Genomic DNA, 264,441 nt, shown 5'->3' with positions numbered 1-264,441 from the left:
ACACACACACACACACACACACACACACACACACACACACGACGGTTAGCTCATAGACCCTTCCCACCCAAATCAGTCTTCACCCCTTGAAGCCTCCTTGTTGCCTACAAACAGGCAACACCTACTGTGGCGTTGCACGAACTCCCCCCTCCCAATCCTTCAGCACCACCCACCAGCTCACCACTTGCTCTGGTCCAGCACAACTTTGAATTATGATTTCACCGTCTTATTCCCTCTCTTATCTAGTGCCTTCTGCCTCTGCCTCCTATGCTTCTGTGCTGGCTGGTTTGTGTTAACTTGACACAAGCTGGAGTTATCACAGAGAAAGGAGCCTCAGCTGAGGAAATGCCTCCATGAGATCCAGCTGTAAGGAGTTTTTCTCAACTAGTGATCAAGGGGAGAGGGCACCGCCCATTGTGGGTGGAGCCATCCCTGGCCCAGCCCATTGTGGGTGGAGCCATCCCTGGGCTGGTAGACCTGGGTTCTCTAAGAAAGCAGGCTGAGCAAGCCAGGGGAAGCAAGCCAGTAAGTAACATCCCTCCATGGCCTCTGCATCAGCTCCTGCTTCCTGACCTGCTTGAGTTCCAGTCCTGACTTCCTTTGGTCATGAACAGCAATGTGGAAGTATAAGCTGAATAAACCCTTCTCTCCCCAACTTGCTTCTTGGTCATGATGTTTGTGCAGGAATAGAAACCCAGACTAGTACAGCTTCCTAAAACAGATCACATGGTGTGGAGCCCCAGTCCTCCAGACATTTGTAAGAGAAGAATGACCTCTGTCATTCTTGAACTGAAGGCACTCTGGTCAGGACCCCATTCTTTTCTCTATGGCATTGATGTGATATGACCCTCCTAATAAATTTCTTCTAAAGGATAATTAGCTCAGAACCCTTCTAGTAGATCAAAAAAGCCTTCTAAAAAAGGATAGAAACCTAACAGAGGAGTTTATAGTCTTTGTCCTGGGCCCTAAATGCTAACTATGTCTTTTGTTCAGACCACTTGGCCTTGGGTCCTGTAAGAAAGAGGAACAAACAGGAGCGCATGTTCCCCTGTATATTAGTTCCTATAGGACAGCCCCTAATGCACTAATATCTTTCTGTTGTCTCCTATTTATAGGCACCTCCAGGTCACTCAGCCACAGTTTTATGTTTGTTTGTTTTGAGAGACTGTCTCTCTGTGTAGCTCTGGCTATCCTGGAATTTGTTCTATAGATCAGACTGGCCTCAAGAACTCAGAGAGCAACCTGACACTGGGTGCTGAGTGGTCGTGGGGTTTTGTTTTTTCTTATTTATGTTCATTGATGTCTTACCTGCATGTTTGTATGAGGGCGTCAGAAGCCTTGGAACTGGAGTTACCGACGTGTGAGCTACCACGTGTGGCTGCTGGGCATTGAACTTGGGTCCTCTGGAAGAGCAGCCAGTGCTCTTAATTGCGGAGCCATCTCTCCAGCCCACAAGGATTCCTTTAAAATATATATATATCTTCAATTAAAATATAATTATGTCACATCTTTCCCTTGGTTCCCTCCAGCTCGAGAATTCTTCATTCAGTTTAAGATAATTACAATATATGGTTTGCAAATGTATCCTCACAGTATTTGTTTTCATTCTCTTAAAGTCTCATATTAATAATAGATTTATTTTATTATTTGTGTCTGCACATGAGTACAGGTACCTACAAAGGTCAAAGAGGGCATATGCCACTGCGACGGAGTCACTGTGTAAAAGTAACGTCTATTCACCTGATGTGTCATCTCCAAGCCTTACTGCCTCTGCCTGCTACCTAGGCCTAGATCTTGAAGTGATCAGCCTCCATAAATCTTGCCCAGGCTTAGAATGTTTTCAGCCTCTGAGACTTGCTGCTAAAGAAGCTCACCGTTTCTAGCTCTTTCTGAACCCTGCCCGGTGGGTCAGCTCAGCTGTGTGGCTCAAACTCCTCTCTCAGCCGACTCATTCTAAGTCGCCTCTTTCCTCTCTTCTCGTGAGAGCTGGGCGGATCCTATTCTCCCAAATCTTTCTCTGATTTGTCACTTTGTCTGCCACTCAGTTAGACACTGCTTTCAAACACGGGTGCTTCCTTCTACAAACTAACTTCACCCTCATTTTCATGTTTTACTTTTGCCTTCGTGTTCAGGATTAAAGGTGTGCGCTAAGCATGAGCTACACCACAACTAGAAACAGGTTTTTCCCAGTAAACAACAGTTTTGGGGTTCACAGTGTGATCAGACATCCCGCAACGTTACTGGTGGAATCACTTTGTTTCATCTCAAGTATTTGGCCATAGCCAGTAAGTATCTGGTGAAGACAGTCTCTTCAGTAGTGAAAGACTCATCTTAACTAGACTCCCTGAACCTCACAGGTGCCCTGCCTTTAACCGCTCCCACTGGGATGCTACTAAGACCCTCCCAAGGCAATGGTCTCCTGCATTCTTCGTGAGCCTCTCCTTCCTTTACCCTTTTTGTAACAAGAAACACACTTGCATTGAACAACAGATGGTTTTAATGGCCTGCCCTTGGGAGTCAGTCATCAAAATAATCAATCAGTCAGGGGATGTATGACTAGTGTAGTGCACCCATACCATGTGTAAGAGGCTTTCCAAAAGAAAGATACCCCAAAATGTAGGTTAACAGATGAGAGGAGTAGATGTCCAAAGGGGGTGTGAGAGAGAGAGAGTATGTGTGTGTTTAAATAATCCGAATGCCTAGAATCTGGCTAAATTATTGTTCATTTGTTCAATGAAATGGAAATTTACTCATTCTTGATAAACTCTCTCCCTCTCTCTCCCCTTTCTCTTCCTTTCTCTCTCTATCTCTCCCTCTCTCTGTCTCACTATCTCTCTCTCTGTCTCTCTCTAACTACTTTAGTCCATCTCTTCTCAGACATCCTCTTTCCCCTCCCTCTCAAACTCTCTGACAACAATGGCATTACTGGGCTGCAGTTCATTAGAAAATAAAAGTAACTGAAACTAAAAACATTTAATATTACATTTACACAATGGAATACTATTCAGCCATTAAAAATGAGGACATCGTGAATTTTGCAGGCAAATGGATGGAACTAGAAAATATCATCCGGAGTGAAATAGCCCAGACACAAAAGGACATGCATGCTGTGGACTCACTAGTAAGTAGATATGAGCCAAAAAGTACAGGATACCCAGGATTCAATCCACAGAACTCAAGGTTAGCAAGCTGAAGGGTCAAGTGAGGACATTTCAGTCCCACTTAGTAGGGGGAAGAAAATCACAGGAGGCAGAAGGAGGGGGAGGGGAAAGGGGAACAGAATCAGGTAAGGGGTAGGGGATGGGAGAGTAGCCCAGAGGACCAGCAGAATGTGGGAGGTGGGGGAACCCTCCAGAATGTACAAGAGACCTGGAAGGTGAGAGACTCTTGGGACTCAGTGGCAGGGACCTTAGATGAAATGCCAGCACTCTGGAGGCAGAGGCAGGAGGATGTCTGTGAGTTTGAAACTAGCCTGGTCTACACAGTGAGTTACAGGGCTAAATACAGAGACCCTGTTTCAAAAACAAAACAAACAAAAAAAAAAAAAAAAAAAACAAAAAAAAAACAAAGTTTCTTCTAGAAATACACGTGGCTATTATTTTTCTCCAGGTGACCAGAATCTGAAATTGTTACTTCCACGTGTAATTCCCGTTTGTAAATTAATCCTCTGCCATCGATCCTTGCTATTGTAGAGAGTGACTTGAAGACCTCCTAGGTGTTCTAACAGAACACTGGTGGGAACTGGTGGGAACTGGTGGTAATAACCACATCCTTGCACTCTGGAGCTCAGCAGTAAGCGTGTCAAAATAGAGTTAGTGCAAGAGAGACACAAATGGCCCTAGTGAGAAACCCATGACTTTTGTATGTAAAAGCCTTTCACCCCCGGCAAGATTATTTTTAAACATAATATTGACATTGAGATAATCATGGCATTTATATACATTGTCCAATTTAAAATTCCAGACCTGCGGAAAAATACATTAAATTGTCAGAAAATGGGGCATTGATCTGGATGAAATTTGATGCTTAAATACTTAAAGTGCGTGAACTTTACTGAGATAATTTTGTTGAAAATTACCTAAATTACTTATGATTTCTGTCTGGATCTAAAACAGCCATACGGCTTAATTGTCAATGTGAACAAAACTAGGATTTTCCTTCTCCGTTTAAGTTTCGAGTTAATAAGCTTTGAAAACAACTACTTAAATCCCACCATGAGAAATTCTCAACCTAAGAGGATGTTTTAAAACTGTTCCTGTCCAATGGGACTTGAAGGGAAGTCCCTAGGAGACTTCGGGAACGTTTCTTTTTTGATGGATAGATACTCGAGGGATAAAGCAGATCCTCTTCCTCTTCCTCTTCTCAGTGTAAGAATGCCCGGAGTTTCTGCCCAAATCTTCTGCTAACCGACCTCAGAGAACAAAGCAACCTAGAGACTCAGCTAAGTCGCTAAATGAACTAGGTTTCACCAACCACAAAGCCACCGGCTTTGGTTTCCTGTTCTGTGAAATAAAACAGCTTTTCTCACTGCTTAAGAAAATATATATATATATCCAAGAATGATTACATAGTCAAGAATGCAAGTAGCTAAAAAATTTAAACTAAGGTTAAAGTAAGGTTATTTATACCTCAATCATAGTCTAATATAAATTATATCCTGCAATTAACATCCCATTAAACCTCCAGTGAGTTACAATAAGGAATTAATGACCCTTTTCTCAAATTTTGCCAGGTTCCTTTTAAAAGGACAATAAGCACGCTGTTCTCAGGAGTCTCTAAGGGAACCAGCATGATTGACAAGTTAACAGAAAGAAACAGTTAACTGCAGGGCATAAGAGAGCAACCACAGCGACATAGAAAGTTGATTTAAATATTCTCCATGTGTATATTATGCGTCAGAGACCCGGTGCCCACCTCCTAGAGGGTGTCATACTTTGTGAGCGCGCTCTCCCAAGAACTTGGAAAACTTGCTTCCTGGAGAGGACTAATCAGACAGACACACCCTGCCCATCAACTGGTAATCAATCACACAGGGCACAAAGGCAAATAGCAAGCCCCCTTTACAAGAAAAGCGGACGATGGGGCTGGTGAGATTGCTCGGGCAGTAAAGGCGCTTGACCTGCAAGCCAGGCAACCTGAGTTCAACCTGAGTCCACTCCTTCAAACTGTTCTCCAGCCTCCACAGGAGAGCACCGAGGCATGCACCCACCCGCGTGCGCACACAAATACTGCTAAACGTTACAAAAATGCAAAGAGGAGAAAGCAAGTGTCTTCTGTCTCACGGGTCATGTTCAGAATGACTTAAGAATCTTGCTGTTTTCGGTTTAAACAGCATTTCACACATAGGCTTCTTCCGTCTTCTCTCTGATGCGCCTTAGCCATTTCTCTGTCCTATTCAGCTTTTAAAACTCAACCTGGCTGCCAAATTCTTCTGCTTCTTTTCTTATATTGGGCACTTAGAACACGCTCGAAGTTGATTCCCTCCTCCCTGTAGACGAATATTAGGATGAGTAACTGAGACAAGTTGTAAAGCCCAGGCAGGACCTGGCAGAAGCCGAGGGCCAAGACAACTGAGACTGTGGCGTCCTTCCCTCCTCCCATTCCTCCCCTTCCTTTCTGCTCTTTCTCTTTTCTCTCAAAACCCACCTACCTCTAATCCCTCCAGTAATTGGCTATAGCCAATTTTATTTAACCAATAGTTTTAAATCAAGGAACTGCGGTTTGTACAACAAAAGCCTGTAAACCTGAAGGATTCTCTCTAGGCCTGGACCTTCAGGCACAGAATTGCTAATTACAATACGTGACAATAGGCCAAACTTCCACAAACTGGTGCCTTTTTTGTTTCCCCGTGGCTGTAGACCTCACTCAAAAGGTTTATCCCAGACCCTCCCCTCCCCTGGAAGTTATCTTTAGGTCCCAGTCAGTAGAACCCATCCTTGGGAGGACACCAGGTGTACTTCACAGCCTGCTGGCCTGTATCTCAGACCGGCATCAGTTCTAGGCCCTTCAGCTGTAGACCCTACAAGGGTCTGCCTACTGTGTGAAAGCAGCTTTTTGATGGGTCCACCTATGTATTTAAGAGGTGTTTAATTGATAAATTTACTTGTTACTATAAATAAATTTATTTCTGTTACTATGAACACTTCATGAACTATTGCTTCCTTAAACATGTTATTTGAGGTAACACAGATCTGTGTTCCTGAGACATGTTTGCCTCCAGAATAAATTGTCACTTATTCTTTTTGAGTTGTGAACTGTGTTTTTTTTTTTTTTTTTTTTTTTTGCAATGACATCTTATTGACTTCATGTTATTCTGGAATCTTCCTTCTCCTTCCTTCTTCCCTCCCTTCTTTCCTTTCCTCTCTCTTCCCCTCCTTTTTTTCTTTCTCCCCCTCTCTCTCTTTCCATGTGTATTGCATATGTGCACATGAACACATATGTGTGTTTGAGTGCAGTGTATGAGGTAGTAGGAGACACTCTTGAAGGGTCAGTTCTCACTTTCTATCTTATTTGAGAAGGGTCTCTATTTTGGCTGGTTCAAAGTCAGCTTGCCACAAAATAGAATTATCTTAGTTTTTAGAATTATTAGCAGAGTTCCTCAACCAAAAACTGTGGCAGATGACTCGCTGTTTGTTCCCTCGTCCTTCCCTCTTGCCCCAGAGTTAATTCACCCTGTTGTGGTGGTGCTTCCTTCACTGATATCAGGACTTGCATCATGGTCTCTCTAGGAACCTTCCAGGACAGGACTGCCAAGGCCCCCATCTTATAGACCAAGCAAGTACCTGTTTTTCAGACTTTCAGGTATGAGACCACTGTTGTTGCAATTTTAATGTAAATTGACTTAATACATTTTTTTAGTTTTAATTTTAGCTTCATTTAGTGTGTATGAATGTTCTGTCTGCATGCATGTCTGTGTAACATGTGTGTGTCTGGTGCCTGCAGAGGCCAGAAGAGGGTGATAGGTTCCATGAAACGGGAGTGACAGGTGGATGTGTGCCAGGAATCAAACTCTGGTCCTTGGGAAGAGCAGCCAGTGTGTTTAACTGCTGAGCTCTCTCTCCATGTTAATTCTCACACATGTATTCCTCCCGTGGTTCTGTTCCTTTAGAGCCCTAGTACGGACTTCTAACTGCTCATCAGCATGCATGCCTACCATGTTCCAGAGGTTCTCCCATCTCGGCTTGGCACCATGCTGCCAGTGGATTACAGGCATGTACTTCTGTGCCTGGTTTGTATGTGAGTCTCAGACGCTCACACCTGAGCTGGACGTGCTCTATCCACTGAACCACCCCACCCCCGTACATTTTGGCCCTTATACACCGAAGGCAGCTTTGGGAACTTAGAGGTCCAGTCCTTCCTTAGTAAGACTGAACTGAAAGTTTAGTATCTTGCTCAGTCTACATTTTCTTTCTTTCTGTTTTTGAGAGAAGCCCCCTTTTTGTAGCTCTAGGTTCTGGTACTTGTTTTGTAGACCAGGCTGACTTCGAACTCAGAGATTCATGTTTCTGCTTCCCAAGTGCTGGGATCAAAGGTGTGGGCCACCACGACCAGCTTGAAGTTTGCATTTGTTTTTTTTTAAGATTTATTTATTTTGTATTTGTGGGTACACTGTTATTTGTCTTCAGACACACCAGAAGAGAGCATCAGATCCCAGTACAGATGGTTGTGAGCCACCATGTGGTTGCTGGGAATTGAACTCAGGACCTCTGGAAGAGCAGACAGAGCTCTCAACTGCTGAGTCATCTCTCCAGCCAGAACTTTGCATTTTCAAGGTACACATGGTTTTCTTCTAGGAGGAATCTGACCTTAGAGGCCTTCAATTCAGAGGAAGGCAAGTTAAAAGCCATGTCGAACAATTAGAAATAAGCACGCCCCTCCAGAGCAAAAACGCCATCTTCATCAGACGTATCCACTGACGGTCTCCAGCTCTAGATCCTTTTCTAGAGCCAATTTTACCTTTCCTGTTTCTCTCCATCAATTTTCACTAGACCTAGATCTGGGCGAGACAGCTCTGACCACTGAAAGGTTCCGCCCATGGAAAGGTTCCGCCCACTGAAAGGTTCCGCCCACTGAGAGGTTCCGCCCACTGAAAGGTTCCGCCCACTGAAAGGTTCCGCCCACTGAAAGGTTCCGCCCACTGAAGGGTTCCCACTACTGCAGGAGTAACACAGGAGTAACAAGCTCTGGGCAGAGCCATGGCTAAGCTCATGGTTTACAGGACTGGGGAGGTTCTGGAAGTAGAAGAGACCACTGTTTATGAAGCAAGTCTGTGCGATGTTAAGGTATTTCTGCTACCATCCTCACTCTAGACTCTGGGTGGATGGATGGAGAGGAAACAGGACCGCGTGCCACTGGATGCTGCTGCTTTCTGGCCAAGTGTGACCCAGCATCATCATTGTAGAGCTCGGGTTTGGTCTGCTTCCTCAAGGCAGCTTCTTGTGTGCTCCCCCCCCCATACCCCAAAAAAACGCAATCACACCTGTAGCCTTATTGTTCTCTCCTCTCTCTAAAAGGAGGATCTGCAGCCTTCCCCACTCACTGTCAACCTTCCCACGACACTCCTGTCCCTATGGTTGAGTACTCATTTTCACTTAGCTGTTAGCTGGTGTCACTGGGCTGACAACAGTGAAGGTGCAGATAGCAGAATGCAAACAGTTTTCACCTGCTGTCCTGGAACTCGCTCTGTAGACCAGGCTGACCTACGGATTCATAGAGATCTGCCTGCCTCCACCTCCCAAGCGCTCACTCTGTAGACCAGGCCGCCCTCACATTCCCAGGGGTCTGCCTGCCTCCACCTCCCAAGTGCTGGGAATAAAGCTGTGTGCCACCACCTCCTGGTTTTTTAACCAGTTTTGCAATTTTAACGTCATGAGGTTTTTTGTTTGTTTGTTTTGTTTTGTTTTGTTTGTTTTGCATGAAATCCGTATTCATCTACATGGAGAATCGAGATAGTTTATAGTAACATATACTTTAAAAAGTAAATAAAATTTCAGTATTTATTTGAAAATTCCAGTGTTTGCAATCAAGTTTCATGGGGTTCTCACCGTTTGAAGTGGCCGTATCTGTGGAGGGACAGCCTCAACATGCTTGCTTCTAGAGGGCAGATGTGTGTGAGCTTTCTGTCAAATCCATACGCACAGGAAATGACTACTGACATAATCTTTAAGCATAATAATAAGATTAGTCTCCAGTTTGCAATTTAAAAGCTTCTGAGAGTTAAATGCCCCGGCACAGTTTATAATGGCGCATGTGAGTGACTGACGTGTACTTCAGTGAACTGGCTTCTCTGGGCTGAAACTAAGAGTTGTGTAAACAGAAATGGAAATCCTTCTGGGTTTATGCATTTAGGCGAGAATATTCCCGACCGTTCTGCCTTCGAATCCGTGTGCCGCTCCCCAGCCCAGAGTCCACAGGATTTCAGGATTTTACAGGATTTTCCGGTACAACAGTCGCATGCAAACCATTGCTTACCACTATCCAATGCACGTGCGCAATCGTTTCTCCGAGAGACACAGCTTATATATTTTGGGGGTTCTTTTGTTATTTTTTAAGTCACAGGAACAGAGTGAAGACAGCAACACTATCATCCAGAAAACTGTTGGAAACCCTCCAGCAATGATATTAAGAAAACGTGAGTCGTTACCCGATTAGACCAAAAGCTACTTTTTTCAAATAAAGCACATAATCGATGTGATTTGGGACAACACACAGAGGGACAGCGTTTGGATGAAGCCATCGCCCTCAAAGCTAATAAATAGCTTCGGATCAGAGGAGTCTGACTCTCAGCTTTTGCCGGCTGAGCAGAATAAGACTGTTTGATGCACACCCAACAATCAACTGGCTTATTGTAATGACAAAGGTGACGGCCCCACAATTGGGGAGTGGTCCTCGTGGCCACTGTGGAGCCGCTTAACCTACAAAGACTTCCTCGGAAAGACACTAAGACACAGAGGTCCATGGGGGAAAAAAAACATTAGCTACCTGTCTGTCCCCTAAAAAATGACCTTCTGGTACCTGACTTCTGTCTCTTTAAGTGAAAACCAGTGGTTTTCTTCATGAATATATAAAATAAGGCCCTTTGAGAAAGAGAAATTATTGAATTTAAATTAAAAGAAAATTTCAACCAAAATAATCAGCTGTACATTTAGGATCAATCAGAAGTAATTTATTTTTCAGTTTCTCCTTCTCCTCCTCCTCCTTTTCTCTTTCTCCTTCTTCTTCTCTGAGCTGAAGTCTCAGTCTCTAGCTCTGGCTGTCCTGGAATTCACTGTGTCGATAGATGGGCTCGAACTCTCAGAGATCCACCTGCCTCTGACTCCTCAGTGCTGGGATTAAAGGCACCACTACACTATGCTTGGCTTTTACGGTTTCTTCTAAGTTAAAAAAAAAAAAAAAAAAAAAGGGTGTCCATGAACCAATAAGAAAGCACCTGTTCACTTTGACACTAACCGGTGGTTGCCATGTCTAGTTTTGTTGTTTTAATTTCAGTGTTGTAAAAATGCAGACACTCTTCAGTACCAAGCACCTCGGACCAGAGAGGAACCCCTTTCTTCCTACCTAACCCTTCTGTCACCTTGTAGCCAAGTGTGCACAGACACCATTCTAATTGGAATGTGAAACATCCCATATGGACTAGCTTCTGTGTTTGAATATCAGGTCCTCAGCAGGAGGCGCTGTTTTGGAAGGCTGTGGAATTTTTGGGGTGTAGGGTTTAGCTGGCCATTAGGAGTGGGTTTTGGGGGTTATAACCTGGTTGCTTTCAGCCTAAACTCTTTGCTTTTTGTTTGAAGACTGGGTGTGACAAACCCCCGCATCTTCCAGCTTGTATGACCAGAAACCAGGTCAGTCACACGAACTCTCGGAAACCACGAACCAAAGGAAATAAATGTTCCCTCTCTTAACGTTGCTCCTGTCTGATAGCTGGTCACAAATGAGAAAGTTAACAGACACATATGCTTTTTAGTGTGGCTTTATTGATGAGTAGTTCACATAGCAACAAGTGACACCATACAAGGGGTCTCCGCATGCCCGGAGCAAGGGGCGCCATGACTGGAGGGATCACAGGCACTGTGAGCAAACTCTATCTAGTTTCTACAGTTAAAATGATGAAGACTGTGCTGAGGCTTTGGTGAACAAGCCTGACTGAAGATCAAGCAAAACACTGACTGGGAAGAGACTGGAGCGCTGTGAACTGGGAGCCAGATGAGCCAGTTAGTCTGACCCACTTTTGTTATGAAGACAATACACCGTAAGGTAATTATTCACTTCAAACAGAAAAACGTAGTTCCATCCCTTATGATAACAACTATTCTACCGCCGCCTGTGTGAATGAAGTTAACAGTGAATGGCTGAGTCCAAGTCATATTTTATTTTTTCATTATTTAATGAGTGGGTGAAAGTATTCGTAGAGATTTAACCGCACACACAACAACAATGCGTAGAAGGCAAATGACATGTAGAAAAACTACATTGGTCACATGTAACAGAAAATAGTCGCACTGAAATGAATAAAACGTACAAACTATCAGATATAAAGTAACATGGCCTCTGGTTGAATCATCTGAGCAGCTGGCTTGGCTGTCACCTGATCTTTAACTTTACTGCCACAGGCTATTGGAAAACAGGGCTGCAAGAAAGTGGGGTTTGTGACTGCTACATGAATTCAGCCAGATCCACTAACACGTCTTTTTCCTTGCCAATCTTAAATTGTCTTCAGCAACTTTAGTACTGGGCTCTCAAGAAATGAATAAACTTCACAGTGGGAAGTGGAAATCGTAACAAGGTAAGGGGGGCATGTTAGCAAGGGAATGGGGTTAAGGTCTCTGTTTATTCCATTTGTGGGGTTCAGTGATGTTTCCCCCAAAACCTGTGTATTGATGGCTCTGGCCATATGAGACTTCTGAGATTTTCCAACTTTGTAAAATTTGTGAGCACATTCAACAACTGAATTAAATGTCAGAAAAATATCTTATTTGTTTTCATAACCTTTGTAATGGCAGGAGGTAAAAGTCAGACCTCTGCCAACACTTTCACTGGGGGCCTTTCTTTCCCTTAGTACGTGTTTGTTTTCTGTGCTGTGGGCTGTGCACAGCATCAAGCGGAGGTCAGAGGACAGCATTAGGGAGTCAGCTCTCTCTCTCCACTGTGGGTTGTGGTTCTGAACTCATGATGTTGGGCTCGGTGGCCACGCACCTTGACCCACTAAGCCAGCCCAAGCTGATTTTCCAGTGACTCTTGTTGAACACAAACGGTTGGTACAGTCAGAAGAGAAGGTGATCTCTGGGCCTGTGGTGGTGTGTGGTGTAGGAGAAAGGTCTGCTGGCTCGTGTAGGGCCGACTGAAGCCTGAGTTTATCTGTGTCCGCAGACTCTCACGGTTCAGATCACAGGCAGAACTCCCAAATCAGTGCCAAAAATCACTTCCCAGGCTGCCTAACTACCATGCCAGGAGAGGAGTCAGGGTGGACATGGTGTTGCCAGGTCGAAGGGTGATGATCCCAGACAGCCAGGGACCCCTGAGCCCCTGCTCATACTGGCCTGTATGGTTAGATCCCAATATTGACTACCCTCTTGAAAGGGGATTATGCCATGTTTCATAGAGAAAAACACTTCTAATGTTCTGTATACATTTTCTATCTGGAAAAATAACTACAGATGAAAGTTACTGCAACAACCTTCACATACGTACAAGCTGAATAATGATCTTTTATCTTCTAACTGAAACGGACAACCCAAAGTACATGCTGGCTTTCAAAAACCTGAACACTAGCATAAACACAGTTTATTTCTATTTTGAGACAGGCTCGCACTGTGTAGCCTCGGCTGGCCCCAGACTCTTGAGCAGAGCAGACTGGCCTTGGACTCAGAGACCTGCCTGTCTCTGCATCTTGGAATGCTGGGATTATAGACACACCACCATGCATGTTCCGTGGTTTCCTTTCTAAGCTCACATCAGCTTCTCAATTTGTAACAGACACACTACAGACAATTCTTTGGGTATGTACACGCTATGCCTCTGTGTGTCCTGTGTGTCTCTTTCATTTCTTCTGATAGCTTGTTTTTACTATGCAACATTAACTAAATAAGCCATATGTATATATGGCTTACTTATTTTATATATAGGGCTGATTATTCCATTCCACATTTACTTATACAGATTCTGATATTCAACTGCAGGCTACAATGTAAACTTTCAGAAACAGTGTTTGTTAGGTCCGATGCAATAAATACAGTTATTTCACAGTCTTTATGAATAATGGCTGCCGCTCTGCCACACCCCACCAGCCAGCCTACGGCTGAGAGGCTGCTGGAGCACTGCTCGGACTTGCCTTTTCTCCAGAGACAGGATGCTTCAGAAACTGACCGGTTGCGCCGATATACAGTCTTGATCGCATGGGCCACTTCTGAAACGAGAGTACTTAGGTGAGAATCTGAAAGTTAGCGCCTATGACAGTCAGGGAGGGAATACAACCGTTAAACTCTAAGACACATTAATGCTAATGCGATTTCCTTCGTAAGTACTGACATTCCGAAGTCTATGGGGCAGCATGAAGGCTGTTCGGCAGGACTAGTGCCGCGGTGAAGGCTTTGGATGATGAATAACATACTTGAGTGTTTGACCAGAGCCTCAAGGAGCTAAGAAAAGGGACTATGGCTGAAATGGAGGAGGTCTACAGCTGTATTTTAATCCCAAGCTTACCCTGGAGTAAAATGAAGTTTAAAACATTAGTTCTGAAGAAGCAGCGCTCAGTTATGTACAAAGCAGCCATCTGCTAAAAGCGGCATTAGAGAGAGAGGACTCGGCAGGTCCTGAACAGCAACTTCACAAAGCAGCCTGCACTTCTGAGTTTGGGTTTTCTGTCTCGTGTTGGATGACTGCGGATAATGACGTGTACTTGGTGTTTTCTGATACGCACGAATAAACGATGTTGAACACTCACAGCACAAATGGCCAATGTCTGCAGCGACAGACACGATCACTCTGATTAGAGCGAGGCTGCAAGTGTTCGGGGACAGCATCACGGGGACATGAATGCACACACACTGAAGCTCAGCGTTGTGTCTCACAAATGGGTACATTTCTCATATGTCTAAGAAAACTGAAGAATAAAAATGCTAGTAAGTGGCTATGTGATAACCCCGGAAACGTCACTTTCTGTGGCAGCCAACAAAAGTTCTACTTTAATGCCTCCAGATGCAGTCAGGGAATACGGCCCCGACTCTCTCTCCACTAAGGCGTGTGTGTTCTATCTCCCGCTTGGTTTAAATCATATGCATTATAAATTCCTAGGTTTACAAAGTAATAAACTTTATGGCATCTTCCTGTGCATGTATGCATCGCGACGGTATGTCCTCTATTTTATGATGTATTTAAAGTGATGTTTTGTTTAAATGTATGTAGCAATTAACCAGCACTGAGCTCAAATCGAAGATCTTTAAAATTGTTCTCTTACTCTAATCAACTGACTCCCAAAGGAGAAGACCCCACGGGTTTAAAATTCTTGCTTGTCACCGTTATGCACAATGACTGTCACGGGGTTTGGCAAGTCAGAGTCATCTGTACTGTCTGGGCCCTGAGTGCTGACTGGAAACGCCAATTTCCCAAGTTAAAAAAAAAAAAGTGGGCTCAGGCCATGTTGCAGAAGTTCCGTTCTTAAATCCCTGTCCCAGTTAAACGAGCTGAAGCCACAGCCTTGCACATTCCAAATACGAGCCCCACACCTGTCTCTACCTCACAACTGGGATCCTCTGCAGTCCCCACTGACCCTAAGGTGCTCATAGTGTTGGTAAGAAGGCCTGACATTCCAAAGTGGCACAACTGTTAATATTGTCAGTAACTCCTGTAGCACTTACAACCCTGTTTATTACAGGAATGGTAGCTTTAGAACAATAAGGGCTTTCCAGAAGTTTATAATGAGGCTTTACTTACTGAAAGCAAAATGATCAGAATGTTTTTTTTTTATTACATTTGTATTAAGGATAGACCAATATTTAAACATTTTGACAGTGTTCATATCATAAAATGTAGGCAGGCAGTTTAAACAGTATGTACAGTTTCTGACTGTTTTTCTTTTCAATATAATACTCTACAGCTCTCTGCTACAGTTTCTGTTCTTATTCTGAGCCCCATATTATATTTGTTTAGTGAAGGTACTGAGCCTTACAGTCATGTTTCCTGTCCTGAAACAAAGATTTCTACACAGTATTAAATGTTTGATTTTACACTAGCCATTTGTTAACTACTGCCCATTTCTTCTTTTATGAGATAATCTTGGGCCTTCTAGAATTATCTCAGGGTTTAGAAATGTAGATATTATGGGCACTGCCTTTTAAAATCAGACAGAAAACCAGATTGATTTTTCCTTAAAACAGTTGTGCTGGTCAGAGCATTTGGCACTTGAGGCAGAAGTGCTGTCTTGCTCTGCCAGGTTCCAACCCCGATGTCTCTGGCATTTCTCAATCAAGAAAGCCCCCTGTGACACTGAGGTCAAAGACTTGACCTCCTTCTAAAGTTTACCAACTACGAGGAAGGCATTTAACTTCTGCTTATGGTATTGAAATCTTAATGTTCAAATAGACTCTCTTGGAATACAGGACAAATATCAAGTCAGAGGTGACAATTAGGGGGATATTTGGCTCCCATTAATTTAATGCCCACTGTAATACAAAAGTCTTATTTGTAACGAGTGACCTTTCAGCTAGTACATTATAAAACTCGGGGGCAAAATTAGTTTTATTATAAATAACATTTCACGTTTTCACATTTAACATTTGACTGTTTGAAGCCTACCACCATGTTAATAGTATTCAAAGTGAGTTTTGTTAAAATGCACTCTAACTTTAAGCACAAATAAAATTAGGGGATGTGTTTTATTACATCACAACAAAACATAATCCCTCATTTTTGTTAACCTATAAGCTCTTCAACACTGAAGATACTTACAATTTCTAATTGGATGTATTTGTGTTCAACTACTTCAGAATAGTGTGACACAAATGTGAACGCTTAAATTTAGAAAATACACTTAATTTTGAAGACGGAAGTGTCAATGGAAGGTTTCAAAAGAAATCCAGAAGACGGTGCAGAGACCACTGCACCACAGGTGAAAACGCATGTCACGGTCATGACCACTTCTCACATATGTAAAAGAAATCATGCAAAATGGTTTCTCTTGGCTAATTTGAATACAGACCAATTCACTCAACATACACGCCAATCCAATATGACAGTTAAAGGAAGCGTTATGGGCTTTTTATTCCCCCTTAACATTCTTGGAAGCTGTGTAGTCCACAAGATTGGACTGATTGAAATTTTACTCTACGGGGAAAATCTTTACCGAGCTAGAGAAATCTGTAGGCGAGCCCAGGTAGAATTAATCGCCTCAGCCTCACGACTGCAAACTGTTAAGCAGCTTCTTGTAGGGACCTTGTCACCATCGCCCGCGGGCCCGGGTGGCTGGGAAGAAAGCCAGCTCCGTGGCAATCTGCTCAGGCGGTGACGGTGACGGTGTGGCTCGAGGGCTGCCTACCTTAACCGGGTGCAGATAGCCGTCACCCCGCAAGGCGCCCAGACTGGGGTCTCCCGGCGCGTCGGCGTCGTCCTGCAGGCTGCGGGTGAGGTGGGCGATGTAGGTGGTGGCCAGCAGCAGCACGTCCAGCTTGGACAGCTTGGTGTCCGGCGGCACCGACGGCAGCGTGCGCTGCAGCTCCAGGAAGGCGTGCCGCAGGGTCTGCACGCGGCTGCGCTCCCGCGCGGCGTTCGCTGCGGCTGGACGCCCACCGCCCCCGGGGCGCGCCGCGACCCCGCCGGAGCCTGTCGGCCCGGCCCCGGTCCGTCCTGGGCTGGAGTCGCGAGCGGCGGCGGCGGCGGCTGGGGCGAGCTCGGCGCCGCGTGGGCTGCAGGCCGGACGGCCGCGCTCCATGGCGGCTCGGCTCCCGCGGCGTGCGCTGCAAAGGAGCGGGGTGGCCGTGAGGCGCGGCGGCGCGGGCTCGCCCTCGGGGCTGGGCAGCTCCTGAAGGCGCACGGGGCTCCGGTCCCCGCAGACACACCCTGCCCGCCCCGGGGAAACGGCGCAGCGGGACCCCGGTCTCACCTTTTCCCACCCCGCAGCGTCCGAGCGGGGCTCGGCTGAGCAGGGCTAGGCGGCCAGGGACGTCGAGGGGGTCACTCCATCCCTGTCGCGGTCTCCTCTCTGCCTTTTATGGGGGCGTCCGAAGCCCAGCAAGTGGAAGCCATCAAGCCACGTCGGGCCCAGGGGCTCGCCCACCCGAGCCCTCTGGTTAGGGGAGCCGCCCCCTCGGTGGACAGACTCATCAATCAAACCGCTCGGGGGCGGGGCGAACGATGGCCCCGCCCCCTCTGGCCGGAAAGTTGACGACGCTCGTCCGTGACCGGGCTGAGCTGGGACCCCCGGGCACTTTAGAAGCAGAGCCGTCGAGTGTGCGTCGCCGCCCGCCTTCCATTCCACAGGGCAAAGACGTTTGCAGGAAAACCCTGTCCTCGGTACGCCGTGACCTAGAGTCCCGCCACCGCCTCGGCCGCCTCCCCGCCCCGGCACCGGCTCGCCCGCGGGCTCCGGCTGGCCCAGGCGCCGGCGGGACTCACGCCGCGGCCCAGCGACGTCTCTGAACCCGGTTGGGAAGCGGCGCGCTCTCCCCGTTGAAGGCTCTGCGACTCAGATCTGAAATGTCACGGAGGACGCGGCTCGAACATTTTCGCTGCAGATTCTTAACTTTCCACGTCGGAATACCAAGCAGTAAGACAGCAACGCAGCACTTAGCCAGACCGTGGACTTCGTTAGCGAATCTGAGTGGTCCTAAGACTAATGGGCTTTAGGCTTCAGAAGGCACACCCAGATTTCCTTGATTCGAGAAGGACTCATATTGGATAAGAAACCACATTTTGTTTCCTGGTAAATTTTATTTAACAGCTAATAAAGTAAGTAGATCCCAGAATTCACACACGTAAAGCAAAGTCTCAGATTCTATAAAGAAACAAATCAAACAATTTACACACCGAGATACACGAAGTCTACAAGCCCTCAAAACATGCTGTTGCCGAGTTCTACGAAGAAATCAAATCACTCGAGGTTGAGTTTACTCCTTTTTCTCAGACAATTTTTCCTTTACTTGTGGGTTTTGGAGAAGGTGAGGTTCACGGATATCGTTTTTTGTTAGCAAGCTTTCAGATTCCTTCAAGGAGAGATTCCTGTATTTACAAACAAAACAAACAAACACACCACCACGTAGTTAACTTGACATGCAAGATGATCAAGAACCCAGGCCTTACTAATGGTGGAAAAGGCTCTTATCTAGCGGGCTTCCCTGCTTTGAGAGTCACACAGACATACGGAGGTCAGGTGGGCTGTGGCTGTGCAGAGACAGCCTGTTGCTGCCCTGCTGCCTGCGTGTGCCACGGACAGCACTGGCTGGCTGCAGATTTTGTGTTGCCAACAGTGTGTGAGAAATAAAGACTGACATTCAGGGAACTGGCCACCGAGCCTCCCCTTTTTTGTTCTAGCTTTGCTGTACTAGGCAGACTGATTCTAAGTCCAAATTCCCGAAAGGGACTTTAATAGTTAAATTTCAGTCCCTTTAAATATGGTAATTCTAAAACCGCACTATTCCATAATTAACTATTTCACAAAGAACAGGTACCATACGACGCTTCTTGTGTGCTGAGTACTTATGGTATATTCTCATCCTTCCTTTACAGAAACTGAGGCTAGGGCTCTGAGGAGGTTGGGCAGTTTGTCCAGTGCCGCATACCTAGTAAATGGCTAAGGCAGAGATCAAGCCAAGCAGATTGTCTCTAATGTTTATAGTCGTCACCTTACTATTGAGTATTTTGCAAAAGCTGTTGTGTCTATTATAAAGACAAATACCTTAAATTGAAAGATATTATTAGCAGTCCAAATATATGTTCATTGTGCATCTTGCTTTGAAGTTTTTAGTTGTCTGCTTTTCAAAAAGTATGACGTTAGAATGATGTACATTTTATTCACTGAGTGTGGAGTAAGTCTAAGAATTATTCTCAAGTCTTTTAAGTATGTTGAGTTATAATGTTAAGATTTTCTTTATGATTAAAGCTAAAAGCAAATATCAGATAGCATAGAATAAAATGTTTAGACATTTTATTCTCTCCATATACTTTGTATATTTTTAACACTAAATTGGGTTCAACTATTTGTTGTTTAAATTGTTTAAGGAATGACTCATTGTTTAAATTAAGGAATAATTTTTAGCCTGGTATGGTGGCACACACCTTTAATACCAGCTCTTGGGAGGCAGAGGCAGGCAGATCTCTGTGAGTTCCAGGCCAGCCTGGTCTACATATCAAGTTCCAGGATAGCCAGGGCAAAAAAAAAAAAAAAAAGATCCTGTCTCAAAATAAATGAATAATAAATAACTTGTATAGTTAAATCTCTCCCTTTGAGTGAGTAGTTGAGCAATTCTGAGAGATAAAAATACAGTACTCTGGGAGAATAAGAACAGAGAACACCTCCATTATCTGCCACAACGCCCTTTCTGAATCAGCCCACCTCCAGTTCCTAGCAAGTCCTGAGCTAGTTCCTGTCACTATGGCCCTTTTGCCAAAATGTTACACACATAGAAGCACACAGTAGGTTCTTTCAAAGTCTAGCTATTTTCACACTGCTTTTGAGACCGTTCATGTTTAGTGTATCAGTGGTTCATCTGCTCAGTGCAGAGCACATACACGCATGTTACAGGCAGTTTATCCACATCCCACTTGAGATGTATGTGGTTGCCTTCAGCATTTAGTGATCACATTGCCGCAAAACAGTAGACTTTCCTTGCACTTGGGAAGTTTTCTGTGCATTGACTGGACTGTATATTTAACTTTACAGTGCATCAAACTATTGTCCCATGGGGCCCGTTTCTAGTTTGCAGCTCCTGTTTTTAGTGTATGAGCTCTATCTAACCGGTATTTGGAGACTTATTTTTATTTCTTAACCATCCCAGTATGTTATTGTTTTCCTCGTGTGAGGCAGGCTGGGCATGTGAGCAGATACATGTGCTGTTTGGTGGCCGTGCCTGTCAGTTTCCTGCACTCTTTGTGTTTGTTATTTTTTGTTTTGTTTTTTTTTGTTTGTTTGTTTGTTTAAAGGATTTTGAGCCAGGGTTCCTCTCTGAGCCCAGATCGCATTTCCTGGGCTGGCTGACAGGGAGCGTCGGGCATCTGCCCATCCCTGCCCCATGCTGTAAAGGGCTCCAGGCCTGTGCTGCTTGCTCTTCTGGGCTTTACGTGGGTACTGGGGATCCGAACACGGGACCTCCTGCACTTTACCGGCTGAGCCATCTCTCCACTTGCTCTACTGTATTATCGTTAAAGACAAAGACTGAACCGACATTTCCTTAAGTCAAATGGTTTTACGGCCTAGAGCTCTTGCTTGCCGCTCTGGTTTCTCAAGTCCGTGTATACCTGTCCACATGGCTCTGGGCTGAGGGCTGCGGTACTTTTAGCTGCACTGTCCTTTCCTCTCAGCCACCTCCTCACTTGCGGGACCTGGGAACGTTCTTAATGGTGTCACTGGGAGCTTCGCAATTGGAGTCGGAATATTCTTTTATTAAAGAAGTCTAGTATTTAAAAATTGTTTGAATAATAAAGATTTAGTATTTCAAAATATAAGCCTTTTAAAATGGAAAGTAAGAGTTAGGTCAGGTTAGGCTTATGTTGGCAGCTCTGAAGCCAGAATTCCTGAACACTTGCTTAGCCTGAGAGAATGGAAGTCTTCATGTCGGTTTTCACTACTGCTCTTGGGGGTGTATCTTACTCTTCAGAGATGTGCACATCAAAATGCTAGCCTTCTTCCTTCCTATACACACACCGCTTATTTTGCATGTGAAATTAAGTACCGAAGGAAAGATTAGCAAAACAAAACGGAAAGCATTTTGACTTTGCATGTAAGTTTATGTAAAGGCATCCCAGAGTTTTATGCCTAAGAAATATTACCACGGCTTTTAAAATTCCTTTTGAAGCATACAGATCTGTTATTACAACTGTTTAAACACAACCTCACCGGTCGTGAAAGCCAGTTATTTTAGCTATTAGAATCCACTGTTAAAAAAGATTTTCTTATATGTGTAGGTGTTCTGTCCTGTGCACAGCGGATCCACGGAACCACCGTTACAGACAGCTGGAAGCTGCAGTAGGAGCGCTAGGAAAGGAACTCAGGACCTCTGGAAGAACAGCCTAAGTGCTCTTAACCGCTGAGCTACCTCTCCAGCCCTAGAATCCACCTTTCATTCAAAGAAACTTCCTCCCATAGCTTAGCAAATACCTTAACTAGGTATTTTTTTCGTCAATAGTTAACCAGTACGGAGGGAACACATTCCTGTGAATTACGAGTCTCGGGGATTCATATTCCTTAAAGATACCTAAAAACCCAGCACAGCCTAACCCTTTGCAAGTAAATAAATAGTAAGCTAATTTTTAAATTAGCAAAATACACGGGTCTGTGGTTATCAGTATGGCTTGGACTTGAGAGACAGTTAAGTAACGAAGGAACCATAAGCCCTCTTCATGGTATAGCGCCGTCCAGTCATATTCTTGGTGGACCTTATGAGCAGCAGCTAGGGGTGTAATGCCTATGTTTTAAATCACTGAGGCTCAAGCACCCCTAGCATATTTTCGGAGAGGAAGCATCTGTCAGAAGTGCTCACTGTGACAAACACACAGAGAAGTGACAACGTGTGCTGCCTTTGCTTACTTAATTCATGATTTCTAACTGAACAGTGAAGGCAGTTGTTCCGAATCAGCCTTTAAATAAAAAATAGTTTAGACCTAATCTTTAATTACAGCGTACTTTGATAGTATCAAGTTCAGTTTGAGGGTCAAAAACAACGTCAATAAGTCTGACTTTTTCCTCCCTGCAGGGAAAGCCGGCTTGTGTAAATATACACGTGTAGACTGTGTGCATTTATAGGACACAGGGTAAACATTCCCCTGTCTTCTGACAGCTGTTGCTTTTGCAGTGCTCCAGTCTGCATGCAGGCGCAGTCCCAGTGTGCGAGCCCTCAAGGAAGTGTGCAGCCAACTGTTGCTTTTGGAACACGTACCGTTTTCAACTCTGCAGGCTCCTCACCGTGAATGCTAAGTGTAGCTTGTGAAAATACATCGTGGAGGCCACCTCGTTTTCACTTCTTAAATAGGGAAAAAGTTGCTTCAATAGATTTTCTTAGAAACTGAAAATACTCTGATCTTTGTGTTTGTATTCAGATGGTGTGTGTGTGTGTGTGTGTGTGTGTGTGTGTGTGTGTGTGTTCAGATGTTTTGTGTGTGTATGTATTCAGATGGTGTGTGTGTGTGTGTGTGTGTGTGTGTGTTCAGATGTTTTGTGTGTGTATGTATTCAGATGGTGTATGTGTGTGCTTAGATGGTTTGTGTTTGTGTTTAGATGGTGTGTTTTTGTGTTTCTGTTCAGATGAGGGTGTGTGTGCACACACACATTGAGTCTTGAACACATGATACTAGACAAATATGCTCTACCATTGATCCAAAACTCCAGACCAAACTATTATTTTTTTCTTAGGGACACTTCGTAAAAGCGAAAAATATATTTCCTTTCCTTCTTTTTGATGATGAACTTATTTTAACTTATTTTATGTGCATTGATGTTTTGTCTGCATGTGTCTGTGTGAGGATGTTGGATCCCCTAGAAATGGAGTCACAGACAGTTCTTGAGCTGCCATGTGGGTGCTAGGAATTGAACTCAAGTTTTTTGGAAGGAGACAGCGCTCCAACCCCTTCAGACCAAATTATTAATACGTTGTCTTTTGTGCCTTACCAGTTTTACAATTTTAGTCTCACCGTCCCTTAGGATTTTTGTTTTGCTTTGCATTAACTTACTAAAGGTTGCATGGCTGGGTTCCTAGATGAAAGCACTTGGCCATACGTTAGCCTTCCGCCTGTGTGTGTGGTAAACTTTGACTGAAAGTACAGGCGTGAATTGTGAACAGGAACAAAAACCTGGAAGCTTGCTCAGGTGAGCGAGAGAGATTCCCTCTCCAGATCACTCAGACACATCAGGCACCACCTAGAAATCTGTCATCGAACGTGAGTGAGTTCTATGCCCTTATTGAGAAGGGACATAACTAATGTTGCCATCCGGTCACACTTAAACCAAAGCGACATTTGGCACTTTCAGAGAGCAGGTGTCCTGCGGAAATAGTAAACATTTAATGCTTACTATTTATTTACTAACGTTGTGTTTCCCCACAGCTAAAATGGAAAACTCAGAATTGAACATACCAAGTTCCCCATAGTGGCAGGAGCGTCTCACAAACCTCCTTTCCTGCTAGCCTTGTGTAGAGCAGTTTGTACTTGCAGCAGAGATGGCTCTCACTTTAAGATGCCCTTAGCTCCGAGGCTGGTTAGGATAGAGCGAGCAGCCCCCAGCCTCACTCGTGCTCTCCTAGACTGGACTTTGCCCGTGGATACAGTGTGTGAGCTGTGTGCCACAGCTCCCTGTGGACCCAGTTACTACGCGGTAATGAATGAAGTTCACCACCTTCGTTTCCTGAGGCCATTCTTATTTTCCTTGTTTGTTTTCTAATCCACTTTGTAACACACAGGAGAACTTGTGGAAGCCCTTGGCAAAGAAACAAAATCTTAAAACCAAACCAAAACCCAAACCAAAATGACAACAAATAGAGCCGGGAGTTTTCAGGGTATTGTCTGTCTTTAAGAGACCGCCAGAGTGCTGTGGGAGGCTCTGCGTTTGCATGTTGTATGTGAACAGCAAAGCATGTTCTCACACAACTCCCGTGTTACTGTGAATGGAGAAGAGGCAAACAGCAAAGCTGGGATTCCTTTTGCAGTCTTCCTCTCCTCCCTCCATCAGACACTCACAGACCTACAGACGCTAGGTCTGCACCACATCAGTCTGAGCTGCTATGCAACTGACCAGTGCCTTCACAGGGGCTTCTTCTGCTGGGCTTGGCTTTAGAGGTTGTTAAGTCATGACTGACAGACAGGACCCCAAAATGAGCATCACATGACAGACCTACCTGCCTGCCCCTTTCAGCAGGCAGTTCTGGGAAGTACATCCACTGGCTCGGATTACTTTCTCAATGAGATATATATTGCCCTTCACTATAGAAATGAACTTTATAGTAAGACTCCGAGGTCTGCTGAGCATCATGGGATTGCTGTAAGTGCAACGGAAGTGGCAGGGCTGGGTTGGTTGTAGCTCAGAGGGAGAATGCTTGTTTTGAATGACTGAGGACCTTGGTTCAATCTAGGAACTGCTCAAGAGGGGGAAGGGAGGGAGGTTAAACAAATAAAAGGGAAACTATGTAAATGGGAAAAGGTTGAAATATAATGTGTAGAATGTGTTAACATCTGTCTGGCTAACACTCCCATCAGCACTGCCAATGTTCTACATCAAATGTAGCAGATCTGGCTCCAACCTGGCTTGTAAAATACTTGTCCTATTTGAATTTTTTTTTTTTTTTAAAGACAGGACCTCTTTTGGCTCAGGCTGGCCTTGAACTTGTTCAGCGGGCAACAACGGTGAAGAATCACCCTTCAGCCGCAGAGCTCTGGGACCGTGGCTGGCCACACCAGCCTCTGCTTGCTTGTTGTATTTGCATGTTGTATAGTTTAATGCATAGGAAGTTTGTATTTTAGGATAAATGAGGTTATTTCCTGGAATGGTGTAAGTTTGCATAAAAAAATAAAACAACTGTTTTCTCATGAGGACGTTTGTAACAGATTTATATAAAGCTGAGATGAGTTTAGAATCAAAGTTAGACTGGAGAGTCAAACCCTTCTTTGGATCATAAACCCCTTTGGGAATGAGTGAAACTTTTAGTGTCCCCAGAGAGAGCAGGCTTGAACTCTGGCTTAGAGCAGAGAAAGCAGTCTCCACACCCCCGCCCTCCTCCTCTCTGCCACCTTTACACCCTCTTCCATCCACCCTGTCACTAGAGCCCATCACCGGAGGCCTCACCTCCCTTAAGATGGTCCTTTCCCCTTAAGAGTCAGACATCTTTATCCACATCTTTAGGGACTTTCATGCCCCTACCTTTCCCTCCCTCAGTGCATCTAGTCACACTCCCAACTTTTCCAGAACCATCCCCACCACCACAGTTTTATGACTGCTTGTGGTGACCAACACTAAAGTGTGTGTGTGTGTGCATGTGTAAAAAGGACAGAGAGCAGATAGCCAGGAGGACCTCTCTTCATCTGTGTTGACAATAAGGGTAATCCACTCCCCTACAAAAGACAAACCATGCAAACATTTGAAGGGACCTACCCTATGTCTTCAGTAATTGTAGTTTTATCTTCTTGGGAACATTTTGAAGATGCATTTCCATGTGCAAGATATCTCTGTGCATCAGAGAAAAAGACTACTTTTGGCTTACCCACCTGTGGGTAATAAACAGGAACTATGTGATGTATTGTTTCAAAGTTACCTGTAGCATACAAAGAATTAAAAGCATCCTGCTTTGAAACTAATTACTAGATTGTCAAATGGTATATATCAATATCTTAAATTATATGTTATGGAATGGAATTAAACAAAGACAAATCCACAGTGAAATCAGCAATAAGTTAACATCCAAAATAAACATCAGACTTTTGTACATAAAAACACACAAGAAAATTAATTTTTAAAGAGAAAATGAACATGTTAGCATTAATATAAGTCTAATTGACTTAAATTTTGCTCTTCTAAATTTATTTTCACAGTAACCTTTAAGGCAGGAACTAGTCATTTGTAGTTGTTGGAATATGTCATATGTTTACTTGAGCAATTATCATTGTATATCATTTATGGTTTCCAGCTGTGACGTCCCTTTTAGTGGGAAAGGCCTTGTTTACCTCTAAGCCATGTAAAACTGACTTTTATTCGCCTGATGTAACTGTCATCTCAGAGGCTCATTGCTAAATAAGCTCACCCTTTCTAGCTCTTTCTGAACTCGGTCTGACTGGCTCAACTCAGCTGTTCTGGCTCAAATTCCTCTCCAAGCTGACTGATTTAAACTGGCTTCTCTCAGGTTCTGACTGAATTGTTCTGCTTGACCTCAAACTAATTTTGGCAATCTGTTCTAATCTTCTGGCTCCTTCTCATTCTTTGGCTTGTTTTGTCTTCTGCAACCTGTGTAGAACTGTCCTGGTAAAACTGGCTCTCTCTCTCTCCTCTCTCCGCTCTCCCCTCTCCCCTCTCCGCTCTCCCCTCTCCCCTCTCCCCTCTCCCCTCTCCTCCCCTTTCCCCTCCTCTCCCCTCTCCTCCCCTCTCCCCTCTCCCCTCTCCCCTCTCTCTCTCTCTCTCTCTCTCTCTCTCTCTCTCTCTCTCTCTCTCTCTCTCTGTGCGACTCTCGTAAGTCGACTTGCTTTCTGTGTTCTCGTGAGATTTGGACATATCCTATTTTTGATTCATTTTATCATATCTTTTTCTGATTTGTCCCTCTTTCTGCCCTTCAGTTAGACGTCCTTGATGGCTGCTTCCTTCTACAAACTAGCCTTACCTACATTGCTTGGGATTAAAGGTCTGCGGTATGTCTTTATTCCAAGAGGACCACACAGACCTAGAAGGTCTTTGGATGTGATCCCTTGCCAGAAGAGCAAGGTTGCCAGATTAAAATTTCTCACAAAGCCCTACTGTCTTCAATAGACCGATATCCAACATGCTCAGTTATTTTTCCTGAGTGTTAAGATTAAACTCAGGGTCTCATCCTGAACTACCCTGAAAATATTGTTCTCAAAATCAGTTGGTTGATTTTGATAGTCAAATGGTTTGGTGGGCAGGGTGACAGAGAGATGTCTCAGTTGTAAGAACACTTGCTCCTTGACGTTGAAGAGTAGCATTTGAATCCCAGGATCTAAACTGGCCAACTCACAAATGTCTCTCACTCTATTTCCCAGGGATCTGACTCTGTACTGGACTCAGTGGGCACCTGCAAGCGTCCCTGTGCAGACACACAATCGTTCAAACAAGAAATGGCTGGAGGGCTGGAGAGAATACACCTCTGTGAGGACGCTGACAGGGACAATTAGATGCTGAGGTCTCTGGCCTAATGGTGAGTGGATTTGTAATCTGACAGGACGTGGGGGAGACAGTAGGCAGAGGAAGCAGGTCACTGGGGACATGTCCTCAGGGGCTCTAACTTGCCCTGGCTCCTTCCTATGTTTCCTTTGCTTGGTCTTGTGTTTACCCAGAAGTAAAGAGTTATCTCCATCAAACAGTCTACTGCATGCTTTGCCTAAACATGGGTGGAGCAACCGTGGACTCAGTGATTTAACATTATGAGCTTATATTTGACACTACAAGTTCTTCTCCCTTATTCCTGAAGTAACTCTCGTGTTCATCATTAGCTACCCCTGGGGCTTTTGCTTTGTTTGAGACAAGGTTTCATGTAGCCGAAGCTGGTCCTGAACTCCTGAATCTCTCATCTTACCTTCATATGCAATGTTTCTTTAAAAAAAATTAACTTTTATTTTCTCTGGGTGTGTTATGCTTGCGTGTGTGTGTGTGTGTGTGTGTGTGTGTGTGTGTGTGTGTGTGCCACATGTATACCTGGAAAAGAAACATGCATTTAGATGGTGAGCCATTTCTCCAGCTACACCCACCCCCCTTACACATATGCACTTAAAAAAATTACTTATTCTGACTGGTCATGGCTCTTCCTGTACTACTTGATTAAGGTGGCCATTTTTTTTTTTTACTTTTTTTTTAAAACAACTTTATTTTAATGGTGGCCATTTTAATGTCTCTTCAGAAATGTCCACTCAACTCTTTAACCCATTCTGAAGTCAGGTATTTCAATTTCTTGGCTATTGAACTGTAGGAGTTTCTTTCTGTTTTGGAGATTAACGTCTGTCTGATACTCGGTCCGAAGCATTTTCTCCCATCTCGTGGGTGTCACCTTGCTCTTTCCTTTCTTGTACAGAAACTGCTCAGCTTGATCTAGTCTAGTGTAATGATTCCCATGTGTCTGTGTTACAACCAAAGTCATCGCCAAGATGAATTCTGTGCAGCGTTCCCACTGTGCTTTCTGCTCGGGGTTTAGTGGTTTCATGTCTTTACATTTTCGTCCACTTTAAGTTGATTTTTGAGTAGAAGGGGACAGTTTGCTTTTTCTGAATGTGGCTGTGTAATGCTCCCAAGCCCGTTGGAGCAGGTACATTGTCCCAATCAGTTTGTGTATATTTGTAGCTTTGTCTTCTACTAGTTTCATACTGTTTTGATGCCTGGACTTCATAATGCATTTTGAATTCAGAAACTATGATGCCTCTAACTTTCTTTATCTGTGATCTTTGTGGTACCATGTGAGTTTGGAATGTTTTTCTTATTTTGATAAAAGCTGATATGATTTTGACAGGGATTGCACTGAATCTGTAGATCACTTTGGGTCAGGTAGATAGTGTGACTTTCTCTTTCCTTTTTTCTTCCCTCCCTCCTTCCTTCCTTCCTTCCTTCCTTTCTTCCTTCCTTCCTTCCTTCCTTTCTTCCTTCCTTCCTTCCTCTCCTCTCTTCTCCTCTCCTCTCCTCTCTTCTCCTCTCCTCTCTTCTCCTCTCCCTCTCCTTTCCTCCCTTCTGTTTCCTTCTTTTTGAGACACTTTCTCTACATAGCCCTGGTGTCCTGGAACAGGCCAGCTTGGCTGTGAGTCACAGAGATCTGCCTGCTTTGCATCTTGACTGCCGGGATTAAAGGTGCAGGCCCACTACCAGGCTAGATATTCTAATTTTTAAGTAACAAACATGGAGTGTGTTTTTATTTGTGTCTAATGACACAATTGCTTTGGAATTTGAAGAATGTAAGTATTTTGCCTTCCCAGTTAGGTTTATCTCTGACTCCCTGACTCTTTGGGTACTATTGTGAAGTTTCCTAACTTCCTTTTCAGATATTTTATTGTGGGTATTTTCACATGACTTTAACTTTTGTCAGTTAGTTTTGTGCACACTAGTTATAAAGGGATTAGTAAGAACTCCTTTGAGAAAATTAAATGGCTAACTTCAAACATTGCAGGCTTTAGTTGTCTGTGGGCTATTAAAAAATTGAAATCTATGAGGATGAAAGAAATATGATTTTTAGTGTAGGCTTAGTTCAATTCTATGGGTACCTCAATATTAATAAGGTGATATGGTGCTTTGGTGTGATACTGAAAGCCATAAAGTGCTGGAAAGAGAGGGGGCGGGGCTAGAGCTCCGTACACAGCTCTACCACTGAGCTGGCATGCCCATCTCCTCCCTATTTTGAGACAGGATAAGTTGCCTGGACCAATGTCAAACTTGAACTCTCCCTGCCTTCTGAATATCTAGGAGTACAAGTGTGTTTACCTACCAGTACGCAGGACTACAAGGTTACAACACAGCCAGGAGGAAACCAGAAGGAAACCATTCTGTCAGCTAACCAAGCCCCACACCCTCCTGAACGCTTTTCAGTGGTCCCATATGGCAGGGTCACCAGACCCTTTTGCCTTTCGGCTCCTCCTTCTTCACCTCAGCCTTCTCCTAGAGTGACAGACCTTTCTGCTGTCTCTGCAACTGCCCTGCCCAGGGTCCAGTCCCTAACAGCTGCTGCCTGGCATGCTTCCGGCCCCTGCATCCAAGGGCGCCAAGAGTTAGCTGTGGAGCAAAACGCTGCGATTCAAAGACTATTGTGGGTACAAGAGGCTTATTCCACTAAAGACTCTGTGGGGTCCGTTCTGGTAGGCTTCCAAGATAACTGTTACATTACTCTTATTTATATTTAGTTGTACTAATTAGGCAAAGGTTAGTGTGTCCTTTCTAACACAACCATAAGCATACAATAATCCAAGCATTTAGGCTTTAGCATGTGCACAAGATGTGGATTGGACACAGAATGCAGGTCAGATATGGCTGAGTTATATTTAATTTTAATATTTATATCTGTTTATTGGACTGGATCCCACTCCATTGCCTAGACTGTCTTGGAGTTTATCATGTAACTCAGGTTGGTCTTAAACTGATTGTGATCCTCCTGTCTCAGCGTCCTGAGTGCTGGGTTACGAATGTGAGGAACCATGTGTGCAATTTTTACCTTAATGAAAAACACTAGTGTTTTGCACTGATGTTATAGATGACTTAGGTTTCACAATTTATAATTTGGCTGTTTGACCTTTTATGCAACGGACATAAATACTTGCTGGAATAAAACCTCACATTTCCCCACACTCACAGCGTGACCCTGCACGTGGCTCAGCCAGTGTGAACCCAGTGCAGGCTTTGTTCACACTAGCTCCTATTTTCATTGCAGGTGAAGTTTCTATCTTTACCTTCATTGACAACTAGGCAACGGAATACATGTTAGATCCTGAAGTCACCACCACAGCAAACCCTCGGCACCGCTTCCCGCTTGGGTTTTCGTAGCCTTTGTTAGACGGCTCCCCCTGCTGGAGTGGCGGCTAATGACAGGCACTTACTGATGTAGGAGTTGCTTGTGTCCTCGCTTCTGCTCCTCTTTTTCTTGCTGATTTTCTTGGCATCTTTGGATGCTTTCCAGTTCATTAGGAATTGTCTTTCCATGTTTTTTATTTCTTTCCCATCAAGAAATTCTGGAGAAAATATGTATGTTAAAATATTATATATAATATATATAAAGATATACTTCTGGCTTATAACACGTTACATCATAAGCAAAAAAATAAAGTCCTTTAAAAAATATCTTAGTCTCTCATGGTCACTGCAGTACACTGAACTCCACAGAGACAGCGCCGGGACAAGTGAGAGCCAGATGGGCACTGGGTGACTCTGTGCCTCATGGAGGAAAGTCAACTAAACATGGGCAAAGGAGAGCCTAAGAAGCCGAGAGACAAGATGTCCTCATGTGCATTCTTTGTGCAAACCTGCCGGGAGGAGCACAAGAAGAAGCACCCGGATGCTTCTGTCAACTTCTCAGAGTCTCCAAGAAGTGGTCAGAGAGGTGGGAGACCATGTCTGCTAAAGAAAAGGGGAAATTTGAAGATATGGCAAAGGCTGACAAGGCTCGTTATAAAAGAGAAATGAAAACCTACATCCCCACAAAAGGGGAGACCAAAAAGAAGTTCAGGGTCACAATGTGCCCAAGAGGCCTCCTTTGGCCTTCTTCTTGTTCTGTTCTGAGTACCACCCAAAAGTCAAAGGTGAGCATCCTGGCTTATCCATTGGTGATGCTGAAAAGAAGCCAGGGGAGATGTGGAACAACACTGCCGCGGATGACAAGCAGCCCTGTGAGAAGAAGGCCGCCAGGCTGAAGAAGGGTGAGGATAATGCTGCCTACAGAGCTAAAGGAAAACCTGATGCAGCGAAAAACGGGGTGGTCAAATCTGAAAAGAAAAATAAAAAGAAGGAAGAGGAAGATGATGAGGAGGAAGAAGAGGAAGAAGATGATGATGAATAAGTTGGTTCTAGCAGTTTTTTTTCTTGTCTATGAAGCATTTAACTCCCAACTTCTTTTTAAAAAATTGAAATGTAAGGATGTGTAAGACTTGTTTTTAAACTGTACAGTGTCTTGTTTTGGATAGTTAACACACTACCGAATGTGTCTTTAGATAGCCCTGTCCTGGTGGTATTTTCAATAGCCATTAACCTTGCCTGGTACAGTCTGGGGGTTGTAAATTGGCGTGGAAATTTAAAGCAGGTTCTTGTTGGTGCACAGCACAAATTAGTTATATATGGGGACCGTAGTTGGTTGGCTTTATTTTTCATCTTTAATTGTCTCTGATGCAGTTTATGCGAAGATAATTGTTGTTCTGTTAACTGAATACCACTCTGTAATTGCAAAAAAAAAAAAAAAAAAAAAAAAAAAATGCGGCTGTTTTGTTGACATTCTGAATGCTTCTAAGTAAATACAATTTCTTTTTATTAAAAAAAAAATACCTTAGTCAGTTAGCTAATCCTGTCATTCAGGAAGTTGAGGCAGGAGGATTACCATGTGTTTGACAATAGTCTGGATGGCTACATAATGAATGGTAGGCCAGCCTGGGCTACCGAGTGAGATCTGATCTCAAACAACAGCAGCAACAAAAATACCAGTGCCAGGAGTGGGTTAGTTTTATATGTTGCTCAAGGTGGCACCATGGAAGTGCCCTCCCCCAGGCTATTGCTGTCTCTTCACTGATGGGAACACCTAACATTCCTCATCAAATGTAGAGAAGCTGAGCTGGTGCCTCCCTAGAGGCTTCACCCCTACTGACTAACATTCATGGTACTGAAAGGTACTCTGTATGCTACCAAAGGGAAATGTAATTATCCTAGCTATAAACCCTGTGACCTGCAGTGGTGACCTGCCTTCAAGATCTGCTGGTGCAATAGAGGAACACACATTGCGGGAGTGACCAACCACTCTTGATGGCACCCATGCTTGACAGGGTGGCCCAGAGCCCGAGAGGGTGGCCCAGAGTCCGAGAATGGATAGGCGATGAGGCTGGGGGAAAACTCACTCCTACTGCTCTGATAAAGGAACACAGCGATGAAATGAGTCCTAAAGACGTTTGTTACACTCATATGTCAGTGTCTGCTTCAGCTGTTGTTAGAGGAGCTTCTTGCAGTAGATGGGAACTAGTACGGAGACACACAACTGGACACTGTACCAAGAGTGAGAGACAGAGGTGATGGCTGCAAAGAAGGAGGGACTTCCAGATACAACAGTGGTGCACACATGAGCCCTCAGGACCAGTGGAGCATGTCCAGGGCCTGCACAGGTAAGTGGGAGGCCATGACTGAGGTGGGGAAGTGGACATGAGCTCCCAGCCCGACCAAGCAGCTGTAAGTAATACCTCCTGGGAAATGAGAACTCAGCTTCCTTCAATAGTTCACCCGGGTATGTTAACTGCACTTCAGGGCAGGCCTTGTGTCCAGTAGTTGACCGACACACTCAGTGTTTTGTGGACTTTTGGCCTCATTTTGTTTTGTGCTTTTTTTTTTTTTTTTTTCTCACTGGTCTTTTGCTTATATATTTTGGTTTTGGTTTTTGTGGCAGTTTTTGTTTTTGTTTTGTATGTATGTTTCTTCTCTCTTTTTTAAAGAGAAGGAAAGGGCATTGTGTGGGGAAGATGGGAAGGTGAGGAGGATCTGAGAGGTGTTAGGGAGAGGAAAACCTGTTGAAAATATAGCATATACATTTTTAATCAAAAATTGAGAAAATACTTATCTACACAGTTATTTATTTTAAATTTTATGGTGTGGTTTGAGAATGTATATGTGTTTCAGTGTGTGTGTATGTGTGTGTGTGTGTGTGTGTGTGTGTGTGTGTGTGTGTGTGTGTGTAGTCCAGAGACTGGTGTTAAGGGTCTAGTTTTCTCAGTCTTCATTTTCGTCCAGGAGACAGAGTCTCTCGTTGAAACTGGAGCTCACCAGTTGGGAAGCTACTTATTGAGTTCCAGAGACTTTTCCCCAGTGCTGGAATCATGGGCATGAGCCGGTGCCTGGCTTTTGACATGACCCTCATTCCCTCATCTATGGCAAACTCTGTACTGACTGCATTAACACCCCACCCCACCCCCGCCTTTACACTTGTTGACTTTTTCTTTGTTTGGTTTCCTGATCTAAAAAATAGGCACTTATTATAAACAACAGAAACATAATAAAGAAGAGAAAAGGGATCTTTTATTATTCATAGCCTGTCTTCCCCTGCAGGGTGTGTGTATGTAATATATATATATAATTATATATACATCTATATATTATATAATACGTTATATAATATGTATGTACATCTGTACACACATACACTCATATAAATACATGTGTGTACATACATACATGTGTACTATGCACACACACACATAAAATGTATATGCAAGAAGCATTCTAGTATGTCTTTAAATGCAATTTCTGATAGATGACAACTTATTATAAATGGATATCTATAAAATACTGAACAAGTCCTTTGTTTTATTTCACCTACACGGTAAAGGTAAGGGGTAGCGGCTGTACAGCTGAGTCGCCTGCAGAACTTTGAACACATAACGCTATAGTTCTCTGTATGTTGTGTGTTCTCTGCCTTGGTGGGCTGTGTATTGATCGATCCTGCACACATGCTTTGAGAGAAAAGGTTTCCATTGTTTGACTCGCTCCTCCCCACGCTAGACGATGATCGTACCAGCGTTATGATGGACCAGCTCTGAGTTTTGAAGATGTCTTAGCAGACTTTAGCTCTTTATTAATTCCTATGCCCAAGACACCAGCCTGAGGGCTGGGCTACGGGACGCTGTCTCACAAGGCTCTTTGGTCAGGTGGTACTGCCGGTCACTCTGGTACTATGTAATTTTGACAATACCATCCACATGCTTTGGCCCATTTCCTCCAGTGTAGGGTAGACTTAGGGATGTTGTTATTTGATAAAGCGACTCCCCAGTCCCCGTTCCTGTGTTCTGAGGCAAAGACAGGCGAGCAAACCTTGTAGCTGCAGAACAAGAGCTAAGGAGTCTAGGGTCCTGCCAAGGATTTGCACCAAGCTAAGTTTAGCATATTTATAGCTAACCAGTTTTGTGGCTAGTGGCCACATTTTCTACTAAAAGTCTGCCCAGTGTTTATTTATGAATAGAGGAGTATTTTTTCACACAGCACTTCTTACTCTTAACTTTGCTATTCAAACATTTAAACCTATGCTGACCAATGTCTATATTTCTGAAACCTTGGTGACAGATTAACTTAAATAAGTGCTTTAAGTTGGATTAATGCCACTCACCCAGTGACTTGGACATCAGTATCAGTTTGTCCCTGTACTTTGGTTTAAGACAAACAGGATTTCCATTTAAATCCATTTTCCACAGCTGCTTCAGTTTTTTCAGTAAAATCTCCAAGTCCTGTAGTCGGGAAAGACAAAGGAAGGCATGGGAACTTTATGACTATTCGAGTTCCTCATGACAACCGCTTTCCAAGCTGGTAGTGAAGGTGCTGATGATGTCTACAGCATCCTAGCCCCCAGTAGAACCCACACACCCCGCAGCTTTGTCTGTACTGGTCATGGGGGAGCTGAAGGAGGCTGAAGGGGGTCACAGTGCTGCTCTGGACCATGTCCCCCTTAAACCGACTCAATCTGTAGTTAGGAAAACACGTTCTGCTTACAGAAGATGCCCTATTCTCAGTGGGAGCCGAAACAGTCTCCACATTAAGGCAACTGGAGAGTAGGGAGTGAACACTTCATCAGCCATTGCTGATGTGAAGAAGCAGGGACTCCCCCATCTGCCCAGGAGAGACTCAGAGCATCAGAGGAACCAGGAAAGGACACTCCCCCATGTGCCCAGGAGAGAGGCTCAGAGCATCAGAGGAACCAGGAAAGGACACTCCCCGGTTGAACTGCCTGCGCCTGCGCCTGCGCTCCAGGTTCCCAGCTTGGCATCACCCATGCTGAAAGGTTTTGGTGATGCAGCTGTCGGAAACATTTCTGCTTCTGTCAGTAACCCCTCACCCATCTTCCTGTAAGTAACCCCAGTAAAACCCATTGGTTCACCAAATTAAACAATAACACAGTCTGCAGTGCTACAGGCAATATACATTGTTGCCTATTTTATAGTGAAGAATGTGGGAAAATCCTGTCACACTGCAAAACAAAATAAAAAATTCCTTGCCTGCTCATCCCCGGAGACCACACTGAACACTGTTATCCCCAGCTCATCTTTTTGTGGCCTAGAGACTTCTTTTGAAATTATAATATTACTGGGGTTACAATTTTCTTTTACTTCTTTTGTTGTAGCTGCTGTTTTTCTGTTTATTTTCTTTATAGTTATTTGGTTTTTGGTTTTGGTTTTGACAGGGTCTGGTTATGTAGCCCTGACTGGTCTGGCACACACTGTATAGGCCAGGCTGTCCTTGAACTCACAGATACCCACCTGTCTCTGTCTACAGAGTCCTGGGATTGAAAGCGTTGCTTTATTGAAACATTCATCTTTGCTTTACATTTCTTGAGAGCTGTTTGCAGGCTTTTACAGCTTACCAGAAAGGACATGTTGATATTTAAAGAGCCATCCGTGGTGCATAGGTCCCGTGGTGCAGAGGAAGGCCGAGGACAGGCATTTCGGAAGCATCGCCCGCGTCTCCCTGCCTTACCTGTCTCCCTACTGGTTTTCTCTTCTCAGCCAGTGTCACCCCCACCCTTACCTCACCTCAATTCCTTGTCTTCCTGACATTCCCTTTCTTATTTTCTCCTCCTCCTCTTAAAAACAATGTTCCTTTAACTACTATTTGAAAGGATATATACTTGGAGTGTTTCTTATATATGTCCAGACTTGGTTTTTAAACATGAAATAAAGGGCTGGGCGGCAGCAGATGCCTTTAATGTACTCATACGTACAATACGTAATCAGTGGACATCCCAGCACTCAAGCAGAAGCAGGCAAATCTCTGTGAGTTCGAGGCCAGCCTGATGTAGAGTGAGTTCCAGGACAGCCAGGGCTCCACAGAGAAGCCCTGTCTTGGAAAACAAAAACAAAAACGAACCAAAAAGGCAATGTGCTGCACGGCACGCACCTTTAATCCCAGAGCACTTGGAAGGCAGAGCCAGGCACATCTCTGAGTTCAAGGCCAGCCTGGTCTACAAGCAAGTTCCAAGACAGCCAGAACTACACAAAGAAACCCTGTCTCAAGAAACTGGAAAAAATGCAGATATCTTTTAAAAATAGTGATTTTTCTGTAGGTATATATGTTCTCTAGAGTTTAATCTGTGCTTGACTCCGGGGGGATCTAATGAGTAACCCGTGCAAATAAAAACTGTCTTCTCAGAAGCAGCCCTCTGGCTCCTGGGCTTATGATTACTGTGTGTGTGTTTATCATTATTATCACCATCATCATCATCATCATCATCATCATCATCATCATCATGTTTTTCAACACAGGGTTTCTCTACGTAGTTCTGGCTGTTCTGGAACTCTCGCTTTGTAGATGAGTCTGTACTTGAACTCAGAGATCCACTTACCTCTGCTCCCCCGAGTGCTTGAATTAAAGGTGTGTGCCTCCAGCACCTGATTTCCTGTCCTTATTTGTAAGTGATTGCATAGAACTAATCATCATGGCATAGGCAGTTCAGGAACAAAACAGCCAAGCCCACAGGTCTTTGCCTGCCCTGCCGTTCTTCAGTTAAAACCCTTTCTCTTCATTTTGATAACAGAGCACAGTTTAAAGGTGAAGCTTCTGACCCATTGACCAACAAGTAGTTACCCTCAGCCCTCAGCCCTCAGTCTAGGGCCTTAGAGTTTGCTCTTTATGAAACCTTAGTTCCGAGTTCTGTATCGGTCGTCCTCAGAGGGACTGTGCTGTGTGTTTCGCGGTTGTGTTGTCCGTAACAACAAGAGAACTTTACAAGGATACAGATAAAAAGTGCTTGGAGCTCTGTTAATTATTCCTCACTTGATAAATGACCCTGGACACACGCCCTCCAGTGTGAGTTTACTTATGGCTAGACTGATCCCATTCTGAAATACGATCACCCTTTGGATACGCTCTGGTTCCTCATTGCCTTCCTGTCCTTAATAAAGTCCTTTCACTCTCCTGCCCTTCAATAAATTACTCAAGGAACCAGACACTTTTCTGGACAGCCTCTGTTTGATAAATGATCATGTCATGCTATCGCTTAGAGGCGCACTGCAAAATTCTGAGCGGCCAATTGCCTTTCCCCTGCAGGCCGGTGCCTGCTCCTTCCTGGGTATCTGCGGCAGGCAGCCTGTGCTTTAATGATGACTGTGATGAACCTGTGTTTGATCAGCACGCCCCCGTCTTTATCGGAAATGTCTGGCCCAACTGTCCTTACTAAATCTAAAGACATCCATTTGTCATCTTCCTGACTGCCTGTCATCATCTGCCTGGGGGAAATCTATAATTTTTGGCTTGTTCCTGACTAAAGTGTGGAGTGAATACATTTATCTTTGGGCCACGCTGCTTGCCAGGATCAATATTGAGCAGAGGTTGAATAAATTAGAAACTGAGAAAACATGACAGGCTGTCGTGGTTTGTTCATTTGTGTATTATAAATCAAATGTTTAGTTTATGTAAGAGGCAGGCATGTCATGTTTTTTACTTTTCCCATTCATTCTGAAGATTCTATACCTCATGATAAATGGTCACCAGAAAACCAATGAAGTAAATCACTAATGAGTCTGACTGGGAGATGAACTCAGGCCATTTTATTGATTTTGGAAAACTTTGTAGACATAAAAACTATAGGCAATGATTAAGGATTTTTTGTTGTTGTTCTTTCAAGTTTCTCTCTCTCTCTCTCTCTCTCTCTCTTTTTGCACATGCATTTGACTTTGCATAGCTTTAGCAACTTGAATAATGTTTGTCTAGTGAAGTTTGTGACTCAACCTGTACCCACAAACAACTTCCATACATTTGTGAACTTAAATCAAAAACCATTTGGTGTTTTTATATATTGATGCATGCCTGTTTAAAGAGGTTACAGGAAAGAAATGAAGAACCAAAACTGTTGTGAAGTGTCATTTAAAGTAGAGTTCCATGAGTTAAAGAAGTTACTATCATCATCACCACCACCTCCATCACCACCACCACCATCATCACCACCATCACCACTACCACCATCATCACCATCATCACCACCACCTCCATCACCACCACCATCATCACCACCATCACCACCATCACCATCATCACCACCACCTCCATCACCACCACCATCATCACCACCACCACCACCACCACCACCACCATCATCACCATCATCATCACCACCACCACCATCATCATTTAGCTTAAAACTTCTTTCTCCTCCTCCGTACCTGACCTTGGGACCCACCTTACTGGAGAAGTAGGTCAGTAGGTCATCTTTGGCTAATATCTCTCAGTATTCTGCCTGTGGTATCACATCTCCTTCCCGACTAGTCAGCTTTTTGGATCGTGGCCATCTCCAATGGGGTTCTCTCTTCCATCCTCACTCCCAATCTTCCTTCCCTGGCTGCTATCCTCTCCTTATTCACCATCAACCTGCTGAATTGTCCACTGCATAATATGTGTACACACACACACACACACACACACACAAAATGATTTTAAATTTTAAAAACGTATCACAAAGAACCCTGTTTAAGGGTAGGTTCTGAGCATCGGGTCTGGGGCAGAGGTTATGCCGCTGCTGCTGCTCTAAGCTCTCCGACTCCATGTGAGGCTAAAAGGCTGTAGAACAGTTCTTCCGGTTCTTTGACCGTTGGACACTTCCACAGGCTGAAAAGGCCCTGAACCAAACGCTAGCTGTCATGGAGTTTGTAGGCCTCAGTTCTTTGGGGCATTACAGCCTTCGGAGCATTCCCTCAGCTCTTCGTGACCCTGCATTCCAACGATCTGTTGCTCTATAAGTAACGAAGCTGTGACCCCAGACCTCTGAAATATACAACTGCGCCATTGTACAACAGTTGTCATAGGAGACCAGCACGCGCATGGGGAACCGTGACCTGGTCACTGAGCCGAGCGAACCTGGGAAGACTGCTGTGGCGACAGTGCTGTGACCCCTCCTCACAGAGCACCGGTGCCTTCCACAGAGACAGCGAACGGTGCTAACCCATCAGGACCCGTCAGAAACGCCTTCCTTTTCTATTCTGCTCCTTTGAAAACAATGTCTTTTTCCGTGCCCTGGCTCACAGAACAGGGCCCGTTCACAGTTAGAAATAAGCCTTCCTCCCGGAGCCCACCACAGCGCCCACTGCGTTTAAACCGGCGCAGAAAACAGTGCCTCCTTCCACCTCTGCATCCACACTGCCGTCTTCACCGCCCACCAGCGAGCTGAAGAAAACATTCTACGTCTGTCTGACCTCTGCGCTGTAGGCGCCTCACGCATCCAACTGTTATTCGGTGTCTTAGGTTCAAGGCTTCCCTGTGGACTGTCTGCCCCCACCCGCTCAGCTTCACACCTGTCCTGGTGCAAGTGCACGTTTGCTTTAGACAACCGTGTCCTTGCCTGTCCGCCTTCTGTAGGACCTTACTTCAGCTGTGCCTTCTCCTCACCCACTGCGAGCTTTCGGCACCACCCACTTCCCTTGTGGACCCTCGTGCGCCCTCCGTCCACTTGACTTTCCCCTAGTGTTTTCCTTCCCTTTTCCACTGCGAGTTCTCCGGGCTGGGGACTGTCCGTTTCATTCTGACTGTCGTCTCTGCCTTTGCCTGGCTAGCGCTGCCACAGAGTAGGTGTGAGGAGAAGAGTGTCACCGGATGGACAGGAAGTGAAGAACAACAGGCCAGAGGATCTGATGTCAGGAGGCAGGATAGGAATTAAAAGTAAGAGGTACAGTGGGGCTGGTTTCGAAGAAGTTTCTACTCAAGAAGCTACAGACATGGGAAGAGAGGAAAGCGGGTTTCTTTTCTGCGGTTCCTCTTCTGCCTCTCAACTGCACTTTTAATTTATTCTTGCCTAGAAGTCCCTGGTCTGGATTAGCTTTGCAGAGATAAGAGCTGCAGAGAGCAACACTGGCTCCCTGGCAGCCTAGGGGCTGGGGAGTAAAGGGATGGAGCCCCTGCTTGGCCACGCCCCAAACTTCAAAGGCTGGGCCTTGGCTCTAACAGGCTCACTTCCGTAGTGTCTTGTTTTCTTCCCTCCACCCCCAACCCCACCCCAAACTCAAAGATTTCAGTAGCCCACCATCTTGGGAGGGCTTCTGTCTTTGGTCGTTCGTCTGTTTTGCTACATTGTGTTCTTTTATCCTCTTTAATCCTCTTCGTTCTCACAGTTCAAGTTGCAATCTCGGTTGGAAGACTTAGTAACGATCATTCTAAGAGATCATGTTTTAAATTAAAAAAAAAAAGGTTTCCATGTCAAAAGTATACTGTAAATACTATTGTTTCTACTTTGTGATACTACATAAAAGTCCATAGACGGGCTGGAGAGATGATGCCACAGTTAAGGACACTGGCTGCTCTTTCAGAGGACCCAAGCTCAGTTCCCAGCACCCACACTGCAACTCTGTAACTGCACTTCTAGGGGACCTGACAGCCTCAAACAGACACATACAGGCAAAACACCAAGGTACATAAGTAAATAAATACATTTTTAAAAAATCCATAGAGAAGACTAACAGGATTTTTCACTGTAGTGGGTAATGTATTATAATTATGTTTATTTATTAAGATGAGTGACTACAGAGTCCATTTGTAACTATATATTTGAGTTTAAATTCTGAATTTTTTGAGATAATATCAGTTGACAGCAGAAGCTATCATTTTAATGTTATGATTGCCTGTGTAATAACCATATTCGGTTGTTCTTGGGTGTTCTCTGTGGACTCATTTGCGGTACCTACTGGTGTTCATTGGGGCAGCTGCTCTCTAAGCGCTGAGCACCTCAGGTCATTACCAAGGCCCTGGTTACCCTCTCTAACAACGGCTGACTTTTCCCCATGGCACGAAGCTGTCTGTTGCTGACAACCTTTTCGACGGAAGTCGCTGACCTCATCCACGGTATCAGAGATTTCTTCCCTAAGGCATAGGCTTTACTCCCAGCAGGGAAAGCAAAAGGGATAGAAAACCCGAAGCCATAACAAGGAGGTCTTGGATTCAGAACACATACAAAGAAAGAGGTTAATATTCAGATGCTGGGCTCTATCCTTTGACTAAGCCGTCAGAGGACTATTTAAGCCACACAAGCATGTTCAGTTGTATCCTGGGCACTATATTCAGATTCCAATTAACGGAGTCCACTCTTTTTGGACATTTTTTCTAATACGTTCAAATTTTTAAGCAACTTGCATTTTTCTGGCAGATTTCAATATTTGTACTTTGCTCTATACTTTTGACATTTTAACTATACGATGGTGTTACGGAGTCAGGTTCCTTGTCCTGTCTTTTTGGATATGGAATTATTTCTCTGGATTTGGGAAAATGTCTTCTATAATATGCCTTAGTCTTTTAACTAGGATAGAGTGCTTACCACTTCATTCCTCTGTCTGAGCACGCTATGGTTCTATCTAAAGTTCACTACATTCACCCACCCCCTCATCTCCAAGCAACAGTCTTCTCCTCTTTCTTCCCTTTTAAAAATCATTTTTGTTGGATATTCTCTGTATTTACATCTCAAATGTTATCACCTTTCCCCCCTCCCCCATCTTCTTTTTCAAGCTCATTATCTAACTTCTTGTCTGTATAGCTTCCCGACTCAAATCTTTTCCTTTATTACTGAAACTCATTCTTTATACAACAGGAAGAGAAATGCTTTTGAAACATGCAGCCTTCCCAATGACCGTCTCTGCACTTAAAATTAAGTCATGGTCATGTCCTGGGAGGACCTTGTCATCTGGTTCTGGTGCCTTTCTTTCTAATTCTGTGTTGTTACTTCTGCGTTACTGGACTTTGTGGGCACCGGCGATGTATCAAGAATAAAGGCCAGTCCAGGGATTCTACCATAGTGAACTGACCTCTCTTTGATTCTTTGAACATTCCAAATTTTCCTAGAAAGGCAGGTATGTTATCTCTTATGCCAGTCATGTCCGTCCCCCACCCCTCCCTCCCTCCCTCCCCCCTCCTCTCTCTGAGACAGTCTATGTCCACCAGGCTGGCCTTGAACTTTAGCAATATCTATCGCCTTTGTCGTCCAAGTGCTGGTATTACAGGTATGTGTCTCAGTGCTCAGCTTGTACATTCTTGAGGCCTGGGACTGACTCCTTCCTTCCTATAGATGTGCCAACACACAGCTGAATAAATGACCAATGTGACGGCATGGTTCAGTGCAGTATACCAGGGCATTCACTTAACTAGTGCAGATGGGAATGGAGCATTTTCTCTGTTTCTCCACCTGGTATCAGGGGACAGTGAGGAGTGGTTCTCCCATTTGGTTGGTGATAATAGAAACCTTGGGTATGGAGGAGAAATGGGGTAAGAAGTGGTAATAGTTACACTTAAGACGTACAGATCTAGATACATCTAGATAGTTCTAGAATAAATGCAGAATAGTTGTTTTGGTGACACATGTTATCAATATGTCGAAGTATATCGTGAAGCCACAGTTCCGTATAAATACTTTATGCTGACTTCATGTTACCTTCACGTGCATCAGCTGGTTGTCAACTGCAATCAGGTGATTAAGATTCTCCAGCATCTCTAAATCTCTTAAGTCGTCAATGTTATTGTTGCTGATATTCAAAATAGAGAGGGATTTCTGGAAGAAGAAGAACAAGATTAACATTAGTCAGGCTTCTGAATACTGTATGTAGGAGTCAGGGCTTGGGGCTCTAAAGCTTCAGAGTGTCAACGCAGGCTTCTCTCGGGTAGGAAACAACAGCCACTACATTTGGTTCCATTGTCTTTTGTCATATGGCACGTTTAGAACTTAAGTGTGCGAGAGAGTGGACTTTTGCCTCTGTTCCGTCCACAAACCCTATGTTCCGCCTCTAGAATACAATATGAATTGACAAGGTAAGGAAGCTACAAATTAAAAAGGAAAAAAAAAAAAAAAACAGAACCAGTAGAAATAACTGCTCATTGTGGACAAAAATGCTTACTGCAGTTTAAGCACAGGACTTCTGTGCCATCAGGTGGCGAAGAGGTCACATGACCCAACACGAAAAGAATCTCTGGTTGTCCTTTTCATTTTTCCCTCTTTAGTTTTTCTCTTGATAATTCATTTGTTCAGAAGGCACTTGAAATAATAATTTCACTATTAGCTATTAAAATGAGGACATAAATATACTATATGGTAATACTGAGGAATCCTAACATCTGAGGCGTGGGAATCTACCCGTCAAGACAGCCATGCAGAGCCAACCTTGAGAAAAATGTCCTGACACTGGAAGTTATTAGTCTCTATTATTTGCACGAAGTAATGCTCCCGTTATGACAATTCTGTGCACAATATAACGGATTCAGTTGTATTCACCCATCCAGTGCCCCTCTCAGACCCTGCCCTGCCACTCACGCAACTTGTGAGATAGTTGAAAAATGATACTTTAGTATTTGGATTTCAGAATCTGCTTGAATTTGTGCAAAAGCTAAACTAGCAAAAATGCTTTCAGTGACGTTCTGTGATAAAACAAAGACGAAGAATAACGATGCCTCTCGGTGGCACATGCTAAGTGCTACTGAAATGTACCAAGATTAGTTAGCATGTTTTTACACGCCTAACTATAAGCCTTCCTTCTGATGGTCATTTTCCTGTAAATTAGCAGAAAAGATTGGGGGTGGGGGAGATGGTGCAATTTGACTCCTAGCCGGCAGGGGCTGGACTTTTCTTGGACTTGTTGCCTGACTATCTTTGTAGCAGAAGGAGTGAGTGCCCACCAACCACATAGCCAGGATCAGCTATGTTTAGCGCTCTTGGAGTCCTTGAGAGAACCACACAGTGACGCCTGCTCACTGTTGCACTCGCCCTGTTCAAATAGTTTGTACCAGACATTTTGCTGTAACAAACCTCTGTGAACTGTAGACCTGCAACATTTCCACACAGGCAAGAGAGAAGTACTTTCTCCTCCTGGCCCGGAAGAGGACACTGACACTAGTGATAAACAGGCAGAGTGGCAATTGATCCAAACCCAGGACTACAGTTCTAGGCAATGGGAGACCTTCGTTTGCATTCGAGGCGTGCTGTGATTGGTCTATGCATTCTAGGTGTGCTGTGATTGGTCTATGCATTCTAGGTGTGCTGTGATTGGTCTATGCATTCTAGGTGTGCTGTGATTGGTCTAAGCATCCCTTTGTGGTTAAACTGGCTCACTTACTGAGCCAGCTGAGAGATGCCCTCCTATAGGTTCCCTTTTCTGGCCCGTTGGTAGCGAGCCGAAGAAGGAGGCCCAGCAGCATCTGCACTGCTGAGCAGTCGGCAGGTGGAGCTGCAAAGGTGGCAAGGCAGGGGGACAAAGGGCAGGGAGTGTGTGGCAGACACAGAGGGCATGGGGAGCTGCAGCTGAAGGAGACTGTACAGAGCTACCGAGGAGAGGCTGCAGGGCCAGAGCTCTGGAAGAGCTCTCCAGAACTGCCAAGCCTTTAGGGACAAAGATCCAGACCTAAGAGCTCTGACACTGGCCACAGTCAAGGCCTGAGGAACCCTGACACCCAGACCTTCCCAGAAGCTGCCTCATCAGTTGCTTTAAGGGCTGCATACACAACCACTACTTCATAGGTGGGTACTGAGAGTTTAAGGGTCCCCAAATCCAAAGCGCACTACTGTCCAACATGACAAGCCCATAATCTCTATCACTTGGGAGGCTGAGGCAGAAGGATCACAAGTTCAAGGCCTACCTGTGCTAGACTCGGTCAAGGCCAACCCTGGGCAAACTAACGAGAGCTTGTCTCAAGATAAAAGTAAAAAGAGGCTATGGACACTAGAGCGGTGGCAGAGTGAGGTGTTAGCAAAGTCCTTGTCCCATGCCAGAGCTCCGATGAACAAGGCAGAACGCCCGCTCGCCCAAGAGAGACCACGCCCATGAGAGGCCACACCCACCAGAGACCACGCCCACGAGAGGCCACGCCTGCAGTGTCTCCTTGCTTTCTACCCAGAGAAATAAAAGAAGCCCCCAGTGACTGCTAACGTGCCTAGCTGTCCCCATGATAGGGTTGGGCTAGTTGTTGAGGTTGAGATGTGTCTGGTGACATGGGGAGTATGTGCCTTACTAACCCGGTCACTTCTTTTCTAACCCAAAGCACCACTTGTCAGTTGTCTAAGGACCGTGTCATTCCTTCCATTTCTGGGTCCTGTAAATCAAAACCGAGGAAATCCGTACAACGGTGTTACATTTATAAACCTCCCACTCCAGACATGAAGGTGGTGTGACAGAGACACGTAAGGATTTTAGGACTAGCAGTGAATCCCGCGTCTCGGCGTAAGACTGGCTGTGAAGCCACACAGAAGTTCTCTCAAACCTGGTTGAGTGTAGGTGCCCCAACCCCCAACGTCTGGGAGGCTGATGCCTGGGGTCGTACTGCAGAGAAACTGGAATCAGTGAAAGCTTGTCAAACAGTTGTACACTCCCTTTTCCTTAAGGTTTCTCCCTGATTTAAAACCGCGGGTCACGGAAATCAGCAGTGCCCACAATATGTGGGCCTGGGCTAGAACGTCAGTCCACATAGCCCGACACTTCCTCCTTTCTGTCCTAGGTCTTTCTAGGAGGTGGGCAGCACTGCCCTGTGTGAAAACTAACACCCACGGGCTGCCCAGTGCACCCCTCCTGCTCCACCCGGACTAATTCCTTACTGTTCTCCTGTCCCGGCATTTGAATGTGGTCTTACTGCCAGAGAACGGAGAGTCCTTGGGTCAAACAGAAGCTTTTCTCCCAGGGGGAGCCTCTGACTTTCAACATGAAGCTCCCTCAGCTCTTCCAGTCCTTCCAAGCCTTCCACCACCGCGATGTAATTGCCTCCCAGGTACCTGCAACACAGGCAGACATGGTCTCAGACAGACTTCCTGAGAACGATGCGGTCTTTAACAAGGAGGGCAGGGGAGATAGTCCCTGGATAAACCACTTGCGAGGCAGGCAGTAGGCCACGAGTTCGAATCCCCAGAATCCACATCTTGTTAGTGAGCGTAGGTAATCATGGGTCACAAAGACTGTCTCAAACAAGGCGGGAAGAGAGGACGCTGGAGACACTGGAGCTTGTTTTGAAAGACCCCTGGACTGGGGAAGCCCCTTACTCAAGTACCAGGATACGTGAACCCAAGAACTCAGAGAGCCTATCTTGCTGCAATCGGGCAAGAGGTTTATTTCCAGGGCTCTGGGGATGACACGTATCTCACGCAGGAGATAGAGGAGTCGACCCTGAACTCAGTTGGGGAGACATATTTATAGGAAAAATTACATAGGCAGTTGGGCGCAATGGGCGCATAACAATTCATTGGTTTTTTTTTCAAATTGGCACACTCTGTCAATTTTGGACATGATTCAACTCTAGGTCACTCAGTTTTGGGGCACACTGACCTTTATACTTTGTTTCTCTCAGCCCAGACCTTAAGGAGTCTAGCTGGTCTGGATTTGGACCATTTCTTTAAACAAGTTATTTTGTTCTTAGCCTTAAAGCATACTTGACCTCAAAGCAGGGTCAGTGGGGCCAACTTGAATTTTTAACTCTTTCAGTTTCCTGGTCTCATATGTTTACACAGTCACACAGGAATAGAAGCAAACACCGGAAATGGTTGCCTGCACAAAGTATGGACAAGAATTTTTAAAAAGTATCAGTGAACAGGATTAAAAACTAAAACCACTTACAGTTTTTCCAATTTCTTTAGTGAACTGAGGTTTTCGATGCAGGAAATGCAATTGTTCTGTAGGTACAGGTGGGTCAGGTTTGTGGTGTGATTCAGGTTAGTGACTTGACTAATGCGATTATCATATAAATATAAAACACTCAAGTTTTTGCAAAGAGAGAGGTCATCCTGAAAAGAAAACAAAACAGGTTCTATTTATTTACCCCTACAAGCATACAAGACAGAGTTTAAGTACATCTTTCACTTGGGCATTTTTACAAATCTCCCGGAGGCTCTTACAAAGTAACATTTCTTGCCCTTAGCACAGTCAAAATAAGGCTGTATTGATCACAAAATAATTTGGGGGTTTAGAATTCTGTAACTGCATCAGTAAAATTGCATGTCTTAAGACTTTCCTAAGCAATTTTCCTAGGAAGCAATTAGAGACTCTCCTGAAAGTTGGAACAATGAACTAATTATTGTCCAAACATTACTATAAATCAGGGCTTCATCTTTCTGTAGGAAAGGAAGCAAACAGTTACAGTTTAAAGTACTGAAAACTAGAAACCATCCAACAGCCAAGAGGAATGGACAGCTGGGTGTGGTGGCTCACCCTCAAGAAGCTGAAGCAGGTGGATCTCTGTAAGTTCAAGACCAGCCTGGTCTAGATGGTGAGCTCCAAGCCAGCTAGGGCAAGAAAGTGGGACCCCATCACAGGGGGATTTTAAAACTCTGATAATGCTATTGATATGAATACTGTAAAACAAACTTTTGTAACTGGTTTGCTTTCCTCTTAACAAAGAGCTTCGACAGTACAGGAGTATTGATTGATCTGTCGTTAAAACCATCAACACATTTTTAGATTTATTTTATATGTATGAAAGTTTTGCCCGCTGCATGCATCTATGTGCCTGGTGCCCTCAGAGACCAGAGGAAGCTTCATATCCCCTGCAACTGGAGTTACTGATGGTTATGAGCCCTCTGTGGGTGCTAGGAATGGAACCTTGGTCCTCTTCGAGAGTCACTAAACTGCGGAGCCATCTTTCTCTCAAAAGTAAATAAATAAGTAAATAAAACAAGCACAAAAGCAAACAAATAAATAAAGGCCAGGCAGAGGTGGTGCATGCCTTTAATCACAGTAGGACAGCCAGAGCTACACAGAAAAACCCTGTCTCAAAGCTGACAGGAGTCTAGCCTGGCTGTTCTCTGAGAGGCTCCACTCACCAACTGACTCAGACAGATGCTCACACCCACAGCTAAACAGGATGGAGCTTGGGAACTCTTATGGAAGAGGAGGAGGAAGGATTGCAGCCCATAAAGAGACAGGAACTCCACAGGAAGAGTAACAGCATCAACTAACCTGGACCCTTAGGGCTCTCAGAGACTGAACCACCAACCAAAGAACATACATGGGCTGGACCTGGGCCTCCCACACGTATGTAGCAGATGTGCAGCTTGGTCTTCATGTGGGTCCTGAACAACTCAAGTTGAGGCTACCCCAAAAGCTGTTGCCTACCTGTGGGATGTGTTCTTCTAGCTGGGCTGCCTTGTCTGGCCTCAGTGGGAGAGGAAACACCAAGCCTCTCAGACACTTGATGTGCCAGGGTTGGGGGGGGGGAAATACCCGGGGGGAGGGGGGACACCCACTAAGAGGAGAAGGGGAGGGGAGATGGGAGAAAGATTGTGGGAGGGTGGGCTGGGAGGGGGCAGCGATTGGGATGTAAAGTGATTAAGTAAAATAATATTTAAAACTTTAAAAGTTTTCAATGTGGGCTGCTGAAGCTTTCTGTGGAAAGTCTATGCATGATGTAATGACACAGAGTGCTTTACTGAGAGGAGTATTATGGGATTTAGTTGGGCATGGTGGCCTTCACTCCTCCCACTTGGGAAGCAGAGTAAGTCTCAGGACACCCAGGACTGCACAGAGAAACCCTGTCTAATACAACGAACCCAGAATAATATGTATAATTAAACTATATGCAAAACCTTCACCTTTGAACTTTTATTGGAGAAGACGGGTGACTGAGGTGGACACAGAACCTTGGATAAGCTGAACACATATCCTGGGTGTGTTCTCCCCACCACTGTCAAAGTCCTGAATTCTTAATATATGTTTGTTTGTTTGTTTGTTTGTTTGAGACAGGTCTCCCTTTGTAGCGCAGGCTGGTTTTGAACATGAAATCCTGCTGCCTCAGCTTCCGAATGCTGTGGTTATAAGCAAGCAACTATCTTATTTCTTAACATTTTGATATCTAAAGTATTCCAAGGCCCTGGAATAGCACAAAATCGATAGTTTTCCAAATCCCGTTTGCAGTGCAAACGTAGGAGTATTTTAGGGAAACTGGAAAATATATTTAACAGATTCTTGTAAACACAGTGCTGTATTTTACAGAAACTTAATATGCTAAGTATCAGATGAAGGAAATTAAAATAGTCCAGAATATAAAGCTTCAGGTAAAGATATGGTTAACAAGCTTTATCAAAATGGAAATGATTATATTGGGGATGCCCTTAAACCCATAAAAGCTCTGTTGCTAACTGTGCAAGACCAAAACAATGTAAAGCTCTTACAATCGAATCTATATTTCTGTCTGAAAAATTTATATGTGTTATTTTCTTCAGGCATTGTGCCAGGGTTTCTTCTTTCCTGGGTTTAAGATTGCAGTTCTTGGCAATTAAATCCACTGTCAGTCGAACCATGGTCTCTGCGTACGGCACACTCTCAGTGAAACCTCCACTTTGACTGCATGTCCAGAAGTAGGCTAGGTATTGCTTCCACGTTCTAAAACCGAAGGGATTAGAACCGGGAATTAAATTCTTAAACCATATTGGGATTAAATTCTTAAGCCGTAATACCTTACTTCCACTTGTAAATATTTTCTCCCCCAGAGCAATAATGAATTGTTGTTGTGGGTACCTCCTTCTCCTCCCTCTTCATTTTTCTCTCTGCTGTGATAAAATCCAGGGGTTCACTTTACCAGGAAATTTACCACTAAGCTGCACCCCATGTCCTAAGATGTTCATCTTTTAAAATGACTATTTATCCTGCTTGGGTACAAAAGAAAACTGTCAAGTGCGCTCATCTCACAGGTGGAGAGATGATAAATCTCAGAGAGTTAGTCCAGGCTCTGCAGTGTCAGTTGAGAAGGGAGCCAGGTCTCAGTCCTCACAGCATCTGCATCAGTATCTTCACATCAGAACGCATGCCGTGAAAACCCCCAGGTACACTCAGGAGGGCACAGGCACTTCTCATGGCCCAGGCCGGGATATTGTGTGTCGTGCAGTGTTTTCCAGTGTAGCTATGTAGCTATTGTTCTCACTGTTCAGAGCTCAGACGTTAGCTTCAGTGCTCACAGGAAAGACAATCGAAGTATTTGGTAAACTAAAGCTAAGGCAAGGTGCATCCGTGGGCACCTACATTTGATTCCCAGCATCAGCAAAATAAAGTACAGATAAAAACAAAGTCAGATTTGTGTGGGGTGCCTGTGCCTGTGCCTGTGTGCGCACACTAGAGCATAAGTGTGTGTGTGTGTGTGTGTGTGTGTGTGTGTGTCCGTCCTTGAGAATTTATCGGCAGTTAAGAGCAGTTGGGTGTGTGTGTGGTGGTGGGGGAGGGGACTCATGAGGTTCCACCTCTCTCTGAGGATCTATAGGCAGTTAATGGTGTCCGGAGGAGGGAGGGACTTTTTTGTTCCAGTAACCATTCCCACGTTCCTGTAAACAGCCCCTTCCCCTATGCCCTGTAATCAAGTGGAACAAACATTGGTTCAGGAAAACAAAAGATATGGAAGGAGAGGAGGGACTGACTAGCTGCGAAGAGAAAGGGGCAAAGGGGGGTAGGGAGGGCTGAGAGAGGGCAATAAGGGGGAGGGGACATGCCCAAATTACATTATGTGCCTTCATGACAATATCATAAGGAAACACTTATAATGAAGAATCCATGATTCTAAAAAAAATCCTTAAAAATAAAATAAGTGACTTTCACTATCGATACTGCTTGTAGTCTAGTCTCTTGGGAGGCTGAGGGAGGAGGATTGCTGGAGTCCAGGTGTTTGAGGGCAGATTATGTGAAGACCTATCCTAACTACATAAAACAAGGACAGTCCTAGTTCAAAGGGACAGTGTGGGAGCATGCAGGCTGCACGTTCCCAGGGCAGCTGTGAGTACAGAGCGACACAAACTGGCAGACTTCCTTAAAACAGTGTCACGTTTCTTATTGTTTGTAATTTGACTGTGTGGTTCTCAAGTGTGAGCCTTTTACATGACAATGGCATGTTGCAATATTAAAAGTTTGGATGTTCTGGACATTGTCTGCCATCATTATGAGTCTATTGCTGTTTTAGTCAGGGACTTCATTCTTTGATCTTGGAAGCATCAGGACTATTAAATAGGGGACATGTCCTGAAATATAGTTACTTTATAGTTATGTAATGTAGTTATATAATTACTTTATATAAGTGATTATATGTTATCCATAAGCATGTGGTAACCAGTCTTTCCTGTCACCCTAAAAATACAGATATCTAACTGACAATTATCCTTGTCTCCCAAATTGTACTTCATAGTTTTGAACTGAAAAGTAGTAAAAAGCCCAATGTTAGAATGCATTACCTATTGTTCCCATTGTATCTAGAATTATACCAATTAACATTTCAATTTACATAATATTCTGTGGATATGAGTTCAGTGCTTAGAAGGAAAATGAATTTGATACATGGTAAATGTGTCCTTACACATAAGCACAGCACTTATCACCCAGACAATATAAATTGCTCATAATAAGCGAATCTGAAGGAACAGGTGCCCTGCAGACTTCAGAACAAAAGGCCAAACTGTGTTTCTACTCTACAGATTTCTGAAACTTGCCTTATACTTTTATTACTTTGTAAGAGAATTTGAAATTGTTTTTCATAATGCCACAGATCTGTACATGAGCTTAAATCATAAAACAGCAAAAATAGATTTAGGCTTGATGTGATGGATAATAAACCTAATTATCTGTGAGGTGGAGGCAGGAGAATCCCAGAGCTCAAGGCCAACCCCAGCTACACAGGAATTTTAGGCCAGTCTGAAATACATGAAACTCTGCTTCAAAAAACCAAAAGAAAACAAGTTCTCTCTCTCTCTCTCTCTTTCTCTCTATCTCTCTCTCTCTCTCTCTCTCTGTGTGTGTGTGTGTGTGTGTGTGTGTTGTGGCTCAGTGATTTCTAGCATTCACAAGGCCCTGGATTCATCCCAGTACTGGGAAAAACAGAACAAAACAAAATGAAAAAAACAGACCAACCAACCAAAACCCCCAAAAGGTTTGCTTTCTTCCTCTTTACTGTCTTTAGTTAGGGAATTGCTATGGTTGTATCCTTGGTTTTGTTACAGATGTCCACACACCTAAAAGGTACAGTTCTGTGTCTAGCCTTTTTTCTGCTGACCCTTTTGTTTTGGAGAGCCATCTGGTTTACCAGGCACAGCTCTAGAGTGCGGTACTCCTGGCTCATCTTTCCTGGTGGACCTCTGGGTCTTTCTGGGTTTATGATGTTAATAATGTTATGCTTCTTGTCTGTGTTGTCTTTAGAACGAGGTTTAGTCCAGGAGTGGCCATTCCTGGCCTGCACATTTAAATGTCAATTTATGCTCCCAAATTGTTCTTCAGCGGGGCTTTGACATTTATTGGTGGTGGCAGTGGCAGAGTCCCCCATACATACAGCCAAAGCGCTGATTCAGCAGTTTTCCCCAAAAGGAATAAGTTATTATATATACAGTGTTCTGCCTGCATGTGTGCCTGCACACCAGAAGAGGGCACCAGATCTCTTTACAGATGGTTGTAAGCCACCATGTGGTTTCTGGGATTTGAACTCAGGACCTCTGGAAGAGCAGTCGGTGCTCTAACCACTGGGCCATCTCTCCGGCTCAATATTTCTGAGTTGGGTTTTTAATGCGCTGCTCTTGACACAATAGTGTGTGTGAAGTATTTCCCTGTTAGCCTTTCCAAACTCCTTTTGTGTGCTAATTGCTGTTTCTGAATCTTTGTCATTATTGCCACAGGGTCGTGATTTGATAGGTAAGTTTTAGAATTTATGCATATTCCTACTGGATAATAACGTCTGTCATTGACTGTGTGTGCTATCAGCCCCGGGCTTGTCTTTGCTATTTTCTTGTTTCCCTTGTTTTTAACAGTGAAAACTTTGTTTTCTCTTCTCCTTGAATAGGAAAGGGCTTTTCACAAGGGAAGGGGCGGGTGGGCTCCGCTGGTTGGGATCTGCCAGAGCAGCATATTGGAGAATGGTGTGTTCTGAATTCTCTCACCACGGAGGAATTCTGTATAAAAACTGGTGCTGGTGCCTCTGGAAATTAGATTTGAAAAGAAAGGAGGCAGCTCAGCTGGTGGCACACGTATAATCCCAGAATTCAGGAGGTAGAGGAAGTTCAAGGGCAGCTTTGGCTACAAGTGAGTGTTAGGGTATCCTGGGCTACAGAAGACTGTTGGGAAAAGAACAAGCTTAAAATATTTTTTTAAATCAATGAGTGTAATCAGTAAGCTACAGGAAAAGTGTCCAGGGGCTTGAATGTGGAAAGGGAGAGACTGCCATAACCCACGGCATAAAATATTAACTAATTAACTGCTTGGGAGCGGTTCATGAACCCTGTTTTGTCAGAGCACCACATTCTTGTCACTAGGAGCACCAACTCTAACTTTACTGGTAGCGCGGGGCTTAAGGCGCTTAGTTGAATTTGTGTGCATTTTAGAACATTAGAAAAGCAATAAGCCCAACACTTGTGGGAGCATCCTTGATTTTCCCCCAAAAGAAGTCGTTTCCCACAATATCTCCCATTCCCTACGATTGCTGGGATCCATCTTCCCAGAACCCAGAGGCAAAGGCTTAGAGCCGCTTCAGGGTGCTCTGGGAATCCATCTTGCTGAAGCCTCTGCTGACTTTTCACCCCTTCAGGCGGGGTGGGATGGACGGTTTCGGAGTTTGGTTTCTACATTCTCTCTTAGGGAGCGGCTGAGCTCAGTGGCTTCTGGATTCTCCAAATGGGGCTTCAGCCCTCAAAACTTTTCAAAGCCCGGGCCCTGCTCCCTCGCCCCCTGCACCCTGCCTCTAGCTTTTAGAGAGCTTCCAGCTTTGCCTGCTGGTCCAACCTACTTTTCCAGTGATTCTAGCTGTTTAGGAACAGGGCCCAGGGACCTGCATTTTAACCGGTATTAAAAGTCTGCGCGCACGACGGTCCCTGGCTAGGGTTTCGGGGGCGTCTCACCACTCAGTCCTGTCCCGTCTGTAGCTGGTTTGGTCAGTGTCCCTGGGCCAGGCTCCTCTAAAGCCAGCGGCGGTTGCCAGGCAACCAAATGCTCGGAAACGCAGAGGAAGTTTCGTGACGTCCCGGAAGCGGCAGGGCCCGCCCTCAGTCTGGCTCTTTGTGACTGGGGACCGCCTGAGAGGTGGTGCTGTGCTCTGGAGGTCCCCGAGAGAAAGGAACAATTAGTCTGCACAGACCAAGATTTGCAGGCAATCATTTCCCTCCCCACGGCCTTTGATTATTTTAGGGTCCTGTAGCCACACCTGCCCCGGCAGAGGCCCCACAGGAATTGCCCGAAGGGTTGATATTCAAGGCCATTTATCTGGACACACTCCTCAGTTTGTCGCTTTCTGTTTTCAGGTCAGGATTCTCGGGATCGAGTACTCTCTGTTCCACTCCAGCTTTTGGGGTAGCAATAGCATGTTTTCTTTCTTTGTTTTTTGAGACAGTTTCTGTGTGAGGCCCTGTCTGTCCTGGAGCTCGCTCTAGACTAGGCTGACCTCAAACTCTGAGATCCGTCCATTTACTTCTGCTGGGATTAAAGGCACAAGCCACCACCAAATGGCCTCTCTCACTCTCCCTCCCTCCTTCCCCCCTCCTTCCCTCTCCCTCTCTCTTTTGTAATTTCATTTATTTTTTTAAGTACACTGTAGCTGTCTTCAGACACACCAGAAGAGGGCATCAGATCCCATTACAGATGGTTGTGAGCCACCATGTGGTTGCTGGGATTTGAACTCAGGACCTCTGGAAGAGCAGCTAGTGCTCTAACCACTGAGCCATCTCTCCAGCCCCAGATTCTATTTTTAAAAGAGATCTATTCACTTTGCATCCCAGCCGCTCCCCTTGCTCCCGGTCATAGAAATATGGAACATCTCACAAACGTGTGTGTCATCCTTGCGCAGGGGCCAAGTAACTGTATCGTTCCAATTTTAGTTATATGTGCTGCCGACGTGACCACTAGGAAAAGGGAAGAGGATGAGGGAGGAGGAGATTCTGGAGGAACGAAGATGGAGGCAGATTTGTTTCTCTCGGCCCATCTCTTCATAAATAAGGTTGTTATGAGTGTTTTATAAGGAGTGGAATTGTACAATATCATTTGACTTATAAAGGTTCGAAAATTATGCCTTTTGGATCAGAGTAGTTTGGTGTGTTCTTTGCTGTGACTACTTAACTGAGTTCAAAGGGTGTAGTGGTGGAGCATATAAAGCTTGCCACAGAGTTGGAATGTGTGTGTCTAAGGCTTGGCAACAACATGCCAAGGGGAAGTGAGTAAAAGTAACACACCAGAGCGGTTTTATCCACCCGGGACAGAAGCAGCAGGGGCAGTGGAGCGAACCTGAGTTCAAAGAGGCGGCTGGAGCGCAAAGTGGTGTGAGATCGGCTCAGCACTAGAGCGGCCGCGGAGTGAGAACTCAGGGCCAGATAAAAGGTTAAGCCATTCTTTTAATATTTACCGCAACAGTTTATGTGTGTTCATAATCACGTGGGTATGGATGTGTGTGCATGTGTGTGAGTGTGTGTGTTTGTGTGTGTGTGTGTTTGTGTGTGTGTGTGCGTGTGCCTGAAGAAGCCAGAAGAGGGCATCTGATCCCCTAGCACTGCAGTTACAAGCAGCTCCGAACAGTCCAGTGTAAGGATTCGAACTCAGGTCTTCTAGAGGAGCAGGAAGTGCTCTTAATTGCTTAGCCACCTCTGCAGCCCTCTACATCTTAGTTTTTGAGACAAGTTCTCCCTCCCACTGAATCTGGAGCTCATGCCCTGGGCTAGGCTGGCTGGCCAATAAGCAGGGGTCTGCTTATCAATGGGGTTAGAGATGTCCATTGCGTCACCCTGTTTTTGACGTGGGTGTTGCAGATCTAAACCCAAGACCTCATGTTTCCACGTAAGCACTTAACCAGAGCACCCCTCCAAACCCACTAATTAATTTAAAAGTGCAATTAGTTAACTTAAGAGACGATATTCTCTTGTAAAGATGGCACCTAACCCCTGCCTAGTGGCACACTGTGAAACAACCATCTGTGTATTTTCCAGTGATGCGAAAAATGTCACAGGTTACAAGAAATTCTTGATATCAGTATCACGTGTAAGTCAAACACAAACTGCTCTGAGATTTACACTGGCCAGGTGTTGGGGAGATTTGTATTTGCACAAAGAGTCTTGAGGATAATTCTTGAAGCACGATGCTAAAATTACACCTTAAAAAGCCTCCGCTTGGATTTCCAAGTAACTCTAGACAGAAACAGACTTTATCGTCCATATGCTGTTCTATCTTTGTCAATCAATGTTTGCTGAGCTCTTACCGCACAGAATTGTGGGAAGGCACTAAGAAAACACTGATGATTAAGCTCCCTTCACCAAGAAACCAGGAAATGAACAGGCCCAGAAAGGTCCTTCATCACATAACCTCACATAGAAAAATGCACATTTGTTAGTCCTTCTGCTTCCTTTGTTATCACTTATAATATTGATCAATCTTAGTTGTCTGGTAGGCGGGCGTCTAACAATAGCATCAGTATCCGTGGTAATCATGGTATCTATCCCTGCCCTTGAGTGATCTCACTGGAGTGTGGACTGGACCTAGGGAGTCGATGTAGCCAGCAGCATAGAGGACAAGCTGTGCATGTCATTCCCATGATTATGTTACGGAAGACGGTGGCTTCTGTTTTGGAAGCTGACCCCTCATAGCACTTGTAAGGTGCACTCTTCGATAAAGCAAGTTATCATTTAGGAAAACCCGTTGACAAGGAAGGACCCGAGGAAAGACAGTCTATGGCTAGTGAAAACTTAAGACATTTGGTTCAATAAGAAAAAGAAAACAATAACCCCTGTTTGAGCTGTAAAGTTAATTCTTTACCATTTGAACCTTGCCTCTGGCAAACACCTGATTATAGTCTTGTGAGAGACCCCCAAAGCCAAGGGCCAAGATTTCTAGTTCATGAAACTTTTTACAATGAAAAAAAAATGTGTTGATTTAATCCACTAGGTTTGGGGTGATTTGGGAATAATAGGGGATGATTTTGGGGTTTTGATTGTCCTCTTACAGGACATGGTGAATGCATGTTTTGAGAACTCCAACTGACTACAGGAGGTGGTAGTGGAAAAAAAAGATTTCCCTATGAACTGTTTATAGACGCTGGAAGCTACAGCTATTCTGGTTATGGAAGATACAGTTTTCATTTTTGATTTCTGTAACCCAGAGATGATCATGTGTTTGAGAGCCTCTGCAGGAGCCGGGCATCTTCTGGTGTCCTGTACAAAGCATGGGCCCTTGTAACCACCGACTCTTGAAGACCTTGAACTTTGTAACTGACCTACCACTGATGTTGTTATTATATAATACAATCTATAAATAACAAACATATACGTCAAAATGTAAACTAACCCACAGCATTTTAGTGGGGTTTCAAACCTACGTATTCAGTTGTCTTCTACAGCGTTAACACACCTGGGTATGCACGTCATAGAGGCATTCACAATCCAGCTTCTGGAAAATGGAACTCCTCCTCCTCACACAAATGGATTAAGCTTCTTCAGGTCTCTGTCTTGCCTACAGTCCACCCTATTACACCAGGCAGCGCCTCACATCTTCCTGCCCTGCTCACGGTTGAGTGCCTCTGTCAGGTTCAGTCACCGAGTGGCTCCCCTTGACTTTGTTATGCTCTGCTTTACTCTTCGTTCTTTTGGAGGCAGGGTTTCTCTGTGCAGCCCGGTCCGTTCTGGAGCTCACTCCATTTTCCAGGATGGCCTTGTCCTCACAGAGGTTGGCCTGCCTCTGCCCCCCAGAGTGCTGGGATTAAAGGCGTGAGCCATTGCTGCCTGGTCACGGTCTGTTGTTTGAAAGTTCTGTTAATTTGAGTTCATAAAGATTTTTCTGAAGGCCTTTTATGTCTGTGATCCTAGATTTCTTCCTATGCTATTTCCCTCTCCCCCTGGGTCAAGCAGTCACAAACCCGTGTATAGAATAGCACGGGATGTCGCTAGGATAAAGGGTCTCTGCTCGAAACCAGCGTCAACAAAGAGACATTGGTGGATTTTATAGGAAAGAGGTAACAAAAGAAAAGGGACTTTTCTTGGAAGAGAAGGTTTAAGTTTTTACAGTGAGAGTCACTTAGGGTCAGGTTTCCAGAACAGACGTTTGCTTGTGTTTTAAGAACTGAAAACGGAAAGGCTTTTGCACCAGAGATGGAGAATTCTTGCTTCCAGTAGAGATGCAAAACATGGCTTGAGTTTCTCAAGCCAATAATACGTTCAGCAAGTGTTTAATTAGTTGCTGATAGATAGAAGCCAAGCAGGAAACTTAGCAAGGTAGTGTGGTTTATCCGCACCTGTGTCAAAGAGTTCGGCGCAGCAGGAATTAGACACATCTGCACTGTCCTTTACCTCTGCCTTGTTTTTTGGTCTGTTTCCTTGAAGAGAGTTACATTCTGTCAAGGTTGATTTTGAAAATCACTGGTGTTTATTAGTGTGAAGCCTTTTGCACATTAAACAGTAATCTTATTGAAAAAAAATTTTCATTCCTATACAGTTTCAGGAGAACATGTCATTTTATAATTTTTCAGTGTGACAAAAGTCGTATTTCCACAAAAGGGATAAATACACATAATGCCATCTTAAAAACACTTTATATATTTTGGGTGTTTCTTTAAAGCAAATTGAAAATGTCTAGTGAAATTGTTTTCTCACTGAACAAATATTTATCAAGGGCCTGCTGTGTGAGTACTTACTATTCAGAGGGTGCAAGGGGGGTTACGGTGACTCCTGCCCCGTGCACATGTGGGGACCAGGAGGGTGCGAAGAACGTGTTACTAGACAGTAGTCGGGGGAGGAGGGAGGGCAGAAGGAGGGAGACAGAGCACAGTGACATAAGGCGCGGAACAAGAATGCAGTCTAATGACACAAACGTAGGGAAGTATCATTTCAAAACACTTCTTTGAGTACAAACTAAAAACTAATAACGATAAAGAAAATGACTAGGAGGCAGGTGTCTGAGTCAAGCCTGTGGAGCCCTAGAGGAATATTTTGGGCCTTGGGAGCAGCTAGCGTGGAGGGAGGGGCACAGCAGTGAAGACAGGACTCTGAAACACAGTGAGCAGAAACAGGAACCACATTGTGAGGGTCTTTGGGCCACAGTGAGCAATCTGAGCTTCATTTATTTGGTATTGGGTGGAACCTAAGGTCTTGCGCACATTGGCAAGTGTTCTTCTACTGAGAATAATATTCTGAATTCTTTACATTTTTAAAGAAACTCTTGAGTCATGCCTTGATAATTTGAGGCTAGCCTTCTCAGTAGCAGATCTTTGAACTGTGGCCCAGGCCCAGGTAGAAAGACAGTTTTATAGTAGTGTTTACCTTATAAAGGAGAATACAAGGGTCCCCTCTACTAGGAAGAAAACCAAAATGATATTTAGAGCAGGGGGTTGGAATTATTGCTGCTTTATTTATTGTAAATTGAAATTCAGAGTCCTGGTAGATGTTCATTTTTTACAGTGTGTTATTTATGTAACGAATAGTACTGATGATGTCCTTACAAATCTGTGATGTCCATGAGAATTAAATCATTTTAATTTTTATCCTAAATTCTTATATTCAATACAGCTTTTCTCTTTAGTGAAACAGGCTAGGCACATATTAGCTTTAGATTTTGAGACAACCCAAAGTGTTGATGTTCCCAGTGTTAATGAATTTCTGTATCAATAATTCTTAGTTCCTTGCTTTTAAGTTCTGTGGTGCCTAATTTTCTTCTTTTTATTGATTATTTAGGAATCTCTTATGCTCCCGACTGCACTCACCCTCCAGTCTTCCCATGTCGGCCTCCCTCCCCGTGATACTTCCTTCCTGCCCACAAACCCCAAAAACCTGACCAAAAACTCCCCGAGTAGTTAAGGATGACCTTGAATGTCTGATCCTCCTGTTGGGATTATGGGTAAGTATATTCCACACCAAGGTTATCTGGTGTTGGGATGCAACCCCATAGCTTTGTTTGCACCGTACCATGAATCACGCCACCTGCCCTTTTCCTTGTTCTGTTTCTCCCTCTTTTAGGGATGTGTATGCCTCACACATTATGTGGTCAAGTTTTGGGCTCCGGATTCTCCTGCCTCCAGTTTCTAAGTAGTGTTCACTGTAGTCCCAACGTCTGCATACCAAGTGAACTTCTCTGAAGCCACAGAACATTCTAGATGGTTGTGGTTACATTTGACTGTGTGTCCTCATATATAAACTCACAACATAATTAATTTTCTAGTCAATTTTATGTTGTTCCAAGTCCAGAAACCCAATTATCTTAATCATGCTAAAAAGTCATACAAGAAATGATAGATGAATCCCATAAAGGGTGAAGCAAAAAAATTAAAAATAACATATCTGTTTAGTGAGCATATTTAGCATCTTACTATAAATAACAAACTGAACTGAACATGAGGAGGTGTTATGAAGTATCAAGTCACATGATAAAAGTAAACAAATTAAATATTTACTTTGAGATGGTTTTATGTCTACTACTTATTAAATAGATGTATTATTAATGGCAAACATTTTTAGAGTTTCATGATTGATATTTGTAATACTCTAAAATCCAATATGAAGGTCAAATACAACTCTATTCTCAGACTATGTTTCTTTACGCATATGCGTTTTAGATTTCGAAAGCACAACTGTAGTTCATCAAAACGTGCCCCAAGGCCCAATACCATTTCACACAGTCATTAGAACGTGTAGCATAATGGCTTAGTGGGATCCAAAGAAAATATGAGGGCTGACATCAGGGACTCTCCAGTTTGTCAGACAATTGTTCCACAGTTTTTGGCACCAGGATAATCCACATGTTGAAAAAGCAATTAATCACTGGTGTTAGTTATCAGGCTAGGACTTTAGCTGTTTCCTCTCAAACTTGGCCTGAATAACAGGGTACCTGGTCATCCATCCACCCACCCATCCACCCATCCACCCATCCACCCATCCACCCACCCATTCATCCATCCATCCACCCACCCATCCACCCATCATCCATCCATCCACCCACCCATTCATCCATCCACCCACCCACCCACCCATCCATCCATCCATTCACCCACCTGTCTGTCCATCCATCCATTTATCCATTTGTTTGTTGAGACAGGGTCTCACTGTGCAGTTTTGGCTGTCCTGAAACTTGTTCTGTAGACCAGGCTAGCCTTAAACTCACATAGATCCACCTGAGTGCTGGTATCTAAGGTTTATGCCGTCACTGCCCAGCTCTGTTTTTTTTTTTTTTTTTTTTTTTTTGTTTGTTTTTTTTAAATAATCTGATTTCTGAGATCAAACGTTTTGTAAATTTGCCAGTTTTGTAAATTTCGCCTGGTTTTCATATTTGTTTTTTAAACTAAGACCCTTAATTTTATACCTGCTCTTGATTTTTGGATAAAGATGTAGTAACCTTTAGGGACTGCTAGGATTATCTCGGAAGGAACCTGGGTCCTTAAACTTGCACTGTGACCCAGAAGCAGATATGCTGAAAAAAGGACAAAATGAAAAACTATCTGGGTTTTTCCGTTTCCTAACTATTGAATGATTTTATCTGATACTTTTATCCCAAGGATAAGCAAAAAATAAGAGCCACCATTCTGTGTTGTAAATTTCCCTGTCTCCAGAATCAAAACCAACAATCATATTTCTTACCAATCCATGTCTTAGGTTATAGTGAAAACATTCCAGGAACACAGAAGAGACCTGGCAAACTCAGCCTGTGTTCGGTTGAGTTTATTCAGCTACACGTGGCTACGGTGCAGGCTTAGGAATACAAACCAACCCTTCTCTGAACGCCTGACTTCCGTGCCTGTGCCTCGTCACTCACAGAGCTATTCTGGAAACTTCCAGCCTCCATAGCGTGCAGCCTTCCAACTTCTGAACAGTTTCTCACAGACTTTGTTTATTTTCAAGTGGCTGTTCCACCAGGCAGTTTATTTTTCTATTGTGCCCTGCAGCAGTTTTTCTCCAAGTCCCGAATACCAGGCAGTCACACTAGTCTTTGTCAACTGTGTTCAGACTGGATCTCTCAGAAGTAGTGAGGGATGTTTGGTCCCAGAGCTGCTTTACAAAAATCAGAAACAACGGAGCACACAAAGTTTCTCTCTTACTGGCTCCTATGTTCCTGTGGGAACTGTTCATTTCAACAGATTGCACGGTGTTCTATTGTTAATGAAGCATCAGGTACAGTGCCACGTGAAAATAGTTTTAGGTGCCGAGGTCTTAGTTACTTATACACGCACACAGGCCACTTGTGTGAGTGCACGCTTGTTCTTGGTTTGGAAGTTGGTTATAGAACCTTTAAGACAATCCGGGAACTTGAAACAGCCCCAACTCTGAGCTCTTGTGAGTTCCTGTTTGCTCCAGCTCCTCCTCCCTCTCTGCTGACCTCGCTCCCCGGCCCTGCTCCTGTTCTTTTCTGGCTCATTCTATTTCTTGGACATCAGGATTACATTTTTGTGAAGACTGACATTTCCTGTATATCATCACTAAAGAGTTAGAGAAATTATCTCTGAAAACCGTGTCACTGTACAAGAACCAGACTTCACTTAGGAAAAAAGGCTCTTCCAGCCCCTCGATAGTCCATGGCTGTAAGACAATACTTTGTAGGAAACAGCAAAAACTCCCATCTCACGGCTTAGTTTATGAACCATGCTTGCAAATTGAGTCTGGGTTTCTTTTTTTTTTTTTTTTTTTTTGTAGTCCGGGTCCTTTATTTCTCTTTGTACATTAGGCCATGAATTCATAGGGAATGGGCTCCAGCAGCTCAGGCTCTTTTCCATTAGTCCTCACAAAGTGGGCTTCTCTGGGTGGTGCAGGCTGGCGCTTCAGCTGAACCCAGGTGCCCTTCTCCTTGGCTTCCTTTTTCTTCTGATCGTTCTCCTTCACCCGCTTCAGGAAGCTGTCTCTGCTCTTCGAGTGCCTGCTGTGCTCAGTCCGCACATGGATCCTCTTAGCCAGAATCTTGCCCTTAACTTGCTTGTTTACAATGATGCCCACGGCATGCTGGGTGACACTGTAGACTCTTCGGGTTTTTCCGTGGTAACACTTATGGGGCATTCCTTTTTGAACAGTGCCCATTCCCTTGATGTCTACAATATCACCCTTCTTGTAGATTCACATGTATGTAGCCAAAGGAACAACTCTATGTTTCCTAAAAGGCCTAGAGAACATATAGCGAGTGCCTCTCCTCTTTCCCTTTGTGTTCGTCATGTTGGAGAGTTAACTGAAAGATGGCTGCCGGGGCCCAAGTCTGGGTTTCTAAAAGCCGTTATAAATCGGAACATGTATGTAAGAAATGTGATCTTGAAAACACATTAAAAATAAGGAAAAACCCGTACACATATGGCCATGATGATACACGTTGGTAAGTCCCATACTTCTGTGGCTACGTAGGCGTGAGTTTTAAAATCGTCTGGGATACAAAGTAAGAACCTATCTTGAAAAACAAAGACAAGTACCAACCAAAGAAAACTCAGTTCACCCTACAAAAAAACAAAACAAAACAAAATAACAACAAAAAGCAAAACCAATCAAAGCAAACCAAACTACCACCACTACCACCACCACCAGCAAAAAACACCACCACCACCACCACTACCACTAACACACACACACACACACACACATACACCAAAAACCAAACCAAATCAAACCAAACCAAACCAAACCAAAAAAAAAAAAAAAAAAAAAAAAAAAAAAAACCCAACAAGAAGAAAGCCTTAGAGATAGCCTTGAAAGGACATTGGCTATCTCCGTGGCATCCCCTGGGTCTAATCATGCAGTTTTGGTTGCTGACCACACTCAGGTTTAGGGGTAACTTGTATTTAGTTCCAGGCAAGGGGTTCCTGACCCTAGGCTATGGTAATCAGAGTGACGTTAGCAACTTATTTGGACCCTGATGAATGGCTCCCCCACTCCCACTACTGTATATAGGTAGCCAGTTTCGGGGAAATTAATTTGAGGTTAGGTCAACGTGGAGGACAGAGCCTCATCTAAGCCAATAGTATTCTGCATTCTGGAGTTTGGTAAACCACATTCTTTTCATTTAAACAAGTTATTTCTGTTTTCTTTTTGTTACTAGGCAAGGTCTAGTTATTGCTACACTGAAATTTTGTTTTAAGAAAATCCAGCAAAGTTATTATTGGAAAGCTTCCTTTTCTTGGGGACATTGGCTATCTATCTCGGTGGCATCCCCTGGGTGTAATCATGTAGTTTTGGTTGTTTAGGCACAGATATTTTTAATCTTATAGCTAGCCTCATTGACTAGGCTACCAACGTAAAGCAAAATGTCAAATTGTATACAAGTATTGGCATGTAAATGGTTTTTAAGGTATCTTAGTGGTAGTATATATTTTTTGGACACTGAAGGGTTTCATTGAGTATGACACACATTGACCGTGCTTACTACTAACCTTCTTCTTCTTTCCAAAGTTTCTTAACTTTCATGGCATAACGTGTGTCCATATAGTCAGAGATTCGTATCTATAGCTAGATATTCATGAGAGAAAGCTGTGGTAGTTATCTTTTGTATCAAAATGTTAAAGGAAATTTTGTTATACTTATCTGTGACAACATGTTAAGGTGTGTGTATAGTGTGTGTATATGTGTATGTGTGCATAGGTATAGGTAAGAAGGCACCCCCTCAAGAATGGGTTCTCTCCATCCACCATGTGTGGCCCTGTGGCTCGAACTCAGGTCAGAGAACTTGACAGCAAACTCTGTTATAGATGAGTCATCTTCCTGGGTATTGTGTCAAAATCTTAAGTATTCGATCATGTCTGAGAATCCTCAACTAGCTTGTCAGTGCTTTTAGCAGGATGACTCAACATAGTACCCATGGGGCTGAAATTGTGTTACTACACACAAATTTTGATGTATAATGTTGAAGTTCTTCCTCCCAGTCTCACACTCTGAGAAATAAAACCAGGACTCAAAATATATTTGCACATACCTTGGCAATATGGCTGGGCTCCACTCTGATTAGATATAACTTAAAATATTCCGGTTATTCTAGCCCATATTCTGCCACTTGGCTGGTTACCTGTGTTCAGGGAGCATGCTCAGGCCAACCTTTCAGGCAAATCTCCCTGTACTTGGCTCTATCCCAGAATCCTTCCTGATTTCCAGATGTCCCACCTCCATTTCCTGCCTAAGCCATAGGCTAGAGTCCTTTTGACAGGTGATACATACAATACACAAGGTATTCTCTCTGCAGTATGAAACTTTTGATGACATAAAAGTGTAGGTTGAGAAACTGGGCAGGGTGGCGCATGCATTTAATCCCAGCGGCTGTGGGACAGAGGCAGGTGGATCTCTGAGTTGGAGGCCAGCCTGGTATATGGCGAGTTCTAGGACCGCCAGCTGTAAGCAGAGAGGCTCTGCCTTAGAATCTCTGCCAAGGGCACCAGAGAATTTCCATGCATTGTTTCCTCCAATCTCTCACGGCATCCGGAGTTGGTTTTAAATATGATTTTACTTTTCTGGGTGTGGGGATGTATGGACCGACTTGAGCCACAATGTAATTGTAGTCTGTGGTGATCTCAATGAGAATGGTCCCCATAGGTTTGTACTGTTGAATTCTTGGTCCAGTTTTGGAAGGATTTGGAGCTGTGACCTTGTTGGAGAAGGTGTGGCACTGAGGGGGTGGGAGGCTTTGCGATTTCAGTAGACGGACGCCCCTCCTCGCCCTCTGCCTCCTAGTTGCAGACCAAGATGTGAGATCTCTCTATAGTCAGCAAAACCACAGAGCATAGGTACAGGGGAAGGGACTAGAGGCAACAGAAATGTCTCATTAGATAAGGTAAAGAGAGCAGTTATTTATGGAACAGTAGGGTCAAAGTGTGTGGGGGGTGTTGAGGGAGAAGGGAATATGGGGAAAGACAGCAAAAATTAAGGGACATTTAGAGGGGATTATGGTAACCTAATACAATAGGAACTTCCTAAGATGTATACATATATGAAGGCAATCTAAATAAAGCACCAAATAATAGGTTCCCAACTGGCCAGCTCTTGTCACCAACCAAAGCTTTCAGTACAGGTACTGATTTATATCCAGTTGAATTGTTGGCCAATGGGTCCCGTGGAAATTCCCAAACAACCCAGGCTGTTGGCAAGACAATAGATTGCTGCTCTCCTTATACTGACAGCCGGGCCCCACTGCCGAAGACAGTGCCTATACCATTGGTACAGGAAGGTGCTCTGCAGGCTAAAAGAAAACCATAGTATCGACAGCCACAAAAGCTTTGAGTGACAAAGGTGTCCTGCCTACAAGAAATGCTAGGGCAATGGTGGCACAAAGCTTGTGGGAGTGAGCAACCAAGATGGTTTGACTTAAGGCCCACTCCATAAGATGGAACCCGTACATGGATTGCTTGGGTGACCAGGAACTGGAGACTAGATAGTCCGGGAACTTGTGGCAGAACCAAATACTACTTACTGGTCTAAAAAAGTTTTATAGTGACAAAATGATTCCTAATGACATTCTGCTACATTCATTATTCAGCCATCTTCAGAGAGGCTTCCTTCTGCAGCAGATCTAAGTGGGATGTCAAATCCCCATCCTAAGAGCACAGGGAATGCTGAGAGAGTAGATAGGATGTGGGAACTGGAGGAGATGGAGAACACCAGAACAAGGCTGATTCAACCGGACAAAGCTCGTATGAGCTTACAGAGACTGAGACAGCAAGCATGCCCGCACAGCTCCTCTACGTATCATGGCGTCCATTTAGTGTTTTTATGACTCTTGAGCGTGTGCAAGAGTGGGTCTTGGGCTCTTCTGTTTGTCTGGTCCCATTTCACTGTGATTTTTAAAAACAAATCTAATACTTTGTTGTGTTTGGTTATCTCTCAGAAGCCTGTTCTTTTCTAATGGGAGACAGGAAGCGGATCTGGATGATGGAGTGGGGGGAGGGGAAACCGTAATCAGGGTATGTGAAAAAAGAATGTATTTTTCCATAAAAGGGTGTCCAAAAATTTTGTGAGTTCTCCATCACGGACTCTGGCTCTCTTAGGCCATAAGCCAATTAAATTTTCTTTTCGAGTTGCCTCGGTCATGGTGTTTGGTCAGTGCAACAGAGAAGTGGTCAGAGGATACTTGTGAAGTTGGTTCTTTCTCCCTTGTGTGGGTTCCACTGATCCATCTCACTGGCCTTCTTAGGTCCCTTTGAAAGGTTTCCTTTTACAGTTTGTTTTTTCAAACACTTCTGTGTCACAGTCTTACCCTCTTACCTATTAAAACCACACGGTTCTACTTCTTCACGGCTTCTCACACAGCCTTTACTGGTCCCTAGAGAAAACAACGCTGTACATTTCTGCTGGTCAGACTTCTCAGTGCTGATGGAATCGGCTCCACGGGGCCCTGTAGCAGCTTCTTGTCCTACCTCTTGTGTCTCCCTTGGTACTTCCCAAATGCAACTGGACAACACGAAGACTGACTCAAACACACTTCCACACTTTCGGCCCCAATCTTACACACGCTGTCGTAACAATGACCACCTTCCCAGTCTCTTTTCTGGATAGACCTACTTTCCTTCAAGTAAAGCTTCTGCAAGCCTACCTCACTAACTGCTCTGGAACAAGCATTCCTCCCTGGGAGTTCCCTGCCACACTCTCTCCAGAGCAGCCTGCTTTAGCCTCCACCAAGCTCTGTATGAATGCTGCCACGCCTAACTTGCTAACTGAGCTCTAGAAAGTGCTCCTGCCCTCAGTCAGGGAAAGGCACTTGGTGAATATTTGAACTGGTAGATACCACGTTTGGCTGTCTCTAGTCTGTTTTTGTGGTTTTCAGTAAAATAAAGCATGATAGGTCTTGATGTTATTTCACAGGGATATAAAACTGTGAACCCAGCAGTGATGTTGTGAGCCTGTAATCCCTGCATTTGAGAGGCTGAGCTGCGAGTCTGAGATCAACCTGGGCTACACAGTGAGACTCAGGCCAGTCAGGGCTCTGTAGTCAGATGCTATTTTACAAGTTAAGTTACATTTTTACTAACAGACTGTCAAGAGAAGGCACAAGAAAAACTGAGAAGTTTGTGACCATGGTGTGATTAAGTGCTAAGATTCTTTGATTACTTTGATAGGCAGGATCTGAAACACACAAGAGGTCTAGTAAATCTTTTTCTTCCCATAAACAAGAGCACCGAAAGCAACCTCACCCACGAAGCACAGGACACTTTCGTGTGATAGTCTTTATTACACTGCTAATGCTCAGGACGCCACACGGCACCGTAGTCTTTATCTGAGTTCTGGGAACCGGGTTAAGTGTTACTTGAGCTTCTTTTCCTTCCACATACCAGCTCTGAGGAAAAGGACTCAGTGGTAACTAAGCAACGTTAATTTGATTAAACAGTTTATCCTTAATAACCTGAGACATCAGTCCATGGATGGCTTCTATGGTGGTTTTACAGCTGGAAAGAAGAAGCAATAATGTTACAAACTGAGCTGTTCCAGACTTCACTCCTTCCCTCATGGCATCCTGACTTCCCAAGAGTGACTCCATTTTATTCACACTCTTCAAATCACACCTTTTCCTACATTTTAAAAAATATTCTGCTTTGCCTGTTATGTATCTTATTAAACTAGTTCTTTCGTAAAAGAATAACTGTTAACTTTGGTATAATTCATAAGTTAATTTTGCTACTCTTTGGGAAAATTCTGAAACTATACATTTATTATGGATCTGTATAGTATTATTCAATAACTACACTCAGATTCCCGTAGTTTATTAAACAAATTTATTCCAGGGGCTGGCAGGATGGTACAGTTGGGCAAAGGTTCTTTCTACTTGAATTCAAACTATGTGATGGAAGGAAAACAGATCCCACAAGCTGTCTTTTGAACTCCACATGCATAGCTGTGATGTGCGCACACATGCGCGAGCACACACACACACACACAGCACATGCATGGCACACATATAAATGTAAAAGAATTTTTAAATTCTGTTATTCCTCAGAATAACCTATAATTTTTTTAAAGGGTTCTGTTTCTTTAACTATAAATATCCTCTAGATACTTGAAAGTCAGGTCATTGGTGGTGACAAAGCTACATCAATATTGAGAAGTTCACTTTTTATTACAGTGATTCACAGGAAGGAGTTTTCTATTCTCTTTACTACCCTTCTTGCCCTAATTAAAAACAAAGAAAAAAGTGAAGACATTCTCTGAGGAAGAAGAAAACAATAAAATGAACAAAAACCAAAACAGAGAAACAAACCCAGGTGCCACGTGCCATGGTCAGCACTGAGGAACGAATACAGGTAAAGCACCAGTTCCAGACCAGGACAGCTAAAGCAGCCGCGCCTCAGTGGGGCCACGTGGCCTTCTGAAGGTCAAGGAGATGCTTTGGTTGTGGTGCTAAGGATGAAAAGAGGCTGTGCACGGCAGGCGGGTGCTCAACGCTGAGCTCCATCTCACCGCACAATGAAGTATGTCTACCAAAGAGGACTCCAGCTGCCAGATAATCTTTATATTCCCTCCACCCTTCCTATGGATCAACCCCCCCCCCTTATTAAAAAAATGCCCAAAGACAATTTGATTGGAGTTTAAGAGAAAAACATAATATGGGTGGAAATTCTGGCCAGGAGGAGATGAAGGAAAGTCATGTGTTTCAAATTTGGCAAGAAACAGAAAGCGAGCTTAAGGAAAACATCACCCAGGAGTGGAATGGGCCGGGGCGGAGGAGGGAAGCCCCTGAAGCCTCACAGAACAGTATTGGAATAGACGGGGATGAGCCGGCTTCCAGCTGTGCACATGCTCTCTCTCTCTTCTGCCTATATCATACTTAAACTCAGGCTTTTGTGGCAGTGAATGTTAGTGTTTAAACCCCATTTGGTACCTGCATCAGAAGGCCACATCTAAGTTACCAGAGCACATATCCCAAGGATACTTAGGAAGTAAAATACAGGACAATAAAACACTGCAGAAAGAATAATCGTAGCCCAAAGAGTTAAGAGAGAAAATTCTGTTCCATGATAACTCTGGAATCCGAAATTTGGCAAATTTCACGCCTTTGTAAGACACCCCCGTCCCCACCAAAAAAACAAAACAAAACAAAGCCTTAGTCAGGGACCAATTTTCCTTGTACACCTGTGACTAAACCTGTAAGGGTGACGTGGCATTTTCTGATATTCCTAGATCTGTGAGTTGAGCTTTCTCTTTTGCCTAATGTCCTTTAATATTTCAAAGTGTGAATTTAAAATTTACATATGTGACATGTGACTTTTTAAAAGGGCTAAGCAAATAATATTCAGACACCATCCTAAAGTGTCCTAAAGTAAACCATACTGAAAGTCCTTACCTGTCTCTAGTAGCTTTGGCAAGTTTGTCTTCTGATTTGCGGTCATGTGTTTCTAAACCCAACATGAAACTCCCACGTCCCAGTTGGGCTTCCGACTGCTCTAACTTCTCAGACAAATCAAACACCTGCCCCGTGGTATAGTCTGCATTCTGTGGAGAGAGTAGGACTGTGTCATTGTACTACATATACACATTATGTTACCATAAAGAATAGAAATTCTTTTTTCAGGGACCATGTGCATAGAAAACAAGTACCCACTATAGTTATGTTTTGAGATAGGGTCTTGCTAGTTTTCCAAGTTGGTCTTAGTCTCCTGCATAGCTGGAACTCCAGGTACACCACCCGCTCTGCACACACACACACACACACACACACACTTTTTGAGATAGGATCTCACTATGTAGTTCTAGTTGGCCTGGAGCTCACTATATATAGGCCAGGCTGGCGTTGAACTCAGAGAGGTCTGCTGCCTCTGCTTCCCCAGTCCTGAGATTAAAGGCATGTGCTGCTACTACCTACCCAAGTAAACATTTTTATTTTTTACTTAAAATTCTTCCCCCCAAGATTTACTTATTTATGTATGTGAGTACGCTGTCGCTGTCTTCAGACACACCAGAAGAGGGCATCAGATCTCATTACAGATGGTTGTGAGCTACCACGTGATTGCTGGGAATTGAACCTAGGACCTCTGCACAAGCAGCCAATGAGCCACCTCTCCAGCCCTTAAAAACGTTTGCATTGCACCGCATGGCATTTATTTATTTATTTATTTATTCATTCATTTATTTATTTATTCTCTGTGTTTGTGTGCGCATGTGCCACACCATACGTGTGGTCAGAGGAAAATCTGCAGGAGTCAATTCTCTCTTTCCACCAAACTTCTAAGGATCACATGTCACCAGACTTTGTGGTGAGTGCCTTAACTCACTCTGTGTTCTGTAAGTGTCGTCAAGGCAGTCCCAGCTATAGCGTGAAGTCCCTTTTTAATGAGACTTGTCATTCCTACTGTCCTCGCATTACGATGGTGGTACAGGGACAGCTGTCCTAGGACCAAGCAGGTCCTCTGCCTGCTTCTACTGCTGTTGCCCCAGTGTTCTCATTTCCTGCCACCAGGTGTCACTTCTAGTCCAATATACATGTCTCTAAGGCAACATAAACTGTAGTGCTTGGCACATGGGATACATATTTGCTATTGTGACTGCACTCCTCCTTCATTGTTTAAAACAAGATGGTCCCACGCTGGCCCAAGCTTATTGTGTGCTAAGGAAGATCTGGTACTCCCAATTCTCTTGACTCAACCTCTCAAGTCCCAAAGACTGGCATTACAGACACGTGCCCAGCTTGCTCTTTTAGGTTCCATTTCTTCACAAGCTTTGCTGTATTTTTTTAAAAGATGTATTTATTTTTATGTATATGAGTACACTGTAGCTGGTTTCAGACACACAGAGAAGAAAGAGTTCATTGGATCCCTTTACAGATGGTTGTGAGTCACCATGTGGTTGCTGGGATTTGAACTCAGGACCTCTGGAAGAGCAGTTGGTACCCTTAACCACTGAGCCATCTCTCCAGCCCCAGATTGCACGTTTTAATTCTACTTCTAACAACTGAGTCTTTCCAAGAATATCAGGCACCAAATGAACACCAGTGATCATCAAGGCAGGCGCTGTCTCAGCTGTAGTGAACCTAGTGATACACCAAGTGCCCCGCCACCACTTTGCACAGGCAAAGGCTCAGCCACTACAGCTGGATGTGATGGCACACACCTACAATCCCAGCTCCAGAGGGTGGAGACAGAATTGCAGGGCCATCCCTGGCTACGCAGTAAGTATAAGCCTAAGTCTTGAGCAGCGGGGACAAACCACGTTCTGCAGGTCACTGAGGACCTCAGATTTGTTTTTAAACCCCGTTTATTTCAAATTATACTGTATCACATGAAGTAGTCTTTTTGATCAGAAAGTGTAAAAACAACACAAATGCTAAGTTCTAAATATATACCTATTAAATACATATCCATTAATAATAAGAATAACCATTTTAGATTCTATTGATGTATTGAGTTAATGTTCTTCTTTGACTGGGATTTATAATGATCTTCAGATTTCTTTCCAGGACCTCTTTTTACAGCTTCATCCACATGTTCCTGAAACAGCTGTTTCTACTCCCACCCAGCAGTGTGCCCCTTACCTTGGCCCAGTCACTCATCAGATCCTTAAGACATGTCCATAGCACGTCTTAAGGATGAGCATGGGACCTAAGCAAAGCCTGTCAAACACAGGGGACACTGAGAGTGTGCAGGAATGTGCACATTGTGTTTTGTCTGTGAACACCCTGAGATGAGAAGCCAGAGCTGCCGTCTGCTGTCAAGTGACTTCCCAACACCTCCTGAAGGAGAACCTAGACTTGCTCAGGAACGTTTCTGTTTCCTTTGTTTGGTATCCTGTTATTTCTAACTAGGCTGGTGGTTCAGCCTGCCTGACACTGATCCTTTAATACAGGTCCTCATGCTGTAGTGACCCCCCATAACATTATCTCATTGCTACTTCATAACTGCAATTTTGCTATTGTTATGAATTGTAATATAAATATCTCATACGTCCTTTGGCCTTCATAAGTTTGAGTTGACAATGCATCAGCTTGGACTTCAGAGTAAAACAAAATCCAAATGAAACAAGTCCAGTACTCACAGTAAGCAAGCTGGAGGAACTCAGAGTATTCACCCAGTATTTATTCCACAAAAGCTCAAGTAGTTTACGATCCAAGGAGGATTTGAAATATGAGACTTCTAAGGCATAATATCTACAAAACAAGAGCACACATTTGGCAGGTGAAAAAAAAATGCAGTTATATTGGATAGAAGTTTTGCTACACTCAAGCAAAATTATATTTTCTAGTCCTATAGTTGAGCAACAGCTGACTAGTGCTTCCTGTCTTAGGTGCCTTGACTCTAAAGCCGCCCACCAGCCTTTCGTGGTTCATATACATGGCCTTTTCCTTTTGTAGTGCCCCAAAGTTCCGAAGAAGCCAGCAGCAATGGAATTCCGAAATGACGTGTGTTCCCGAGCTGTGTTATTGAGCTCACCAATTCTAACACATGGTCACAGGACCAGGTTGGCCGGTTCACCTTTAGGGTGAGAGCAGAGAGAGGAAGACTAGCTGTGTGCTGAGTGCTCTGCTGGGGCTTCAGACGGCAGTAGTTTGGGTGAATGTGCAGGAGCTAAGATGGTGAGAGATATTTACAAAGCATTACAGACTGCCCTCATTTTTGATAAGAGTAAAATAGGCATTAAAAAAGACATTTATTTATTGTGTGTGCATGAGTACCATGTGCATGAACGTACGATGTGGAAACCAGAGAGCAAGTGGCAGGAATTAATTCTCTCTATTGTATGGTCTTAGGGATTGAACTTCGTTGCTGGATGCTTCAGTGGCACAATCACTTAGGTTAGAGCATGGCACTTACACGACAGCACACTTAGGCTGTCAGCCTTGGCATCAAGTAGCTTCAATCACTCTGCTATCCTACCATTCCCAAACTGCACTTTAAGGGCAGAAAACAGGTTATTGTCAAGCTGTACCTGGATATGTGTTTCAATTGGTAATTTTATTATGGACTGAGTATTTTGTGCAATGGAAAAACTGTTTATGGTTATGTGAAAGAAAATGAGCTAGATTAAAATAATTATTAAGGAAAACACATAAGTAAAAAGAGAAGAATTATTAAGCACTTTTACCATTATCCTAAATTCATATTCTTTTCCTATTATTTCGAAGGTATTACATATTATAAAATGCATTTTGTCTGAGTCAAGTGTGAAATAAGGCTTTGACTGAATGGTTCTGGACTTTGACACTTGCTGCAGTGGGAGGTTGAGTCTGCCTCACTCGACATACCCAAACCCTACACTTCACTCCGCTATGTAGCCATGACAACTGTTCAATTACTCACTGTTTGCAGTGCACACCAAAATCTTCTATCTTATTAAGTGGAATAGTCTGGTACTCAGAGGGTCCTTCATCAGGAGGTTTGTAACCCTAAATAAATTAGAGAAAACAGAAAACTGAAAATAACAAAAGGCAAAGTTTTCTCTGCTGCTTCTTAAAGAATGGGACCAAATGCAGAAGAGCCAAATAGTAAGCGTCGGTCTTTTAGCGCCGGTGGGCCTGGTGCTGCACACGCTACTCAGCACTAGGGAGGCAGAGGAGAGGACTGCTCCTGCCACCCATGTACCTGTGCTAATATCTACGCTGACCACAGCTCCTTTCAGGAAAGGAAATGAAGTCAGCTTGTTTCTCTAGTACTTGTCAAAATGCCACAGGCACACAAATGCTTCTTGGTAAATACATCCTACATCTGTCAAGATTAACATATAAATGTGTTTGACATGAGCTGTAGCAGTTTGCAACTTTGTATTTGAAGAGTTCTACACTAAAAAAAGTTATTATACAGGTTGCGTATATAGCTCAGGGGTAGAGCACTTGCCTAGTGCTGTGGGCACTGAAATCAAGGCTTGTGGATAGACGTGAGAAGCTAAATTTGGATCCCAGAACCCACACACCACAGGCCTGTTTAGTGCACATCTGTACTTCCAGCTGTCTATGGTCAGTCAGATGGGAAGCGGAGACAGAAGCCACATAAGCCAGCTAGCTGCACACAGTGAAAAGAAGATCCTGTCTCACACCAGGGGAAGGAGAGGACTGACTCCCCAGGGTCTCCTGGGTGCTCATGACCATGCCACCCGAGATGTCACACTCGTAACCCTAGAACTTTAGACTACATGACCTTGTCCCTTCACAGCCCCTCCATCCAACTTACCTTTGGGTATGTCCTAAAGGCACCAAGATTCACTTTTCCTGCAGATATTGTTCTGGTTGGGTCAATCTAAAAGAGACAGATGGTCAACAGAAGCTGTATGCTCCGCTGAGTCAGCATCAGAAACCATAAACAAATATAGCATCATATATCGTACACTGATCTAGTAATCTGAAAATAACCAAATTAGAGAAGTTCAGTGAAATAGGAATACTTTAGTTAATTAGTGATTAGACTTATTATATCACCAAAGAATATTTGTTTAGCATTATTTAAGCTGTGCATGCTACTTGTCTTTAAAACAAACAGATGAATTAACCAAAAAACTACCCTCCCATACCCCCCTCCCTTTAATAGATCAACGACTTGTTTGTTTCCTCCTAAGAATCCCAGATTGCACTTAAAACACTCTACACATAAAAGAAGACGGGTTCCAGCCATTTCTGCTTCTCCAATTCAGTCAACCCTGATTAAATGCCTATGGGACAGAGTGAGGTACAGCAAGGTTGAGACGACATGGGTAGAGCAACGCAGAAGCTTCATTCTCTACCATGCTGTTTCCTGTATTCCTTCTTTAGCAAATCTTCTTCAAGAACTCAATGGAAGCATCTATGTAACATCCACGCATAGTTTCGCAAGTCTGTAACCTTAGCATTGTATGCAAGGAAATCAGGGAGGAAGGTCTGTAAACCCGTCAGCCAGACTAGCCAGAATAAGCCCTCAGTTAGTACTTACCACCACTGCGACAAATGGTTCCTGAAACTGCTGGTTAAGCATCTGTGTACTAACATCGATCCCGGAGAGCCAGCAGCCATAACCAGGGTGGCTGTGATACCAACCAATTGCATTCTCAAGGCGGCCAACCTAACACACCCAAGGAAAAGCTTGCTTGAGGTATGGTTTAATCTCAGAGATGCTGTCATTTACAGGTTTTATGTGGCACTGTGGTTCAGTAACAGGGTAAGGGATTTCTGAACAGATAATGCACGCACACAGTGTGGGACTATCTTTTCCCTCATCTGTTTCTCAGCCCAGACACGATCACTCTGACATCTTATACGCCCTCACAGAGCTGAACAAACATCTCTGCACAGAGCTGCACACCACACACTTTGAAGAAACAATTCTAGTTCTTGTTCCACAGAAGTAGACACAGATAGCTTTTTTTGTTAAGCCTACATAATTCATTTTAGTCCATGAATAGATATACTCTACTCAGAAATAGTTAATGTCTAAATTTCTTGTTCTTGTTTTTTGAGATATTGAACTCTGGGCTTATGAATTCCAAGCATGAACTCTATCACTAACTTACATCTCCAGCCTACAATTTTTCTTTTTTTAAAAATTTTAAATACAACTGACAGTAAAGATGAAAATGTATCTCGGAAGGACCCCTCCCCCAACCTAGTATTATAAACTTCACAAGACTTTAAAAAATTTTTACATAAAAACTGTTCAGAAATCCAGAAGTAATCTCGAGGCTTGCAGAGGTTTAGTATAGGAAACCGTGTTTTACCTGCTTGGCGTTTTCTATGTATGCAGCCATATACTCATAAGCAGCGGCCTGAGCATTCACCCGGGTCTCAGTGCCCTCCACTGGCAGAGCGAAACTGTCCATGATGATCATGGTCTCGCCGTCGACTTTGCCGAGCATCAGACCCATCACTTCCAAGTTGCCTCCGGATCTGGCATGCATCACCATTTTCAGTAGAGCCAATGCTGAGATTTTGCAGTATTTGAAGTAGTGGTGACTACAAGACAAAAATCACACGGTGAATTAAGGTGCTTACTTAATGTACAATTTCAAAAGACAGTTTATGTGAAAACAAATAAACCCTGAAAGGACTTATAGTGATGGGAAGGGAGTGTGGAACGTGGGAGGAAAGGGAAAAGTAAGCACAGGGTACCTGGAAATAACATGTCACAGGCCACCAGCTCAGCCACTTGGTAAATTTTAAATCTACCACTGAAGCGAGAGAATAATGATTTTTTTTCTCAATCAATCTGGGATTATTATACCCGATTACATCCTTAGGCCTAACCGTCTGACCTCGCTGAGCTATTAATTAATTATTTATTGTCTGTGGTACATGTTTATTAGTGTGTTACCAGATGTCATGTGGAGATGATGGGGCTGACAGGGGTCTTTCTCTACCTTTTTTTTTTTTTTGACTTTGTTTTTTGAGACCAGGTTTTTCTGTATATCCCTGGCTGTCCAGTAGACTAGGCTGTCCTTGGAACTTGATCACCCACCTCTGCTGGGATGAAATGCCGTGTCACTATGCCCAGCTCATTTTCCTCTATGTTTATTACTTCATTCCCTTGAGGCAGGCCTCTTACTGAGAGCTTACTGTTTTAGCGAGGCTGGCTGACCAACTTACAGATATTCCTCTCCTTTCTTTCCATACAACACACATATCCACACAAGGATTTTTACACAGATGCTGGGAGTTTGAACTCAGATCTGCATGCTTGATAGAAAGTACTCTTACCCACTGAGCCAGAGGAATTAATTTCTACAAATGTGGCCTCTGAAATTGACCTGTTTAGTCTGTATCTTACACTGATACTCCCTAACTGAGAGAGTAGGGCCACTTAATGTCCATGGCAGACAACATATCTATAAATAGGTATTTCATCTATTATATGAAAAGTACACAGTAAGTGCTTAGCTTAGTCCCAGAAACACTAACACCTAAGGTTCTGTTATCAACCTCATCAACCTGCCTTTTAAGATATTATCAAAGAAACAGTGTGCAAGCTTGTGGCTTTCTTCTGATGGCATCTTGGGAATTAAAAAGTAGATCTAGTATCCTTTTTGCTGTGACTAATCACTGTACATGACTAAAACCACTGATGCTTCCTGCATGTGAGAATAAATGGCTACAAAGGCATAAGTTTATATCCATCTAAAATGTACAGCCTGCTTTAGGATCAGCCAAGTCATTTGTACAGGTCACTCGGTGTCACACCGGCCTGCTGGATGCAAGCAGCCAAGAATGGCTTCCACAAGCCGGAACTTACTGAGACCATCTTGGAATTCGTCTTGGAAATCAAGACATAAATTTAAAAATTGGCTCCTCCATCTACCCGGGGAAAAGAGAAAAACACCCACTACTTCGCTTAATTACATATGGTTCTTCCAGAACTTTTTAATAAATTACCTTATCTAATCTTCACGACATCATTAACAGCTGTGTTTAACCTTTATCTCATAGATAGGTTTAGATGCTTTAGTTTCCTAATGCCAGTCAACAGTTTAGGTGACAGTTATAAGACTTGATTTTCAGTCTATTGCACCTAAGTTCATTGCTGTAGTACAGTGAACGTAGTACAGTGAACTTACTACAAGAGGTGAGTTTCTCAATGTATCTGTTTATTTTCCTATTTACAGAAAGGGAAATAAAGCACACTACTGGATTGCCGTGATTATTGATTGACACGAAAATCTCCAGGCCTGTGCCAGGTCCACAGTAATAACTCAATAAAACCTGAAAATACTAGCAGCTTTGCCAACAAAACAAAACGCCTGCAAACAGCAGGACAGTTTACAAAGCAACCTTTTGTAATTTTTTTTCTTCACTCTTAACACAATTTGCTCTAAAGATTCTTTTGACTTGTTGTCAGCCCCAAAGATACATGGATTTGGCAAGGGGGCAAAGAGCCTCTAAGTTTTATTTTATAATTCTTGGCTTACGTGAATGGTAGTATTTTAGGGAACCGTAAGACGACTTGGTATATCTCCAAAATAGTTATTTGAGGAAAGTCATTAAAAAAAAAAAAAAAAAACCACACAGGGAGCTCATGGCTTTTTTTTTTTTTTTTTTTTTTAGATCATTCGATTTCTGAAAACAGCCACGTTCTTCAGTTTGGGATCCACTGAAGGCTGCAACAAACTGCATGTAGGCACCAGTGTGAGATTTACAAAAATAATCATGTTGAGAAAGTAGCACCCTAAATCGGCCCTTTACACCCCCCTGGAGGCAAGAAACTTTGTAAAAGGGGAATCGAAGTAGGCCTTGGCGGCCAGGTAGGGCTCTACAGATCGGGCAGGCTAAACCCACCGTGGCCACTATACTGTCGACGCCCCCGAGAGGACCAACCTGCCCACCCGCCTCATCTCCCACCCGTCGCGGGTCTCTCACAGTCCCGCCATCCCTCCCCTCCCCTGCGTCTCGCCAGGGACCTCCTCACTCCTTAGTCCAGGGTTTCGCCGCCAGGATTTCTTGTTGTTGCTTTTTGTCATATTTGTAGATTTCATCGATACTCTGCGCTTCCTGCATGTTGTTGGCCAATTCCCAGGTTTTCTGGGCCATACCACTCCCGGAAGCTGCCATGGCCAAGGGACCGGAGAAGCTGTCGCCTCCACAACCAAGATGCAACTTTAGTCTACTGGGCCTCAGCGCGCGGGCTCCGCACCTTCCCCACCGTGGACGCACACTCACTAGACTCTCAGGGCGGCCATGACACTTGAGACCGGAGGTGACGTTGGTCCAGACCATTCGTGCGTCGGGGCGCGGCGGCGGCGCAGCGACATAAAAAACGCTTCCTAAGGGTCGGCTTGGCTCGGCTACGAATAGTCTTGCGGATGAAAGGAGGACATGCTGGCTCGGGAATCCGTACGTGTGAACGGCGAGGGACGCGAAGTCCCGCTGTGGGAATGGTACGGCCTTGCGCGCCGGAAGGCGGGCGGGCTGTGGGCTTGCCAGGAGGGAGTCCGGCGTCTCGGCTCGTACTGCGCAGACTCCGCCTCCGCCATGTTGGCCGGAGGAGGAAACGGGGGTCTGGGGGGCTGTGCCTATGTGAGTGTAGGTGCTTCAGACGAAATAAATTGTCTGGAGTACTAAATGTCTCCAGAGAAACAGAGGTGTAAGTATCTCCGGATTGGTTTTGGAGGGGGAGGATCACGTGACAGTCTTTTAACTATAAGTCGCGGAGGATCAAGCCTCCCGGGTTTGTGGTCGGCGTTTCGCTTTTGTGTGCTCGCTACTGTTGCGAGGTGGCAAGCGACGCTCGCCGGTTGCTAAGGTTAACTTTTGGAGGAGTTTATAGGGTAACATTTATACAAGTGTTAGGAGCTGTGAATGCCTTAGGCGCTACTTTTTAAAAAAAGGTTTGTCTCAGTGCAGAATTAATCTCGGCCGTCTGTTCTTTCCAGCAGTTAATGTGGAATTTGTTTCAGTCGTGGTTTTAGGTTTTCTCCCCTGTCATTCTCATCCCCATATGTCCACTAGACTGTAAGTTGAAGGCATGCATGACATTTGTGTTTTGTTTTATTTCTAATATATTTAATTTGTTTTCGTAGCAATTCTTACAGTCTTCATCACCTTCTTTTAGCTCCCCCTACCCAGCTTTTCATTCAATTAGAACCTTTTCCTTGGCTTAGTAATTTATTGGTCGTTAAGCATTGCTTGAAATCCACTTCTTTACCTTTCTGCTTTAGAGTACACAGTATTTAAAAAGCACAGCTCGGAGATGCCTTCCATTAACTCGTTGGTAGTAACTGCTCCTTCCACAGGATCTCGAAGGCCCCGTAGCTGCTTCACAGGGACGTTTTGTTTTCCCCAGTGAGCTTTGTGTTGTATCCTCCCCTCCCCACACCCCCCAACCCCACGGGTTTTGTTGTTTTGAAACTCGCTATGTAGACCAGAATGGCTTCAAACTCAAGAGATCGGCCTGCTTCTGCCTCTTGAATGCTGGGATTAAAAGGCATGCACCAACCCTGCCCGGCTGTATCCTCTCCTAATGTGGAGGTGCTTAGCAGACAAGTTAGCTAAAAAAAAAAAGCTTGTTAACTCTTCACTACAATCGTTGGTTTTGAAATTGTATTCAGAAACGGAAAAATTGGAGCGTGATGACACCTGCCTTAAACCCAGCAGTTGGGAAGTTGGGGCACGGAGGATGAGTTAAAGGAAAGCCCCCCCCCCCCCCCCCATAGCGATTTAAGGTTACCCTGGGCTACAGGAGACCGCAAACAAAACAGCAAGGACAAAACAAACAAGGACATTGCTACAGTCTTGTAATTCCAGTTCTTGGGAGGTGGAGAATGGAGACTCAAGAGCTGGAAACCCCGCTTTCTCCCCTGTTTGAGACCCTGTGTCAAAAAGAAGGAAACCCAAAATAAAACAGAACCTTACAGTATCAGTTCGGGCACACTAGGGACATTAGAGTAAATTAGAGTATCTTTAGTTCTGAGAAGCTTTTCCAGAACCCTAACAGTAACAGTACCCAGCCACTCGGAACGCACTTGTTGAAATGGTGATGAAAGCCCAGGACAGAGCTGACAGGCACACTGCGTGACTGGAGACAGTCCCGGGCTTGGACGGCGGGGCATAGATTTAGCCTGCGAGTGGCCACATTACAGGAATCCCGGAAAACAGTCGCGGGGGCACCGTGTGGCATCCGGGCCTGCAGGGGGCGCCCTCGGTCGCGCGTCCCCCGGGGGCGGGGCCGCGCCTGGCCGTTGGCGGAGGGGGCGGGGCCTGGGAGGCGGGGCCCTGAGCGGGCGACCGGTTTTCTGGTCCGCGCGGGGGTCGGCGGAGCCTCTAGTGCAGTCCGCGGGGAGCGCGGCTCTTGGCCGGGAGTAAGTCCGTGGGCGGCGGGCGTGGAAGGCTGCGCGGAGAGTCGGCGCCCGGGCGCTGGGGCCCGGCGGGGGTTGGAGCCTGCCAGGCGGAGCTGGGAAGCTCCGGGGTGTCGTGGGGGCGGGGTAGGAGGTGCAGGTGGCAGGTTGTGAGGCGCGGGTCGCGAGGCGGGGGCCTGGCTTGGTCCCAGGGGCGGGTCTCGGGGCTGGAGGCGGTGTCCTCCCTGCACTCGCGCCGCAGACTCCGGGGCGGCCTCGGGGCCCGCCGGTTGCTTGACAACGCGTCGACACTTTCGGAGGCATTTGCCAGGGCCGCCTCTCTGGAGACTTCAGAGGCTGCTCAGCCTGGCAGAGTGCTTGCACCTGGGGGGTGGTTAATGTTTCACACTTTGCAAGTTAAACTTCATCTCCATTTCCATATGAAATCTGTTAATTCTCACTGTGGTTGCTTGATGAGATTGAACCTTTTCTCTCTCTCCCCCCTTTCTTCCCCCCCCCCTCCTTGATTTTAGTATCTTTGTATGGAGTTTTCTGGCTTGAAAGAAATACGTACTGTGTGTGTGTATGTATGCATGCATGATGTATATGTATGTGTGTATAGTTCTCTCTCCTACCATAGAATCCTGGCTGTCAAACATCAGGCCTGGCTGCAAGTGTCTTTACATTTTGAGCCATTTTTCCTCCCCAGACCCCTAATTAAGTTTTCATTAAATGTTAGCAGTAGGACTCATTTTCTGAGATACAGCTGGCTCTGAAGATAATAGGATTAAGATGATAAGGTAGAAATTTTGGTAAGACCTAGTTTTTAAACAGTTTGTACAGTGTAAGGTCCTAAAAGCAATTAACACAATTTTGTAGCTGGGTAGAGGCAGAAGTAAGCAAATCTCTGAGTTCTGGGCCGGCCAGAGCTACATAGTGAGACCCTGTCTCCAGGGCAAAAAGAAAAAGAAAAGAAAAAAAAAAAAGGCCTATAGAAAGTCAGCCATTCTAAGAAGCTATGTTTTATGTGGAAGAATGGCTTGCCATGTTGATAACCAAAAAAGAGCCCTGAGGGAAGTAGGGAGACACTTTTTTTGTTTTTTGTTCTTTTGTGAACTTTCTAGTGTGAAGTATTTACTGACATGCTTCCATAGAGGATCTTTTGGATCTCCTGCTCTAGAGCAGTCTGGGAGGGGAACAGATAGGTTTAGATAAGGCAAATAGGAAAAGATGCTTTCAGGACACCTTTTAAAAAATGTGGTTTTCAGAAAAGCACTGCTTAACTATTACAGACTTAAGCAAATTTTATTATTTTTTGGGTATGAGCCTAGCCTTTAGTGCCTGAGGCATCAGCGACCGAGCACACAGCGATCGTTTAAACATCATTCTGAATGTACTGTGATGTGCCTCTTGAGAGACAGAAGCGTTTGAGCAATTCTGCATAGCCAAGGCTACCCCACATGTGCCAGCTGTTGCTGATGTGAGCTATTCTGCATAGCCAAGGCTACCCCACATGTGCCAGCTGTTGCTGATGTGAGCAATTCTGCATAGCCAAGGCTACCCCACATGTGCCAGCTGTTGCTGATGTGAGCTATTCTGCATAGCCAAGGCTGCCCCACGTGTGCCTGCTGCTGCTATGTTGAGGATAGGTGCTCAGGTCCTAAATGCTTTCGTTTGTTTGTTTGCTCCCGATGTTGTATCCCATTCTCCAACCTCATGCTCTTCCCTCAGCAACATAGCATGTGCTTCCTTAGCGAACTTCAGAGGGATTTGTCGGAATTTGGATGTACCCATAGTCAAGTCTCACGTAAAAGTCTTCTGCTAAGGAGAAGAAGACTGTTCTAGGTGGATTAATGAGAAGCTTAGTCTTCCTCTCTGTTTTCTGTGCCTGCCCTTGCTCCCTGTTTACATCTTATTTCTTCCAGAGTCTGTCTCTAGTCCTTTTTTTATTTTTAATTTTTAATTTTTTTATTAGAGTCATTTTCTGCAGGCAGCTGCCTTGTATAGTTTTAATATTTTGGGGGTATATTTGTGAGATAGGGTCTCCATGTGTAGTCTAAACTACCTCTGATGCCTCACCCTCCCAAGTCCTGGGATTATAAGAATGAGCCACATATCAAACAAAATCTACCCCCCCACCAGGTGTTTGGGATTTGGATTAGCAGTGAGCTACTAAGCTACAGCCCCGACCCAATAAACACGTATAGCTTCCCCAGTCCCAGTGTCAACAGAGATACTAATATTGCTGTTTTTGAGACAGTGCCATACAATATGCTCAAGCTGACCCGGAACTCACTATGTATTTGATGAAAGTTCTAGACATTTTAATTGTTGGTATCTTTACTGAATCCTTAAACACTACGTCATATTAGCTCTCCAAATCCTAAACTGACTAGACTGTCATTATGGCAGGGATATGATCTAAATGTTAGCGTAAGGATCATGCGTGATTTTATCTACTCTCCCCACAAATCTAGCATCCTGTGCAGTCTAGAATAAACCCTGGTTTACAAGGGGAGTTTCCCATGCTTCCATACTGGGGAGAGTATGTGGGAGAGGAAAGGATGGAGAGAATGTTTCCCCTAGTGTCGAGTTGGACTGTGACAACCATGTATCAGTAATGATTCAAATCTCTCTGTATTTTAAATCTAGAGGCTTTTCTTCCATTCCTCTCTTACTTCCTCCTTTTCCCCTCTTTCTCTCATTTTTTTTTCTTTTACTATTTTTTGTTGGGGAGGTTAGGGTGGTTTATTTTTTATTTTGGAAACTGATTCAGAATCTTATGCATGCTAAGTACATGCTGTTTCTGAGGTGTACTTCCAACCTGGATGCTTTATAAAAAGTGAGTATACAAAGACTATGATAATACAGTGATAGTTAATAAAATACTGGTTTAGTATCAGATTCTTTATTACATATGTGATACACTATTTTCTTTATAACTCTGTAGTAAGTAGTATTTATATTTTATAAATGGAGACTTCTAGGTGTAGATTAAAGAACACATCTTATATTAACCAGAGTCAGTAAATGGAAGACACTGGGTTTCCTGTCCAGATAGTCCAGATCTTCTGGTGAAACTTTTATTTACTTATTTAATTACTTTTACTATTTTACAGTCCAGCCATTGTTCCTCTCCTCCTCCCCCATGTATCGAAGAGGATGTCCCCTTGTCCCCACCAGCCTCCCCATTCCCTAGGGCCTCAAGTCTCTAGAGGGTTAGCCTTCTCCCACTGAGGCCAGACCAGGCAATCCTCTGCTGTAGATATGTGTCATGCCTGGTTGGTGGCTCAGTGTCTGAGAGATCTCCAGGGTTCAGGTTAGTTGAGACTGCTGGTCTTCCAATGGGGTCTGCTCAGCTTCTTCTAGCCTTTCCCTAATTCAACCACAGAGGTTCCCAACTTCAGTTCAATGGTTGGGTGTCAGTATCTGCTTTTCTCTCAGTCAGCTGCTTGTTGGGCCTCTCAGAGGACAGCCATGCTAGGCTCTTGTCTGTAACACACCATAGCATCAGTAATAGTGTCAGGCCATGGGGTCTCCCCTTGAGATGGATCTCAAGTCGGTCTTGTAACTGGATCAACTTTCCCTCAGTCTCTTCTCCATTTTTGTCTCTATAGTTCTTTTAGACAGGGACAATTCTGGGTCAGAGTTTTTGATGGTGGGATGGCAACCTCATCTCTCCACTTGATGCCCTGTCTTTCTGCTGGAGGTGGGCTCTACAGTTCCCTCTCCCCACTGTAGGACATTTCATCTAAGGACCCTCCCTTTGAGTCCTGAGAGTCTCTCACCTCCCAGGTCTCTGGAATGTTCTAGAGGGTCCCCCCAACCTCTCATGCCCCACTTGCATATTTCCATTCATTCTGCTGGCCCTCAGGGCTTTTCTCCCCACCCTCATACCATGTTCCCCCTTTTCCCCTCTCCTACCCTCACTCCCTCTGTGTCCTGTGATTGATTGTGAGATTGAAGCATCCTCACTTGGGTCCTTCTGCTTGTTAACCTTCCTGAATTCTGTGGATTGTATTCTGGGTATTTTGTACATTTTTGGCTAATATCCACTTATTAGTGAGTACATACTATGCATATTCTTTTGGGTCTGAGTTACTTCTCTCAGGATGGTATTTTCTAGTCCATCCACTTGCCTGCAAAACTCATGATGTCCTCATTCTTAATAGCTAAATAGAATTCCATTGTGTAAATGAGCTACATTTTCTGTATCCACTCTTACATTGTGGGACAACTGGGTTGCTTCCAGCTTCTGACTTTCACAGGTAAGGCAGCTATGAATATACCGGAGCACATACGTGCCCCTGTGGCATGATGGGACATCTTTTGGTTATATGCCCAAGAGTGGGTCTTCAGGTAGATCTATTTCTAATTTTTTGAGGAACCTCCAGATTGATTTCCAGAGTGGGAGTGGTTTACCAGTTTGCTGTCCCACCAGCAATGGAGGAGTGTTCTCTTTTTCTACATCCTCACCAACATGTGCTGTGACTTGAGTTTTTGATCTTAGCCATTCTGACTGGGGTGAGGTGGAATTTCAGGCGTATTTTGATTTGCGTTTCCTTGATGACTAAGGACTTTGAACATTTTTTTAAGTGCTTCTCAGCCATCCTTCACAGACATGGAAAGAGCAATTCTTAATTTCATATGGAAAAACAAAAAAATCCAGGTTAGGGAAAACAGTTCTTATCAATAAAAGACCTTCTGGGGGGATCACCAACCCTGACCTCAAGCTATATTCCAGAGAGCAACAGTGATAAAAACCACATGATATTGGTACAGAGACAGGCAGGTCAATGAATGGAATAGAACTGAAGACCTAGGAATAAGTCCACACACTTATGGACACTTGATCTTTGGCAAAGAAGCCAAAAATATACAGTGGAAAAAAGAAAGCATTTTTAATAAACGGTGCTGGTCTAACTGGTAGTCTGTATGTAGCAAAATGAAAATAGATCCATATTTGTCACCTTGCACAAAGCACAAGCCCAAGGATCTCAGCATAAAACTAGATACACTATATCTAATAGAAGAGAAACTACACTCATTGGCACTAGGGGAGGAGGTACTGGGAGGGGGAAATTTTCTAAGCAGAACTCCAGTGGCTCAGGCTCTAAGATTAAAAATTGATAAATGGGACCTCATGAAGTTGAAAAGTTTCTGTAAGGAAAAGGATACAGTCATTGGGACAAATTGGCAACCAAAAAATTGGGGGAAAAAAACTTAAACCCCACCTTCAATAGAGGGCTAATATCCAAAATATATGCAGAACTCAAGAAACTACTCTCCAAAAAACCAAACAACCTAACAAAAAAATGGAGTATAGAGCTAAACAGAATTCACAATAGAGGAAACTTTTCTTGAAAACTTATTTTTTCTTATCTAAATACTACATAGCTACTGGAGCAAACGTACATTTTATAGAGTAAATGTACATTTTATGGAGTGTCTAGACAATGCAGAATCTCATTTAGCTTTTTTTTTCCAGCAGATTTTTGGATGGGGCAATTTAATGCTTAAATTATGAACATTCTTAATGTATTCTGTTTCTTGGCCTTGCCCATCAGTCCAGCCTCCATTATCCACTAAATAATGTGTGCATAGTTTTATGGTTTAATTGTTCTGGTGTAAATTATTGCACACTTAGGAATACAGAGAGCAGCAAACATGATAGCTACAAGTGTTTTATTTATTGTTTATGCCTTTGTGTCCTGTTGATAATAAAAAGTATAGAGTATCAGCATCTGAAAACCTGTTTATGTGCATAACAGAACAACCACACCGTGCGGAAACAGATCCATAGGACTGGAGTGACCATTGCTTCTTTACGATTCCTTTTAACCTCATACTACAGTTAAGAACCATAGAATTCTCCCCACGCCCTGATGGCAAAGTTCTGTTCTCTTACACTTTTTCTTAAGTCCAGCTTAATTTGCAGTCACAGAACGCTCTCCCAGCGCCCTCTTAGGAAGCAGCTCAGGGGTTGCCATGGGTGTGGTGATGCATCCGTACACCAGCACAGTTCATCTAACCTGTTGAACTACAGTAGTGCTTCTAATAGTCTTTGGTCATTTCATTGCTAGGAAAAAGGTCATGGACTAATATTGACTTTATTGTAGTTGCTGTTAGCTAGAATGAATTTCAGAATTGTAAGTGGTGCAGAGTTACTGGGAGGAGGGAATTCTTGGCATTTTTATCCAGCTTCAGTTCTCCATTCAAGTGAACATTGCCAAGCATTGTGGGATGGCCCTAGCTGTGTTCATTTACTCCCTGTTTGTCCTTGTATCTTAAAACAGTTTTTCTGTTTTGGGGGGAGTTATTGAAGATTGAATGCTTTAAACTCTGCCTGCCTCCGTCCTGAATAGGGAGTAGCTGGGATGGTAAGTGTTTGTCATTTGTATCTGTTGAAACACTTAAGTCATAAGTAAACATCTTTGATGTGGTTCAAATTGGATTCTTCAGTTTTAACCATCTGTGGAAATTTCTGTTAGCATGTCTTACTAGTTTCAACTTAATGTATGTTAACATATGTAAACTTTCAACTCAGCTTGCTGGGATTTGTATTTTTAGGGCTCTGTCTCCAGGCCTGTGTCTTTAGTGACTAGTTGCTCCTTGTCATATATTTTGTTACTGCATTTGATACATTTTTAGAAGAAAAACACTTTTTTTTCTAAAGACTAGAAACATTCCGGTTTCTGTCAGATGTGGTGTGCTGTACCTTTAATCTCAGCACTCCTCCTGGAGAGAGAGGTGGGCATCTTTGTGTGGAAGGCCAGCCTGACCTACGTAGTGAATTTCAGGCTAGTCAGGACTACTTAGTGAGATCCTTGTTTAAAACAACAACAACAATAACAAAACTAGTTCTGAGGAAGAAAGTAATCCCTTTAAACAATTATTAATGAAACACTGAAACACAGACATCTTTTGGCTTTTGTGAGTTCTTGAGAGCAACAGCTGTGTCACCCAGAATTCAGCATTTTCACAGCAGTTCTTCCCCTCCTGCAGCTCCTAGATTCTTTCACCCCTTCTCCATGATGCTCCTGAGTCTGGGTGTGTGAACATCGATGTGCTTTTTGGGTTCACACCCTCACAGCCGTGTTTGGTACTGATCAGTGGTGGACATGTAGCAACAGAGCAAGTGTCTCTGACTAAAGTGTGGTATGAATGTGCATAGTTAGCAGGTAGTTCCACAACCAGCTCTACACTTCTAGGCATTGACACTCTGTTCAATGTGGTTGGTTATCCCTTCATAACAGTCAGGCTGTAGTGGGTACATCTTGCCTATCAGGGTCTGGTGGGGGGTAGTGCCATTGATGGCCACCCCTCTCCTAGTAGTCTGCATAATATCTTCTAAGCTGATTACAAAATGGAGTTTTTTAGAAAAAGGAATTTGGGTGGGAGGTTCCTTGAATGTTCCTCTGTTGTGCTCCCAGAGACATAAATTATTAACTGAAAATCTTAGTACTAGACGTGTACTCATGAAGGTTCTGGGGATTTCCCAGAAATCACAGTTATTGTCCTTTTTCTTGGTTGCCAACCACAACTAGATGGTAAGTAACACTCCGTTGCTGAGGACACCATGTGCTTGGCTTGCAGAACATAGAGAAATCAATCTTGAACTGTCTAGGATCTTACTCTGTGTAGCTTATATATGATCCATTTATGAGGAACTTCCAAGTTAGACCGAAGTATAGCAATAGATTAGTTCAGGGGAGGAGTAACTGTAGAGGGAAAAACTCCTGTGTGTTGTTGACCCTGTGGGTTCTTAACATGTCAGGAGAGTGGACAGAGACATAGTGTCTCAGAACAAGGCTTGTTTTTACAGTTAAACACAAGGGAGGCAGCTGTGGGCAAACTCTTAAACAGTTGCTAAGCCCAGGACAAAAATACAGTTTTTAAGCAGCTGCAGGTACTGCACCTTCTGTTCTCATCACATTAGAAGTGGAGTTAGGTTACCATGGGCTCTCCTGCTCATGGCTCTGTTCTTTGCTGTTCTGGGGGACTGGGGGACCCTTGTGGACCACTGTGTAGAACAGGGTGCCTGGTTGAGCTCACAGAGATTACTTGCCTCTGCCTCCAAGTGCTCGGATCCAGTGCTGGGGGAGCAGTACCACTCCCAGCCTCCATCAGGATTGGCTGTTTCAGCAGTGTCTCATTACCACGTTAAGTCTGTTGCCCGGCAACGGTCACCCTATGCCTGTTATAAGGAGCATATGTGCCCTTACTATCTGGTACATCCTTGTCTAGGATAAGCTCAGCCTCTCAGTTTTAGTGTATCAAAGGTTAAAATATTTTTATTAATATATTAACTATTTATTTATTTTATTATTGAGACAGGCTTCTCTGAGAAGCCTAGCTGCCCTGGAACTAACACTGTAGATCAGGCTGTCCTTGAACTCAGAGATCTGCCTGCTTCTGCCTCTGATTAAGAGGTGCGGTACCATTGCCTGACTCACATTTAATTTCAAATAAGTTTTTAGATAAAAGTATTTAAAGAGTTAAGCTTTTTATTTCCTTTTGTTTCTGGATTGGTGACTGTGGACTATGGTGGTAGCTGCTGACTTGTTTCTACCTTTTAGTTATCATATAACTGTGTACAGTGATTGTTTCTTTGTGACATTTCCGTGTGTACATGTGAAGTCCTTTGATCACATTTCTTTTTCTGTACTTTAACCTGCATTGTAGACTGTTCTGGGAAATTGAAGAGGAAGAGACAGATGGTATTTCATGCTTAAGTATGAAGTTCACAATATGATAGTTAAGATTAAATACTAAATGTGGACTAAGACCTTGTCTTAAGATTTAGCTAAAACTACTACAATATAGTTGTGCTCACTGAAGACTTCTTCTTTTTTTTTTCAGAATCTACAAAATGGCAGATAGCTTGGATGAATTTATTGAAGAGCAAAAAGCGAAACTGGCCAAAGACAAAGCGGAATTGGAGAGTGATCCACCTTACATGGAGATGAAGGCAAGATTAATAACTGTCTTTCAGTGTGTTTCATTACAGTGGGTTTAATACCAGCAATGGGAGGCAGAAACCTTTGAATTGCTGTAGTTTGAGGCCAGCTTAATCTATATGGCAAGAACTCTAGGCTAGTCGGAGCTACATAGTGACACCCTGTCTTACAAGCAAGCAAACAAAACCAGTCCCCTGCCCTGAAACCCAGCCAGCAATAAAAAAGACCAAACTGGACATATTTCATTGAAAATGAGGACTTTGTTTTACTTGAGTTTGATTGGGACACCATTGTTATGCTTCTGAATGACTGACTCTAGGTGAGAGATTATGAATGTATATTTTGGTGGGATTTTATATCTTACAATATTGTTTTGTTAGAGTTCTAATACTCCATTATGTGTTTAATAAGCTGAGTAGAAGACAGATATTAAGCCTCAGATTTTTATGTGAAAAATAATATTAAATGAATGACAAATGTCTTTAAATACATATTAGTAAACTTACTAGGGCAATTTATTCTGTACTATTTGCTTTATAGAACAAGTATGTTATCATAGTTATTTCTGAAAAGCAGTGTCTGGAAAGTTTTCTTAAATTGCTTTTATTTTGACATAAGAATTGTATTTAGTTGTACTGTGGGAGTAGCATGGGCTCTGGGAGCACAGCACTGATGCTAAGATGTCATCTCACTGGCTCAGTGAGAGTTAACAAGATGGGCTGATCTTCCTCTGTCTTGTCTTTATAGCCCCTCCCTATAAGAGCGCGTGAGTGCGTGCGTGCGTGCGTGCGTGCGTGCGTGCGTGCGTGCGTGCGTGCGTGCGTGTGTGCGCGTGTGTGTGTGTGTGTGTGTGTGTGTGTGTAAGGAAGCCTGATGTCTACAATGGATGTCTTTCTTGATTGCTGCCACCTTCTCTTTGAGATGGAGTCCTTTCCCTCAATGTGGAGTTTCTAGAATTTTCTGTGCTACCTGGCAGATGAACTTGGAGATCTGTCTGTCTCTGCTGGGCCTGGCTTTTCCATGGGTGTTGGGAGTCCAAACTCAGGTCCTCAGACTTGCACAGAGGGCTCGTTGCTAACTGAGCCATCTCCTCATCCCCACTCCTTACATCTCATGCATATGTAAATATTCCATATAAGCACAGCATTACATGACTGAGAACTACATTTGTTTTGTATCTCCAAGACCATTCCCAGCCCCCTGGTTCAATAGCAGAAGCTTCTCAGTTTTGTTCACTTTTAGTGTCTAGTGTCTGACCCAGTGTGCTTAATAGAGACTCACTTTTAAGATGATGAGTTAGGTCTCAGGACAGATGTTACACTGTAAGTAATTTTGGTTAATAGCTCAAACTTTACCCTTCAATCTCTGTGCTGTACACTTTTTCTAAATTAATTTAGTATGTCAAATAAGTTATTGTATATTTTGTGAGTTCTCCCCTTTGACTTGTAAATATCATGTCTTTTCCAGGGAAAGGCTTCAGAGAAACTCTCTGAAAACAGTAAAATCTTAATCTCTATGGCTAAGGAGAACATACCACCAAACAGCCAACAGCCCAAGGGATCCTTAGGTACGGTACTGTATGTGTGGAGCTAATGTTAAGATATCCTTTCTTTGCAGGGCATTGTAAAAAGGTGTTTTTGTTTGTTTGTTTAATTTTTTTTTAGTTAAAAAGATTTTTTGGAACTTTATTTTGGAATCTTACATATTAACTCAGAGAACTTTACCTATTTCATCGATGTTGCCTAATTTTGATTGGTGGGAATGATATTAGAAACTGTGATGTAACCAAAGTTAGAAATAAGGTTCTCGAGTGTTTATGTATGTGTATATGTGAGAGAGCCTATCCTGTTTTAAATTCAAAGAAGGGTCTAGTAAGATGGCTCAGCAGGTAAAGATGCTTGCCACCAAGCCTCAGGACCCGAACCACGTGGTGAAGAGCGTATACTTATACAGGTAAATCTGTTTACTAAGACAGATCAAGGAAATTTAAAGTATATAAAAAGTTATTTTGTTAGGGATCATTTTTGTGTGTATGTGAATGCACATGTTCAGGTGTCCGTATCTATGTAGTGGCCCCAGGCCATCTTTGGATTATAGTTCTTCAGAGGAGGTCTACTTTTTGAGACAGGGTCATTCACCACAAACTGAGTTTGCCAGTTAGCCTATGCATGCTTGCTGGTCATTCTCCAGATTGGGTTCCACTTGTTTCTTCTTGGATTCCAAGTATGTACCACCACGCCCTGTTTTGTACATAGATACTAGGGGTTGGACTCAGGGCCTCTTTCTCACATGGCAAACTCTTTTACCTATTAAGCTATTTATTCCCTAGCCCAAGGACTATTCTCTTGACAATGACCATATTGGAATTATAAAGTTAATATTGCAGCCATACTGATTTTAAAAAATATGTCTTAATATGAAGTATTTGGAAACCTTTTTTAAAAGTACATATTAGCTTATTGATATATTTTTACTTTAAAACACATAATATTGTCAATAATATGTATCATTTGTGATTCACTGGTGACTGAAACATTTTCACAAAAAGTGAGTGAGATATAATGGATCCTTTTGATTCGGTCATTGTTTTCATGAGACTCGTTCATGATCACAGGCATATTCTTTGTTACTGCTTTGCTATTACTATGTCACTGGATAAGAATGGGGCTAGCTGAGAGACAGTAGTTAGTGGGCTTTGAACGTCTTTATTAGAAGTAACTCAGAATGATTGTCCTGTCAGTATCACATAGAAAGGTAACTCAATTTTGATCTTGCAAATTATTAGCTAATATGCAACTTTAGGGAAATGAGATGCTATCTTTCAGTATAATTTCTTAATCTTTAAACTCATTAGTTTCTTTAGCTATATAAGTTGGATAATACTGGGAGCTGGAGAGGTGGTGCAGCAGTTAAGGGCACTGGCTGCTCACGCAGAGGTCTTGGGTCCAATTCCCAGCACCCATACAGCATCTTATGCTGTGTATAATTTCTGTTTCAGGGAGTCTGATGCCCTCTTCTGACATCCACAGGGACCAGGAACACATGTGATAAACAGACATACATTCAGGCAAAATATTTGAATAAAAAAAAAAGATGTAAAAATTAAGAAATTATTTTTTCATTTGAAACTTCTATGAATTAAAGTTAATTCTAAGGCTAATTTAAAAATTTAGTACTAGATTTTTTGGATACTAAGTTATTAAGTTTAGGCAAAATTACTGAAATTCTGGGAGTACAGTTTGGCTTTGGGTTGCCATGCCTTTGTGATGTGACATGTTTGTTTTAAGGTTACTTCCTTATAGTTTAGACATCTGTCTTCAGGGTTGCTGTGAGCAGTGAATATGTATGAAGAGACAGTTGACATGTAGTTGGGCCATAAATGATAATACTCCCTCATGTCTGATGCCTTCTGCAAGGGAGTTCTTCTGTGACCCGTACGTGTGAATGATAGTCTAAAGTTTAATGTGCAGCAGCCTTTCCTTTGTCTGACCTAGAACTGGAGTGACCTTGAGCTCTGATCTAGGCTGTGTTTTTGTTCATAAATTCTGCAAATAACTGTATCCACTCAGATCCCATTTTCTGCTGAATCTTATATGTACCCCAGTTTCTCTTACGAATGTTTTACTTCCTACTGGATGCTTCTGTGTGGGTATCACGGGCTTCTACGTTTTCTGGTTCTGACATCTTAGCAAGCTGCTTCCTTACTCTCCACTCCCTTTTTTCTAGGGAGGTCCAGTTGGTTTTAATAGAATCGAATTCCTAATGTCAAGTGAGTTCATGTTTCTCTAACCCCCTGACACTCTTGTCTTCAGGCTTCCATTCACTAGGATTGTTTTGATAACACCCTAGTGTTTCCTTTGTATAATCCTTTTATGTCTCTGAATGCTTTTTGATAGCGTTTCTAGAAATTATCTGATATATTAGTCTATATTCCCTTCATAGAGCTTCTTGTCTCCTTGTGTAGTTTTAGCTGGATTGCTGTTGACAATTCTGCTGTGCATTGTATTTCTGCTAGATGGCACAGTGTTTGGCAGTTGTTTGTTGGAAAAGATATTTTGAATGAGTGAATGTTCTCATTCCAATAATAAAGTCAGTTTTCTTGGAATGTAGAGTTTAATTTTCGTAGGACCTCTTAAAAATTTTCAACTAAGATAACTCTTTGAAGCACATCGACTGTTACTAAAGAATGCTTGCTATACGATTTTGTCTTAGTTAGGGTTACTATTGCTGTTATGAAACACAGTGACCTACCTGGGGAAGAATGGGTTTATTTGGTTTACAGGTCCTGAATTCAGTCCATTGAGGGAAGCCAAGGTAGGAACTCAAACATAGGGAGGGGAACATGGAGGCAGGCGCTGATGCAGAGGCTGTGGAGGAGTGCTGCTTACTAGCTTGCTCAGCCTCCTGTCTTGTAGAACTCAGAACAACCAGCCCAGGGGTAGACCCACTTACAGTGGGCTATGCCCTTCCCCATTAATTAAGAAAATGCTCTGGGACTGGAGAGATGGCTCAGTATTTAAGAACACTGACTGCTCTTCCAGAGAACCCAGGCTTAATTACCAGCATCCACATACAAGCTCACAACTGTATGTAATTCCAAGATCTGACACTCTCACACATACATACATGCAGGCAAAGCACCAGTACAGATAAAATATAAATTATTAAAAAAAAAAAAAAAGAAAAAGGAGAATGATCTCAGGCTTGCCTATATAGCCTTATCTTATGGAGGCATTTCTTTAAATTGATGTTCCTTCCTTTCACATGAATTTAGCATGTGTCAACTTAACATAAAACTAGCCAGCACAAATTTTACTTATTTTATAGCTTTAAACTGGAGTACTTGTATTACTAAAATTAGGCCATATATGGGGCTGGGGAGATGGCTCCATGGGTACAGAACTTGCCATTGCAAGTGTGGACGTGATTTGAAACTCAAAAAGCCCAGGTGAAGTTGGTATGGTAGCTCACATGTTTGGTGTCAGGGCTCCTAGGGTGACATAGGAGGCTGGGATAGGAAGGAGGCTTGGAAGCTTGCTGGACACTAGCTTGCTGTCAGTGGTAGTGTACAGTGAAGAGAGCCTGTGTCAAAGAGTGCCTCACCTGTATGGGGTGATCTTAAATTCTCATCTAATACAGGTCAATTTGGAAATGATGGATCAACTTAAAAGTCTGTGACATCATAGTTAAATTTAGTAGTAATAATCAGTAATACACAAACCACAAATACTCATTTTCACCAATGAAAACTATTGATGGCTTAAAGTGTAAATAAATACCGAGCAACACTAAGTTTTAAGGTTTTAAAAACTTGATTTCTATATGGTAATGATGATACACTTAGATAATATTGGTAACTTCTGTTTTACATCCCATAAATGGATTTAAGGTAGTATTATAATGCTGTCTGAAACCATCTAGATTTGGACTAGATAAACTTCAGTGTTTGGGAGGCAAATTTACCACAGAGTACCAATCCTTCATAAGGGTCTGGGGATATAAATCACTGATAGAGTTCCTGTCACACACTCTCTTGTCTCTGTCTCTCTCTCTTCCTCCCTTTCCTCTTTTCCTTCCTCCCCATCTCCTTTCCCCTCTTCCTTCTATTCACAAAGCCAAAAAGAAGAGCCAGGCAGGTATGGTGGTATACACCTTGGGAGGCAGACGCAGGCTTGGAAGTTTTAACTGACATTGGATACCAGGTTTAAGTTCAGAGGTCCCTGGACTACTCTCACTTCTTCCCACATGGCTCGTTTTTGGGGAAACTACTGCCTCCTAAAGTTTGATAATTATCAGGAGTGATTTATATAACTCATAAGTCAAACTAAATTTGCAGATAGTTTTATTTTTTTTTCTTGTATGCATGTGTAGAAAAATTTGAGGAATCCACAAACATTGCTAGAACAATAAATGCATTTGTCAAGTTTAGGTGCTATAAGACAAAAAGTACAAAAATGAATTTATTTCAGTAATGATGTGACACGTCAGGTCAATGATCTTGTTCAGAAAACCGTCAAACAGCAAAATATTTAAGATTTACACAAAAGAAATGGTAAATTTCATGGTTTACTGAAATTAAAGATCCTTAAAGTAAGCATAAAGCCATGGATTTAGCTGGATCAGAGAAAAGCTGTACACAATTTATTGGAAAGTACATAATGAGAAGGCAAAACAATATTCAAATTACGTAAAATTACTTTTGAGCTAGAGTTTGAAGAGTCTAAGAATGCCTTTGAGCATCCGACCTATGTGCCTTCCCCTGAAGTTCTGGGGTCATAGGCGTACACTGCTACAGTTCACAGTTCGATGACTTTCCTTTTTATAGGAAGAAAACATTTTAATCCTTACTGTTTGAGTTTTAAAATTGGATGTACTGAAAAGTTACTAGTTTTAATTTTCTTTTGATTTTGGAACTAGTATTTCACTCTGTAGCCCAGGCTAGTGTAGAACTCATTGGTAGCCTGTAATGGTTTCAAACTAGTGACATTTTTGAGAATTCTGAGATTTTTTTAAAAAGCCAACACAGATATTACAAAAATGTGTAGGTGTAAGGATGTATGGCTGCTTCTAGACTGTCTGTAGCCTGGTTTTGCTCGCTGCAGATACTTTCTGTGAGTGTATGACGTTTGGAATTCTGAGGACCTTTTAGAGGATGTATAAATACTAGGGCCAAAGAAGCAGTGTGGGGGTTACTGGTCATTTACGGTGGTTGGTTGCCTTTTGTTAATAACCCTGGGCAGAGAAGAAACAAAAGGAAAGATTAGATTCAGGGATCTCTCCCTTCTGTTCTGTTTACTATTAGGAGCTGGCAGGGGAGAGGGATAGAGGGAAAATCCCACAGTAGGAAAGACTAGCCATGTCAGTCTGTGCAGCAGTCCTGCCTCTGCGTCTGTGAGCCGCCACACCGGACTACTTTACCCTGCTTTATGTCGTGTGGGCTCTCATGTAATCCATATGGTCTTTGGACTCACTGAGGTTGGCATAGAGCCCTCCCACTATTATTATAGTTACAGTTATTATTTTGGGGGTTATTATACCCCTTGTTGTGTTTAAATATCTACTAGAGGTTTCTACTCCACTTCAGACCATATTGTTCCCAGATGAAAGACACAGAAACCTTTAGATTTACAGCAAGCTTTAGAGCACCAGTGATATCTGGGCAGATATCAGTCCTCTGTGCTGTTTTGTCTGCTTCCTGGTGGTGATCCCTGAGATGTCACTGGCCGTGTTCTGACTGGGCCGCTCCTACTCCATCAGGCTGGCCCTCCTGGCCCTGTGCCCGTGATCCATGCTATCCTATGGCGACCTCCTTCCTTTTTCCCTTCTCTCTTTTCCTCAGAACACAAGACCAAGAACCTATTCTCTGCTCCTTCTCTTCTGCCCAGCCCAGGCTAGAGGCACTAACCACCTCAGGTTCCAAAACAGATTATTATTATTATTATTATTATTATTATTATTATTTTGTTCTTTGAAGTCACAGTCTGAAGTTTCAGTTTGTAAAACTGCAAAGCAAAAAAGACTACAGTATACCATATAAGGTGAAGTGATTCCTTATAGAACCCACACGGTTTGATTATTTTCTTTAATGTTCTGAGGCTCTTACTGTATTGATCATGGCCTTGTTGTGATTGTCTTACCTCACCTTCTAAGTACTGGACCGTTGATGTGCTTCACTGGGCTTTGTAAGTGTATCTTTCATTTTCCTGAAGCAATTGTCTCCACTTACTAACCTAGTCCTAGTCCTGGAAGCTTCTAGCCTCTGTTCTGTCTAATCTAGGCCTCGAATGTCTTCATCCTCTGACACTATTGTTGGATAGCTCACCCTTTTCTGTTCTTCGTGAACTCTGAATGGCTAGCTGTTTTAATGCAAACTCCTCTCCAGATGCACTGAATCTGGATTCTCTCTCTTGGTCTCTCTGAGTTGCTCTGCTTGGCCTCTAATGAACTCCGGCAGTCTGTTCTTACCTTCTGGCTCCTTCTGTCTTTACCTGTGCTAGCTTGTTCTGTCTTCAGCTTGTCTCTGTGAATCATTCCTGGTAAAACTGCCTCTCCTCCTCTCTCCCTCTGCACTGCTCTCTTAAGTAGCTCCCTCTCCTCTCCTTGTGAGATCTAGTGGATCCCATTCTTCCAGATCTGTCTCTGACTCATCACTTTCTCTGCCACTCAGTTAGACATTGCTTTCAAACATGGTGCTTCCTCCTACAAACTAACTTCAGCTTCCTGGGATTACACAAGTGTACTAAAGGCATCTGTATTCCAGCCAGACATTAAAAGTGTGTGCTAAGGCTGAGCCATACCACAACTAGAAACAAATGTTTTCAGTAAATAACACAATCCTGGGGTTCACAGTGTGATCAAGTATTCTGCAACAGTGTTTGGCTGATTTCAACATGGCTGACTGGTTTTAACAAACAGATTTAAAAATAATTTTATGGAACGTTGGGAAAGATTATCCAAAAGATAAAGTACATGTTTTGTCATTTAAAAAAAAATACAAGAAAAGAGGTGGCAGAAGAATTTTGTATTGCTCTGAAATTTAGGTTGTGGTAAAATGGTGGGAGTGTAAAGATTCAGACTGACAAAGAGAGGTTACCGATGTCAGCACGTTTAGTTGTTTGTTGTGACATACTTACTGTTAGGTTAACCACCCTGCAGACGGGCATGCTGACGCCTGGTCTTGCGTTGTGAGTCCAGCGGGTCTTTGCAGTAAGTCCGTGCAGCTGAGGCTTTGTCGGCTCAGTGCTCCTGTCCTCATAGGCACCTGCTAGTGCCGAGGCTGGCAGTGACTTCCTGTAATCTGTCTGATTGTTTGTTACAGAGCACTTCTCAGGGAGTGTATCATGAAAGGAAGTAAATGCTTTATAGGAACTTGTTTTCTATAGTGTTCATTGTGAGTGCTTTCTTAGGCAAATTAAGAAAATGATTGTATGCTTTAGGTCTAGGACATTTTTATCCTACAATTTTCACTTCTTGACTGTTGGTCCTGAAACATAATGTTAACTGTCAGTGTCACTGATGCTCACTTGAAATGACATCACTAAGTGACCTTAAGATGACACCAGTACTTTACTTGCCCCTAGAATCATCAGAAACAGCAACCATGTGAGCCTCACTGTGTCTTAGCTCAGGCTATAGAGATGGTTGTTTACGTTTTGTACAGTCAGTTTGATCATTTAAGTTTTACTTTATTGTGTGAGTGTGAGTGTGGGATGGCAGACACTTACTGGAGTTGGTTCTCTTCTTCTGTGAGTTCCAGAGATTGAACTTAGCTCACCAGGCCCTTTGTCTTTTATGGCTCACTTCTAGCAATATAAGGTTTTTGTACTAGATAACAAAATAAATGGTATTTTGTTTTTATGTTGACTAAACCTAAAATTCATATATATATATATGTATATATGTTAATTTATTTATTCTTTGAGACTAGGTCTCACTTTAGAGCTTCTTCTGACTTACAACTTGCTATGTAGACCAGGCTGGCCTCACACTTAGAGACCCACTGCCTCTGTCTCTTGAATAGTGGAATTAAAGAGGTGCACCACCCTTCCCAGTTTACAACAGATTTACTAACAATACAGGAAGTATTCTGTATGATCGCTTACTAAGACAGTGTTACAAATAGTATTCGAATTAGCAGTGGAAACTTTGCATACTGGGGATGATCAGGGCTTTATGCCTGTTAGGCCAGTGCTTTTTCTTACTGAGTTACATCCTTACACTTCTTTACTTCTGAGACAGGGTCTCATAACGTTGCCCGGACTGGGCTCCGGTTCTTTCTAGTACAGGCCCTAAACTTAGAGTCTGCTTTAGCTTTGCAGTGGTTGGTTGTAGAGATGAAATGTTTTTAATAAAGTTGAACTTTTATAAATGATCATGTTTTAACTGTTCCCTCTAGTTCTTCAGAGGCTACAGGTAGAATGAGAAGCTGTAGTTAGAAACCCAGCGAGCATGACTGCCAGGAGCAGCAGCAGGCTGCCTGTGTGTAGCGTGGGAAAGCTGGTCCATAGGAAGACACCGGGGTCTGTGCTGTTGTCACTCCCCTTGACATCATAGAGCATCCATTGTGACCGTGTGTCTCAGGACAGAAGTTCTGCTTCTTAGTTACTGCTCTCTAGTGACCTGCGAGAGCCCGGAGAGGACGGCGTTCCTGCCTCTCCTGTCTCATTTCCTCAGTCGCTCAGCCATTTATTTATGTTTTTATTTTCATATTGATACTTTTCTAAGACAGGGACCTTGGATGTCCTGTGTAGATGATAGGCCTTGAACTTCTGGTTTTCCTGATTTCATCTCCCGAGTCCTGGCATTACCTGTGAGCTTCCACACATAGTCCATTCGTCCATTTCTTTAGCAGACATTTCATGGGTATAGGTTCTGTGTTGGCTGTAATAAAGTTGAGTACTGCATGGTCTTTGTTTCTGTTGATCCTGTGTTTTGGTGCTGTATAAACACTGATGAGAGACATGGAATGCATCTCTGAAGGTGTCATAATGAAGCCAGTATTTTGTTTGCTAATTAAAAAAATAAAATTAACAACAAAAAAGTAAGCTCAGCGGAGTGGCTTAGCAGGCAGAAGAGTTGCTTGCGTTTAGGCCCAGTGACCTGGGTTCGGTCCCTGGAATCTCCAGTGTAGCAGTAGAGAAACTGACTCCTGAGATTTGTTTTCTGACTTCTGTATCTGTGTAAGCTTGTGTGTGCACGTGCATTTGTGTGTGTGTGTGTGCGCGCGCGCATGCACACAGAATGGGAAAGCCCTCTTACTATTTCTCTCTTTGGTTTAAATTCTGTATGTAAAAACAACACATTTCTTTGGGAGGGAAGAATTTCAGGATGGTATAAATAAAGTCAAGACAAAAGAATGCTTTAGATTCCTTTTGTGCAGCTTGTAGGAACATGTCCCTGCTTGTTAGAATCTTAATCACCAAGGAATTAAATAGGCAGATATTTTTATCAAGTTTGTGGTTACAGTATAAAGTAACATTTAGTGTTTTATAAGACAGTAGACATGCATTTATACATATATAACCTTGGCTTTTCTTCCTGAGTTTAGTGATGTAAAACAAAAGCAAATGACATATACATGTGTCCTTAATTTCTTGAATTGTAAGGAATAAAATAAAAATGAGTTTTTTCATGACAGATTATAAATTTAACTATGTTTTCTGTTGTATTTAGAGTATAAAAGTGATAATTTTTATTTTCTCATTAACCCATTATGTTTGTTTATTTTTCTTTGGGGTGGGGGGACAGGGTCTTATGTGCCTTAGGCTGGCCTTAAAGTCTTTGTAGCCAAGGATGATCTTAAATTTCTGATCCTCTTGACTCTTATCTACCAAGTTCTGGATTACAGGTGTGTAATATCACACTTTTTTTTTTTTAATATACTGCTAAGGATCAAACCCAGGGCTTTGTGTATGCTAGGTAAATGCTTGATTAATTGAGCTACATCTCTAGCCTTAGCCTTTTCTTTCCTGAAGATTTAAAAACTATGTCTGCTTGTTTGTTTAGTGCATGTGCATGTGCCATGGTGCCTGTGTGGAGGCCAAAGGACAGCTTGTGGGAGGAGTCAGTTTTCTCCTTCCACCGTGTGGGCTCCGGGAATTAAAGTCAGGTCAAGTATGTTTACTTGATTAAAACAGTTATTGCTGTTGTCATCATCCCAAAATACAATTTAAAACTGTGAATTCTCTATTAGAATTGAAATTTAAAAAAAGTTGACATCCATTTGCAGTTTCTGTGTGGGATGGTGAGGAGTGTCTGAGAGTGGAGAGCAGTAATGGTTGGACAGCATTGAGAATGTGCGGATGCAGTCCCTCTGGGCTGTATGCTTAAAGGAGTTAAAGACATTCCAAACGGCAAGTTTCAGGCCAGCATTGTGCATAGCGTAAAGAAACCCTGGTGGAGGAAAGAGGTGGGTTCAAACCAGTCCTTTGTTACAGCGTGAGTTACTGCAGCCAGGCTCTCACACCCCAGCTTAAAAAGGAAAAGCGATAAAACAAAACTGAATTTTGTTTTACTTTTTTGCTTTTGTTTTGTTTTTGATACAGGGACTCACCATGTAGCTCTGACTGTTCTAGACCAGGATGGTCTCAAACTCACAGAAGCCTGTTTGCTTCTACTTCCCAAATGCTGGAATTAAAGACATGCTCCGCCATGCCTGTTTTTTTGTTTTTGTAATGTCAAATTTTATATTCTGTATATTTTGTCATATACAAAAGCTAACCATTGAATGAAGTCAGAATTGATGGAGGAGGTTTTTGGGACTGTCTTCTTAAGTAACTCTTGACCTCAATAAACATTTGTAAGAATATTCTTGATTGCCAAAAATGGTACATTATTATTCTTAGCTGACTGAAAAAACAAATACAGAAAAGTAAATTTGCTTTTGTAGAAATTAAAATTAAATGAAACAAATGAATTAAATTTCTTGTTTTAATTTCGCTGTCTTCTAGGAAATAAGATAGCTGGGCTGGTGCTGTAGTTCAGTTGGTAGAACGCTTGCCTAGAATGCATAACTGCGTTTTCAGTATCCTCAGCACCATTTAAAATGGGTCATCTTAGCACTTGGAAGGTGGAGAAAGGAGAATCAGAAGTTCAAGTCCAAGTTGGGCTGCATGAGGTTCAGTCCAGTCTCTAAACAGCAGCAACAACAGTAAAACGAATGAAAAGATGAAAAAACAAGATGCTTAATGAGAATTTAAACAGGGGAAAATAATATACACTTGTACATATCCTTACGTGTACAATAACCTAGTTATTTCAATGTGGGGACATAAAAACTCTGAAGGAGACACAAGAGAGACAGTGTTGTGCGCAGGAACAGGATGGCCTGGGTCTACACGTGGGAATAATAGTCACCAGAACATCAACGTGTCGCCCACTGAAGCATTCAGAACGTGAAACCCGGTTCCATTCCTTATGTGCTTTACTATAGACACTTTACCTTATGAGAACTTCACCAAAATTGATTTGAAAAGGTATCTGCAACTTAAGTCGTTTTCTTTTTTAGGAATTGATTATGGGTTAAGTTTACCACTTGGAGAAGATTATGAACAGAAGAAACATAAGTTAAAAGAAGAACTGAGGCAGGACTATAGACGCTATCTTACTCAGGTGACGTGCTTTCTTACTGAGTTGTGTTCTGTCTGCATTTATTTCTAAAACCTACTGTGGGAGTATTGATCATGGGTGATAACTGGCCATCTAGTGAAAAATAGTCCTTGGTGAAAATGTGAAAACGTGTTGTGGAGTAATAGACTTCCTGGAGTAACAAGGCCTGGGTTTAGCCTCCAGCACAGGAGGGTGTTTTACTAGGGAAGTAGACTTTAATATTACAGCAGATTAGCTGCTGTTAAGCAGTGGTTGTTTCCTGCAAGGTTATCTTTGTCTAAAGAAGCATACCCTCAATTCCCCACAGTGTATTTAAAAAGTGGCCTGAAGGGTTGTAGATAGTAATTACTTTTTCTTTTGATAAGTGTATAAATTTTCTGTTGACAGTTTCATTAGCTACTGTGTTCAGTCATGTTTTTCATCACTGTGACAAGTCTCTGAGAAAAGATTTTAGAGGTGCAGTCTGGGGTCAGCTGGACCTGTGGCAGGGGCATGCTGCAGAACAAAAGTCATGTCATGGCAGGCAGCAAGGGCGAGCCTTCAACAGGGGCCTTATGGGATATGTCCTGTTCAGATCTGAACAGCACTAACAGCTTTGCTTTATGATTTAATGTTTTATTTAGGAGAATCCCTTTGCAATTATCAAATTATCTAATAACTATAGGTGTATCATAAAAAGTTTTACAATATAGTTTCCTTTATAGGTTATAAAAATATTTTAAGCAATCATGTTTCTGGTCATCCACAATACTCTTGGCTTTTCCATTGCTTTATGAATACTTGTTTCAAATGGTTTTTAAATGACTTGTAATTGGAAAGAACAGACTTTACTGAATACAGTTATCAATGGTTTGTTTTTCTTGACTTTAGGGTATTACACAAGCAAAAAGAAAGGTAGGGTTGCCTGCATAATGTTCTCTTTCAGTTTGTTTTTTAAAAAGCTATAATAGCTTACAATCATTTGCACTTACGTGATTCAAATCAAGTAGAAGAACTGCTTCATTTGTGTTGCGAGGCTCTTGAGGCTCTCGAGTGGCACCTTCCTGTGTCTGTGTTTGCCAAGATGACAGCCACATGTCTCAGTCTCCACTGTTGCAGTCATGCTTTGATTTCCGCTTTGTGTTTATTTTCACTGCTTTCTTCATAAATGCCCTGGAATTGTTGTATGCTTTTTAGTTTGTCAAGATATTTTAAAGTGTTGTGAACTATGTATTACCATGATTGGATTACGTGATATTTTTGTACCAAGTCAAGCTGATCACATTTGTTAATTTCTGTGGGAAAACAGAGCACCAGTTAATAGTTTTACAAGCTATTTAAAAATTTCATACATTTGATCACTGAACTAATGTTTAAAAAAACAGTATTCAAATATAGTACAGATCATATCTTCAAGGGGTTAGGATTTAGCTGTGGATATAATATTTCATCAGTTTCAGAAAATGTTAACTATAGCAAGTTATCCTGATGAAGCTTTACAGAATAGGTAGAACTTGAATATTCAAAATGCAAAACAGAAAAGCTTTAAGATGTAGAGTACAGAGGGTGAAAGTGGTGGACTGAGGCTTTGACTCATTTGAAGTAGACATTAGCCAGCCTGCCTAGCTGGGTGGCCTTTTAGAGAGGACGGAGAGGCGGTGACGGAGACAGAGACACTGTGATGTCGAAGGCAGTCTGTGGGACTGGCTGTGCTGAGTGGTCAGGAGGGGTAACTGCTTTAGAACAGCTACTTGAACTTGCTAGAGACTCATTAACTTAAACAAATTCTATATCTTAACTGGACTTGTACTAATTTCCAGTCTGTTGTTTATGATACTTTCCAGAATGATCCTATGGCTACGTGATTAAATACTTGTCTCCTTACTAACTTTGGAATAAAAAGTTTTAATTCCTTAGCATGCCACACCTTTCTTCCTGCTCTCTCTTGACTTCCTAGGCTTGTACCTCACACTTTCCCAGCTCTGCCCAGTTCTTATGTGTACAATTAGAAAAAGAAGGATGGAGTGCTGGGCATGCTTCATAGCAACATGCTAACAGCATGGTTCAGCTTGTGAGACTTGGCTCCGGAAGGTGGATGGTGTTGAGTGGTGAAGAATGAAAGGCAGATGTAGGATTAGGCGGAGTGTGATGTATCAGACACCACGCCATGTCTCAGGCAACAACAAGACAGAGTGCTGGCTAAAGGTGGACCGTGGCTAGCCAGCCTTTCTCAAAAACAGCTGGCATTCCCAGTGTCAGCTAACAGCAATCTGGGGGCTAAGACGTAGCTCTGTGCACAGCACTTGCTTTGCATGCATAAGGCCCAACAGTGTGTTTCTTTGACAGCTCTCAACAGGCTTGAGATGATCACTGTTGGCAGTCCCACAGTGATGGCTGTGTCATGTCAAGCTGGATAGGTAGTCATGTTTTTGTGATGAGTTGTTAAGAGTACAGTTAGTTGTAAGGTAGTGTTTTCTTAAAACCTTTGGGTGATGTCTGGGGAGGAAGGAGTTAAAAACAAGTAAAGCACATAGGCATGGAGAGAAAGCTATGATTTCTTTGGTTCTTGGGGTAGATGTGATTTCTGTGTCAGTTCTTGGGTCTCTTGTAGTTTCAGACTGATAAATTGTGTGAATACTACTACTAAAAAAAAAAAAAAAAAATCTAAGCATAGTGGCACAGATTGTAATCCCAGTACTCAGGAGGTAGAGGTTGAGAATCAGGAATTAAAAGCTGTCCTAGGATCCATTGCAATACTGAGGCTAGCTTAAGCTACATGAACAACCCCCCCCCCCATTTCTCTTTCCAAAAAAAAAAAAAAAAAAGCTCCATGAAACCTTGCAAAACAACAACAACAAAAAACGAAGTGGGTCAGAGGAAGGAGAGAACAAAAGAAAGAATAACATTGGGCGTGCTTGTACACACTTGTAAGCTTAGCACTAGAAAAACAGAGGCAGGAGGATTTCTGTAAGTTTGAGGTCAGCTTGAAGTATGGAAGGAAACCGTCTCACTGATCCTGCAGTGGTGCGCACACCTTTAATCCAGCTCTCAGGAGGCACAGGGATGCAGATCTCTGAGTATGGGTTTACGAAGCAAGTTCCAGGACAGCCAGGGCTACACAGAGAAACCCCGTCTCAACAAACAAACAAAACAATGCAAAAGATCAATTTAATCATTGCTAGGAAGAACCACTAGTTTTTAGAATAAGGGGTGCTTAGTGTTTTAATTGAGCAGATGGAACAGTTTTTAAATTGAATCAGTAAATTAATTTCATTTATTCATAGCTCTTTCTTGAATCTTAAACTTTTCTATTTGGTTGAGTACTTGCTATTTATACTTTGAAATAGTAGTCATCTGTTGCGTGTTAAAAAAAATCATAGAGCACTTCCATAAAGGGACTCATGAGTACCATCTTCATTCTTTTGCTGTAGAAGCTTACACTTCCCATAGCTTACTCTTTGTATTTATTTAGTAGTTTACTTTGATTATATGACCCAATGGATCCCAGATGTATGAAAGTTACAGTATTTACTGAGTTCAAGTTCTTGTGGTCAGATATAGTGGCACAGTAATCAGGGAGGGTCAAGGGTCAGGGGCTTTTCTTTGAAATGCTTAGGTGTGTAGGGAACTTGGACATGGTGGGGAGCAGAGTTTGGATCCAGTCAGTTCTTACTAGTTTCTTTTAACAGAGAAGCTTTTTAGAGTCCCATACTAACTTTCGAATTAGTTTTTGTAACTTTAGATTTATTGGGACTTTATTAGTTGGCTTGATTTCTTATATACAGTCCATTTACTTTAGACAGTCAGTCTGTTTACCAAACATCCCATGTTTTAACACAATGCTACTTAAGCAGATAGTGCATTATATTGCTGTTATTTGTTTTGTTACTAAAAGATTAGAGTTATTATTATTGTTTTCCTGACATTTAAACTAGTAACTAGAAAGTGTTAAATGGTCAATGACTGTTTAATGATTTCATGCATGCAAGAAATTAGATAGTCCAACATCTACTGATTTAGCTTTTATGGTGTATTGTAGATGATATTGCAAAGAAGCTAAGTGACTTATTTAGCATTTTTGAGTAAGTAGTCAAAGAATTTTTTATTTGCTTTATATAAAGTGTTCAAAGAGACTTTATGTTTTGAATCCTCTTTGGTCCCTACAGTAACTTTGTGTGTAGGACAGGTGCCATTCTCACCTTATGGAAGAATGTGTGTCAGAGAGATTAACAGACTTGGTCAGTGTTGACATGTAGATGTTAGTTGTAGAAGCTTGAGTCCTTGGTCTTTGGATGCCAGGCTGATGCTCAGTAATGTTCACTAATGAATGGGGGACACAAGGCAACAGTATTCAGAGTTTAGTTTTGGGGTTCTGTGCATCTGTTTATTGGGATAAGATATTGGTGAAGAAGTTAAGAATGAAGAATACATACTTAGAGGAACATAAATTGGAAAAACCAACCGTTCCCATGTTTTAATTGCCTTGATTCAGGAGATGTGTGTGTGTGTGTGTGTGTTGCAAATCTGAGTTAACGCTTGAATCATTTTCGTAGTCACTTTAGTGTGCTTTCTAGAACTCTAGTCTCTGAATTTATCTCTATTCCCTCCTGCTGTGCATTATAGAGCAGGTTGTAATATAGAATGTAAAGTTTTAAAATGTAGATAATCAATTAGCTAATGTATATATTTTTTAATGTACGTATATACAGAAAAATTTCCTATCTACCGGTGAAACAGACCCATCGACTCTGGGAGTTTCTCTTCCTATTGATGAGCGGTTATCTGCCAAGGTAGGTGGACAGAAGTTTCCTGAGAGTTTCCTGAGGCTATAAAACCAGGAGGGAAATACTTTTAATTACATCATTTCTCCCTACTTAAGTATAATCTTTTAAAAAGTATGGAATTTCTAGTTGAGTCATTTGAAAACTTACTTTAAAATTAATGACACAATGTGATAGGTTTCTTTTTTTCTGGATTTTATGTACTTTATGTATTTATATTTTAAATATTCAGTTTATTATTTCAACATTGATACCTGAGCCACAAAGTCTGTGTGCTACAGTCATCCGTGACATACTTAGGTGGGTGTGAAGGGATAGTATTGGGGGCAGCTGTGTTTCTGTCACTCCACTGATTCAAACCCGGATTGTCTAGGAGACGGTAGCAACATTAAATAGTATGTAAGGCACAATGGACACTTACCAAGTTTCAAACAGCAGACCTAAGTTTTACTCTTGTAGATTGCATTGTTTTAGTGAAATTGAACATATTAGGATTTAAGAAAATGTCCTAATGCAGTTTATTTGAACAGAACAGTTCTATCACAGTATTTTAGTTTGTGTATATGGTTTTTATTATTTTGTGTTTAATAGCCCTTCTTTAACTTGGGGAATAAAATAGTACTGAGTGTTTTGGTGGGTCTGTAGGATGACACTGAGATGGGTTATACTGGAGTAGTTTCCTTCTGTCAGCGACTCCACGCGGTGATGAGTCCAACAGCATGTATTCATGCACATTGGCATACGGCAGCAGAGACCTAGAGAGCCACGGCACTGATCCGGTCCCTTTCTGTGCCTCCAGTGACTTCTTGTCCTTAAAACCGCGAGAAGCTAAGAGTTCTGATGTGTAGGACTCTGCTTTCATGGAAAGGCTCTCCTCCCGAAGGGGAAGTTAACGTTGCCTTTCAATTGTTTTGTAAAGGAAAGGTTGAAACTTGAACGAAACCGAGAATACAATCAATTTCTCAGGGGTAAGGAAGAGTCCACAGAAAGAGTCAGACAGGTAGAAAAGAATATTGAGGTATGTTTTACTTTTATAAAGTGATTTTTAATATCACCTGCATGAGTGGGCTGCCGGGGGGGGGGGGTGGTGGTGGTGATGTGTGCTCCACCCTCCTGGACTTTGTTTTTAAGTGATGTTTAAATTCTGACAGTTTCTAAGTTTCCTTTCTCTTTTTCTCCCTTCCTCCCCCTGACTCCCCCCCATGTGTATGTATGTATATGTGTGTGTGTGTGTGTGTGTGTATTATGTATATATAAAGATATAAAGATGGAGTTCTTTCTAAAAATTTAAGTTTTAAATCACTTAAAAAATATATCATTTTCTCTCTCCCGTCTCCTCCCTTTAACTCTTTCCATGTTGCTCTTCCCTATTGCCTTTCAAATACATGGCTTCCTTTTCCTTGTTATTGTTACATGTATATGAATATATATATATGTGTGTGTGTGTGTGTGTGTGTGTGTGTGTGTGTGCATGCGTATGATGCATAAATATATGAATCTAAACCTGTGGAGTCCATTTAACATGCTTGTGTATATATGATTTAAGGGCTGATCACTAGTGTTGGTAACCAGCTAGGGGTCACTCTTGTGGAAGAGGAATTCTCCCTCCTCACCTGTCACTGTTGTCTATGGACCAGTCTGGCCTCTAACTTAGAGACATCCACATGCCTCAGCCTTGACTAAAGGCTGACATGACATCATTTAATACACATACATGTAATATATATGTAATTTTAGTTTGATGTAAGTTATGGCTTTTTTTTAAAGATTTATTTATTTTTCTCTTTAATGGCTTTTTTGATTAAATATCAAAGTTGAGATATATATTAATGCATCTTAAGGATAATTATTAGACTTCTATGTAACACAGGCTTTAGTTAAATTTTATATGATAATGTCTCATTTAGCTTTGTTTCCTTTTTTAATTCAACAGCCTAAGAGTCAAAGAAATAAAAACCCTGTTAGTCAAGGTAACTCTGATCTACCTTCACAAATACTGACTTCATATACACACTCAGAGGGACCTACATATGAAGAGCTTCTGAGCCAAAGGCGGCGAGAGGAGAGCCGATGCCGGCAGCTAGTTGATGAGACTGAGTTAAGGAGCAGAAGACTGCTCAAACAGACGGACGAAGAGATAGGTGTCTCTGGTACCCAACACCGAAGCTTTCCCAGCAAGCCTGCTGTTCCAGAGAGAAGAGCTCGCAGGCTCACCGAGGACTGTGTGCTTGACAAACTGTACCGTAGAGCTGACCGAGATCCTGACGTAAGTGAAGAGATGGACGAGAGGTTTAGATTTGAAAGTGATTTTGATAGAAGACTTTTGAGAGTATATACGAATGACAGGTATTTACATCTTCATTTTTATTCTCTTTATTTAATATTGCTGTTACTTTTATAGGCACGTTACAGGAAAGCAGTTTTATTTGATTTACTATATTATACTGTCTGTTTTGTGAAAGACCATTATTTATGTGTCATTGAAGGGAGATAAAGAAAACACTCAGAGTGAGGTCCTTAGATAAAGCTAGAAAGTGGGGCGTGTACACCCTCAGTCTAAAGGTGAGCAGGCATTCTCATAGAAGGGGTTCCTGTCTCAGCCCTAAACCAAGTAGGAGAGTGAAAAGGAACCAAAATCTCGCATGTGAATTTGAATTCTAAAGTAGCAGTGGATTCAGATTCACAGTCTGGATTCCAAAGAAATCCCAAGGTAAGAACTCAGGCTGTCTTGGCTTATAGCTTCCCACATTACTGACAGGGATAACACCCACTTCTCTGTGCAGTAGGTTAAAGCTAGGTTGATAGGCATCCCAATTTTAGATGTCCAAATGTATGAAAAAAAGGACTTTGTAACATAGATGAAATGCAGTTTGTGCCTTTACTGTTTGTACATATTAAGCATCTTTATCAATGTATTTTAAATGGATTTTCATGTTATTGAAATGACATTAACTTTCACAGTCAGATTTTCCAGTGTTTTTCACTTCCTTTAACTATTGATTTTGTGATATTGTTTGGAACTTCTTAACTATAGGTCACTGTTTTCATTTACCATATGACATAACTCGGCATCTGAACTTACCTTTAGAAACTATACAGAGTCCACATTTGCTATTGACCTGCTACCTTGAAGGATTACTTGTAAATTTTGGGACCTGTTTTGTTTAGTCTGAGTATTTAATTTTTTAGTGTTTTAGAAAATATTCTCAGGAATTAATATTTAATTAATAATTAATATTGTCAGTATTTTGATCACTAATAACAATACAAAACTGACATCTGCCTTTATTCGCTATCTTAGTTTAGATCATTTGAATTCAAATTTAATATCAAGAATTAGAAATGTGGATTGTGTACTGTAGTTTCTTTGAGCTGAATCTGTTTGTGCTTCAGAAAATGCTCCAAATTCTTTAATATCTTATATTTAAAGTTTATTAAAAGACCTCTCAGTTCAGGGTTTGGGTCCCGCAGGCTCCTAGAATCTCGATAGTGTCTTTTCTGTACCTGAGGACTTTGTAGAATGTTTATTTCTTCTTTATGACATTTACCTCCAGAATACAATGAAAACATGACGTTAAGTTTGGAGTTTTATATGACAATCGATGCCTTGCTTTTCACACGTGAAAACAAGCCAAGGAGTTATATTCTGACCCTTTGGGCTGCATCATTACCTCATGTGGTTCCTCAGTGGAGTGACTTTTCCATACCAACGTTCTTAACGCGTATTTGAGATCACTTACAGTTGACTTCTTACTGTGATCTCAATTCTGAACACTGTTTCTTCAGTGTATCAGCTGCCGTTTTTCATGTTTGGCTGTTTGTCATGATTCTTAATAATATGGCTTCTATATCCACCCTTCTCACCGAGAAGAAAGGACTCACATTAGTCATCCATAGGTTATATTTAATGGTTGTTAGTAAAAGAAATAACCATATTTATTTTCTGAGATTCCCTGGTTCCTGCATTTTTTAAAGTTAAGTTTTTGGTCAATTCTACTTTATAGTGATACTTATTTTTGTAATTTTGGTATCAGTTTCTTTCTAATTTTCTTACAACTTCCTAATATACCTAATGTATATGAATGGTACATTTCTTCTTATTTTAAAGACAGGGCAGTGAAAGTTCTTTAGGAAGTGTTTTGGCTTTTTTCCCCCTTCCTTAAAGTCATACCATGGTCAATGTTCTTAAGTAATTAACAAAGTGGTTCTCACTGTGACTAACAATTTATATCCTGTGTGTTTGTGTGTATTGTGTATGTGTATATACTAATGAGCAAAATTGATGTCTAGGAGCTTTCTGAAGTTGACTGTAAGTAGGGTTTTTAAAATAATACTTGGAATTATCGACTCTTAAGATGTAGCTGTGCTACTGTTTCTTATTACTGAGTGGCAGAGGTTAGTATATGACCTTTTAATACTTGACTTTAGTAGTAATTGGTCAAAGAAATTCTCAGCATTGGAAATGCCATTTTGCAGTTTGTGTGATTAATGTGGTTAACATTTGTATTCTATTTAAATAGTTGCATACTTATAATTGATAGGTATTTAGTAAAGTTCTGAAATAGTCTTTCTCTGAAGCTTGAATCTGTAGTTTATTTTTATAATTTGTTCTTTATAAGACTAAATGTTTCAGATTAACTACTTCTGAAGTAGGCTATCTTAAGGAAAAAAAGAAAAAGGTGTTTGCTATTATTTAGGAGTTGTTCATGTTGAAGATTCTACTTTTTGAAGACTCCATTTCTTTAAAAAACATTAACATGTATTAATTTTTATCATAAACTTGGCTTCTGATGTGAACTTTGTTTCTTTGGGCATTATGATTTATTTTTAAAGATTTATTTTTATTTATATCTGATGCACATGTCTGTGTCTTTGGAGACCAGAAGAAGGTGTTGGTTTCTCCTGATTAGGTGCTGGCACCTAAGCCTGTGTCCACTGTGAGAGCAGCAAGTGTTCAAGGAAAGAGGGAGGAGAAAGTTTTTCTTTTAACATGCCTTTTCTCCCCTGGCAGTAGGCTGATGAGATCTGCAGTTATTTCAGTCTCTGGATCAATTTTGAATTGTATATAGAAGCTTTTTTTTTTTTTTTTTTTTAAATGAGGGCAATTCCTTTTTGGCAAAAGGGACTAAGCACTTGTATTTCTTCAAAATGTAGATCAAGTTATTTCTATTTTAACGTGCTCACTCATGAGGGCAGGCAACGTTGATGATGTGTGGAGATGTCATGTCTGAGCCTGTGTATGTGATAACTATAGAGGTTTGACCCTTAGCACAGACACTTGTGGGTCAGAAGAACAGCTTTCATCTGGCCGCAGCTCTGACGTCATAGCAGAGCAGAGAGCCTCAGGCACTAGTCTGAGTGCTCTTAGAATTGTGCAGCTGGGACATGCGAGGCAGCACTGGGGAGGCTCCTGCTTGCCTCCAGAATACTTCCTTAAAGCTGTTAATGCACCATAAAAATTATCATTGTAAACTAAGGAGAGCTGAGGGAAAATAATCAAACGTTAAGGTAAAGCTGCCAAATTAATAGGAAAATTAGTAAATGAAGTCAGTTTCATAAAAATATTTCTAAACAACTAGGTGGCTATGGAAGAGTGTATGACAGAGTGCTTGTTTACTCTGCATGTTCTGTGTAGCTGTGGGTGTCCTCAAACTCACAGAGATCCACCTGCCTCTGCCTTCAGATGCTGGGATTAAAGGTGTGCGCCACCAATGTACAGCCTGCCCAGTATTTTCAGGGCCCTGAGTTTGATACCCGTTCCTGCAGAATGCTGACACGTATGGCAATTCAATATGGCTATTGAATTTTTAGTCTTAAGTTTATTAAGAATAAAACGTTGACTAAGATTCTAAATTACATCTTGGTTTCATGGCTCTATATCTGAAGCGTTTTTAAAGATCTTATATTATTCTGTGGGTTTTGTAGTTTATTACCAACAACCTCGAACCTTTTAATCAACTTAAGATAATTAGTTAAACTTTGTAAGTTTTGTATGGTTTGAAATAACCTTCGGGAATATGACGCTTGTTGTTATGATCTGCATATGTGCTGAAGAACCATGAAATATATTTTTATGGGTTCTTGGCTCTATTATAATCAAGTATATTAAGGTTGTGAATACAAATATTGTTTTTAGACAAGTTAGCTGAAAATGCAGGAGGCTGTAGTTCTTTAGTAAATTTTAGAACACATTTCTAAGATTTTAATTGTCTTTTAATCCTGAGACCAAAGTTATGCTTTAGAAAAGGTAAGTTTGCCTGTCTGCCTTTTTAAAAAAATTATATGTATGCAATAGTCTGTGCTCATGCCAGAAGGTCTCATTATAGCTAATTAAGCCACCATGTGCTTTCTGGGAATTGAACTCAGGACCTCTGGAAGAGCAGTTAGTGCTTTTAACCGCTGAGCCATCTCTCCAGCCTGTATTTCTCCGTATAACTATTAATTGTACTTGTACAGAAGTAGATACCTTCTTACCACATCAGTGAGTTCACTTTTGTGTGTCATTTCAGGCCCCTAACACCATTTCTGAGCTTGGTGAATCATGAGAATGGCTCACAGTTTTTTGTTTAGAGTTATAGTCAGCACTGTGACCATTTAGTTTAGTCTTATTGAGGCAGCATCTTCCTCTGCACTGGCAGGCCTCAAACGTCTGTTTGAGACAGTTAGTCTTTTTGTTTTGCTTTATTATTTTAGGATTGCAGACACACCAGCGCACCCAGCAGACAGCAGTAATTTACTGTAGTTGTAGGACAGAGAGGAAGAACAGCAGAGAGGGAAAAGGTCCGTGGGGTAGAATCAGAGGCAAGCCAGATGTCTCGTTTGGAAACTTCAGTGATGAGACACAGAAGATAAAATTCCCACAGCACTGAATACTTTAGGCTCAGCGCCTAAAGTATTCTTGAGGTCTGCTTATATATATGCCCTGTTCTTAGCAAGAGCTAACATTTGGGCTTCCTATAGGAAAGCAAGGGTTTCTTCATAGCCTATATTGTTTGTGTAGATACTTCAGGAACAGACACACTCATGAAACCTCCTGAAACCTATGCTGTAAGGTGAGAGCCAAGGGCTGCTTACGGAAGGCCCTTTCTTAGTGCAGGCCTTGCATGTGAGCCTGCTGAGCTAGAACCTCTGCACACGTGCGTTACGTTGATACAGCATAACTGAACGTGGAGGGCCTGCGCCTGTGCCCCTTTGCTCTAAGTGGGAGTAGAGGTAGACTGATCTGAGCACCAGCAGCTTCAGTTACACATCGATAGCTTTCTCAGAAGGGTGATTGAGTAAACATTAAAATGCTGTGGAAAGTGCTATCTGACATGGCTAAAAACTGGAAGTGACTCCTGTTTTCATGGCAACGTCACTGTGTCATTATGATCACTATATGAGCAGATTTCCTCCAGATAAGTGTGGTTATGGTTTGTGGTGGGACCGAGTGACAACCATGGTAGGAAGGCTCGTTGTGGAATGAATTTGTTTGTTTTACAGATGGATGTGGCCAGAATTGTTAATCTGATCAGAGACTTTGTTAATTGGTATAGTTTTTCAACCATACTTTTTATCTTTTTCAGGAGGAAAATATAATTTGTTAACAGTCACATAAGGACATATGACTTATGAAATGTTTATTGTGGATGCTAATAAATGCTCATATAAAAATTTATGCTGGTTTCTCTGGAATAAGAAATTATATTTAAAAAAAAAACAAATCGGTGTTTGCCAAATGGAAAAACAAGATAGTTGGAAACCTCCTCACTGTTTTAAATGTTTGCCTTTTCTATAGAAGAGAGTACATTCTAAACTTTGTCTTTATTCTTTATGATCTTCTAAGTAAAATGAAGGTCCCTCAAATCTGCTCTGCAGCAGATTGTTTTAAAATGTTTCTGCTCAGCTTCTTCATTCTTTCGTGGGGTTTACTATGCCAATTTTTAAGTTCAAAACCTTGGTTTAATGTATAATGAAATCATTCCCAGGATGTATGTATCTTAATCAGAAATCAATGTTTTCAGTTCTGCCTGTAAACTGCAGTGTGTATAGGGATGTTGTCTGCTCCATGTCTGGAATAAGGCTGGGCCTGCTGACAGTGCCTTTATTTACGATACTAACCAATTGGTAAAAATGTTAGTGTGTCATCTCATATCTATAGCTGGGGAGATGGCTCAGAGGTTAAGACCTCTTCCTGCTTTTCCAGAGGACCTGAGTTCAGTTTCCTGTATCCAAGGTGAATGACCTACAACCTCTTCTAACTAGAGTTCTAGTTGATCTGACACCTTCTTCTGGCCTCCTCAGGCATCAGCAAAGACATGGCTTGTATTCACACACGAGGGTGCACACACACACAAACACACATAAAAATAAAATCTTTAATTTTTAACAATTAGAAAAACATTAAATTTAAAAATTTAAATATTTAAATGTAATATTGAAATAAAATATTCTAGAAGCTATATAGAAATTGTTTATAGTAATGTCAGTTAAAAAATGTGTACTAGGGTCTGGCGTTATAGCATTATAGAGAACTTTCCTAGTATATTGTAATACACAAAAGATCAGCAAACTTGAATGCAAGTTCTTACTATATGTTTTTAACCAGCAGATCATATTTGAGGCAGATCTAATTTGAATTAACTTACTCAGTTGCAGTAAACCGACAACACAATCTTTTGCTCACCTTCATGCTAACACACCAGACTGTAGAACCCTAGGGGTATAAGATCCTAAGGGGTGGAACATGCTCTATAAGCTGATGTGTTTTTAAGGCCGCACAGGAGCCGACGAGGGGATGATGTCACAGGAGAGCCAAGTACACAGATCTCGCCTGCTGAAAATAAAAGGTATGTGACAGCGCTTCGCTCCTTGAGTCTTGACAGTCAGACAGCACCTGCCTAAAACTGGCTTCAGGAAAAAGGAGAAAAGCATAGTGTATTAGCAGCCCTCCTTTCCCAGTGAGAGGAAATGGAGGGAAGAAAGATGAGGTATTGGACATGAGCACTTATGGTATCTCCCTCGGCATTCTCCGTTCCCTCTCCTCCTGCCGTGCTAGGGCTTGGGTGAGGCAAGCACTTTACCACAGAGCCACACCATTATTTTCAAGAATCTTTTTAAAAATTTTTTGTTTTTAGTAAAGCTTGGCAAGGCTTTCAGCGTAAGCCTCTCATTATAAAGTATAGAGATTAGTTTGAAAGAATGAAGGAGAAATGAACATTATTGATTGGTGTTATAATGAAATTGAAACACCTTGGAATTGTGGCATCTGAGATAACATAGTGGTTAAGAAGTTACATGGTTCTTGCCGAGGACACAGGTTTGAGAACCAGCAATACATCTGATGACTCCCAGCTGCCTGTAACCCCAACAGGCACATACACACACTTAAAAAGATTATCTTGAAGTCACGGCACTGCAGATGGACTGAAAATGTCCTTGCAGTGTGAGTTTCACGTTATTTATTTATTTATTTATTTATTTATTTATTTATTTATTTTAAATTTTTGCTTTATGGTGGAGTAATGCTCACACTGTAAAATTAGTATCCAAGTTTCTACTGATAACAAAGCAAGTAACTTTATAGTTTTATTTTGGTGCTTTTCTGTGTTGTCCATAAGTATGAATAGTTTTAAAAAAAAACAAAACCTAAAAGAAAACACATGGGCCATCAAGATGTCTCAGCAGGTGAAGGTGCTTGCCACAAGCCTAGTGCCCTGAGTTGATCCTTGGAATCCACGTTATGTGGGAGAGAACTGCCAAGGTTGACCTCTGACCTCCACACTTGAACCATGCTACCTGTATTATAAACCAAGCCAAAATTTTAAATTGATGAAAATGTTTGGCAAAACCACATGATGTCTGGGATGTGGCTCAGTGGGAGAGTTCACATGGACAACCCCGAGAAGCTGAGTTTGATGGAACCACATGATGTGTAAGTACGGAAAGTTCTCAGTGGAACCTGTATAGTTCGTATGTGCTGATAGGGAAGACACACAGTACGTTGTCCTAACATACAATACAATGAAGCTGATGTGCTGTGTCCCGAACAGTGTCCTTTCTTGGAGGAAACAAAGTAAATATCACCCCTGGCTGTTAGAGAGCTTGCTGTTTGTTCCTAGTAAGTTTTCATTGAGGATCTTTTTTGTTGTTGTTGTTGTTTTTTTCTCCTTTCAAGAAAGTTTGTTTTTAAAATTCTTTTTTAAGATTTTTTACCCTAAAGGGAAATCTTTTCTAAATGGAAATGTAGTAAGAGGTATGTTTGTGTGCTCTCTTGCACACGCATGCACATGTGTATATGGTATTTCATATAAAAAAAGATTTCTAATCTGTGGACCAGTGAAGCAGGCTGAAGAATTAAGAAATAAAATACTACAGTTTTAACTAGCATTTTTGAAAGGAAGGATAATTCATATTCTTGTGTTTTCTTCAAAAGTACAAGTTATGTACAGGTGTTTGTGAAGGCCGGAGGTGAAGGTCTAGCGTCTTCCTCCATCCTGTTCCACTGTATTCTCTGAGTTGGCATTGCTGGCCAGCAAACCGTAGGGTCTGGTCGCAGTCACTGCCCAGCTGTGAGTTATAGACACGCACCGCCCAGTTAGCTTGTGTCTGTGAGCTGAGGGTTGAGCACAGGTCCTCATGTTTTCAAGTAATTTACTCACTGGGCCATCTCAACTCCTTATGTTTTTGTTCTTTGAGTCATGGGTTTTTACATGTAACCGAGTTTTACCGTTTAGCCCAGGCTGGCCTCAGCCCGACAACCCTTTTGCTTCAGCCTCCCAAGTGTTGGCATTGATGGCATGCACCACTGTTCCCAGACTTTATGTTGGATTTTGATTTCCCAAAGATACTTGGATTTTAATATTTGCTGTCTCATTGTTTGTTTTAGTGTTCAAGATAATGGGCCACCCAAATCTGCTGATATCTGTATCACCAACCCCTTTGCAGGCATGCTCTTCGGTATGTCCAGCACTTGCATTTTTAGACCTTCGTAGAGTGTTGAGTTACATGTCCTTAGTGAGAACGCAGTGTTGTCAGTACGGTGACATAGCAGCAGCATTTACTGAGGCACACTATGGTGAGCGCCATACTAAGCATTCAGCATGCATTGTATGGAACTGTTGACAGCTTAAAGCTAAATGGCTGAGTTATCTGTGCGTTCTATAGGATAGCTGAGTAAGTTTGAGTAATAATGCCTTGTTTATTTTTTAGCTAGGATTTTGTTGTATTATGAATGTTTCTTTTTATTCCGTTTTATATGTAACTCTTAATTCTTTGCTTATTTCTTGTATTTTAGTTCATTTTTTAACACTACATTCTACCACTCTTGTTGCCTTAATCACTATTCTATTCTAGTGTGTGTGTGTGTGTGTGTGTGTGTGTGTGTGTGTGTGTGTGTGTGAGTGAGAGAGACAGAGACAGAGACAGACAGGGAACAGATATAATTGAGAAAGAGACTGAGAAAGAATGGGTCTCATATGGGTTTTTAAACCCTAAAGCTTACCCCCAGTGACATGATTCCTCCAAGAAGGCTGCCCTTCCTATTCTGATCTTCGAATCCTATTAGAGTTCTGCCCTAGTGACTAAGCAATCCAAGTGTGTGAGCTGATGGGGCACTTATATTAGAACTACCATACTTGTTCTTTTTACTAGTTTCTGAGTAAGGGTTTGTTTGTTTTTCAAGATCATAGTGACACACATTTTCTATTTTTTAATCAAAGGTCAAGGTCATTACCGACTATGATCCTTTTGGTTTGCTATATTATGTTTGTCCTTATTTTAGAAATGGTGTGGTGAGTCTTGGTTTTTGCTTATAGCTTTGTATACAAAAGAAGTTGTAACTTTGAAAGCTTAGCTAAAATATAGTTTTAGTAAGGTACATGGAAACATTGAATAGCATATTAGATTGTTCCAACCTAAAAGCAGTCAGTAAGTTACGTTTTATCTTTGAGACATAGTTACCTGGTATTTTCAGACATTTTTGTCCTGGACTGTTTTGAGGAAGATGGTTATGTTTACAGAAACTTAGTTCTTGTTGCCTATAAGGTTTGACCAAGTTTATTCTTTAGATCAGAGTAAAGGCACATGTTTATGCTGTGTGTTTAAGGGATAGTAAAAGAAGTGGTGAGCTGAGAGCCAACTGAGAAGTGATCAACAAGAAGTACTCTGCCGTCTGCAGCCGAGTGGAGGCACCATGAGCCACACCCTAGACAAGTGTTTGCAGTGAACGGCTTACGGCTCCTCACATTTGAGGATCTCTGTCCCCGAGGAGGTTTGCACAGATAGGAAGCTTAGGTCCCTCTAAAGGTGGTGATTCCATTTCATGTAGTGACGGTGCTGGTCATGAAAATACTCGAGCTCTACTTATATTAAAGTTAATTTTCCTATTGTTTAGCCTCAGATATTCATTTGGGACTTTTACTTTATTAAAAAAATGAAACCAAAGCTGGACATAGATACACCTTTAATCCCAACACTTGGAGGCGAGATAGAGGCAAGCAGATCTTTGTGCATCTGGAGCCATCCTGGTCTACGTGATGAGCTCCAAGACAGCTAGGGTACATAGACCACTGGTTCTCGATCTGTTGACCTCAACCCTCACAGGTGTTATATACTAAACATCCTGCATATCAGATATTTACAATACAATTTCCTAACAGTAGCAAAATTGCAGTTATGAAGTAGCAAATAATTTTATAGTTGGGGTCATCACAGCATAAGGAACTATATTAAAGCATAAGTGCATTAGGAAGGTTGAAACCACTGCTGTAGCCTTTCTTAGCAGGGCACAGTTGGGACAGCATGAGCAAGTTGGGAGGGAAAGGACAGCGTACTGTGGCATTTAGAAAAGAACACGGATGACTTAGAATTGCGTGTTTGAATTGTGTTTTTGTTACTGCCTATTGTATCTCAGCCCCAAGGATTGAGTTGAGCACTGCTGTGCCTACCATAAAAGCTGCGCTCTTACTGTGTGCTGATGTCTCCTATAGTCTGGAAGCACAGTTCATGAAATCTTTATTTCACGTTTCTGGGATTTATTAAAAAGTTTTAAAACATTTACTCTTTGTTTAGAATATTTGAGACAGAATCTCTTTGAGTAACGCAGGTTTTGTTTTGAAGCTCAGGCTGGCTGAATTCATTACTCTGTCTACCTTCCTTTTTTTTCTTAACAATTTTATTAGATATTCTCTGTATTTACATTTCAAATGTTATCCCCCCCATCACCCCTTTCCCCTACCCTTGTTTCTATGAAGATGCTCCCTCTCCCAACTACTCACTCCAAACTCAGTGCCTTGGCATTCCCCTACACTGGGATTACTAGCCTTCAATGGACCAAAGGCCTGTCTTCCCATTGATGCCAGACAGTGCTGTCCTCTGCTACATATGCAACTGGAGTCATGGGTCTGTCCATGTGAACTCATTAGTTGGTGTTTTAGTACCTGGGAGCTCTGGAGGGGTTGGTTGGTTGATAATGTTGTTCTTCCAATGGGGTTGCAAATCCTTTTAGCTTCTTCAGTCCTTTCTCTAGCTTCTCAATTTGGATCTCCATGTTTAGTCCGATGGTTAGCTACAAGCATCTTTATCTGTATAAGTATGAAAGATCTGGAGTGTTTGGCAATCCACTACTTGCTGTGGTGGGAGAACTGGGTTCTGATGTTACCAGGTTGTCTTGGTTTCTGTTGCTTAGGTTCTTGGACTTGTGATGTTACATGGTCTTGCTGTCTCTGCCTAGAGCTTGTCTCTCCTGTGTTCTCATAGGGTCGGTATGATGTCTGTCCAGGGTCTTCTAGCTTGCATAGTCTCTGTTGAGAAATCTGGTGTAATTCTGATTGATCTGCCTTTATATGTTACTTGTTCTTTTTCTCTTTCTGCTTTTAATATATATATATTTTTTGTTTTGTACATTTATTGTTTTCACTGTTATGTGACTAGAAGAATTTCCTTTCTGGTCCAATCTATTTGGAATTCTGTAGGCTACTTGTATGTTCATGGACATCTCTTTCTTTAGGTTAGGGAAGTTTTCTTCTATAATTTTGTTGAAGATATTTACTGGGCTTTTAAGTTGTGAGTCTTTGCTGTCTTCTATACCTATTATCCTCAGGTTTGATCTCATTGTATCCTGGATTTCCTGGATGTTTTTTGGCTTATGAGAGTTTTGCTTTTTGTATTTTTTTTTGACTGTTGTGTCATTGTTTTCTATGGTATCTTCTGCCCCTGAGATTCTCTCTTCTCTCTTTTTATTCTGTTAGTGGTGCTTGCTATGGTGGGAGAACTGGGTTCTGATGTTGCCAGGTTGTCTTGGTTTCTGTTGCTTAGGTTCTTGGACTTGTGATGTTACATGGTCTTGCTGCGTCTGCCTGGAGCTTGTCCCTCCTGTGAGCCTGTGTTGGCTTAGGGGTGAGAGTGCTCCTGGGGGAGCTCTCTGTGAATGGGTTTTTGATCGTGATGGTAGTGGGACGGCCCTAGCTCTGGGCACAGAGGGAGACCGGAAGGGTTCAGTCCCAGGCAGCCTCTGTCTACCTTCTAAGTGCTGAAATTACATGTGTGTACTTCTTTTCTTCTTTTTCGTTTGTTTTCTGAGACACTGTCTCAAAAAAATTGCTATAGTCCAGGCTGGACATCAATTTGAGATTTGCTGAGATTCCATGCATGAACCACCATGCTTGTGCAAAAAAATCTTTTTAATGGCTTAGAAAATACAGTGTGTATTTGAAAGATTGTTTATGGTGTGGTTATCAGTCATAATGGTTTGTAACTAAGTGAAATCAAGCTGGTTGATCTTAACGATTTATTCTTTCTGGTTTTGCCAGTCATATAGAAAAATATTAATTATCTGACCTTTTTGCCCGTAAATGGGAGCTGCAGGGATTTTTTTGAGCAATCTTGTTCAGCAGCTTTCAGCAAGACCTTTGTGCACCCGATGAAGAGGATAGATTATATGTTTCTATTTGGTGGAGGGCTGTCTCTGTCTTCTCAGGAATGCACTTTTCTCAATTTTCCTATCTTTCCCTCAGAGTGGTGGCTTCTATTTGTGTAGGATTTACATCAGAATTTCATGACATTAATTCAACTCCACTATGATTGTAAGTGTAGGACACAGGGTTCAGTGTAGCTCTCTGGCTCTCACCAGATAGTGACAGCTGTTGATTTGTATCAGAAAAGCTTGGAAAAGCCAGAAATATGGTATGCCTATTAACCATGGAAGGGTCTCAGCACCTCTGTATTGCCACTCTTTCTGATGAGCATGTGGCAGAGGCCAGGAAATGATTAGAGATTCCTCTTTCTCTGGGCTTCCGGGACTCTGTAGTTTAATCACACATAGCTTCTAAGACTTTGTTGAGAGATGAACTAGTTACTTTCATGTGCTGTGTGGTGGCTGCCTCTTCACACAGTGTGCTGGCAGCATGATGCATGGGCTCCCACCTCTGTATGGATCACCTGTTTACTCCTTCATGTCAGTTCTTCTACCTATTGACCGGCTTTCTGCTTTCTGATGGCCTTCTTAAAAATGTCACAATTGTAGATGATGGAACCTCTTCTCAGTGTAGGGTCAGAGTGATGCTCTTTTCTGGCCTTTTACCTTCTGTAGGGAGTACCTCCTCATATGGGTTTTCCTATTTGTAATGGCTTCCATTTTCTTCCTCATTATGCTTATAGGAACACTAGTTATTTTAATACTTATTTCTTCTGCTTTTTGTCGTGTGTGTGTGTGTGTGTGTGTGTGTGTGAGAGAGAGAGAGAGAGAGAGAGAGAGAGAGAGAGAGAGAGAGAGAGAGAGAGAGAGAGAGAGACGACGGATGGACAGACAGAGACAGAGATGATCTTCAGGGCCTTGCCTATGGTACACAGTTGTTGAAACTCCATTATTGGGGTGATTAGAAGTAAACAGAGGGACCTATTTTCACTTTAGGATGGACACTTGTTAAATTTTAAAAGTATAGAAGCTACTAAGGTATCTTAGTTACTCTTCTGTTGCTATGATGAAATACTGGTGACCAAAGCAACTTGAAGGATGAGTTTATTTGGCTTCTGGTGTCACATGGTTAGAGTCCATTATGGCAGGGCCTGCGTGGAAGCAAGTGATAGCCATGTGGGAGGAAGAGGAAGCTGAGTAGAGAGAGCAAACCGGAAGTAAGGCAAGGCCTTCAGTTCTCAAAGCCAACCCAGGCATACTTCCTTTTACGGTAAGGCCATCTATATCTCCTAAGCCTCTCAAACAGTGTCACCAACTTGGACCACGTGTCTGAAGCCCAGGACTTAACGAGGAGCATTTCTCCTTCAGACAGACTGGGGAGTAGAGTCTTCTGTTACTCAGACTTTGCAATTACTAATACATGTTATGTCTGACCCATGATTAGAACTCATAAATTAAAGTAATTTGTGTGTTGATGTGACTTTCCCCTAATTTCTTTATAGTAATCACTTAAGCACTGAATTTCTTAAGCTTGTGATACATGAGAGTTAAGATTTTTTTTCTTATTCAGGAAGTGAAGATCGAGAACTTACCAAGAGAAAGAAAGAGAAATACAGGCAAGAACTACTGGAGCAGATCGCTGAGCAGCAGCAGAAGAAGAGACGGTAATGAGGAGCTCGCATTTAGCAGGAAGCACTAGTGAAGTGACAAGAATAAGTGGCCGTTTTTCTACCATAACCAGCCTGTGTCTGCTAGACTGCTGTCCAGTACAGACAGCCTGAAGTGTAGCTTACTCTGAGATGGTGAGCGCACACTCACAGTGTGAAATGTAGGAGATCACAGTGCTTCAGAGTATTCAGTCCTGTCCAGAATCTTCTTCCCTTTACAGTTTCAGAGACGGAACTAATCAATTTTAATCCTTCTCACCTTCTCAGAATATTCTTAAATAATCTGTGAAGCATTAAAGTGAGGAATAAAAATATATGTTCTAAAGCATTTGAGAGTTACTTTCTTATTCTTTTTCTTACCTTCAAGATCTCACCTTCAAGAGGAAAGTAATTTCTTTTTTATTTATTTTATTTTATTTTATAGAGTTTATTCAGGGCATGGGGAGGGGAGTACAGGCAGAGAGAGAGAGAGAGAGAAGGGAAGAGGAGTAGAGGAGTAGAGGTCGGCCATGAGCACGTGGAGAGAGGGGGAAGGGAATGGAGAGAGGAGGGGCACGGGAGGGGGGGAGCAAGAGAGGGAGAACAAGAGGCCAAGAGAGGGAAAGTAATTTTTTAATATCTTCTATTAAGCTATCTTAAAATTATTAATTTTTGTAGTGCTGGCCTTCAAACCTAGAGCCTTATGTTTGTTAGTTAAAGCAAGCCCTCTACTCTTGAGATTTTCTTTTCTTTAACGATTTATTTCCATATTGTGTGTATGTGTGCTTTGCCTGTTTGCCTGCATGTAGAATGTGTGCTGTGTGTGCCTTGGGGGGGAGAAGAAGGTGTCTGGATCTGTAGAACTGGGGTTCCCGGTGGCTGTGAGCTGCCATGTGGGTGCGGAGCGCAGAGCCTGGGTTCTCTGCATAAGCAGCAAAGGCACCTGTCACCAATGTTATGGAGACTGTCTTTAAAGATCTTTATGCAAACAATTTAACTTTTTGACATGAAAATATACATGTGCTCTTAAAGAGGTTTTAATTGTTTTCCATAAAATACTTGGCTTTGGTTTTGTCTTTTATTCTATGTAAATTACTTTGTCTTTGAAGTGTCTCCAGTATTTATTTTGAGATATGTATTCTAAGGTACTTGACATGTAAATCATAGTTTCCTATGTATTATGACTGAATTTGACGTAAGGATTTTTAAGCTTTCTTATCAAAGGAATTATTTGTATTTGGAAATGTATTATACAGACTTCATGTACAGATCTAGTTCATTGAAGGCTACAATTTTGACAAGGTAGTGTGTTTAAGTATAATTTTTCAATTTATGAAATCTTAATTTTATTTAGAGAAAAAGATTTAGCATTTGGAATTACAACTTCTGGAGAGCAAGCCCCTGAAAAATCGGTAAGAGTTTTTGGCATCTTTTAGTTTTTTTAATCCTTAATTCAAAGAAGCCTCAAGTGTGGTAGTAGCAGGGGAGGCTCAACATGTTGGGATACTGTAAAAGCTCAGTTGGAACAGTACTGAACCAAGTTCCATTTTCATAAATGTCAATCATAACTACTGTGAGCTATAGAATTGTTAACTGATCTTAAGTATTACCTACTGTTAGTTTAAGATAGCTTTCCTTTCAGTCGTATATCGTTTTTAAGTTTGTTTTGCCTTCTGTTTACATGTGCTACGTCCATGGGAAAGTTAGACAGTGTAACTTAAACTTGATGTTAACACTGTTTTTAAGTATGTCTTGACAATTTATTCTCCTTTATAAGAGTAATTTTTAAAAAATGTGTAACTTGTGTCTTTCATCTTGTTACTGTGAAACTAGAAGGATAATCATACTCTTTGTACTTGATTTTTGCAATTCTCAACACCGTTAAGTGGAATGGCTCTCACACATCATTCCAGTTAAGTAAGGAGGAGGTAACGATTTTTTGCTGTCCCCGCAGTGTCTTCTTTTGTTGTTGGATGTGTAGTGTTTATTTGCTAAAAGTTTTTGTTTCTTTTGCTAATAATGGCTAAGACCTCTAGTTTTAAATCTAGCAAATCCTTAAAATTACTATTATCCTAATTATTATTCAGCTATAGACAATTTAGTGATTTGCTTAAGTCTGTGTTCCTTGGGTTATCTGCTTTAAAATGTAGTGCTGGGGTGATGGTGTAGCTCAGTGGTCGAATGTTCTTAAGATGTGTAGTCCTGGTTCAGCCTCCGGAGGCTGTGGCCCCCTATGTTTTATACTGCTCCACAGTGCATGCCCCTTTGTGTGTTTCTGACTGTTTATGTAATTTTAACTTTAGAAATCAGTCCTGAATCAGGACTGATCTCATTTACTTGAGAGGCTGAGGCAAGTTTGAGGTCTTTGTGGGCTACCGAGTAAGTTTATAGTGAATCTGGCTACTTAATTAATAAGACTCACAAAGTAACGTAAAAGCAAAACAAAAAGATGAAAAGTACCTGTGCTGTAGTTCAGTGGGGGAGCTGCTGACCAGCCTGTGTGAGGCCTGAAGTTGGTAATCTCCAATTCCCAGTAACGGGGAGAAAACCCCCTTCCTGAAAATATTGCCTTGCAGAAAAATAAAATAGGGTCCAAAGGCAATTCTCCTTTGTTTCTCATTAAATACCTTTAAAGTAGCCATTGCAATAGAAAATTAGCTTTTGGAAACTTGAGCTTTTTAGTGTAATATATTGACATGTTAAATTTTATAGTATGTTACAGATCTTATTTATTCTGGAACTGAATCACCTAAAGAGTATTAAGTTGAATAAATATGTATTAGAGAAGATAGTTAAAGCTTATTTAATAAATTTATTAAATTATGAATTATATTTTTAGTAATTATATAATGATCTATAATACATTTATATATCAAACATATTTTATACATTATGAATATATAATTTTATGCAAATATTCATGTAATATACAAACCATATTTACATATTAAATATGTTTATATGTTATACATTTAATAATTACAAAATTTAAGCTGTAGATTAATACATTTATTAAATTTATAAAAATTATTAAATTTTATAGTCTGTGGTAGAGCTTATTTATTCTGGAATTGAATCACCTAAAGAATGTCAAGTTGAATAAAAATCTGTCAGAGGCAACAGTTGAACATTAGTTAATATTTAAAAATGTCATAAAATGGCCTTTGTGAGTAAAGATTGATAACCAGCCCTGGCCTACCCCGTGCAGCTCTTTTTGTAAATGTGTCTTTATTGTGGCACAGCGTCCTTCACTGTTGAATGTGGCCTGTGCTGCTCTGGCACCATGGTGGAGTCCGAGGGTGGTAGTGAGGCTGAGGCCTGCAGAGCCTTCCTCTGGTCTGGTTCCCACAGCGGCTGAGGGGACATGAGGCATGGTGCTGTGGGAAGTTCATGCCTGGCTGGAGCTGCTGTTCATTCTTTTACTAACCATGAGCCTTTAGGGGATTTATGTGCTTCTCAGGGAGCCTCAGTTACTGCTTATAAAACAAGAATCAGATTGTTAAAATCTGTTTTAGCTGTAAAATTCTGCTGTTCTGTGACTGTCAAGTGCCTGCCCGGGGAGAGGGTCCTTGGAGGTCCTTGTCACTGTTGAACTTATGATTCTGTGTAACAAACAGGTTTTGTTCTCTTCTGTCTTTTTATTTTAGCCTGATAGACTAAAGCAGTTTAGTTTGACACCAAGACACTTTGAAGAGATGACGCCACCCGAGAGACCCAGAGTAGCTTTCCAGACTCCTCCCCCTCCCTCCTCTGCTTTCCAGACTCCTCCCCCTCCCTCCTCTGCTTTCCAGACTCCTCCCCCTCCCTCCTCTGCCCCGGCCGTCCCACCCGCCCCAGCACCTCCTGCCCCTTCTCACAATGAAGACTTGCACAGTGGACTCGGCAGCACCCTTGGTGAAGTGGTGCATCCCAGGTGCCTGTTTAAATGTCGTATGTGGGAACTAGGGAAGGCCTGTCGTGGAAATGTTAGGTTACAGGGGTGTGCTGCCGCAGATGACGCTTCAGTAGTGACTTTTCCTCCTCTTCACCTCTGCTGTTAGAAAAAGAAATCTTTACTGTTTCTGTCACTTAAGAGGCTTACCATTCTTAAATGAATTAGTAACTACATGTTAGTATTTTTAGGTCATATTTCTAATATCTTTAAGCATTTGAAAATTATGCGTGTTCACTTACTTCCACTTGGCAATCATTGAGTTGTTTCTTCAGCTTATTCAGAAAAACTTTCTAATCTGGTACATGTCTGTCTGGTTTAACAGTTTACTCCAGGGCTGTTGGGATTATAACCCTGGAATTCATATTGAACATGTCATTTCTATAGGGAAAACACCCTGTAACACGGATATTTTCTGGTCTATACTTATTAATATACTAATTAAAGGAATATCTTTACCTTTGTAGATTGTTTTTAACCTTTTAACACATTTCTGAGATGTCTCTCCTTCCAGCAGGACTTGGTCTTTTATTTGTCACTAACAGTGCAGGGATTTTCTTACAGCCTATCTCCAATGCTTCCTTTATCTCCTTCAGTGACTTCCTGCTCCATGTGCTGAGAGACTGGAGGCAGCCACAGTGCTGTCTGTTCTGGGTTAGAGGCCGGAATAGTTGCTTCACCGGACTCTGTAAATTAGTTTTCTCATTTGTAAGAGGTTGTGGTGGTGGTACTTGTCTACAGTTAGAGGCTGATGTGAACTCTGAGTTTTCCATGTATGGATACGATTTAGGAGTTGTTGATGATAACAGACTTTTCATAAGTTACTCAGGTGGTTTTTGCTGGTGCATTTGCACCGATGGTGGTGAGGTTAGACTCACAACTGACCACTGAAGACTCTTTTGGTGCAATCTTAGCCCCAGATTCTTTAATAGCAATAGGCTAATGCTTGACTAAAAAACCTAGAATGTCCCCTTTTTCTTTATCTAATGTTATTTGCCTTTGCCATTTCTATCATTGAGGAATACTGTGCTGATAGAAACACATATTGTCTCCTCAGTGAGGAAATGTGGAAGTACAAGTTTTATACATTCCAAATTTACGAACTATTAAATATTACATCAGGGTTGTATATATTCTCAGGTAACCACATCGTGGTTTAACTTTCTGTGAAAAAGCAGTAAGTTTTACATATAAAAACTATTCCCTTTGGGTTGGGGAGATAGTTCAGTGAGTAAAAACACTGGGTGTTGTGGGATGACTTTGTGGTCTCAGTGCGGGGAGGCAGACACTGGACATCTGGGGCTTGCTGGCCCCGGTGTAATTTGTAATTTCTTGGACAGTGAGCAAACCCAACTCTAAAAGGAAGTGGACAGCTCCCAGAACTGACATGCAAGGATGACTGCTAGCTCGTGCATTTATTTGCACACACTCGTGCACTTCCTCTTGTACACTTGCGAGTTCCTATACACATAACGAACACATGAGGATGCATGTGCAGTTATTGACATGCATAAACATACTTACTCTATGCACTGTCTTGCCTGCACAGAAGCATTTGTAATCCTGAGGTGGTAGAGCTCTGGGTCCTCTCTTTGTGACGCCCCTCACACAACACTTCCTGTTTTGGGAACCTTCAGGCTTTTCTCCTGTCTCTTTACAGACTGTGCATCCTTGCTCTGTGCTCCTGGCATTCCTTGTCACTTGCCTTATATATGCTGCACATGGAATTGTTCATCCTGTGTTACTGAAGGGCGAGGGAGCGTACTGTTGTTTGATATGGTACATAATGGCTATTGGATATCACTCAGTTTCTTTAGCTTGTTTGCATCTTACCGAAATGTTCCTGAAGCTGTAAAATTTGTTGCTATTTGCTTTTTGATTCCTAATTTTTCTTGAACAGTTAGTACAAGGCTGATTTTCAATTTTAATAATACCTTTATTTGCAAAAGATTAAACAATCTTTATTAAAACTAATAAAATAGGAGGATAATTTTTTTTTGCTTTTCTTTTGCTGTAGGATTGTGCCTGTGTCTCTGAATCCACCTCCACCTCAGCTGCTTGCTCCTCTAGCTCCTAACTATCGAACTCCTTATGATGATGCGTACTATTTTTACGGTGCTAGAAATATACTGGATCCCAATATTGCATACTGTGAGTTTTCTGTATGTTCTACAAACATTTTTCTGATGGTTTAATAAGGATAATTGTTTTTATGGAAGCAATAGTATGTAAATGAAAAAGTTACATCTTCATTTAATCCAAGTATCATATGTTTATGGACAATAAAAACATCCCTAGTATCAAGTTCAGTTTCATTAGTTTGACATGATACCTGATAAAGATACTTTATGAAGAGAAGAGATTTATTTTAGAGACCTAATATGCCCAAATAATGTATGCAGGGCAAATGTGGATGTGGATCTATTGGTTTTTCCCACTCTTCTTGTAAGTTCACTATTCAGTCAGGGGGCTTCAGTTTCTACTCTATTTATTTGTTAGCATAAAGTTTTCTGAGTTGAACCCCTGCATACATTTTGGAGGACAAACTAGCTATATATACCCTTTTTAAATGTGGTTGTGGATGGAGACAGGATCATGTGTTCAAAGCCCACTTGGACTACTGAGGAACTTCCCGGTCACCTTGGGTCATACAGCAAGATCCAGTTTTAGAGCCAAAATAAAACTAATTGTGTCTCATACTTATTTTCTTTTTTCTCAGACTTAAGATATAATTGTTTTATGTTTTCCTATGTTCTCTTGCTAACTCTTAGCCCAAAACGATGTATTGGTGCTTGGGGCAAGCTTTTGGTATATTTTTCTTTAGGGATAAAATGTTATTAATAGCAAGTAAATATTCTGAAACAATTTTTTTTTCCTTTTCCTTTTAGATGGTTCAGGAATGATTGGAGGACATCCTGCCCCTCATGTCTCTGTCTCTGTCCCTGTCACTCACCAAGCAGCAGTGCCAGCTATGTAAGTCTGTAGTTAAAATAAAGTGCTAAGACATACGTCCTACCAGACACTCGTACTATCAGGTCTTGTAGCCTCACTGCCTTAAAGGGCACCTGGTGTCATATTTAGTGAGTCTGTAACATTACATAACCATCTCCAGAATGCTTTTCACCTTGTAAATGAGAACCCTATCCTGAGTTCAGTAATGGGGCAACTCCTTTTTTTTTTTTTTGTGACATACCCTGGCAGCCCCTGTTCTGTTGTCTGTCTGTGGTTTTGACTTCCTGAACCTGCCGAGGGTCAGACAGCATTTTACTATGGTTGTCTCATTGCATGTAGCACAGGGTCCTTAGCTGCTTATGGTCCTTGTAACTTACGTTAGAATTTTCAAGGCTGAATGATAGTGGACTGTCTGCCTGCACTGTTGGTTTTACTTTTTCTTTAGTCACTAGCAGACATTGGAGCTCCTTTATCATTTTAGTTGTAAACATGCTGCTACTATTTTTCCAATGTCCCATGCGTATATACTCAGATATACAATTTTTGGGTCACATGGCAATTGTTTTAGAAATATTTTGCAGGAACTGCCATATTACTTTCAGAGTAGTATACTATTTACCTTCCCGATAACACCTAGTAATTGGGATTCTAGTTTTGCTCCTCAGCATCTACCTGCCTTGTTTTTGAGACAAGGTTGCTCACTGGGACCTGACACTCACCTATTTGGCACAGCTGGCTGGTCAGTGAGCCCCAAGAGTCTGTGTCTCTGCCTCCCCTGCTGGTACTAACACACCTAGCTTTTTTATGTGTGTGCTGGCGAGGACTCAGTCCTCATGTTTATGTTTCATCTTAGTTTCTTTTCTTACTGCTAAGATACCATAGCATCTTAAGGGAGAAAGGGCTCATTTTGGCTTATGGTTCAGCATGGTGGCAAAGACGTGGTGGCTGGCAAAGAAACCATGGTGGGAGCAGGACACTCCGCTGGTCTCGTATACACAAGCAGGAAGCAGAAAGCCATCGATGCCTGATCACTTCAGTTCTGCTTTTTATACAGTCCAGGATCGTAGCACAGAGAACACTGCCTTCCATAGTGGGCAGGTTTCTGACCTCAGTTTGCCTAATAAGCCCATAGGCCTGCCCAGAGGCTGGTTTCCTAGGTAACTCTAGGATTCCTCCTCACACTTGACAAGACTTTTACTGAAAGAACGATCTCCCTATCCCTTCATTGTAGGCTTTGTTCCCTCTCCCTGCTTTTGCAGTGATGGGGATTGAACACAGATTCTTATACATGCTAGGCAAGCATTCTGTTATTGAGCCATACTTCCAACCCTCAGTGCTGGTTTGATTTGTACTTTCTTACTGATTTAGGGATGTTGAGCATACTTTGATATGCTGCTGTCTGAGTGTCTTCTTTAGGGAAATGTTTGTTAATTTTTTTTGTGGTTGAATTGTACATCTATAAGTACAGTTAAATAGTTATGATGCATACTTGATATGTTTTTAAAACATTGTGGGTTGCCTTTTATTTTGTTGATATTGTCTTTTAGAAAACAAAGCCAAAATTTTTGTAGTGACAGCCTTTTTTTTTAGTTGTGTGTGTGTGTGTGTATGTGTGTGTCTGTGTGTGCATGTGTATGTGTGCATCATCGTACCCACAGGATACAGAGGTTTTGGATCCCCTGAAGCTGGAGCTGAAGGTGGTTGTGGGTGGTGGGAATCAAACTTTATGTCACTCCTCTAGTTAAAGATACAAATTGGGTAAATGTACAAGTTCCATGGATTTTGAAAGCACAGTGTGAGGATTTTGTGAATCATTTGGTTAAGAATTTCTTCCTCTTTGTATAAAACATTTTTTATATTTTGTCATGTGTGTGTATGTGCTCAAACGTGCCACAGCATGCATGTCACAGTGTGCATGTGGGGGACAGAGGAGTACTTGCAGGAGCTGCTTCTCAATTGCCCCCTGTAGTCCTGGGCACAGCACCTGTTGACCCATCTTGCTGGCTTTGTTTTAAAGTTTTTTTTGTTTTTGTTTTTGTTTTTTTAAAAGATGGTTTTATATGCCAGACAAAGAATTGTTTTTGTTTACTTCTAGAATTTGCTTGTTCTTATAATAAATTGATTCAGAATGTTTATTTGCTATTAGGAATACTGTTGGACCGAATGAACAGAAAGTTCTTAGTGATCGACTCAGGAATTCAGGACTGGTCTTTGAGGATAAGCCAAAACCTTCTATACAGTCACTTCAGTCTTACCAAGAAGCTTTGCAGGAGCAGGTATTCATTCATTCATTTATTCATTTATTTGATATTGACTGACTTACGCACAACTGTAGACTTTAGGAGAAAACAATAGCAGGCAATATGGTAAGCTTTGAAGTGGGTAGACGGAGGGAATAGCTGTAGGAAACAGGCTTTGAAGTGGGTAGACGGGAGGGAATAGCTGAAGGAAACAGGCTTTGAAGTGGGTAGACGGGAGGGAATAGCTGTAGGAAACAGGCTTTAAAGTGGGTAGACTGGAGGAGCTGTAGGAAACAGTAGGTTTGTCTGGGACAATTAGGGCTGGGTATACAGGTAATATTTGAGCTGCACGTTACTTTCTAGACAGTCCTGGTATATTTAGGGAGCTTTATTTTCTTTTTGTATTTTCCTGTGTCTTCTAAGAACTTGCTTTTTTATTTGGTGTGTGTCTTTGTGGGTGTGCACGTGCGTTTCCTTCTATCATATTTTTTGGGGGGATCAAATTTAGGGTTAGGGTTGGTAGCAGGTTCTTGAACCTTCTGGTCCATCTTGCAGGCCCTGGAGAAACCTGTAGTGCTCTGTTGATCACTTCAATTCAGCTCAGAGGTTCTGAGGCTCTGAACCCTGTGAGGAGAAGGGAGGACATCAGCAGACAGTTGTGAGCTTTGATACACAGGGTAGGAGTGAGAGGATGAGAAAGGGTTTAAACATGGCCTGTGTGTCCAAATGTAAGGAGGCCACAGTTCATTTGTCATGCTGTTTGCTTCTCCCTCCTGAGGGCTGGGCAGGTGCACACCAGAGTGCTGTTTGATGTGGTGCAGAGGATTGATCTGAGGACTTCGGGGGCAAGAACTCCACATTCCAGCCCCTTGCAAATTTTTTATAGATATGTTTATTATTTTTAATTATGTGCTTGTGTATTTCTGCACATGAGTGCTATGGCTGTGCGGAGTTAGATCCCCTTGGAGCTGGAGTTATAGGCAGTTGTAATCTGCTCTATGTGGGAATAAAACTTAAGTCTTTGCAGGAAGAGTAATTACTCCTAACTGCCCCTGCTCCTTAGAAAATATCTTTCTTCAGCTTTTACATAGGAAAACATCTAGAATTACTGCCATTTTTTTTTATATGAATGTGAAGGTTATACAGAAGAAAGACTAGATTTTGAAAATCAAGATTTGGTTTTGAGTGAGAATGTCCAAATTTTTCCAATAGATTTTCCAATTTAAGAAGGTTCCCCCTCCCCTCGCCGTAGTGCTGGCCCAGCACTCTACTGCAGAGTCATATATTTGGCCGTAGAGTTGTTGATCTTAGTGTTTAGAATTGTAAAATCCTCTCAGTGGGTTATTCCTTTAATGAGTGTATAATGTTCTTCTCTTGCTCTCTTCTAAGTTTGGTTTGGAATTTATTATTTTGTTCCATATTAGACTAACTAAACCTTCTTGTTTCTTTGTCCATTTGAAACAATACATTTTTCTATACTTTTCATCAGAAATGTTGTCTATGGTTGATGGGGAGGTGTATTCTTATAACAAGTAAAACGATCAATCCAGTTTTCTAATTTAGTCTGTTAATCTGTGTCTTTTTGTTGGGAATTGATACATTTATTGTTGGGAGCCTGTTGTGGTAAATATTAGAAAGTAATCTTGATCTGTCTCTGCGGAAGCTGCTCCAGTGTGGAGCCTTGCTCCCTGGCTCTTTCTCTACCATGTGGTCCCCACACCACCCTCTCTCAGCTGTTTCTTTTTTAGTCTGGAACTTTGGCTATCGGTTTCCGCACGGAGCCGCAGGCCACCACACTGAAACCACTCACCCGAGCTGCTCCTTTACCAGCCAAGAACTTAGCTCACATCCTCCACAGCCCAGTAAAAACATGACTCACAACTATTAACTTATCAAACAGATTTATATGTTAAATTGTTAATACACAAACCCTCTACACAATAAGCTTACTTACAACCACCAGACAGAGATATAAACTGCCCATCCAGAAAAAATAAATTAGACCCATAGAAACCCTTAGAAATAATCATAATGACCTCATCAAGCTAGAGATGCTCTGAGAGAAACATACATGGTTGTCTTCTATCTCCTCCATCAATCTCCGCCTACTGCCCCCCTATTTTTCATTCCTCCAGCCTCTTTTCCCGCCTACCTCTCCACTGTCCAATCATGTATTGCCTTAACATAAACCTACAGGAGCCTTTGAGGGGTTATTTTTGATGACTGTTTATTAAGACCTGTTTTGTTGTTGTGTTAATTTCTTAGACTTCTAATGGTCAGTTGTACTGGGACTATTCCCTGTACTCTCTTGGGTGTGTTTAATTATCTCTTTAGACTGAACTATTCCTTCTAGTATCCTTTGTAGGGCTGATGTCATGGACATAAATTCTTTTAATCATGGAATGTTTTTCTCCTTCAATTATGACTGACAGTTTTGCTGCCTATAGTAGTCTGGGTTGGCATCTATAGTGTTTCAGCACTTTCTATCCATGGCCGCCTTGATTTCAAACTTTTCATTGAAATTTCAGATGTTATTCAAATAGGCCTGCCATTATATACAACTTGGACTTTTGCAGTTTTCAATATCCTTTCTTTGTTCCTGAGGAATCTTTATGGCTCTTATCCCTTGATTTACAAAATTTTTTTTTCTTCTATGATTTTGTTGAATAGGTTTATTTTGCTATATCTATGGCTTCTATGTCTTTTTAAAGCATCCAGCATGTTCTGTGTTGCAGTAAATCTCCATACCAAATAAGCCTGTGTAAGAAAAACACAACTCAGTTAATATGAATACAAGCTGTGCCCCTAGATTGGGCAGATCTACCACTACACTACTCTATTCCCCAGCTATGAGATTCCCTTTAACTTGCGGTTTCTCCAGACCACGTGCTTCAGCTCCATTTTCCTTCCACCTCCTCCTCTTCAATCTTCCTCTCTTTCCTTCCTCTCCTTGTTCCTCCTCTTACCCTCCTCCTCTCACCCTCCTCCTCTCACCCTCCTCTTCTCTCCAAAACTTTTTTCCTCCACCTCTCTTCCACTGCCTAATCACTGGCTCTAGCCTTTATTTTACAAGTTAAAATGGGGAGAAGGTTCACATGAAGTCACCTGAGCACTCCTTGTCCCAGGCGGCCCCTCTTGGGAAAGCAGAATCAGCATCAAAATATAGCACCAGGGCAATCCACAACATTTTCTCTTTTGTCTAGTTAACGGGCTCTTTTCTGTCAGCTATAAATTGAGTATAGCTCTTATCATTTTATAATTTATAAAGTATAAGATACACTTAGCTCCCTGTCCATCAATTTGTTAAATAAGTCACACTACCATCTGTCCTAACTTAAAAGACTTATAATTCTACACATGACTTATATCCTGGTTTTTAGATTGTATGCTATCTGCAAACCATCCTGTCAAATCTATATCATCTTTCTCAATGGTAAATAAACAGCTTGGGTTGGCTATTAGACTACAACCAGTCTTCAACCCTGTCAGAAATTCAAGAATGACTAATAATACATGAAAATAAGAGAAGCACAAAACATAGCTTCCAAAACTTAGCCAATTTATAGAGACTGCTGATCACCTTCATTCTTCAAAATGTTGGAGCATCAGTCTTCAGCCTTCTGGCCCACGATCATGTCAGACCTTTGTAATGCAGAATTTTGAAGGGCTGATTACTCTGTCTTGGCAGAGATTATCAGTCAATCATTCCACATAGTGTGTCCTTTTTCTGGACAGTATTTTGTCTGTAGATGAATTGTAATTCTTGCCTAGTGGCTGACTTGATACAACTGGAGCAACTCCATTGATGCTCATTTTCCTCATTGAATCCAAGAAAGGGGTGCTGTCAGGAGCAGACAGGTCTCTAGTCAAATGATCTTTAATAGAGAAATGTCCATAAATGTTATATTCTGTGGACCTCTGATGCTTTGAAGACTATCTACACAAGACATTTCTGAGATGTTAAGCCTTGACTACTCCCCAGCCATTTCTAATTGAAATTTCTCAAAAATGCCCTTTTAATTAACTCAGGACCATGAGTTTGCTATCTGGCCCTTAATTCATACTGCTTAATCATCTTAAAATAGTTTATAATAGTAGTTATAGAAGGACTGGTTCTAAGCCTTGTATTATTAAATGTGTTGTATAGGCACAATGCCTATATGAGAGTAAGAATATTAATTCTAATTTTATATCAATAAGAAACTCATACCAATGAAAACCTTAAATTTATATCAAATAATTTCTGTGCCAATGTAAGAGATTATAACTTCAACTTTGTATCAATTATAAGGATTTCTACCAATATAAGATATAGCTATATAATATTTTGTTAAGAGTAAATTTGCTAACCTATTTCTATTTCTCTATTTTTCTAACTTCTGTATTACTATATCCCCTTTCTCTTTCACTCCTTTCCCTTTCACTAAGAAGGAAGGGTAGATAATAAGAAAGGAAAGGTAGAAATCCCCTGGTTTAAACTCTCTAGTTCTCTCTCTGTCCAAAGCTACATTTGTAAAATATCCCTTAAAATGACAGCATGTCTATAATACATAAAATAACCATAACCATCCATCCCAACATAAGGAACTGTGAGTGGTTGGAACTTTGCTGTTGCTCCACTTTGTCAGGTTATGGGCCTTGTTTTCAGTCTGGGGGCCACCTTGTTGATATGCAAATAGAGCTATCAGAAGTATTCTTGATCTAGGGAGGGATAGGAGCAACTTTCTGGCTTTGGAATAAACTTTCTGTAGGCTTAGGAGATTCTTGTTGCATGTGGAGAGCTCTCTGGGTTCTCCAGGTTGTTGTTAAATGGCAGGGCTCGAGTCACAGTGTGAGCAGTGCTCTGTGGGGTCTCCAGGCTGAGCTGCTGTGGGCTGGGTTCATTGGTGGGCTTGGGAACTTGGGCCTCTTCTCTACTAGGGATTCTGGGTCAGATTCTACTTGGATTTCTGGGGTTGGTTGAGGGTTCTCCTTGAAGTTACAGGTTAGGCTCCTGCATTCACAGATCAGCACCCTAATGTGTGACTCTTAACTTTATAGTGAAGAAGTGCACTTAAAAATGTGTCTGTTTTTCTTACTGGAAAAATGAAGTAGTGTTGTAGTCGCTTGTCTCAGCCTCCTGTAAATCAATACTTTAAGCATATCTTATGTTCTTAAGATTCGGGAAAGAGAAGCAAGAAGGAAGAAAGAACGTCTAGAAAAAGAAGAATACGAAGCTAAATTAGAAGCGGAAATGAAGATTTACAACCCCTGGGGGAAGGGCGGAGGCGGTGCTCCTCTCAGGGATGCCAAAGGAAATCTGATAAGTATGAAGTGTCCATGAACTTGCTTTTAAATGTGTTATTTCCAACATTTTAAGAGTGGACAGTAGGAGGAGGTGGGAATCAGACTGTATTAGAAGGGTTTGTTTTATGATTTAATGAAAAGATGCTGCTCTGATTATGAACATAATGCATGTTAGAAAGCCTTTCTTCTGAAAAGTAGGACACTTCCCATCCTCTGACAGTCCCCGACTGCATAGAGTAATTTATGTTAGCTGAGGACTTATAGTATATTCTTACTTTTTAAAACTGAAAATAATAAAACCTTTATTGCAAGTTTATTTTAGACTAGTAAAAATCACAAATGAATTGTGGTGTAATTGTGGAAGGGGTCAGACTTAATTCATATATGGAATGTTCAGTACATGGCTTCTTTGGTGCTAGGGTGTGGGAGCCGTCTTCATTTCAGAAACTCTAGCAGGTTGTGGAGTTATAATCTTTCAGTTACGTGCTTTATTTATTGTGTTGGTTGCTTGATGTGGTGGCACAGGCCTTTAATCCTAGTATTTAAGAGGCAGAGATAGGTACGTTGCTATGCATTAGCAATGGTCTACATAGTGAGTTTCAAGCCAGCCAGAGTTAAAAAGCACACAAAACTTTTTTCTTCCCCCTGATGTAGTAATCATACAAAAACTGCTTTCTGTACGTTGTCACCTCCAGTTTTGGCTCGCTGTGGCTGAGCAGAGTAAAACGTGGAGTAAGGACAGTGAGGGACCTGCTGCGAGTGACAGGAGAGTCAGAGGACATCAGATACCATCAGTGCCATAGGTGGGGACGGGGTGCATAGAACTCTTCCTTCTGTCGGTGTCTCTCAGATGACTGTCAGCCACTTAATAAAGTGAGTCTTCTTTTCTCCAAGTCACTGTCCCCTCCTGGATCTGCCCGCTCTTATTCCCAGTAGATGCGATTACTCAGTACTACACAGTGGACATTTGTGAAAACAGCTTTCACTTACTTACCTCTGCTGCTGTAATAGTCACTTCTGTGCCTCCAGCAGTTAATGAGAAAGTCCAGTGTCAAGCCTGTCTTACACTTGAGACAGTGTGGGTTTCCTCCATTCCTGCACAGTCTGGCTTTGGTGGTTGCTTCTCCAAGAGAGGAGATTCTTCCATGTGCTCTGCTGCATTTCGGTATTCCTTCCTTCTTGGCTTCTCAATGCAGGTCCGTGGATAGTGAGGATCATCATCTCTGCCCTCGCTCTCTGTTCTAGCTGCTCCTAAGAGCTCACAGCATCATTGCTCAGGGCTAACAAAGTGCTCTTTGTGCCCGGGAGGAGGGCTGGGACTGCTGAGTGTGTGGCTATTTGTAGCTTAAGGAAACAGGAGTCAAGATTGTCAGAAATAATCTAGCTACCGTAAAGGAGGCCCCTGGGTGACCTAGACTTTGGATAGAACAAGTTTGTAGTAAAGCATGGATTCTTGATTGTAAGATACTGATTTAGAGTCCTGTATGGGAGGAAATGAAGGCACTGCCTCTGAGGTTTCCATTTTTAGTATTAGTGTTCAGTTTGTTTACTTCATGTGTGGTTATCACATGAGACAGAGAGAGTGTATCAAGGACAGTGGAACACCTTTTAAATACCATCTTCCAAGTAACCAGTCAGTGCCCAAAAGTACCAAGTTTTGTATGTGTGTTTTATATATTAGAGGTGGACGTGTGACTGGTTTTACTCCGTTGAGATGGTTAGGAAGGTGCACTGTGATGACCGTGGCCCACCTGTGTGCTTATAGTAGCTAATCCTGCTGTTTGCTCGTGGGCTGCCTCGTTCCTTCTGTTTACTTTTATCCTCCTGATGGAGAAACTAATGGATGGGAGTCTTCACCTCTCAGTCGCATATATCTTTTTAAGGAAAAGTACTTATTAATGAAGTAAGGCAGAACAAAACGTGTTAAAGCAATCACCTGTTTTAATTGTACCATAAAAAATTCAGTGTTCTTTATTCATTGGGACTCTATTTAAAGTTAGAAAAGCCAAGTATTGTAAAATGTTTGCGTAGGTGAATGGATAAGCCTATTTATCCAGTGTATGGTGTTTTTGTTGTGTGGGGGCTACTTAGCAGTGCAAAGGAATGAATTGCTGATGCTCATAATGTGGAAGAATCAGAAGTTCTAGTCAGTAAAAGGTGCATTCTGCCAGTCACCTTTGTACATTTCTAGTACATCACATTCACAACGACAAAGGAAAAGCACCTCCCGGGAATTGTAGGCTGGGAATATGAGCAATTAGAGATAGAGATAGATCTGTCTTGGTGGAGGAGCTTTGCAGAAGTTAAGTCATTGTAGTGGTGTTACTCAAAACAATATGTGTTAAAATTTAAGAACTATACAGCAGTGGTCCTCAACCTTCATAACACTGTGAACCTTTAATACAGTTCTTCATGGTGTAGTGACTCCCAGCCATAAAGTTATTTTGTTGCTACTTCATAATTATAATTTTGCTACCATTACAAATCATAATGTAAACATCTGGTAGGCAGGATATCTGATGTGACTCACAAGAGGTCAAGACCCACAGGTTGAGAACTGTAGCTGTGCACCAAAAAAAAAATATGTGGGTAGAAGCAAAGCCAAACCCATAAAATTAAAAGTTTGACCACTTGAAAATGACTGGTGATCTCTCTCAGGCCTGGTGAGAAGTATGGCTAAACAGCTTTTCGTATGCATTTTAGCAAGTGTCATTTTTAATGCATTCGTCCGTACCTTAGATTTATATTTGTTTTATATATGTCTATTGAGGTAAAATTAGCATTTAATAAAATTACTCTTTTAAAATGTAGTGACAGCCATTGCTAAAATTATTTCTAGCACATTCAAGTTGTAGATCTTACTCTAGAACTGCCAAAAGGACAGTGTCCTCTTCCAGCTCTCGCCCCTGTGAGCCTGCGCTCTGTAGTTTTGTAATATGCTTTCAGCGTAGTATTTGTGAGGTTCTGTTCTTGCTGTTACTGAACGGCATTGCATTGTTTGAGATACCACCACTGTGTATCTGTTTACAGTTGGTGACACTTGAGTTATTTCCAGTTTAATGTCATTAAGTATAGAATTGTTGTCAACCTATGTGTCATCAACTCCTCAGGGAGTCTCAGTCCATCAAAACCACAGCTATTTATATTACAATCCACAAGAGTAGCAAAATTACTCTTATGAAGTAGCAATGAAATTGGTGTTATGGTCGGGACCACCACAACATGGGGAACTGTATTAGAGGGCTGCAGCCTTAGGGAGGTTTTGAGAACCACTGATCAAAGTGCCTTTATATGAGTGGGTGCTTTTATTTCTCTTGGGTAAATGCATAGGAATAGGGTCAGTTGGTTGCATAGTGTTTTGTTTGCTTGTTTGTTGGTGTTTTTAACTTTGTAAGTTTATTTTCCAAACTGCCTTGTTTCATTCTCACTAGAAAAGCACAGCATTTCTAATTGCTCTGGATGTTCTTCAGGACTTGACTGTGTAGATCAGGGGTTAGCGGCTGTTCTATGGAATATATAGCTGTTTCAGTTTTTAGAAAACTTTTATTGTGAAATAACTTCAATAACAAAAGAGTTAGAACGATACACCGAGAGTAACTTTCAGTGTTTCCTTTTTGGTTGACATTTATCAATCATGGCGTAAGTCTAAAAGCTAGAAATAACAGCGATATTGTACTGTTAATGAAATTATAGATAGTACCTAGAATTTGCCATTTTTTCCCTACTGTCTTCTTCCTATTTCAAATGAAATAATACTTTTAGTTGCCTATCTTGTTTATTGATTTATTTATTGTTGTACATTTGTGCTTGCCTTGTGTGTCAAGCCAGAGGTCAGACAACTTGGGGAGGTCAGTCCTCTGCTTTCATCGTGATATCTGACAGGGAATCCACCTTAGATGGAAGGCTTGTGTTTTGCGTGCTTTACCTGGTGACCCTCTTCTAGGCCTGCCATGTGTTAACCTGCAGTTCGACGATTGCCTATTTAAATCTATGTGTGCATTAGCTTTTATGCATGTTCATGAAGTCGTTTCTAATATCTGAATAGGTATCGCACCTAGTAATCCACCCAAAGTGCATGGCTTAATGGATTTCATTATTCAGAATTTTACCAAAAATCAGTCTGTTTTAGAACATTTTCCTCATTGAACTGTATTGGTACTACAGTGAGATACCAGTGAAATACCGGTTAGCACTACATGTCTGACTTCATGGTTATATACTTTACTAATTCCGCAGGATGGTCTTGAACTATAATCCCCTGTGCCAGCTGGAGTTCTGGGTGTATGTCATGACTCCTTGACCTTCTAATTGGTTTTTTTTTTTTAAAGACTGCTTTGTCAATCTAGCTTCTTAATTTACTATTAGTATTTTTCTTACAGCTTTATTTTAAAAAGAGAGATATATGTACAGATTTTAAAAAGCATTTTGGTATGACACTATCTGAATATATTATGTTGGTACTTATTTCTTTTAGAGGTTTGAGAGCCTGCATTAAAATGCCACTACTTACCATAAACATAAAGTATATGTAGGACAGAACGTAACATGGAAACAGAGTTTTCTTGGTGTGTATAGATTAAGCATAATGATCTTTGAATGCCAAAATTTGCCACAAGGCTATATTCTTATCTCTTGGATTATTAATGATTTAAGGTCTAGGTGTACCACACTCTGAGGGGGGGGTATACACTTATTTATTTATTTATTTCTAAGAAGGACTGAGGCTTTCACTTTTTGCCCTTTGTTGTTGTTTTTTTTTTTTTCTTTTTTTCTTTTTTTGAGCTTTATATGGCCTGTTTTTGGAGTATTCAGAGCTTTCTGGGGCTAGTATCCAGTTATCAGTGACTGCATATTATGTCTGTTCTTTTGTGACTGAGTTACCTTACTCAGGATGATATTCTCTAGATGCATCCATTTTTTCTAGGAATTTCATAAAGTCATTGTTTCTGATAGCTGAGTAGTACTCCATTGTGTAAATGTACCACAATTTTTGTATCCATTCATCTACTGAAGGACATCTGGGTTCCTTCCAGCTTCTGGCTATTATAAATAGGGCTGCTATGAACATTGTGGTGCATGTGCCTTTGTTGTATTTTGGAGAGTGTCTGGGGTATATGCCCAGAAGTGGAATAACTGGGATTAGTTAGCTTTATATTAATTCTAAAGAGAATTACACTGACCTCACAGGTAACTTTGGTGTGGGCAACATCTTAACAATGTTAACAATCTTCTGATTCACTTGTGCATGCTGCCTACCCACTAGTGCTTTTACTTAACGTCCCTTATCAGTATTTTATTGTTTTTTATGTTCTCATGCTATTAAGATGATTTTTAAAATTGCTTTTTTATGTGTACTCTGTGTGTGTGTGTGTGTGTGTGTGTGTGTGTGTGTGTGTATGTATGTGTGTTCAGCACACACCTGTGTGTGTGTCGAGGAGAAGTTGTTAATGGGTTTCCATAGTTGCTCATATTATCACTGAGGCAAGGTCTTCCAGTTGAACCCAGAGCTCACCAGAATGGCTGGTATAGATAGCCAGCTTTCTCCAGTAGCCTTTTGTTTCCACAACTTGGACAACTTGTGAGTGCTAAAACTACAGCCAGGTCTCCACTGCCTACCCAGCATTCCCAGTTCTGAGTCTGAGCTCAAGGCCTCCTAGCTGCTGCCTACTTGGCAAGTGCCTTAGTCCCTGAGCCATGCTCAGCCCTTTTCCTCTTCACTGGCGCGTTTGTATAAAGAGTGAGTTTGTTGTGACATTTACAAACATTACCTTATGTACTTGGATTATTCTTAACTCCCCTTTTCAGCTTCCTTACCTGCCTGATGTAGGGTGGGTGTGCATGTGTGCATAGGTCAGAGGGCAGTTGTGGGAGTTGATTCCTCCTTACTGAGTGGGTCCTGGGGATTGAATTGATACTTGCTGCCCCCGTTTCTGTTGTGTGCTTTAAAAAAAGGGGTGTGTGTGTGTGTGTGTGTGTGTGTGTGTCTCCTCATCCATGCCCATGGAGGTCAGAAGAGGGCTTGAAGCTGAAGGTACAGGTGCTTGCAAGCTGCCAATTTGGGTGTTGGGAAACACATTCTGCTGTTCTGATAGAGAGGTACAAGTTTTTAACTGCTCAGCCATCTCCCCATCTCCTCCCTCTCCCTTTCTCTCCCTCCTCCCTTTTTGCTCCTTCTTCCCCCTCCCCTCTTCCTTCCTTCCTCCCCTCCTCATATTCCTTCCCTCTGTCCTCCCCCTTCTTTCATTCAGTCTTTCTTATCCCTTTTGTCTTTCTTGTCTCTCATCTCTCTTGTCTTTCTGTCAGCCAACAATCCTGGCTGTACTGGACTTACTTATGTAGACCAGGCTGGCCTCAAACTCACAGAGATGTGCCTGCTTCTGCCTCCTGAGTACTGGGTTAAAAGGAATGTGCTACCATGCCTGGCCTTCCTCTTTTTTTTCTTCTTCTTTTAGTATTTGTGTGTATAAGAGGGAGTGTGTGGGCACGTTCACGTCATGGTGATGCAGAGATCAGAGAATCTCTTGTCTGCTTTCTGATGGGTCATTGCTTGTGTAAATAGGATAGGTGGCTTCCACAAGCTTCTGAGCTTCCTGGCAGTCTGCCTGCATTTTGCTGTAGGAGAGCTGGGATTACAGATGCAGCCACCACATCTACATCTGTTCTTACGGCTGTGTTCTAGCAGTCAGCCTGAGGTTGCCAGGCTGACAGTCACCTTCTTAACCAATAGATACATCTCGTCGTTGCCTCCTTTTCTAATTATTATCTTTGAAGCTCTTATCCGTTTTCTAAGCTCAAGAAGTCCTAAGTGTACTATGAAGTAAACTGTCATATACTGGGCTTTGTTTTCCTATGTATGCTCACATGTTGAGTGCAATATTCTTCCTGATAAATAATTTTATATCTGTGTTTAAAGAGGAGTAGGTGGAGAGGCATCTCTATCTCTGTATACTTTTAAAAAGATATATTTTTATGTACACTGATTTTTGCCTGTATGACTGTCTGCAACAATGCCAGAGCCTTTGGAACTGGAGTTAGTGCTGCCATGTGGTTGCTGGGAATTGAACCTGGGTCCTCTGGAAGAGCAGCCAGTGTGCTTAACCACTGAACCATCTCTCCAGCCTCTGTCTATGCACTGAATTCTCATAGATCTGTTTCTGAGACTAAGGTTTGACCCTGTTTGCACATGCTAGACATATACTCTACCAACTGAGCTAGGTCTTAGATACTTAATAGACACAGGGAATCTATTCTTGGTAACAAACTGTCCCACCGGTAGTGTTCTAAAGTACGAACCGCATACTCCCTAATGGTTTTTCCCGGTTGTTGTGTCTGATGCTTTAGTCCCCCATGGCGTCCATGGACAGGTCAGGAGGCTTTGGGTTTTATCCTCGGATCCTCCATAGAAACCCCTTTAGTGAGTCCAGTGGTCAGAGAAAATGCAGCTCATGTCTTTAGTGAATCACCCCTGCAGTGCCCCACGCTGACATGAGGGGATAAGGAGACCACAGTAAGGAAGAGGATTGAGTTGTACATTTTGAGGAAGGGTTGCTAAAGAATTTCTGGATACATTTTAACACTCCATATAAACATGCTTTTTTTTGTTAGTTGTTTTTAGGAGAGCTGATGGTTTGGGAGATTAATTTTACTCTGACTTGAGTTTCACTAAATTTGTTCTATACTAAAGAAATTCCGATTCTGAATCGACATTATGTTAATGTGGCTTTTGATCGAATGTCAACAATTTATGTGTCCTAAATTTCTGTCTTAGTTTTGAGTTATTTAATAGACTCTGTAGTTTTTAGTGAGGTCGCTTCACAGCTACAGCCACCATCCTGCCGTTGCCAGCCTCATCTTTTCCTTGTTGATTTCCTGTTTGAAAATGTATTGTTTAAGAGTAATTATGGAAATGTTATTGAAGTAAACGATTGTTTTCCCTCTCAGCTGATTTGCATAGGATGCACAGACAGAATCTAGATGCCTACCATAACCCAGATGCAAGAACCTGTGAAGATAAAAGGCCTGTTTTATCTATAGACCAAAATTTAGCCACTTCAAATGCTGAGAACCTAGAAGATTCTGCAAATAAAAACTCAGGTTTTTAATCACATTCTATATTTAAAAAAACTAATTTCTAATGCTTTTCAGTAACATTTCATTTCTGTTCTTTGATAAAAATTCTTACTGAGACTTTGATTACCTTAGGAAGCATAATGTATTTTTGTAAAGAGAACAGGGAACGGCTGCTTCTAACACGGTGTGTTTCTCCCCACTCTGTAGTTGCTCTGTGTGTGTAGCTGCTGTTAACATTCTTCTTTTGATACTCGAGAGGTCTTTCTTTGCACATATATGCCGCACCAACTGCATCAGTGAGAAAGTATTTGGTCTGTCATCCTGTTGTTGTTGTTTGGAGTTGACTTTTACATTTTTCTAGACGTTCTGATTATTAAAAAAATTTGATTATAGAAAAGTTCTTTTGAGATATTCTTGACTATCATGCAGTCTAGCTTTATAGTTCACATGACTTACTGGCAACCTCCGCAGGTCAGCGGGGGCTGTGACCCCGAGGCCAGTGGTCTGCTGCTTCTGCCTGTTGTCAGCGTGGACGCCCGGCTCTGCGGGGCCACCGCAGACCTTTAGGATTTGCCTCTAGCTTCAGGGTTTGGAACTCTCAAAATGGAACCTCTGAGCTTGATACAATTACGAATTTCTTAAATCTGAAAAAGTCCAGTCACAGTAGCAACAACAAATACTTTTTCATGTGAATTGCTGCTGTTGCTGCTTTTCTTGTCTGCTGCTGCTTCTGGGGTCTGTGCTGTGGCTGTCTGTTTCTGCGTACACAGTAGTGTTTGCTGTTCTAAGGAGGATTAGCATTTCCTCTTTCTTGGGCCTTTGCTTATGAGGCACAGGCGCTGGGAAATAAAAAGTTACTGTGACCCCCTTCCTGAGAGAATAAAGCTGATTGAATGTGCCCAGCACATTTTGACCTGTATAGTTTTTCTCTGCTACGCCATGTTTTTCTCTGGTGGGTGCTAATGATGACTTTAAAATATCATAAAATGTCAGTATCTTCATTTTATATGAATTGAAAATTTCTAGACTTCCCCCCAACCATTAAGTAAACAAAATTTTGTCAATATAAGAAACTATTCATGATCACCTAATTTGTGCTGTGCCATAAATATGTGTAAGAGAGCTGAGAGGCCAAACCTACTCCATCTTAAAGGAAAAAGCTGAGAAATTGGCCTGCAGCCAAACTCAAGCTGCACCTGAGTAGCACGGCTTGTCCTTGGCCCACACCCAGAGTTACTCCCTCCCTACTTCCTAACATGTCAATCAAAGATTAGTCTGATTGTCTCAGACGTGCTTTCACCATTTGTGATTGTTCATGGTTTTGCTTCAGAGCAACCTTGCTCCCCACTTTCTTTAACTTGTTCTGTTGAGAGCTGGGGTCTCCTGTTCTGCTGCATCAGAGATGGTGGTGTGGGCCAAGCTCAAGCTTGGATAAAGACCCTAGTGCAGGTGCATCGGAGTCGCTCCATGGGGGGCTTCTGGGGTTCACAGACACTTCCTGGCACAACTTATTCATGTGTGTATATGAATGTGTACATTTACACGTGCTGTTTAATATTTTTATAAGGCTTTGAGAAATTTGGATAATCTCAAAGTTTTCCTAATTTATGCCTTTAAGCTTCATCCTCATTTGATGTTTTGTCTCAGTTTGGCTTTCCTTTTTTCTTTTGCTGTTTTAGACAGTGTCTTACACTGTGTGATCCTGGTTGGTCTGGAACTCACTATGTCACCAGCTCCTGCCTCCCCAGTGCCAGGTCTTGCCACAGTTCTCAGTCTCATTAGGCCTTGGAAATGATTGTTTTTTCCGGTACAAAACTGAGGCAGGTTTTCTTCACTGTGAGGCTGGGACTCCAAGTGTGTACCACCCCACCTGCCTCATGCTGTCAGTTTTGTTTTCTTTTACTCAATGGCTCCTAAGTGAACTGCTATGAATGCAATACTAGTTTGTCTTGAGTTGTTCTGTGGTTACTATGGTATCTAGTTACACTCTGTTTTCTAATAGTTCTAGTTTCCTGTACTTGTGAAAAGTCCTCCCCAAAGGATGTATTTCATCCATATTTTTTTAGTTGTCACAAAAATTCAAATTTTGAGGGAAATGAAGGTAAAAGACAGTACTCAGTGTTGTACTCTGAGCTTTCTACAGTGCCAGAGACTTGAGGAAACCTCTGTAGGCTCAGTTTACACTTAGTAGGACAGGTTTCTCGGGGAAAAGTTGTCATGATTGACAGGTCTTGAGTGAATTTAACACAGATACAGAGTAGCTGGCCTGCCAGATGTAGTCCTTCAGGAGGTGACAAGCCGGGGACAGAGACGAGTTGATGGGAGACTGAGTCAGCAGCTGGGCGTGCTGAGACATGTCTGTAGGTTCAGCCGTTAGGAGGCAGAGGCAGGAGGACTGCTGCAGACTTAAGGCTATCCTAGTCTACATAGTGATTTCAGATCAGCCATGGATACATAACATAGTAAGACCCTGTTTCAACAAATAAATCAACCAGCCAATCAAACAACAAAAGCAATAAATCAGTAATTTAAGAATCATAAAAATTTATGTGAGATTTAAGTTGTCATTGTTTTTTTTTTTTCTGCATATAAAGAGATTTCTAGGAAATGGTTGTTTTTCAAATATCTTTTCTGAAACAGTGCTTTCTCTTTGAGACTATATAATGCTATTTATAAGGAACATATGCTATAGCAAACTGTTGCCACATTATATCCCTTTAAAAAGCACTCTGTGTGCTACAGATAGAACCCAAGGCTTTGTACTGCCAGTAAAGCACTAGCTACTGCAGTTTTAAGAGTAAACCCTATTATTATAGTTAGACTAACTTAAATTTTAAGAACGTTTCCTTTTCCTCCTGTTTTTCCCCCTTCAATTCTGGGGACTGAATCCAGGGCCTTCCAGTGCTAAGCAGACGCCCTGCACTGAGCTGTCTTTCCAGCCCTAGGACGTCTTCTTAAGTAAGACAGTGATGAACACTGTCCACCATGGACAGCACAGTGTGCTCTGATGGCAGGCTCAGGCTGTCAGTGTGCACATTGCCTTCTGTCTCATGCTGCTCTGCACAGGATTGCCATCCCTCCTGTAGTCTGACTGTTTGCTCTCTCCTGCGGCCTCCATGACCCTCACACTCTTACCTCACCTTCTGTTTCTGCATTAACCTCAGGAGTCTGTATGTAATGCTTCTTTTCATAACGTAGGCTTATTAGCAAATTGTTCCTTCCCTAACTGTGTTTCTGCAAACTATCTTTTGAAGGTCCTTTGCAAACACAGAGCTCTCCTTTTGCCCGGGGAAACACATTCGGTGAGCCGCTCAGCGAACTTCAGGTTAAACAGCAAGAATTGTACAAGAATTTTCTTCGTTTTCAGGTGAAAGCCTTGTCTGGTTATAGTTACAACTCTTAATGAATATGATAATAAACTAAACTTGCAAGACATTTATTCACTGTGCACTAATTTCTAAAATACTATGTAGTTAACCAACGTGTCTAGTTTATATCAGATGCAGGTAAAATCACATTGTTCAGTCATATCAGAATCTTTCCTAAACATTAGAAGATCAAAAGTTGGTAAATCAATGAATGTCAAGATTTCTAAAATTCACTTCAGAGATACAGGGGGAATCTTCTATATGCTTGCTAGAGAAGAAAATTAAGCCCCGTGTCTCCTAACAGATGTGATATCATTGGCTTGGTACAGAGTATAAACTGAAGTTATGTTTCAGCCGAGTTTAATGCATGCATGCAATTTCAGCACGCTGACTAAGCAGGAGGATTGAGAATTGGAGGCCAGGCAGGGTCTCAGGAAACCACACATTCACATATAATAAAATGACATTTTGAGTTAAACACCTCTTTTTGTATTAGGCAGGCAGCATTTAAAGTAGTGGAACATTCAGACTATTCCTAAAGAAGGCGCTGAAGCATCTAGTGTTTAGTGGGCAGTGAGCTGAGTGGATGTGGAGCTCAGATGACTGAGGTGTCTGCCTCCTTCTCTCCACACCTGCACTCGCACAGTTTCCTTTGCTGTACATTTACTGGCGGGCGGTGTAGACCAGAAGTGTGGGTGTCTGTAGGGAATGACTGAGAGAAGGTGATGGAGAGCAGAGCCCCACAGACATCAGACACTCAGGTCAGCAGGCTGAGTGTGGGGCAGAATCCGCGGTTACATGACAACATCTGCCGTGGGGGAAGCTGCAGTTAAAAGCGGTTAGTTTTTAAATCGCTTTATTGTTCACTAAATAATTTTACATGTGTAGAGTGTTCCTGCATGTTAGTTCTCTGGAGACAGTATCTCTGTGCTAGGACCTGCAGCTGAAGCACTTACGGAGGCTCTAACTTTTGAAGCCTGTCTTTGGGTAATGCAGTCTCATCTGTGGGGCCGCTGGGAAGTTTCCCTCTGGAAAGCCACTAAGAGAGAGGACGCTTGGACTGTTACTTTATGAGTGGAGAACTCTGGTTTGTGTTTGAGACAGGGCTCCTCTGTGTAAACAGCCCGGTTGTCGTGGGGCTCCCTCTGTCTCCTGGGCTCTGGGGTACAGTGCGAGCCTCCGCTGCCTGTCGGAATAAATCACTCTTGAGTGGGGATTTTTCAATTGTTCTTCTTAGTGCTCACAAAATCCTTTTTCTTCCGTCACAAATCACATAGAATTATAAGCAGCTAAATGGTATTTATTGTTACTCTCAGTAATATCTTACAGAAATATCTAAAGCTTAAGAATTGAAAGAAATGTTTTTAAATGTGCAGATTTGTTCATAAGGGTGAGAAAAGAAGCTGTAGCCAAGGATTTTCACAGATTAGTGAGTGTTGACCTAGTGCATCAGAAGCGTGGCTGCTGTTCCAGTTGAGTTAATAGCTTTTTGTGAGTGGATTTTAAAGACAGCGTTGAAAACAAAACATTTTAATAATTCAAACATCTCATAAAACACTTTTGTGTTTTACAGCTTGAAAACTGACCTAGAAGATAATTTTCTTCCTCTTAGCATTTCTGTTGGCACCAGGCTGCACCTGTTAGACGTGTGGTCAGCTGGTGCTTTATGGTGGAGATTGTCCTCTGTAGTTCTGTTGTTGTCCCTTCCCATGGAGGACAGAGAAGATGGCCCCGGTCTGAGCCCGAGACTGTCGCAGCACTAGTGTTCTCACTGGGCGTGTGCACTGGGCTGTCATGCTAACCCTCGGGAGCGGCTCAGGACCAGGCGGTGACTCACAGTGAACGTAGGAAGATTCAGGTTCTCATCATGCAGAGCACTGTCCACATGCAACCTTAAAGCTACAGGAAGTTCAGATTGCATAAAAATACCCTCTGTAGTAAAAATATAAAATCCATCACAGCAGTCTCACAACAAACTGCCTGCCTCTCTTCCTCTTACGATCTTCCTAGACGGCCCATCCCTGCATCAACATGGCCTGCCCAAGCAAGACCTGAACAAGAACAGCACCAATAGACATATTCACACAGAAGGGCAAAATATCAAGAGGCCTCAGTCCTAGACAGAGAATTTCAGGAAGCTCAGGAATGTTGGAAGCAGGAGAAATTGTCTTCCTTAGGGAAGAGCATGCCTGCTGCTTATCCAATACCAAGTGCTCAGCCCTGAAATCATACACATAAAAGCAACACACACACACACACACACACACACACACACACACACACACACACACACACACTCTTAATGTACATCATGAATTTGAGAGAATAAGGGGTGTGAGAGGAAAGAAAGGGAAAATGGCATAATTTCAAGAAAATAAATATTCGAACATAAGATCTAGAAACAATGTTAATAATTATAATCTGTAAGGATAGCCTTAAGCCAATCATAATTATCCAGTAGCAGAAGGGCTTGGTGGTGCACACCTGTAATCCTGGCACTTGAAAGGCTAAGGCAGGAGAATCACCCTAAGTTTGAGGCCACCCTGGGGTTACTTGGGGACTTCGAGGGCAACCCCAGAACAAAACTTTGTTTTAGAACAGTAGAGAATTAATAGTTGAAAAAAATTAAAAAAAAAAAAAACAAAAAAACAAAAAAACATTCTACCATTCTCCCTACTTTACCCATAGAGGGCGTCATGTACTGTTTCTTAGGGCGCCCTCCTGTCTGTGTGCTCTGCTCTAGAACGCTCTCTCAGCATCCCTGCCCTGTCCCACCTGCACACACCTGGGAGGGAGCCTGGTCCTGAGCCTCTTCCCAACTCTTGGGATCTCAGTTCCTCTTTACCTGCCAGTGGGAGAAGAGCCCTGTGAGGATGACTCCTGTGTGGGCATTCTCTTCATGGCCAAGCACATTGGCATGTGGGCATCACTGCACAGTAATCCAACCACAGACCCATCCTTAGTGCTTTCTGTGCAGGAAGGACTAAAGTGCTCCTCACGCCTTCTCACTTTGGAGAGTGAACATGAATAGCTCTTACTAGGTGAGAACATTGAGTTCAAGTCCATTTCCCAAGTTCACATAGTCCGTACTAAGCAGAAATGAATTTTACTACCAGCTTTTAACAGTATCCTATGTCCTTCCAAGTAAAATACAGGACACCCAAAAATCAAGAACTTGCAAATAGAAGCATCCAAGAAAAAGTGGTATTGTAACTTGTCAGTGGGCGAACAGGATAATCACTGAGCCCGATTCTTTAGATTGAGGAAAAGAGACAAAGAGAAGAAGCGGAGCGTGAGAGGCTGAGAGCTGCCGAAGAGAAGGAAGAAAAGCGTCTGGCGGAGCAGAGGGCAAGAATCCAGCAGGAGTACGAGGAGGAGCAGGAGCGGAGGAGAGAGAAGGAGGAGGAGGTGTGTCCGTCTGTCTCTCCAGCCAGAGGGAAAGCTTGATGTTGTCTTGAGAAGATGCTCGGTGGTATATGAGACAGGTGCTGCCTTGGCACCCAGCTTTAAAGCCCTGTCGTCTGCACTGTATAGTTAGTGTTTAAGAAAGGCACAGATTGCTTTTATCTCTAAGCTGATAAAAGATGTCTACTATTTTATTAAATGGATAGTATCTTCAATTTGTAGAATACCATATCATTTATATATTCAATTTTACTTCTTTTAGACAAAGTAACATATTTTCAAATGTACTGCGAATGCATGCAAGAAGTATGTCTTTTTAAATTTTAAAGCAAAGGCTAAAAAATGAAGAACTTATTCGGTTAGCTGAAGAGAGGCGAAAAGAAGCAGAAAGAAAGAAGAAAGAAGAGGAAGAAAAGCATAACTTGCAACTTCAGCATTACTACGAGAGAGAAAATGTTATCGGAGATGAAAAGAAGGTATGTCTCAGAGGCACGTCAGGCCCGGGGTTCGGGCCTGGCAGAGTCTGGAGTTGTTAGAAAAGGGGAGAAAGGAGGGTTTCAACTGAGTATGCAGTGTTGAGCGTCATTTGTGAGGTGTGCCACAGTTGGAATCTTTAACCTAATTAGTGGCCATTTTCAGTCTTGTTGCTGTGGTCCTATGTTCGGCTGTGCTGCTGAAGATGTAGTCTGTAGATCAGAACCGTGTGGGCGGGGCTCACAGGAGCTCGCCACAGTGACTGGCTGGCTAACATGCCAACAAAAATAGTTGCCTTAAACTTTATTTACCTGTTGATTCATTTTTTTATGTATTATATTGTAAGTTAAATGTAATTCATCAAGAAGACTGCTTTTGGAGTCACTATATTTGGTACACAGGGTTGGCATTAAGAGTTTGAGTACACGAATCATGAGTTGCAATTATGAGACAGGACTAAGAAGCAGAAACCTAATGTGATCTTATACACCTGAAAGAGTTTGACTACTTTATAAAGACTATTTACTAAAAGCAAGAGTAGTTTGAATTTCATAAATGGTTGTGTCTATTGAGTATATAATGTATGTGTGTATGTGCGTATATATATGTACAGAAAGACTTTTTTTTTTCCCCCAGCACTTGAGACAGCCTTCTCCTGTAGTTCCTGCTCTTCAGAACAAAATTGCAAGCAAAGTCCAAAGACCTCCTTCAGTCGACACCATCATAAGTTCCTTCATTCATGTGTGTACTCTGTTCTCAGTAACTTGAGTTGGGTGGGTACTTTATGAGGTTTTCATTAGTTTGCATGTTGCTAGAGTTGTGACTGATAGCACTTGGTACCCTAAAGCTTAATTCTCAAGGACGCCAAAATCTGTTAAAGCAAATGATGTTGGTGTGTTACAGCTCCTTAAGAACACCTGTGTGTTGCTCTTGTCATTGTCATGTGTTTGTTTTAAGTCAGGGTCTTGTTTTGAGGTAGGACAGCCTTGGCTGTCCTGGAATTTGCTATATAGACTAAGCTGGCCTGCTCAGCTCTGCCTCCCACGTGCTGGGATTAAAGTTGTTCACCACCTTGCTTGGTTCTGTTCTAACTAGCTGTAGTTTGTTATGCTTGTGGATTCCCTTATGTTTAGACCGATGTGCAGTTATAAAAGGAAGCTAGGAAGGTCAGAGTATCTGCAAACTCAGAGGTGGGACAAGCCATATAAAGAACATCCTGTGGTCTGGGTTGGCCTGGCCGGATGATGTTTTTGTGCAAAGGCAGCTGGGAGCAGACGGAAATCTACACCTTGTCGGGTGGAGATGGTTGTGCACTTTGGCTTTCCTCCTGTCCTACCAGAGTAGGCAGAGCGTACTTTGACAGTCCGATTCTACTTTGACAGTCTGGTTTTTTGCTCTGTGGTTGAAAATGGATGGGGATCCTTGTGACGTTCAGGGAGCATGGCGTGATAACTTGAGCTTGAGTGGGCACACAGGACAAGATGCTTTTGTGGAAGTCCAGATGTGAGATTAGGGTTTAGAGTGGTAAGAGGTCAGAGGTACTGTTCAGCTTTCTGGTGATACAGGGTTGAAGTCTGAAAATTGAGCTGTGGCTGAGGAAGGCATTTTGGACGGGGTTTGTAGCTTGGGATGCAGTTAACGTTGGTGCTTACTGAATTAATGATTCAGGGTTTGTATCGTACATAGAGGGGTGAAAAGCACTGAGCACAGAAGTTGGAGGAAATTTTTCTGCAGAGGGGGAGCTACAGACAGAAAGTGTCAGCCTAGTGAGTTGTTACTCACCAGGAACTGAGAATGAAACCGCGCACTGATGTGTGACTTGGGGTCCATGAAAGGACCAGTGTCAGCACAAGTCACCCTAAGACCAACGTCTTAGCACAAAGATTCATTTGCCCCAGAGGGATGCAGAGCAGGGAGTAGGGACAGACACAGAAGATAGAGGATGAGGAAGAGGGGGAAGGAACAAGGGAGAAGAGGAAAGGACCGGCTCAGGATAGAAGAACCAGAGGTGGTCCATAGGCAGATAGGGTTTATAAAGGTACAAGGGAAAACTTGTTAGGATGAGGTGTTCAGTTGTAATTACACACGTTAATTAGGTGAGCTAAAGGGGGCTTTTGATTGCTGGACTTGAATACTTTGTAGCTGGGCCTTGGTGGTCAGCCTCAGGAGGAGAAGTGGTCAGATAAGGGAGTAGACTTGGTGGCTGGCTTTAGGAATGTACAGGGAATGGGGGAGAAGGACAGGCCTGCCAGAGCCATGTTTGCTGTGCTTGGGTAGTTGGAGTCCTTCCTGTCACTTGATTTGGTAAGGGCAGTCCCACGGAGTGAATGAGGGCACGGAAGTGGACCTCAGAAATAAGCCTTTATTATTCTTTTCTCAAGGGAACAGTAAGTGCTCTACACTGTCAGGCCATCTCTCCAGCCCTGTGACGCCTAGTTGTGAAGGGAAGATGCTGATGGACAGTTGATGGTGAAGAAGGGGAGGCTTTATGAATGGGCTGAGAGGAGCACACTAACTTAGAAGAGGCTGTAAAAAAGAGTAGCAGGCACAGCGCACACACACAGGGGATGATTGGTCAGAGGCGAGAAGCTTTCCGCGTGCTCTACAGTGTAGTTTGCCTTCTTTTTGTGCTGAGGAATAGGGAGGAAATGCTGACTGTGTGTCTTGTTGCCCACAGGAAAGCTCCATGTCCCGTGCACAGTCTCCTCCAGTACCTGCAAGGAAGAACCAGCTCCGTGCAGAAGGTAGACAGGACTTGTATAGTCGAGGCTATTCACAGTAACTACAGAGCACTGGAAAGTGCAGAGATGCTGGGACAGTGCTGTCCCCCCAGCCCCATCCTGCATCAGTGGCACACAGACCTTCAGTAGCTTCCCACTTGTGTGCTTACCCCCTATAATCTGTATAGTCACCAAGACAGTCACCATCAAAGTGCACATCACTCCTGAGTCCCGCCCTTACAGTTGCCCTCAGTACACGACATCTCCCTCACTCAGACTGGGGTTCTTAATGATGTACATTATGATGTGTGTGTATGTAAACACACTTAAGTGTCGTCCATAAACATTTCTCTGTGCATTTTAGCTTTATGAAAAGCCAGATTGTGTTTGGTAATTAATCTTTTGTTATTTTTTCTTGTTTTTTAACTTCTCAATGGGAATTTGTAGAGGAGAAAAAGAATGTAATTATGGAGTTATCAGAAATGAGGAAGCAGCTCAGAAGTGAGGAGAGGCGTTTGCAGGGGCGGCTGCTGCACCTGGAAAGTGACAACGAGCTGCCCATCAGGTGCGTCTGCGCTGCCTTCCTGGGGTTGGATTGGTTAATCTCAGCTTCCTGTTTCCTCCTGCGTCCTCTAGAAATAAGATGTGGAAATGTACTTCCTTGAGGGCAATGATGGCAGTAGTGGAAAACTCTGAGATGAGGTTGGTTACACACATGGTTTATGATTACACACATGGTTCATGATTACACACGTGGTTCATGATGTCACATGTGGCTCATGATTTCAAGTGTGGTTTATGATTACGTGTATTAGTTTTTGTTGGATACTCATTTCTCAGGGAGACATAGCTGGTGTTTTTGCCGAGGTGTCCACTTCTCTACAGCTGGGCTCTTGCACTGTGGCTTAGCCCGGGCGAGAGCAGACAGCGTGGGCTAAGTGAGGGTGTTGTTAAAGCAACGACCATCTTACATGTGTCCAGAGCCATTGGTTCCTCATTCTCATTGCATAGAGCAGCCTCACAGAAAGTCTCTTCACTGCATTATCCAGCTCTTTGGGAGCTGGGCAGGGAACAAATGACATGGACCACATGCCAATGTGAGCTAATAATAATAACCCAGTTCTAAAAGCCAACTTGTTTACTCAGTAGAATTATGGGAATTAGCGAGGGGCCCACTGTAACCGACTCCGAGAGGTTGCTGTTGGTGACTATTCTAATGGGTTTGTGCAGACTTTTGTTGCCATGCAAAAAGCAGAGCTCTCATCTTAAAGGGAATTAAAACTGTTCATTCTAGAGCCATTTCTGAGTGGCCATGACCTGGGAGAACAGATTTAGGTTGCCCTGGCAAAACGTTTTTTATGTACTTTTTATATAGTCTTACAGAGCAAAAAGTCATCCATGAAGGCAAATTTATAATGCCTTTGTCTGCCCGTCAGGGAAGTGGGCGCGGCAGGGTACACAGCTTTTCTGTGGGCCAGGATGCTATCCGATGGCATGTTTAGCTCTTGGGTTGGCAGAAGCCAGTGCTCTGCTAAGTTAGCAGATTTCTAAAAGGCTTTTATTTCTTGTCACAAGATGTTCCAACACAGAGCAAGTATAAGAGGCTCTCCAGAGGGCAATTCTGAGTCCGAGATAGGTAACTGTACACCGGACCTGTGATATTCTAGTCTCTGCAGCAAAGGAAGGGTATAAGCCAGGCTGTGATATTCCAGCCTCTGCAGACACCGCTTCCTTTCAGGTGCTTTTGTCCCCGCCATATGCAGCTTTTTTTTTCACAGGTTTTCCTTCAAAGTCTCATTCTAGATCCGGGCCAGCCTTGACAGCGCCATGCTATGACCCTTCTAAGAGTTTCCTGAGAGAAAAGGAAACCCCACGAGAGGACCCCGGGTGTTCCTAATTGCTTACGACTGTAGCTTAGGTTACATTTTTTTTTTTAAAAAAAAGAGGAGGGATGCTGGGTTTGGTGGCACACACCTTTAGTCTGAGCACCAGGAGGCAGCCAGATCTCTTCTGAATTCAAGATCAGCTTGGTCTACATAGTGAGTTCCAGGCCAGCCAGAAACTCATAGGGGGAACCTGTCTCACAGAGAGAGGGGGCTTGGGGGATGGAGAGAGGGAGAGGGAGGGGAAGGGGAAGCTGAGAGTGGGAGTGGGAGGGAGGTGGGAGGGAGAAGGAAGGGCAGAGGACGGGTCAGTGCACTGTGGAAGGAGGCCCTGATTGGTATTTGTTTCTATTAACAAGAAAGCTAGAATTTTCATTCTTTGTCCACTTTCCTTGGGGGAAGTGGCTCCCTTCCAAAGCTGCTCCTTTCAAAGCTGCTCCTTCCAAAGCTGCCTAGAATATTCATTACTTGGGTACCAACAGAACAGAAGAATGTCTAATTGAATATGGAGTTGTTGGGAACGTTTTGTAAAGTCATGCACAGTTTCCTATTTCTTAGCACACCACTAACAGCATCTTACCAGTATAATTTCTACTTTGGGCTGGGAGAAAGCTAAGATTCACAGACATCTAGTTTATGGTATATCCTGTGCATGGTACCTGCACATTTCTTGTAATTCTCTTGCTCAGAACATGGTAAAATTGGATAGATTTTTATATTCACATTAAAGTCATTTCTAAAATGTAGTATGCCTGATCTTTGTGGTTTTTTGTTTGTTTGTTTTTTGAGACAGGTTCTTATGTAGCTCAAGGTGACATCAAATTAATCAGCTGAGGCTGGCCTTGAGGTCATAAATGCTGGAATTGTAGACAGATGACACCAGGGCCCTTATAAAGTCTCTGTTCTTAGCACAGGTGGTTGGCAGGGCAGTTAGAATACATGTAGTGAGTGTGGTCACAGAGAATTGAATGTCTTTTTGCAGGAGGAGAGAGCGGAACCCCATGGGTATATTTGACATGGCTAGGCATCGGGTACAAGCTCCTGTCAGAAGACCATCGCCCAAGGGCTTAGATGCCACTACTGTTCAGAATCTCCATGACTTTAATGAGCTGAGAGAGAGAGGTGAGCACACACTGTTAGGATTGCTCTCTAGGTGACATCTTGGGGTAGCAGGGAGAAAGTGCAGTAAGTTGCTTGTTCTAGGGACTGCCTTCTAACTGCTCTTTATGTGAAGCTTCTCATTAAAGATATCAATTTTGTGTTCTTTAATTTCATGGCTTTGTAATGTCTTTTGACTGAGGTTCTGATTTGAAATTAAGGTTGTTACCTAATTTTTTTTTTAACGAGGATGGTCAAACTCAGGTCTTGTGAAGTGCTGTCTACGGAGCTATATCCCCAACAGGGCACAGGGAGTTCCACCTTTGTGTAGGCACAGCTTTCCCATTGCAGCTGCAGCTCAGGTGCACAGCGACAGACCTGCTGCACTGCATGGGCTCCATCCCCTCTCAGAACTCATGGCCTGCATTAGGGCTCTTTTTGATGTGCATTCTATCAGCTTGTTTAAGTATGGTTACATACTCTCACCAGTGTAGGACCATGCAGAAAGCTTTATAGCCCTAAAAGTCCTGTTCACCCTCCTTCCCTTTATCCCTTTAAGGTTCCACCATCTGCCTTTGGCAGTGCTGTAGTCTGTGAAGTCGGAATCACACCAGATCCAGCCTTCTCAGATTGTCACTTAACAACATGCGCTCAGCTCTCCTCAGCACCTCTTCTTGGCTTCTTTCCCCCATATTTTTTCTGAGGCAGAATTATACACAGTAGTCCATACTGGTCTAGAACTCACTGTGTAGCCCAAGTGACCTTGATTTAATTTCATTCATTAACTATACCACAGCTAGTCTCTTCACTTAAGAACATGTTGGATGTTGGCTTCCATATTTTAGGTATAAACACTCATGTACAGATTTATTTTTCTAAAATTTCAGTTGAAAACAAGATTTAACTTATGTAATTTTTGCACTAGATTCAGATACTCGAGTGGATCTGAGATTGATGTACCCAGACCCTCCACGAGATGCTCACACCCTGGAGATTCAGCAGCAGGCCCTGCTCCGGGAGCAGCAGAGGAAGCTAAACAGAATAAAGATGCGGAGAGACGCAGGAGGTAGGAACAAGGCCGCTGCTTCAGATGCGCCGTGCCTCGTCCTTCTTCAGCCTTTAAGTTGTTGGTTTTGTCTGTCTGTCTGTCTAGAGATTTATGTGTGAATATGCACAGGAGCGAAGTCAGCCCCTCAGAGCTCAGCGGAGGGAAACTGCTGTTAGAGGAGGTTGTGAGCCTCTAGGTCCGTGCAAGAAACCAGAGCCAGTCAGTCATCTCTGCAGCCTTTTCCCATATAATTTATTCACTTATGTCCTGAGCACAGCTCCCCCTGTTCTCCCAGCCTTTTCCCTCATTCCCTCCTCTCCTTCTCTGAGATGTGGAGCAGGGCCTGGGTACCAATCCACCCTGGTATGTCGAGTCACTGCAGGACGAGGCACATCCTCTCCCACTGAGGCCGGACAAGGCAGCTAGTTATGGGAACATTATCCGTCCAGAGTCAGGGACAGCCCCTGCTTGGTTTTTGGTGGACCTACCTGAAGACCAAGCTGCACATATGGTACGCATGCGCACGGGCAGTGGCTTACTTAGTCCATGCATGCTCTTTGGTGGAGGTTCAGACTCTTGAGTCCCCACGGGCCCAGGATAGTTGATTCTGTGGGTCTTTTCATGGAGTCCCTGCCCCTCAGGACTCCTTAGCACCTCACTCTACCCTCCCCTCTCCCTTGGATTCAGTCCCAGGCAGCTCCATGCTCACGGTCAGTTGTGGAAAGGGACTCATTCCAGAGGACTGATGAGTCCTGAGCGGCCATGTGCCCATGTTGGGGGTTGAGCTATTCATCAGTGCTGGAGGCTGGGTGTCCTGTTCATGCCACATGACTTCCACCCCACGGACCACCAACAGAAGGCAGGGATGCTCATTCTGCTCCTGGAGCACATCTCTCTCTCTCTCTCTCTCTCTCTCTCTCTCTCTCTCTCTCTCTCTCTCTCTCTCTCTGTGTGTGTGTGTGTTGTGTAAAGTATCAGATTTGGGTGTATGCTTTTGTATAATTATCTGGTCATGTCAATCTAATATAATGCTGTAAGCATGACTCAGAGGGCACAGAGACTGACCTACACTAACAGGATTAGTATGGTGGGTAATGGGCTAGGCTGCTGCTCCTGTGTAAGTCAGGTCAAATGGACAGTTTCTAAGCCCACAGGAGATGGAACTAGCAGGTGTGCAGTGTGAGTGGGGCCACAAGCAGGCTGGACTTACCTCAGATCCATGGATGGGCCTTGCTGAACCACAGGGGAGTGTCGGGACCAAATCTGGATCCCCCTTGCTTTGCCAGCCTTCAGGTCAGTGTGTGGAAGGTAGAGAAGGTGAGACCCTGTCTTGGCAGGCTGCTATGGCTTGCAGAATGTGAGGAAGGTGTCTGGCCTCAGGAGGTATAATCGTAGTAAGTGTGATGTTAACTTCAGGCTGAGCTTATAGATCAAGGCTTAGATATACACATGTATAGGAGACATCTTCCTTCCTCATGGTATGGAATTTTAAATACCAAATGATGAGCTGATCTTGTGGGATCTCATCAGTTTATGCACAGCAAGACTAATAGTCCGCAGATGGGTCCAGGTACTTCTCACTAGGAGCAAACACTGACAAGGTAATTGTTAGATACGGTTCACTCATGCAAAGTCTCAAGGAAAAGCTATGGACCACCATTGCAGCTCCTTTCCTCTCAGTGTTCTGTGTTTGGAGAAACGTAGGGACTCTGCCAGGCTGCAGAAGAGACTGGGACACCTGACCTCTGCCCTGTGCTTGGCACAGTTTAACTTAGGCAGAGAACAGGAACAGACAGACGCTTTCTTTTAAGGGGGGAAAAACCTGTGTTAATTTTTTCTTAGATATCAAAGTTCACAGAGATTATATTAATGAGTCATTCAACCAGAATGGATGCAGATTTAATGAGAAAGTACTATATAGTTCCTAAGATTGCTCTGCTGTGTGATAGTGTAAGTAATTTTCAGGAGAAAGAAATAATAGAAGATCTGAACTGTATTTTGTTAGCCCTCTGTTTACTTTTATTCCGTTCACAGCTGATTTAGACACCATCTCCGCTGGAAATGTACAAGGGCGCAGAATGGTAAGCAGATAGTTCAAAGTCTAAATGAGAGTTTGGGGCCTGTGTTAAATGAGTTTTCTGCATTTTGAATGTGTCCATAATATTAGTGTTTATTTTAAATCATGGTTTCAATTGTAAGTGTGCAGAGAAAGTAATGGGTGAGAATAAGGTCTGAGCAGCGTGAGCGTGCTCTGCAGCGGTCTAATTTGGGGTAGACTAACTTTCTGCTCCAGTTTTCCATGCAGTGCTTACAGATGAAGTTGGCCATACTTAATGCTAGAGCACTACATCGATCCAGTTAATCTCTGCAGGGTACAGATGGCCTTGGCTTATATATTCTGCAGCGTGCTCCTAAGTAAGCGTGTGTGAGGGGTTACTCGAAGGGTTAAGTGAGGCAAAGCACAAAATTTCATCTAGAGCAGAGCTGGTGGGACAGTGCAGGGTTAGTGGCACTGTCACTGCAGTCTGTGAAGGACAGCAGCACTGGGCCCTACCCGCCCTGTGGTTTATAACAGTGGTGGGAGGTAACCACGGAAACCTTGACAACACACAGAGGAGGAGAGGGGACAGGGTGGGGAGCAGAAGTACTCTGAAGTGGGTGGGTTTACTTTAGTAAGTTGATAGGTCTGGGGTTGAAAGGTGGAAAAACAAGAAAAACTTGGGAGTTGGGAAGACAGGGAGTCGTTTGACACAGCATGTTTGGATTGTATGTGACACAGAGTCCTGGAGCATACATGGCACTGGAGAGTCTTAGGACATTTCTAGCCTTTCCTAGATGAAGCTCAGCCTGGTCTGTATTTGTTCTCAGGGTTTCCACCTGATACTGCAGCTCCAGTTTCTCTAATCTCCCATGTTTTACTACATTTTAAAGGCTACTCATTGTTAAATGACTATCGTATTATATCTTGCCCATAGTCTTTCATCCAACAAACTAGGCCCAACTCAGGACCCAGGAGGGCTCTGACTGCCCTGTCCTGCAGTACACCGTGCCTCTTTGGGAAGACAGCAGTTTGATAGATGTTTCCATGTGTGATGGCTGCCTTACTCCATGCAAAAGATCATGAAGTTTACTATCTGGGATTTAAGTTAAAAATCTGGATTCCTAACATCCCGTTTGGTTGGGAAACTCAATATAAACCATGAATTTATCATGATTTAAAAAAGAGAAAGCCACCTGCCTTTCCTCAAAACTGAATTAATATAGAAAAGCATATAGGGTGAGCAAGTTGTCATTTAGAAGACGAGGTGGGCTCTGGTCACTCTGCGGTTATGGGAAGGGCTACAATGTAGAAGTTAAGTAATACTGAGCAGGTGGATACTTAGTCGCTGTGACTATGATTGGTTGACTAGAATGAAAGTAGAATGAGCAATTATCAAAGAGGAGATAGAAATTCAACATACGGAAGAACCGAGAGCCCAGAGAATGCCAAAGGGAGCAAGATAACTCAGTGCTAGTGTCGGAGCAAGTGCAGAGATCACATACAACACATAACGTGGTTTCTATACAAATGTAGATGCATTTCCCTGGATGAAGCTCATTGTCCAGTGCTGTAGTTTTCCCTACAGCATGGCATGTTGCAGTAAATATTAAAAATGAAAGGCTTATCTCCTTAATGGTCCCTGAGGTCTCACTCTGCAGGTGCCGCTTAATATGGAGGTGGACGCCACTTAATTGGAGCCTAGCGCACAAACTCTGTCACTCGGTCCTTTAGCCGCTCCTCCACACGATTCCCTTCCCAAGCCGGTCACTCCGCCTGTCCTACTGCCTCCATCCTGGGTGGAATTACCATCCCAGCGTCTTCTTTCTCTATCGCCGTCACAAACATCACTTCAAAGCCCTGGTGACTTTTCAAATGGGTTTATATAATAGATTCTCAATTCACAAACCCTCTACATAATAAGATTACATCTAATAGACAAAGATACAAACTGCCCTTCTATAAAATGACCTACAAAAACCCTTAAAATATTTATATCTACCTATGTCTGATTACAGCCACCAGGATCTAAGCCTGCTTTCCCCAACTCCATCTTGATTTTTTTCCCCCCAATCTCTGCTCCTCTCTGGTTTCCTACCTTTTATCTGCCTACCTCTCCACTGTCCAATCACATATTGACTTAACACGAATCTACATGCCACTGTGGAGGTTGCTGTGGTCAGAGCCAGTGTATCTATAGTGCCATTGCTTCCCTTCCTTCCGTGGCGGAACTGGAATGCCCAGCTGTCAGCACAGAAGAGGGGGAGGAGGCGACCGCTCAGATGCACTGACAACACGGTGTTCAGTGCTGTTTTCACAGCAGCGCCACACCTTCATCAGCTGGGGGGGGGGTGGCAGGGAGGAAGTTAGGGCACATGTCTGTCAGGTGAAATGCCTGCTGTCAGGTCTTGGTGAGCTAACGATACTGGAATGTAGAGGGACACCGTGCTTGCCATCTTTTTTGTTGGTTTGTTGGGATTAGAGTGGAAACCTGTGCTGTTGGTATGGTTTATTTTCCTACTCCAGACTAAAAATGCAGCTATTAACATACAGTTGTTTGTTTTTTTTTATTTTTTATTTTATTTTAGCCCAGAGATGACACTAATGATTTTTTGAAAAATTCATTATTAGAATCTGATAGTGCTTTTATTGGTGAGTATATTTGATTTACCAATGTTATGTTAATTTTTAAAGCTACATGTATATCTGTGTCTATTTTAGATCTTTATTAGAATATTACTTTGGAACCCCATCTGAACTGGAATTTACTATGGCCCAGGATGACCTCAACCTTTGATCCTCCTGCCTCATGAGTTCTGGGATTAGGGCTGCATCAGGCTGTTTCTGCCACTTTTGAAATTGCTTGTGGCAGTTACACAAAATGTTGGACAGCCAGCCACCTTAACAGCTGGCAATAATTCCTAGTTTCTGTCCCAAGGAAATCATGCCCACATGGAGGTACACTTGAATATTCAAGGGCATCCATCAGTTCAGTGCCACCAGCTAGCAACAGTCACCAATGTCAGGTGCAGATGCAGAGTGTGCTGAGTTATGTGACTCAGCACCAACATGACACATGCCCCTCAGACACTGTTGTAGAGTTCCACCTGTGGGGTGTACTCTGGGCCTGCAGAGTAGGTGCAAGTGATCGTACGGGAGCTCTTTGAGGTATTGCAGATTCAAGGCAGTAATGATGATACAACTGTAAATTCACAAGAGAAATCACCGAACTTGTAACATTTCAGTAAAGCAATTAAAAAGACATCAAGACTCTAAGCTCTGAGTAAAATTGACACTTTTTGTGTGGCCTGTTTAGGTGCTTATGGTGAGACATATCCTGTCACTGAAGAGGACACCTTCCCTCCACCATCACAGCTGCCCTCTGCAAGGGAACGCCGGAGGAACAAGTTAAAAGGACTAGATTTTGTATGTATGATCTTCTCAGTGTAGAAGATTGAGTTTGGCTTCAGTGTATGTAGTCTAATGGAGGAAAACAAGTGGGAGGAGGCCTGCTTTGAAAACTGTGTGTGTGTGTGTGTGTGTGTGTGTGTGTGTGTGTGTGTGTGGTGTCTTGATCTCCGTTCTGCTATCAGTTCTTCTGACCTCAGAGCTCTTCCAATGGCGTGTAGCTCTGTAAACGGATGGACACCTGTCCTGTAAATGTTAAATTTACTGCCCCAATCGCACTCCCTATATAGCAGTACAGACTTTGTAGAAACCACACAAAGCAACTGTGAGCATTTATCAAAAGCCTTTTCTACCCTAAGAGCATGATATGGCTGCAACTCCGTTTTGGCCAAGTCATTTACCCAACGTCACTTGATAAGAGGACTAGGATTCAGACCCATGCTCTTTCCATAGCTTCATAGTTAATAAAAGGCTTTAGAGCATGTTTTGATGGTGCCCTTCCTCTCTGGGTGGATAACTTTGGGCAGCTCCTTAAGCTCTTTATTGCCACCTATATGACATGAACTATCAGTGCTCAGAAGCTTCTCACAGGTAGCTAAGTAGCCTTGTCACATGTACAGCATTATCAGGCTGCAAAAGCCTGTTGCTCTAGGTAACTGCTCATCTGTCTGCTTTGGTCTGTGTGAAGTTTATCTCTTCTGCATATTTCACTTGAACAACTATCTTCTTGTTCTCAAGAGCCACCATCTTATAGCATGTGTCAACACGATTCCTTTTCAGTATCTGTGGATACTACAGTTTTATTCATTCCAGCTTATGACTCACTTTCTTCATATTCTGACTAAGGTTGCTGTTAGCATTCATGTACAGGTTTCATGTGGGTGTTTGCTTTGCTTTTCCCATTTACCCATACGAATTTCCTACTCTTCCACACTAAGGCCTGTAGAGGTTGTCATCACGATTCTGCTTACAGTAAAGTGTTCATCTTCTTTGCACATAACATCAGTTCAAACCCTTTGTCCATTTTTAAATTTTGTGCTGTATTTGCACTGGTGAAGCTTAAGGCTTTTTTATACATTGTCAGATGATAGATTTGCAAATATTTTCTATCAAAAAGTTGTCGTTTTTATCTTCTTGATAGATTTTAAAGCATAGAGGCCTTAACTTTTAAGGAGGTTCAAACAACCAGTTTTCTAATTGTATTTTTGGTGGTTTAATATAAACGTGTTAGTTTTTGTGTGTAGTTTGGCATATGAGGTCTCAATGCCTTTAGCTACAGGAACAGGTTCTCTAGTGCTGTTCACTGAAGATAGCTTGTTCTCCCTGTTGAACTGTTTGGTCTTTGTTTAAACACTAGGAGTCGTTTCTGGATTCTTTTCTCTACTGTTGCTTGTGCATCTACCAACCAGTGATACACACACACACACACATACCCCTTGAGCCTCAGCTGCTGTTCTGTGCTTGCCTTTGAGCACAATGCTACCTTTTAGCCCCAGCAAAGCAAGGACAGGAGACAGGACCCATATCCTCCTGGTTTGTTCTTCACAGTGTGTGTTGATCCGGTGTAACCCCATGTTGACTGACTATTGGAGTGTTTCTAAATTCTCTCTCTTAACTATAGGATAGTAGTCGGCTCCACACACCACAGGATGGTCTCTCTTTAAAATCTATCTCCAGTGTAAATGTTGATCAAGTTAGAATGAGAAATGAAGACAGAATGAGAAGACTGAGTGAGCATCAGAAGAAACCCACTAGTACAGGTAACTCACAAGGTGTTCACTGGATGACGTACATCTGGAAAAAGAATTTTCAAGTCCTTTGAGTTTTACAAAAGGTCAAGGTCATAAACCAGCTTCCAAATGCAGGGCTTGGGATTAACTTCATCCTTGGTGTACTTTAACAACGGTCTAAACAGTTTCAGGAGGTCTTGTCTATGAAATATATTCAGGTTGTCTCCAGCAGGGAAAAATGCTGAATAGTATGTTAGGTAATCACTAACTTTACCTTTACTTGGCTTTTTGTAACATGAAGAGCAGGTAGCATTTCAGTTATATTCTAAGCCAACAAGCCCAGGGTCATGGGCCAGAGTGGTTTTAGTAGAGTTGCCTCTTTACAGAATACCCTTAGATCTGTTAAGCTGCACTTTATAGTGTTTTTGTTGTAACTTTTTCTTTTATATTTTTTAATGCTACTTTTAAACTGAACTCCTTTCTCCAGTCCAGGAGTGGTGTGTTCTGATAGTAAATATTTTTCATCAAATGTAAAAACACATTAAGAGAATAGTACTTTCATTTCATATCATAATAGAGATGTCATAAAAGGCATTTTTCCCTTCATGCATACCTAGAATTGCCTTCTCTTTGTTTTAAAACCAGTAAACTTGAGCTAGTACCTAAGAAGGATGTGTTTAGAGAAGATAGAAAAACTAAGATTCTTTCAGGTTTTCAATATCTAAGCTATTTTTGTTTTAACACTGTCCTTTCAAGCAGGAGCTTTTTGGTATGATTTTGGTTGACTGCTCATTAAACTGGTTGTACATCATTCCCTTTTGCTGAGCCAACCCAGACCCATGTAGAATTTGAGTAAGATCAGATGTGGTTAATGAACTCCTCACCTGTTAACTGACCATCTTAGATCAGTGCAGTTATTTCCTCACAATGACTGTCAATGCACCTATCAGTGCTAAGTTCAAGTCTGTCATTCCATTGTTTTTCCTGATGGTAACAGACACAACTAGACAGTCTCTATTTCTACAGCCAACTTTTAATGTTGGCGGAGCCTCTCCTGTCGCTGTTGGTGCCATGGAGTCACTTATTTCTCTCCACCCCAACTCTAGTCTCTTTGGAGGCATGCATTCCTGTTTCTAAAGGGGTAAAGTTAGTGTTGGGGGAAGGGTTGTGACTCAGTGGAAAGATGCAGAGCTGTAATGGGCTAGCCGGTAGGTACCCGATGTATGTCACCTGCTACCTGACTTGTATCTTTTGCCTTCTGTAGATGATGAGGGTTCACTGGTTGACACTGATGACATCATGAGACACTTGGGTGATGATGGACGCAACTCTGTGGCAACTGAACCCTGGCTCCGCCCTGGTACTTCCGAAACTTTGAAACGGTTCATGGCAGAGCAGCTGAATGAGGAACAGCAGCAGGTTCCTGGGAAGCCAGGCACTTTTACTTGGCAGGGACTATCTGCTGCACATGCTTAAAATAAACCCTCTCTGGATCCAGCAGTGCCTTTTACAGAAGGAACTATGTCTTACTTGTGGCCCTATACTTTAATATTAGTTATTTATGTTCTATCTATATATAGTGTATTTTTCCCATGATGATATGTTTTACACACACACACACACACACACACACACACACAATGTACATAAAAGCCCCGGTTATTGATTTCTAATATAATTGTATAGAATTATTTTTGCAATTTAGCTATGGGTGGTAATGAACTCTTGAGCTACCATATGTGCATTAAAATGTGCTTGCCATTAAGAGGTGGTGAATTAATGTGTCAATAGCACTGTGAAACAATACATTGCCACCAGCATACTTGCCTTTGTTAGCATTGTGGTGAAATAGTCCATGAACACACCTTCTGTGTTCTGTAGCTGTGACCATGCCAGCTGCTCGATAATGAAGGATTCAAACAAGATGCTCACTTTCACACCTGTAGTTACACATTCCACAGGAGCAAAGGGATTTGCGGCCATCCATGGTACATTTTCTGCCTCCATTTTATTTTTACGCTGATAGAAGCACAGACTCACTCAGTTATTAATTTGTCTGACGTCACTATTTCTTGACACAAATAAAGTTCTATTTTTATTAACTACCAATGTCAGTTTCTTTATGCAAAGTGTAACTGCAGTTTCTAGTAGTATAGAGGCAGTAGTCCTCTGTCCCACCACCTGAGATCCTTAGCCACATGAACTGTTGTGGTAAGTAAATGAACTTTGTAAGACTCATTCAACTTCTAGGAAAGATTCTTACTTGGACTGGGTCTCCAGTGTGTATCATGATGACAGCTGAAGACAATCAGCTGCTGTTTCTCTGGTTTTCCAGGGATGACATCAATAGCCGGTTGTGACATCAGAGTTTACCAAAAATAATACATTTCTGGTATTCCTCTGGCTAGACATAATTTTTATGTTCAATCTTGCTGTGCTAATAAGGTTTCTTCTGTCAACATTTGTGTCCTCTTTGGAGAACATGTACTACAGCATTGGACAAGCAACTGTCAGTCATGGGGGAAAATGGCTTGGACGGAAAACACTGCAGTAACTTAGTTCTAGTATTGAGCCTGGCTTGACCAGAAGTGTGAACTCCTCATTTAGTCACTGTAGTTTTCTTTTTAATGCTGTGGCACCAGTGGAACTGACAGAGGCACAAAATGCCAGTCTAAACCACCAAGACAGGGGACACTTTTTCAGTCTCAAAAAGTAGCACTGTCATTGAGTAATAAATCCACTTTGGGATATCTGAGGATTAAGGAAGGAAGTTGACAAATCTAATGTAGAGACTGCAAAGAAGTGTCTTTTGTAGCAAGTGGGGGAAAAAAAGCCCTGTCCTTTTTATGGCTTGATCTCTAATTAAAAAAAAAAAAAAAAAAACAATGAAAACAGGGCTGTGGGTTACACTGCACTGATGAAATAATTCAAAAACTTTATTGACCTATAACCTGATTAGATATGCCAGATGAGAATCAATATTGTACAGAAAGTTGTACAGAGTTTTTTACATAGAAAACTTTACATCTGTACCATATACATATCCACCTGAAAAATCTCCGACACCCACTGTTAATATGGAATGCTTGACAAGCTTTTCATTTACCATCAGCACAATTCACAGTAGGAATACATTTCCAGTAAATCTAACCTCCCCAGACCATGCCAGATTTGTTATTTTAATATATTCAACATTAAATTCTGTACATAGAATAAAATCTACATCAAGCCCCGCCACCCAAAAGAAAAAAGTGACAGCAACCTAGATTCATTCGCAGTGATTCAAGTTTCAGTCTGTGAAAGATCATCTATTTTAATGGCTCATCTTTAAAAGCCCTAAGAGTATGTTACAGGTAGTTCTTGTCAGCAGGGATGTTTTCTACCTTGGTGGTTTTCTCCTCCTGTTGTGATCTTGACAAACATTGGCCACAACAGATTCGGGGCAGAGTAAGCCCTCAAAATGACCACCACTCCCCCAAGACTAAAAATTCAACCAAAATGTTTTAGTGCATTTGACAAAATATTATGGATATTTAGCAAGTAGATAAGAAAATAAAGAAATAAAACTGCAGGAGGAACAATATGTTTAAGATTTTTATATTACAGCCCTGCATTTCTGTACATTTTCACAGAAAGATGATGATTACCAGTATCTCAGATAGCCTGAGTGTGCAAAAATCTTCAGAGTAAGAATGCCATAGTTGCTAAATATCTTTTACCATGAGCAATAATTTTTCTCCCCACCCCCAATTATAAACATTTTATCCTTCAAAATACAGCTCTCCTGAGTTGTACTTCCTGCAGAAGTTCAGTCTTTACAGCTATACTTCTTTGGGTAAGTTTCATTTCTATACCTGCCAAAGTGTGGGCTCACCCTGCTCAGGTCAGGGAAGGACCCCGGTGCTGTCTGAGCAGCCTTTCTGCTCAACATGAGCCTAACACAAGACAGCAGCCACTGGGTCGCTAAAGGGACTGGATGGAGTGTTCTGACCTTGAGCTACAGTGTGAGTATCTTACCAGTAACCCAGACACTGCAATTCAGAGGGACGTTTCTCAGGTAGGAAACCTCTGCTCCAGGTCCTTTCGTGGGGCAGAGGAATGTAAACACCAACAGAAAAATATTCGGTTCTCATCACTGCTTGTTTATCCCCAGTTCCTGTTCAGGTGGTTGTGATATTTGAAATACTATTCCAATTCGCAGGAAAAATCTCCTAAGAACAGCACGGAGTTCAGGGATCAAGTCGAATTGCATAATCTCACACAGGAGCGGGTAGTAGGATGAAGCATGAGCTTTAAACTGGGGAGAGAAATGTGCTTGTTAGTGCTCCTGTTCCACACCAAAACCAACCTGACAGCAAGGTAAGAACGTCCGCGTCCCGACTGCAGAGACGCAGGCCGGCCACAGTGGTGAGGGAGCGGATTAAAACATAAATCTAGGCAGAAACCCAGGTCATTTGGTTCTTCATCATTGTTTTGAATCCACCTCTGACAAAATTTAATAATTTTGCATAGAGCAAAAGAAGCAAAACGGAGAGTAGAGTTTTATAATGTAAGTTATTGATTATTGAATGCAAATTTTAGATTTCAAGGGAAGACATACCTAGCCCCGTGTGACAGCTAATGGTCTCCTATCTGGATAAAACAAGCAAGTGTGCACACCCATGAGGCATTTCAAATGACTGGACCATCTGAAGTGAGAAGACTCACCCTGCATCTGGGCCACACCTTCTAGTAGCAGCCATATGCCTTTCTGCGGGCAGGAGCCACTGTTGGACTTCATGGACTACAGCCTGTAACCCAGTTTAGTGACCGCACACACGCACGCAGTCAGTCATTTTGAGTTCTGTTTTCTAGAATCCTGACTAAAAGCAACTGCAACCTGACACTTCACTTTCATAGCCAGTGATAAACACTTGGACTCATCCCTGCTTGAGTGCCTTCCTCTCTGAACTCTGGTCTGCTCTTCCACACTGCAGCAGACACAGGCAGAGGCAGCACAGCCCACTGGCAGAGAGCAGGCAAGAGGGAAGGCACTGGCAGCACTGAGGGGCACTGCCTGGCCCCCTAGGCACTCGTATGCTAGTCTAAATCTTCAAGTGTCAGGTCACCTCACTGACCCACAGCAACTCGTCTGTAAATTGCTTTTAGAATTACTATAAATTACCTTAAAAATGTACAGTTTTGAAAAGAAATACATATATTTATGCATAAATGAATATATACATTCGCATACAGATAATATGTACCTTTATAACTATGGGCCTAAGCTGTTAACTAGAGGCTCTAGTCACCTGGGGTTACTAAATATACTAAAGGCTGGATGCAGGCTGGAGCTCAGGCCCAAGAAGTGTAGACTGTGGGGCAGTGGCTCCAGGGCAGGGTCACACTGGGAGCTGGATACGGGTTTTCAGTTGGGGAAATTTAACTAACTCTAGGGGTCATAATGGGGATTTCAATGTATCAAAGTATCCAATAGGATTCTGAGTCCTCCAACTGAATTGCTGACTAGAAAACAAAGCTGAGAGAGTTTGCATAGCCTAGCTTCAGAGACCTGTGGCCTAGGTTCCTGACTGCCAGGGCCGGGATGGACAGAAGCCGCACTTACCCTGTCGTCACTGATCTTCAGAACTTTAGTGAGGAACAGTAACAGTAAGTTAGTCCAGGCCTCCCGGTGACTTTCGGATGTTAAAGTGAGGAAGTAACTCAGCGCTTCACTGCAGACGCTGGAAAAGAGAAGACTGCCTTTTACACACTGAAACCCACTGGTGTGCATTCAGAGGACCCTGAAGACTAGAGAACTAGTAGTGAACCTATCTGTTTATGTGAACTCCAGCACCAGTACATGGTTTTCAAATTAGGAAGAAAACAAAACACTGAGTGTAATCCACTGGAACTGCTTAGGAAACCCACACCTCCATTTCTCAGTTCCACTTCGATGGAGTTCCTGTGAGAGCAGGTATGCAGGTCTCACACTGAGACTTGGCTTGAAATTGGTGGTGGTTCCTTCACTGATGGGAGACTTAGTTTTGTTCCTACAATAGGCACTGGAGTAGTGATGTCTGAGATGTACTGAACCACTGCTCTCAGGACAGGGACAACTGATGCACCAGCAGTTTTCCTCCTAAATATCAATTTAGTCTCAGCACAAACTAAATTTAGTCATCATGAAGTAAAACAAAAGGAAACCCAAGAGATCAAGATTGCAAATACTTTTTAAATAAAAATAATAAAATGCTGGCAGGTAAGGCAACCTGTCACTTCCCAAGTGCTTTGTAAGAAAGTCTTATGGCACTGAAAAGACCATCAAGTTACGCTAGGCATGGCCTACTCAGTTGTCAGGCGTTCACTTAGCGAGCCTCAGGTGCTCCTGAAGTCCCAACACGTGAGAAATGCAGATGCTCACAGCTACCGTGTGACACGGGTGACCATGGACTCGGGAGAGGGACTGAAGGCTGACTTAATGACACTGATCTGTGAAATGGGGCTGCTGCCTTTCTTAACTCACACAGCTACCTCCGAGCCTTACTTTAAAAGCCTCTGCTGGACTTCTTCCCAGGCACTGACTCTGCTCTCGTCCATGTACATCCGGAAGAGAATGCGCAGCCCACAGGCCAGGCTGCTTGTCTCCTGTTTTAGAAGATTGGGCTTGGACTTGCCTTTGAAGCCTGCAGAAAGGGCAAGTGTCTGGAGTTAGACTGGAAAGGCACCTACCTTACAGACAGGTCGAACAGCCCACTGAGGGCACATTCTGCCCGTGTTCAGCTGTCAGTACTGGCTGCTGACAAAGCAGATCCTATGGGTGAGGTGTTCTCAACCTGTGGGTCATGAACCCTTTATAGTTGCGTATTAGATATCTACATTATGATTTATAACAGTTGCAAAATTACAGTTATTAAGCAGCAATGAGATCTACTTTTATGGTTTCTGATCACCAAAATATGGAGATCTGTATGAAAGAGTCGCAGTGCTGGGAGGCTGAGAACTGTGGTGGGAAGCAGAGCATTCCTAAGGAACGACACTGGAGCCCCGCAGAAAACAGCAGGTGTAACACTGTGCCCACGGCAGCGCGCCACAGTGCAAGGGCAGAGAGCCCAGGCCTTCACAGGGATGGCCTGGTCACAGGGGAGCGACACGGAGGGGAAAGGCAATGCAGTTCTGTTTTTCTCCATGTTGGGTCACAAAGGGAAGAGCATGAACAAAGGCCATGCCAGATGAAAACAAATCAAAATACAGGGCGGCCAACACTGTCCTGGGCACAGAAGGAGATAAACAGACAATAGCCCTTTAGTTTTCTGGCTATGCTCTGAGGACCCTCATCTATGAATAGGCACTGACAACTTTTTTCTTCTTTTTTTTTGGGGGGGGGGGGGTGAGACAGTTTCTCTGTGTGTAGCCCTGGCTGACTTAAATTTTGGACCCTGCCTGCCTTATTTTCACTAGACCTAAAATGTCACCCAGGCAGTTTTGACAATCACACGCATTAGTGTGTTCTCAGTGACAGCATGAGACCTGGACAGTTTACCTGCTTTCCACAGAGCAGTCCTCTGTTCATTGTTGGAATTAAATGCTTTTGCAAATCTATGTGACTCTAATAAGCAGTCCAATAGCTTGAAAAGTTGTTGTGATGTTAAAAAGCGGTACATTCCTTGGTCTTGAGTATCAACTCGAACATCGAAGTCTACTGCGTCTCTCTGTGTAAAACAAGCCACCATGGTACACACTTAACAGTTTTAGTAAATGGCAAACCCAGTGCTCCCTCCAATGCATGTCTGTGCCTGCTTCCTTGTATATGAACCACACCACACAGGCCACAGGAGAACTGGATCCCCTGGAACCAGAGACACAGGAAGCTATGAACTACCTGATAGAGTGCTAGAAATCAAACTGTGTCTTCTGACAAGAGCAGTGAGTATTCTTAACCTTTGAGTCATCTCTCCAGCTCCCAGTGCCTAGCCAAGACTACTTTTAGAAACAAATCACCATTTGACTGTAGAGGACAGACAGAAGCCATTTGGGAAGGACTACAGCTAGCAAGTGAGTTCCCGGAAAGGGCCCATGTTTGCACGTGATGGCTGGTGAAGCACAGCCCCATACACTTTGTCCCAGGACTGCTTCTCAAAGCTGATAAGCCTCTTCTGATATTATTACAGAGCCTAATGATTCCTGGGCATTAGCCCACCCTATTTCCTGCAGATCAACATGAAGATGAACATTCATGAATTAATGCTGTTTAGATGAGCTAATGATTATATAGAATTCCTAATTTGATTAAAAAAATTTTAAGAAGTAAGTTAAGGAGATGGTTTTAGTTGTAAAAACATTTATTCTTATTCTGTACATACATATGCATACATACATATGCATGCAGGTATGTGTATGCACGTGCGCTTGTGAAACTGATTAAACAGGTGGTCAGGCACAGCAGAGTGTGTGTGTGTGTATGTTTGCATGACTATCTTTGTTCATTCCTTCTCTCTGGCTCATGAAGAGTTAAGGAGTAAAGAGCCCAAGTAACTAAGTTTCTTTTCTTAATCCCCTGCTGCTATCAGCAGGACTAACTGCCAGAAGCCAACCAGCTCCTGGCCCACAGAACATTAAGAGTGAAGACCACCGGCTTCTCATCTCTGGAGGAAAGCTCTTTATTGGTAAGTGTTACAAAGCTCCCTTCTGGGAAACACTTCCTACTGCTCCTGTGGCTGTTACTGCAGTTCTTCAGACCTCTGCAGCAAAGCTCCTTCACTGCCGTAAGTACAGTATTCGCGCCCTCTACTCTTACACCTACTACACTTTGGCTTTTGTCCTTGGTGTTAAACTAAATTCCATGCCAAGCTTATGAAGTCCTAAGAACTACCAGAGGGCAGTTCTCATGAGCAATGTTATGTGACCTATCTAGTGTATGCTTACACCCTTCTTAAAACATTTTCTGTAGTTGACTTCCACTATGACCTGACCTTGCTTCTCTTTGGGCCGCTTTGGTTTCTGCGGTTCCTACTCGCTGCTTCATCGCTAGTGCATGAGGCCCCAGAGCGCACTCCCTCCCTCTCCCTCTCTCTGCCAGGGCCATTCTTATGCCTCAGGACACCATCCAGGCTCAGGCCTCAGAGTGGCAGCTGTGAAGGCCTTCCAGACAACATCTCCTCACCTGGGCTGCAGCTAAGTTTTCTGCATCCTCCTTCCTGCTTGTGGCTGGGAAGAACACAATGTTGTCGATGGTCTGGATGAGTTCCAGCTGCACAACACATTTAATCAACAGGGCAGCAAACAATTTTTGTTCTGGGAATTCTGTGAGGAAACCCCCCAATGCACATGCAAACAAAACATTATTTTGAATCCTTTATAATTTCTGTAACATTATAATGCTAAGGAAACATTACTATGTACAAAGGCCACACTCACACTGCACATCTCATACTGATGAAGACATCGGCTTCTGTTCATAAGCACTCTTTGCTATAGTAACATCTTATCTATGAAATATTTAGAAAACCAATTGTTTAAAAGTGAAAACATCTGTGACTTGAACAGTGTGTGTTCAAACTGGTTGTACTTTCCATGCAGGTCATTATTGAAAATGAACAGCCTTGACTGATGTGCAAGGCTGACGTTGAAAATAACGTGAAAATCTGTTTAAGAAAACAATAGGAACCAGATCAACATCAAACAGAAAGTGGGGTAGCCAGGATTCTAATCAAACCATTTGATATTGTGGCTTAGCCATACAACATACAACCCAGATTTATCTGGGTTCAAATATATATATTTGTAGCTTAAACTAATGCTTCAATTCATCCGTCAGTAAGTTATAAACATGTATGTTAAGGATACTGCCACTGAGCCCCAGTTTTAAAGGTGTTCCCGTGAGCCTTCCATGCCACAGCTGAGACAAAGTTCACTCGTCACTCTACAGCCTGCAGATCACATCACGGGAGGATGCTCCTGTGTCACACAGTTGGGCAGATGCAGAAGCAGAAACCGTGACGTAAGACTCAGCTGCCAGCAGTTATGAGCGCTGTGCAGCATTGACGTGGGCTGGGTCAAGGCCACACTTGGGTCCCAGGTTCCAATGAGCAACAGAGGCCCAGGAGAAATTATTAATCAATCTTGGAGCAGTGGTTCCAAGCAGTAGCCAATTTACAATCCTCCAGTGTCTTTCTGATATAAAAAGCATTTACTATCAATTTACTATCAATTCCTTTTCTGGTATCAACTTTTGCAAGTTAAATTTAGTTTCTGAGACATTTGAAACTTTCCTATTCAGGAATGTTTCTAGAAATAGTGTTCTACGTAGCATTTGGTTCTTATGGTTGTCTCTTGTGCCATCCCTGAGTACAGTCACCGCCCCACTGTGCAGTCTCACCCCTTCATTTCATCAGCTGGAACACCCAAGACCATGTGGCAGAGCCTCTTGGTAGCACCTGGACCCCATCAGGGCCTTAGCAGCAGGCAGGTGGTTAAGGAAAACCAGTTCACCCGGATATTAGTTAAGAGAGCTCTCAGTGGTCCCTGGACATCCCCAGTAACAGTTTGGCAAATGAGGGTGCACTGTGACGGTTAGTAGGAGTGGAAAATGCTGTTACTATGAACAGCTTACAAGTTTACAGACAATCAGTACATAGCACAGTAATTCTACTTCTAGGTTCTTTCACAGCAGACCTGAAAACAGGTCTTCAGACAATGCTTAAATATGAGTGTTCCTATTAGCACAACTCATAATGAAAGTGTCACAAACTCAATGTCGGTTAGAGCTGACTGGGCAAAGACTATGGTATATACACTTATACAGAGGATTGCTAACTCAGTAATAAAAGTGGGGAAGTTACTGATTCAAATGGTGAGGAATCTCAAGGTCACATATTGCATGATGTCATCTATGTAAAACCCACTGAAGAGCCTAATCACAGACACAGACACAGAATGGTGATGGCCAAGGACCAGCGAAGAGGAGAAAATGGAGTGGCTGCTCATTAAATACAGGATTCCTTTCTGAGATGAAGAAAGTTTGCATGTTCTGAATGCAACAGTTCTGTGAATATAGTCTCAATTAAAATGTTTACTACATTTACTTTGTGTTTATTGTGCACGCATATCGATGTGTGTTTTGGCAGGTGGAGGCCAGATGGTGACTTTCAGCTGTCAATTTTTTCCTTCTACCAAGGAGTTCCCATGCATCAAAGTCAGGGCATCAGGCTGGTACAACTGCCTTTACCTTCGAGCCATCTTGTTGGCCACAACCTCAAGTTTTATGATGTGCCTAACGCCACTTTCTTTCCTAAGGAGGCATCATCTTTTGTATGTGTTAATATTTTCAGCAAATAAAACTGATGTCAGAAAGTGAGTGTCCCAATTTTGGGCAAAGGTGATGGAGAGTCTGAAGGTAGTGACACAGGGTGGGCAGCAGAGCAGAAACCCTGATCACTGAGCTGGGAGCTCCTCTCCTTAGTCCCCAGGAAGACAGGAAAAGGAAGACATGCACCTTTGCAGACAGAAAACGGGCTAAGTGTAGATGGGATAGAGAAGAAAGACCATGTGTCCAACGTAAACATTAGCCAAAGGCACTGTGATCAAAGCTGACATTGCAGATGTGAGGCTTTTGAAAGAGAACATCTGTCAGACACATCCACACTGGGGTAGGAGCCAGAGAAAAAGTAAAAAGTGATCGAGACCAGTTACGGCATATACTCATTAATAAGAGTAACAAAAGTGTCCCTTACATACAAATACAGTTTACGTTTACTTAGAGAGATAACTCACTTGCTGTGGATCTCACTTTGCTAACTTCTTCACTCACAGTAGAGACAGAAACCAGTGGTGCTGGCTGCCTGTTATCTGAAGATCTTGGTGGAACGGAATCATGTATGTCTACAGATTTTTGCGATACTGCATCCTAATAAAGATAAATTCATTAAGATAAGCACATTACAAGGAGAAACATGCTTTCCATTATACTAGGTTTTATAAAGCATAAAATTTAGACATTATCCATAAAAGACTTCCTGTATTTAAAACTGTCTAGATATAGAGAAGTGTCTTCGGGACGCGGCTGAGGTTCACACAAAAGGACTGCTGCAAATGTGAGACAGAGTGAAACTCAGCTCAGAAAACTCAAACCCAGGCTGGTGTGGTAGCACAGGCCTTTAATCCCATCACACTGGAGGCAGAGGCAGGAGGATCTCTGTGAGTTTGAGGCCAGTCTATTCTACAGAGGGAATGCCAGGACAGTCAGGGCTACACAGAGAAAACCAAACCAAAGCAAACCACCCTTTCTGAGCCTTTGCGCCTATGTGCTATGGATAAGGATGTGAGGCTGCAGGAGGAAGTGGCACTATGGAGCCACCGGTGTTCTCCACATCTAACACCACTCACAGTTGGCATGACTTTCCTCTGTGGGAGTGGTTAGCAAAGAATCTTCTGTTACACAGGAAATCGAGGACCAGAACGGTCAGTACGGAATCTGGTGTCATGGAGAGAAGCTGGACACAAGTCCAACACACTGCGTGGCAGTCTGACTTGAGCTGGAATAGCAGTATGCAGGAAAACCTCAACGTGCTTTTAAACAGGTTTTATATATATTTATATTTTTAAAGGATTAAGTATGAAAACATTTTCTTCAAGATTTATTTTTTAATTATGTGTATATATATGCATAGGTATGTGTTCATTAATGCAGATGTCAACAGAAACCAGAAAAGGGAGCTGGCTCCCCTGGGGCTGGAGTTACAGATGGGTGTGAGCCACCATGTGGCTGATGAGAAATAAACTCAGGCCTCTGCAACAACAGTTACTGCTCTAAATGGGACTCTCCCTGTCCCATGCAAATATTCTCAAACAATCAAGCAATCTATGATACTGAGCCACATTACTGTTGTTATGGGTTAAGTGTAAAGTAAGAAATATTCAGCTAGGATGACAGTGGGAAATTCCCACAACACTGGCAAGGTCTAAGTCAGAGGAAAAGACAGAGACAGAGAGGCGGCAGCTGTAAGAACCCGAGCCTGAGGTATATGGTGGTCTGCTGACTTGTCTACACCACAAGGCCCACTTTACAGAGGGTAAATGACATGCTGAACAGAATGAGCTACATAACTCAGACCCAAGATTTCCTTGGGCAAAAAGCAAACCCACTGCATACTCTACGCTGTGCAGTGGGGGAGTATGCTCGGGAGGGTGCCCTCCATCCTGCCAGGCACAGGGGAGTCCACGTGGTGCGGTGTCTAGTAGAACCCAGTACATCAGTTATGGACAATTATGATAGAGATTCTGTAGTTCTTAAAAAGAATACTATGTTGGTAATGTAATCTATGTTTTTAACTGTAAGCCATTACTTGAGAAATTTAAAGGCTGTGGGAAACAAACAGGTTACTAGGCACTATCTTTCTATTATGGTCTCCTAGGTTTAAAATTCAAGGGCTAGGGACTGGAGAGCCGGCCTAGAGATCAAAAGTGCAGAACCTGGGTTTGATTCCTAGGCTGCACTCAGTGGCTCACAACTATCTGGAACTCAGGTCTAAGGGCCCTGACGACTTTTTGGCCTCTGCGGGTTCCTGCACAACTGTGGAGCACAGAAACTCTCATAGGCAAATACATACAACACATTTACACAGACAGACAAATCTTTCTAAACATTTCAAGGGCTAGAAAAACAATGTGACTAGTGATTTTTTTTTTCTTGTTCATTACGGTAAAGTGGAAAAACATAGAATCAGAATAAAGCTGACACATTAACTACACAGAAACAGTCTCAGTAAGAACTGTCTGGTTGTGGTGATCTGAGTTATCCTTTTGGTATCATCAAGGAAATAAAAGATGAGACTCTTGTGGTGGCTAAAGAACATATTTGCAATTGTTTTTTCAAATAACTCTGAAAACCACATGGGGGGGATGTGCAAGAGGAGAGGAAAAAGGGGAAGCAGGTGACAGCAAACCGTACGATGGCTACAATGATCACAGGGTGCGACCAGGTACAATGTACTTTATGTTTGCTTAAGTTTGGTGATTCTTCCTGTAAGGACATGGCTAAGTACCCATGTCCTATACATCATTACTAGTAATAATTCAGTTAATGTTGGCCAAGTGATTCCCATACAACTGTATGTAGAAAACAGTTGAAGGAATTCCTGTTGGGGCTGTACTGGTGTTGCTATGTACTCAAATACTAAAAACATCCCATAATCTGGCTGTCTCAAAATGAGTGAATTCCCAAGGTACATGAGCTTCTGTGGTGTTAACCTTGTCCCCCAAGTTATCTCTGCTCGGTTAACAAAGATGCCTACAGCCTGGGCTAGGTAAAGCAGAGGTAGGCAGAGCTGCAGTGTGTGTGTTGGGGGAGGAAGAAGGAGGCGTCCCTGGGCAGTATGGATGGTGAGCGAGTGGCCATGAGGCTGGTCTGATGAAGAGTCAAGCACTCATGGGTTCTGGGCAGGGAAGCAGACAAGCTGCTTAGAGGGCCGATATCTGCCTAGCTGTGGGGTTTTAAGGCTTCTTATAAATTTAAAGGTCTCTGTGTTTTATTTGGGAACCCCTGATAGATCTTTAAAGGCAGCAAGGGGGCACAGCAACCCCCAGAATAATGACAACCACTATAACTGCCTTAACTATTGTCTACTCAGTAAAACTATATCAAAGTAAAAAGTTAAATAAAAAAATTAAACTATGTAAATTGGTATGAAATATCTCTTCATACATAATCCTTAAAATCATTTTTCTCTGTGTCCTAAATAAAACAAAATTTAAGTACCCTCTTCATAGTATATACACAGTATAAAATTGTTATATGTAAAAGTTAATCTTTTAAAGAGAGTTGGTCTCACTGGAATAGTTGAAATGTTCATATCCAAACATTCTTATGTGTCATGTGTTAGTGTCTTCTATGTGTGAAAAACTCAGAAACAAAATTCTTGCTCAAACTTAATCCTCTATGAACAATAAAAAGCAGGGCAGTTCTTTGTTTGTGAAGCAGAGACTAAAAGAAAGGCCATCCAGAGACTGCCTCACCTGGGGATCCATCCCATATACAGCCACCAAACCCAGACTCTATGGTGGATTCCAAGAAGTGTCATGCTGATCGGTGCCTTGCTATAGCTGTCCCCTGAAAGGCTCTGCCAGAGCCTGACAAATAGAGTTAGATGCTCACAGCCAACCATTGGACTAAAACCAGGTCCCCAATGGAGGAGTTTAAAAATAGGACTGAAACAGTTGAAGAGGTCTGCAACCCATAGGAAGAAAAACAATATCAACCAACCAGGGACTAAACCAACAACCAAAGAGTACACATGGAGGGACCCATGGCTCCAGCTGCACATGTAGCAGAGGATGGCATTATGGGACATCAATGGGAGGAGAGGCCCTTGCTCCTGTGAAGGCTTGATGTCCCAGTGTAGGGGAATGCCAGGGTGGGGAGGCAGGCGGAAGTGGGAGGGTGGATGAGCACCCTCTTACAAGCACGGGGAGGGGATGGAATAGGGGAGTTTCGGAGGAAAAACTGGGAAAGGGGATAACCTCTGAAATAAAAATATCCAACATACAAAAGCAGGGCTGTGTCACACGGACAGGATGGTGCCTTACTGTCACAGGAATGGAGAGCATCAAGGAGGCTCTTTCCTGCCCTCTGCCTTCTGTCAGATAAGGGTAAAAGGTGCCACTGTGGAGGCAGAGCGCAGCCTCCCAGCAGATACTGAGCTGCAAGAAGCCAACTTCGTGTTTGTCATAGCAACGGGGACAGACTAGGACCCTGACTAATGAGAGTTAGGCTCATAGTTAAATTGCTTCCACAACAACTTCATATATGATTTATTTACTTACCAACTGCTTTTCACTCACAGCTGACGGAGATGGGGGTGCAGCCTCTCCAGAAGTAGGACGCCAAGTCAGAAGCCTTTAAGATAACAAAGGAAAAACCAGTCATAGGGCTACAGGAGGAATCGTGCCACATGCCATATATTTTAAAGTAGAAATTAGAAATTAAAAAAGAAATTACACTCTATCAGTCTGACTACTGATAAAAGCAATTTTCATTTATTGAAATCCATTCCGTAAAAATTTTAAAAGATGAACTTCCGGAAAATAGTTCAGCAGCACTTGATCATAAGTTATAAAGATAAATAGTTCTGTGGTAAGTTATACTTTCTAAAGTGTGTGGATTTTACACTTACTTCTAAATAGTGATCTTAAGTATCATCCAAAATCAAGAATGCTTTTAAAGTCTGCCATTTTTCAAAAAGTTTCACAGAATTAAAACTTAAAAAAAAAAAAATCCAAACTCATAAAGGTCTTTAGATTCTGTTTTTTATATATATAGAAAAAATAAGTCAATGAGGCGCCCAAGAGAAATTAATTTACCACTGGTAAATTGGGTGCTTTCAGCAGAAATATGGTCTAACATTAAATTCGCCTTTCTTAAAAACATAAGCCCTTGGGTAGGCAGATGCCAACAGACTGCTCCACTTCAATAAAGAGGAACTGAAAATGATCCTTTCTACAAAGAAATGCTTATTAGATGATACTTAAGGTTACAATGGGCATGTAACACAACAAATAAAAACACATGCAGATCTAGCCAGTGGATTTTTATAAAGAGCTCGTACTATCTGACAGTGTCACAGACACACTGACAGGCATGCTTCAGCTGTCAGCTGCTTCCTCTGTTTCAGAAAAATGTATTATGTGAAAATGTACCGAGTGACTGGAAGTTGGTCAAAGAAATCCCTGTGCAACTTTTAGTATATACCATTTTTCTAGTGTCTTATTTCCTATTTACAATATTAATAATTTTAAGAGTATTCTAAGAACATATAAGCCAAACTTTGTCTTGGTTTCTTTACTGATTAAAATCTATTTATAATTTATTCCTAGCATAAAGAGGACAACTTGGGAGTTCAGTGTAGTATTTATAAGCAACTGTCTTTACAGTAATAAATCTGCTGTAACTGAAATATATGTTAAGGATGCTTTCTTTCTTTGACTCAAAACTCTCACCTGGTGTGATTAGTTCAAATACAATCTTATAAAAACCAGAGGGGTCATGGCATTATGACCCGAGTTTGGATAATCACACTGTTCTCGTTACAGCTCACTCACTGCTCAGTGTTAGACCCCATCAGTACACAAATATACACGACATCTGTATAAAGTCTTACGCATGAGGAATTGTGGTTTTGAAGATATCCAGGGTGCAGTTACATGTTTTATCCCAGATTTCTAGAGTAAACTTTTCACCATTCAGAATAACCACATTTTCTAAGCAGTTTGTACCAGATCGTGCTAACTGCTCATTGTCTAGAAAAAAGAAAAGAACAACTCACTCAAATATCCCAGCATCACATCATCTTGGTGCTGACATAACTGGTGCACACCTACCTTGTTGTACACACCAGTAAAGCTGGGCAAGAATGTCATCCAAAAGCACATCGCTGAGAACGTCTAGATACTGGGTGAAGACATCGCAGATCGCGTAAAGGGCATGGTTACAAGTTGTGGTCATCCATTCAGCTTTCTGGGGATGGGGGAGGAGGTCATGTAATGAAGGTCATGGCATCCACCAACCATCAGACTGTCTCAAATCTCTTCCCTCAAATTACAGTAAATGTAATTATAAAATTCACCACTTAATATTGACCTATAGGACAGGGAGAAAGAATGAGGCTCTCTAGCCAGAGCCTGAGCTACATGATGTGTTTTATAGTAAAAATGAGTCAATAAATAAAACTCATTTTACTTTGAATTCTTTACTGAACAAGATTTCATAATCTAATAATAATAAAAACTACTGGTGCTTGTTAGCTTTGACTGTAACAAAACATGGAAGAGAAGCTGCCAGTTTAACAAAAACAATAAGAATAAAAATTAAATCACTAATTCACTCATGTGTTATGTACTGAAGAAACGCTCTAGGAATTCTTTCCTGTTCAGTGTGCTTGGTCTCAGACATCACCATGTACTGAGTGAAAGTCTGAACGTTACAACCTCATGCTAAAGGTGATCTCTTACCTCTGTCTGCTGCTCTGGCAATTTCATGTTATCAAAGATTCTGAAAACAATTCTGAACAAGTCCTGCCACCAATGTTTCTCATACGTGTGGCCATACGTTTTCATTATCTCAAACATTACTGTTAAGCCCCTAAGATAACAGAACACAATTAGGAAAGCTGTAATGTAAGGAAGCAAAACTTCCTAAGGAAGAATTAAAAGTTTACAAAGCTACTACTACCAAAAAAAAAAAAAAAAAAGTTAACATTAACTTTTACTCTGGTAAAAGTTATCATTGGCTATTAATGCATACTGAATATAATGTAATTTAAGATGTAAAATTACAGGTTCCTTTAGGACACGATTCAGAAAATAAAAACTCCAAAAGCTCTGACCTCCAGTTTGTTGACTTAGTCCCTTCCCTCTCACACTAGCCCACCTGTTAAATGGACTCTGTGGTGGTCTGAACAGGAATGACCCACAGATCATACACTTGAATACTGGGTCATTAGAGTGTGGTGCTACGTGATAGGGATTGGGAGGTGTTGCCTTGCTGGAGGAGATTATATCACTGGGATGGGCTTTGGGATCTCATATGCTCAAGTAAGGCTCAGTGTCCCTCTCTCTTTCTGCTGTCTGTAGTCTCTTGGCTCTTTCTTCAGCACCATGTCTGCCTACCAGATGCCATGTTTCCCACTGTGACAATAATGGACGTTTGAACCTGTGAGCCAGGGCCAGTTAAGTGCTTTCCTTTGTAAGAGTTGCAATGGTTATGGTGTCTCTTCACAGCAATACAACAGTGACTAAGACAGAAAAGCAGACTGAAATAAGTCATCATTTGAGTGACATTAATTTTGCAGAACTATAGGAAAGGAAGAAAGAGCTCACTGCAGTCTAACAACAACAACAAACCCCTGGAAAAATCTTTTTCACATCGTTACAGATACTTTCAGCTATCAGTACAGATCATGCTCCCATAACATATCAACACAAAAGATCTGTTAACCAACCAGTGAGGCCTAGTCTCCATGACCTTCATGTCTATGGGTTCTTGATATATTCTAGGCAGTGCTAATAACAGGAAAGCAGTCAGTATGTGCTGAACAGAAAACACCTAGAGATCATGCTGACAAGCTTTTAAGCATGAAAACTAAAATTGAAAAATTGCCTTTCTGATTTATTATCTTTCTTGAAGTAATACTTTTATCAAATTATTAATGTTTTATTTTTTCCTTAGGTATAACAATCACCTGGTAATATATTAGCATCCTTTAGTCCTAAGTTTTATTTCTAGAAGTGTTAAAATGGGCAGTTAAAACAAACTGTCTCTGAAATGCTTTACAGGATTGCAGAGCCTAGGTCATATGTTGTTACATTCCCCAGGCCCAGCACATGTCTGAGATGTAGTAGGTTCTCAAAACACGTGTCATGTGGAAATGTAAAATAAGCACAGACTGTTCAGTCTATCAAGTGTACAGCAGCCTGTAACACCTAATGCGAGTTATGAGCAAGGGCAGAGACTGAAGTAAAGTGACTCTGTCTCTGTTAAAATTGTACCCATCAAAACTAAATCAGGATTACAGTTGGAGGAGCATTTCACTGTTATAGCTTTATCTGTTGTAACAAATTTTAGTGAAACAGGTTATGATCCAAAGTAGGCTCAGACTATAGCTGGCTCTCAAAAAGCTCAGTACTATCTCTAGCTTATCAGACATTTTACTGTGTACTTCCACAGGGTAAGCTGCTTGTAGAGGTCCCCTTAGCAACTTGTCAAAATTCAAAACTATTAATCTAAAAATTCTTTTAGCCATGTGGAGTTTACTCCTGTTAGCATAAGCTCATGGGAGGGAGAGGCAGAAGGAACAGGAGCCAAAGCCAATTAATTTTTAAAAATGTCTCTACTGTTTTCCAGGAAGAAATTTTATCATTAATTGCATTTTCTGAGAAGAAACAGTGTGTAAAAAAAGTGTTTAAAGTGTTAAACATTAAAGTTAAAAATAGACTATGCCTCCCAAGTGCTGGGATTAAAGGCCGCCGCCACCACCAGGCTACCAAACTTGTTTGCCCATGCTCTTCTCTCTCTCCCTCTCCCTTCCTCTTTCTCTCCCCCTCCTTCCTTCTCTCTCTCTCTCTCTCTCTCTCTCTCTCTCTCTCTCTCTCTCTCTCTCTCTCTCTCTTTCTCTCTCTCTCTCCATTGTATTTGCAATACAATGGGCTGAAATAATTCATTCATTTTAGTTGCTAATTAAAACTTAAATTGATCCATTTAGTCAAAACATGTTTACCATTTAATAAGCCTTAAGATTGGCTGTGAAAGTAGTGTTTGTAATATCTGGGGTGCCTAAGTTGTACTTAATATTCTTAAAATATATGATAAAACATTTTTCTGGTCTCTAATTGTAAACTTGTGTATATCCGTAAGAAAAGTTAATTAAAATAAAAATAAATCCTTCGAAGCTTAAATGTTCAAATACGGATTGTTACCTGGTTCTTACATCTAATTTGCATCTATTGATGATACATGACAATTCAAAGAGGATTGGGAACCACCCTCTCACCCACACCCTGTCTTCAGGGGCCACGCTCATGTCATCACTTGTGTATTCCTTGAAGGCCTTCAAAGGGAAAGGAGGAATCAGTAAGGCAAAGCTGAATACTCACATGTCAATTTAATGTTTCTCAGGAAAAACACCAAATGCTTTACCAAAGTGAGAAATAATACATAATAACTGACAAAAAGCTAAAGTCTTACAGCGGACTATAAAGAGCCTTAGATTAGATCCCCCCCCCCCCCAAATTTGGCTTTTCAAGGCCAGAGATGGCTCAGCAGTTAAAGCAGTTATCCTATTCTTGCGATGGAGCTGGGTCTGGTTCCCAGCAGCCATATAATGTGCTCTACCATACCCTGTTAGCTCCGCCCCAGGAGTTCAGATGCTTCTGGCTTCGGTGGAGACCTACCTATACACATATGCACATATTCCTTCCCAACAGATACACATGACAGGTTCAGCTATTCAAATTAAAACTAGCAGCCAGATTGTTAACCCAGCATTTTATTTCAGTGCTTAAGTACACATTCATCTACAGCCAATTAAGTGTGTAAAGCACAGGCAGACAGGCGCACAGCAAGATGTTTAGAAACAGACCAGGCTTCACACCCTCTTTCTCCTTTACTTGCTTTGCTATTATGGGCACATTAAAAAACTTCTCTGTACCTGTCTCCTTATCTATATAAAGCTGTAACACTACCTGCCCCACTTAGTGTTAAGAACATTAAACTAGTAAATACACATAGAGCACTTGACAGCTACAGTAATGCCAATTACAATCAGTGGCTATCTTAACTCAGAATCAAGTTCAGACTGATTTTTGGGCTCAAAATAAATGCTTCCTCTACCCTAACTTTCCAAATAAATAGATTTAAGTCTGTAATCAATACTTAGCAAAATTTTGTATCTTAAATGATGTATACCTGAGGTCTATCAGACACATATTTTGCACAATGGCGAATAAGTCTGATTGCTTCCATACTTGTGTCTGGGAAAGCTGCATTACATGCGAATTCAGATAAACACTTCACTGCATCCTGGAAAGAATCAATGGTGGCTGGAAAGTGTTTTTCAAATACAAGAGCTAAAACAGAGAGAAAGAAATAATGAATATTTCAATTTATTTTAATCACATGCAAAATATATTAATTTCAAATTTACATAGTTCTTACATTTTGTCAAGGGCTCTGACATCTAACAAAAATGGGTCCAAGTCTGTCTCTTCAACTAGCTTGTCCTAAATAGTAAGGCAAGTGAAAATGTGTAGGGTGGTTCTCATGCTAAGGTTCTATTCCCCAATTGGTTCTTGATCTATTAGTAAAGAAGCCCTGGGCCAATTGCTGGGCAGAAGGAATAGGAGGAACTTCTGGGTCCCCACATGAAGAGACAGATTCAAGGAGAGGAGAGAGCTCGACATGCTTCAGTGAGATTTTGGGCTGAGTGGGCACACAGGCCACTTCTATAGGTGAGAGGTTGGGAATGTTGCACAATGACTAAATGTAACTGAGCAATTAAAGTTGAGGACAGGTGGAGAGGTTCGGAACTAAGAGTATTGATAAAGGCACGACTCTCCAGGCAGGAGGTGAGTAATGCCCAGCAACTATGTCGATAAGACACAATGAAATTGAGCAATGTGTGTCTGTGTATTTTATCCATGAACTCAAGGGAATCTGTGCTGGCAGCACAGTACATTCCTGGTGCTTAGGAGGGGGTAGCAGAAACTACAAGCGACAGAAATGTGTCTACTTCATTTGCACTATAAACACATAACATATTAAAGTAATAGGTGCACTTTAACATTTGTTGAATAGATTTGCAGAATTAACTATTCCCTGGATACCTGTTTTTAACAATGCCTACAAGGACAATTGTATTACAGTGCATGCCATCTAGTAATCCTCAATAAATGTTAAAAACATTACCATTACCACCACCACCCCTACTGTGAACAAAATTCCTGAAAAGCTGTGCCTAGCTGTGAGGGAGTTTCTGTGTCAGCAGAGACTGATGGACAGGCTGGAATTTGAGTATTGTAGACAAACTGAAGTTTATTGTCTCAGAAGCTAACTACTTTATCTTGCGCTAGTTTTTAGGTTCTGGAACAACCATTCTTTGACCCACTCTATAGCTGAATTAATATCTTGTGATAATAAACAAAACCTCCTAGAAGATGTTAACGTAGCAGAACACTAGCTTCCACCAATCCAAGACGAAGAATGTCATCAATAGCATCTTGGAACCCCTCTTTCAACATATCTGCCTCTCTGATGTACCCACCACTGTATTGTAAAGTTTGTTTGATTTATGACTTTCTTTGTTCTATGAAATTATAAACACCCTGTGAAACTATTTCCATTCTGGAACATGGAATTTGGAGTAATGAAATCTGTGCTCCTGGACCACAGTCATGCAAGATGGCTCTAGGATAAACTTATTCCCTTTGGTTTTTATGCTGAAACCACTATCCCAACAATTACATGAGTTTTCATTCTGGTTTTAGAAGTAACATTTGTAAACCTAAAGCCACACTACAGTCATAATCTTACCACATCTGACACATCCAGCTTTTTTCTATTTGCACTTGAACAGTTAAAGAATACTTACTGACAATGTGCCCTGTTGTCTGAAATGCAAGTTCTACTATGCTTTCATCTTGGTCTGATGCAGCTAGATGGAATACTGAGAAAATGTTCTTCCATCCTGAACGAATATTTGCAGCCTGAGAGTTAACCATCTGCGCTATACACCGTACAACCATATCTCGAATTGTTGGAGACCTAAAATATCAATTTGATTGCTTAAAATGAATCACATAAAACTCAACCCATCTCTTTCTCTATTTTTCCCCCCTGGCAAAGAACATAAGTTATTATCAATATTATTCAATTCAAAAAACAGTACCTGTTTCGTTTCATTATATGTTCAAAAGGTCGTAAGAAATCCTTTTGAAATCTGAAGTTTGCAAGCTCTCCTTTCTCTAAAAACTTCATGGATAGCTGCCTCAGAGAATCTACTGCAAATATGGCTACATCTTCATTAGGATTGCAACCAACCTGTAAGGGCAAAAAGACCAAGATGCTAATGTTACAGATAAAACTATAATTTTTCATTTCTGCCTTAAGAAAAAATAACAAAATCAACAGTAGACAGCCATATCCTAGGATCTCCACAAGACACAAGAATGAGAAAAACAGACACAGTAATTTAAAGAATCCATGAAAGTTTCAGCAATCATTTCTAAAAAAAAAAAAAAATAGTCAACTCAAAAAGTTTCTGTGTTTCCTTAAAAAAACAAAAGAGTATGTGACTGTGTATGTGTGTTTGTGCATGTGTGAGGGTGTGTAAGAAGGTAGAGCAGAGTTGTAACCATAGGTAGTTGTGAGCTGCTAGATGTGGACACCGGGAACTGGACACGGGTCCTCTGTAATGAGCCATCTCTCTAGCCCCCTTTGTTTTCTTTTTAAGACAAAATTTTGCTACACACATGTAGCCCAAGCTAGCCTTGAACTCACAGATGTTCTGCCTCAACTACCCCAAGTGCTGGTAATAAAAGTTTGTAGCATGATTCCTGAAAGATTTTCTAAATTTATTTATAAAACTATAATAAACACTTACTTAGAAGAGAAAAAAAAATCAATTATGATTAGGATCATAATTAAAACAAACATTGCAAATGTAAATAAATACTATAATTATTCAAATACCTTATTAAAATGATCTCCAATAACTTCCCAAATTCGAGACCACTGCAGCCTTATTCTGCCCATGTTGTAGTATGATATCTCTACTATTTTCTGTAGGCTAAACATTCTTGGGTGTGTAGTGGAAAGCAACTCATCCATAGACACGGCACAGAGCCACCGAACAAAATCAACTACAAAATAAAGACATTGCATTTTAATCTTAACCTTAAAGCTTTCTAGAGAAAAGGACAGCCTAGGAGTAAAATAAATATTCATACTCACCAATAGCATTTCCATCTAGCCTTGTGGATCCTGTGAATATTCTGGGGAAAATAACATATGATTACCTTATGAAATCTTATTTCTGCTATTCCGACTCAAAGTCATGACCCGAGTTTAACAGCTCTTAGGTGTTTTAACAGGGCCAAGTGGCCAACTGAATATTTATTAAGAACACAGCTTACCAACACAAGAGTTACCTGAACTGTTTCTTTCTCTCATTTACACTCTGTACTTGTGAGCATACACTATAACCTTATTTACATATTCCAAAACACGAGGCAAGTGTTTTACAGTGTTCTAAGGTTAAGAAAATATTTACTGTAAATAACAATTAACTGTAAAAGAGCTAAATTGTAAATTAATTCTTAAAATAGTTAAGTATTTGACTGGAAAATTCATTTAGAATTTAAAAATGACAACAACAACAACAACAACAACAACAAAAAACCCCATAAACCCTCTCACTTTAACCAAGAATTGGCTAAATTTCTAGTTTCCTGGCGATATCCAAGTGTTTAAGGATATGCTACATGACTGCGCTTCGTACAGTCTTCTTTCCTGAGTGCTTTTCTCTATCAGTGTCATAGAGACTCAGTACACACATATAGAACTTGTTCTTTTGTACCATGCACGGAATTATGAGACTAAATTTTCACAGATTGCAAGATCTTCCTTGACTTAAAACCACAACTACATGTACATGATAAAGGGGAAACCTCAAAGACAGAAACAGCTCAGATATTAATCTGAAAAATACTGTAGTAAGGGGGCTGGAGAGATGGCTCCGGAGTCAAGAGCACTGGTTGCTCTTCCAGAGGACCTGGGTTCAATTCCCAGCAACCACATGACAACAGCTCACAACTGTCTACAATTTACCTCAAGTGATTTAATACCCCCACACACCAATGAACATAAAATAAAAACCAGTAAGTCATCTAAAAATAAAGTAGCCAATACAAGATATACAAAACAAACAAACAAACAAACAAACAAACAAACAAACCAGGCATCAGGCATGGTGGTGCACGTCGTCCTTAACCCCAGTACTTAGGAGGCAGAAGCATGCCGCTCTCTCAGTTCAAAGGCAGCCTGGACTACAAAGTGAGTTCTAGGACAGTCAGGACTGTTAAAAGAGAAATCCCGTCTTGAAAAATAAAAAAATAAATAAAAAACAAAATAAAACAACAAAAAAACCCCTGTAGTAAGTTTACTAGTAGATGTAGACATACAGATATGATACAAGGATAGTGCCACCTTGTGATTGGTAACATCTGTATCTCCATCCATCTGTCTGTCCATCTATGATCATGTGATACATGTATATAGGAATATGTACATATGAATATACGATGCATATATGAATAAATACATATGTATTCATTCAATGATCAAAATTTGAACTATTGTAACCCAAAGTTTGACAACAGAGCAACTCAGGGGCACAGAACTAGTAAATGCCAGAGCCGAGGGTCGAACTGCAGCAGCCTCAAGTCTCTTTAAATACTTTTCTATACTGCATCATATTTACATGAATTAAACATGCAGCAAAGTTTTTTCAATATACTCTAAGTTTTCTCCACTAACACAATCATATATAATATAATCACATATAATCACAATTCATATACAACTGATTTCCAACTTCAGTGTAACAGTGAAACTGTAAAATCTCAGTTCCTGATAAGGAACAGCTTAAGCCTTTTGTACTGATCTTGTGAGTAAAATGAAGTAATTAAAAAACTTGACAAAAAAGAATCATGGGAGTTAAAAAAAAAAAAAATCAAGAAAAATTGCATTCCTTCTAGTCCAATGGTTAGACTCAACCCAAAACATAAAATACAGAAAAAGCACAAAGTTCTCATCTCGCCTAACGTAAAAATTGTTATGCTATGTAAATGTGATTAGTTGATTTCTCTCAAACTAAAGGTAGTCTCATGAAAGGCAAAGTTTAGTATAATTTTGTGGGCCTGTCCCTTTAAAGGATCCCCAGCTGCTAATCAACCAGCCCTTTAAGAATTCTCAGGTGTTAGAACTGCTTGACCTTATGACCTTCAGTGTTGGTTGCCTTTTGGATTACTGGGAACAGGATAGGTTATAAAAAGGCCAGCTGAGGCTCTGACAGGGAGTTGGTGGCTAGCAGAATGAGAAGGGAAGGCAGTTGGTACAGGAGCTGACTGAGCAGACAGGCTACAACAGTTGTAGCGGTTCAGAGCAGCTGGTATGGGAAAATGGAGGAGGAACTGTTTATTCTGACTGTTGGGGAAGTGAAGAAGGAAGGAGGAAGGGTTGGGAGAAATGTTCGAGGGGCTGGAAACTGGGAGGAGAGGTAACAGAGTTAAGAAAAATGGTTAGTCTTTATCTAAAAAATAATAAACATTTTACAGCAAAATTATAAGCAAAAAATACTACAGTAAAAAATAAAGTAATGAAAAGACACCAAAGAAATAAGAAAGAATTTAACTAAAAAGAAAAAGAAAGCAAATGATAAACTATAGAGTAGTAAAGTGGAGACCCTGCAGTCACAGTAACGGTGCCACAGAGCGATGTAGCAGAGTGGAGAACAACGGCAAGAGAGAGGAGAAACCCCACAACGACCGAGGTCTGCAGACCTTCCGGCTTATGGTAGGGCATGCCAGCTGGAGAAGACACTCAAATACTCACTCACTCGGTAGCCTCTGAGCAATCATCTCTATCCGTGTTCCACTAACCCATGTGCACAGCCCAGCAGCTTACAGAGGCATTTGTAGTCATGCCTCAATTTAAAATTCTTGTAATTCTTGTAGTATCTAAACAGATTGTCCTACTGACCACAAAGATGACATTTTAGAAGACAGGAACATCATGAATGGGAGATACCCCAAAAAAATGGCAGTGTGGTGGTTTGAATATGCTTGGCCCAGGGAGTGGAACTATTAGGAGGTGTGGCCTTGTTGGAGGAAGTGTCACTGTGGGGGTGGGCAATGTGACCCTCCTCCTAATCATCTGGAAGCCAGTCATCTCCTGGCTATCTTCTAATCAAGATGCAGAACTCTCAGCTCCTTCTCCAGCACCGTGCCTGCCTGGTGGCTGCCATGCTTCCTGCCATCATGACAATGGACTGACCCTCTGACCTGTGAGCCAGCCCCAGTTAAATGTTGTCCCTTGGTCATTGTGTCTGCTCACAGCAATGGAACTCAAACTAAGATAAGCAGCTTCTATGCAGCTGTGCAAGTGTACAGACGAAGAAGGGTTCTGGGCAGATCCAGAGGCTGGTTCTACTCCCCAAATTTCTCTATGAACCGATGAATACAACAGGGGCTGTGATCACCCATACAAAACTAAGCAGCGGTGAGAATGAACACGGGTACGCACCTCCCCCAGTTTTATCTGCAGTAAACAATGAATTAGCCTGAGTATCTAGGTCATCAAGCAAAAAACTGGCACATTTTTAAAAGCTTCAAACATAAGCAGTAAAAAGCAGTTTTAATTGTGGGCACATTACCTAGAAATGATAGGACAGGTTAAGTTTGAAGAGCTTCCCAAAGAAGCAAATGAGAATTTCCAGCAAAGCCATTCACATCATATGTAATGCTATTTTAGATCATGTACCCAGAAAGATAAACTCATTTTCTCAGGGTTTAAAAAAGATAATTCTCTATAAAGAATGATTTGTAGGTTCTTTTTTTGATAAAGAATAGTATTTCCTTAATATTTCCAATATTAATTGTAACACATTTTTATATAATTAAAATCCTTCCTATATTTTACATTTGTGAAACCAAAATTAAAGTTACTTCATCATCTAAATCACAGTATATCACAGAAGTCTTATATTACTTCTAAAGGTTATTTTGACAATATTTTTTAAAGGTTTATTTATTTTATGTATGTGAATAGACACACCAGAAGAAGGCATCAGATCTCATTACAGATGGTTGTGAGCCACCATGTGGTTGCTGGGAATTGAACTCAGGACCTCTGGAAGAGCAGTTGGTGCTCTTAACCACTGAACCATATCTCCAGCCCTATTATTTTATTTCAAACACAGAATAAAACAGTGTTAAAATAGTATTCAAGTGAAAAGGGGGAGTGAAAACCTTACCTGTCTACAGCAACCACCACACTTTGAGAGCTGGTTTCTCCAATAGACTCCTGAATACTGGCTATCTGCTTCCAGTCCACATTTCCTCCAACTGCCACACATAAGAGAGAGCATGCACCATTTTAGTTAGACAATAACTCAAGGAAACAATGCACTGAAGAGTTCTAGAACACACTTCTAAAGTCAGTTTTCCTCAGAAGAAATGATGTATAGGTGACACCAGTGACAGATGTGAATCAAGGACACATGCGTGATAAACTACATAATAAACATGGTTCATCATTTCAAGACACATTTGCAAGGACCACACAAACTAAGAGCACTATGAATTTAGGTCATAAAATTAGTGGTACTGGACAAAATTTCCCTTAATCTTTAAGAAATGCACAAGTTCTACTGCTGTTTTCTGTGTGGTTGTCACATTAGAACTTCTGTCATTTAACCATCAACCTCTTATTTACAAGGGTTTATTGAAAATTCTTTGTATAGTATAAAACTCTCTTATTTATAAGAGAAATTATAAGAATAATTTCCAGTTACTTCCAAAACTGTTCCATGTTAGTGAAACAATAATCCTGCTTTAAAACTATACTTGAGAATTATCTTTGATACGTGCTGGTTAATTTTATGTCAGCTAGACACAGCTAGAGTCATTTTTTGATTGAGAAAGTGCCCAGACCAGCTTGGCCTATGCTGTATTTTCTTGATTGGTGGCTGATGTGGGGGAGGACTCCGCTCTCTGTGGGTGGGGCCGTCTCTGGGTTGGTGGTCCTTGGGCACTATAAGCAAGCAGCTGAATAATCTGAGAGCAAGCCCGTAAGCAGGCATCGTTCACACCGTCTGCATGATGATGTTTGGGCCTCCAGGTTCCTTGAGTTCCTGCCCTGACTTCTAGGAAAGTGTAATATGAAATAAGTCCTTTCCTCCCTAAGTTGTTTTAGTCAAGGTGTTTTAGAATAGTAATAGCAATAGAAACTATAACTAAGGCAGAAATTATTACAAAAGTGGAGTGTTACTTTAACAGACTTGGTCATGTTGTTTGGGGGAGGATTGTGGAAACTGAGTGTTCAAACCTTAGGCAGGCTGTTGTGGAAACTAAGAAAAATGATGACACAGTAGATGACACCGGCCTAGGAAGTTTTAAAGGAAGTTTGAGGGACCATTTCAGACTCTGCTGGGCTGTTGGTGTGAGACTTTGTATTAAGTCTGTGTTGTGTAGAGCTGAAGATAGGGACAACTGGTACCAGACAGCTGAGCTGGGGAAAACCAGCATCATTAGTGAACAATCTCCTAGGAAGTACTTCCTGAGGCTCAGCATACAGAGCTACTGTGTTCCAGACTAAAGCTGTAATCTTATGCTGGCAGATGAATTTGGTAATATTCGAGGGTGTCCCACATGGCACCAGGCATAAGGCATGAAGGAATCATGAAGAACAACTGAGACTTGGCATTGAGAGAGCAGGGAGGCCATTGATGACAGTGCAGCCTCAGCTGACACAGAAGGCCCAGGCTTGAAGGTGTCATGAAAAGAGGGTGTGGTTGTGTGGCAGTTAGAGAAAAGAGCCCAAGAGTGCTCTATGCAGACCTTTTGGAGATGGCAGTATCATGAAAGGGCTGCCAAGGCAGCAGCAGTTGTGGACTGCTAGGGTGTGGTTTTACTTGACGTGGTTGTAACAGTGCCCTTTCTTCTTTGCAATACAAAGGTATGTATCTTATTTTTCATTTTACATTGAGAACTTTAGATCTGCTTTTCACATTATGTATTTCCCTTCCTACATAGTTTAGGCTCTTACAGCCTCAGTCCCAGATTGCCTGACGTTCCCAGACTTATTTCCCTGTACAATCTTTCTTCACTTCATTTTCTCACAAGACCAATACTTCTAAACTGTGGTCTTCCTTTTACTTGCTATGTTATGGTGAACGTTCTTCACCCTGCCATGTAACAGTGTCTTTATTCCTGTGCTGTCAGACATCGTGCCCAGTGAGTGTCCAATGACGGACTTTACTGCACTGTTCTCATCCACCTGACTCAGCAAAGTACCACTTACACTACAACTGTTCAAACAGTCTAACACTGTCATCTCACCCAGACTAAAAAGTCTCTGAAGGTTAACAACCAAGTCATATCTATTCTTCATATGCTCCTACCTCAATATTAAACCCAAAGTAGGCACCTAACAAATGCCTGTTGATCCTATTGGCCAAGTACAAATCCTTTCTGATGAAAAGAAATCGAATGACAACTAAGCGAGCGAGTTCAGACTCCATTGAGGAAGAGACTCAACTGTACAAAGACGGGCCTACACTCCGTTTATCAGCAGAGAAACACAGTACGTTTCAATGTAACGTGAAGGTCACTCAATAGCTGAAATAGACTATATAACTTTGTTAACAAGACCAATGTTGATAAAGAAAAGAATAGCTCATGGTAATATTACCTGTTGCTACACTTGGAAGGCTAACCATATGAAAAAGGAAGATGACAGGAAAGTTTCAGAAAGACGGTCATTTTAAAGTAACAGAAGAAAGCATTTGAGCCTATCTCATATTTTAACCCACTCTGTGTGGTCACAAAGAAAAGTTGAGCAGAAGGCATAGGAATGGAAAGAAGAGCAGAACGAGATGGCACTGTAGTGACACTAGAGAATATGAGGTGATCAGGGTGACATCTGTCACCCACTCATCACCAGGGCTGGTTATTAGGCTGCTATGGCTGGTTCACTGGGTGTTCCCTCCTCTCCGCAGAGGTCCAAGTATACCCTCCCAGCAGCTCAGGTCAGGAGGATGACTTTTCCCTTACAGAGAAAGACAGCTTTTTATTGAATATATATGACTATCTGTGCTCCCTACTAAAACCCCCAAACAAACTCTAAAAAAAAGTACAAATGGAGTCTAAGGGTGTTAAGGTTGTGACACCTTTTTGTATTGGTGCTGGGATCAAACCCAGGGCCTTATAAATGCAGGCAAGCACTCCAAGTGAGCTTCATCCTTAGAATGACTGTCACATTTAAAGAACTACTTTTTTCTTGAGAAGAATCTCACTGTGTAGCACACTGTGGTTTCCCAAGGCTAGGATTACGAGGGTGTTCCAGCAACCCAGCAATGCAGCTATTCAGGAAACAGAATCACGTGTCCTTTTGAAGACTGCCATGCTCCCAACTTTCCCCAGGAAGTAATCAGGAAGCATATTGAAATAGGAAGAGATATGAGAGATAAGCTGATAGACTCTTTAACACAAGAAGTCAAAGATGAGAGCATGAAATAACTGACAAGAGTAACCAAGGCGGTGGGGAAACAGTTATAAAAATCATCTAACATATATAGCGAGCAGGAACTGAAGGAAGCAGTATCAGGACAGAATGTCAGGTGTCACTTCACATTAGTTGTGCATCAATTGAAACACACACTCTAGAGGTTTTAAACTTTTTATATTTGAAGTGATTTACAATCATTTATAAAAATTAGAAGAGGGGTTGGGGGGATGGCGTGGTGATTTGAGAACATGGGCTCTTCCTCCTGAGGACCTGGGCCCTGGTTCAATTCCCAGCACCCACATGGAAGATCAGCTGTCTGTAACTCTAGTTCTCAGAGTCTGACACCCTCACATATGTACACATGTAGGTAAAATATTAATGCGTGTGAAATAAAAATAAATAAAAATTTAAAATAATTAAAGAAACCACAAAGAATGTATAAAATGTCTAGAAACTCAAGCCCTTTAACTAACATGTAACATCTTTCACAGAGTCATGTGATAGTATAGTAGCAACAGACAATTTTCATTTTATCAAATTACTCATATTGTGGCTAAGAAAGTTATAACTATTGAATGTATTCTTAAAAGACTCGTGTGGCAACTTTCAAATAATATTTAGTCTGAATAATCCTGCAATTAAATGATGTCTTTACAATGGTGGAAACCAACTCTGGAAATAAAGTAGCTGGCATATAAGCATGAAAGAAATGTAGAACTCAAACCCAAAGTACAGAAGTCAAGGTAAAAGTTTAAGCATTTTCCTTGGTTAAACTCTTTTTTTTTTTTTTTTTTTGATAATTTATTTATTTTATGTGCAAACACTGTTGCTGTCATCAGACACACTGGAAAGGGGCATCAGATCCCATTACAGATGGTTGTTGAGAGCCACCATGTGGTTGCTGGGAGTTGAACTCAGGACCTCTGGAAGAGCAGTCAGTGCTCTTAACCACTGAGCCATCTCTCCACCCTGTTTGAACTCCTTCCATTCACTACTGAAAACATATTATCTTTCATCTTTTTGACATTACTTTTGTTAATATTTTTATTTGTACTATTGGCCATTCCCAGCTTTCTGAAAGCTTGGGTAAGAGGTTCTAACCTGGCAACAGTTTGGATGGGTCTACACAGCGGCTTTAAAATTTGTGAGTATGAATGATTTCTCTAGTTTCTCCAATTATCTCTTAACTTATACCAGTCTACAGATTACTTCCCAGTCTTGGAAGCAAGTGAGTTGAAGTGTATGCTTTACTTAGTCAGAAGGAAGGAACCAAGGCATTTAATACTGTAAATCAGACCAAGCAAAAAAGGACTAACTTCCTAGTCATCTTGTTTTTCTCTGTAATGTTAGGCAAAGGGCACTTTCTCTAATTATATTTCATTGTTCTAATAAAAATAACACGGTGATTTAAAAAAGTTTGACACTTTCTAAAAGGAATTTAAAACCTCTTACCTAGCCCCAGACCAACAAATTCATCCGCAGCCTGATCTTTTGTCCCAGTGAGAGACCCTTCTCTGCCTCTCATGGTCCCAGAGATGTAGCGAGGTTTCACTCCGGTTCCTATAAGCTGCGCGAGCTCTAACTGGCTGATGCACTTCAGGATCTACAGCGCAGAAAGGAAAAAGTGAGGTTAAAGTCTGCATCTAGAACATACGCAGTTAGTATTTATAGTATAGGTCACTACAGAAGCCGTTTCTTTAAAACAGATTATTTTCTACAACTAAAGTGTATTAATTAATGGTAGAACATTTAGCATCAAATAATTTTAAAAACTGAATTGCAAAGTTAAAAGTGTTTGTACCTCATGCCACGAATTTCCTAAATAATTTCCATCAGTGTGAGCCACTGTGATGAGTGTTTTTATTGTGTCGATATTCTTCTGTTTCATTTCAGTAATACCAGAACTCACTGTAAGTAAGGTAAATCTGGCTAGTGCTTGGACATATGCATCTCTTTCCAGCTACGAGAGAGGGGGGGGGGGTATTTATATGGTTAAAACACAACACACTGACTGGCCTCTAACTTATATTAAACCAACTGTCTATGTGCTTACTAAATTTTAGCAAACATGTCATGGATTACACATAAAGTAAAAATAAGTATAATCTTCAAATAAGAAAGAAAGCTCATAAATGTCTTAATCCTAGACACAATCTGAACTAATAATTCAAAGTGAGATTTTTCAGTAGTCAACAAATTAATCTGTATAGTGAAATTAACTTTATTGAAAATTGTTTCAATTCTAATGGCAAAATCCTGATTTATAAATGTTTCATTATTTCCTCTACAGCGAGGCTGTGTTTTGTAATGCACTAAGTCATAACATTCACAATGAAATATGAAATGGGCTAAGAAATATGAGTCTAGCTAAAAATCATCCTTAAATTTCAGAAACTCCTAGAAAGAACTGTCTTCATGGAAAGCATGTTAGGTATTTACTTGGTTCTTTTAAAAAATAACTAGTTCTGAGGTTTAGAAGGCACCTAAAATAAATACTTACAATGTTTAGAAACACTATACAAAATTGCTCTATCACAGTCTCTTAAAAATTACTTAAACTTACTACAAATTCTGAACTGGTTGTAAGAAAGAGAGAGTGCTATGAGCTGAGCCCTGCGGACGGCGTGTTCCCAGCGCGGCTGTACGGAGAGGCTGTTACCTGAATGCTGAAAATGCAGGCAACTCTGACGGCGCATCTTATCCCTTCCAGGCACAGAGAGGCCACATCAGTGTCGTCACAGTCCTGCAGGCCCACGCTGAATGCAGCCAGAAAAGGTGTCCAAGCCAACTAGAACAGTTCAAAATTTAAAATAACATGCTGATCAACAATAACTGAACTTGTCATAGTAAGCAAGAAAGTTTTCTTAGAAAATGATGTTTCTTGGGCTTAAATAAAACTCAGCAATGACCTTAGGTGTATTTTAGTAACAGTATCTATAAACTATTCACAACAAAGAAACCACAGAAATAGTCATTCATATATAAAGTCTTACCTTTGACTTAAAGTTGATTTCTCATCACAAGCACTACCTTTACAACAGTGCAGATTCTTTAGTGCTATGACAACCCTTAATTCTGCTTCTACTTGCAACAAGTTACTACAGTTCCCAAAGCCTGCTCTCCAGACATCACTCAGCCTGACTTTTACTGTACTGAATAAGAGCAATATTTGATTCTTAGTTGTAAGTATTTAAAAATATTCAATAAACTACTCATTACCCATTTTGGAAGAGTACTTATTTTATACTCAGCAGGCCCTGGTCATATCTGTGATCCAAGCACTTCTGAGGTGGAGTCAGGACTGTGAGCTCAAGGCCAATCTGAGATACTTGTCACAGTCCCAAAAGTAAAGTCCAATAAGAAATCCACAGACTCAAGTGCCTGATAATGAATTATATTGCTTTTAATAGTTCTCTGAGCAGCAGAGCAATATGTACATAAAGTTATAAAGATAGAAGATGTTATTCTACCAGCACATTAACAGAAATGATTGAAATTTTATTTTATAGGTTCATGAAACTCAGCATTTCTAAGGAAAACAATTACTTGAAGATTTTCTTCTGTAGTTCAGAGAGTTTAAACTAGGAGCTTAAAATCCATACACAGCACACAAACTATAGTGCCTGGGTTCTTCCTAGGTCTCGCTCTACATCTACAACACGTGAAGTCACTAATTAATATTATCCCTAATTAATATTAAGCAAATAGTGAAACTACTGTCTGTACATAATTGTATAAATCTTTCTACAATAAGACTTAGCAATATGAAAAATGTTCTCATGAATATGCTCAATTCCTAAATTTAAGTCACATTATTCTAGAAAATTAGCAATTATGTAGTACTTTCCCCCGGCCAATACTTATTTATTGAACAGTTACAAACTAGAACCTGTACTAGATATTAGGTGTTGTGGACATTTGATTACACTGTGAACATTAAGAGTGTGTTTCTAGTTGTGTGGCTCAGCCTCAGCACATACTTTTAACCCCTCTGGGTGGAATACAGGCACACCTTTAGTACACACCTTTAATTCCAAACAACACAGGTAAAGTTAGTTTGTAGAAGAAAACACCCATGTTTGAAAGGAATGTCTAATTGAGTTGCAAAAAAGTGACTAGTCAGAGAAAGATTTGACAGAGTAGGATCTGCTCAACTCTCCCAACAGAGAGAAAAAGAGTAGCTTAGGAGAGCAGAGAAAAAAAAAAAAAAAAAAAGAGGAGGCGTTTTACTGGGACAGTGCACAGGCACAGGATTCAGAAAGAACAAGCCAGACACAGGTGAAGACAGACCGAGCCAGAGTATGAAAAGTAGCCAGAAGATTAGAAGAGATTGCCAAAGTTAGTAAGAGGCCTAGCAGAACAATTCAGAAGCTGAAAGAAGCCAGGTTGAATAAGTTAAACAGGAAGTTTGAGCCAGAACAGCTGAGTTGACCAGTTCAGAAAGAGCTAGAAACAGTGAGCTTATTCAGCAGTAAGTCTCAGAGACTGAAAACATTCTTAGATTGTATGGATAGTAAAAGCTTCCAGGACTAGGCCTAGGTTAGCACGCAGAGGCAATAAGCCCTTGGAGATGACAATTATATCAGGAGAATAAAAGATACTTTTACAATTTGAAAATATGAACATGTTCTCCTCCATCATAAAATAATAATGCTTGGATTAAAAGATGTGTAGTCAAGGACCTCAACATAAAAGCTGAGTCTCTGATTTGGACAATGAAACAGTAGGAAATATCCTTGAACTCTTCAGCACAGAGAAACACTTCCTGAACGGAGCCCTGATTGTAGATGCATTAAGACCAACAGTTAATAATCTGAACCATGTGACATAAGGGGAGGGGACTGAGGAGCAAAGCAAAGCATTATTTGAGTAAAGAGAAAGAAAAAAAATATTTTTACTGATTATCTGACAGAGGGTTAGTATCTAGAATACACGAAGAACTATAAAAACTGAATATAAAAAAATCCAACTGAAATATGGAGTAAAAAACTAAACAGAATTCTTAAAACAAAACACAAATGGCTGAGAAACAGTTAATGAAATGTTCAGCCCTAGCCATCAAGCAAGCACAAATTGAAACTACTTTGAGATTTCCTCTTTCTCCAGTCAGAATGGCCAAGATCAGTAAAAATGGCAGCTCATGCTGGTGAGGACGTAGGGTGAAGGGAATGCTCAACCATGGCTGGTGCGAGTGCAAACTTGTGTAGTCACTATGGAACCATCTTGTGCAGTTCCTCAGGAAACTGGGGTCATAGAGACCTCAACGCCCAGCTAGACCACGTTTGAGGACATGCCCAAAGGACGATTCATCTCACCGCAAAGACGCTATCCGTCCCCTTCCACCTCCATTGCTTCTCTACTCATAATGGCTAGAAACGGGAAGCAGCTAAAGGAAATATAGCTGTTAAAAGTGAAATCATGAACTTTGCAGGAAAACAGACAGGATTAGAAAGAATCGTTCTGAGGGACATAACCTAGACCCAGAGAGAGAAAAAGTGTCTGCATATTTCATCTCAGATGAGATGTTAGCTTTATATTTTATAATGTGTTTCAGAGGTTACGTTGTAAGGGACCAGTGGCAGGGGATCTTCCAAGGAACAGGGAGGAGGGGTGCAGTGTCCTACAGGGGAAATGAGAACAGAGAATTAAATGGGGCTGGTGGTGGGAGGGCAAGGCAGAGGAGGAATGACTGGCACTAAAGGCCCTTTGAAAAGCTCTATGGAAATCTACTGCTATACAAGTACCTTAAATATATACACATGTGTAAAAGGAGTTTAAATACAGTTTCCATAAGAAATGAAGGAATTAAACATCATAAGCTCTGAAGTAATACAACTAGTACTAGGAACAAGTTTTATCTTTTTACTTGTTAGCCACAGAACCCCTATCTCTCCCACCCCTAATATTACAGGCTATGGACAAAAGTACTGTTATCTATTGGTTACTGTAGTGGTTTAAATATGTTAGGCCCAAGGGATGTTCCATGAGGAGGCGTGGCCTTCCTTGTTGCAGGAAGTGTGTCACTGTGTAGGCGGGCTTTGAGATCTCCTGTGCTCAAGCTCTGCCCAGTCTGGAAGAGACTCTCCTCCTGGCTGCCTTCGGATCAAGATGTAGAACTCTCTGCTTTTCCAGCATCGTGTCTGCACACATGTTGTCATGATGACAATGGACTGAACCTCTGAATCTGTAAACCAGCCCCAATTAAATGTTTTCCTTTCTAAGAGTTGCCCTGTCATGATTTTTTTCCTCATAGCAATAGAAACCCTAACTATGACAGCTATCTTCCACAACCTGACATTTAAAACTCTATTACTGAAGACACCACATGCTTATGTCATAGCAAATGAACAATCTAGCTGGTGCTCAACTGGAAGCTTCGACTCTATGGCCTAGTGTAAGTCGCTAGATATGCTACCGAAAGAGAAAGGCACTCATCTTACCCAACTATGATAGTTACCTGGCAACTGAGATCACTAGTGCAATAGTGGCAGGGATGTTACGTTATTTTTATAAATGGCCAACTCCATGAGATAGACTGCATACCTGATACTGTCAATAAAGCCAAGTACCCAAGACTAGATGGGCCTCAGGTGTTGTCTTAGTCAGGGTTTCTAGTCCTGCACAAACATCATAACCAAGAAGCAAGTTGGGGAGGAAAGGGTTTATTCAGCTTACACTTCCATATTGCTGTTCATCACCAAAGGAAGTCAGGATGGAACTCAAGCAGGTCAGGAAGCAGGAGCTGAAGCAGAGGCCATGGATGGATGTTGCTTACTGGCTTGCTTACCCTGGCTTGTTCAGCCTGCTTTCTTATAGAACCCAGGTCTACCAGCCCAGGGATGGCTCCATCCACAATGGGCTGGGCCCTCCCCCTTTGATCACTAGTTGAGAAAATGCCTTACAGCTGGAACTCATGGAGGCATTTCCTCAGCTGAGGCTCCTTTCTCTGTGGTAACTCCAGCTTGTGTCAAGTTGGCACAAAACCAGCCAGTACAGGTGGAAGCCTTCTTCCATTACTCTGATAAATAAACATAGCAACAAAATGACTCCTGATGACATATTTCTATGTCCATATCAACCTTCACCAGAAGCTGCTTCTTGCAGTCTACAGAACCACAACTGGACATGCAGCATGTAAGAGACTGTAAATGCAATGTCTAGATGACAGCTCCCTTCCCTCAAGATTGGGATTCATGTAGAAGAGGGAGCAGAAAGACCCAGAAGTGATGGATGACTTCAAAAAAAGTGTTTTCTAGACACAACAGTGTAGGTGCACACATGAAGTTACAGACTGTATCAGCACACACAAAGCCTGCAGAAAACTGTGGCGCAGTGGAAGAGTAGTGGCCATGAAGCTACTCACAACCGATAGCTTTTGGAGAGGGAAAGTTAGTTGTATTCAATGAAGTGACAGTAGTCTATGAACCACACTCCAGAGCAGTTATTCCCAGTTATTTCTTAATGTACTTTAGAACTCCTGGGCTAGAAGTGGGGATGAGAGTGTGAACCTCAGGATCACTTTGAAATTGGAATGCATTAAGATTTAGAAAGAAATCATTTATAACTTAAAAAAAAAAAAAGCCAAGGGATTAAATGATCATTCCCCAAATCATCCTATTTCTAATTGCTGAAGTCACACTTCCACCAATTACTTATACTGCATACTGTTGTCTTCTTTAATACAGAAATAGTTTGTATTAGTTAAACTCTAATAATAACCAAGAAATATCTTGTATATCAATAGGTTCTACTATACTTAAAAATATGCTAAGCAAAATTATGTAAAAATATATACTGTAGCAAAATTACAATAATTCTAACCTTAAACATAGGTCTCACGTGCTCCAAGTGTGTTGCACTTGTAAAAGGTGCCTGAACATGGCTCACAGCTTCCATGAGTGCTTTGGCTGTCTTGGCCATCTGTTCCATTTCTAAATTATACAGAAGTCGTCTTTGTTTTTCACTTGCTACATCTGAAATAACAAATATTACCATTTAAAAATAGAAAGCTCTTTAAGTTGACACTTAAGTAAATGCCAGCAATTAATACTAATTAACAATAGACCTAAGACTCCAAACAGGAATGATTACATGTTATTTGAATCCAAGTATGCAAAATATACAAAACAGCTAAACCCAGAGAAACAGAGTCGATTAGGGATGTTGAACATTTCTTTAGGTGCTTCTTGGCCATTCGGTATTCCTCAGTTGAGAATTCTTTGTTTAGCTCTGTACCCCATTTTTAATAGGATTATTTGATTCTCCAGAGTCTAACTTCTTGAGTTCTCTGTATATACTGGATACTAGCCCTCTATCAGATGTAGGATTGGTAAAGATCTTTCCCCAATCTGTTGGTTGCTGTTTTGTCCTTTTGACAGTGTCCTTTGCCTTACAGAAGCTTTGCAATTTCATGAGGTCCCATTTGACGATTCCTGCTCTTAGAGAACAAGCCATTGGTGTTCTGCTCAGGAAACTTTCCCCTGTGCCTATGTGTTCTAAGCTCTTCTCTAGTGCAGGGTTTTAATGTTAGCCAGAGGTGATGTAGCACAACACTGAATAAACTAAATGCCAACAGAATTACTCATCTTGTTCACTGACTGATTGATGTGCTTAAATAATGCTCTGCTCGTGCTGAGTGCTAACAGTGAGATACAGCTCACCAAATTTTCACTTTAAAAGAATGAACTGCACCTTGAGGTGGTGGTGGTGGAATATTTTACTTGTCAGGAATAAGTAAAACCTGTAAAAAAAAAAATCTCAGAGAGCAGAAAAACTGAAAATGAAACTGTCAAGGAAGCCAACCAAATGTGGGACAGGAGAAGAGAGCAGAGGTAAAGATGATGGCATTTGTGCCGAGTTAGCAAAACAAAAAACAATGGCCCTGACACTCAGCAAATCACCACCTTTCCCCCCATATCTGGTTTCTCACTGACTTCAACCATCATATATCAAATGAGAACAGAAAAAAAAAAAAAAAAAAAAGATATGGGGATGCTATAATCTAGAAAAAAATGTAATCAAATCAGAAAACGCTTAAATGTAAGGGTTTAATTAATATGTTTAATGCTGTCTCTTCAGTGTCCTCTAAGCAATTTAATTTCCAAATCCCTGCTGAAATAAACTGCTAAGTGGACAAGTTAATATTTAAACACTCTTAACATATGTAAATTACTTAGTTTTTAATCAGTCACCATTTTAACAGTTTTAGATGGATTATTTTTTATTTTAAATTAAGCAAAAAGCAAGCAAACAAAACAAAAAACCCTTAAGCACATACCTCACTGTTTTTTAAAATGTGAGACAAAAAGTTTCCATGTCATCTTGAGAAAAATGGGCGGCCTAATCTTAAACAGACACCCACAAAACCCAAAGAAACCAAACCAGACAACCATGTCCCCCCTGAACAATCAGACCTCATTAATCTGGTACTTACTCTGTTTAGTTGACTTTGTAGGGATTGTTAGTTCTTTTGTTTCTTTCATTGATATTTTTTTCCCAGCTATTTCATTATAAATGGCTGATAGATACTCTTCAGGAAGATCTTTACTGTCATTGATACCACGATTCATTTTAATATACTGTTCTTTCGTCATTTTGTTTTTAACCTAGATATGAAAAACCATTATCACTCCTAAAAATTAACATAAAAATTTCACTCATTTTTAAGAATTAGAATATCTTTTTAAGAGACTTTGTGTGTTCTGAAGTCTAAAAATGAAACATATGAAGTGAGTAAACACTGGGTTAGCCACTCACAACATACTGCACTGCACACTGCTACCATGGTGGGTCTGGAAGCAATGTAAAATAAGTCTACTTTTCTTCTCTTGAAATCTTGTACAAAACATACTAATCTTGAATTTTTCCCCATATGTTTCAGTTAAGCTGTTCTTAGTCTTCAGTATTAGCCATGTGAAGGCTGGTTGTTACTATAAAAATATGTAAATATACTCAGATTTTTAAAAAATTATTGATTTATTCTATATATGGAAGGGAGTTACCATAAATATTCAGGTAAATTAGCACCAAAAGGAATATGGTAAATATCATGTATATTTGAACTTTGTAGACAACTTATAATGAGAAACTGGTTTTGAAGTTTTTACATTTGCCCATATCCTTCACAAATAATGTTATTTGTTTAGAATCTATGTTTCTTAATTACAAATCAGTTGGGACCAGGGCTATGAGTTTAATTTGTAATAGAATATGTGACTTCTTATAAGTTTCTCTTCTGAACCAAATACCAATACAACTCAGAGGAACATTAATATATCCAGTCACAAAAAAGAAGATACCGCAAATTAAAATATTTTCAATATTCTAGATGATTAAAAATGTCCATTTTGAGTGAATGCTATGTTTAATGACCTATCATAGCAAAAAAGGAGCAGTTCAGTTCACTGAAAAGAAATTTATGAAATTCTTAGTATACTTTATGAAAGTTTGAAATTATAAATAGAAAAGAAACATTTAAGATTAAAAAAACTAACAATGTGTTTTCTTAACAACATGCTAGTTACAATTCATATCAATTAAATTATTTGCCTAATTTAAGGAAACTACTATGCATAACTGAATTTAGTTGCAACTCTCAGTTGATTTGAGGTAACAGAAGAGAGTCTAAGTCTACCTGTGGAATATGGTTTATTTTCAGTGTTTAAGGTTACATTTAAACATAATCAGTTTGGGAAAACAACATAAAATTTTAAGTTAACTTGCATGCTGTAAATGTGTTTAAATAAAGGAAAATTTTTTGAACTGTAAAAAATAAAAAATAAATAAAAGAATATGTGACTTCACAGAACTCACAAGCTATTCCACAGATACAGGTTGAGCATCAACACAGTATCTCTGTTAGTAGTCTGCTGTGGAGCCATCTGACCAGGCCCCAAATACATTTCATGGAAAACAGCTCTTGTCCTGAAGACAAGACACTGTTTTCAAGATGATCTACCTTAAATGTAGAGTCAAGACCTTTTTAGAGATTGTTATTTTTTAATTGCATGTGTATGCCTGTGCCTCACGTGTGGGGATGTGCATCTAAGAGCAGATGTCCATGGAGGCCAGAAGAGGTACTGAATTCCCTGGACCTGGAGTTATAGGGACTGTGTGCTGCCTGACAGAGGCTCTTGGAATCAGCTCGGATCCTCTACAAGAGCAGTATGCCCTCTTAACCTCTGAATCACCACGTTTCCAGATTCTGTTAAGAAATTAAATGTTTAATTTTTGAGGACTAATGAAAAAATTTTAAAGAATTAAAATATACATTTAAAAATACATTCAATAGGACATGGTATAGTTTTATATGCTGCTGCTTGTTTCTAAAACCCAATAAGCCAAATGCTTTTTTAAAGAAACATTTGTTATTACATCTTGTAATATGAAGTGTATCTATCTACTTTAGGTTATTATTATATGGTTCAAACTTAAAAAAAAAATCAGATGAGAAACCAAGCATAAACTCTGAAGGAAAGATAGCTAAGTACATAGTTGTGGGATGCTTTACAAAAACATGGCGGTGGGGTCAGGGGGAGGAATTAAGACAGATAATAAAAACCTGAAGGTGAGCTGTTCTAACTGTATTATCAAGAAACTACCAAAATCAAATATAAATTATTAAAACGTTCTTAAGATCCTACACTAAGCCAATTAAGTTCATTTAACTATAGAATTTAAGGTAGGTAGGACTTCATATATAATGCTGTATACTTTTCATATTAATCTTACCTTGAATATTTCAAAACACATAAAAATAATCCTGTTTAATTCACAGCAAACTGCAAATGATTTAACTGTCCCCTTAAAACAGTTAAACACATAATTTAGCATATATTCAAGACCGATAAACATCTAAGAAATCTTGTCTTTTCTTGACAAGGTCTCTTGTAGCCCTGCCTGGGTTCTGTAGACCAGGCTGGCTATGAACTCATGAGATTCACCTGCCTCTGCTCCTGAATGCTGTGGTAGAAGATGTGCACCATTACACCCAGTCAACAGCCAAAAAATTCTTATAGGTAACTCATAATACCAAAATGTGCTTTTTAGAAGTCAAGCAAAAAGAAGCCCAAACTTCAAATGCAACATTTTAAAGTAGGCATCAGAAATCAAGTGACAGTTCTTTAAAAATACTAAAGACATCGTAATTGTGAAGCCTGCACTGGTCTGGATTCCTTACACGTCTGTAGCTGAGATGCTTGTTCAGTGTTCAGCTGGGATGGCAGTTTATGCTAGAGTGACTCTAAGAGACACACACTGAGAAACAAAGGAAATGAAACAGAACTGAGATGTGCACCATTGCCTGGGATGTACCTGAGTCTACACAACAGGCTGGCCATCAGTAGCTGAGGGATGGTGCAATTCTAATCTAGGCGAACAATATCATCTCACTGCTGTTCAAACTTTAAATGTCGTTTTAAAAACACAGACTGTATATAGTACTTTCCATTTAAAGAATATTCAGAAGACCTGAAACATCTCTTTAGGTTAAAATGTGTTTTAAGCTTTGTATAACTGACAATCAAGAGACTGACAAATAATTTACAAATACTCATAAGTCTTATTATTATTAATAACAGATACAATTTTAATTCTGGAAATTGGCTTAGCCACATAAATTTAAATTTTAGCTAGTACTTAATAGACTCAAAAGACTGTTTTCAGTACTTACTGTAAAACTTGGTGTAGAAGAAAACATACCTGTGGACTGTGAAGGTCTGTGGTCAACATGATAATTGAGTAGGCCAAAACGTAAGCAGTGTCTGCACTGGCAAAAAGGGTTTGTCTGGAAAAAGTAAATGTGTGGCACTATAAGCTTTGTTTCATATAAACATCATTTCACACACCAACTGTAATGTTCTCCCTCATGATGAACATGCTATCATTAGTACACTCACAGATGAGTGTGTTAACACTTCCAAATAGTAGATAACAAGCCATCTTAAAGAAGGGGGTAATTCTGACTATCATGAACACAACTGACAATAATCAAGACATACTCAAATCTTACTAACCCTTGGTTACACTCTAGATATCTTGCAGCAAATTTTTCCATTAATCGATCAATTTTCTGAGCTTCTCCTGGAAGTCGGAATCCTTCCAGAAACAGACGAAGAGCTGAAACAAAGTCTTTTCCTGAAAAGTCATGTTGGTCTACATACGCATACATGACTTCTTTATTGAATTTATCATTATCTCCCAGGAACTCACCCACCTGAGTCTAATGGGGAAAAAAAAAAGGATAGAAATTAATATTCACTGGCATGTCCCATTTGCAAAATAACCATTTACAAAGCAGAAAATCCTAAGAACTATAAGTTTTGACTATATGGTTACACAAATTCTGGTCTGAAGCTACAAGTTAACTGTTTTAAATATACATATAAACTGTAGAAAGGGTTAGAATGAAATGAAACGGCATTCTTACAGAGTCTAATCTTTCTTCTTGATGTAAGAACTGAGCTAGATCTTCAGGGGTGGTGCCAAGCATCCCTTGTTCTTGGAGGTACTGTATTCCTCTCTTTGGTTTCTTATTAAATCTAAATGAATAGAAAGATTAAAAAGAGAAAAATATTCATTCTCCCTGAGAAGATTGTACAGTACAATAAATACTTTCTTAACAGCACACAGAAAGCAGGAACCAACATTTGCACACACAAAATCATTACATGGCCTAAGGTTTATTTTTTTCTTAGAAAAGAGTCTCAAATGAAAGTATATCATTTTACAGACATTCTCTACAGCATGCTGAGCTTTCCAGTTCCTATCCACGGTGGTCACTGAGAGGGTTAGGGACCATGCTGCAGAAGAGACGAGGTAAGAAAGGATGTGAGTACTATACAGTACTTCAGTAATCTAAACTGATTAGACGAGCACATAAACATGCATGTGGACAGAACCCTCTCATACACATCGATTAGAATGTAAGGCTGAGGAAAGGGGGCTGCACCTATGCAGTATTAGGAAAGTCACCATTAACACCAGGGACTTTCCAGGGAGACTGTTCTCTGTATACTTCTGTCAGTGACTCCTCACTATGTTGAGAGCCTTATAAATAAATGTATTGGTCCCCAGAGTGAGCTTTGGTAAAAGCAGAACTTTTCTTTGTCACTGAAACTTTACAAAGAAGGGACAAACAATGTCTAACCACCACCCTCAAGTCCCAAATTCTTATAAGAGATAGTATATTTAACTTGTAGTGTTATTATGTCACAGGATATAAAAAAAAAACAGTAAGTAGTATAGAAACTTGTACATAAAAATTAAAATACCTAGATTTTTTTCAAAATAGAAAAAAAAAGGCTTTACAAGGTCATATACATTATGAGGGTCTTAACCAATTAGTTAAAGTATGTGAAGAAGGAGGTACAGGACAAGACGCTGGCTTGTCTCAGCACAGCAGAGTCAGTTCAGAGCTGAGAAATTAGCCATCTTCTTAAACACCGAGACCAAACTGGGGGTGGCAGCACTGCATCTACAAATTATGAACTGCTAACTCTTTCTGGAAGCGTACTTCTCACAGCAGTAATGTGTCCTTTTGTACCTTAACAACCCACGTTCCAAAAAGCCTGCTGTCAAACTCACAGGTTTAGGAAATTATTCAAGATATCCAAGTGGTGTATCCCTGGGATATTTCTGGACAAGTCTATAACAAAAAACCCAATGGTATTATACATCTCTTTTAGATGCTGATGTCTGGTTGTGACTTTAACAAACAGAACCTGGATTTCATTCAGGTTTTGCCCATACTGCCCACCTCCCCTGGTACATACCAGAGGCATGTGCTGCTGCAAGGCGCTGTTAGTAAGTCAGCCGCTTTAACAACTTACTTCCCATCTAAAGTTTCTACGGGTATAATTGTTTTGCTGAGTCTGATGGAACAGACCACCAACTACATAGTTACACTTTTATCTATCAAAACAAACACAGCAATCTAAGTACAGAGAGACCATTCTCTGACTTTATCCTTCATCCTACAGGGTTCTTCTGAGGCAAAAGTTCTGATACAGTCCAGTCAACTAAACAATCATGTTTCACCTTATAAAACAGGTTAATTAACAATGATACTGAAGAAGTTTCCTCATGGATTTTGTTCATGTTCTGTTCCCCATGAGGCTGTGATGAGACCTAATGGGCAACTTCTGTTTCAGCCCTTCAAGTGCTGGGTTTACCCACCAGGTCTAGCTTTAAAAAAAAAAAAAAAATCTGTCTGTCTTTCTGTCTCCCTCCCTCCCTCCTTCCCTCCCTGTCTCTCTCGGTATATCTATCTAATCTATCTTCTAGTAGGTTCTGGGGAATTGAGCTCAGGTCTTTAGGTATGCAAAGCAAGCACTTTACTGACTTAACTAACACTAAACCAAAGAGCTAAATGTAGGACTTCAAACTCTGAATCTCCACAGAACCCATCTAGGAAAGGTTCTGACAAGAGAGTAAGTTTCCACTGTTTTGCATGTCTGTAAGAGATGCACTCTGGAGAGAGACGGCCCCAAAGACCCCATCCCAGGATTCCTTCTTGCCGCCGATATGCCTTTCCTGCCACTATTACATAGCCTAATAATTCTTAGGCATTAGCCCATCCTATTGGGGAAATTTCCTGCAGATCAACATGAAGATGGACTTTCATGATTTACTGTTTAGATGAACTACTTTATAGCATTCCTAGTTGAATTCAAAGTTGAAGGAGATGGTTTTAGTTGTTTTGCCAGAAAGATGTAATGTCAGAATCAAGAATAGAATGTGCCCTCTCTTCACAGAAGACTAAGTAAAGACTACATAAGAATACAATGAGCTTTCATAAACTGCAATAAGAAGAGAAATAGGCTTCAGATAGATTTGTGATCAAGAAAAAAAAATTCATCTAGGTCATGTTCAAGGATAAAGCCACAGGTGTGCACTATGATAAAGCAAGGCCATGTGAAACTGTTGCTTTGAACTTATAGTGAGCTTATAGAACGAAACACTGCTTTGAAATTGCTATAAAATCCTTCTGTAACTCCTCCTTTGTGTAACATTTATCTATGAGGTAATTTTATAAAGGAATTTGGTCTAAGAAAGTATAAAAAGGCTGAGAGAAAAAGTATATATGTGTATGTATATAAGTATGTATGTGCATATGTATGCGCACTTGTAAAATTGATGAAGCAGGTGGTCAGGCCCAGCAAAGTGTGTGTGTGTGAACAGCATATGAGAGTTACAAGGCCAGAGGTCATCAGCCTTTGGCCTTCATTGGACACTGTCCCACTTCAATACTTGAATGTTGGGGTGGGACCCCAGCAGATACTCCAAGACACAGGCATGGACTTTCTGAAAAGCGCTGCACCAGTTCAGGCATGAATTGTAAGAAATGACCAATGATACTGCATAAACTTAAAAACTTGTGCATAGTAAAAGAAACAATAAGCCAAGGGAACAGACAGCTTACAAACACACACACACACACAAACTTCCAATCGACAATTACAAAGAAATTGAGAGAGATTAAAGAGGAGAAACCAGATGGAGCTGGAGAAAGCAGACCTAGATCCAGGTGGACTTAATTGGTAGATATGAATATTTTAAGGGTTTCTGTAGACCATTTTATCTCATATAGAAGGGAGTTTGTGTCTTTGTCTATTGGATGTAATCCTATTGTATAAAGGGTTTGTGGATTGAGAATTTAATATATAAACCTGTATAAAAAGCTATCGAACCTTGGAGTAATGTTTGTGTCGGGTGGTAGAAGAAAGAAAACCTTGGGGCGGTAATTCGACAGAGTTTGGTTCCATAGTAAAGTGGCACCAGGGGAGTGAGACCAACCATGGGGCCGATAAAGAGATAAGCCTTCCTTTTTATTATTTACTGCACCAGGGGACCAACTAACATGTTACACAAGGATCCACTAAAAGGTTACGGCTATCAGCCTAAGAGTTAGTTTGAAAGTTTTTATTTTCTAAGTAAGAGGAGGCTGGTGCCATGTTGAGTCACATGATTGTCTCAAGCGTGGGAACCTTAAGCAAAAGAAACAGAGGCGCCTCTGCTGACAGACAGGCTGTAGGTGTCCTGTGGTGAAAAGGCAGATGACCATGAACACAGAGAAAGAGAGATGTTCTGGTTTTACAGAATCGTTTAGTCAATGTATTAAGAGCTGGTTCAAAATTAGAGATGTGTTTGTTTTAAAGATGGTATACAGAATTAAGGATCAAGTCAAGCTTGTTTTAGTTAGAAGAGATTACGGTTTACCCAAATCACATGGGAATTTTCACCCACGGTTTGGAACTAAGAAGTCTGTCCACCAGACAGAGTGTCCACCAGACAGACATATATTAGGGAAGGTATTAATAAATAAAGATCTGATGCTCCAGATTGAGAGCTGGACAGACGAAAATACTTTAGACTAAGGTTCTAGTTTTACAAATTGCTTACTATTTGATTTGCAAGTGCTAGTAAGATCGTTTTGTGAATTGTCCTGCTAAGGCCATATGGCTCCGCAGATACCGGCTAGTGAGGGTTTGTGAGTATCTTAATTGCTTATACTGTTTCAAAATGGGTATGATGATGAGTTTTGTGTTTATATTATTTCTCTGGAAAAGAATAAAAGATACAAGATATTCTAGTTACCAACTAAGGGAAATGCTATTTTGGGAGAAAAGTTTTGTTTTTGTGTTTTTAAAAAGTGTGATTCTGCTCTGTGTGTCTTCCAGAGTTCTATGGATTAGATTTGATAGTGGTAGACTACCTGAAAAACTAAATTCAAGAGAATCAAGCAAAATATATCTCGATACGAAAATGTTTTCTGTTGAGTTTTATATCTATTTCAGAATATACAACTATGGTGAAGCTTGTCATCAGAATGCTGAACGGGCCTGATTCCAGACATCACAGACTACAACAACAACGGTCAGGTGGCTTTCCCTCTTGAGGCCTGTCCAGCTTCCTCATTCCCCTCCCCCCTTCTAAATTTTCAATACCCATAATATATTCCGCTTGAAGAAGCCAATAAAGAGTTGTTGCTGGACTCCCTTACTGTAAGGTTGTTTTTATGAAGAATTTAGAAATGGTCATGATCTTACAGGGAGGAATTAGCCCGATTGAATTTTACAGCCATAATCTTTTGGTAACTAAGCTAAAGTCCTATCTTTACTGGCAGGAATCTTTCTAATTGAAACTAAGTTAAAGTTATAATCTTTACAGTGCTATAAAATTCTTTGATACAGACTTAAGGTTTATACACTGTTTTTAGTTGATTAAACAACACTAGTTAAGGGCTGGATAATCTTTGCTGAGCCAAAATTATCGGTCCTTCAAGATTTCTGCATTTCAAAGGTCTGTCAGTGATCCTGGGCCAGAAGGCAGAAGCCTTACTCTCACATGTCGCTAACAGGGGACTGTGCTAGTGGAGATTTGTCTCTACAACCTGTCTCAGCTCTGGAAACCATGTTAGGCTTCCTATGTTTTTAGATATTTGGTCATTCTTATATTTCTGATGGAGTTGAAAACCAATTTAGTTTTATAGCCTACCCAAGCTAATTAACTTTGAGAAAACATAGTCATATAGATTTTTTTAAAGTGGTAAATGTTGTACACAGTTAACATTTAAAGGTAAAGGTTTTTTTTTTTTTTGTATAAACAAAAGGGTGATATGTAGATTTAGGTTAAGTCAATATATGATTGGACAGTGGGGAGGTAGGCAGAGAAAGGTAGGAAAACAGAAGAGGAACAAAGATTGAAGAGGAGAAGCAAGATGGAGCTGGAGAAAGCAGAACTAGGTCCAGGTGGATTTAAAAGGCAATAGGTAGATATGAATATTTTAAGGGTTTGTGTAGGTCATTTTACCTCATATAGAAGGGCAGTTTGTGTCTTTTGTCTATTGGATGTAAACTTACTGTATAGAGGGTTTGTGAAATGAGAATTTAATAGATAAATCTGTATAAAAAGCCAAAAAGAAAGAAAGAAAACTGAACAGCTACTTCTCAACAGAAGAAATACAGGATCAGCAAGATATCTCAGCAAAAAATTTTCATTGCATAAATATAACCACCCAAGTTTGATCCCTGGAACACATAATGGAAAGAGAGAACCATTTCCTGAAAGTTGTCTTCTGACCTCCACTTGCACATCATGTGCAAGTAAATGCCCAAACATACATCATACATACAGAATAATAAATAAAATTTAAAATTCAAATGACAAATAAATAAACATGCGTTCAACATAGTTAGCCAGTAAACACAAATTGAAGCTACAATGAGATTATACCTTATTGGTAAGAATAGATATCACCAAGATATCAAAGAACAACATGAGGAAGCAGATGGAGAAAGAAAGAACACTTAAGCACAGTTGTGGAAATGCACAAAGTTAGTCTACTCACTACAAAAATTCAATAAAAGTACAAGTATTTCTACATATAGCATTCTTAAGTAGAACCTGATGGACATCAAGTACCCACACCACAGGAAGAATTGTACACATATATTTGCTAAAATTCTAGTCACAGCAGTCCCGATGATTATCAACAAGAAAATTGGTAGAGCAATAAAGTGTGGAGAAGAGAGGAAGGAAAGAAAGACATCAGTAACAATGTCTGAAAAGTCTTAAGAAATCATCATCTACCTAAGATTCTATATAAAATATATGTTGGTGTATATATACATACATATATAAGTAAAAATTTCCCACCTGGCTTGACTATGTTCCTCCAAGAATTACAGACTAGCAAAACTCTAGTGCCAGTTATGAGAAAAAAACCCTTTCAAATTGTTGTTCAGAGAGTTCAAACATTATATGTTATTGCTGTTACCCTTGGTTTATAACCTTCCAGAGACTGAAGATAGGTCATTGCTGAAGACTCCGTGACTTCATAAAAATTGAGAGACCAAGCTAGACCTGAACTGTAAGCCTCCTCTCTTAGAATTATCTGTCATGGTTCTAGAAGGCGTCGTGCCTCTCAAGGGAGGAAGAGAATCAACCAATTGTCCCACCAAGCTACATGTAGTTCCCTCCCATGAACTACAATGACCATATTAACAATAACACTCATATCTGACAGGAAACTAACAATGGTCTAACTGGTCTTAAGACACAATCAATAGGTGGAAAATCATGATATAAAACAGACCGAAAGCATTTATGTCCACCAAGTCAACTCTAGAGAATACTGAAAGGAAAATTTCAGTCTGGAAAGAAGATTAAAAAACCCAAGAAACAAATAATCCCCGTATAGTTAATCATAAGAAGTCTAAAAAAAGAACACTACAGTAGGGAACTAGAGAAATCAGAAGGAAGAAAGACAAATATCACATCTCTCTCATATGCAGATTTTAGTATGTAAGTGCATGTGTGTGTGTGTGTTTGCACATGTATAAGGAACAGTAGGGTTGTTTACAGGAAGGAAAAGGCCAATGAAAGGGGGAACAAGGCAGAAAGTAAGGACATGAATATTGTCTTAGTCAGGGTTTCTATTCCTGCATAAACAAGGAACAAGAAGCAAGTTGGGGAGGAAAGGGTTTATCCAGCTTACACTTCCATATCACTGTTCATCACCACAGGAAGTCAGGACTGGAACTCAAGCAGGTCAGGAAGCAGGAGCTGATGCAGAGGCCATGGAGGGATGTCACTTACTGCCTTGCTTCCCCTGGCTTGCTCAGCCTGCTTTCTTATAGAACCCAGGTCCACCAGCTCAGGGATGGCAACACCCACAATGGGCTGGGCCAGGGATGGCACCACCCACAATGGGCTGGGCCAGGGATGGCACCACCCACAATGGGCTGGGCAAGGGATGGCTCCACCCACAATGGGCGGGGCCCTCCCCCTTTGATCACTAGTTGAGAAAATGCCTTACAGCTGGATCTCATGGAGGCATTTCCTCAACTGAGGCTCCTTTCTCTGTGATAACTCCAGCTTGTGTCAACTTGACACAAAACCAGCCAGTACAAATATGAGCCAAGTACAAATTCTGTGTGTACATGAATATGTGCACATGTGTGTATGCATGTGAAATGATCTAATAAACCTCTGAATAGCAACAGACATATCACCATAGAAGGGGAAAATATCATGGGGCCTCAGCCATCGATAGAGCACTACAGGCAAAAAAGAAATGCTGAATGTAGGAGAATCATTCTCCCTAAGGAGAGTCCCCTAAATGGTTATCCAGTACCACCAAGTGGTCAGCCTTGAATTCATATACATACACCTAACCCTAAATGGACTGAAGAGCTTGTATGTATGTATGTATGTATGTATGTGTGTGTGTGTGTGTGTATGTATGTATGTGTATGTATGTGTATATATGTATGGTTTATGTACATATACATGAATTTGAAAAAGTATAAGGTGTGAATGTATGAGAGGGAAGCAGGAGAAGGTGTAAAATAACGGAAGCTCATTCGTAGTTAGAAAAGAAAAAACCCATTACTTTGTAGGCTAAACAAGACAAACTTAAAAGGAATGTTTTCATAGGTCTTTTGTAAGCTGTTTCACAAAATTTAGTAGGAAAATTGATTTCACAAGATCAGAGTCTGAGAGAGGAGCCAGGTTGGGATAGGAAATCTATTAACAAATAAAAATAAGATTCCTAGCAAGACTGAAATGTGTAACTAAACTTGACGAAACAGAAACTTAAAAGGAGTAATACAAAAAACTGGAATTTTCAAATTTTACTTTTTTGTCACATAATGTATGGAATCAGACGTAAATAAAACAGTCCAAAACTGGGCATTTTCGTTCATCAACAGCACGTGATACATGGTACAAAATTAAATCAGAACAAACCGCAGGCAGGGCACCTTATGGGTCTGCTTAGGAGCTCCTTCAATGATGGAAAACTAAATATGAAACCATTCAATTTTTAGATCCAGGAGAATAAGGAGTGAAGACACTGAGAAATGTGGGGAGACCGGGGCAGAGCTGGCACATTTTTGGCTGAGGGATATTCCGTAACATTTCTTTTTCATATCCAATACTTACAAATCAATCCCTTGTTCTATTATCTCCTTTTGCTGCTTTAGGACCTCAAACTGTTCTGGATTATCAGTGCCAGACATCTGTGTACTGTAGCTGCCAATCCCTGATGACGATGTGGATTCTAAGGAGTTTAAGCTTCCATATCTGTTTATAGTCTCAGGGTGTTTGATCTCACTTATCTCTTGCTCTGAAGGTTTTTCCTGACCTGAAGGAAACAATGTCAGTATAGAAGAGATGATATATTACACCTACTATTATGTTATTAATATATATTATTATATTGCTAGAATAACTAAGCTAGAAAATTTAAGTGTAAGTTGAAAGTAATTTTAATGCTTATAAAGACATTTTATTATGTTATGTAAATAAATATAACACAAGATTACTTTAAGGCATTTTTAATTATCTTGCAACATATCACTGACTTAACATAATGTAGAATTCAACTCAAAATATCTTACCAAGGGTAGTTTGAGAGTTGGGATTCACATACTGATCCTTACTCCATTCAACCATACACTTCAAAATTGAAACTAAACATTCTAACCCTTTTTTCCGCAGGCTCAATTCCTATAATAATCCAGAAATAAAATAAAGATCATTTAAGAAAATGCACGTCTCATCCTTGGAAATTTTTAAATTAAAAAAAAAAAAGAAAGAAACCAAAAGCTCTTACCTGGACATTACTCATACCAAGTTCTTGACTGCCCCTTCCTTGGGCAATTTTTGACAGGTCATTTACTAGTCTTTCAAATATATTTGCTGCATTTAAGTCACAGTCATAGTTTACATAAATATCCACCACACTCTGAGCATCTGTGGTAAGAGAATAATTTTAGAATATGAGCACATTTCATTGCAGGAAATAATAAAAATTAATTCCAAATACCTGCACAGATCCTTGTCAGTGTCTGAATAACCATCCACTTATGGTCAAATGAGCTTGTAGAAGTTTCCAAAATGTACAGGAAAATTTCTTTAAAGAACACCTGTGAGAGAAGGAAACATCTCTTTAAAGTACTGTTCAACACAGAATGGTTCCTCCTTCAAATGTGCAAAGATCTAGAGAAGAGAGGAGGATTTAGATCTAGATCTAGAGCAGAGAGAAGGACCTAGACCTAGAGCAGAGAGGAGGACCTAGGTCTAGAGCAGAGAGGAGGACCTAGATCTAGAGCATAGAGGAGGACCTAGATCTAGAGCAGAGAGGAGGACCCAGGTCTAGAGCAGAGAGGAGGACCTAGGTCTAGAGCAGAGAGGAGGACCTAGATCTAGAGCAGAGAGGAGGACCTAGGTCTAGAGCAGAGAGGAGGACCTAGGTCTAGAGCAGAGAGGAGGGCCTAGGTCTAGAGCAGAGAGGAGGACCTAGGTCTAGAGCAGAGAGGAGGGCCTAGGTCTAGAGCAGAGAGGAGGGCCCAGGCTCCTCTGAGCTTTTAGATCTGTCTTTAACACCAGCTTTCTTGGTCATGACAGAGCATTGACAAATGAAATGTACAAAGATATGGGGTTCTTCTAGGTGATACACATTGTATATACATTATGCATAACTATAAATTAACATAACTGTTTCTTATTCATCAATTGTCATTTTGGACTCTAGTACAGAGCAGTTCTAAATCCTCCTAGATTTCAATGTTAAATAAGACTCTAAAAAAGATCTAATTTTGATATATGCTTTTATATTTTTCTAATTGCTCATAAAAATAAAAATCCTTACTCAAAACATTGTATCTCACTATTCTTTATTTTGAATATTATCAAGCACAATTGATCTAATGAAGAAATTTCCATTTGAAAGCTAACACTAAAATTTCAAACATTTTGGGAAAGTGACTATAACCCAAAGCCAGCTAAAATCAAAACCTATCAGCATGTGTACTATGTTCTGTGAATCCAGAAACAAGAAAATTTATGATAAAACTGAAATCCTTCTAGCTCCCAAGAGTTAGTCAGCCCCATAATGTGTTGTTCTTTCAAAGAACTCAAAACAGCTGTTGCTATTTTCTATGGACATTAAGTACTACAAAGATATGAACCAGAGTTCTCTCAATAAGCACTGTCTACACAACACATGTCATATATGCAAACATTCAGTAAGTATCTATGGTCATGACCACAGCTCCCAAACACTGTATCATACCTTCCCAGAATGCACAAGGGTACAACTGTGGCAAAGACAACTGCTGTTAATCTAAAATAAAATCCTTCAGTTATGACATATCCCTTCCAATGACATCGTCGCCTTTGCAAACTTAAGTTTGATAAATTAGCATACAAAAGGTACAAGGAAATCAGTGACACACGGGGATATAGGCGTGTTTTCCAGTATGATTTAAAGGTCTAAGAAGTAAAGGATTCAGGAGACATAAGCAACCCAGCAGGGTTATAGTAAGAAACGAATGAAAACATCTTTCCTTCACTTTCTAAGTATTATTTTCTTAAATGTTAAGCTTACAAAATTAAGCTAAACATTTATATATAAACTGTCTGTTTACAACTGCTTACTGGACAAAATTCTCCTTTCTTAGTCTGCCTAGAAAGAGGCTGATGGTACTGCGGACCAAAAAAGTTTGAAATACTGATTTATAAAATAATCCAGATTTACAAGAGGTGTAAAAAATATACCACTATCTACAGTTTACAAAACTGGACTAATAGGCAATTCTATCACTGTAATATCCTATGCCTGAAAGGGGGCTTTTAAAAAACACTGAGCTGCTTATGCAGTTACAGCACAAAGTGTTTAATAGCAGCTCTGGTATAAGCATACTGTCTTCATACAGGAGCTGCTCTCTCAAAGTCACATAGTAACATTTTTTAAAACTACATAACGGGAGGGAGGGGATTGCATTACAGTAATTTTGACCAGTCTGATAAACTGAATCTTCATACAAAAATGATTCTAACTTTAGTTTGCAAATTTGAATTTTTATATATTTTGTATTTTCTAGGTGAAACACAACTTGAAATTTTAATTAAGTTTAGTATTTTTAAATTCATATATTCTTATATCAACTATCTCCATTATCTCCTCTTAAGAAATAATGAAATTTTTAAAAAAGATATTGAAAAATATTTTATGTTGGAAATTACGCCCAAACCCATGCTGGGCATGATGGCACATGCCTTTAATCTCAGCACTCAAGTGGTGAAACAGGCAGATCTGAGTCTGAAGCTAGCTTGGTCTGCATAGAGGTTTCCAGGACAGCCAAAGCTACACAGTGAGACTTTGTCTCAAAACAAAACAAAGATAAAAAGTAAGAACAAATATATCAGTAAATTAGTGTTGAGGTTTTGTCTGTTACTGTCCATTCTAACACTAAGTGTGTCCCAAGAACTGGAGTCCACATGTAGTCCCTGTGACCTTCCCCCCAAGTTAACTATGACTGGAAAATAAAGATGCCAACAGCCAATAGCTGGGCAGAAGAGACATATGCAGGATTTAGGTTTTTGTAGGTTTGGGGTTAGAGAAGAGGAGGGAAGTGTAGGGAGGGAAAGGGGAAGCCTCCATGGGTTAGTGGAGTCATAAAAATGAGGTCCCAAGGACTGCCCAACTGAAGCTAAGAATAGCCCAGGTGAAACAGCAAGTAATAACCTGGAGTTATCAATAGTAACTTGGAGGATAGGCAGCTGGCAAGCTATTGTTCTACTTAAAGCATATTGTAAATATAAAGGCTGTGTGTGTGTGTGTGTGTGTGTGTGTGTGTGTTTCATCCAGGAACTCAATAACCAAAGGCTGGGTAGAAGCCCCAGTCCAGGACTTTAATAATTTCTACTACAAACTAGAATGCAGTAAAAAATTTATAACCAAAAGCTACTGTTTAGAAGGCAACAGGAAATTTCAGAAGGGTATTTCCTTTTGAATTGATTTTTGTAAAAACACTGCAACTGAGACTTAATTTTAAAATCTTAGATCTGTAAGAATTTGTATGTCACATGGCTTGTGCAAAGAGTTCCTATAAGCTCTCAGTGTTTAAAATTTCCCCACATTATCTAATTTTAAGAGAAGTATCTTATGATCAAATGGAATGTTTCTGATTATTACAGGAATAAAAATCCCAAATTTTGATTCAAACTATTGTATTTGTAGTTTCTGAAGATAACGAGAAAAAAAACTATAAAAAATTTACAACTAACTAAATGTCTGGAATTATTTCACATATATATATGACAAATATATATGTGAAATATTTATGTATAACAAATATAGATAATTTGTGCCAATTTTTGACCTTAAAATTTAAATCCTTACTGTTTCATTCCCAAAACAATATTGATATAAAATTTGATAGAAAATATAGAAGAGTAATTTATAAAGATAATGGCATTATTTTAACCATGTGAAAGGTAGATAAAAGGAATCTCCACTGAGCTAATTACTCCTCTTCTGTTAGTATGAAATTAACAAATAAATAAAACACACAGAAGCTGGGTAAAGCCCACACTCAGCTCTCCCGCACCAGGTAAAATGTCATGCTTGGTGACATCCATCCTGGGGCTTCCTGGTCAGCTCATGTAGCTGAACAAGTAAGCTCCGGTTCAGTGACAGACCTGGTCTCAAAAACGTAAGACAGAGAGCGGATGAAGACAACACTCCAGCCTTTGGGCTCCACGTGCACATGCACACATACACAAACTGTTCAGGAGACCGTATAGCATAGCAAACAATTATGAAGGTGAATACTGATCAACACACAAATAGAAATTTCTAAAATTTATGTTGTAATTAAAGCAATATTTTCCCAAGCAATATCCTTGGGAAAAGGATCTACCAAATCATAGAAACACGAAATGTTCCTTTTCAACACTGAATTTTCCCAAGAGGAAGAAAAAGATCTAACTAAGGAACTGATAGGACAGTTACTTATGCAGACATAGTCAGAACAGAGACTAATTTAGCTTGAAGTCTCTAAAAACATTTGAGAATCCAGAGTGTTGTTCTACTTTCAACATCTTGGGAGAGACCTTAGAAGTAAGACACATACAAATGTATGTTTTGGGGGAAAAATGTGCAAAGCAAAAATGAACTTTTTCACATTACCAACCACTTCTACAAATTCCTTTAAAGCTCTGAAGGCTTAGTATGGCACTGCACAATTCTTTTAAGACAGCTAATTCAGGCAGGGAAGATGGCTCAGTGGGTAAGAGGGCCTGCAAGTGAAGGGTGGGGACGTAAGGTCAAATCCCAACACCATACACAAAGCTGGGCTTGGCTGGACATGGGTATACCAGATTTTAGGGTGGAAACACATGGATCCTAGAAGCAGGCTGACCAGCCAGCTTTGTTGAAAATAAAAGGTTAAAGGTTCCTGGTCACCACCCCCACTCTCACTCGTACGCAGAGACAGAGTGCATGTCAAATCACTGTGCAGCATAAGTAAAGTGGGAAAGCTATTTTGAGAACGACATTCTTTTTCAGCTAGTACAATTCTGCTGAATGCAAAGGCTGTTCATTCATATCACACTCTTATTGCTTAACCAACACTTAATACTTCATAGACACATGTTAGCTAAATGAATGAACAAAATGAAGCCCATAAAAACACATACCTATTATTTCACATTATAGGAACCTTTCATGTGCTGCTAATGTAACATGAAACAAGGAAAACAGTAACCTTAAAATTCAATGTTTAAATATAAAACATACCTCAATTTGCATCTTCAGATGTGTCTTGAAGTTTGACAACAAAGTAAGAAATATGGAAAGAGAAAGCTCAAAAACCTCTGGAACAGATGACACTCCGTTCTTTGAGAGTGCAACACACAGATACTGCTTGATCGCATTAATAAACATCTCATTGGTCCTGAAAACAGGTCCTGCATTCTGCAGAATGGACAGAAGCAACTGCAATGAAAGGATCTTGGACCGTAACTCATGAGACCTGAGAGGTGAGACACAAAGCACAGTATGTGGACAAAGTCATGATTGTGATAATGGACTGACCCACAGCCACTTCTGTACACACGGCTACACAAACCCATAAACTTAGTCAAGTGCCAAGTGCTTCTCTGCAGCCACATCATTTCACATTTTTAAAGTGTATTTTTGAGATAATTATCTAATTTTTCATGTCCCTTTTCTCACTATAAACCTTTCCATATGCTATTCCTTGTTCTCTTTAAGAGTCACAGCCTCAAACACCAATGTCTGACACTATTAATGATACCCTGTTATGCTTGCACACAGGAGCCTAGCACGACTGTCCTCTGAGGCTACACCCAGCAACTGAATCAAGTGGACGCAGAGACCCACAGCTAACGGAGCTTGGAAATTCTTAGGGAAGAATTTAGGAAAGGATCGAGGGCACCAAAGGAGACAGAACTCACAGGAAGACTACCAGAGTCAACTAACCTGGACCCTTCAGACTCTCAGAGACTGACCCACCAACCAAAGAGCTTATACAGGCTGGTTCTATGCCATCTCCTGCACATATGTAGCACATGTGCAGTAGGGGCTGTCTCTAAAGCTGTAGCCTGTCTGTGGAATATGTTCCCCTACAGCTGGGCTGCTTTGTCTGGCTTCAGTGGAAAAGGATGCACCTAGCCCGCAGAGACTTGATGTGCTGAAGTAGAATAATACCAGAAGGGGGTGGGGATCTCCACCTTCTCAGAGGAAAGTGGAGGAGAGGATGAAGGAAGGGATTATGGGAAGGGGGAGGGGAGGCACCAGGAAGGGTGGCAGTGATCAAGATATAAAGTGAATAAGACAAATTTCATAGCCTCCATTTTTTAAGTGTTATTATATACATATATAGATATCTATGTGCTTCTTACAATGGTAAAAATTACAAGTGTTTTAAACATTAAGCCTACTATTCCCCTAGAAAAGGTAAAAATAATTACAGATTTATGCCTTGTTCCTTTCCTTTAAAAACTATACTTCTTACAGATTACAGACAAAGTGAAGATATCTGCTATGCTTAGTACATAATACTTCTAATATAATGCTTTTCTAGATATGTTAATCATATTCAGAATTTCTAAAGACCAATAAAGATGTTTATATTCCACTAGACTATAACATTATTTCAAGCATACTACCTCAATAAGTATTTGAAATGCTTGTTTCTTTTCTGAAATAAACAAATACTTATTCTAAACACTTCTATAGTGAAAATTTGAAAACGTTTTTGGCTGAAAAATTTTTATCATTTTTTTCTAATCAAGGTTGTGACATGCTTCAATTTATTACCTAACATTTTAATTATTTTTACATGCATACTTTTTTTTTTCTCCCACTAAAAACGTTTTCCTTAGATTCAAGAGAGCAAAGATAGTCTCTGGAACCATTATTATTTCAAAGGCAGAGCATTAAATGCTGCAGGAATTATCTTTTAAAAACATATTCAGTCACACTTGAATAGCATGTGATACTTTATTGCCTTGATTTCTACCTTAAAATGTCTGTAGTTGTGTCAAGTAATCCACAAATCTCAGCCAATCTAACAACTAATGTTATATTGACAGTTTATCACAAAAGTTACTGCCTTCTCTGAAATAAAGCTACAGAAATAGTATCAGAATCTTTTATTAAAGTCATGTTTGCAAAATAGCTATTATTCTGAGTGTGCTACAAAAGTATTAGTACTCAAGAATGCTGTTTTAAATTACAATGAGACGTAAGACTGTAATTAACCACTAGAAAGTCCTCAAGCTGGGTGTTCTGAGGCCTACATACAACTACTGCTTCCAAGTTAACCTCACATCGGTCTTTTTGCTCAACTCCTACAGTAATTAGATCCTGCAGGCTGCCATTTTTTAATATATTAAGTCTTGTTATAAATACACTTTAACTTAGAGCTGAATAAAATGCCTTTTAGACAATATTTGCTCAAAAGATCCATTTGTTCTTGTTTTCAAGTATTAAATAAGTACCTGCTATGTACAACACATTAAAGAAGAAATAAGGATCAAATGTGTGTCTTATTTGATAAATTAAACATATTCTAAAACATGTTTCTCACTATACAGTCTAGGATGGCTCTGAACAAATGACACTCCTCCTGCCTCAGCCTCCGCTGAGGGATGGGAAGACAAGAGCATAGCACCATGATGGGCTAACTTATACTTCTGATAAGCAAGTGCGAGTTTTTATGAGGTAGTTTCCAATTACAGTAGAGGCTGCAAACTCCCATAGGTCATTGCCTAGCAAGAAAATACACAGAAGTAAACACGAAACTGGGTAACTACAAACGTTCTGGATCTTATTACTTGTGACTTGTGAGAATAAATCCCGGCACAGATGCTCTGTAGCAATGACCCCAGTTCCGTTCTGTAAGTATGTGTGCATGTGAAGACCAAAGGACTACTTGGAAGGCCATTTCTCTGGCACCATCCACATCACTTTTAGGTACCGTCTCTCACTGGACTGGAACTTTCCAAGTAGGGTAGGTTGGCTGGCTAGTGAGCCCTAGAGATGTGTCTGGTCCTATAACCCCAAAACTGGGTTGATAAATGCATGCCACCATGTCTGCCTAAAAGAAAAAAACTCAGGTCCTCAAGCTGGCAAAGCAAGCTTCATCCCATCTTAGCTTTCTCCCCAGACCTAATACTTCACATTTAGAAAGACTTATTTATTTTGGTGACCTTAATTATTTTGGGGACATTAATTATTTTGGGGACATTAATTATTTTGGAAACAATTAAAAAAAATAAAAAAAATTAAAAACAGAAAGATTTATTTATTTTTATGTTTATTTATGTCTTTGTAGTTTTAAGTGCATCACAAGCATGCAAGTGCTCTCGGAAGCCAGAAGAGATCATTAGATCCCCTTGACCTAGAGTTACATTTGGCTGTGAGCTGTTGCAGGTCCTGGGAACATAGCCTGGATCTTCTGTAACACACTAACTCCAAATTGTTAAAGTTGTTTCTTCTTATAGTAATCTTCATCAATGCAGAATGAAATGCCAAAATTGTCAAATTTTTAATGAAAAAAGGTTTTTTCATACTAAGGAACTATATTAAAATATATTCTTATTCGGTATATAATTAATAACCTTAATTCTATTTCCATCAAGTTCCTATTTTCAAAATACTAAAGCAATAACTTATTTTTCTGACTCTTGAGATTAGGGTCTAAAAACATTTTAAAATCTTAATTTAAAACTGAAACATGCTTCTCTCTAAAGCAGAACAATGTGACAAAATAAAATTATAAAAATGTGTTTTGTAGAAATGTACACAATTTTCAAAGCCTTTTTTCTATGTGTGTGTGTGTGGTTTGTATATGCACACATTCCTGTATGAGTGTGGGCAAACTATGTTTGTGCAGACGTGTATCTATGTGAGGTCAGAGGCCTTTGGTGCTGGCTGTAACAGGGTCTCCCCACCAATTACTGCCGTGTGCACACCAGGCAGACTCCAGAGGCTGTACAAGGGTTCCAGGACCTGAACTCAGGGCTCCAGTTTTTGTAGTAACTACCTCTAGACTTTATTTGCATTTAAACACTCCAAAGATTTTTTTTTTTATTTAAGTAGGAATGCTTACATTTTCCCCTATTTTAATGTCATTTTCATTCCTTCTCTAAACATTCTTTTTCTGGGAATTGTCCTAAGACTGTCATTGTAATATATCCTACAATAATAAAGAACAGGTCATTCTTTTAACTCTAAGCCTTAAATCAAGCAGAAATACACTGCACTGGAATTACATTGTCATCCACAAAATGACACGTTCCTAATGTTGAACTTTGCTGTCACTTGCTGGGATGAAACACTAACTTTGTAGAGATCGAAGGGTTTACTTGGCTTACATTTTTATGCCAAAGTCCATCATAAAGGAAATCCAGAGCAGGGGCTGAAACAGAGGCCACAGAGGAGTGCTACTTACTGGCTTCTTCCTCAGGGCTTGCTCAGCCTGCTGCCTTATAGAGCCCAGGACCCCAGAGTTGGCACGACTCACAGTAGTCTGGCCCTTCTCACAGCTATCATCAATCAAGGAACTGTCCCAGCGTCTTGCCCATAGCAAGTCTAATAGAGACAATACCTCAACTGACACTCCTGAGATGGTTCCAGCTTGTGTCAAATTGAAAAAAAAAATATTGCATTTGATGGCAGTTAGATAACAGATCAAAGTTCTTAATACAAGTGGAGTCAGAAATCATCGTAAGGCAATTCATCAGACGATAATAGTTCCAAAGTTACTCAGAATGTGGAAATATACTGAGTGACTTATTCACACAATAACATACATTGACATCTACTGTGTATTCACTATTCTGTATTGCTGCCTAATCTTCCTCAAATAGTGTAAGGTATATATTCTAAACGTTTAAGAATGTACTACTTTTGGTATGTACTTTTTAAAACAAAAATTTTAAGATTCCACAGGACAGGAAGAACAAATGAAAATCCAAACACTATATTTACAGTACATTTTAAGGTTAAAAACTGCTTAAACAAAATGGCTGACTTACTTTGGATCTGGTGGTCCATCTGACAGTGGTTTCATTGACAGCTTACACAATGACCTGAACACTAGAAAGGCATCCTTTTGTAAAATGTGGGAAAACTTAGCACCAGGTGAAGGTCCTGAAGAATTTCCAGATTCCTAAACAAGTTAATATACCATGAAAGTAAAAACATCCCATCAGAATCATTTAGCCTTCTAGCACATTTTCAATTAACTCTGATGTGGGATTCTCCCACCTGGTACAAGAAGAGTGTATCTAAAGTGGCATCTGACACAATGCTTCGATACGGTATTCTCATACCCAACACTATGTAACACCTTCAAAAGACATTCTTTAAAATACCTCTTATTGGACATCAAGTATACTCCTAAAATTTATCCAACTTACACAAAAGCATGAATAAAAAGTATGACTAAAAATACTCAACTCTGTAGACAGTGGAGTAATCTTTAAAGTCATTTACTGGATAGGGCCAACCTAACCAAGGAAAAATCTCTAGAATCATCCATCTGCAAACATAAAGACCAGAAACACATAGAAGAGAGAGGCAGTGTGAGCCAAGCCTGCCACTCCTGTCCACACTGACTTCTGTGGACCTCTCATCAGAGGCTCCATCAAAATGCCCTACCTCCCACATTTTCCCTATGAAACTGTAATTTCCCCATAATTTGTGAAAAAGAATGTTCCTGTTAAATGTAACTTTAGTGGGGAATGAGGGCTTGTGCACACAGACGAAACACAATCACAGTTAATACATCTTAAAAGGGCAAACTGCTTTAAGTTATAATAAAAGGAAAGAAATCTACTCAAAACCCTATTTCCACAAGCCCAAATCAGACAAAAGCATCAACTGGGTAGATCTGCCCAAGGCACTGGCAGAGCATCCATTTCCTCCTCTCTGCCTCAGCCATATATACCTGAGTATCACTGGAGGAGACAGACAATCTGTCGTCAGGTAAGGATGGTGTGTATGCGACAGAAATGGGTGTTCCCGGGATCCCGTTGGCTTGGATGTTTTCACTGTCACTGCCATCCTCTGTAGCTCCAGGGTTGCGATCTGTGCTTGCACTTACAGCCGGCCCTTCCCCCATGTCTAAAGTGGTAAGAAAAGACACTCAAGTATGTCTGACTAAATCACAGTGTACTAGTTAGTGTTCTACAAGTACATAAACAGAGACCTACTTTTAAATATACACTAACTCACTAAATGTGGCTCTGACCAATGTTAAAACACTGAGATATTTTACTGAACTTCAGCTATTATACATTTCTTCTCAAACATTCAATTCTTTTTTTATAAAGATCAGAGGACTTATAACTAAAATCAAATACAGATAACTTCAATATATGAAGTATGAACTGAGATTGGGTCCTAGACTTAAAAAAAAAAAAAGAACATTACAGGCACATATTTGGGATAAATGGGAAAATTCTTAACTATATTAGATATTTTTTGAGAAGATGGCAATTTTCCTAGGTGTGAAAATTGAGGTTACATAAGATAATGTATTTACAGAAAATTCATATTCTATCTGGGCATTAGACAGGGTGCAATGTCATGATACACATAACCAATTCTTTAAAGGTTCAAAAGACCTTTATATGCATACTCTGTATAAAGATAAACTTGCAGTTTGGCCAGAACATAAGCATGGGCAAAGCCACAGAGGGCAGTGGCTAGCTCTGAATCCTGGGCACATTACCACATGCCCTGGATGCCTACTGTTTTCCTGACGTGCTGCAGAGTTTCTTTGCCCCAGTCCTCCCTATGGAATTCGAAAGCTAGGTAGCTTGCCGTCTGATCTGAAGGGACTCATGGTTCGGAATTTGCTTTGTAAAGACTTTTAAACAAATGCTGCGACTGTTAGTACTTGGGAAACTCATGGAATTAGACTAACTGCATTTTACAACATGAGATGTCCATGAACCTTTCAGGGTAAAAAGCACAACATTATATACGAAAGGTCCAGCACAGGCTCATGTGCTGAGGCATGGCTCTTAGCTTATGGTCCTAATTTTTTAAAGGTGCCATTAGTTGGTGGGGACTGGTTAAGGGAAGTAATTTCTGGGAGATGGGTCACTCACTCCCTCTTCTTCACTTTCTACCTTCCTGGAGAAAAGTTGCTTTGCTCTAGCACATACTTCCTGCCATGAGTTTTTGCCTCACTACAGCCCAGGAGCACTGAGTGATTCTGAACTCAAATTTCTTAAAATGTGAACCAAAATATATCTTTTTCCCTCCCAAGTTACTTTCTCAGACAGTCATCACAGTGACATAAGCTTACTAATAATGCCTCGTAGCACCTTCTCACTGTTTAGGAAAAGTGCTAATTTGCATTGTTTATACACATGACTATACAGATGCCGTCCAATTCAGTGTTCCAAAGTATTAGTGCTTTTCCCTAAGTATCTTCTATACTAGCACCTAACTCTGACAATAATATTACTAAACATCTAATGTACTGAGTTTATACCTGTGATGCTACCAATGAAGAAGAGAGGTAACGTCTTAGAAAAGCATACTTATAGTCGTTTGTTCTTTAGCTAATTTGGAGCTGATCAATATGGCTCACTGAGTTTAAACATTTGTATAAGCAATTTGCACCAGGGGGAGCCAACTTTTCTTTTGAAGCCTGGAATGTTAGTGCACGTTAGGCAGAAAGTACAATGAGTCAGCAATTAAAACTTTAGTCCTGATGCCTCAAACACATAAACATTTTGCTAATATTTAATAATTTGATACTAGAGTAACTAAGAATAGCCTAGCTTCTGAAAGTAGACAGCTGATTTCCTCTAGATTTCCTCTCCTGTCTCTGAACTGTCTCTTTCTTTCATGGCTGAAATAAAACTTATTAATGTGGACAACTCTCATGTTGAGCCTTGTGGGTCTTCCCAGTGAATCACCACACTGTGGAGTAGCCCTGGGGCTGTGGGACATACTTATTTTCTCTTCTTTAGCTACTTCAGTGGACATGAAGTCTGTTATCTTAGCATTCCTGCTTTCTTTCACTTTCTAGTCTTACTATAATTAGACCAGACTACTATGCGCATCTCTTAAAGGGCTTCTTGGTACAGACTTGGTCCCCGCCCCTTTTTAATTAAATATACTATGTATTTACATTTCAAATGTTATCCTCTTTTCCATTTCCCTCCTCTACCATACCTCCCCCTGGCCCCCGCTTTTATGAGGATACTTCCCCACCCCCACTCCCACCTCACCGGTGGCCCTGGCATTCCCCTACACTGGAGAACTGAGCCTTCCTCAGACTTGGTTTCTTAACATGTAGATCTTCTCATCAAAATTCTCAGTTCTAAAATCTCCAATATTTGTCCTAGAATAAAATCTAAAATCCTAACCTTGGAGTTTATAATCCTGTTAAATTGCTTCTATAATTTTTTCTATTATATGACATTACACGTGTCACACCAAATCCCCTCTTACATCTAATCGATCATCTTTTAATGCTACCCAGACACTCAATGCTGCCTCTGTCATCAGATCCATTGCTGTGACTCACAGAGAGAGCATATACCTGAATAGCTCTTTTTATAGTTTACAGTAACCTCACAGAGTAAGTCAAGTCCAGATATGCTAAAGAAAGGTTTCCTTAAAAAGTGAAAGTGGTAAAGTACTTTAAATATGTAAAAATTTTACATGGAGAAATAGTCATATGCTGAAGTTATTACAGCACCTGGTTTGCTGACATACACAGACACAGGCGTTCTCACCATGGCATGAGAAGGCATTACACCTGCAACCTGTGGAAAGGAAGACGGGAAGGTACGGGGTTTGATGCTATCTGGCAGCCAAAAGCATCGACTAGAGGAAGCAGCCTGTGTGGGTTGGAAGGGCATACTGCATGTGGCAGACACACGTACATATAAACACTAATTTCACAATTTATAATTTTACCCCTTTGGTTCCATATTAAATTCATTTTGTTCAGTAAGCGGGACTTGAGTGTAATTATTTCTTTTTTTGTTATTAGTGCCTGGTCTGAGATGAATACACATCTGTTTACTTCTTCAGGAAAAGTAGCACAGTAACTTCCAGCATCATACTCCTGAGAAAAGCAACTCCTGCTGCAATGACATGACCTGCATACACTCTTGTTGACCTCACTAGACAAATTTTACTGTTACTCTTCTATTCCCCTAGAGAGCAGGAAACCAGGGTTTCCATGGTCAGATGAAATCTGGAAAACAGAATAAACTAATTTCAAATGCAGCACACTACCTCCAACAATGATGTTCACCATTTCTTCTACAATGCTCTGGACAATATCATGTGGCTTTTCTTCACAGTCTCCATCATACAATATATCATTTTTAGATAATGCTTTGAAAGACAAAAATTTGAGACAATATTATTTTAACTTTCTAAGAAAACTCTACAAGACATGTATAATGAAACACTTTTAAAAAATCAAGAGTGTAAATATTTTGGGACACTATCTTATTAAATTTTCAGAATTTGTGACCAAGTCAATATTTAAGTTTGAATTTTGAAATTCAAACCATTTTAACAATGTTCTATTTGATCAGCTATTCAACTATTATTCAACTTAATGAGATTCCTTAAATTAGTGCTACAAAGAACCAAACTTCTAATGGAATTCTAAATAAAGCACTTTTAATGTCCTGGCACATCAACATGTCTGTACTAAACATCATCCAATATCCAATTAAAGTAACTAAATCTTATTTGATATAAGTATTAATATTGTGTTTTACTACAGAAAATGCTTAAAGAGACAGATATTGAGCCACCTGTGCCATTAGTGTTTTGCTCACTCTTTCTTCACAAAAGAATCTACATTTCCAATGTAAAACTGAATTCCTGCGTTTTCTTTTGTTTCTGAAAGAGAAATGAGTTGCAGGACTTCTAAACAGCTAAAGCAAACAATGTAATCTGAAAGCTTATACCGATAGCTACAGACAAACAGGATCACAGCTGGGGCTTTTGAATGCTGTAAGTATCTCTAGGTGGTTCAATTAGCACTTTAGGATACTTCAGGAACCTGAAACCCCTCCCTAGACCAAAAGGCTGCCAACTTTGTATCTGCTGGCTACAGTAATGTCTCCACTGCTCCTCATGCAGACTACTATAGAGAATTATGACTTAACAATGCTGTTTTCCCAAAGTCTGTCCTCTCTATAATTGTGCTGTTTTTAATCTAGTACCTGCCACGTTCTACAAAATAATTAGTGTTACAATGGAAAAATCTGTTAAGTGTGTTTAATCAGTAAAGTTACCAGAAAAAAAAAATTAGCCTTTAGATTCCTCTGTGGGAAAAAAAATCTTAAGTGTAGGTATTTTTCTACCATTTCTAAGCTTCTATTTTTGTGCTATAGTTGGCTAAAACACCCTGAGTCTGAAAACTATGATTTCTTAAAAAGAAATTTATCTATTTTATGTGTGTGAATACACTGCAGCTGTTTTCAGACACACCAGAAGAGGGCATCAGATCCCATCACAAATGGTTGTGAGCCACCATGTGGGTGCTAGGAATTGAACTCAGGGCCTCTGGAAGAGCAGTCAGTGCTCTAACCACTGACCCATCTGTCCACCTTGGAAAACTATTTCAATCTGAGTAAATATACAGAACTAACATCTAAAAGTATCTACAAAGTAACAAATTACAATCTTCATGTGAACTGACAGAAATGTATAAGTTTGATATATATAACACACAAGAACTGCCTAGAGAAGTTAGCAATAGCCATAACAATACAGTAACAAATAATAATGTACAGCTTCACACAGCTAATAAGTGCTCTAGGACATGCACTTTGAACTGAGGTTTATTTATACTGGATGTCAGAACAAGTCCTTCATGGTCAAAATAATCATAATGCCTTATGGATAATCCTGCATTCTATAAGGCATCTACAGTGGTGTTTTTACACATAGCCCATGTTCTTTCTGTTGGAAAAATTTTACCTATTTTTAGCTAATCATTTTTTATCAAGTACAATTCAACACTGCCTTCTCTATAAAGATATTTTCCTAATTCTCCTCAGCCTAACTACACAGGCATGCCCCCTCCAGGAAGCCATACATTATACCTGTTCATGATCAGATCCTTTAGGGCGGTTAAAAGCAGTAAACACACTAAGAGCCGTATCATCTTAACCCCAAATTCTAGCACTCAGAACATAAGAACAGAATGCTCAACACATGTTTGCTGAATGTAAGGAACAAATAAGACCCCACCTTTGCCGGAGATCAGCCCTTTCAAATCAACTTAAACATGCAGTGAAAAGTAGGATCAATTGTGTCGAAAGCAGTTTAGACAATGCAGCTTACCTAGTGTGAATAGCTGGTTTGCCTAAGGTGGTCTTTTCATATAAAGCAAAAGAATACTGGAAAGATCACTCAGTTAGTAAAGAGCTTGTCATGAAAGCAGGGGACCTGAGTCTGATACTCAGAACTATAATAATAATAATAATAATAATAGATCTCTGTGAGTTCAAGGTTGGTCTATACAGCACATCCAGAACAGCCAAGGCTACATAGCAAAACACCACCTCAGAATAAAACTACCAGCTGTGTATCAAAGGCAAATGCTATGCTCAGCCTTACCCCAGAAGATCTTTTCAGCAAGAATACATAACCATACTACGTGCTAAGAATAAATAGAGGCTCAATGCTGAACTATAAAGAAGACATTTATACCACTGCCTGTAAGGTGCAGATGAGGGAACCGAAACAATGTAAGAAGAACTACAGGATGCTATCTTTCTTCTAGGCATAATACAGCCATTCCAATCATGGACTCAAAGCACCTGTATACTTGCTTACACACAACCTGAACAAGAATGGGCCTGTTAATAGCCAACCAGATGGGGGAGGAGCTCAAGAGATGTCCTTCCCCTAGGTCTGACTGAACTACTGATCACTGATAGATGCTAGAAACTGGAGTCACTCCCCACTGTCCACTGCCATCGGGGCTCTCTGGGAAGCTCACTACACTCAATGGAAAAACACACTCAGCCACCATGAGGTCAGAAAACAAAACAAAGACAGTATGAAAAAGGGACGTGTAGCCTGGCCTCACTGGTGAGTCTCCAAGCCAGAGTCCCTATTTCAAAATAAAATGGGCTGCACTCAAGAATGATGCTTGGAGTTGGTTGACTTTTGGCCTCCACATGTGTGCACACACACACCTGTTTATGCCACTGCTGAGTTCTCGGAAACATGATTTTGAAGAATGCCAACAGCTGAGGTCTTTCCTCAAATGAAAACAAAAACCAATTTTAGCTGAATTCTAACTAAGCCCTATCTATCCACAGCAGAGAGTAACACAGCTTCTACTATTTTTCAAGTCAGGCTAAGGAACAAGAGAAAGCAACAACTCAAACTTCCTGGCAGGCTCAAAGAATAAAGAGAAAATGATTTCTTTATTTCTATAGAAGAATCTATGTAAAAATCAATTTTATAACAAGGTAAACTTCTCTAACATGGAAATTTTTTGGAAACTGTATCATAGGATGATGGAGTTGGCTCAGTGGATAAAGTACTTTCTGAACAAGCATGAAGAGCTAAGTTTAAATCCCTAGAGCCCACAAGACGTCATTTGTCTGTAACCTCCAACAGTGAGACGGGACATGGACACAGGAGGTACAGACGGGAAATGCCCTCAAAGGTCCCAGGCAGTTAGTCTGTCTTACGCAATGTGAAAGACAAAGACTGACATCTAAACTCTGTCTTCTAACACACACACACACACACACACACACACACACACACACACACACACACAGATTTAAGAAGAAAAATATTGAGAAAACATCTGAACCTTGCTGACTACTGTAGCTATATTTTAAACGAATCTTTTCTATGTTTCTTGACTAATCCAAATTGTTTTTATATTTAATCTTGTAACTTTTTTTCTAAAATAGGTACTTGCTATATATAGTCCAGGCCAACTTCAAAGTCAATCTTTCTGTCTCTGCCTCTCAAGTACTAACACAGCATGCTTTCTAAACATGTTTTCTAAATCAATGCTTTCTAAACCAATAATGATGTTAAATTTTCAACCACATTCTAAAAGCCCTTGCTGAGTAGATCCTTTGCTTGCTATAAAACTAATGTGAAAAAGAAAACTAAAGTACCTATATAATTTTATAACAGATATCTATGATCTTTTTAGAAAGGTATCTCTTCCCAATGAAATCCATACATCACAGTATCTGTGAGCTGCTAATGAAGGTGGAGCATCAATAAGAGATATGGTGCAGGTTGACACGTACTAGCTTTACCACTAATAGAAAAGATCACAATTATCACGACTATTTGTTAACCATTAACTCATTTTCTACATTTCAGTGGAAACTCAACCCATCACATCCCTTAACTGCAAGCGCCCCACAGCCCCATCTCAAGATTACTTTCAGCTGCAGTAGCCTGATCAGCTTCTGTCTGTTCATTTTCTGCACTGGAAATATCAGATCCGTTTTCAGGCTCTGTATCATCTTGGAGACTTTTATCCACATCGTGTGTTTGGGACTCAAGATCCCCTTCATGTTCTTGGGCTATATGATCAACAGTCTGAGGTGGCAAGTATCTAAGATGAGGTGACTCGGGCTCATGATGGCTTACTGGAGACTGTAACAAATGCTGCTGCTGCTGCCGATGTCTTTCTCTTTCCATTTGCTTGGCTTCCTGTAACTAGAAAGAACAAAATCAGTACTAGTAAAATAATTAGCTTCAAATTCACTCAACTATAAATCCTTTAAATAAGGTATCCTTTTTCTTTGGGCCTGGGAATTATAGACCATCAGAACCAACATAAAACATACTAAAAGAAAGAAGTTACTCCTTACATGTCTGAAAATTGGTGCATAACAAGAGGGAAAAGGTCCTCAGTAGTATTTAATTTGCCTATATTCAGTATTCATACTTCACTATTTTTATTTATATGCACGTGCCCTCATGAGTGAATGTCACATGTGTACTGGTGCCCATGAAGGCCAGAGGGTATGGATTATGTGGGATTTAGATTCTAAGAACCAAACTGGTCCTCTGGAATAGCAGCCAGTGCTACTACTGAGCCATCTCTCCAGACCTTGTATGTGATGTGTGATGTTATGAAAATGTACTATCTAAACAAAATGAAAACAAGTTTCATGCTGCCAAGTAGCAACTGGATTATTGCCAATAATATATTTACCTAAAAACAAATAAAAAATCCAGCAATAAGAACAAAGTACATCACACTGTGTTCATTTACATTCGTCCCTCTCTCCTTATAATCTACGTACCCGGAAATAAACACTGAGGACATACACAAGAAACATGTCAATGGAGTGGAGGGAGATTAGGAAATGATCAAATGGGAAGTGTTATCACACCAAACACTTTAAACTGATACCGTGCATTAAACCACGGCTGCTGAGTGAATCTGCATGAGGGCTCGCATCACGATGCCCAGTCATGCAGTAAGCATAAAAGTAATTACATCTATCAACGTTTGACTTTTACTTTAGAAGATCTGTCATTTTTGTGTATATAATATCATCTAATAGACTGGCTCACTTAAGAAGATATTAAAAACATTAAGCAAAATCTCAGTATTTCATTTTTTTAAGAATCTTATTGCTCCTTATATATCTCTTTCATTCTTCATGAGCTGATATGAAGGATTATCATAGGAATAATTTCCACAAAGATAAATATTTTACAGCATTAAATACCTCATAATCTCCAGTAATGTTTCAAATTATGTAATTATATTTATAAAAATAAAATTGAATTAAGTGATTCTAATGTCTAAAAAAGTATAAGGACTTTATAGTTAACAGTCCCAAACTCTGATCTTATAGATAAGGACACTACTAGATGCATAATTAGAAGGAAAACAAACTTCTGAGACCACTATGTAGCTTGTAGCTTGTAGCTTGTAGATTCATAGGAATCTGAGAACATCACCTTCCAACTCGGTGCAGCTGTGCCGCCAATTCAATCACTAAATCAGGCTGCTCTCAGCTTTGAGAGAAGCTTCCTTTTGCAGTGGGCAGTGGTTGAAGACTCATAACTCACCAGGGGAGCTGAGAGTAAATGACTGTTGAATGCTTATCCCTCAACAAACAGCTATGTCAACCTCTCCTGCCCCGAGGTCAGGGAAGCAGGAATGGAAAGAATTTAAAGTCAGAGAGTGGCAAAACGTGCCATGAAATGCATCTTTTAGACACATGATGTGGCCATTCCTCTTATGGATTCACAGTAGCAGTTACCTTGCAAAGCATATGCAACAGCAAACCAGCCAGCAGTCTAGTGTGGGTGGAGAAGCTCATGAGCTCTGCACCTAGCTGACGAACTACTGGCAACTAATGGCTGCTAGGAAAGGGAGAATACTTTTTCTTCAGGGATGGGGCCACTGGTAGATTGCCTGTGCTCCAGAGGATCTTGCCATGCCCATGTGACTGTGGGTTAACACTAATTAGACTCAGTAGGGCTTTTTTTTTTTTTTTTTTTTTTTTTTTTTTTTTTTTTTAAAGGGAGAGGTAGAGAAGAACCAGGCAGTAGCAACATAAAATGGAGGTCAATGTGCTGAGGGGGTGGGGAGGAATGATAAATGTGGCTATGACTAAGATGCACTGTATACATGTATAACATTTAAAAAACAAACAACAAGACCAAAATGAAAATAAAAGCCACATATCATACTGTTTAAAGAAAGGAATTATAAGTAAATCAAGGGAGAAGTCTCAAATGAACTCTATAATACTGAACTGGAAGCGGAAATGTCAGTATAAACATATGGTTTTAAATATGTACAGATAAAAAGTCACATATGGGTGTAGAGATGGGTGGAGGAGCGACTGGAATATATGCATATTTTCTAGCTATATCTGCCCAGAGTCAGAGCCGTAACTAGAAGACAACAAACATACTAGCAGTTAACTTGGTGAATCCAAGATTTTGGTTTCTAAAAAACCCTTTCCCTACTGAAGGGGGCAAGCTCCTTCTTGAAATGGTTGATTTCAAGGCTGAAAAGGGAGAAGTTAAAAATTAACACAATAAGTGACTGTGCATTCAACATAGAAGTACCATCCTTATCAAAGCTATGGTGGGGCTCAGGGGACATCTGTGCTGTGAAATGCTGTCCTTGGGACATGACATGGCTGTTGTGCACATAAACTCACAGCAGCTGTAGCTACAAAAGTCAGTCAGTTAAAAATTTCAGAATGCAAGGGGCAGGTACTTCTGAGGAGTTACCCTAACAGAAAAGCAAGGTCTAAAGTCTTTAGCTCTAGTGCCCAGAGGATACAGATAAACAGGGCCTGAGGCTGACCCTGTCTCAAAACAGACAGACAGACAGACATTCCTAGAGGAAGACTTCCAGGGTCAACAACATCTGGCCTCCACGCATACACAGGTTGGGGAGCATGCCAGCATATACCACACATATATACACACCAAATTTTAAAACAAAAACAAAAGAAAAAACAGGTCAAGAGAAAAGAAAACTAAAAAAAAAGAAGGTTAAGGGTAAAGGAGAAACCCCTCTCAAATATTTTTTCAGACTTTCTGCGAAATAAAAGATTTTGATTATGAAGACTAGTAAAATAAAATATAAGCAAAAACAAATAAAAAAAAATCAAGTGAAGTCTGTAGTTGTTAATTTCTTTTGAACCAACCTGAAGTAGGTTTAAGGATAAGAACACCACAGTGCTCTATAGTATGGAAAAAATAAAGCATGCTAACATAGTCCACTGACATAAAAATGCACTTTTAAGGCTCAATTTTATGCATGAACAGGTCAAATGAGGTAGTTTATGTCTACTGTATACTTTATTAAAGTAAGTTTGGTAAAAAGATCATTTCGCAAACACTCCCATGACGTAATCAAACATATAATTTTTTTGTGAGATTTAAAAGCACATCTTGTTTAAAGTCAAACAAGTCAGTAAAGCGCAAACTAAAACACGAGGCAGGGACTCTCGGGTCTTTACATCTGAGGCCTGTGCAGTTCTCGCCTCTGTCAATACTTACTGCTTGGTTTTCCATGCGTGCGAAGATAACATTTAGCATCTGAGTAAGAGTAGCTTTGGCTGTTGTCTGATTGATGAGATTCTTGCTGGCTAAATAGATATTGTAGCATGTTCTCACAGCCTGCAGCACAGTTCCTTCATGAATTTCTATGTGTTGTGATGTTACTGCAGTAAGTAAAGCCTGTAAGAGAGGAAACACAAAAGCAATTTTCTGCATCCAGAGTTTATACACAAAAATATGTATTTTCATTTTAAAATTAAAACTTTAAAGAACAATGACACTTTAGGTAGCAATGTGTATAAATTTCTATCTACTATGAACATGTTACCAACTATTAAAATATCTGAGGCTTTCACTACTTTGGGGTCACAGGCCTCTGACTCTAGAACATCCTCTAGCTAAGTTTCACTAGGAATAGTGCTTGTGCTTACTGAAATATGGCATGTTCACACTCTGTCACAAGTGAGTGTTTCATACATACCATATCAATCTGTAACTCACTAGACATACCACCACTGCCATTTTGTAACATTAACACAGCTAGTTCTCTAAAAGAGTTCAAACATCCAGATTTATTACAACCAAACTTGGATTTTTGGGAGGGAAGGGGGTAGGGCTGAGAAAGGAGACTACGTAGGCTTTAACAATACAAAAACCACAAATTAAGATCACAAATTTATGAATCACCTTAAAACTTGAAAGATGTATAAAAAAGCAGGGTAGGTTGAGAAAAACTCAAGACGCAAAGAATTTGATCCTAACTGGGATAGCCAAGAGAAAAGATAAAAAAAAAAAAACAAAACATAGTTTTCTTCTAATAGCATAAAACAACAAATCTCATATGGGTTCTAAACATTATCCCAATTGTCTGTCACACCCAAAATGCATAGAAAAAAAAAAAAACTCTTCCTAATATTTTCAAGGTAAAAAGCTTCTGGTTTTAAAAGTATAATAATAAAGAACACAACCATCTTATATAATTAATTACCTTTATTATCTGCAACTGAACTCCTTCATCTGTTTGAGGACCTTGGAAGCAGCCACATATTGTTTCAATAATTCTATCAATTAATTTTTTGCCTGGTGTCGTACTATCTGGAGCACTGCCAGTTAAGTGCCCATAAGCAATAAGTTTCTGAAACAGACATAATAGAACACCTAGTCAAGATAACTAATAAATACACTAGCTGACTATGAGTTGAAATATAAGTGAATGAATATATACTAATTTTTAAACAAGAACATTGAGGTATAATCAAAGCCAAAGACTATTTTTTCCTGTAGTTTACTAAATTTGGGAAACTACTTGTAGTTGTAATAATCACAAAAACAAACCAATAATAAAACAAATAGGTAATACTTCTATTAAGCCAGACCTTAAGAACGCTGTCTGTGACTTATTAGAACTGCTTGCTGCTTTCTATATACACCAGGTTGTACTCATGGTGTTTTCTGGGGACTATCTTAACACTTCCAAATGACATCAAATCTCTTCCCAACTTATGTCATCATTTTTTATGACATTTTGCAAATAGTGGCTGCAAAAAAAATCTCAGAATTATCCATTCACTGCTACCATTTGAGCTGGGAAAGAAGGCACAAGATGTTAATAGTGGTAATCTTCCAGCGAAAAGAAAGGTCATAAATCAGATGAATTTATCTATATCCCATCTTAAGAACAAATCATCTCTTCTTGGCTACTAAGCTATTGGTTGAATATATAAAACCTCCAAACCATGACAATACCTGAAAACAAACACAAACACCCAAAAGCTGGAAACTTGCCTCATAGAAATCTAAGATACGGTGTGTGTTTGTGTATGAGAAAAAAAGAGTAAAGCACTCACGACAATTTCTGACATTAATGTCACAGGGTAAGCAAAATAATACAAAGGCCAACAGTGCTATTATCAAAATGCTGCATTCTATAAAGTAGTAGGGCCTTAGTGCAATCACTTCGGAGTGATAACTAAAACACTTAGTGCACGCCTGTGGGACAGTCTACTTAGGAAGCTGAGGTAGAATGACTGCTTGAAACCAGTTCAAGACCACACAGGAAACACATTAAGTGCCCATCTCAAAAACACAACATACAACAGTTTTATAGCACTGATGGAGCAAGTCAACACTTTTATCATTAACCACCTTAGATTTTTGTTTTGCTAGTGGTTTTAAAATACTAAGTAGAAACATTTTTGCAGCTACTGCATCTCTGGAATATAAATATTTTGTTTTTTACCTCAAAAAGAGTGTTCAAGGCTTTCAGGGACATGTCTAAACCATCTACTGTGAACAATATTAGAAATACACTGAAACCAGACAGCTTTAGATATCATTTTATACATACCTGCAAACAATCTAGAGATGTACTAACTATTCGGGGACATTTGGACTGGCATGCCAACTCAAAGGGTAAGAAATACTTGTCTGCTTCAATAAAATTTGTCTTTGATTTCACTGGTGGAAGGGTGCCTGATCCAGCTTTTGCTTCTCCATGAGGAGGACTAAATTAAAAAAAGAAAAAAAGAAAAAAAAAGAGTTTACACAGAATACTACATTTACCTTTATGATGACAAACCCATGAGGAAAAAGTATCAGTCATAAAAAGAACCTTATTGACCATTTTCCTGTCTTTTTGTACTTCACAGGAAAGCACAGCCTAGAGAGCTCAAGTGATCTGCCAGGGTAAACAGCAGTGACCACAGCTGCTGGACACAACATGGAATTTCTTTTTTCCAAAGATCCCAGCATCTACTATACAAATACTTCATGAAATGTTAAACGGCATGAGCTTTTTCCATGCATGCTGAAGTACACTTCTGAATTATTTCTATTATGTTCTAAAGAAGCTAACATGGTCTAAGAAATCTAGTAATTTTTGTAAATATATATTAAACCACATAAAAGGAAGTTAAAATATAGCTAAAAGTATTTTAGAAAGTCTAATTTATATAAACTTGTTCCTTAAGAACTATCTTTAATCTTATTACAAAGATAAGGAAAATCTGTAATGCTAAAATATAATGAGTGTATTACTATTTTGGCCAAGACTGAAAAGTATGCAAATTAATTTTATAAAACAAAAAAAAAAATCATACAAACCTTTGTTTCTCAGTTTCAACTTTAATTTCCTCTGGTGAAGGCAAAAAGAGAGAAGTATATGTTAGCACAGGATAAAAAGTTTACTGGGTAATTTGATTATATTCTTCATAAGATCATTTGGGATACTAAAAACAGCAAAGGTGCAAGTTCAAAAGAAAATCAGTGTCTCAAATTTTATTTTACCTAATACAGAAATAACAGACCAAAAACAATGTGAATCAATAAGCAAAGGAATTACCAAAGCTTCCCCTCCTCCCCTTTAATAACTACATTAACCAGAAGTACTACAAAAAAAATTTTGTAACCACAATCTCATCCATCCATCCATCCATCCATCCATCCGTGTGTGTGTGTGTGTGTGTGTGTGTGTGTGTGTGTGTGTGAGAGAGAGAGAGAGAGAGAGAGAGAGAGAGAGAGAGAGAGAGAGAGAGAGAACACTCTGGCCCTTATCCTAATAGAATTATAACTTCTTGAAAATACTAATTTTGTAGTTAGGACTATATTTGAAAAAAAAGAAACCTGTAAAACAAGCATGTCCAATTTTTAAAATTAATCTTTTAATTTAGCATGCAAAATAATAGCATGGCATTTTTATATAGCTTTCTTTTCTTTCCCTCTTCTCACCCTTCCCATTTGTTCCCAAACCCCTTGCTGGTTTGTTTCTTCCCACTGAAAATCTTCTCTTTTCTCCATGCATTTCAGCATGTCTGCCCTGCTTTAAGATCCTTGCCTTCTATATCCAATATATACAAAGAACTCAAGAAGTTAGACTCTAGAGAATCAAACAATCCTATTAAAAATGGGGTACAGAGCTAAACCAAGAATTCTCAATTGAGAAATATCGAATGGCTGAGAAGCACCTAAAGAAATGCTCAATATCCCTAGTCACCAGGGAAATGCAAATCAAAACATCTCTGAGATTTCACCTAATACCAATCAGAATGGCTAAGATCAAAAACTCAGGTGACAGCAGATGCTGGTGAGGATGTGGAGAAAGAGGAGCACTCCTCCACTGTTGGTGGGATTGCAGGCTGGTACAACCACTCTGGAAATCTGTCTGGCGGCTCCTCAGAAAATTGGGACATAGTACTACCTGAGGACCCAGCTATACCACTCCTGGGCATATACCAAAAAGACCTTCAACATATACCAAGGACACATGTTCCACCATGTTCATAGCAGTCTTATTTATAATAGCCAGAAGCTGGAAAGAACCCAGATGTCCTTCAAGAGAGGAATGGATACAGAAATTGTGGTACATTTACACAGTGGAGCACTACTCAGCTATTAAAAATAATGAGTTCATGAAATTCCTAGGCAAATGGATGGAACTTGAAGCTATCATTCTGAGTGAGGTAACCCAGTCACAAAAGAACACTCATGGTATGTACTCACTGATAAGCAGATACTAACCTAAAAAGCTCAGAATACCCAAGAAAACATCCACAGAACTTATGAAGCTCAAAGACAAGGAAGGCCAGAAGGTGGATGCCTTAGTCCTTCTTAGAAGGGAGAACAAAATGTCATGGGAGGAAATAAAGGGACAAATAGAGGAGCAGGAATTGGAGAAAAGATCATCCAAAGATGGCCTCACCTGGGGATCCACTCCATATGCAGCCACTAAACCCAAGCACGATTGCTGATGCCAAGTAGTGCTTACTGGCAGGAATCTGATATGGATGCCACCTCAGAGGCTCTGCCAGAGTCACACCGATACAGAGGAGGATGCTTGTAGCTAACCACTGGACTGAACATGAGGACCCCAGTGAAGGAGCTAGAGAAAGGACTGAAGGAGCTGAAAGGGTCCACAACCCCATGGGAAGAACAAAATTATTAACTAACCAAACCCACCACAGCTCCCAGGGACTAAAACACCAACCAATGAGTTCACATGGCTCCAGGTGCATATGCAGCAGAGGACAGCACTGTCTGCCATCAATGGGAGGAGAGGCCTTTGGTCCAGTGAAGGTTCTGTTTTTTCCCAGAGTAGGGGAATGCCAAGGTGCTGAGGTGGGAGAGGAAGCAATGGGAGGGGGAGAGAGGATGGGATTGCAGGAAGGGGATAACATCTGAAATGTAAACACAGAGAATATCCAATAAAAAAAAAAAAACCTCGCCTTCCTTCTTATGGTGCTTCTTCCAGTTTCATAACCAGCACCACCGCCACTACAACCCCCCTCCTGTAAGTAACTGCAATGAAGTCAATTGCTTCAGCAAGCTGGAGTGAATTATTTCTTTGGTCTGTCACTGGGGTAAAGAGATGTTCCTGTCTCTCCTCAGGAAAAGCTACTCTAACACCTTTAAATGCAATACTATTATGGCTACCTTCTATTGTTAAGCACTATATTAAGTATAAAGTAACTTGCTCAAATTACTTTGCTGTAGCACTAATTCTGAAATTATATACAACTTACTCACTGTCTATTGTCTGCCAAGGCAACTGATATTCAGGATTTCAGTCTAGTTCGAGGACTAAAGCCTTTCCATTTTTCCAGTGATAGGAGTAAAGAAGGGATGATGTAAACTATTACTTGGAACCATTTAAAGACAACTTAATAACAGTTTACGGTGCTTAAGAGAAGACAGGCACAGAAAGACAAATACCAGGTGACCATTTACACGGCATCCAAAATCCAAACTCACAGGCAGAACACTGGAATGTGAAAGGGGTGGAATTTGATTTGAAAAAAAATAAAGAGGTTCAAGATTTCAGTTAGGTAAGGGGAACACACTTTAGTGGGAACAAGCTCTAACCCTTCCTTGCACTCCTAGCATCCAGCTGTGTTAGTCACACAATAGGTAGACAGTCAACATTGCCATGTATAGAGATAAGCAAGGTTAAAATTTTGTTCTGTTTTATGCTTCCTTCCTTCCCTTCACACCCGTTTTTACTTTGGCTCTCTTAAATCTAACATCAGGACAGAGACTGATGCTGAGTGTTTCTAAAGCCTGTTTTTTAATTCATTCAGATCGTAACTACTGAGTTTGTGATAAGTTTAACTGGTTAGAAAAACATGCTACAAATACTAAGTAATTTGGAGATAGGGGAAATCCCCACTTTTTTGTTTATCAGCATCATTGAAATCTGGGGATGTTACTAATTAGCCCTCTTCAAACAAAACTGTGAATGATTTTTAATCAACAGTTCTCAAATTTTTTGCAGGAAACCACAGGGGAAAAAATGTTTCACTTTGGATCCCAGAGCAGACCTTCTATGTAAAGAAATTCATTATTCCTTTTTATCAAAGGGGATACATGTTCATGTTGTATTCTTTTACAAGCTACAATACTAGCTATTAGCTACAAAAGTGACTTTATAATTAACAAGGCTTTTTAAACTACAAACAAAGAAACTGTGTATTTTCAAGCTGAGGAAACAAGAATAAGATATCCAAGGAAATACATGCCAAAATACATCACAATTAAATTTCAGAGAAGCAAAGAGGGGGAAAAATAGTGTAAGCAGATACAGAGATATGATACATTGTATGCAAATATAAATGGTAGCAAAATCATGAAACACCATAAAAGCTAACATTTGGGTCAGTGGCATATTTCTATAACTATATATGATTTTTAGTGGAAAAAAATCTTAAATTAAAGACCCTGTGGGATGGAAAGATGTCTTACCAGTTAAGAACAATGGCTGTTCTTCTAGAAGTCCTAAGTTCAATTCCCAGCACCCACATGGCAGCTTACAAATGTCTGTAACTTCAGCTCCAGAATCTACTACACCCTCCCACAGATATACATGCAGGCAAAACACCAATGCACATTTAACATAACAGTAATAAATGAATCAGACTTTTAAAAGCTTATTTAAAAAGTCAAGACTTTGTAAGATGAAAGTAACTTAAGAAAAATCACCAAAGGGGGTTACCTTGAAAAGAATTCAAATGCTCTTTCATAACAACAAACATGATAAAGAAATTCTGAAACCTCAAAAGAATTGAAGAGATAAATACAGAAGGGAGGACGGAAAATAACAATACGGCTGTCTGAAAAGTCATAAGGAGTATTATTAACTACCTATCTAAAACATACAACCATACCATATGTAAGTCTATGTCTGCATACATATATAACTTATATACTTATATACGTATAATTACATATACTTACTGTAATACTTAATAGTCCTTTGTCTCTCTCTCACACACACAGATAGAGAGGTAGTAAAAAGGAGAGGGAGAGGGAAAAGAGGAAGAGAGGGAGAGAGGGAGAGAGGGAGAGAGGGAGAGAGGGAGGGAGGGAGGGAGGGAGGGGACTATATTTCCTGTATGAGTTTACAATGGTCTGTCTCCTCAAGGGCCATAGACTTACAAAATCCCCAACACCAGGCATGAAAAGCCCTCTTCTGAGTTGTTGGTCAGGGCCATCCAAGAGACTCCCAAATATTACAGGCTAATTGCTGTTGCCCTTCTTCCTCGGGGATTGAAGGTTAAGTCACTATTGCTAAAGACACCTTACTTACACTTTGGACACAGGACCCAGAGGACCTGAGTAGGATCTGACCTGAAAGCCTCATTTCTGAAGAGCATGCAAGTTTCTGAAGGAGAGAAACAACCAATAAATAGCCCTACCTAGCAGCTATGGCATCTATGAACTACAACTATGTCCAGCATGGTACAATATCCCTAAAGGGTGCAGTAGTGGCTCACATGTGTTGGCGGTAATCAATGAGTCTCCAACTGGACTTAAAATCTGCTACACAAAAGGATCATGGAGAAATACTTAGAACTACCATTTTACTAAATCAGTGTATTTCCTAACTACATCCTAAACACTTGTTCTTAAACCACTAACGAGTGCAGTCCTCAGCTGTCAGCAAGAAAACTTCTCTTTGCAGCAGATGGAGACCATCACAGAAAACCACAACTGAAAACAATGCAGTTGTGCAGCACAGTCCCAATGGACACGCCTACAATACAACTCCTGCACCCAAGGCTCAGCTGTCATTGAAGGTGGAAGAGAGGCTGAAAGACTAGAAGAGCCAGAGGAACACAAAGTTTGTTGTGAGACTATGTCTTCCACAAATGTCAGAGAATCCAAATCTATGAAATCTCATCAACAAGGCTGCCAAAACAGGACCTGAACAAGGATAACAATAGACATGTTAATACGTCTGAGCTCAAGGGGTCCCAACCCCACACACATAAGAACTATAGACAATTAAGGAATTCGGAGATGGAGAAACAGTCTTCCTCAGGGAAGAGTACATTAATTGGTCATCTAATACCAAATGGTCAGCTCTGAAAACAGACATACAAGTAACATTATATGGACTGAGCAGATTGTGTTTATATATTTGAGAACACATAAGTTAGTAAAAAGAGACCATAAAGTTGGAAGAGAGAGGTGGGGGGTAAAGCAAATGGGTGGAAGGGGTTAGAGCTCCGGACAGAGTTTGATACTGTGGCATGACTGTTATGGATTTGAAGCCTGCTGTCCAGGCCAAACGCATACCTGGTACTGTAGACCTGACCAAAACTCTACGGCTGCATAGGTCGCTCTAGTAGAGGAGCTACTACTGTTGTTTTGCTAAGAGGATATGTTGTACTCATAAAAGTGCTTTCTACACACTTACGTTTATGTTCATAGATTAATGTTGTGCTCTGCTTTGGTAAGAAAAACTTGTTTTTATAGAGGACAGCAGTTACTTTTTGTAGCAGACACTTAACTGTAACCGGCCGGCAAACTCTAAGTAAACCCCTAAATGAGACAGAATTGAAAGAATATGGGAGAAGAGGATACAAAAGATGTAGGAAAAAGAATAATGCTGTACAACATTGTCTGTTGCTCTCCTGAACTCACAATGGCCGTGATTGCTTGCACGTGATCCACATAAGCCTGAGTCAACCAGCATTCCATCATGGATAAGGGACAAATCTCTGGCTTCAACCCTCCTGAAGGAGTTACTAGCAGTAAATGGCTGCTAGGGACAGATAATGAACACATTCTTTTCTGTGGTGTCCCTATTGGTTAAATTGCTTCTGTGCCTGTAAAGAACCCCTCCCCTATGCACACATAAGCAACTCTAAACTCACTAGGTCTCTCTCTCTCTCTCTCTCTCTCTCTCTCTCTCTCTCTCTCTCTCTCTCTCTCTCTCTCTGTGCATGCACACACAAACAAACACAAATATTGGGAGGTAGGACTACAATAAAAGCCAGTCTATGCAAAATCCTTGAGAACTTACATGCATTATCAAAACATTTTGTGAATACAGAAGAATGTCTGCTTCCTAAGGTGGAACACTGAAGGAAACCCCATCTCTGTCACAAACAGAAAACAGACACCCTACAGATTCACTGGAGTGTACGGAGCAGCACTGATACTCTACATAAATGAATCGAATGCTGATTTTATATCCATTTACATGTTTGTCAGTTACGCGCCTCATCCTTTCTTCAGCTTTAAAACGATCTTTCCTAGTAGTAGGGGTTGAAACTTCACACATGCTAGGTATGTGCTGTCCCTCTCAAGTAAAGTCCCAGGCTTCTCATTCATTTATCTGGTTGGTAAAGTTTGGTTTGTTTATTGAGGCAGGTTTCAGGTAGCCCAGGCTGCTTCAAACTCATTATGCAAGCTTAAGAACACCTAATCTTCCTGCCCACAGCCATCATACCAAGTGCTGTAACTGCAGACATGCATCAGCAGAGACATGCAAAATGCCCAACATTTTTCTTTTCCTAACAGTCCCTTTCTTTCTCCTTTTGCAACTTGTCTCTCACCAATACACAATGCAGTAGTTAACATGACAGACAGGTCAGGATTGCTACTTTATCAGAAAGTCATGACTACACAAACACCAAAACAGTGAAGGGCCACATTCCAACTCTGCTAAATACGTACTCCAAACTCAGTTTCTTTGTCTAAAAAATGAAAATAGATCAATTACTTAAGCATTCAGGAAAGTTCTGAAAACCAAGGAAGATAAAAACAGTAAGTATTTAATGAGCATAGAACCCAGCATACACTAAACAATATTAGCTGTTACTTCTATGATTGCTTGGAAATTAGTGTAACTTTTTAAAAGAACATATTTTGGGCACTGGAGAGATGTGTCAATGGTTAAAGCATTTGCTGGTCTTGTAGAGGATCCTAGCTCAGATGCCAGCATCCACACTGTGGCTCATAGCCACCAGTAACTGCAGTTCCAGGAGAGCTGATGCCCTCTTCTGCTCTCTGAGGCAGTGGCACAACAGGAGAGAACGGCAGGCATGAACACCTGGGGGAGGAGGGAGAGAGGAGAGAAGGGTAGGGAGAGAGAAAATCTTTAAAAAAAAAAATGCTTGTTTACATGCTCATACCCCAGTGTCTGTGTGTAGAACAAGGTTTGGAAAAAAATGTCAAGCACTTCAATCCATCAAATCCACTCCTAGATTATCAACTTAGGAGAAATAAAAATTTATACACACAAGAATTTCTATCTAGTTATCCCAGCATTATTCATTTAATCCAAACGTGCATCAACTGATGAACAGGTAAAATGTATTATAGTGTGAGCACAGCTAATATGAAATGTTCCAAAATGGAAACGCTTTGGGTGTTGTCAGTGCTCAAAACATTTACCCTCGGCTGGTAGAGTCTTTGCCAATACTCTAAAATCTACAAAACTCTGAAGTCTGGAGCACTTTGGATCCCAAGTATTTCAAATAAGAGACCTGACTTTTCCTATTCATTAAGACAAACCTGAGGTTTGTGTTTTGCCATTGTTGTTGAAATAGGGGCTATAGCCAGGCCTGCCTGAAGCTTGCAGTTCTCCAGCCTCAACTTCCTGAAGGATTAGAGGTGTGAACCACTATCCTCAGCATCAATACATTCTTCAAGCACTTATGAATGAACAACACAAAACCTCCTCAGTGTGGACTGTTTGTACAAAGTGCTCAGAAAGTGCATTTCTCAGAGACAAAGCATATGAAGTGTGTGGAACTGAGAGAAGCAGCAAAGATTACCTGCAAATGGCACTGGAGTCTTACTAGGCTGCTGGAAACGTTCCGCAACTGGATTGTGGTGGTGACTGGTAAACATACTAGTAGGTAATATTTACAGTATGTAAATTATACTTCAATAAACTTGTGCACATGCATGTGTGCAAAACCAAAAGTTATCCTCAAATGTTGTTTTTTGGGGGCCATTCACTTTGTGACAGGACTCACAACAGGACCTGGAACTCACAGATTAAGCTGGGCTGGCAAGCCAGCGAAGCACCCTGCTGGAATTCCAGAGTGCACTGCCATACTCAGTACTCAGGGACTTTTACCTGAGTCGCTGGGATTAATCTCCATTCTTTATGCTTGCAAGGCAAGCACACTCCCAGGCGAACCTTCTTCCCAGCCTAGTATGCCTTTTTAAATTTTAGTTCCTATCGGTGGCTGGAGTGTCACCCAGTCCCTTGCCTGGCAGGCCTGGGGACCTGGCTCTGATCCCCAGCAGTATAAACCAGAGAAGGGGACAGGAAGGAAAGAAGACTAAGAGAAAACAGTTAACTGGGGTCCCCACAGTAAGAACATCTGGTGATATTTCTTCAGTCTTACTTTTTAAAACTGCTTGGAGGAACTGCCTGTCACTGTCTTCTTTTAGAAAAGGTAAAGAGTAAACTGTCAATTTTATAAATATAAACAGACTTCAGCAAATGCCACATAGATTCTCCTGTCTAAAATCTTAGCCTGAATTCAATCACATGCAACAAGAATTAAAGTGTTTGCCATTCATACCTTGGCTATTTATGTTTTTATTATCTCATTTCTTAGAAAACTCTTGATAAGCATTGGCTGTGAACAGCTGATTAAGTGACATTTAGTTTCAAATTTGATATAAAATTATGGTTTCATATTTTCCTACAGTTAATATCATAATATCTAAAATATTTATGAGTTTTTCTGAATGAAAAATAATGTAGGCTATGTAGACCAATTTAGTACCATCTATATGTGTCTGTCTATGTGTACAGATTTGCTTCACAAAAAAACGAAGAGAATATAAAAGGAAATAATTGTGCTTGGCTCTTTTCCATTTAACCTACACTAAAGTCTCAGATTTTTCTACTTAATCCATGCCAAACCCTAAACTGCTTCCTCCTAGATTCATGGGGTAATCAGAGTAGAGCCCAACACATTAATATTTTGTGTATTTTAAAAATGGAAATTCAAATTTAAAAATCAACTTGGTCTGAAAGGTTAGGAAAAACTTTTTCACTAGTTTCTAGTACTGTTTATTGATAGTTATCAATAAACTTGGTGACTTAAAACAACAGAAGTTTATTCTCTTAGTCTGAGGTAGCAGAACCAAGGTTCTAGGGGGAAGTCTCCTTTGATTTGGGGTTCCTTGGTTGTAACAGAGTAGTTCCAAACTCCAGCACTGTTTTCATACTGCCTTACTGCTTTGTGTGCCTGTGTCCTGTCCTCTTCTTGTAAGGTAACAGTCACTGGATTATAGTGTCCACTCTAAATCCCAGATTAGTACTGAGATCCTTAGTGAGTCATGTATACAGAATTCTAGAAAGGATCCAGACAGGAGAAAAGGCTTGTTCTCTTTAGCACTTAACTGAGGGATGCTGACATACAGTGACTGAGGGTGAGGCTGAGTTCAAGGATAGCAGAGGTTCTGTATCAACATATCAAGACTTCTTTAAAAATACATTAAAATATATGTAAAGGCAAGATAATGATGTTTGCTAAAACACAAAAACATACAGCTAAGCCAACACACACACACAAATGCACACACACACACTTTTTCTGCCAAGCCTGCTGACACATACATGCAATCCCAGCACCTGAGAGGCTACGGTGGGAGGACAGACACTGAACGACTGTCTCAATAAACAAACAAATCCACAAACAGTAAGAGGACAGTTTATCTCTCCAGTGTTTTCTCTCTCTACCCCCAACCCCATTCAAAACTTGCCAGAGGCCAGACATGGCAGTACACTTTTGGAAAGTGGGATTTGGGAAGATCAGATCAAGGTCATCTTTACCCACAAGGAAATTCCAGGCCAGTCTGCCTTATATGAGACCCTCTCCAGAAGGAAAGTATTTTTTCTTGATTTCCCAGATAAAACACCAGATCTGCTCTCACCTCACTTCCCTCTTCCCCAACACCCTAAGTCTCTGTAACCTAAACTATATTAAGCACACATCTTGTTTCCTCCACTATTTCATTTAGGTATCTACCTAGAGACTGAATCTCTCACTTTCTCCTCCAAAGTCCTTACAGTCAACTTCTTTTGTACCTTTATCCTTCTGAGATGTTTCTTCAGATAACAATCTGATAATATTCATTAATTTGTAGTTCCTATAATCTTCACCCTCCTAAAATGTTAACTTCCATGAAGGCATGCTTTGTTTACAGTGCCCAATGCAGGTGCACTCCCAAAACAGGAGAAATCCCACAAATAACAGAGTGAACATCTAGTTTTTCTTCACCTTTGTTACATATTGCCCAGTCTCAAATTTCAGGGCTCAATTCATCCTACTCCCTCAACCTCTCAAGAGGCAGGGTTATAAACATATAGTCAGAAAGAATGTATGTTGTAAGGCTGAAGAGATGGCTGGCTCAGCAGTTAAAAGTGTTGGCCGCTCTCTCAGAGGACCTGGGTATGGCTCTCATATACACGTGCACCCTCATAACTGGCTGTAACGCCAACTGGATGCAATCTGATGATTTTATCTGGCTTCCTTGGATACCTAAGGTGCACATACAAACAAGCAGGCAAAAGGCTCATACACATAAAAATGTACAAATTTTTAAAAATAAGGTTAAAATAATTTTGCTTGAAACATCAATAATTCACGTGTATATTTTTCTTTGTTAGATGTTTCCTCAATTACACAAGAAATATGACAAACACTTCCTCAAATTATTTTCTATTCATAATTCTATCTATAAGATAAAGATTATCAGGGGAGTCAATTTAGTATCTGCCAGGTGATGAAAAGGGGAAAAAAAGGAAACCAAAGTATCTTCAACCTTAATCATCCCATGAACTTTTTTTCTACACAAGGTCTCAGGTAGCCCCAGATGGACCTTGAACTCCTGCTCGTCCTGTCTCCAGTTCCTCAGTGCTGAGATTACAGGTCTATCCCAGCACATCTGCTTTACTCATTGGTTGACAAGACAGCCCTGCATGCTAGGCAGCACTGACCACTGAGCTTCCAACCCATCTTGGTTTTTGGGTTGTTTCTATTTTTAATTGTTTTGATTATCTACTTTGCCTTTTCCCTTAAACAGTGTTTCAAAGTAATTCCCAACTAACATGTGTCCCTGTGGCATTAACTACATTAAGATACTGAAATAAAGGTCTAATAAATCTAGGAGAAGCTAAATAAAATTCAGCAGGTTGCTTTAGAGAAATTTCATGTGCATTTTAAACTTCCAAAACAGAAATAAGACTCTATGTTGACTATAACCTGAACTTATTTTGTCAACTCAAATTTTTGGGTTAAAGAGTTTCTCTGAAGCTTGGGCTTTACAACATTTTATTCATGGCCATTCTAAGCAAAGGATCCTTAAAACCAACCTGAAGTGAAAGTAAAAACCAGTATAAACTGGATCTTCCTTTACTCTTCTTCCCTTGACAACTCAAAAAGTCAGGCAGCTCAGGTACTGAACACTATCTTTTACTTTAGATTGCAAGGAAGACTTGCTAATTGATTAAATTGTATCTTAAATGTGTTAGGAAGGCAGGAGACCAATCAAGTCTACTAAGCAAGACCTTGTCTAATTAAGCAAGTAAATGAAGATATATTTCTGGGGCAAATTATATTTATGGATAACAAACCATAGGAAAGCTAAGTCAACAGGGTCACTTCACAATATGATGACAATAGAAGCCCATAGTCTCTTGCATCCCTTAGACCTCCCTCCCTACAAAGGACTCTAAACGCCTTTTTCCTGGAAACCTTTTCTCCTTTGTAGCAGTGTCAGTTTCTAACATGAACTTCACTCTGACATCTGGAGGAACTGTCACAACTGTCTAAAGCCAGAAGTTAACTATTTCACTTACAGCCTAACATCAAAGAAACTCCTGAACCTAGAAGCCTGATGGAGGATGTCCCAACTGAACCTCCCCAAAGATAAACAATGCCACCTTCAAGCTCAATCCTGAAACAATCCTAAATTCTTTGAAACTAAAAATAGCTCAGCTGTTGTCTCATCTGCCAGCAGATGGCCAGACTATTTTTAATGCAGGATTCTCAAGAGCAGGCATGGATCACACCAAGCTAGGGCAGCAGAGAGTCCCTCAGTGTTCACTGCACACAGTTGTAGGGGCAGGTACCAAGAGAGGGCAACCTGGAGCTGGCTGGGCCTGGGCCTGTGGACTTCCTACCAGTTTAACCAGGAAAGGCTCTTTTACAACCATTCTGTGAAATAAAACCTAACATGTTAGAAAATTTAAAATAAGCTTTAAATAGCTGTATACCCTTTAAAGATTCGTTACTGTAGGTAAGCATTAAAGGTTCATTTATACAGTTTCTTTGAGAGTGAAGAACGGTTTTGCTGAAACCGAACCAGGAGGGCCTGGAACTCACTCATGGCAATCTGTCTTCCCAACTGCTGGAGTTACGGCCATCAGTCACTGAACCTGGCTTCCACAGTTGGTTTACAAAAAGTATTTACAAAATATTCATTTTAACTGGTCATTCCAATAAGGGGAAGATAGATACCACAAATATCAATGATCTGAATTCTACTTGAATGCCAATAAAACTTTTTTCAAGCAAACCCAGAGAAAAGTCTGATGTGTGTTTTCTAGATGACTGTCTCTCTCCTTTCAGCTCTGTGTTAAGTGTTCAATAACATATAAGGAGAGAATGAACACATACAGGAATCTTTACAAGAGTTTTAACAATAACCACACACACCTTTAATGCAAGCAGGCACCAGTAATCCCAGTACCTTGGAGGCAGAGGCAGGAGGACTGTCACAAATTCTACAGTTCAGGGGTAGCCTGGTCTACATAATGAGTTCCAAGTCAGCCAGAGATATATAGCAGTTATCCCAAACTTAATACTGAAAGATGACTAGAAGGAAAACACCCCATATTAAGGAGTATCTACCATGAGACTGCATACTGAAACTGTACTTTATAGAGAGATAAATGTAACTTTTATGAAACATAAAAAATGCCTCTTGTTAAAACAAACAAAAACCAAAAACCTTTCTGTAAACAAAATACTCAGGTGCTCGTTAACTGGCAAGTCGGATCTAAAGAACCATGATCCCATTGGTTCTCACACCGTCAAGGATTCCTACGCCTAGAAACATCAGGGATGCAGTTAGGGGAGCTACAGACTGTCTAGAGAAATGGAGAGTGGCGAGAACAGTACACGCAGAAGAATGCACTCACGTCCTCCGAGTGCACTCCCCGTAACTGTACTGACAAAGTCCACGCACAGTAATACTGCAATGCTAACAACAGCAGGACTAAACTCCAGACTCATTCCAATGAGCAGCCAACACATTTATTTGTTAGTATTTGAAGAGAGAAAAAAGTACATAAAAACAGTTTGCATAAAACCTTTAAATGTTTATGCATTAGCACACTGAAAATGTATTCTGGGCTGTGGATACTGTTCAGTTGGTAGAATGCTTGCCTATCAAATATGAAAGCCTGGGTTCCAGCCCCTGCATTGCACCTCTAAAACAAGGCATGGTGGTATTTGTCTGTGGATTAGGAAAGTTCAAGTTGTCCTCATCTACAAAGGAATGTTAGGCCAGCCTGGGCTACTTGGAACCTGTCTGAATGCCCCCATACCCCTTGCTTTAAAAAAAAGGGAAGGGATTGCACCACACACATACTCTAACACAGAAAAGCTTAGTTTTTAAATACTAAAGTTTTAATTTGAATTTATCTGGCCAAGTTATTGAGAACCCTACAGAGCACAGTTATTTTAAATGTCTTAAAACCATTCCTATCACCCCAAATACAAATATAAATTTGGGGTGATAAATTTCAGGACCCAAATATAAATTCAGGTTTTGCAACTGTACAGTAGCCCTTCTCACTCACCTGGAAACCTGTTGTTAGTTACAATAACAAACGGGAACTTATGACCAACGAAGGGGCAAAAGAAGGAACTATTTAAGTCCACTATACTACTACATTAAAAACAAAACACACCAAGAAAAAGCAAGTTTTTGGTGGATGTTAAACAAATCTCTTTGATGATTTTCATATTACTAATTTTAAGGACTAAGAAAAAAAGCAGGAAGGGAGGCTGCAACATTTGCAGCAAGTTAAATGGTAGTCTTAAGACTTAAATGCAAAATTGTCTCTAAGCTATCTGACCCCTTACTTTAGTTAGTTTGTCCCTTAAAAATGTTTTTTTCAAAACACACTTATAACCATCTTCATTTCTTGCAAATTTGAACTGCTCTGGTCCAGGGCTATAAATAAGAGTGTAAGCATCACGAATTCATCTGTATTAAATGTTCTGGTTTCTCCCTAAACAATTCTCTTATTGATGGGTGCACTAGACCTACCAAAGGCCCGCCTCAAACAAATCGTTATCTGCCTACCAGGGTTATAGGTATTGTTTAGATTTTCCCTGCTGTGGCTTCATTACACTAGACCTCTTCTGCCTGAACTATAAATCACAACTGAAGCTTGAAAGCAGCTGCCACTGTCCAGACATGTGGCTGGTGGGTGTCATTGTCTTTCTCTTTTCTCTCATTCCACACACACCCCTTTCCGCGTCACCTAAAGCAGTTGATCTAAAGGTTCTTTCCTTCCCCATTTCCACACCGCCACCGCCACCCTTTAACCTCCAGTCTTGTTCTTCCAGGTCAGCCCAGAAGACTACATTACTACTCTCTGATTCCTGTAGCTGGGGCAGAGAGATGGCAAACTCGAGGCACCTTTTGCAACCCCCTTCCTCGAGACCTCAAGACTGTCAACAAGGGAACAACTCCAACCTTTCTTCCCAAAGTACCACGCCAAACCATAAAGTTATTGTAATTGCAATACGGAACCCTCCCCCACGCCCAATCTTGGCATATCGGGCCCCACCTCAATTTCTAAGCTAATAAACAACAGCTCATCTTCTGCTCCATCACAAAGGATGGCATTCTGTCCGTACCGCAGGGGCCACCAACGACACCCCCCACCCCCGTCCCCATTCCGTCCAGTGGAACGCTCGAAGCCAAGTGCCCCGCGATCCTTAACCATCTCGAGTTCCAGGGGTCCCGGCTGGCCGCCCTTCCTCCTCCACCCAGCCGGTGCCCCGCGCCCAGCCGAGTTACTGTCAACTCCAGCCGGGCGGTCGGGACCTGGCCAGGGCTCCCAGGACCAGCCGCCCGCCAGCCCACCCCTCGCGGCCGGCTCGCCGTGCCGCGGCCTCCTCCCGGCTCACCTAGGGCCACCTCGCACGCTTTACGCAGCTGGGAGTGATGCGCCTTCTTCACTTCCTTGTCGGCCAAAATCTTCTCCAGGGCCCGGGTCAGGAACATGTTCTTCGTCTTCTTGCCCTCATACATGGACGCGGAGGAGGCGGCGGCGGTCCCGGCGGCTGGAGGGGAGGCGGCGGAGGGGGACGGGGAGGGAGAAAGGCGAGGAGGTGGCGGTGGGGGCGAGGAGGCGTGGAGGGCAGCGGCGCCACCAGGAAGCGACGGGCGACGCGGAGCGGCCGCGGGGCCGCCAAGGGCGTCGGAAGCCTCGCCACGCTCGAGGGGCCGCCGTTCGAGGGCCGCGCCCGGCCGGCCTCGGCGCCGTCGGCCCGGGGGTCGCTTCCCGGCCGCCCGCCTCGCTCGTCCCTACGGCCCGGCGGCGGCGGCAGCGGAACTCGGCCCGGGCGGCCGTCTTCCCGGGGCCGAGGGCCTAGGCGGCGGCGCCTCACACACCCAGCAGGCGCGAGGCTGCCCTAGCTACCGTGGGGACGAGCACCCGCCGCAGCCGCGGACTGGCCTCCATCACCGCCGACCTGCCCCGGACGCCATGTTGAGAGGAAACGACGCGTCACGCAGCGGCCGAGCGGCTGCAGAGAGGAAGCGGCGGCGGCGGCGGCGGCGGTGCCAGCCTAGAGCTGCCGCGGCGCCGGGAGGCAAGGGGCGGAGGGCGGCGCGGGAGGAGCGGCCGGAGCGGCGGCTCTACGGCGGCCCGGCGGGGACTCGCCG

At 41.3% G+C, this 264,441-nt stretch overlaps 5 protein-coding genes and 1 pseudogene across 9 annotated transcripts; 1 reads left to right on the top strand and 5 right to left on the bottom strand.

Annotated features, from left to right (window-relative positions):
- Nucleotides 1-13,288: 13,288 nt before the first annotated feature.
- Nucleotides 13,289-16,921, bottom strand: TCF24 (transcription factor 24; the record flags this gene model as incomplete). Its single annotated transcript, XM_080938737.1, has 2 exons — nt 13,289-13,402; nt 16,529-16,921. The coding sequence occupies 2 exons, from the start codon at nt 16,919-16,921 to the stop codon at nt 13,289-13,291; spliced, it is 507 nt and encodes a 168-aa protein (XP_080794863.1).
- Nucleotides 16,922-18,095: 1,174 nt separating this feature from the next.
- On the bottom strand, nt 18,096-49,775 carry PPP1R42 (protein phosphatase 1 regulatory subunit 42; the record flags this gene model as incomplete). The annotated part of the gene is made up of 8 exons (XM_080938777.1): nt 18,096-18,207; nt 25,280-25,439; nt 30,415-30,546; nt 34,662-34,779; nt 42,945-43,061; nt 46,124-46,262; nt 47,098-47,264; nt 49,647-49,775. The coding sequence occupies 8 exons, from the start codon at nt 49,773-49,775 to the stop codon at nt 18,096-18,098; spliced, it is 1,074 nt and encodes a 357-aa protein (XP_080794903.1).
- Nucleotides 49,776-63,082: 13,307 nt separating this feature from the next.
- LOC308437611 (large ribosomal subunit protein eL21-like) lies at nt 63,083-63,584 on the bottom strand (annotated as a pseudogene). Its single transcript has one exon. The product of its transcript is annotated as a large ribosomal subunit protein eL21-like (transcript).
- Nucleotides 63,585-68,542: 4,958 nt separating this feature from the next.
- COPS5 (COP9 signalosome subunit 5) lies at nt 68,543-80,145 on the bottom strand. Of its 2 annotated transcripts, none has more exons than XM_080938813.1 (8): nt 79,927-80,145; nt 76,998-77,232; nt 76,217-76,345; nt 75,485-75,550; nt 74,618-74,703; nt 73,356-73,467; nt 70,672-70,820; nt 68,543-68,779 (listed from the first exon to the last, which is right to left on the bottom strand). In XM_080938813.1, the coding sequence occupies exons 1-8, from the start codon at nt 80,016-80,018 to the stop codon at nt 68,695-68,697; spliced, it is 954 nt and encodes a 317-aa protein (XP_080794939.1). In that variant the 5' UTR covers nt 80,019-80,145; the 3' UTR covers nt 68,543-68,694. The 2 variants fall into 2 exon arrangements, with proteins under 2 accessions (XP_080794939.1, XP_080794938.1); XM_080938812.1 differs by having other exon boundaries at nt 79,676-80,105.
- Nucleotides 80,146-80,246: 101 nt separating this feature from the next.
- On the top strand, nt 80,247-171,091 carry CSPP1 (centrosome and spindle pole associated protein 1). Of its 3 annotated transcripts, XM_080938804.1 has the most exons (31): nt 80,247-80,350; nt 90,903-91,011; nt 92,468-92,567; nt 104,007-104,110; nt 104,978-105,001; nt 108,796-108,876; nt 109,787-109,885; nt 110,801-111,213; nt 117,621-117,695; nt 119,735-119,805; nt 125,331-125,424; nt 126,761-126,818; nt 129,054-129,319; nt 131,355-131,488; nt 132,226-132,310; nt 134,436-134,565; nt 139,688-139,835; nt 147,757-147,909; nt 151,140-151,252; nt 154,512-154,661; nt 154,988-155,134; nt 155,769-155,873; nt 157,810-157,876; nt 158,300-158,417; nt 160,718-160,857; nt 161,759-161,899; nt 163,916-163,962; nt 166,508-166,571; nt 167,236-167,345; nt 168,949-169,087; nt 170,322-171,091. In XM_080938804.1, exons 2-31 carry the CDS (start codon nt 90,913-90,915, stop codon nt 170,531-170,533), a joined length of 3,687 nt encoding a protein of 1,228 aa, XP_080794930.1. In that variant the 5' UTR covers nt 80,247-80,350; nt 90,903-90,912; the 3' UTR covers nt 170,534-171,091. The 3 variants fall into 3 exon arrangements, with proteins under 3 accessions (XP_080794930.1, XP_080794931.1, XP_080794932.1); XM_080938805.1 differs by lacking the exon at nt 104,978-105,001; XM_080938806.1 differs by lacking the exons at nt 80,247-80,350; nt 90,903-91,011; nt 92,468-92,567 and having other exon boundaries at nt 104,070-104,110; nt 109,792-109,885.
- An 881-nt stretch (nt 171,092-171,972) lies between these two features.
- Nucleotides 171,973-264,240, bottom strand: ARFGEF1 (ARF guanine nucleotide exchange factor 1). The gene is made up of 39 exons (XM_080938652.1): nt 263,682-264,240; nt 248,326-248,356; nt 247,571-247,727; nt 246,212-246,358; nt 245,224-245,403; nt 241,617-241,896; nt 237,460-237,561; nt 234,140-234,315; nt 233,226-233,359; nt 228,457-228,691; nt 223,699-223,798; nt 223,486-223,625; nt 223,271-223,379; nt 222,813-223,014; nt 214,294-214,405; nt 213,881-214,086; nt 213,567-213,651; nt 210,301-210,472; nt 208,689-208,840; nt 203,527-203,655; nt 202,669-202,827; nt 202,320-202,470; nt 197,614-197,704; nt 193,533-193,573; nt 193,272-193,441; nt 192,469-192,620; nt 192,172-192,344; nt 190,491-190,651; nt 189,503-189,633; nt 187,040-187,169; nt 186,410-186,545; nt 186,190-186,328; nt 184,856-184,928; nt 180,809-180,941; nt 178,200-178,339; nt 176,580-176,748; nt 175,584-175,722; nt 174,663-174,780; nt 171,973-173,354 (listed from the first exon to the last, which is right to left on the bottom strand). The coding sequence occupies exons 1-39, from the start codon at nt 263,803-263,805 to the stop codon at nt 173,190-173,192; spliced, it is 5,544 nt and encodes a 1,847-aa protein (XP_080794778.1). The 5' UTR covers nt 263,806-264,240; the 3' UTR covers nt 171,973-173,189.
- Nucleotides 264,241-264,441: the final 201 nt, after the last annotated feature.

This window comes from Micromys minutus (assembly GCF_963924665.1).
Source record: "Micromys minutus genome assembly, chromosome: 26".
NCBI lineage: Eukaryota > Metazoa > Chordata > Mammalia > Rodentia > Muridae > Micromys > Micromys minutus.
This window is presented reverse-complemented; position numbering and strand designations above follow the sequence as displayed.

Excerpts from the sequence above, each read along its gene's own strand:
- COPS5 (XM_080938812.1), bottom strand. The coding sequence starts at position 79,983 with ATGGTCTGGACCAACGTCACCTCCGGTCTCAAGTGTCATGGCCGCCCT. Across the intron at positions 70,821-73,355 it reads GTTCCTCCAGCTTGCTTACT|AATGCAGACTATACCACGGG; the intron begins GTGAGTACTGGA and ends CTCTCTCCACAG. Across the intron at positions 68,780-70,671 it reads GCCAAAGCTACTAGAGACAG|CTGTAAAACCACCATAGAAG; the intron begins GTAAGGACTTTC and ends TCTTCTTTCCAG.
- CSPP1 (XM_080938804.1), top strand. The coding sequence starts at position 90,913 with ATGGCAGATAGCTTGGATGAATTTATTGAAGAGCAAAAAGCGAAACTG. Across the intron at positions 119,806-125,330 it reads CTTTGCAGGCATGCTCTTCG|GAAGTGAAGATCGAGAACTT; the intron begins GTATGTCCAGCA and ends TTTCTTATTCAG. Across the intron at positions 160,858-161,758 it reads TAATGAGCTGAGAGAGAGAG|ATTCAGATACTCGAGTGGAT; the intron begins GTGAGCACACAC and ends TTTTTGCACTAG.
- ARFGEF1 (XM_080938652.1), bottom strand. The coding sequence starts at position 263,805 with ATGTATGAGGGCAAGAAGACGAAGAACATGTTCCTGACCCGGGCCCTG. Across the intron at positions 245,404-246,211 it reads TTCAGTTGCAGATAATAAAG|GCTTTACTTACTGCAGTAAC; the intron begins GTAATTAATTAT and ends CCTCTCTTACAG. Across the intron at positions 186,329-186,409 it reads TTACTGGTGTGTACAACAAG|ACAATGAGCAGTTAGCACGA; the intron begins GTAGGTGTGCAC and ends TCTTTTTTCTAG.